At 38.2% G+C, this 239,110-nt stretch overlaps 26 protein-coding genes, 1 long non-coding RNA gene, 1 other non-coding gene and 2 pseudogenes across 43 annotated transcripts; 16 read left to right on the forward strand and 14 right to left on the reverse strand.

Annotated features, from left to right (window-relative positions):
• The first annotated feature begins 3,951 nt into the window (after nt 1-3,951).
• LOC110058170 (potassium voltage-gated channel protein Shal-like) lies at nt 3,952-18,494 on the forward strand. 4 transcript variants are annotated; one of them, XM_089289575.1, is made up of 5 exons: nt 9,168-9,525; nt 11,497-11,791; nt 15,571-16,479; nt 17,171-17,279; nt 17,501-18,494. In XM_089289575.1, exons 2-5 carry the CDS (start codon nt 11,544-11,546, stop codon nt 17,558-17,560), a joined length of 1,326 nt encoding a protein of 441 aa, XP_089145701.1. In that variant the 5' UTR covers nt 9,168-9,525; nt 11,497-11,543; the 3' UTR covers nt 17,561-18,494. The 4 variants fall into 4 exon arrangements, with proteins under 4 accessions (XP_089145700.1, XP_020620411.1, XP_020620413.1 ...); XM_089289574.1 differs by lacking the exons at nt 9,168-9,525; nt 17,501-18,494 and adding an exon at nt 3,952-4,597 and having other exon boundaries at nt 17,171-17,492; XM_020764752.2 differs by lacking the exon at nt 17,501-18,494 and having other exon boundaries at nt 9,155-9,525; nt 17,171-17,492.
• Nucleotides 18,495-18,918: 424 nt separating this feature from the next.
• Nucleotides 18,919-24,466, reverse strand: LOC110058246 (uncharacterized). The gene is made up of 2 exons (XM_020764858.2): nt 21,309-24,466; nt 18,919-20,298 (listed from the first exon to the last, which is right to left on the reverse strand). Exons 1-2 carry the CDS (start codon nt 23,837-23,839, stop codon nt 20,145-20,147), a joined length of 2,685 nt encoding a protein of 894 aa, XP_020620517.2. The 5' UTR covers nt 23,840-24,466; the 3' UTR covers nt 18,919-20,144.
• Nucleotides 24,467-27,481: 3,015 nt separating this feature from the next.
• Nucleotides 27,482-31,170, reverse strand: LOC110058382 (uncharacterized). The gene is made up of 3 exons (XM_020765031.2): nt 31,054-31,170; nt 29,931-30,205; nt 27,482-29,723 (listed from the first exon to the last, which is right to left on the reverse strand). Exons 1-3 carry the CDS (start codon nt 31,070-31,072, stop codon nt 28,404-28,406), a joined length of 1,614 nt encoding a protein of 537 aa, XP_020620690.2. The 5' UTR covers nt 31,073-31,170; the 3' UTR covers nt 27,482-28,403.
• A 115-nt stretch (nt 31,171-31,285) lies between these two features.
• LOC110058381 (transmembrane 7 superfamily member 3-like) lies at nt 31,286-42,676 on the forward strand. The gene is made up of 12 exons (XM_020765030.2): nt 31,286-31,455; nt 32,557-32,874; nt 33,558-33,678; nt 34,826-35,018; nt 35,776-35,932; nt 36,249-36,335; nt 36,750-36,830; nt 38,005-38,157; nt 38,778-38,878; nt 39,327-39,375; nt 39,814-39,933; nt 41,037-42,676. Exons 1-12 carry the CDS (start codon nt 31,383-31,385, stop codon nt 41,249-41,251), a joined length of 1,668 nt encoding a protein of 555 aa, XP_020620689.1. The 5' UTR covers nt 31,286-31,382; the 3' UTR covers nt 41,252-42,676.
• LOC110058486 (acyl-CoA synthetase short-chain family member 3, mitochondrial-like) lies at nt 41,888-57,440 on the reverse strand. Its single transcript, XM_089290788.1, has 19 exons — nt 57,038-57,440; nt 56,013-56,157; nt 55,653-55,736; nt 55,121-55,225; nt 54,556-54,687; nt 52,499-52,639; nt 52,005-52,085; nt 51,816-51,911; nt 49,698-49,808; nt 49,021-49,061; nt 48,062-48,165; nt 47,330-47,425; nt 46,476-46,539; nt 46,287-46,368; nt 45,350-45,472; nt 44,852-44,951; nt 44,284-44,396; nt 43,831-43,893; nt 41,888-43,244 (listed from the first exon to the last, which is right to left on the reverse strand). Exons 1-19 carry the CDS (start codon nt 57,343-57,345, stop codon nt 43,152-43,154), a joined length of 2,082 nt encoding a protein of 693 aa, XP_089146914.1. The 5' UTR covers nt 57,346-57,440; the 3' UTR covers nt 41,888-43,151.
• LOC149111586 (uncharacterized) lies at nt 50,133-52,116 on the forward strand. The gene is made up of 3 exons (XM_089290799.1): nt 50,133-50,301; nt 50,391-50,660; nt 50,852-52,116. The coding sequence occupies exons 1-3, from the start codon at nt 50,239-50,241 to the stop codon at nt 50,966-50,968; spliced, it is 450 nt and encodes a 149-aa protein (XP_089146925.1). The 5' UTR covers nt 50,133-50,238; the 3' UTR covers nt 50,969-52,116.
• A 1,061-nt stretch (nt 57,441-58,501) lies between the features above and the next one.
• On the forward strand, nt 58,502-72,782 carry LOC110058300 (uncharacterized). Of its 4 annotated transcripts, none has more exons than XM_089290794.1 (4): nt 58,502-58,619; nt 67,515-67,896; nt 70,535-70,751; nt 71,296-72,782. In XM_089290794.1, exons 2-4 carry the CDS (start codon nt 67,687-67,689, stop codon nt 71,490-71,492), a joined length of 624 nt encoding a protein of 207 aa, XP_089146920.1. In that variant the 5' UTR covers nt 58,502-58,619; nt 67,515-67,686; the 3' UTR covers nt 71,493-72,782. The 4 variants fall into 4 exon arrangements, with proteins under 4 accessions (XP_089146920.1, XP_089146922.1, XP_089146921.1 ...); XM_089290796.1 differs by having other exon boundaries at nt 67,685-67,896; XM_089290795.1 differs by lacking the exon at nt 58,502-58,619 and adding an exon at nt 59,336-59,676 and having other exon boundaries at nt 67,685-67,896.
• Nucleotides 61,670-67,024, forward strand: LOC149111587 (uncharacterized). Its single transcript, XM_089290798.1, has 4 exons — nt 61,670-61,747; nt 63,242-63,453; nt 64,071-64,287; nt 65,763-67,024. The coding sequence occupies exons 2-4, from the start codon at nt 63,244-63,246 to the stop codon at nt 65,957-65,959; spliced, it is 624 nt and encodes a 207-aa protein (XP_089146924.1). The 5' UTR covers nt 61,670-61,747; nt 63,242-63,243; the 3' UTR covers nt 65,960-67,024.
• LOC110058299 (epididymal secretory glutathione peroxidase-like) lies at nt 72,405-75,375 on the reverse strand (annotated as a pseudogene). 2 transcript variants are annotated; one of them, XR_016207576.1, is made up of 3 exons: nt 74,911-75,375; nt 73,185-73,771; nt 72,405-72,927 (listed from the first exon to the last, which is right to left on the reverse strand). The product of XR_016207576.1 is annotated as an epididymal secretory glutathione peroxidase-like, transcript variant X2 (transcript). The 2 variants fall into 2 exon arrangements; XR_016207575.1 differs by having other exon boundaries at nt 72,405-73,771.
• Nucleotides 75,376-76,003: 628 nt separating this feature from the next.
• LOC110058298 (uncharacterized) lies at nt 76,004-85,064 on the reverse strand. Its single transcript, XM_020764930.2, has 2 exons — nt 84,991-85,064; nt 76,004-77,908 (listed from the first exon to the last, which is right to left on the reverse strand). The coding sequence occupies exon 2, from the start codon at nt 77,790-77,792 to the stop codon at nt 76,923-76,925; it is 870 nt and encodes a 289-aa protein (XP_020620589.2). The 5' UTR covers nt 77,793-77,908; nt 84,991-85,064; the 3' UTR covers nt 76,004-76,922.
• LOC110058359 (uncharacterized) lies at nt 82,548-89,971 on the forward strand. Its single transcript, XM_020765005.2, has 8 exons — nt 82,548-83,095; nt 85,025-85,090; nt 86,007-86,280; nt 86,401-86,643; nt 87,079-87,217; nt 87,332-87,448; nt 87,571-87,614; nt 87,861-89,971. The coding sequence occupies exons 1-8, from the start codon at nt 82,679-82,681 to the stop codon at nt 88,265-88,267; spliced, it is 1,707 nt and encodes a 568-aa protein (XP_020620664.2). The 5' UTR covers nt 82,548-82,678; the 3' UTR covers nt 88,268-89,971.
• Nucleotides 89,972-90,047: 76 nt separating this feature from the next.
• LOC110058360 (patatin-like phospholipase domain-containing protein 4) lies at nt 90,048-98,284 on the forward strand. 2 transcript variants are annotated; one of them, XM_020765006.2, is made up of 8 exons: nt 90,048-91,075; nt 91,639-91,704; nt 92,110-92,383; nt 92,755-92,994; nt 93,550-93,688; nt 95,484-95,606; nt 96,397-96,434; nt 96,761-98,284. In XM_020765006.2, exons 1-8 carry the CDS (start codon nt 90,659-90,661, stop codon nt 97,126-97,128), a joined length of 1,665 nt encoding a protein of 554 aa, XP_020620665.2. In that variant the 5' UTR covers nt 90,048-90,658; the 3' UTR covers nt 97,129-98,284. The 2 variants fall into 2 exon arrangements, with proteins under 2 accessions (XP_020620665.2, XP_020620666.2); XM_020765007.2 differs by having other exon boundaries at nt 95,484-95,595; nt 96,761-96,815.
• On the reverse strand, nt 93,676-99,762 carry LOC110058362 (uncharacterized). The gene is made up of 3 exons (XR_002297647.2): nt 99,701-99,762; nt 99,521-99,610; nt 93,676-95,570 (listed from the first exon to the last, which is right to left on the reverse strand). It is a non-coding gene; the product is annotated as an uncharacterized LOC110058362 (long non-coding RNA).
• A 288-nt stretch (nt 99,763-100,050) lies between these two features.
• Nucleotides 100,051-111,442, forward strand: LOC110058358 (DNA polymerase delta catalytic subunit-like). Its single transcript, XM_020765003.2, has 22 exons — nt 100,051-100,385; nt 101,505-101,737; nt 102,281-102,478; nt 102,706-102,886; nt 103,042-103,274; nt 104,387-104,743; nt 105,289-105,480; nt 105,833-105,921; nt 106,109-106,219; nt 106,443-106,556; nt 106,670-106,715; nt 106,895-106,996; nt 107,417-107,512; nt 107,762-107,899; nt 108,263-108,364; nt 108,524-108,594; nt 108,681-108,833; nt 109,037-109,139; nt 109,227-109,359; nt 109,689-109,802; nt 110,453-110,603; nt 111,039-111,442. The coding sequence occupies exons 1-22, from the start codon at nt 100,160-100,162 to the stop codon at nt 111,133-111,135; spliced, it is 3,240 nt and encodes a 1,079-aa protein (XP_020620662.2). The 5' UTR covers nt 100,051-100,159; the 3' UTR covers nt 111,136-111,442.
• Nucleotide 111,443: 1 nt separating this feature from the next.
• LOC110058361 (succinate dehydrogenase assembly factor 2-B, mitochondrial-like) lies at nt 111,444-113,786 on the reverse strand. Its single transcript, XM_020765008.2, has 3 exons — nt 113,173-113,786; nt 113,031-113,066; nt 111,444-112,267 (listed from the first exon to the last, which is right to left on the reverse strand). The coding sequence occupies exons 1-3, from the start codon at nt 113,436-113,438 to the stop codon at nt 112,042-112,044; spliced, it is 528 nt and encodes a 175-aa protein (XP_020620667.2). The 5' UTR covers nt 113,439-113,786; the 3' UTR covers nt 111,444-112,041.
• A 1,215-nt stretch (nt 113,787-115,001) lies between these two features.
• Nucleotides 115,002-120,130, reverse strand: LOC110058186 (BTB/POZ domain-containing protein 6-like). Its single transcript, XM_089290800.1, has 2 exons — nt 118,247-120,130; nt 115,002-116,094 (listed from the first exon to the last, which is right to left on the reverse strand). Exons 1-2 carry the CDS (start codon nt 119,009-119,011, stop codon nt 115,483-115,485), a joined length of 1,377 nt encoding a protein of 458 aa, XP_089146926.1. The 5' UTR covers nt 119,012-120,130; the 3' UTR covers nt 115,002-115,482.
• Nucleotides 116,649-118,112, reverse strand: LOC149111588 (uncharacterized; annotated as a pseudogene).
• Nucleotides 120,131-120,222: 92 nt separating the features above from the next.
• LOC110058190 (ADP-ribosylation factor-like protein 1) lies at nt 120,223-125,560 on the reverse strand. Of its 2 annotated transcripts, XM_020764781.2 has the most exons (10): nt 125,478-125,560; nt 125,297-125,399; nt 125,179-125,213; nt 124,042-124,092; nt 123,630-123,644; nt 123,442-123,457; nt 123,048-123,159; nt 122,537-122,584; nt 121,999-122,129; nt 120,223-120,986 (listed from the first exon to the last, which is right to left on the reverse strand). In XM_020764781.2, exons 1-10 carry the CDS (start codon nt 125,479-125,481, stop codon nt 120,956-120,958), a joined length of 546 nt encoding a protein of 181 aa, XP_020620440.1. In that variant the 5' UTR covers nt 125,482-125,560; the 3' UTR covers nt 120,223-120,955. The 2 variants fall into 2 exon arrangements, with proteins under 2 accessions (XP_020620440.1, XP_089146918.1); XM_089290792.1 differs by having other exon boundaries at nt 125,297-125,481.
• Nucleotides 125,561-125,823: 263 nt separating this feature from the next.
• LOC110058187 (tetratricopeptide repeat protein 5-like) lies at nt 125,824-134,619 on the forward strand. Of its 3 annotated transcripts, none has more exons than XM_020764773.2 (11): nt 125,824-125,999; nt 126,721-126,853; nt 127,730-127,941; nt 128,983-129,040; nt 129,539-129,628; nt 130,319-130,410; nt 131,035-131,088; nt 131,476-131,622; nt 132,047-132,261; nt 132,699-132,843; nt 133,609-134,619. In XM_020764773.2, exons 1-11 carry the CDS (start codon nt 125,934-125,936, stop codon nt 133,726-133,728), a joined length of 1,332 nt encoding a protein of 443 aa, XP_020620432.1. In that variant the 5' UTR covers nt 125,824-125,933; the 3' UTR covers nt 133,729-134,619. The 3 variants fall into 3 exon arrangements, with proteins under 3 accessions (XP_020620432.1, XP_020620433.1, XP_020620434.1); XM_020764774.2 differs by having other exon boundaries at nt 125,980-126,078; XM_020764775.2 differs by lacking the exon at nt 125,824-125,999 and adding an exon at nt 127,069-127,137 and having other exon boundaries at nt 126,734-126,853.
• Trnat-ggu (transfer RNA threonine (anticodon GGU)) lies at nt 133,006-133,078 on the forward strand. The gene has a single exon. It is a non-coding gene; the product is annotated as a tRNA-Thr (tRNA).
• Nucleotides 134,620-135,021: 402 nt separating the features above from the next.
• LOC110058188 (uncharacterized) lies at nt 135,022-140,916 on the forward strand. Of its 3 annotated transcripts, none has more exons than XM_020764779.2 (9): nt 135,022-135,357; nt 135,739-135,800; nt 136,978-137,122; nt 137,724-137,822; nt 138,480-138,566; nt 138,824-138,889; nt 139,305-139,433; nt 139,535-139,621; nt 139,915-140,916. In XM_020764779.2, the coding sequence occupies exons 2-9, from the start codon at nt 135,750-135,752 to the stop codon at nt 140,208-140,210; spliced, it is 960 nt and encodes a 319-aa protein (XP_020620438.1). In that variant the 5' UTR covers nt 135,022-135,357; nt 135,739-135,749; the 3' UTR covers nt 140,211-140,916. The 3 variants fall into 3 exon arrangements, with proteins under 3 accessions (XP_020620438.1, XP_020620437.1, XP_020620436.1); XM_020764778.2 differs by having other exon boundaries at nt 135,035-135,357; nt 138,791-138,889; nt 139,538-139,621; XM_020764777.2 differs by having other exon boundaries at nt 135,051-135,357; nt 138,791-138,889.
• Nucleotides 140,917-141,001: 85 nt separating this feature from the next.
• On the forward strand, nt 141,002-149,281 carry LOC110058189 (putative glutathione-specific gamma-glutamylcyclotransferase 2). Its single transcript, XM_089290791.1, has 3 exons — nt 141,002-141,715; nt 146,808-146,843; nt 148,156-149,281. Exons 1-3 carry the CDS (start codon nt 141,302-141,304, stop codon nt 148,540-148,542), a joined length of 837 nt encoding a protein of 278 aa, XP_089146917.1. The 5' UTR covers nt 141,002-141,301; the 3' UTR covers nt 148,543-149,281.
• Nucleotides 149,282-151,490: 2,209 nt separating this feature from the next.
• On the forward strand, nt 151,491-159,024 carry LOC110058304 (uncharacterized). The gene is made up of 9 exons (XM_020764935.2): nt 151,491-151,798; nt 152,383-152,517; nt 153,286-153,397; nt 154,527-154,644; nt 155,644-155,721; nt 155,949-156,043; nt 156,162-156,410; nt 156,524-156,657; nt 157,152-159,024. Exons 1-9 carry the CDS (start codon nt 151,625-151,627, stop codon nt 157,278-157,280), a joined length of 1,224 nt encoding a protein of 407 aa, XP_020620594.1. The 5' UTR covers nt 151,491-151,624; the 3' UTR covers nt 157,281-159,024.
• A 1,078-nt stretch (nt 159,025-160,102) lies between these two features.
• On the forward strand, nt 160,103-173,174 carry LOC110058221 (double-stranded RNA-specific editase Adar-like). The gene is made up of 13 exons (XM_089290787.1): nt 160,103-160,701; nt 161,577-161,776; nt 162,820-162,985; nt 163,572-163,735; nt 164,609-164,783; nt 165,282-165,379; nt 165,777-165,948; nt 166,323-166,821; nt 167,730-167,993; nt 168,437-168,633; nt 169,143-169,348; nt 169,729-169,902; nt 170,933-173,174. The coding sequence occupies exons 1-13, from the start codon at nt 160,464-160,466 to the stop codon at nt 171,116-171,118; spliced, it is 2,739 nt and encodes a 912-aa protein (XP_089146913.1). The 5' UTR covers nt 160,103-160,463; the 3' UTR covers nt 171,119-173,174.
• A 1,848-nt stretch (nt 173,175-175,022) lies between these two features.
• Nucleotides 175,023-183,004, forward strand: LOC110058222 (potassium voltage-gated channel protein Shaw-like). Of its 2 annotated transcripts, none has more exons than XM_020764820.2 (3): nt 175,023-176,193; nt 179,502-180,542; nt 181,107-183,004. In XM_020764820.2, exons 1-2 carry the CDS (start codon nt 175,495-175,497, stop codon nt 180,513-180,515), a joined length of 1,713 nt encoding a protein of 570 aa, XP_020620479.1. In that variant the 5' UTR covers nt 175,023-175,494; the 3' UTR covers nt 180,516-180,542; nt 181,107-183,004. The 2 variants fall into 2 exon arrangements, with proteins under 2 accessions (XP_020620479.1, XP_089146915.1); XM_089290789.1 differs by having other exon boundaries at nt 181,110-183,004.
• A 462-nt stretch (nt 183,005-183,466) lies between these two features.
• LOC110058223 (calumenin-A-like) lies at nt 183,467-188,808 on the reverse strand. The gene is made up of 7 exons (XM_020764821.2): nt 188,497-188,808; nt 186,747-186,946; nt 185,768-185,934; nt 185,510-185,570; nt 185,007-185,095; nt 184,676-184,765; nt 183,467-184,027 (listed from the first exon to the last, which is right to left on the reverse strand). The coding sequence occupies exons 1-7, from the start codon at nt 188,709-188,711 to the stop codon at nt 183,929-183,931; spliced, it is 921 nt and encodes a 306-aa protein (XP_020620480.2). The 5' UTR covers nt 188,712-188,808; the 3' UTR covers nt 183,467-183,928.
• An 8,340-nt stretch (nt 188,809-197,148) lies between these two features.
• LOC110058231 (uncharacterized) lies at nt 197,149-199,371 on the forward strand. Its single transcript, XM_020764829.2, has 2 exons — nt 197,149-197,306; nt 198,605-199,371. Exons 1-2 carry the CDS (start codon nt 197,268-197,270, stop codon nt 198,989-198,991), a joined length of 426 nt encoding a protein of 141 aa, XP_020620488.1. The 5' UTR covers nt 197,149-197,267; the 3' UTR covers nt 198,992-199,371.
• Nucleotides 199,372-212,352: 12,981 nt separating this feature from the next.
• On the reverse strand, nt 212,353-213,389 carry LOC149111589 (uncharacterized). The gene is made up of 2 exons (XM_089288830.1): nt 213,375-213,389; nt 212,353-212,915 (listed from the first exon to the last, which is right to left on the reverse strand). Exons 1-2 carry the CDS (start codon nt 213,387-213,389, stop codon nt 212,370-212,372), a joined length of 561 nt encoding a protein of 186 aa, XP_089144956.1. The 3' UTR covers nt 212,353-212,369.
• Nucleotides 213,390-222,806: 9,417 nt separating this feature from the next.
• LOC149111590 (uncharacterized) lies at nt 222,807-223,853 on the reverse strand. The gene is made up of 2 exons (XM_089288879.1): nt 223,839-223,853; nt 222,807-223,359 (listed from the first exon to the last, which is right to left on the reverse strand). The coding sequence occupies exons 1-2, from the start codon at nt 223,851-223,853 to the stop codon at nt 222,814-222,816; spliced, it is 561 nt and encodes a 186-aa protein (XP_089145005.1). The 3' UTR covers nt 222,807-222,813.
• Nucleotides 223,854-228,479: 4,626 nt separating this feature from the next.
• LOC149111591 (uncharacterized) lies at nt 228,480-229,451 on the reverse strand. Its single transcript, XM_089288827.1, has 2 exons — nt 229,437-229,451; nt 228,480-229,001 (listed from the first exon to the last, which is right to left on the reverse strand). Exons 1-2 carry the CDS (start codon nt 229,449-229,451, stop codon nt 228,480-228,482), a joined length of 537 nt encoding a protein of 178 aa, XP_089144953.1.
• Nucleotides 229,452-239,110: the final 9,659 nt, after the last annotated feature.

Genomic DNA, 239,110 nt, shown 5'->3' on the forward strand with positions numbered 1-239,110 from the left:
TTTCATGAGTAACTGACAGAATGTTTATACAGGAAAAGCAAGCTTGAACCGTGCAAAGCTTCTACAAACAATACTTCGAAGAAAAAATATAAAGCAAAAGTAATTTGTTTATAGTCGAAGTATAAAGGAAAACGAGATTTTATTGCAACTGCTTATCAGATTAACAATGAAGTATCTCTGTATGTCAGTCCAAAGATAGCACATGTTTTCATTTTTAACCCCAAAAAATGTTATCGCGACAAAATAGAAAGTTGCGTTAATTCAAACCCATTGTCAACTCCCTCACGGTGTTAACGCGGACAATGGCGATACATGCACGAGTGTCTGTAGATTGAGAAATGCGGATTACAAATAAAAGAAAAACTCTAAACAACGCCAGGCGTGAATTCGTCACTGCTGTCGTTGGCACTTTGAAAATCACTTATATGTAAATATGCGGTACTTTTTAAATTAACCGTGGTTTTTTTCTAAGCATCTGAGTGGGAGATAAGTAGTTTCCTAACTAAGGCTATAAATCTAGGGTAAGACAAAAACAATCACACAGACTTGAGGTTATAATTGTAAACAACATCTTGTGTAAAGCTCGTTGTGAAGAAAAAATGTGAGTATTTGCTTTTGGAAATGCTTTGCTTTTTTGCTCCCTAGTTTGGCTATGTCATGTGGAGTTAGTTCTTTCCCCTTTGTGGCTTTAAAGCAGCGGAATCTATGACCCGAGTGATGTGTAAAGAGAGAAGTATGCGAAAGACGACATGTCTTCTACATATTCTTTGCAATCTTCATAGCTCGTTCCATCATATCTTCACTTTGCCGAATAAGGGAAAACGTGAACGTTTATTAGAGAGTGAACTTTAAAAAATCTTCACAAAATTGACGAATGAACTGAACACTAGCGCAATTCACCTGGTCCTCAAAAATAACAAGCTCAATTTTACATTTCAACCACCTTACCAAAACAACGTATTTACTTAAAAAGATAACGAGTAATTTTGTTTAAATGTAGCAAATAGAATAAAACTGTTCTTGCGCGATTGAATGATATTCTACTCTACTTGATTTGCTCCTTTCCTTTTTTATTCCTTTTTTTTTATTCACGCACATGGAGATTGTTAATATTGGAACGATCCCTGGTTCGGATTTTATTGCTCATAAATCGTGGGTGCTGATAACTACCACTAAAAAAATGTTCCTTTGACTTGTTTTGTCATTATCCGAGCTTTAGGCTAAGTCACTGATGTAAACACATTTCTAAAAACAATTTTGTAAGATAAGTTTGTCCGCAGACCGGTCGGTCAGATATGCTGAAATATTCTCTGAGGGTTGATAAGATAGACAAAAGATACGTGCAGACAACTAATTACTTTTCCTGAAAACCTACCTCTCGGACTAAAATTATTCTTTGGTATAAATTATTAATCTTCACACATTTCTACATCAAATTCCAGCTTACTTTGAATTGCCAGAGAAGGTTATATATATATTTTTTTTCATTTTGTACTTTTACTTATGTTTACAGTCTTAACGACGTACATAGTCTCCCTCTTGTAGTCGTTTGAACAAGCCAAACTTTTTCTTGCAGTTTGATTTTTTCAGCGTTGGAGACTTTAGTATACCGGTCACATGACCTTCCCTTTTGCAGACGTAGGCGGTTTTTTTTAATTTTCTCAACATGCATGTGAAGCAATTTGTTACATGTCAACCAAAAACATCTAACATCGTCTCGCCACATATTTATTATCAAATCGCATAGCTACACCGAAACACGAAACAAGAAGATATCAGAAATGTATTTGGGTGAATACTTGAGCAGTGTTTAATTTAGTTTTACACAACTATATTTTCAAAACAGATTGTTTTAAGTTCATTAAAGAGTGCCCTTTTAAAGAGAAAAGAGGGCTATTAAAGATAGTACAAAATACGAGATGCCTTTAAAGGTCTGCAAAGTAAATTTGTGTTTCAAATAATTTAAAGCAAGTTTCGAGCGTACCCCAATTATTTCAATTACATATTTTTAGACACCGAAATGATATTTAGGTTGTATAGAAATTCGATAAATTTGAAAGCTTTTGATAGCGATAAGGTGAAATTAGGATACGTTTGTGCTACTTTAAGACCAAGATGATTGTGCAATAACTAACAATGTTTTTCGTTTTCGTAGTTTACACGAGGTGATGCATTAGCCACAATCCGTGAATTTCTACGCCTGTTTCTGTAGGTAAGTTGAGTTGTTCAACTTACTTTGTAATACGTAACATTTGACATCAAAAAGCACAAAACAGAAAAATGAAATTGGTTCAACATTATTTATCTTTAGAGCTCTTTTGATTTCTTTGCATGCATCTCGTAAGAAGAGCATATTATTGAGAGGCCATTATTTCAAAGGGAAATTGAGTTGCTGTACGTAGAATTTGCTGTGTGAATCGGCATAAGACTGACCAAAGGCTAAAATTCAGTTAAATAAAAAATTAAAAGGACTGAGTTAGTAAAATTTCACCGTCAACGGAAAACACGGCTGAAGAGGGCAATAAACGAATATGTCTTCGTACTGCACGAAAGACGCCGGCATAAAACAAATTTCGCTCAGTTGCTATGTACGAAGTTACAGTGTCGTAAAAGACTCGTGTTGAATTATTTAGCCTTTGAAATGCTTACTAAACAAACTGTCATAAATTTACTCCCTTTCGTGTTTTTTTTAGTAAGTTCTACTTTGTACCAGATGAACAAATCCAGTGGATAATTTTAAACTGATAATCATTATGTGGCACATCTAAAGGTGCGTGCGATTGCCAGCCCGATTTTAAGGAGCTACGTCAAGGTCTGGACATCTTGAAACGTTTAGCCTAAATTCGTCATTTATAATCCCTGTTAACCTTCGCCATCCTTAACCATCCTTATTCTTTTATGGTTTACTATAATTTCTTTTGTGTTTTCCTATCTTAGTAAACTAATATTTTCAGGTTTCCTTCAATTTAAGGTAATTTTGTACGCGACCAAAATAACTCAAAATACCGACTGAGCTCCTTTAATGGCACCTTCCGGTATGTAAGAACCCCTCTGATTGGTTCTTTAGCATAATGCTACCACCTTGAAATGACCTCAACATGAATAGTTTAATTTAAGTTTGTATAAATTGGCCACTAAACCACTAACGATCAGTCAAATGAAAAAGGATATAGAATGCCCCGTCTCCTTTTTTGGATAAGCTTATTTTCTGAGGTGAGTGTCGGCCTCATGATGAAAAAGAATTTACGTTTCGAAAATAAATAGGGTATGTTTTCAACTCTGGCTTAGCATTGGATATTTTGTTTACAAGGAACTATTTTTTCCGCATCAACATTGGCAAAATTGTGGCCCTTCTCGAATTTTACGCAAATCAAGGGTAGACCAAGGAACTTAGTCTGATCTTTTCTTTCGCAAATGGAATTTAATTCTCGTCAGCTGTGGCCATACATTAGTGCCGTCAGTGTACTAATTTTAGAGGTCTGATATGGGGTATCGATTTTTGGCTCAGCTCTAAAATAGGGTATTTAAAAATCACAGATTTTGGTCTGAAATAGGGCACAGGTTTTAAGATTTGGACCGCGCACGCCATCGCCAAAAACTCTGGGTAGTACCCGCGGGACTTATGATAGCATAGAAATAAGACGGCTTACACGACTTAAAGCCGCGTGACTTTTAGAATCAGCATCACCTGGCATTTGAGACAAAACCATAACAAAAATCCATTTAAAATCGAGAAGCCACCTCAAAGTAAAACGTCTGTAATCATACGCTTGAAACAAAAATGATGGTCATACGTTTAAATTTTGTGTGAACTCAAGCCGCCTACCAGAGTCTAAATAAAACTTTTAATTTTTGCTAAAACCTCTCGTGAACATTTCCCAAGAATTGCAAACGCCCCGGCCTCCAATCAGAACACGCGTTATTTAACCACAATTTTATTAAAAACAGATCAGATGGAAAAGAGGGTGTTTGCGGTAAGATAACGTATGTTTTCGATGGCTTAAAGAAGACAGGACTGTTAGCTTTTACACCAAATATTCGCCAGACAAAAAAGGCTTTTTACCACACACGGACGTTCTGGTTTTGTTTAATAATTGATAGAGTCCCGTTGCTTAATTATACAATGAAAATAAAACCATTTTGCAGTTTTAGTATCGTTGAGTCAAAATAATTAGTTATCTTTGTCAGTCATGGGGACCTTGAAACATTTACACCTTTCACTTCGTATTATTGCTTTTTATTATTTTAAGTTGTCAAAATGTGTCACAACAAGGTCCAGTGAGCAGGTTGTCTAATTTTATCTATGCTCTGTCATAATTAATCTGCATCACCTGAATAATTCCTGAAACTTGACAAAATCGGGATGACAGATGTGCAGCGATCGGATAAAGCCGTTTGTTTTTGCAGAATTTTATTCTGAGATATAGTATTTGGAAAAAAGGTAAAAAAAAAAAAATGAGATGAAAGCTATTGCTATGAAATTACATGATTGTTAACAAGTTCTGAAGGTGAATTAACCTATGAAAAACGAAAACAGTTTCTTTTCTTCAATCAGGAGGAATACACCGTATTGTTTTGGATCAAAGCAACTTAATAGGTACGGTTTTTACGTAGTGTCTAGTATTTTTATAATTTATATTTTAAACATTGCTTCCTTTAAGTACCTATAAACGTCATAAAGATCATGATCTTACTACTTCAGTCTGCACTTCTTTAGTGCACATACGTTTGCTTTTTATTCTACGTCTGTTCAATATGTGCTTAATCAAAGGTAACAAAAGTCAGACATAAATTCAATGATTCTAAGCCTTCTCTTTAGCTAATGGCAACTATTTTGAGCGTTATGAGGCTAGATTTGCTTATTTCTATTCATTGCAACCGTCTTAATCCTTGTCATATTATTTGTTGCATATACATTGCTCAAGTCTTGCCTCGCTAACATTAAAAGTCGAATAAATTTTCCAACGCTGATTATTAGCCGACACGGCGTCGGCTTTTGTCAAAAGCAACAGTTTAACTAACGATGTTTTATATCTCCCACAGAGAAGAAAAAGAATTGACATACCTATTTTATTGGATGTGTCATAAAGCTGAATAAGACATCACCAAATTTAAGACGAGGCTATTACGATTTTGCGTTCGCTGGTTTTTCAATATATTTTTTTCCTGTCGCGTTTTATATTCAAACAGTTTTGCTCGACATGAAACTTGAAGTGAATGAGTTACTCCAGTACATGAAGAAGTTAATCACTTAATTTTTACTGGTTTTTCTTTGCTGCTTAGTTATCCCGAATATTCCCGCTCAGTTTACTCTTCAAAAACAGAGACATCTTCAAAATAATCTGGCTAGTTTTAGACTTCATCTCTCTTTAATTTGTTATAACCAGGTAAAAAAAAAAACAAACTAAGACTGACTATTTCATAGGAAAATAAAACAGCCTTACATGTAAAACGAGCACAGTGATATATTTTGTTGATTTCCCTTTTTTTTTTCCCAAAAAATAATTTCGGAAAAATTGTTCCGGGCCATATTGTTAATTTTTAGGCACTCACAGCGAACGAATATATAATGGTGGTCTACGTGTGCATTCTTTGTTGTGCTAATGCAATACAGACAAATGTACCCCGTCATTCTCGATAGTAAACGTTTATTAGATCACAACCCTAGACTTTCTGTTACGAAGGCAGTCTCGAATATTCTACTCAGTTTCGACCTCTGGTTGAATCCAAAACGAGTCTATAACACGACTGTGCCATGTTCAACTCCGCAGCTGCGCTAACTTAATAAACAACCAAATGAACAGGTTCCTTCAATTTTACTTAGTTCTCATTTATCTGATAAGATTCTTTTCAGTTTAGTTTTCGTTTAGTTTTTTCTCAGTATTTAAGAGCAGCTTCGCCTAAATATCAACTAGACTTGGAAATAGCGAAAAAATCGAATTTCTTCAATCGCGCCCAGAATGAAACCCTACGGGCACTAGCTACAAAAATATTGTTTTAAGTTCGATAAATCAAAAATTATTTTTCTGCGCAATTTTTTCGTTTCGATGTCCCAAATCGGCCAAAATCGATCGAAAATGAGCGGCATATTCAGAGGCTCGTAAACTCAAAAATAAAAATCTTCATAACAAACTGATTGCACGTTGTATTTGTACTTCCTTTCTTGTATATTTAGAGCTAAACAGATCGCGATTTGATTAGAACCAAAATATTTCATGATTTTTCTAAATTAACGACCCAAGACAGCTAAACAAGAGGTCTACATTTAGCCTATTTTCAAATGCTAAAAAGGCGTTCTGGTACACGGCTTTTCCCAAAACGACTTCTTTGGTCTGAAAGAGCATTGTTTCTTCTTCAAATTAGTGAAATAAAATTTTTGGGTAAATAAAATCGCGAGCGCTGAGATAGCGAACTAAATGCAGTACTTCTTCCTGAAAACGTGACCTTTGACCCAAGCGTAACGAAACCGAATACTGCAAGAAAACCCGGAAGAAAAGCAAACGCTTCGTTATTTTGAAACATTTTCTAGTGATATCTCTCCGAAACCATTATTGCAAGAAACTATTTCCAGATATGAAATCTTACAGGGTCAAAGAAGGAGCTAAAGGGCGCATTTTGACACAATAACTTTGTTTGCTGAGAATTGAAGTCAATGACCGTTAACGAATTCCAGTGAAATTTGCGAACTTGAACTATGTTAGCCGATACTTACCTGAATATTTATACTGATTCATAGAAGAGTCGTCTTCTTGGATTAACCTTCTAAAGAAGCTGGATCCACATTTGGAAACAAATGTTTAATGTTCCGTGACCTGCCCGCTGCTATAAATTCCATGCACACGCCGACCGCATGTTTGTCGTAAAACGAACTGAACTCCACTGACAGTTTCCATAGGCAACCCCAAAATAAACAATGCCGCAAAATGTAAAGTGAAATTGGCTGTCTTCGGGAACAGTTAGAAGCTAGAGTCAAGATCCATTACCTTTAAAAAGTGCTTGATTTTATTTGTTTGTGTCGACTTTGTTCACGCAGTATTTCTTACTGTCACGTTCGAATACCGCAAATCGGTCACGCGAAAATACTGCAGACCGTGCAGACTTGTTTGAGCCTTTAATTTTGACTCTTTTTTTTGGCGCTAGTTACAAAATGGTGTTCAATGTATCTGAAAGTTTGTCATTTATCAACAGGCAGCACAAGCGTAGTATGTGACTTTTGATTCAATAGACAAACGTGTAAAAGACTTTGTATGGGAAACTTACTCAGTCTGCACGGTCTGCAGTGTTTTGGCGTGACTGATACACAGTATTCGAACGTGACAGTAACTACTGAGTGAACGAAGTAAAATCAAGCACTTTTTAAAGGCAATGGAACGTGACTCTACCTTCTAACTGTTCCCGAAGACAGCCAATTTCACTTTACATTTTGCGGCATTGTGTATGTTGGGGTTGCCTATGGAAACTGTCAGTGGAGTTCAGTTAGTTTTACGACAAACATGCGGTCGGCGTGTGCATGGAATTTATAGCAGCGGGCAGGTCACGGAACATTAACCATTTCTTCTTTTAGAGGTTTCCAAAGCTGGATCCAGCATCTTTTGAAGGCTAATCCAAGAAGACGACTCTTCTATGAATCAGTATAAATATTCAGGTAAGTATCGGCTAACATAGTTCAAGTTCGCAAATTTTACTGGAATTCGTTAACGGCCATTGACTTCAATTCTCAGCAAACAAAGTTATTGTGTCAAAATACGCCCTTTAGCTCCTTCTTTGACCCTGTAAGATTTCATATCTGGAAATAGTTTCTTGCAATAATGGTTTCGGCGAGAAATCACTTGAAAATGTTTCAAAATAACGAAGCGTTTGCTTTTCTTCCGGGTTTTCTTGCAATAATCGGTTTCCGTTACGCTTGGGTCAAAGGTCACGTTTTCAGGAAGAAGTACTGCATTTAGTTCGCTATCTCAGCGCTCGCGATTTTATTTACCCAAAAATTTTATTTCACTAATTTGAAGAAGAAACAATGCTCTTTCAGACCAAAGAAGTCGTTTTGGGAAAAGCCGTGTACCAGAACGCCTTTTTAGCATTTGAAAATAGGCTAAATGTAGACCTCTTGTTTAGCTGTCTTGGGTTGTTACCTTTGAAAATTCGTCAAATATTTTAGTTCTAATCAAATCGCGATCTGTTTAGCTCTAAATATACAAGAAAGGAAGTACAAATACAACGTGCAATCAGTTTGTTATGAAGATTTTTACTTTTGAGTTTACGAGCCTCTGAATATGCCGCTCATTTTCGATCGATTTTGGCCGATTTGGGGCATCGAACGAAAAAATTACGTAACAAAAAAAATTTTTGATTTATCGAACTTAAAACAATATTTTTGTAGCTAGTGCCCGTAGGGCTTCATTCTGGGCGAGTTTCAAGAAATTCGATTTTTTCGCTATTTCCAAGTCTAGTTGATATTTAGGCGAAGCTGCTCTTAAATGTTCTTCATTCCATACTGAAAAAATAATACGAAATATCTTTTTGGCGCCTAAAATTAGAAGTTACTTACTCTTTGTTTATCTACGTCATTCGGAGACCAAAGACCCCCGATCGGGAATTGTCTACAAGCCATACTGTCTTTAGTCAAATTTTGTTTTGTATGCTGTGTCCGCCAGGTGCCCCGTCCAGTCGCTAAGTGAGTTTTGGTTCTGCGACATCAATTCTTCGTGATTTAACTATTCTAATACACACAGCAATACTGTTGACTTTGCTTTCAACTTAAAGTGTTCGTAGACATCTTTGATGGATTTCGCACCTGTTATAGCAGGTACCACATGGCCGTGTAGATGAGCAGGCGTCATATATATGTGACTGGCATGAAAGATAAATTATGTTAGCAAAGACCTACGACAGATCATTTGCATTCAGTTTAACACAAATTAGGCAAAACATTCGACATGGCTGAATTTATTGAAATTCATACAGTTCAAATTCAAATCCTCTTCTGATCACCCAACATGTCTGACTGAACCTAAGGGACGCAAATGAAAGGTTGATTAAAAAATGAATTTATTTTTTACCTAGTCGTTCAGGTCGAAACTGAATATGAAACACAATGTTGAATTCGGAGGAGATATTTAAAACATTAGCCCTCGTGGTTCACCTTCTCCAGACAACGCAAAATTTAGTCATTTTAATTACGTTTCGCGCTGGAAGGAGCGGAAAAGAATGTTCCAAGAATTATAACTTACGCGCACAACCATCGTGCTGATCATTAAAGCTTTTGTTCAGCGACTTTCTTGCTGCCGCTGCCGTTGTGGTTTTCTTAAAAACACCTTAATCTAGTTCTGAAATATACGCGTCAAAGTTGTAGCATCTAAAATTACCAGCCAATAAGCAATCAGACATCCGAAATGCTATATCATACATAACTTTCCCCTCTCAAAGCGTAGTTTGTTTGTGAAACAGTGTGCAGCCTTCACGCCGTGTATTCAAGGGCATGGAGCTTAAGGACCACTGAGCTCACAAAAATTAGTAAGTAATGGTAAGGTAAGTTTTACAAGTGGCTGGTGATCGTTAGAGAGCTAGCGGTTTAAGCGTTGCCGTGAAGTGTGCTAAATTTATCAAGAGTCATTTGCCGTTGTTTTGAAAGCGACGAGCACGAAATCATTTATCCTATATGATCGATTCCAGTTTTTGAATCGCCTTAAATTTCCTTCTGGTCCATTGATAGCCATGAAAAGACTTTGTTCAGCGGATTTTATTCTCGACGAAAATTACGTAATACGATGTAGAAACACTGAAGACTTTGGTCAGTCAGAATTGATTGAGCATATTCAGGTAAAACGGCCTTGACTTAAATACAAGATGAATTATTCCTTCATTAAATATCAGGGAGAAAAATTGTGTCAAGATGGACTACAAATATACTTTATTTTTTTTCGTGGTGATGTAAGGGCTGGTCATTTCACATCACATACTGGCAAAATGTCATTTATAGCCTATTATAGCGCGTTAACAGGAATGAATATGTTATATATCTTGTCTGAATAAACATTAAGGCGCAAATTCAGCCATATTCATGTCACATCCCGAAAACTGTTCTAGCTGGCTGAGAGCCTTAAGAAATAATTAATCGTATTGACACAGATCCTTAATGCATGGACTAACTGATTATCAGGTTATATTTAAAACAAACGTCGAAAGAATGCGATAAATTTCTGTGACGTTTTGAATAATTTCAAGACGTTAGGCCCCTTAGATGGCCTACAAACGCACATGGATTTACGCCGGTTTCATGAGTGATCAAGTTTTAATTCGTAAGCCCTCACATGTACGCGTTGCATGCCTATTTTTGCCCGTTTCACAAAAACAACAAGCGGCGTTCATACAACGTACAGATTAATGGTGTAGCTCGGGGATAGCGATAGTGTTATCCGAGGGATACCACGTACTTAAACAATGTTGATACCTGTAATAAAGTCAACAAATACAAAACAGGAGATCTGTTGTATTAAGCACTGAAGTTCGGTGTTTAAACTTCACGACAGCGACATTTTGGTGGCCGGAGCTTAGCTTGTTTTTCCTCGACTGTTATTTCCCTTACTATCATTTAATTAAAACGTTGTTTACCATGGCATTGCCCCAATACTTCGCAGATACGTCGGTAGAGTTAGTTTTGTATGCTGATGAAATTTATTTACTAAATGAAAGAAATGAAACATGTTTCGTGTTGATGGTTCGGCGGCGTTATTGCTTGTTTAACAACAAACTCTCTTTCAATGTCCAAAGTTTGTTTCTAAAAACCAGAAGGCGCAGTTTTGAATGAATTTTACAAGGTGATAACACCTGTTGTGAACGCTTATTTGACGGCAAAAGGCGGGAAAATTGTTCTTTAATTCGCGCCAATGACAACGTGATTAATATTATATGTCGACATATACAAGTGCTGGTTTAGTTACGTCAGCTTAAATATCCTCTTGCAACCGTTTAATGAAAACTGAAGAGCCAAATTTTAGCAGTTTTAAACATTTTTTGTTAGTTACAAGTTATATTCTTGCGTTATTTCTGGGGTTTTGATGTGAAGTAGCTTTATTTCGTCGAAGTGCCCCGCGGCTAGTATGTTTATCGATGTATTTCTTTTACACTAAAAGATAATTGGCCGAACTAAAATTGTCGACATTTGAATAAAATTAGCCATTCCCCCGTCAGCTTTAGCAGACCATCACTCTTTGAACTCTTACATCAGAATGAATTGCTTTTATTCTGTGAGCTAGCGAGCGCGTGCATTTAGTCGCCCAAAGTTTCAATTATTTATATCTTTTCTAAACTGCGGAATTCTGAGTTGAAATTAACGGTAAATGCTACCCACAGCTCACAGCTGAGGTTGTCATTCATGCAAATGAGGGAAGAAAATAGGTTTGAACTGCTCTTCCCTGCGGCGGACAAAGACTTTGTTAATTGGTCTTTTCAATAACGAATTCGGCCTAAACACGCATATTCGCTATCTGTTTACATCAGGTCCGCATTAGATTGCTACCAGTCCAGATCCAGCGCTTTGGACACTGATGATTAAGGACACAGCGGACCAGGGCAGTTCGGTTTGGTCACTGGACAGCCAGCCGCATCGACCCCGCAAAAGAATATTGTTAAAAGTCGGAGGCAGATTGTTTGAGACTTGGGAGGACAACCTCGCCAACCATCCTGACACACTTCTTGGTAGCCCGGAAAAAGAATTGTTCTATGACCCGCGGACCAAGACATATGTGTTTGACAGAGACCCTGAAATGTTCAGGAACATTTTAAACTACTACAGGTATTTTTTCATTTGTATTATTTTTTCATCAGTTTATAAAGAAATCGTGAGGCTAAAGTACAATGTGTATCGTACATATGTAATTTAGTCTCAACTCCACTCATGATTATACAAGCCACTGTTAATACTAAGCTAACCAAAATACGCGCCACATTTTTCGCTGGTGCTCACTAAAAGATAATGAGAACTTGTTTACTCATTGAATAGCACAGAGAACCTCAACATGCATATGGTCATCGACTGAAATATTTTACTTTCGATAAATTTTCTTTTTCTTTATGATTAATTTACACAAAGCTTTAACGCAAGCTTGAGGGCGGGCGGGCGAAATAAAAATTCTCAAATCTCTGTAAATAACCACAAACAGCTCAAAAGTTGTTAGATTTTGTGGTTTCATTTTTTTGATTAAAATCCTCTTGCTTTAGATTCTGTTATCCACTTGTAATGAATAATTCTTTTATTCAGCCACAATATCGGGTTTAATATCAGGTACTGGGCAGTACGGTTTAAAAATGACCTCGTGCGGTTAACTCACTGGTTTTTAAAACCCCATATTTTTGTTGGAAATAGAAACTTTCAAAATCAGGCCACCTTTAATTCGCAATTTCAAAGACTTCTATTTCCTTAAAAAAACCAGAACACCCAGTGGAACAATAGCACACTAGGGAATTCGAAACGAAGATTTAAATAGTCTTGTTTTGTGAAGTTCACAAAATTAATTGCCAAATGTGGTATTTTACTGTCGGAGAACACGGAAAAAATTGAACCAGAACCTGCGTAGATAAATTTTGCATCAGGAATATATAATTTACTACTAAGATGGGGGAGGTAAAAATATTGGCTTTTTTAAACCGCGCGAAAACAACATAGGATGCAATCTCCTCATTTACTATTTGCGCTGAAAAATTTACACAGTTTACTGCATGCATAACCAACCATTCTAGAATATTCCACCGTTAACACATCCACTCTTTGCAACTGAAAATAATTTTATTTATCTACGGTGCAAAGAAAGCACTCTTACGACTTTAATCTAGTAGAATACTGTTTAGGCTTCGCGTGCACCTGTTATAAACAAAAATAAATTCGATCCTTTAACGAGTGATTGATGAGATACCCACAAGAGGCCATCAGTAATAGTCTAATTAAAATCATTTTCATGCCAACAGAAGCAAAATATGAGAAATGGAGTCACTGATTTCTTCATTTGTCTTGTGCGGCACCAATTGTATGCTGAGTTCCTTTGATAAGTTGAAAGTTACGTGTTATCTTAAACATACTGATAAGACACCTTGACTTGTGCAGAGGTCCTCATTTATCAAAAGTTTTCTTATTTTAATATCATTGTTTTTATAAACAACTGACAGCTTGCCAGAAGTGAAATACAGACAGGAACATTAATTCATAGTTTTCTTTCTTTTTTGTTTATAAACAACGGACAGCCAACTAGACTTAAAGTAAAAAAGGTGTAAGCATGCGATGGCAATACAGAAACCCGAATTCTCTAACCAAACGGAAAAAACATTCCTTTATTCACCTTTGTTAGACACTGTATTCACTATACAGATTTATAATATTGTAACACAGTTATATGTATACAAAGATATAGCAGGATAAACGGAAAAATTGGCAAGTCTTTTTGTTATTATTCGTTGTTTTGGCAGGAAAACCAAGGTGCAAACGTATGGCTGGAAAATAGTGTCTGTATGTAAATTTTCAAACAACTTCCTAAAAGTCAGTGAAATTTCTGAAATATTTACAACCTAAAGCTAAAGTTTAAACAACCACGCAACCACACTGGCTGACACATCTGAGAAATACAAATGTTTCAGTTCAATTCAATTCTTTATTTACACTAATGTATCGTATAGGTCCAGCGCGCGTTTTCCGTTTTCAAATCATCCTCCTGAGACTTGGTGGAATCAAAGCCTAAGTCGGAGCAGGAGCCATAATCGGGGACGGAGACCGTAAGCGCGCGCCATTTCAAGTATTGGGGCTGTCCCCATGATATGGGACAATAATTCTATTTTTAGAACAAATTGCGCCATCACCTGCGGCACACGCGCGTACATGCTGCGAGGATTTTTGCGGACGTCGCGCAGGGGAAATGGCGTCCGAAATTCCCGAAATTTTTCATGTTTTTGGCCCACAACTCAACGCGTTTATGTCTGTTGGAATTTTGCTTAAGTATTTTCGTCGTAAGCTGCTCCACTTTGAGTGAAGTAAGACAGTGTCGAATTTAGGTATGTTCCGCTCTAAGCTTATATATATCGCTGACCAAATTGTGTTCCGACGGATGCTTCTTTTACATGAGCTGTACATTACTCCACTTTAAATTTCACATATGTTGAAGATTAACAGCTTTTCCATTACACAGCAAAAAACTAGCTAGATATATTTAGATATAGCAGAGCTTCAGGACTTCATAGTTTCCTAGCTCCTCTTGCCACACGCTTGCAAGGAATTTGTCAGTCTATCGCGACCGAAAAGTAAAACAAAATAATTGCTAGTTTGAGTTTCGCTTGAATTGTAAGCAGCGCTTGATGTTTCATCAAGGCTTAATAACTTTACGTCCGTAGATACTGCTCAGTTTTATTCGTGCAAAAATCCAGTAAATTCTCTGTTGTCGATAAATGAGAGCGCCCGCCGATGCGTGTTTTGTGCAGCCAGTAAACATGACAAATTGCACCGAAGTTCCATCGCACTTTCGTGTGAGAGCGTACATCGGACTCAAACAATAGCTCTATAGTTTTTAAATGTGTTTAAGATTGATAAATGTTTGAGAACATATTTAGCTTAGCTGAAAATATGTGAATAAAGCAGAAATAATCACCAAAGTTACGATTACGCTTTCTTTAATCAACTTGGAATAATGATTTCGATTTTGTTGATCGAGTTATCAAAAATCCTTGTCTATTTTCATTTTTGCAGTGTAAAACTTCACTACGCTTATGTTGAAGAAACACACATGATGTTAGTAGCCTTTTTTGCGTTCGTGAAATTTGTTGCAGCATCTCAGCACAAAAGATAACGAAAGAAATCTTTGTCAAGATTTGTTGACAATTGAAAACACCGACTCGGACTTGAAAGTGCACGAGCTGCACTATGCAAATGAGCTAATTGTACGCGTCAGACTTTCCTTTCACTGAACTTTTGCAAACTCACCAAACAAGCAGAAACAATAAGAAACCATCAAAACAGGTTTTGGTTATGATTAACCACTGTCTGAGAAACTCACAAATTAACTCGATACCAGAGTAGAGAGTTTTCTTGCTATATTCTTAAGTCAGAACAAACGCAAAAACATACGCGTAAGCTTACAACTAGCGTGAGCAGATCTTATTATTCATTTCCAGCGCGAGATTAAAGTCTTGTTGTCTACCCTGAAAAACCCACCTTTTCCGTTAGTTCTGAGCATAAAACTACATATAAGTGCCTTGGTTCGTATTCCCAGCCTTATTCCCTGCCATCGCTGTGAAAAATACGCAAGAGAATCTCTCAACTCTCACCATTTGATCACGCAACATGACAACATCCACGTGAGAGCCCCGGACATGTGCGTGAATCCGCGCGGATATATGACGTCAGGATGGCGCAATTTGTTCTAAAAATAGAAAAATTGTCCCATATCATAGGTGTGCGCGGATCCCAAGACTTACGGTCTCCGTCCCCGATTATGGCTCCTGGTGGGAGTCATTAACCCCACAGGAGGTGCCGCCGCAAGATTACGATATCTACCTGTGATTTGAAAATAGCATTGTGTTATCTTTTTCCCACAGGCTCGGCAGGCTACACTATTCCAGTGAGTATTGCGCTGACGAGTTTCGCGATGAACTTTCTTTCTTTCGCATCTCCATAAACGCGGTGGCCAATTGCTGCTGGGACGATTACAGACAACCCAGGAAAATACGCATCGACAAAGTCTTCAAGTTGGAAGATCCGCATGAGAAGCTAGAAGTCGAGAGGGGATTGCGACTGAGGAAACAAATCTGGAACATTTTCGAGAATCCACACGAATCTCGTCTGGGAGCTGCGTGGTATTACTTCTCAGGACTTATGATCGCTTTGAGTATTGCTTGCACAGTAGCCGAAACAATGCCGCCTCCTTGTGACGACAAATATCTGTGCGCGAATCACACTTGTGGTAGAGACGACTGGAACGTTACGTCCATTAGACACGGAAATGGTCATTCGTGTAAAAGCCTCAATGATTACATGGACGAAAGAGAATTTTTATATTTTGTCCTGGAGAGCATATGCGTTGCGGTGTTCACCTTTGAATATATTATACGACTTATTACCGCACCTAAACGCTGGCTATACGTCAGGGAATTCATGAGTGTGATCGATCTCCTGTCCATATTACCATATTACGTTGGGTTAATATTGAACTACGCCTTGAAAACTTCAGTGGACAGCCTCAGCGCATTGGTCTTGTTGAGAGTGTTGCGAGTTTTTCGCGTTTTGAAGTTTACCAGACACTCCAGCCGGTTAAGAAGTTTGTTATTTGCAATAAGACGATCTGCTTCCGAACTTGGTTTTATCGTATTTAGTTTCTCTCTCGGAGTGGTATTGTTCTCGAGTGTGCTTTACTATGCTGAACAAACAAGCGAACCGAACAGTACAAATCCGTTTGATAGCATTCCAGCTTCCATGTGGTACTCGGTGGTCACCATGACAACAACAGGGTGGGTATGATTAATGAAAAGATATTTTAAAGGGGCACTGTTCTTGCCTATTCTGGTCTTGACTTCAAGACATTCAAGAATGATATGCCTGAGACCCCGTCCACACCAATCCGGAGAAATTTGAAAACGGCGTTTTCACTCTGGAAACGCATCAAATGTTTTCCGATCACACTACGCCGGAGAAATTTCGAGGCGCAACAATCACGGGTAATTTTGTATTTGTGTCTGAGGAAAGCTCGAGCAGGGAAATCACTTGATTATCGTGACGCGGTCGTTTTCGAAAAGCTCAGTTTTCAAAATGTTTTCCGTCCACACTAAAACGAAAAGCCGGCGTTTTCAAATTCCTCCGGTTTGAAAAGCGTTTTTGAAAAGCTCCGTTTTCCCGATGGATTAGTGCGGACGGTAGACTAGGCTCGATTTCCAGCCGTTTTGTGAGCCCGCGTTCCTTGCCCCACACCACATTGGAAGCAGGATAAACAACCAGGCTCCCAAAACGGCTGGAAATCGAGCATAACGGTAGGCCTAATCGTGGAATTAAAGCTGCGTTTACCAATTCCTCCGGCGTAATAAAGTGGACCCTAAACAGGGACAGTGTTCAACCTTTACCAGGGCGGGAATAGAAAGAGTTCAAAAACTCAATTTAAAATATGCAGCTTAGCTAATCAATGGTTTGCACACCATTATGTTTCAGGTATGGAGACCTTGTTCCGCACACAGTTATTGGAAAACTTGTGGGCAGTGTAGGCTGTATTGTCGGTGTGTTAATGATAGCTTTACCTGTCCCCATTATTCAGAAAAAGGTACGATATCAACCTGACAGGGTCACGCGTTGGCTTCATTGCTCTGTTGATGGAGCGCTCAGCTGCAAACGCCTATATCATGTGACCAAATCCCGTTAAACAGGAATTCCAATTCAGGCTTCTACTGAGCGCTTTTCAATTACAAACAATTACACGGACCATTCTTCACGTTAAATTTTATTCGCAGCTCCTAAGATATTATCTATATTTTCATCCCACAGGCAAATCTACAGCTCGGACTTCTTGATGAGGTTGACGAGGCTATGGAAGCAGAACTCTGACAACCAATTAGAGATCACCTGATATTGACGTGTCATATGCGTGGTAAATCATTGAGAGGTTCTTGTAGTGCACGTGATGTCTTTGCTTCGAGTTCAGAGAAAATGTTTGTGATCGTCACCGCGGCCGATATTAAAGAACAGTAACTGAAGCAAAAATAATTTTTCGCGTAGCTGGTAGAAGATTGGGCGTCACGTCACCGATCTTTTTTCTTGAATGGAAACTAAATTATATGGCGCGAGAAGAGTAAAATTCAATCAGGCTTCTTTAAGAACCGTCGTGTAATTTCTGACAACTTATCGGTGTGATATGATGATAACAACTTTTAAAAGATGGAGCGGTTTTTAATTGAGCCAATCACAAAAAACACAGGTAATCCAATGACCCAAATAAAAACTCGAAGTAATTACATGTAGCCCACGCGAAGCGCAATGAAACATGTGCGAACGAGTCACGTTTGATTTTGGTCTTACTTCTGATTGGATAAAAGAGTGACATGATATTTTTAAGCTAATTGTGTAGGAAAGTAGTGCAAAACCAATCTCGACTCTCAAATGAAACCTCTCTAACAAGTAAGTAAGTATTTACACTCTTGGCTTGTTTCAGTTTTGGGCCGCCATTTTGAAAGTATACCTGTGCGTCTTTCTGTAGTGGGCCATCACGGGACCAACTTCAGTAAACATTCTAGTGCCTCCATAAATAACAACGAACTCAAAAATGCTGTAAAATCCAGCAGACCAGTTAAGTGAATGCAAGAGAAGATTAAGGTGCCTAGCTTGATCTTCTCTTGGTAAATGACAATATATGTAGAGGATGAAAATTTTGTGCGAGCACATCCGTGTTCACTTGTAATGAACTCCTAAGGATAAGAGCATCAAATGTTGCTTGATTAGTTTCATTAGACATGTTGTCTAAATAAATTACTTTTTAAACAAAGTCTTTTAAGTGCTTCTCGTGTTGATGTTAACTACAAAAAAAGATATGTTTCATTGTTCTTTGGAGGACATTCCACAAACTTCCTAAAGTAAAGAGGGTCGTTACCTTCAGAATTAGCAGCCTTTGGGGCTCGTTACTTTCAGGGGTCGTTACTTTCGACGTATCATTACTTTCGGGGAACAAAAAACGTTATATAGAGTTGGCAGGACTGAGCCCTTTTTCAGAAATAAAAGATGAAATTCTTTAAGAAATTCGAAATACGCTACTTTCGGAGAGCTCGCTACTTTCGAAGTTTTGGAAGTTTACGGTATTCGGGGAGTTCGATTATAAATGTTGGATTAAACGAATACTTCATTAACGTTTAGGCGTATTAATGGCTCCAAAACCATTTTTCCCAGTACATCTCACTGCTAGAACATTGAAGTAGTTTTAAGAACAACAATTTTATTTCTCATTATTTCAATGATTCGAAATCGTCAACGTCTTGGAAGATACAAGCGTTCAGTCATATTTGCTTCATTAGTTCACTGGATTGGTTACATTTCAGGACGCTTTGCTTGAAATTCACTAAAAGTTGCATATAAACTAAATTTAGGTCAATAAAAGAAAACTATCTTCAGGCTGCGAATTCCAGTCTGAGAGCTCCTTCGGTCGAAGACAACTTGATAAGAACTCTTTACCAGGCCTCCTCATTCACGCCTGCTACTACTGAAGTGCAGCTCAACCGGTATAATGGTCCCGGTTGCTTGCCAACAAACGCTGCCATGGCAATATAGAAACCTCCCTGCTGTTGGTAGCGCGTAACTTCACTAATCAAAAATAAAATATTTAAACTGATTATTTCTGGGCAGGCTAAAAATCTATCATTCTGTTTCATATTGATCATATTAAAGTAAAAACGAGAAGATCAAAGTTGTTCTCTGCTCTTGAGGAACTCAGAACATTTGTGGAACAGCCACGATCACTGAAAAACGAGAGAAAGCCATTAGCAAGGACTCCAGGTTGGCAAGAGTTGTGTTCTTGGGCAAGACACTTTACTCTCACAGTGCCTCTCTCCACCCAGGTGTACAAATGGGTACCGGAGGACTTAATGCTGGGGGTAACTCTGCGATGGACTAGCATTCGATCCAGTGGCGAGTAGAAATACTCCCAGTCGTTTCATGCTACAGAAATCGGGAAAAGCTCCGGTCCGATGGGCCACTTGGCTCGTATGCAGACTTTACCTTTTACTGGGTTGGCTAGTAGGACGAGAATGGAAATAGATTGAAATCTGAGTAAAATATATATGAAAAAAGGTAAAGTCTGCATACGAGCCAAGTGACCCATCAGGCCTGCGCTTATCTCCGGCTTCTATGTACTGTAGCATGAAGCAACTAGGAGTATTTCTCTTCCCCCCTGGATGGGATGCTAGTCCATCACAGGATTACCCCCAGCATTAAATTCGCCGATACCCACTTATACAACTGGGTGAAGAGAGGCACCGTGGGAGTAAATTGTCTTATCTAACAACATACCACAATGTCCCCGGTTAGTGCTCGACCCCGGAACGCTTGATCCGTAGTCGAGCGCACTAACCATGAGGCCAACGAGTCTCCCAAAATATACATGAGCAGAAGCGAAAAAGCGAGACTCGTTTTCTCGTGTCAGGCTCTATAAATTTGCAATTTTTGAGAATTCATTTTCAGTATAACTAACCTTGATCTGCAGTATTGGCATAGGCAGTGCGATAACAAGCACACCAAACAGACAACAGGCGCTTCCAACCAGCCGACCAGCTAATGTGACTGGGATGATGTCACCATAACTACAACAAGAAGGAAAATAACTCAAAGGAAACGAAAGACTTGGAGTATTTGAAGAGTGTTTGTGTGTTGTGATGATTAATGGAAGATACGTGAGTTTGTGAAGAACAATAAACATACTCAAACACTTTTACTCATTCTCCTTCCCCTCAGAATTTATCTCGCTTATAACTCCGGTCTTAATATGAAGCTAAGCATAACTACCCACCCGGCCCCCTCAGCCCTCGGATGGGATACTAGCCTTTTGAGGGCTGTCCCTAGCAACACTGCTAGTCAGTTTCCCAACAATTTATGCCTTGGCGAAGAGGGACACTGTGAGAGAAAAGTGTTTAGTCCGAGCAAAGAAACCAATACATATATACAATGACCGTAGTAAGGCTAGGACTCAGACCTGAAATCGCCACGGGTCCAATCTCGTCCCCAGAACTCGCGCGTTTTCAATCACGCATTTCAAGTGTCTCGTAACGCAAAGTTTGGTTTACTATTAGAAAAAATGAACACTGGCTGAGCCTTCGCTTAAAGAAGATATCTAGATCACGTCTGCTCCCTGGCGAGTCCATCATGGAGACGAAACACTTCTTGAAAGAGAAAACTCGAGCACGTATGCTCAACTCCTGGGTGTGAGACGCCCATATAAGAAGGACGCGATTCTCGTCGTACCTTTCACGGGTTAAAAACGCAGTTTGGGTAACTCGCAGGTTGTTCAGCCCCAATAGGGCTACAGCGAGAGCTCTTGAGGCACTTTTTGAGGTATTGAGCCGAAAACAATATGACAGAAGATAATGCGTTGTTTTAGAATTGCTATCTCTTAGGGGTGGAAAACATTTCAAGCCACGCCCACAAAACAGGATCTTGGTGCTTCTTATGATCGAGTTGATTCCAAAATTTCCGACGAGCAACCCGCTCTTTTTATATGGGGTTTTTCCCCTTCCCTTCCCCCGGGGCGGGGCTCAATTTGTGAATTCTGCTCCTTCCCCCCACCCCAACCCCTGGAATCTAGTATCGTACTTACCCAGCGGTAGTTGATGTTATCACCGCATACCACATGGCTTCCGGGATGCTGGAAAACTGCGTGTCCTCCGACAACTCGGCAAAGTAAATAATACTTGAAACTAAAATGACCATAACTAAATAAAGGAATCCTATGAGTCCAAGCTCTGTGGCGGAGTCTTTCATGCTCTGGATAAGAGTCTTTAGTCTCTTGGAATGACGGAGAAGTTTGAAAATGCGAAGTATTCGTAATACTCGTAACACTACCAAAGCGTTCATGCCGAGACGTGCGTCAAGCGACAGAGAGCTCAGTAACAAATCGATGTAGTAAGGCAGTATTGCGAGCAGATCTATGATGCTCATTCTGTTGATGATAAATCTTAGACGGTTTGGGCACGTTACCAAACGTGCCAGGTATTCGAACGTGAAAACACCGACGGAGACCGTGTCAATGTAGAAATATGTCTCCTCGTTTTCTTCTTTGCAAATTCTAATCACTCCTTTACATGCAATGGTCTCTGTCGTGTTCGCCACAACGCTGACCACGATCATGAGGACGCTTAGCAAGTAAAAGATTTTGGCAAGTCGAGAAAAAGATGGCTCCTTCAGTGTCATCCAAGCCTTTTCTCTGAAGGACGCGTTTGGATCAAGAACATGCACAGCGTCTGCAGCCTCCCTCCCTCTAGCTTCACGTTCTTCGCGCCGTTTTGTTAACCGTTCATGTGCCACTTGAAACGTGTCGCACCAACAGCACTCGCAAAGCATGCTGATGTCTAAGCCGAAAAAATCCACTTCGTCCAAAAAAGACTGGACGCAGTCCTCTCGCGGACAATGCAGTTGTCCGGAGTGATAAAAGTTCCAAATATAGCGAAAACTGTCCGGATCGCGATCAAAAAAGAACTCGTTCTTTGTCTCGTCGTAAAACAGACTTCTTGCTTTACCTCCTAATAGAGTATTTGGGTGAATCGAAAGAAAGTAATCTCGGATTTGGAAGCGTCTTCCGCTAACGTTCAGGGTCACAATTTTGTCGTCGTCGGGGAAATCGATATGTCTTCGTCTTTTACGAGACGAGCGCGAATTCGCGCTATGCACACTATGTTTAGAGATGCTGTGAAACTTGGAGAGCAATCTTGATGGATTTATTAACGAGAGAAAACTTTTCGTGAAGGAGCTTCGGCTCCTAGTACCTGATGAGTCTGCGAAGGCAGAAGATGTAGAGCTGTTTATGCTTGACGAAGCCTGTGGAAATTTCTGACGGAAAGTCGACTGTTTAGTTTTTTGGCAGGAGGATTTTGAAGAACGCGTCCGTATCAAAGATATTGCGCTCCCTTCCGAAGATTGGTTGGAACCTGAATAACGAGCCATATCGGGATGAAGAAATGTGGACGAAGAGTTCTTTAACCTTGTCCTTTCGGACGTTTTCAACCGTGCACTTGACTCTTCAACTTTCGCCGGGGGCAACCCATCCCCTGCAGGGGCAAGGTATCTTTGGCTTCGCCTCCAATCCTTTGGAAGAGGGAGGGTCTCCTTGATTCTTAAATCGGGTGTCGAATGCTGTTTGCAGCCGGCCTCGTAAGTTGGAAATAGAAAGGTTTGCCTGTTATTGAGAGCAGAAGTTAAAGCTGGTGTTGTTGCAGTTGATGATGGCTCCAGAGGAAAGTCACTTTCACTCGCATTGTTTTTGTGGCTATAGTATTCGTAAGGTAAAACGGACTCGTTTAGGCTCGTGTTTTTGTCATCATTTGTTCCCCGAAGGTTATGGTTTGAAAATCTCGAAGAGGAACATTCCGAGCTCGGTGTCGATAGAGGCGTGTAATTTGTACGCATTAAACAGCAAAGCTGTTTGGGAGGATTTTTGTAACAACCCGATCTATTCCGATGTAAATCTGGTGTTGAACAGGCGACTGGCAAGCCACCTCTACCATTGTTCAACTCTGTTGTTGGTTTATCTTCTTCTGGATAGTTCAAAGAAGCCGTTGAGTCTCTAACTGAACCCGCCAGAAGACCATGACCGTTGAAAGAGCAGGGAAAATTCCAATCTTCATGCTTTTCACAAGTATCTTCTTGATTACAATGATTATTGACAATCCCTTCATTTCGAGGGGACGTGGTATCACCTTGAGGGCTTCCATTGAAAGCATCGTCACTAAGTGAGTATTCAGAACTATACGGAGAACACGGAAGAGAAAGCGATAGTTTTCTTTTCCTGGGACGACCACCAGCCGATTGTTTTTCTTCCGGTTCAAGAGTAGAGGAAGATCTGTTTCTTGAAGCATTTGAAAGCGTAGGTGACTCAAGGAATTCGCGGGAACTTCCACTTCGCAGACTTTGTTCAGACCTGCTTGTCCGCACGCAAGGCGACAACAACACAGCTGGCAATTCAAGATTGTTTTTGTTTAAGAAATTTCTGCTTCGCTCAACGCCTTGTCCTTCACTGTCTTCCAAAACTGCGATTAAAGGCGAGAACAGTGTGCGTGGAATCTCTTCTGAAATCTGCTCAGTGCCGGACGACGGATCCTTCAAACAGTTGTCTTCATCGAAATAGTCAGTCATGGTGAAAGCGTTATCCCAGTTGGAGACGCTTCAGAACTATCTTCCAATGCCAGCACAAAACCATTTCTAAGATAACGCTAGAAAAAAAAACACAGTTATTGTTTGAATCGAAAACGAATCGTCTTGGCAGAATACCGATTCAGTCTCCTCGGCGATGTCACAGACCGTAAGTTTCGACAGGTTTCGCACAAACGAAAATGTTGTCCTGTGTACGGGGCGGTTGTTCGTCGATTCTCACACTTGAAGCCGTGTACTTTCTGTTGAAGTTTCCAAACACAAACAGCAGTAGTTCACTCACTATTTCAGTCACTATTCTTTCGTGATAGTCACAACTATTTTTGTGACGTGTCGAGACATTGTTGTGAAGCCAGAAAAACATCAAGTCCCACACCACGCTTGCTTCTCTGGTAAAATGCTGTACTACAGTTTCGTAGATTCCCGTAACTTGGTCAATAGGAACAAATATTTCGTCTGTGTTAAAATTATTTTGAGATAATTGACGTTTTAAATAAAGAAAATCTTCTTATCTCTGCCCTCTCTTAAGGATTCCACGCAAGGAGAGATCTAATTTTCCGCTGAAGATCAAGAAATGTTACCGATTTATTAAATTACGAATTTGAAGCCATTAAAAAAACATTATTTTTCGCGCCTTCGGAAAGAAAAAAAATAAAGTAAGAAAATAACAAAGATGGAAATGTTAGCACTCGAAGACAGCGTTAATTTCACGACGAATTTGGCTTTGAATTGTACCAGCGTAATTAGTATCCTAGCGGAAAACATTGTTGGTAGTCACACTTCTCAGTGGGCTATCGGCATTAAATAAAAACAATTTTGAACTCACAAGAACAATATTCCAGCGAAAACAGAGATAGCAAATAACGAATGAGAAGCAGAGGTGCTTTAAATTTTAATAAGCCTTGTTTCAGATGTTGAATCTATTTGTTTCTTACTGTGTTTGAACTGTATCAAGCTTCGCGTAAATAGAGCAAAATGTGTTCCTACAAAATTTGCCGTTATTCCGAAGTATAATAAAAATCTCAAATATTCTAATTACAAATGTTTTATGACCTGAGATTTTACCACAATTTCTATCAAAACATCTTAATTAACGCACCAATTTTCCCCAGTAAAATTAAACTGACAGAAGACAATAAAGTTTGCTTCGTGTCAAGTTTGTGCGTAAGCAACAAAGATAGATGAACGGTTTGATATGGCTGCAGTTTGGATTAAAAATTCTTAAACAATTGAACAGTCTATTTTATTTATTCAGTGAGGAAATGTCGAATATGATAATGATTTCTTCTTAAAGTTTGCCGAAGTATTCTGTTCACAGGGAAAATGATATGTGGAAGTGAAGACGAAACTACTGAGTAAGTTTTCTCGTTTTCGCCTTGCCTATCTTTCGATGTTATGTACACTAATTTTGTTTTATAACACAGTGAGTGAGTGAGTGAGTGAGTGAGTGAGTGAGTGAGTGAGTGAGTGAGTGAGTGAGTGAATGAGTGAGTGGTATAACGGCATTTTTCTGTTCCTTTGGAAGAAAGTACCACAAATATAGATACCTAAATATGTAAGCACTTCATTTTTTATTGGAATTAGTTGTCAAATATTAACATAACAGTCTGCAAATTTTGTTTTATTTCCACATTTGATTTCTGAAATAATCACTAGTGAAAAAAATATATAATGTTTTACTGCAGTTTTACAACTCCGACATAACAATCACACGTTTGTTATTACAAAAAGCTGGTTACAGATTGTCTGGAGAGATCTGGAATGGTTCTTAAAATATAAACAAATCTCGAACAATCCATCAATCCAGCTGAAATAACAACCTGCTTAAATGAACGCCAAACTGATTCCAATCCTAGATGCCCGCATTTGGACGTATTTCAATAATTCTAACCTTCCCTAGGCTCAGGGTCAAGGTCTTACTGCAGTTCTAGAAACAGCCTTTGACGTCATTATATTGTGCTATGACGTAATCATTTGAGTTATCAACCTCTGAAAACACCCCGAAAAAATGTTGTTTGAACTTGTTAGATTCTTTTAGCTAGGCAAACAAAGATATCATCAATGCCTCCAGTTGTTAATGTCGATTAATTTCTTTGGCAAAATCCACAGGACTTCCAGCTAAGTAATCCAGCTAGTATTAAAAATAAGACTAAATTCTGCTTTCTCCAGCACAAAGACCTTGTTGCTTCTTATGTTTTTCTTAAGTCTGACAAAACTGAATAACAAAACATATAAATATAGGACTAAAACCTTAAGAATGTTGGATCTGATGCATGATGTAAAAGTAAGCTAAATTTTCGGCAACGTTCTGTTTGCCTTCGTAAGAGTAAAATGAGAGGTTAAGACATGCTTTGATCCCTAAGGAGCACAATAAAAGGCAAATAGGCCTTACGGAGAGGCTTGCGCTCATTTACAGCATCAGTATTCAGCGTGGAATGCCACGTTTTAGCATTTCTACGTAACTGGGTTGGATATCATGTCCAGTCGTTTCCGCGTGCTGTATATATATATATATATATATATATATATATATATATATATATATATATATATATATATATATATATATATATATATATATATATATATATATATGGAATGATCTAGAGGGAACGATATGACTTTTTTCGTGGAACGACCTTACAAGATACTTCAGTAGAAGAGACCTAGAAAATGGCTCACCACTGTTCAGCATTTCTCAGTAAAAAGCCACGGCCAAACGATCGCAACATTTCAACGCAACCTGTCGCATGTAATGTTGGGCGCAACATGTTGCGCGCCGTGGCCATCCCGTCGTTCTTCTCTTTTTTTCAAGTCAAGCTAGTGCGCATGCCCTGGCGCAACATTGTTGCACGAATCCAAACGAGTACGACATCGTGCAACTTTCACCATGTTGAATGAAGAATTTGACCATTTTCAAACTTGGACCAACAACACCCAACATGTTGCGATATGTTGTGTTGAAATGCTGCGATCGTTTGGCCTAGGCTTGAAAATGGTCAAATTTGGGCTAACAACACCCAACATGTCGCAAAGGGTGGTCAAACGCGCCAATGTTGTGATCGTTTGTGATTGTCTTCATATTTTGCTTTGTCACAGGAAAAGACAGAAAGTTTTGAACGTGAGAACTCGTTAAAACTGTTGGGCCATGTTGTTCATCATCGTGCCGGGGTGGGCAGGCGTGAAAAAAGCGAGTGCCTGAGAGCCCCGACATGATCGAGTGTATATAACCTTTAGAGAAAATAGAAACAAACAACATTAAAAAATTGATTATTTTCAATCATTTTAATTTTTTTACAAAGAGGAGTATTGACAAGACAGGCTAACAAAGGATCGAAATGGCCGGCTCTGTGTGGCGTTATAAACATTCCCGCGCTTTCATTCCCAGGCTCTTTCGCGCCTTCATTCTCGGAAAGCGGGTCAATTTAATTTGCTTTTCTGCGGAAAAACAAAAACAAAACAAAAAAAAAACCCTAAGCGTGAGAAAGTGGACCGCATGTGTGACCCGCCATGAGATTGAAGTTTAAATCGATCTGCTGAAGTGAGACGACAATGCTGTGGAAAAAGCTAAGCAGGTAAGCTTATCGTAAGCGTAAATTGTGCTAGGACGCCCGAAATCCAGACAAATTAGTCATGCCACTTGGCTGAACTTTTATTCATATGTTTCCGTACAACCGCTTGCTTTGTTGTAATATTGTCACACAAGATTCTGAAAAAATATTGATCAGAAGTAATGGGAGTAATGAATGATAATCACAATAGAGAGAAAAACTACCAGTACAGTATGAGAATCGCACTGTTTCCATTATTGTAAAATTATACTCATTACATTGGGCCATTCACAAGCTATTGTGTATGATAAATGTTACCATAGAAATTGTACTACCGTTGACAGAATTCGTCAATTTATAAATGTTTTCATTTGATCAGCACCCCAGAACTTGTTTTTCCTTCTATCTAAGATGAATACATTTTTCACACTTCAACAAGAAATCCCAGTTTATAATTATATAAAATATCTCCAAATAATTAGCAAAGATATTTAGTTTAGAAATACACACTTAGTTGTTGTTCTCCAGAGCTAAAAGAAAAGAGAACTATTTCACACAGAGTAAAATTTGCACAAAATATTAAGTCAACAAAAATATAGTTTGCAAGTGAGTAAATTTATATGAAACTAGTATGAAAGATCAGAGAGCAATATCTGATGTGTCTAGAATAATATCATATATTAATTTTTCTAAAATAATTTAATACACATTGTACATTTTTTATACAGCTGTGCACTGTCACTGATATAGCTACATTTTCTTCCCTGGGAATTTCAAAAATTCATGAAAAAGACCCAAATATTTCTTTTTCATGGGTACTGACAGTCAGCTTTATCTGACAAAGAAAACTAAGAATTCAGAGTAATATAGCCTATTCCTTTGAATTGCTGCACTTGACTATTGAAAATTGTTGTAAAAGCCCAAGGAGAAAATTTGTTGGCAGGTACTGAAATAGGTACTTTACAGTCGAGAATATTATTTTAATGAATAAAATCAAGTTAAAGTTTTGTGAAATCCATATCATACCCACTGCATTGAGCGTCAGTTTTTTTATCTTCACTCTTGTTGGCCAAGCCAAGACCTAATGACTTCCGGCAACTCTGCGGTGTACTGCACGCCTTGCTGATGCTAAATCTCTCTGGAGAAAACAGAAATCCATAATCAAACTCCCCATCCTTGAGTGGTGTGAAAAACCCACTGTCTGAGCCATGGCTCAGGGGAGTGAACCCCAGGTGACCACTACCATAATTCAGAGGTGAAACCAAAAGAGAAGCCAGAAAGCTCTGGTTGGTGCAGGCCTTGGTGGGGGTTATCATTGGTTTAACTGGTGATAGGCATGTAATGTCACTAGTATTGTTTTTATTAAACATAGGTCCTGGTGATGTCATCTCATTGGCTTGTGAATTGATGGCTGCTAAGGTAGGCTGTGGGCGTGGTCGTAGTGGAGATCGTCTGGGTTGAGGTAAATTTTGCCTCTTTTGAAAACTTGTTGTAGATGTCTTGATCCCGTTGCCAGGCTTTGTTTTCCTTTTGTCCATTCTTGTTTTCTTGGCATGTGGAGCCAACATTTCATTTTCGATTCTATCTTCACTCAAAGAGGGATTATTGCAGGTTTTCCTGCTGCTAGTTGATTTACTTGTGGTGCAACCATTTGATATAAGTTCATTTTCCCTGTCTTCAATATTGCAAAGGGCTTGTTCCACTGTCACAGTCAAGGCACTGCTCTGGCTGATGTTTTGCTCTCTTTGATTTAGAGAAGATGAACATCCAGATCCCACTTCCTCCTCGGTAGAAATTGTTCCCGCAAGGCCGCTATCACTTTCTTGTCCAAGTCCTTGAGGTCCTTGTACTTGTGGAGCTTCTGTAGCACTCTCTGCAATTGATGTTTCTGACGTCACAGGAACATAACTTGGATTTACACCAACGGCAGCCATATTTCCTATCCCAGCTTGGGCTGCTATTTTGTTTGCCATGTTCATATAAATCTGTGTTGGTAAGATTACAACTGGTATACTACTGGGCAATCCAGAGAGGCTTCCGTCCGTTATAATTTGAACACCTCCCTTGTTTGAGAATGGGCTTGACATGGGCACATTGTCGGTAGGTTTGGGCAGAATAGGTCGCAAGCCTTTTGTATTTGATTGATCTATGGTCACAGTTTGGTTCATGAGGGGCTGTTGATGCTTCATAACTTCTTTCATTATGTTTTCCTTCCCTTCTGGTGATATGCACCAGTAACTACCCTTACCAGGCAGACTGGAAGGTCTGTGAGCTTTGAGGAAAAAGCTGTGGAGTGACAAGTTATGGCGAATGGAGTTCTGTAAAAGGAGAAAACAAAAACAGTGATGCGTTGTAGCATTAGTATATTTTGGTCTCGTTCTTTCGAAAAACAGAACTATCAACCCTCAGCGAGTAATCAGTATCTATTTTCTCAACTCTCTTATTTATATTATAAACACAAACAGATGTACATGTAGGACTGTTTGATTACACTTCAATCATTATATGTATGTATAGTTAGTTACCTTCCATGCCTTTTTGCAATTTTTATAATAGGGGAAGTTATCTTCAATCCATTTGTATATGTCTTGTAGCGTCATACGTTTCTCTTGTGTACTGTTAATAGCAAGTAGAATAAGGGTTGCATAAGAGTAAGGGGGCTTTGGGTGTGGATTCATTGACGTTGTCTCAGAAGTTGTTGTATCATTTGACTTTTGAGTCTCCAGCAGTGGATTAGAATCCAGTTTGCACAGCCACTGCATGTTAGTCAAGCTTTCATCAAGAGAGGTACCTGGGCGTCCTATGTAATCAACAAAAAATATGATAATAACAAAAGATAAGTAACTTTATTTTTCCCAAGTTGATAATGACAGCACTCTGTTTGTCATAAAAGGAGTACCCTGGAACATATTGCTTAGTTCATCTGCTTGAGATCTAATGTGTGTTCCTTTGGGCTGATCTGAATCAGGATCAGTGATGTAAGATCACTCAGATCATGGTGCATCAAAGGACGCGATGAATCCATGACTAGAGTGGATTCATTGATTCCTAATGCACCACGATCTGAATGATCTTGGATCACTGATCCTGATGAGATCCAGATCACCCCCAAAGGAACGCACTCCTAGCCTTGCAAACCCAAATTAAATAAAAGCCAGGAAAACAGTCGTTGAGAACAATGCAAACAAAACTTGACTAGAGAAGAATAAAAGTTAAATTATACAACTGGCTGAGTTTAGAAGTTTACGAGTGGAAGATTTCAAGTCATAGTGGAGGTATAAATCAAAACAAGAATAGTGACTTAGCTGTCTAAAAGAACGTTTACACCATGTGTTTACGTAAAGCATTGAGGCATGGCTGTAACGGTAAACCACGGCAAGCTGTTTGAACAAAAACAATAGTATAGATCCTTGCTACTATGTGTTTCTACCTGACCTGAACCCCATCAAAGACCTAAGACTGGCTACAAAGGATCAGTCCAAAAATTTGAATACAAATTTCGAAATTGAAATGAAACAGATAACCTGGCTCATCTTGATTTAGTCACATTTGAGATGGCAGCTTATGGCCGCTCGGCGTTTTCCTTTTGCTGTAAATTTTCGACCTTTTAGATAAGCAATGACTTAAAACAAGGCAGAATTGACTCACGTTCACTTGAAGACATCATTCACCTGCAGATCTTTGTGGTTCTGTACCAGATCGCAAGAAAACTAAACGTTTTAACAAAGTGTTCGAACCAACGTGCGTCGTACACTTGATCATGAACGCTGCACAGTTTGAAATTCCTGCTTCCGTTGGATGCTAGCCAATCAGAAGCCAAGAAATCAGCCTCTTTTGCAGGTAGGATAAGTTCTCCCAGTGTGCCTTGCTGTCTGTAGAATAAAAACAAAATGTCGGCTCGAAGGCTGTGACTGTCATATGTTCTTTTCGGTATTTGTGGATTGCCTGTTTTGTGAAGTTCTTTTAAGTTTACCTTGATGTCACGAGAAAGAAAATCTTTTTTAGTATCCATCTTCCACGTAGTATGTTTTCTTTCGCAGAATTTTGCAGGTAAGGAAACATTGATCGAATTGAGTTGAGTCTCTATCACGCGAGATCCGTCAGTCGGTCAAAAGTGATGAACGTTCTCGTCGTATTTACATTTAATTTCAATGTTTCGTTCTCGTAATGTTCCTCGTGTGTGTTTTTAGCTTTTCCTTTTCGTAAACTCTTGGGAACTTTGTGTATATTTTATACACGCTAAATTGCTTGTCAAAATTTGCGCTTTCGTCAAGGCACGCATGATTAATAAGCTTATGTAAGCTTAATTGTGAGCTTACATTGATTGATAGTGTAAAACAATGTAATTGTTTCCCATTTAAAAAGAAATCCTTGTAAGGTTGTCAGTCTCTTCACGTATCTCTCCCTGCTCCTTTACTTACCATGAAATAAGCTATCTTTTAAAGTTTCTTTTTAATTAATAATTTGCAGTGCACTGTAAAACAGGTGTACTTTTGGAAGCTGACGTTTTTTGGTCACCTGATTCACATGTACAGTTAGGTTTCACGCTAGATATTAATAGCTATGCAATATCTTTGTCACTATAGCAATGCTTATCACTTTGGCTCGAACAGTCAAGCTCAATGTATTCTTAATGTGATCAACGTCTGTCATGGCCTTCTCTAAGAAGATTAGTTAAACTTACTTTTTATGATCTTATAGTCAGTCTGAGAAAGTGTATCTTGAAACTTTTATTCTGAAGATTTTGGTCCATTGTTGTTAATCCAACTTTATCTTTCTCAGCTATTACCTCAGCATGTTACGATTTGTTCTTTCTTGGCACATAACATTTGTTCCCTTTTATTACAGTTATCTGAGTTATCTGAGTTTTCTATTTCTTTTAGAAAATTCCACAATGAAAAAAACTCGCTTGTTTACTTTGATCATCAATATGTAAATTCTCTTTTCTGGCACCATCGTCACCTCAACAGCTCGTACTAGTTCTGTGCTTCTATTTAGTTATAGTAACACAATTTTAAACCAATTCAATGAGCGTACATATTTTCTTTGGGTTATTTTATACCCCGTGTTGATGATTGCGTATGCCAAGAGAGACAGAAATGATTTTCCAAGAGTAAGGAGTATTGATATTTATTTACTGTTTTGTTATAGGGTCTGTGGATAACCTCCGACTTGAACCAAACAAGGGACAAAGAAGGACACTTGATCCATCTGTGACATTGACCTTGGACCTCTACACCCCCGTGTTCTCATGGAGATTTGCCATATGTCAAGTTCATGTGAAGCAATACAATGTATCATTATCTTTGGATCCCAAATTTTCATATGATTCTTCAGACAAGGGATCAGATGTTGCAGTTCTGAAGCTATTCCCATATGTTGTACAATATTATCCTTTCTATTTGAGGTCTGAAAATAAGGATCACAGTTTTGAAGCTGATATAATAGCTGTACCATACACAAATGGAGGTGAGCTAAATTTACACTTTTTGTGCTCATTCAATTCATGAGAATTTGTCGGCGTGACAGAATTGCCCATTTACAAATTCATGTTTTGAGTTTGATTTTAAACAGCAAGTTCTTAAAGCACAAGAGAAAAAGCCACCTTTTGTAAATCAGCATTGTGCAGTCTATAAATTTCAATGGTACTTGTGCAATGCAAGTTATGCTGGGCATTGCACTGAGGCATTTCACCAGCACGTGGATGAATGTATGAACCAGTCACCATCTTCTATCGGCAAGCACTGTAGAGACAAACACTGTACTGTCCTGAAAGACCTTGGCAAATAGTTTACCATCCTTAAGAAGTGCCACAAATTATATGTTTGATTGTTTAGTACATGAAATGTTTACTAATTAGAGACTTGTCACCATCTCTCAACGTTCAAATATCAGACTCAATCTGAGCAAAATTATTTGCATAACATTGCATATTAATTAATTATTTAATATGGTAATCTTTTTCTGACAGTTTTTTTCTTATCTTTTTGAACTTGAAAATGGTGTCATGCTAGTGCAAAGGTGTGACATATTTTACATTGTGTAACAGATAAACCTCAAGACTACCTTGCCATATAATAATAAACTATGTAATATGAACATTTTGTTTTTACAAAGTTGATAAATGTTTTCTCTTCTCTTCTTACTTGTAGCTCCATTTCCTGGTGGTTGTTGCCTGACATGTAACATGGAGTTAGATCCAAATATTGTGATTTCCTATGATGCAGTTGAGACAAATGTAACATTCTCATTTGCCAATGTGTATTATGGAAGGTCTGTTTTTTTTGTCATACTTTAAACAAACATGTACTATTTCACAAATCACATGTAATTCATATGTGCTCAAAATGGCCAGAGTATACACCTTATTCCAAAATAGCTGCCATTTTAGTATTCTTTTGCTTACTTGAAAATAAGCCCTTGTTGCCTCGTTTAAGGGAAAATATTCTTTTGAATTTCGAGTTTAAGAACGAGGCAACAAGAGCTAATTTGCAAGTACACAAAAGAAATTTCTTAAATGGCGGCCATTTTGGAATAAGGTGTATTCTAACTTATTTTAAATGAAGAATATTAGAAAACAGCCCTAAGAAAATATGCAAACTGATTGGTTAAAAATAGTGTTTCTGTAACTCGATAGAAACGCAGAACTAGCACGAGCTGTTGACGTAATGATGGCGCGAGCAAAGAGAATTTACATTTTGATAATCAAAGTTAACAAGTTGTTTTCCTTTTTTTCGTCGCGGTGTTTTCTAACAGAAATAGAAAACATGTTTTCTGTGTTTCTATAGAGTTATAGAAACACTCGTGAAAGTTTGGGAGAACTTGAAAAAGCTGTGGAAACACTCGCCTGCAGCTCATGTTCACACGGCACTTCTCGTTCTCCCAAAATTCCACTTGTGTTGCTATAACCAGATAGAAACACAGTCCATGTTTTCTATTTCGTAAATGTAAGTCCAACATTTCCAGTGATCCTGCTTTCAGCAGATGTGAAAACCCCAAGTTTACCTCTAGTTTAATACTATAACTTGTTAATAATATTTACAGAAAGGAATATTAGAATTGTTATTAAATAACAATTACCTCCCATCCTGTAACTTGTATTTATGTTCAAATTTTGTTCAAGTTTGACTCTCAATGTATGGTATGGCCCCTTTTTATATGTAATAATAATAATAACAATGAATATTTAAACAGTATGACCCATCAGTGTGTTCAACACTGTCATCAGAGGGGTCCTGTAAGAGAAACTATAGTGAAAACAAGGTAAAAAAGGTAAAAATAGGTAAAAAAGGCGTACAAAATTAGTAAAATTGTTCACTTTAACTTTTGCTAAATAGAAATCTTGAAGATTGGTAGTTCACTGAAACTCTTGGTCCCTTTATAGTAGTGAGTTATAATTTCTTTTGTTTGATTTGCGCAGATATGCCAATGCTAGCAAGAGTGTACCATGTGATGGAAACAAGCTACATCCTGATAAATCACCAGAGCATTACCGTCTAGAATACCATATCTACATCATGTTTCTTGCTGAAGGTGACACTTCAGAGGAGACATTTTTTAGGGGTATGGAAAAAATGGCGTACCCTGATGTGATCAAAACCCATGGGAAGAAGGTCAGTTTGCTGTAATGAACTTTAATTGTGTACAATGAGTAGTCTTCTGTAGCTCAGGTTGTACAATGGAACCCCACCTTATGGCCACCCTGTTAATAGGTCCTACTCGTTATTATAGCCACTTTATTCTGGCCCGAACAAAGGCTCATTCAGTCATTTTCTCATTTAAATAACCCCTTTCATATGGCAACCCTGTTAACACGGCCAGATATTTGTGGCCCATTGGTGACCAGATTAAGGAGGTTCCACTGTACTACCATAGGAAATGGTCAGTTTGAGGCTCTGTGAGACGGCGAAAGTAAGATTTTTTTCTGCAAGCACAAGACTTTCTTGGCCTTATAACAGAAATTAAGACTCTACAAAGTTGTTTTGAAAACATTTGAGATGGAAGGACCTGTGAAATTTGGCCTAAGTTTGGCAAGACATGTTTTGGAGGGCTATTTCCTGCTTGTATGTTGGATAGAAATCACAGCCCAGTATTGACTGAAACCAGGTTATGATAAAGATAAAAAATTTTTTTAATTATTTCTGTTGTTTCAAGGTACTTTCAATGTTAATTTGAATGTATAGTTTCATATTTTAACATCATGAATAGCGGGGCAAGTGATAACTGATAATGATTGGAATTTATGTATTTAAATTAATGCAGAATACTCCACTTATTACTCTGTGGCTTTCAGGGAGGTTCTAGATACCAAACAATAAAATTAATAGCATTAACCAAAGATGGATATTTTGTTTCTGTTATTTCATGTAGGTTGCCACTCTCAAGGCACCAACCATTCCAAGGCTGAAATTTGACACTCATCAAGTTGGCCAGGGCGTGGTGTACAATGTGATAGTTTTTGATCCAACAAATCAAATGGAGGCTGCCTACTCACCAGCCGTAACCTATGCTGGCAATGATTCAAAACGTTAGTTTCTCTAAAGTGTGTGACTTTACTTTATACTTATACATTACATAGTACTTTATAGTATCTATTTAATTAACTTTTCATATCAATTTGAAGATGAATAAAAGTACGTTGAAGGGCTGGTGCAGAGAGGTTGTACTTGATTTCTTTTCAGGATATTCTAAAGGCTGAAGATTTTCGCTATTCTCCTTACTTGTTATCTTTCAGCGTCCTAATATTTTAGGAAGAACTGAGATATTGATCGCTGTGTACAGTTGAAAGGCTAATACCAAAAAAGAAAATATTAAAATTGTCATGCATCTTGTTTGTTTTACAGCTGGTGTAGTTGATGCCATATTTGCTGTGTTAGGAAGCATCATTGGTTTAGTGTTCTGTTTATTTGGGTTCCGGCTCTTCAAATTTAGTGAGTAACAAGCTTTTCAATTGGTTAATTCCAAATAATGTTATGTACTGTCGACTGAACTTCTTTACCACTGTTTCCCTGCGGGTAGAATAGCTGTTGAGGAGAGATGGTCATTTCTGTCAGGAATTTTTGAGAAAAGGGAAATGCATGACTATGAACTGGTTCAATATAATATTATTGTCATGCAGATGACACCAATACACCTACATGTAAGTTTCAGGGGAAAAGTAGTCACATTTTCAACAAAGAAACATTGTATTCAGCCTAACTTTCACCATTGTCATAAGTGTTACAAACATTCCAAACAATCATTTTGTAGTGGCTACAGTATTTAAATATGAACTCTGTACTTACTATTGATCTATATCGGGACTATGTATTGAACAGTATTTCATTTTGTGCACTTTCTTTCAGCTTTACTTTTCGGAGGATTTGTGAATTTTTCCTTTTTAGTTTTCATTGTTATCTCTGCCAACAGTGATCTTAGCCATTTAGGTGAGTAGAAGAGTCGGTAAATGTTTGTTTTTAAATCATTAACATTATGACCTGCCAGGGTCTATTTTCTCATTGTGCATTAAAACGTTTTTTTCCACACTGGGTGGTGTTTTGTGAAACTTGTATCAAATGAATTTTGTTGCAGAAGAGGTTGCTTGGTGTAACATACCACAAAGTCATCTGGTCACACTCTCCCACAAAATTGACATATTTGTGTAGTTACGGTGCGTTCTTTTGGGGTGATCTGGATCAGGATTAGTGATCCAAGATCACCCAGATCATGGTGCATCCGAGTAATCTTGGATCACTGATCGTGAGATCTCCAGATCACCCCAAAGGAACGCACCCTTAGATAAGGCCTCATCAGCACTAGTCTCCTCTGCTGCCATGTTTTGGGATGTCACGCAATGCTGCCCAAAGAAAGGAGAAAGGAGGAGTGTTGTGTGACCTTCCAAAGGAACCACGTCAGCATCAGTGTTTCTGTAACATGAAGTGACTAGGGGTATTTCTAAACCCCCCCCCTTGATCCCCGGATGAAAAATACTCAATTCTATACATTGCAACTTAACCCCCCCCCCCCCCCCCCCCAGTATTCTGTCAGTTTGCCTTTAGAAACAGTTCACCAGCGCTAACAAAATCTCTTGGGTAACACACTTACCAGTAACTCTTTCCTTGTACTCTAACCACCTGTGTGTAGATAGGCTCCCAAAGACTAGCCCTGGGTTCTTTCCATTATATCACATTGACCAGTGTGACTACATGTAACTGTTGTACAACATTTTCCAGTCAAATTGAGCCAACTAAGAGGAGTGGCCTTTACCATTTTATTTTATTTTCCGACTTTTTTTGGTCCTCAAAAAGTGCTAAGGCAAATTTGAATGTCTCATTTACAAAATGCTGAGAGTCAAAGAATGCAAACCATCATTGGACATGCAAGCAGATTCTGTTTGCGTTAAGTTATTTGATATAATTTTATATCAACATGCCCAAAAATGTAAATTATGTTTTTCACTTATTTAAATCCGTGTCACCTCAATATTTTCACTTTTGCCTTGAAAATGTCCAAAACAACAAAATATTAGGAAACTGTATTGTTAAAATTTCACCAGTCCCCCACTTAAGCAAGAATCTACTGCTTTTCTCCCTTTTTTATAAATGCTTAAATCACTCACAGGTGTAATGCTGACAAGTTCTGGAATAGGCATGTTGCTTGGTTTGATGGTGTTTGCCTTGTGGTGGTTCACTGAGTGGACAAGGCTTTGCCTCCTTTTCAATGCTCTGTTTCTTGGATTCTTGGTCGGAGCCACATTGATGTTCACACCTTTTGGTGAGTGAATTGAACGGTGAAGTTTCCTTGATAATGGTCCTCGTAATCAATATTTCATTACTGTCTTCTCAAACTTGTCTCTTTAATTCTAATTTCAATTGAGAAGGTATATCAAACACACAAGACAATGTTTGACATAATAGATCAAACACAAAAGACTGTCTGACAACGTTTCCAAACGCTGAGAAGAGAGTTGAAAATATGATGCATAGCAGAGTATTTTTGACGAAGTTCAAGGTGTTTGGAAATGTGGTCAAACACTGTCTTGAGTGTTTGAGTAATCCTTTCAATCAAAACTAAAACTAAGGAGAAAACTTAAGCTTTGAAACATAACAAAACAAATTCAAAACAAGGAAAGCTAGTGGGGGGGGGGGGTGGGGGAGGTTATAACCAGATGTGCTATTTGGTTTACAAGTTTATGGTATTGCGGTGAAACACTTTTTTAAACCACCCTTGTAAATATGACTAGTTCATTACTGCCATGGACAAAGCACATGGCACTAACTCTTTTAACCCTCTCGAGAGAAGGGTAGTGGCAGAATTATTTATTAGAGTCACTCTTTTGACAATCTCAGGCTGATTTTCATTAACTCTGTACTTATTTTATGTGTAATTTTCAGGAGACCTGGACATGATTCAGTCAAGTGATTTTGACTATGGAGCGATACTCTGTGCTTGTACCATAGTTGTACCAGTGATTTTAATACTTTGGCCTCGCTTGGTAAGGTTTCTACTGATTTAATCTCTCAGTATTTTCTGGCAAAACAGAGTGAATCAATTATAATAAGTAATTGCATGTCACTAATTTCTTGTGTAATAGTCCAGTCTTGCTTTTCACATACATTAAAGATCTTGAGACAGGGCATCTTTTGAAGTTACAATGTCGCAACACGATTCTATGTTTGTCATGCCCAAATTTGCAAACAGCCAATAAGAAGCCTTGTCTACCATACTTGTAATTCTTGGCCAAATTTTACTAGTTTGGTCTGGGCAAGGGTATGTTGGCTCAAATCGCCAAGGTACAAACCATGGCTCTGCCAAAGTGAAACCTGCCTAATATGCCACCTAAGCGTGCCAAAAAGACATGATTAGTCGTAGTTTTTATTCACACAGAACATGTTTTCTTCAGTTAACCATACCACTAACAGATCTTGAACATTCTTTTTCAGCTTTGTATTGTGTACACTTCAGTTGTATCTGCATATGCTTTTGTTGTGGGTAAGTTTGTAATAACCCTGATTTGACCTCCGTTACGGTCCAATTCTTGGTATATACCAGTCAACGTTGTGTTCTGATTGATTTACTATGTTAGTTCCAGTTGTGAATACAGCTATCCGGTATGATGCTGCTATTTAATAATGATAATTTTGGGGGAACAGAGAGTGGTGCAAATGGCAGAAATAGAATGGTGGCAGCTGTTCTTCTGACGTACAATATATTTATAAAACAGAAACCGATACAAGCTACAAGAAAGCTAAACGAGTCAGTTACAATCAATTTATTTTACTTCGTGAGAATCTTAGACCTGTGAACAGAAATGTTCTTCTCTTTTCACAAGAACACCTGTCGCCAATCATTTTGCTACTGTTTGCGCCCCTCTCCGCTCCCCAGTTTTCCTATTTTTCTATGTAAAATTTGTCTCACTCATTTTGGCAGGTATCGATTTCTTCATACACACGAGTATTTCCTATATAGTGATTAATGTGATTCTACATGCCACAAAGCCGCAGTACCGCCATGACCATATATACGTCACCACGCCATTCCAACAAAATGGTTAGTATGTTAGTATGAAATTTACTTTCATTTTTGGAATTTTCTGAGCTCTACGTAGCATGTAGTGCTGTGAAAGCCCTCAGGGCTGTTGTTTTGTTGAAGCAGGCTACCGAAAAAGTGCAGCTAAGAATTGTTCTAGTTTTAGAAAACATCTTTGGTACGTGCAGCAAGGCTGTGGTGTAAACAAAATTTGAGAGAGCTCAAAGGTTCCTGACCAGGAAATCCTGGGTGCCCAGCACTTGAGCTTACATGAAAAAATGAGTTTTTCCAGTCGCCCATAGGCAAAAGTTAGTTGCCTGTTAGTGAATGTTTTTTTGGGTGCTTCTGGAGCACACCCCTGATGCAGTTTATTTGTGCCCAGCCTTACTTGTACACAAGGTGACTTTATAAATCTCATTCGATGGGCCATTTCTTGTTTAAACTCCATCTTCGTTTTCTCACTGGAACATATTTTCTGTTTACCCTTGGTCTTCCTCACAACATCGTGTATTTCGTGTACACTCATAAGCCTGGTTTTCACTAGCGACGCAAGCACAAGCGCTAGCAATAGGGATGACCCAAGTGAAAACGAAATTCGACACAAACACAAGTACAAGCAAAATCATCCGAACTTTCCGAACTGTTTAGGCGCGAGGCAATCTGGATCCAGTGTTTTCATTGGCCAAACATAACCACGTGTGGTAAATACCCTTTTGCTTGTGTTATGCCTGAGCGGCATTTCGTCTTCTTGTTGCAGCGCAAACGCAAGCATACGCGCAAGCACAAGAAAACGAAAAAAATTTGATCCTTGTGCTTTTGCTTGCGCTTGTGCGTATGCCTGCGTCAAGGCCGTTTTCACGGTGAAATAAGAATTGTTGTGCATCCGCTTGTGCTTGTGCTCTCGCTTGCGTCGCTTGTACTTGCGCTTGCGTCGCTAGTGAAAATCAGACTTAACTTTTCTATCACTGCAATAAGTATTCTCTGTTTTATATACTTGATTTTGCTCTCACTGGAACACTTATTTCTATGCCCGCCATGGGTATTTTACTGTCAGTTTACGCTATATTTTTCTCTCACTAAAATGTTCATTCGTACTGAGACAAGTTTTTTTTTAATTCTCTTAGATTACATCTTGTCGGCAACATGGGTGTTCTTAGCATTACTTGGCGGCTTTGTTCAATATGTAACGTCCAAACGCAAACAGTTTCCCAAGAGCGGCTTCATTGAGCAGAAGAGAGTCAGAAAATATTTTATCAACAAAAACAAAGAGGGAGAGCAGACTGCGATATTAATTAACGCTGATACTCCAACAAGATATGGCGCTAATAATGTCTGTTGACAATGAATGCCACATACCGTAAACTGCCGCTTATAAGCCTTCCCCCCCCCCCTGCTTATAAGCCCCCATCCCCCGGTTATAAGCCCATCTACCTGTAAACCAAAAAATACATCCGGTTATAAGACCCCCGGATATAAGCCCCCCCCCCGGAGATAAGCCCCCCGGATATAAGCCCCCCAGGATATAAGCCCTCCGGATATAAGCCCCTCTAGCTTTCCTTGTTTGATGTTTAAAGTTTAATTACCAGTCAATGAAAAAACTATTTCGGTCAACATGTGCAGCTATCGGTCCTTTTGAAACGGTTTTTTTTATTCTGGTTATAAGCCCCCTCGGATATAAGCCCATCTAGAAAGCCCTTGTACAAGCCCAGGGCGTATAAGCGACAGTTTACGGTATGCTACAGAGTGTTAATTCCTGGAACAAAACAACTTGTTACTTGTACTGACTGTTTGAGAGAACCATGACTGCGTAAGACTGGTAATTAGTGATTGGCTTTCATTTGAACGCAGATAGAGACTGGCAACTAGAAATGCAGAGGCACGCGGAGAGTGCTGGGACGTGCCAAGCTATTTCGCACGCCTCCGTTCTTCTGGTATCCAATCTCTTCTCAACTGAAACTCAAGGAATTATTGAAAATTTGCTGAACAATTGAATTTAATTGAGAGAGTTAATTGCAAAGTCTTCGATTTCAGAGTAATAGGAGATTTCGGTGTAGATAGGGAAAAGCGGACTACATATAATATAGAATTTATTTCTGTATCAAGTAATAGATATGTATATTATTATTACCTTATCGGTATAAATTTGAGACTAAACTACAGTGGGTGTGAACAGTTGACATGCGTCTGTAGAAATTAGCCGAAGGTTATAGGGAATCTGTAAATTTGATTGGCTTTACCGTTGCCATGTGAAACTAACTGCTGATAGTCAGCCCTCACGCTTGTAGTCATAGTGTAGGTATCACTATAAATTTATGTTAGAAATGTTTACACAGAGTACATTTTCTTAGGTCACAGGATAGGGAAAGTTTCTACAAAAAAAGAATTTAGAAACTGAACTACTTTTGTTTTCTACGAGTAACAGTCAAGTTAGCCATTGCGTAGACAAATTTCGAGCTCGTGTAGTTGCTGAACATTGACTGTTGTATAGCTAATATTTTCACTGTGTACAGAAACTTACACTTTAAAGAATAAAATAAAACCTCTTCCAGACGTTCAGTTAGTTGTTATACCCAGCTCGGAAAATGGCGCATGGAAAAAAGGGACAAACGTCTCTCCTTTAACTCGCTCCGCCGTTTTTTCGCTTTGCGCCCCAGCTAACTGAACGCCTGGAGGAAAGTAAATAAAATTTTGATAGTAGGTCAGACATATTTAGAAAACACTGAAGCAATGAGGTTTTGAGAATAAACAACGCATTACGATAAAACTATGATGTCCGTGTTTTAATTCTTTAATGTGATTAAACTCTAATTTCTCCTTAAAATATTTGTACATTGTTATAAAGAGTGATGAGAAAAAAGATGATCCTAAACTAGGCAATGTTCTCTTAGAGCTGGTAACGTCATGGATTACCTGTGTAATTCTTTCCCCAGTGACCAGAAAACCAAGTCTCTCAAAGACCGTTAAGGTAATTGTATTGAAATCTAGTTAAGAGAATTGGTCTCGAGAGTGAAGTCACAGAAAATCCCGACTCGGCACGTTAAAACACGGACAAACCGCCCGACAATTTCTGCAAGCTGTACACTAATTCTCAAGATCTTCTTTTTACACGAAAACACTGCCCAGTAATTGACGAGGTTCTGATATATTTTTTCCAAGTTCAGTTAATTTTCCCCTTACTTACTCCAAAGTAAATATTCTCAATATTCCAACTACCAATACTGTCTACTCTTATCTCTATCTCACTGTTTTAGTGCACGCTCGATGATTCCTTCCTCGCGTACAATTTCCTCAATGTCTTCCAACACGTGTGGATTTTCCATTGTCGGCGTAATCTGTAGAGCATGGAATTCAAATGAAATGATAAGAAACAAATTACGATCAGAACTACGTTACGTCTGGAGTCCGCGTGGCTAACACGGCTTTATTTCACCCGCAAAGGGAGCTCCTCTTTCTGGGCGGGAACGCAATACGTGACACCTACCAGCACGCGTTAAAAGCGTATCCCAGGGATGCGTCTCAATGTCACGCTTATTTATCGACGTGTCGCGTCGAGCCGCGCGCCTTAAACGTTGAATCTCGATAATCGTTTATCAAACATGGGGTACAACGAAACACTCGGAAGTTTGATCACCGACGCGTTTGAGGCTCACTCGGAGGCAAATCTCGACATCTAGTCCCCCACGGCACACCCGCCACCTCCACCCCCACCCCCCACCCAAACTCACACATCTCCCGTCTGCTCCAACCGGAGCTCAGATTCTCCCGGGAGGTTAGTGAAAAATCCCATTTGATTTCTATTTACTCCTTGTTCTGTAAGCGGAACGTCTCACTACAAATAAAGATATACGAACAAAACAATGGTCTGTGTGAGGTGAAGGAGGGTAACGTGTGAACACAGAAGGCACGAATGGGTCTTACCCGATATGGTTTTCCGTGAAGGATCTTGGACAGCACACCTCTAACGGTTTTACCTGAGCGTGTCTGTTGAAAAACAAAAAGCCATTGAATTAGCCTGCGTCACAAACAGTCTACATCGCCGGTATAGACCGCCTGTGCAACGCCTCCCAAAACTTGTTCTGATATCCCGAAGGTTTGCGGGATATATCGAGGATTTTCTGACAAATCCGACTGCACCGCAGGCTACTTTGAGTTAACAACGGAAAAATGTTCCGGTAATCAGATCGTGCGACTGTCAGGGCCGACGAAAGTAACATAAAAGATGTCTTGTTCTAAGTAAGTCAAAACGACGTTCATCAACAAGAGTTTCTCGGATAGCCACACAAGATGTACTATTGTTATTCTATTCAGGGGTTAAATTAAATGACTTGACTGCTAAGACCGAAAGAAGTGAGATGCACTTGTTTCACGTACCTTAGGGAGTGATGGTACAATGACAGCAGTTTTGAAGGCGGCTACAGGCCCAACAAACTCACGCACACTCTGAATAACCTGTTGGACCGCTTCTTCTCTTGTAATAGGCTTCGCTGTTAGATAAAAACGTAAACGAGACAAAAAGTAAAGGAAGACAAGCAGCTATAATTAAACTTTTACATGGTCAAGAATTTCAGGTACAGTACGGTCCACTCCTTGTTACTTGGGGAAGAAAAAAATTTAAAAGTTACGTCTCAGTTTCGTCACGCGATGCAACTGTCACCATCTTTTAACAACACTATGTTGGTTTCCATCACAGCCAATCAGCCGTGTACTAATGCATCCGGGTTGTGTTCTCCGTGACAAGCTTCAATGATCGGAAAACCAATACAGTGCATTTCACCGAATGCCCAAGGTCAAAGGGTATTTGACCTTTTTGCGTTTTAAGCAGTTTTCAAAGTTTGAAAACGTTTCGAGGGCCCGTCATTTTTAGCTCTTTCTGTGCTCTCAGAAAAGGTTACCCACATCAGCAATTATATAAACATGAACTGAGCACTGAGTGACGTACTTTTGTCGATGACAACAAAGCCAACTGGCACGTGACCTTTGATCGGGTCTTCCTGTCCAACGCAGGCTGCGTCAATCACGAAATCGAGGTGAATCATTCCCTGGAATGTCAAGAGAAATTCGTCCGTCGTTACAGAGAAATCCCTCAACACAAAGTGCGAAGTTAGTTCGAACTATTTTCGTTTTTTTCTCCCTTTTTTGTGCGTGTGCGTGTACGTGTTGGTTTGGACAGGGCAGGAATGATTTAATTTAGCACAACACCCTCCTCCCCCACCCCCGCGTCCGCTAGGCGATCCTGGGAAACACACTACCTTCTTTAATAAGAAGCTCCCCAATTTCAAGAGGCACTCCCAAAATAACTTAAGGGCAAGATACAGGATTAGTGATAAACAGTAAATTACGTCCACCTTCGTCTACGTCAACCTAATCATAAATGTTACTCCTTGATTTCCGGCTGTTTCTTGTAGACGGAGAGAAAAACAACGATTTTGAACTGCACCTCCTCTAAAGATTTCGTAGAGATTCTATGGCCTGCCACGTTGATGACGTCATCGGTGCGAGCCATGATTGACACAAATCCATCTTCATCCATCACGCCGTCGTCACTGCTGTCATAGTAACCCTGACAGAAAGCAAGCTCGTTAACCTTTGTGATACAACATTACATTAAATGGCAATGCATAGCAGAATTTGACCACCTACCTTATATAAAGCTACTACCCAAAGATGGAGCGGCTTTCAACAGCTGTTATTGCAGTTGTCAAAACCTCTTACTAACCGAGTTCGAGGGCCGTACTGTAAGTTACGGCCCGAGTTTTTTCCTCATCGATTTATGGCGCAAGCACGAAACGAGCGGGCCATAAATCGAAGGGGAAACACGAGGATCCGTAAATTACAGCACGGACCGAGAAAACGAGGTTAGTAAGATATTTATTATATCTCTAATGTGTGACGGCTTCGGGAACGATTTCTATTCACGGGGAACGGTTTCAATTTCACAAGTAAAAGAAAGTTTTAAACTTTTACTTGCAAAAAAGGTTAAGAACACTTCGCGATAAATCACGAAACATTTTGACAACAAAAGCAGCTTTAAATTTTAGCGGGCCTTACAGTAGAATTCGGCCAGCTAAATTGACCAATCACAGCGCGCGTACTAACAGAGATATATAATAACACAATAGAGTTTATTATGTTCGCGAGCATAAATGTTTTCAGCCCGACTTAGACTTATTAAAGCCCGAGCCGCTAGGCGAGGGTTAAAATGAGCTGAGCAGGGCCCAAAACAGATTTATGCCCAAGAACATAAACTCTATTACTATTATTATCACTTTGGAGGGCATTAAGAAAAAAAAAAACTGAAAAAAAATGACAAAGGTGAGTTATTGATCAACGAGTAAAACTGTTGTTCGAACACTGGCATTTAATACAAAACTTACCGGATATTTCGTGAAGTAAGTTTTGATAAACCTGTCATCAGCCCTCCATAATGTTGACATGGTTCCAGGTGGAAGCGGAAGCCTGGAAATAATATTTCAGTTTTTTTTTTTTTTTTTTTTTTTTCAGAGTAGAATTAGTTCCACAGTAGCAAGTTATAGACTCACAAGCAAAGTTGTTCGCTTTCTTACTTGACAACAACTTGACCCAGATCTCCACGGTCAACCTCTGTCATGTCATCCTTGACAACTTTGACTATACACAGAAAGCAGACTTCAGTTAGAAGAAAGTTTATGATTGTCTTTTTAATAGCTTATCAGTTATGTCGGGTTAATTCTCGGTGTCGTGCGGCTCAGCTGATTTGCGTGAATTTTCAGGGACTGTTACAAACTTCACAAAATCAAGCATTCTCTCGTGGAAAGACATGCAAAGGAGGCAACTGTGCGAGTGTAGCCCAGTTCCCCTCCTTGCATAGTATTTACATATGAAATTATTACAGCTGCAGCCATTTAATTCAAAATCACTGGGTACCTTTTTCTCACTTCTCATTCACGGAATCAAGAGGAGCTCATTGTCATAAAGCGTATTTTCTGTGACTAGAGTCAAAGATAAGCTTTCCTTACAATATAATTAGGTAATAGGCCACGCTCGATATATCAATATTCTAACATGGCTCCGAGACTTTCAGGACAAACGTCTATATTTGGTGTTGTTTTCTTTGTATCCAAGTTTCTTTTGGGAATCGAGGGACAAAAGAAACTTCAAAAAGTTGCAATTTTTTGTCCTGAATGCCTCTGAGCCATGTTAGAATATTGATACATCGAACATGGCCTATTCAGAACTCTATAGTGTCTAAAAATACACGAGATATAGTCTCCCTCTTTCTTTAACATGTAACTGAGAAGAAACACTCCAAGGTGGTGCTCTCTTGATCAAACCAGATCAAGGCTGGCTTGCTCTGTAAACCTCATTGGCTCGATAACAAGTTCTGTCCCATACCAAACTCAGTTCGCCGCACCTCATGTCAAAATTGTCATTTTCTTACCATTGTATCCAGGCACTGCTTTGCCAGTGGTCTGCAAATGCTCATCCATAGGTCGACCCAGGCCTACCGCATGTGCTGTAATGGCCCATCCAGTTTCTATAGCAACACAGTGGGACCAGAATTGTAAATAAGGATGTTAAGGGTCGGAAACCCGTATCATTCCAAGCTTTGAATAAATTTGGAATTTGTGGGGGGTGGAGTAAAGACTGAGTCAGGACGTCTGGCCCAGACGTCGATTCGAAAAAAAAAAACAGGAATACTTACTTAAAGGGAATCAAACTACGGTAAATATCGAGATTAAACGGCTTACTCTACGCGAGCTAAGTGTTTTTGGTCTATAAAGACGGCGAATAGTAAAACGGCATGATCTCCGTATTGACGATTAAGTGAGCTTAAGTGTTTTTATTTTCCTACAACGGAGCAAAACAGTGTCTTTAAACACTGATGCTATACATTTGACAGGTCTGCTTTCCGTTACAAATAACTTAAGTAGAATTCCAGATGCAATATGCTTAAAGCAGATGGCAAACAGACCATAACACAGTGAAACAGCAATGTGTATTAAGAAAATTGTTTTTCTTGATGCTGAGGTGAATTTCCTTGATAACCGAGTAAACATAAACATAAAACCTTTATCTTAACACGATAAGAATTAAAGCTATAAAGTTTGACAGGTCGTGTATACTACCAAATTAGCCAAAAAATCAGTTAAAAAATCCGATATCACCGTACCAGTCTGCCACCAGTTATCGTACACTGGTGCACTGATGGCTTTCCTAGTCCACGCCATGGTATCTTTGTCCATGTGTTCCCCAGCGACAAACAGGTCACGAAAACTAACAAGAGCAATAAAACAGGTGTTTTGCATTCTGGTAGTACTACACACAAACAATAGTCTTTATAACGTAGCTACCTACACAAGCGGGAAAGATGAAATAAATCTTTATCCGTGGTATTGACTACTCGAGAAGGCAAGATAACGCTACCTATATTATCAATATCTATATTTTTTTTAAATCATGGCTATCTAAACGAGAGGGAACAATGAACTAAGTCCCATGGACAAAACTATCCAAGAAAAATTGTTTTCTCTATGTCTATTTCTCTGTCTATCCGTGATTGGCGACCCATTAAGTTTATCTGAGTGAAACTTTAAGCTTTGGGCTTCTGCGATGAAATTTTCCGGGACGATGATCTTTGTTATTTTCCTTTCACAAGAGAAACACAACAAAACAAGGAGCTGGGTTTTTTTTACTTGATAAATTCACTGTCACACCATTAGGTCGGTTTCCTACTAGGTCAATCAAAAACCTAACTGTTCTGGGAGAAGTGGCTGTAAAGCGCGCGAAGATGTCAACGTAGCTGCGTGCCGATAAAATTCACGTGCAGCTGTTGTTCTTTGATTGGTAGAGAAGCATGGAAAACCAATAAAAAGATGGCTACAGGAGTTTTTTGGATTTGCTATTGCCGGCTAACTACGACAATGAAGGACTTCGTATTGAATTGACTTCTATGCATTCAACTGTAAGAAGAACCATTGTGTCTCTAACTAAGTTTATAACTCGCCTACCCGGCATGTCGCTAGTCTACCTCTGGCCTGACAATCTCTGACTGTAGCTACACGGACAACGTTTCAACGTTTCCTAGCAGTAACTCGTCTTGTCTCGAGGACAAGAAAACTTCAGACTTACTGTGACAAATCATATTTTTTTATCAATTCACAGTTTGGGTCCTGGAAACAAATAAAACCAGAAGCAATTAGGAAACCATGCCCAGACATACCCTCCTACTAAGGTCTCTCTTCTTTCCTCCTCCCCCCTCCCCCCGACACCGGTTGGTTTAAACGTATTCATATGATCTTTAAGATTGCTGCAATCGTTCTGCTCCCAACCTTCTCGCTATCACAGTGATTGAGAACCTTTTGACAGTGATCGTAAGGAAACTAGCCTTTGTAACAAAATTCGCTGGTTGAACAAAGTGTTCGTAATAGAATAAACACACAGGGGCGGATTCAGGAGTGGGGGGGGGGGGTGGGGGGCGTTGGATTGGGTTGTTAACCACCCCCGTTTTCGAGAAGCAGAAAATAAAAAAAATTGAAATAAATTATGAATTTTATAACAGAAATGCAATGAAGGCAAACACACTGTACAGGTACCTGAATGTAATATCTACTTTTTGGCTTTGTTAGTATTTCTGGTACAACAGTTTTCAGTTAGGTTCTAATTTTCAGACTGAATCATTTTGGGGGCATGCCCCATCGATCCTGAAATCCCAAGGCTTGTAAAATACTGATTTTGGGCGGGTGTGTATTGAAGTCGTAAAAGCTTAATCTAGACCCCAAGACAAGGAAAAGTGTCTGTAAGTTTACCTCAGCCCTAATAATCCTGATAGCTGTTGGAGCTGTAAACATGCTGACTACTTTGTGTTGTTCAATTACTCGGAAAAATCCGCCGGCGTCTGGGGTTCCCACTGGTTTACCCTAAAAAAATTAACAAAAGTAAAGCCATGATTGCTGTTTTTTCAGACTCATTGAATGATCCCACTCATCATTCGCATATAGCCCCCGTTCCTCCTTCTGTCGCCCCACAGCAATTTAGTCCTTTCCTTCCCTCGGGTGCCACAAACGTCTTGAACGAAACTTTGGTAAAATTAAACTTTAAGGAAACGACTTTGACGGCATGCGATTACTTTTTACTGAAATGTACTTGTGGGGGCATTTTCGCTTTGTTGGAATGACCCTAATCAGCTAGTCTCAGGCCCTTATCCTCGGCGTTGGTTAGCTGCGCTGCTGGCGCCAGTTTGGGCGGGAAAGTGTGCGAAGTAAAGTTTATAGCGTTGAAAATACTGCAGACATTTGAGCTTATTTTGTACTCTGTATTATGTTATAGCAATTGAAGAGAAAAGAAGTAATGCCCTCTGCAAAACCAGGACGTAAAGGAACTTCTTCCAGAACGGTGTCCGGGAATTCTAAGGTACATTTTGTAAACTTTCGTGTTGCACGTAATCGTGCAAACAGGAGGTCCATTCGCAATGAAAATGTTTCTCACTCATTTGTTTCCAGAAAGTTGCCCCATTAATAAGCTCTGGAATGATGAAAAAACTGGAGCCAGTTCTTCAGTTCCAGCGACGAACAGTGCACTGTTGTCCCAGTCTAACAACTATAAAGCCGCTTAACGCTACTCTAGATCACGTTCAGTCACTCTCAAAAAAAGGGAAAGAGCCAGATGTGTACTGTTTCCCGTCGTCACCAAAGGAAAGTAGCACAGAGGAGACAAGTGCTTCAAAAGGCGAACGAGAGAAGGAAAAAAAGGCTGCAAGGAAGGCTAAAAAGGTTCGTAACTATCTATAGAAATGAATAGTTTACAGCGAAAAAAAAAATGTGCTGTTGAAGTTGCAAATGAACCATGCCTGTTTTTTTTTTTTTTTTACACACAACGACATAGATTTAAGCTCACAAGTGGTTGATCAGTTGTTTCTCGTGATGATCTTTTTAATTTGTTTTTGTTTTCTTTTTTTTAACAGAGATATGTCAATAAAGAAGTGTTAGCAACTATCAGACACACAAGAGAGCACATCCAGTTACTGAGAAGTCAACTTCAAGTAAACAAGAACTGGGCTAATCAGCAAAGATTTCACTAACCAGACAACTGTCAGAGTACAAATATCATTAAGCTACATAACATTATTAAAAGATTAAGATGGTAAAAGATTTTACAATGCCAAGCTCTTGAAACTGGTCTAAAATGAAGCGTAGTGCCCGAATATTGAATAATTGTATAATTGTCATTTACTGTTATTTTGTATTTTCACAAAGGAGACTTGAATATTTTTAGACGGTGATGGAAAGTAATGTACTGTCTGTCTATACTGTCTGTACTATATTATCCTGAGTATTTTTCTCTTACAACCGTTGCACATGACTTGGGTCTCACTTAGTCAAACCTTTGTACTGAATGCTGCTACTTGTGTCTCATTTTTGCCACTTCATAGCTTACTTTTTATTGACAAAACTCTGCAACCAGGGTAGTTGAGGTTTCATTCATGTAACTGCTTGTGGCATAGGCGTATCATAACCATGTCACATAAAATAGTAGCAAAAACAACACACATCCTTCACATAATTTGCAGTTCATCTGTATTAGATTTCCCATACAACACAACTAGCTAACAAGTTTAGTTTAAATATAACGTGAAGAAATGATTTTCAGTTTGGTCAGTGAAGATCACTAGAGACTGCTGGATCAGAGGCTGTGGCAATACCAAGCAGTTCAATTTAAAATTCAAGAATTGCGTCTCCGTCTGTTTTTAAATTGTTTCTGAGAACATCAGAAACAACAGATGTGAATTGTTTGCATATACAGGCTAGCATTAGGAAAAGGTCAAATATAATGTACACATCTGTATATCTGACAGACAGACTGACAAACAGAGTGGTAAACTAACAGAGAAGAAATTACCAGCAAATATCTTGTAGTAGTACATTTACCTCAAATAAAACTGTTGTGCAACCTGACAACAAAGGAGCATAAACAATGTAGGAATGACCGACAACCCAGCCAAGATCAGAGGCTGCCCACCAGACCTGGAAAAAGGCAAGAGAAATCAAACTAGTGTAAATGTAGTCATTATCAGATAGCGATGACAGGAAGTGTTATTACATTTTGTGTTTAGTTACCTCTCCAGGATTAATGCCATACAAATTTCTCATGCTCCAATGGAGGGCTACAGCATGGCCACCATTCTCACGCACAATACCCTGAGCAAGCCAATAAAAAAGAAAAAATAAATATATCTCGTTTACATGAGATCAAAGACATCTGCTCCTCAAGTTTTGTAACAACCGCAACTAAGTCTATGTCCAATCAACAAGACCTAGTGACAGCAAGATTTGTCAGCAACTTTCACAACCATAAAATGATAATTTAGCTTGCCTACATACATTTTGACACATTAACTCTATGTGACATACATTAATTTCACATGGGTCTCGCTTTCCTTGTGCTTGAACAAACTGTCAAAAATTTTTTTGTACTATTTTTCCCTCTTAATTACTACTTAAATTACACAAATGCCTTCCACGCTTCTGCAGAAAACATGTCAACTTGATACCTGTAAATTAGGAACTGCTTGCTAAACTTTTCTTCATTCAAGCTGTCATGCACATTGTACCTTTGGGTCCCCTGTGGTACCAGATGTGTATAGGATATACAAAGGATCATTTGACATCACAGGGACACAGTCATGTGGACGTGCTTTCTCCATCACTTGATCCCATGTGATGTCTTGCCCTGGAACAATGTCACCCGAACACTGAACAAAAGAATGAGATTTAAATTAGATGAAAACAAAATAATTATCATTAAAAATTATTAATTATTATTAGTTATTATTAATAATTATTATTTTGAAGTTCTCTATTATTTTGATTGAAGAAATAGTTTGTAAGTTAATATATGGTTGTTGTGTATTTGCAGTAAATTGTCCTGGCTGTTCACCAAGACACAACCATTCAGACATTCAGTTTCAGAAATGACAATAATGTGTAACCTGTAGCTGATAAATGAATTCACTTATTGTTTACGACCCATACTGCATTTGGCTGCTACAGAGGCAGAAGGGAAAGGGTTAGTCATCCTATTTTATGGACTGATTAATTCTACATCATTTCTTATAATCCATTGGACATTTTCGCTTGCACAAGATTGGTCTAAACACGTCACGACTGAATATGCCCCAGCTAAAACTGGAGAATATCCAAGCGATATTCCCCAATTTTCAAAATTGCACATGTTGCAAAAAATATTTGAAGGACAATAAACACAAATTATAACCTCCATTTGGCACAAAAATATGCTGGGATGTTCTCAGAAAACTGTTTGCTTCTCAGAACAGATAATGTCCGAGGACAAATATCCAAGCATGTTTGCACCAAATGGAGGCTAATTTGTATTTTCATCCACGTATCCAATACTTCATATTTTTGCTCATGTGTTTCCAGTTTAAAATTACTACCCTTATGGTGTTATCCACTGGATCTTTTTATTTAGTTAAATACTATTGTTCCTTTGTTGCTCAATTAATTGCCTCTCTTCCTCTTGGGGCGCAGGGAGAAAAATGACGCAAAAAAAAGCAGGGGAGAAGTGAGCATGGGAACACAAGAAAATGTTCACTCCTTGTACCAAGCCTCTCTCCCCTTTATTTTGCTCTGCTATTTTTTTGCACTTTGACCCAATTAACTGAATGCCTGGAAGAGGCTACTTTTTTTAAAATATTATTTTTACAAATTATGCAATTTTATTTACACGACAAACACTTACACTACTTACAGCACTAATATTATATTAATGTTGCAGTTCCTAGGGAGTAATGCTTTAATTATTCCGACAAACACAAGCAATAAACAGGCATTCTATGGTGTAAAGGGGGGAACACCGCTCCGCAATGGGCATAACAGACGAACTTCCATTGCATGACCAAATCCCAAACTTATCTCCCCAGCGGTTAATTCTGCACTGGATCGGACAAGTTGGCGAGGCCAAAAGCTTGCGCATCCTAGTAGCGTAACTCTAAACGGCACTATGCGCTGACCTCCGGTCAGCATCATGCTAGAGTGTAGACAGTTCTCAAGCCTTACTTATCTCCCCAGCACTACGAGCTGACTCTGCCAGCACGTGCTGGATCGGACAAGAAGAGGCATAAAAGAGCGTTAAATAGCGCCACTAAATTAGCGAAAATGAAGCTTGGGGAAGTCGCTGCAAGACTTAACCACCACTGATACCTGCGGAAAAAATATTATTTTTATAAATTATGCAATTTTATTTACAAGACGAACACTTACACTGCTTACAGCACTAATATTATACTTACATTTACTCTTACACTGTACTTGCTCCTTACACTACTTACACTTACACTATTTATACATGCACTAGTCACAATACATGTATTATAATACAATCATGCTAATTAAATTACAGTTGGCTGACTTACAATGCTCTTTTTTTATTAAAGATAAATTGCATAAACGTACAAGTTACATACTTGCTACATTTTATTTCTCTACAATGCACTTAATTATGCTATACTTTTATACTGGAAGAGGCTACTCAATTAACCATTTTTTGGTTATTTTTCTAGAGAAAGAAAGGAGAAGAAATGCAAATTTTGAGGCAGGAAGTCTCAACTGGAATTGATGGAAGAAACAAACCAATCTGATTGACAATTACCTGGTCTCTTTGGTACACAATACAAGTCGAAGGTTTGTAGCTGGACAACCTGATGGCTTCATCCAAAATAGGTTTGTAATACACTAAACGGGTTGGCTCAATACCACAAGATGCAGTCACTACCACACGTGGCTACATGATAACAATGCATTTTAGTAAATAAATGAGTAATATTTATTAATCTAATATTTTGCATACTGTGATAAATTGCTAACTATAATGTCATTATTTACACTAACTTAAAGAACAAACTTCCATATATTCTTTTGTTATATTTTACAGTAATCATGTATCAGTAATCATGTAGACGGCAGAGGGCAGATTCCTTGCCCTTAAAGCCAGGCGCGACTTTCACCTGCGACAACTGCAACAGAGCCTGCTGATCAGGCACTGCTACTCAACCACAAACTAAATCATGGCGCAGAAGTCCATTGTCTACCGAGACAGACGGACACCAACAACAAACATCAATGAAAACAGTGAAATTTAATCCATAAGAAACTAACTGAAGAAAATTTTTTTTTTCAAAAAGTAATCAACATTACATGAAATTTTCTTTACTTACCTCAGCATGCTCAATTCTCCTTGCTAACTCCTGAGCAGCAAAACCCCCAAACACAACAGAGTGGACTGCACCAAGTCGAGCACAAGCCAACATGGCAATAATAGCCTAGAGAACACCCAGAACTAATAATTAAAATATTGATCTGATTATTAACAACTGCCAAAGAGAAAGAGTTGACAGCACCAAGCAGGTGTCCATAGAGCAAGTAAGTTTCATTGCTATAGTAATGATAATTACTGCCAAACTGAGTGAAAACGCCAACTCCATCTAAAATAGCATAATATTTTTTTGTCTAGCTTTGACATTAGGTGCAGCCCAGGTTTCCAATTATGGCATACCTATTGGGATGGGCAGGCAATAGATGCAAGAATTGAAAAGCATAAAGGCAGTCAATGCATGCAGCTATGACCTTTTACAAGTGTACTTCTTTGCAGACCTACAGCACTAGGTGATAAGTTAAATATTTACCCTCAAGCTTGCTAAAATCAATGGAACATGGTGCACCATTACTGAGTGTATTATTCATTTATACCTGAGGAACCATTGGCATATAAATCACAACTCGGTCTCCTTTTCCAACATTTAATTGTGCAAGTGCACCAGCAAACTTTGCCACCTAAAATAGAATTCACAAATTTAGTAAACATTACACAATGGAACAAAACAAAGACAGTAAAAAGCAAGTATGTTTAAGCAAGGGAGCAAGTTAGTAAACTCTGTTAAAATCCTAGGTGAAGGTAACAGACACACAAGATGGATTTTCTGTTTCAATATAAACTTCACTAGCAGGAGTTCACTGCAGTTACTCTATGCTCAAACCCAAGTATTCTATCATGTTTCTCTAATAATTTGTGGTATCAAGCAAGAAAACAAGTACGGGCTCAGTTCTTACCAAGGCCTGTAGGTTTTGATAGGAATACATTTCTATCTTGCCAGTCAGTGGACTGTCATAAATCAAAGCTGTATGTCTTCCTTTCCCTCTTTCAATGTGCCGGTCAAGGCAGTTATAACAGGTGTTCATCTCACCACCAACAAACCTTCAATTAATTTGTACATGTTAGAAAACAGGAAATCAAAGATTTCGGTCTGAAATAGGGTACAGGTTTCAAGGGTTGAGTCCCACAACCTTGCAAAAAATTTGGGGAGTACACCCCTCCCCCTGTCCCCTCCCACAACCTCTGCATGCCATGGTAATTCAAGCTGCCGGCATGTTCCATAGCCTTTTCATGTTCTCCCAAGCTTTCGCGAGTGTTGCTATAACTCAAAGAAAAAAAAACACTAGGAACATTCACATTGCGAGAAACAAAGGAAAATCACCCACTTATTTTGATTATCAAAATATACTCCCTTTGCTGATCATATTATCAGCTCCGTGATTTTATGAGACCAGAAATTGACACTTGAGCTGCTAATTTAAAATACTTGCTTTAGACTGTTAGTCACCTGAAAATCGCCCTGGCCTAAAAAGCTGTCTGCTAAATATCAAACAACTGTTTAAGGGAATGACCGAGAGAAAGATTCAGGAAGCTGGGAATGGGGAGATCTTCCGTATTTTTGCGATCAACTTCACTAGGTTTTACGAACGTTTGACGTTACGGCAAACGGCGAAAATGAAACTTTTGCCGTCTGTCTTCAGCTGTCTGTACAGTGGAGTGAAAATATTTGTATTTGCGGTGAATAGTAGAAGACATTTTTCCATTTTTGTGTGATTTATTTACGGATTCAAGAAAAGAATAAAAAATCAGAGGTAATCTTTGCCGTTTGCCGCCTGCCGTAAACGTCATGCTTAAACTCTCCGTTCACACAGAACATAAACGGGAAATCAATGTTGTTAAATTGTATTTATATCATGTTAAATCAATTCGCCTCAACCTTTTTTAATGCAAAAACATTAGGCTTGCGTTCAATAGTACCTACCATTTTGTAAAGGGTGGTTTAGAATTGTCCATTACTTTCGCAAACGGTTTATACCAGTCGATTTCGTCTGCCAGGTCTCCCCAGAATTCTTCTGGTTCTTCTATGGATTTCTTAAACACCTCATCGTATTCGCGTAACTCCCGTTGATGTTGTTGTGAGCTATGAAAATGGCGGGTCGTTGGCAGGGCTGCTCCGCAACGCAAACTCTGTGTTTGTGCAACTGTCTGACATGAATTCCACAGACTTTGAGAGCAAATCTTTCTTTGCAATCTATTCAAGCGAGCTGCGCTCTGAATCAAACGAAACATCGCTGTTTTGATGTGCAACCCTCTGGTCTCTGTTTATGTATGTAACTCTGTCTGCACATTCAACAACAAAGACTCTAATAGCGTGACATGTCACGGTCATGGTCACGTACCGAAAGCGGAAGCGTAAAAACATGACTCCTCTCACGTACAACATTTCAAACTATTGTGCCAAACATTACGCCCGCGTTTTGCTGAACTAAATTTGATGCAAATCCTATAAGACATAAACGCTATTGTTTGAAAATATATCAAGAAAAAGGAACCACTAGACTCTCCATCCTCCACTGGATTTGTTCTCGGTAGCCCCGAGTTCAACTCCTCGACCGCGTTGTGTAAATAGCCAACTGGTCAGCCTCCAACCAGTTGGGATTCTTAATAGTTTATGTTATATTTGAATATTTGTTTATTTATTTACAGTGTCCCCAGTTAGCACATTTAATAGTGCTAAATACATTTGACACTTAAATAAAGTTATTATTATTAGTATCCCACAATTCAGTTAGCTGGTCACATAATCGCTACTTTTCCGTGACGAGCCAGGAGAATTCGTGAGCTTTCGTGCCAACCGAATTCGAAAATGTGCTTAGTAAACATCTATATATGGGTTATTAACCAAGCGTGAGGTCACGATAGCTGGATATTGGCCAAATTATTAATTTTTTTTTTGGCATGTTTATGGACCGAGATGGAGTCGAGGTCAATATACCCGCAAAAAAAACAAAAACAAAAACAAAAAACAAAACAAACAAACAAAAAAAAAAAAAAACGCGAGCTTGGTCACCTTTGATTTCATGCGCGGAAATTGTGAGGGCACTCTTTTCCGTTTCAAGCGGAATGCCACACAGAAATTTCGGTGTCGCCAGCTTGCTTGTTTACTGCTCAGCTGAAATGATCTGAAATGTAAACGGTAATTAAGATATCATCTCTTTCGGTTGGTCAGCTGATTCCTACCACCATTCAAGATGATCCAATCACGTTTTCGAGCAGAGGGAAGGCACCCAAAAGCTATTCAAAGTAGGGGTGCTATTCACAAATCGCAAATCAGAGTAGCTTGAAGTGCCCACCAGTTGAAGGTCGTGTAAGCGGGAGTCTGGTCATGACATGTTCACTGTCATATTAATGAGCTGATAACCAATCAGATTTCACAGTTCTGATCGTGGTCGTGATATTAGCCGCATTTCTTTCAGTATTCACTCATTCCGCATTCTGAAATTTCGTTGAAGCTCCAAGTTTGGATTACACGAATATTCGAGCGTCGACATCGCTACAGTCAGGTTAGTCAAAAAGTAACTACTGCAACACGAATGAAGTGTAATTTGTGACATCCAGATGACACAAGGGTGGGTAATTCACTTGGAAGCAGAAGGTTAAAGATGATAACACTTGCCACCTTGAGACCTTCGTGGCACCCGTCTTAAATTTTTTTTGCCACGTTCTCTCTACTTTTAATTGCATTTTGCTTTTCATTGCTTCACTTCAGAAATAAAAACCTTTTTGCCAATTTGGAACTTTGCAATGTCGGCAGATGTACGTGTCTGAATTGTCACAAAAACGGATATTTTCCGGCATTGTAATAAAGTAAAAATATCTACATCTTTCAACTGAAAGCGAATGATATTGGGGGTAGAACATACTCTTCCTTCCCGTACAATTTTACGGTCGCGATATTGCTGCCAATTACCCTGATACCAGGATACGCTTTAAGAAAGCAACCCTCATTTGTGCGCATAACAACGGACGTGATGTGAATGACGTCAGCGTTTTCAGTAGAGCTCCATTGTCAGATGTCACCACTCTGACAACTAGTTAACAGAGGGGAATGGTTATGAAACCCGACAAAGTTCTTTGTTGTATGTTTTTGTTCGCTTTTTTTGGCATTGACCGTGCACAAAAGACAATAATTGTTTACTCCGTACTGAGGAACTAACCAATAGAAACGTTTTGGTTACGTAATTCATGCACAGTGTATGAGCGCAAAATAAAAGATTGTGCATGGTCGTAGACCTTCGAACATAAATCTTGAAATCTTTGTTTGCTCATTTGATGTTTGTCGGGCTTCATAACCAGTGTCCTCTTTTAACTGTGATTAGGTATACTAGTTCTACACAATAACACATTTAGCTTTAGTTCAGAGTAGCAAGCGCCCGCTAAGCAGGCATTAATGTTGTAATAACTATTCAGATTTCACCGTTTTGGACAGTCGTTGTGATATAAGTCATTCACTCGTTCGACATTCTGAAGTTTCTTTGAAGCTTTGAAGGATTCAGACGGTAGCCCCAACCTCGGATTACTGGCGATCGAATGTTCTAGCAACGACATCGCTAGAGTCAGGTCAGTCACTGAAAAAGCAATTACTACAACAGCAGGCGTGAAGTGTCATTTGTGACAATTAGGAAGCTTTAGCAATAGCGACGGCCACGCCGAGGACGACGTCTTGTGAGAAATGGATTTTTATTTTAAACTTCGAATGTCACAACTGTACTTACGCCTGTCAGTCTAAGAACTTGCTCAGGCTAAATATGCAATGACAGCGTTCAATTCCAAAGGAAGATACGAAAAACTAGCCATTGTGGTTCACGTTCTCCAAAATACGTAGAACTTGATCATTTCACGTTGTTGTTTCGTAGATAATGACTTAGAAATGTACAAAGATTCAATACGCACGTGCAGAACCATTGTTTTGCTCATTAAACCTTTTGCTTGGTGACGTCCTCGTTGGCGTCGCCGTCGTGATCTGCTAAAGCTCCCTATTGTCACTGGAAAGCAAAGTGGAATGAAAAGTAGAGAGAACGTCGCAAATAAATTCAAGACGGGTGCGACGAAAGTCTAAATAAGTGGTAAGCTAGCGTCATCATCATCTTCAGCCTTATACTTCGGCTGCTGATATATGAAACTTTACAGACCTACACTGTTGTGACATTCGAAGGTAAAATATAAATCCATTTCTTACAAGGCGTCGTCTTCGGCGTCGCCGTCGTCATTGCTAAAGCTCCCTATGGGAAACGAAACCGAAAATTTTCTTCAACTTTCCGCAACTATCTTACGGGCGCAGTGAGTGGCGACACTGAAGAAGTGTGAGTACTCCAGTGGGGGTGGAGGGGGGGTGCACACCCCGAAAAATTGGCCGGGGGTGTGCGGCCCGCTTCCCAAAACACTCACCCAATTTATGACTAAAATCTGCGATATTCCCCAACCTATTTATGACCTGACCATAAATTCGAAACCCTATTTATGACCTAACCCTGTTTCAGACCTGCGTTATAATTAGTTCCCTAGTTCAGACCAATGTTTTCGATAATGACGAAAAAGTGGCTTCCTAAAAACATACCCAAACCAAGGCTAGGGTACAAAATCCATGCTTTATTTATGACCAGAATGGCTAAAATCAGCTAAAATCGATACCCTGTTTATGAACAAAACGGCTGAAAAACCATACCCTTTGGGGCTGCACATACCTATATACGCATTTTACTGAAGAGCTGACATCACTTGCCGATCAAACTAACAGACAACGGGGTAGCGATCGTATTGGCACGTACGCACATCCGGAAATCCAAAAAAAATTACCAATTTTTTTCGTCAAAAAGGGTCTTCAATAATTAAATCGGCTGTTTTGACAGTCTTTAGTGACTACTATCAATTATCCCAAACTGGCTGAGTATCTAAAACAACATAAGTTACTAAATACTCAACGTTTTCCATAATTGTTGCCTGGAAAATTTCCTTGGGGGCATGACTTTTAACCCTCAGAGCAGCTCGCACCTTCGCCGCTCAATTAACTTTCTCTTCGTTGCGTACTCCACGAAAAACGCACGCTACGCCCCTAACGCCTCTCGCCCCTCCTGGCCTTATAATACAGAGAATAGTGCCCTTTTCGTGTGAAGTGGCAAACGCCACCACCTAGGGGAGAGTGGGTGAAGGCCTGGCTGTCACCCTTTTACGGTCACGAGATAAGGTCAATGTGTTGAACTATAAAATCGGTATTTGTAAATCGGCAGTCGTCTACAGTGGAGAGCAAACAGTTCTAGCTGTTCATTTTCTTTCTGCTGTGCCTTGGAGGCAGAAGCTGAGACTTTTAAATGAGGAGTGCACGGCCAGAAAGGATATAGATTGAGAGAAAATGTTTGCTCGGTACTGCAGCTCCCTTTGCAGGGCTCATGAAGCACAAGAGAGGATGAAGTACGTTTGTGAAGCATCACGCAATATATTGAGCGATGTCGGTGAGTACATTGCATCGTAACATTTGTGTCTGTTTTCTGAAATCCTTGTGTTTAATATCACGTTTATTTCTGTGAAATCTGAACAGATATCGACCTGGAAGGATGTATTGAATCAGACAATGATAGACGTTAGCAAGAACGAACAATATTCACCCGGCTGGCCCTTGTGTTACACTATCACGGTGAGTTTGCTACATTTTGGTCAGAAAAGTTCTAAAATTATGGGTAACTGACTTTAACTCGTGCAAAAAATGTTCACAAAACAGCAAGCAACACTGAGCAAATTAAATTCTTTTTACCGACTTTACCTAGACACCACGACAGAATTTGAAAAAGTCTGCCAGACTTCTCGACTTAGCGACACAATCTCGCACTTGGGTGGCATGTTTTTAGCCTACCGAACAGGTGGATTAGCGAGGCAGAGCACAAACGAGATACACGAGCGACGAGCGCGCTCGTGTTCACGCCCCGCGCTTGTGTATCGCATTTCGCCCTTTGGCCCGGTAATGTAGGCTACTTGTTTTATAAACAGGAGAACACTTTCGTTACTGCTCCAGTGCACTTATTAAATAGAAGACTATAATAATAATGATGATGATGATGATGATGATGATGACGATGACAATATTATAAATGATGGTAAATACAGTCGAACCTCGATTATCCGGACTCGTTGGGACTAGACGAAATAGTCTGGATAATCGAGGGTCCGGATAATCGAAAATATGAATATTAATGAAGAACAAAACTGTTTAAATAAAGCAACATTTAATCGTGGAACAACACTTTTACAAATCGTTTGGAAAACAATATGGTCTACTGTACATCTTGAACCACTCAACTCCGAGCCAATCAGAACTCATTCGAGTGTTCTTCATTGGTTACGATGCTTTTGCTCTTTAAAAGCAAAACAAACTCGCTTTTGACTGCACCTTTCAATGCTATAGTTTTAAAAAGAATATTACTACGGATCTTGATCGTGACTAATAAATATTCATGACAAAATTGGGACTAGAGAAAAAGTCCGGATAATCGAGGTAAGGATAATCAAGGTTCGACTGTAATAATGTTGATGATCATAATAAAAGCACTGTTTAACCTGAAAGACCGATTAGCGGATCCACAGCAGTAGACGTTGGTATGACTGAACCTGTAATGAGTGCATAGAGCGGTTTTCAATTAAGTGTCGAAAATAATCAGGCAATTACTTTAATTTTGGTTTTAATTTAACTACAGTTTTGGCTGAGACGGTCTAATTGGTAAATCATTGTTTTGGTTTTGGTTTTAGAGCTGTTTTCAATTGAGTGTCGTAAAACCAAAACCAAACCAATTACTTGCCAATTAGACTACTCAGCCAATCTCAAACCGTAGTAAAACCAAAACCAAAACCAAAGTAATTGTCTAATTACTTTTGACACTCAATTGAAAACCGCTCTATGACTATCAATTGAAAACCGCTCTACAAGATATCATTATAATTAGGTTTCCAATCATTAAAATATGTGTGTTAGTAAGGCCAATCACGCTGCGAGTAAAGTCAACCATTTGTTGCTAAGGTGATGACATAATATCCTTTTAAAATTCCTTCTAAACTTCGTAAACGACACGGAAAAGTTGTAAAGTATTTGCTAGAGATCACTGCGAGGCACTGATAGGTCCATCATCGTTTTCTTCAGCAATGGCGGATAACACAAACGGATGTCCTTACAGGCAGTACATGGACGGGCCGGGAATTCAGTGGCGTGAAGGAAAACCTAACTATACAAAGGTTAATAAAGCCTACTTAGAGGGAAGAACACGAACACACAACGAAGGCTCACTAGAGAAGATTGTGGAAGATTTGGTCAAAACCTGGGAAATGGAGGCTTTTCATAAAACCCGAATCGAGGTATTCCAATCTCCATTCCTTCAATTCATCCGAAATCATGGGTATCTGAAAAACATTTTTGTTTTCAAAATGCAACGTTATGCTCAATTGCGAATAACTCTTTTGAAGTGAAGTGTATCGTGTTTTAATATTGCATCCTTCAATTGGTCAGTGTGATAATCCCACAAGCACAGACAAGATGCGTATACGAATTTCTATTGTGGGTTGCATAGCTTGGCTTGTTAAGAGAGGGGACGGAAGCGAAGAAAACTCAAAGGACCCACAGGTTTTAATCTGCATGACTGACCCCGGGACAGATCAGCATGTGAAGAGTAAAACTAAAATATTTGCACGCGCTCATTTAAGACCTCCAACATACATGATGAATGTAAACCCGCCCTCAAATTGTAGGAAACATTGGAACAATAGTAAATAGGGTTTAACCTCAGTAAAGCATCTTTATTTATTGCCATTCGAAATTGACCCTTTTTATGATATGCAAATTTATGCCTGCATGCTATTACCATAACAGTGCTAAGTCCGTTTTCTTTTGAATTATATTTCCATTTAAGTAACACGCATCAACCGGGAAGAACAATTTATTTCGTTTTGTTCATCCTTAACCTCTTCACTTGCAGGACTGGCAAACTGTTGATAGAGAGGCATTTACTATCCGCGCAAACAACCAACGTTCTTTCAACATAAAGGAAGCCATTGAAAAGGGAAGCTACAACATCCTGATGCAGAACCAACCGCTGTACAACAGTGAGGCTCACACTTTTGAATCATCAAACAATTTGTTTAGGTCCGCCTTCAGCGAGGGGTTTCCATGGGAACTGCTAGAGATCTTCTCAGGTAACGATTAATTTATAATCAGCAAGAAACTTGACTAGCTCAAACTCTTACCCGAGACTGGGAAGGGTCTGGGGAGGGAGGGTCTTACGCCGTAAAATGTAACAACTAACGCAAAATGTAACATTGACGCGAAATGTAACAGCTTGTGACGCAAAATGTAACATCAACTCAAATTGTAACAACTTTTGAAGAAAAATGTAACAATTTCTGAACAACTTTTCAACACAAAATGCAGCAACTTCTTTAACGCTGAATGTAACAAAGCAGTTGTATCAACGTTTTCGATAGATTATTACTGAGTAAAGCTTACGTTACATTGCTTTTCAGCGTGTGCGGGTGGCTAAACTTGGTCACAACAACCTTCAGCACAGCTTTAGCTATTATCATTCGATGGTCTAAGCCTTATGAAGCTTGGATTTTTCGGATTCCCAAATAAACAAAACTGCTGTTTATTTTACCATCAATACCAGTAATGGTAAAGTGGGAAAGAGGAGCGAAGGGTCACAATATTCCCAAGTTTTCAGAATTGGGAGAGGACAAGTTAGAGAGAAGCGGTTGTCTGCAGATCAGGTGGTAAAGGTGTAAATACGGGAGGAAGAATGGTTAAACGACTTCTACTACTTACTCACATCTCTCAAGTTGCTTCTACGCACAATGCACTATTGGTTTTTTCCCATCGATAAACAGAGAACACAAACTCAGTCACTGTTACAGTAAAGACTAGCTAAAAAGCTAAAACTGTTAAGTCGAAAATGAAATTGAATATAAGCAATTTTCAAAGTCGTGTGACTTCCAACCCTGCCAACTGTGACTGACAGGTGTTATTAATTATTTGTGCTTTCGAACATGTTGTGTTCCTGCTGTTGGTTGTTTAATGTGAGAACAAGTTGCCATCCGTTCTCAGTACACGGACAGATAGACACGGACTTGGCATGAACAAAGACGAACAATTCAGTTCAAGAGAAAATTTTAAACTGGTCATGTGACCGGTAAGTTTGTATAATTTGACTGATAGGAGATGTTAAGCTTGACAAGAAGGCTAATGTGTCTAAATTTCCTTCTTTATATAATAAGACCGGAGTTGTTACATTTTTGCTTTGTTACATTTCGAGTTAAAAAAAGTTGTTGTTTTGTGTTAAAAAGTTGTTACAATTCGAGGTAAAGAAATTGTTACATTTAGCGAGAAAGTTTGTTTCAATTCGGGTTAATGTTACATTTTGCATTAGTTGTTACATTTTGCGGTCACGGAGATTCCCCACAGTCCTTTCTTCGTGGTGAAACTTGACAGAATTCAAAATCATTCTTGCAGCTCTCGTCGTAGTATTTCTTCACCCGTGTTTTTTAAGTACATATCCAAAATGCTTTCAGTTTCACCGTGGCAATAGATTTGATGATGGCAAAAATTAGTTGATTTCTATCTTCACAACAAACATGTCTCCACAAATGTTAAGGCTTCTGGCTATTTTATCCCCTAGGTCCCCCACGAGTAGCTTTCTCTTGGCGCCACTGGGCACACTGGACGGGCCCCTACAAAGGAAGGGCCCCGACGGGTGAATTACTGGAATTGCATGGAATGGCTGTGGCGGAGGTTGACGAGAATTTAAAAATCAAGTCGATCGATGTTCATTATGATCCTAATCAGCTCCTTATGAAGCTAGAAGGAAAGATGTAAATGATCAAAGTGCAGCCATTAGCAGAACTGACAACAAGTCATCATGTGCTAGCGCTGCTCTCTTTGTATTAAAATTAACTCTTAATTAAAAATAAGACTATTAGCTCGACATTTCTCTGAGGTGGTAGTTGATGAGACCGAAGACCGAATCAACTATCACCTCATAGAAATTGAGAGCGAATAATCTTATTGTTTTAGGAGAATTTTAACTGAAATTTACTTCAGATAACGGTTTACCAATTATTTCTCGATGTATTATTAGACCACCCCCACTGCACACGAATTAACAATAAGATTATGAGCTCGAGACATCGAAATCGAGAGCAAATAATCTAATTGTTTTAGTAGAATTCTTACTAAAATTTACTTCAAATAACGTTTTCCAATATTTCTCGACGTATAATTAAGCTTTGCGCCTTAGAAAGATCGCTCGGATTGAATTGTCATTCAAAATTGAAGTTGTACGTGCGCGCGCATCAGTTTTTTTCAATAATTTCAACTTTTTTAAAATAAAGTCAAGAAACTGTAAATTTCCTTCGTTTAGTCTCCTCAGGAATTTAAGTATCCATTTGCATCAAACGTTTACTCCAAAACTTTGGAAAAACGAAGAAACCGTCGCCATTTCGTAGAAGACCTCCAGCCACTGCACACTAACGGCTGCGCAATGGCCCAGCCAATCAGATTACAGCATTTGCATTAGTATACTAGTAGAATTCTAATAGCTATAAGGGGCTAACTCGAAAACCTTACGGTTCCTTTAGCCTGTACCCTTCTTTTAATCGTTACTTTCCTTTTTATTTTATGTGTTCACCTTTTAATGTGTTTAATACTTCTCAGGTATTTAAAATTAGTGTGCGTCGATAAAGATTATTGTTGTTATTGTTATTGCTATTGATTTGTACATCCACATTTATTGAGTCAGCAGAAACTACACATTCATCACGCTAACTTTAACATAAGAATTATAAAGTAATACCACTTAAAATATCGAATGTAATAAAAAATATATATATATTTGTATATCTTTAAAGATCTCATTAAAAGCGAATGATATTGAATGTAGAACTTACTCTTCTTTCCTGTACAGTTTTGCGGCCGCAATATTGATGCTAATTAACCCCGATACCCTTTGAGAAAACAACCCTTATTTGCGCATACCAATACTTCATGGCTTCCCGCGTTTCCCGAAACTTACTGGACCTTACTGCGCAGTTCACGGCCAACTAAAAAATCGATTGAGAGGAAAAATTATTTGTTCGGTACAGCAACCTGTGCGCGGCTCTTGAAGCATCCCATTCGCGCCATCTATAGAGAAAGAACGAGCAAGGTTCCCTCGGTGATTTTGTCACAGTTCGGTTAAAACAGGTCTAAAATTTTGAGTAACTGACCTTCACTCGTACAACAGATGCTCCTAAAACACACTCTTAATAACACAGTGCACTTATTTGATAATTTTTGACCGACAAATTAAACTGCCGACCATTATACGTATACTCGCGGGGTATACTAAGATCTACATTGATATCTGAAAAGCTGAATGTGTCTGTTATTGCAGCCAATCAGGTCGCAAGCTGGACAAAACTCAACCATCTGTTGCTAATATGATAACCACATTCCTAATTCCCAAATGCCTTCTACAAACTTTGTAAACGGCACGGAAAAGTTCTGAGATATTTGGTAGAGTTCACTGCGAGGCACTGATAGGTCCATCATCGTTTTCTTCAGCAATGGCGGATAGCACAAGCGGATGTCCTTACAGGCAGTACATGGACGAGCCGGGAATTCAGTGGCGTGAAGGAAAACCTGACTATACAAAGGTTAATAAAGCCTACTTAGAGGGAAGAACACGAACGCACAAGGAAGGCTCGCTAGAGAAGATTGTGGAAGATTTGGTCAAGACCTGGGAAATGGAGGCTTCGCATAAAACGCGAATCGAGGTATTTTAATTTTCTCTTGCCAGGTTTATTGCCAGTCGGTTTATAATGTTAATAATGCAAATAAGTTACCAGCTAGTTTAACTTCTTAATTGACTATTAAGCCTAGTTCACAGTAAAGACATAACGACATAAAGATTACGACATAGCAACGACGCCATGTCCTTTATGTTTGCAGTGCAAACATAACAGCAATATAACAGCATGAACACGACGACATAACTGATAAGGAAAAAACAGATCTTTTCGAACTTTCCTTTCGTCTTTACGTCGATATTCACATTACCGGCATAAGCACTGAATTTACTGTCATTACGTCGTTATATCGCTAGTGTGAACCAGGCGCCGTACCGACTTTGGTATATCGACTTATGAATGTTTTTATAACGGTAATAAAGCTCATTCTTTTATTTGAATCCCCTCGCTTTCCGAGAAGATTAACCTTCAGTTCATCTGCTATATCCTGGGCATCCAAAAAACTTCTTTTTTTTTTTCAAAATAACTTACGCGCAACTGTCGGCAAATAAATCTTTACAACTGAAGTGTGCCGTGCAGTGATTGCATCCTTCTGTTCAACTGATCAATATTCAACAGACACACGAATTGTCGGTTTCGTGATGTTATGTGGCTAAAGAAGAGGAACGGAGGCGAGACCACAGGAAACCAAACCAAGGCATAACTTGCAACACTGATTCAAATTGACGTAAGAGATTTGTCCGCACTCATAAACACGGAAAGAGAATTTAAATCCACCCTTGAATAGGCCACTTCCGCGTTGCCTTTTGGCTCTGTCTTCATGCGAAACCATATTCGATCCGGCATAGAAATGTGTTCAGCCTACATGTTCATTTTCATGCAACTCAAACTCATCAGCTTCATAAGAAATATTTTGCTCGAAGATTCGTTTTGAAACAGAGGCAAAGCGTAACTCGGAAGTTGCCTATTGAGTGAAACGTTGGAAATATAGTAGATCATAGTAAACTATATCTGGTTAAATTATTCTTAGGTGGTGTAACTTGTAAATAGACCAATTTCTAAATTATTCCTAGCTATTGTAATTTCTTTTTTAGGTAGGTGTCCTCTATTAGTAGAGGGTTATCCCTCGGCTGAAAAAGTTCGGCACGTTAACAAAGGTTTATTATTATTATTATTATTGTTATTATTATTACTATGACTATTACTTTTACCATTACCATTACCATTACCATTACCATTACCATTACCATTACCATTACCATTACCATTACCAATACCATTACCATTACCATTACCATTACCATTACCATTACCATTACCATTACTATTACTATGTCTATTACTATTATTATTACTATTGTTATTGTTATTGCTATTACTATTACTATTACTACTACTATTACTCTTACTATTACTATTACTATTACTACTACTATTACTATTACTATTACTACTACTATTACTATTACCATTACCAATACCAATACCATTACCATTACCATTACCATTACCATTACCAATACCAATACCATTACCATTACCATTACCATTACCATTACTATTACTATTACTATGTCTATTACTATTATTATTACTATTGTTATTGTTATTGCTATTACTATTACTATTACTACTACTATTACTCTTACTATTACTATTACTATTACTACTACTATTACTATTACTATTACTATTACTATTACTACTACTATTACTATTACTATTACTATTACTATGTCTATTACTATTATCATTACTATTGTTATTGTTATTGCTATTACTATTACTATTACTATTACTATTACTATTACTATTACTATTACTATTACTATTACTATTACTATTACTATTACTATTACTATTACTATTACTATTACTATTACTATTACTATTACTATTACTATTACTATTACTATTGTTGTTGTTATTGATATTACTATTGTTCCGGCAACTATTAACCTCACTGACTTAATTCTTTATATTTATTGCTATTCAAAGTTTACCCTCATTATGTTTTGGAAAATTAAGCCTGCATGATGTTCCTATAGTATTATACGAGGTCATATGGGATTGAAGAAATTTCTAATCAAAAGTTATTTACCACCATAGCCTTTCAGACCAAATCTGTGATTTTCCATACTCTGTTTCAGACCCCGACCAAAAATCGATACCACATTTCAGAACTCTATAATTAGTACACGGCCGCAGCTAACCAGAAATGGCGACCACTTGCGTACAATTCGAGAAGGGCTACAAATTTGTCAATGCTGATGCAAAAAAATTAGTTCAGTCCTCGTAAACAAATACCAATGCCAAGCCAGAATGAAAAACAATCTATACCATTTTTCAGGCCAAAACATCTCAAAAGCCACACCATTTGCGGCTACACATACTCATGTAGCCCCTACAAGAGAGTAACCCCCCTCCCCCTGCCCAGAGTATTTAATTTTCGGGGATTTTAAAATTGTAGTCTGCGTCAATCAATGCAAATGAGCTCTAATGAAAGGTAATCTCATTTGTTACTGATGGCCACTGCTTATTCAGATGCTGTAAGTGTTGAGTTTGATTCGCATTTGGCAGTTTGTAAAATGAATTTCCATGATGTCACCCTTAAAACGACAGCTCCCAATGCTGATGCTCTGTTGCTTCGTCTCTTCACTTGCAGGACTGGAAGTCTGTTGATAGAGAGGCATTTACTATCCGCGCAAACAACCAACGTTCTTTCAAGTTGAAGGAAGCCATTAAAGAAGGAAACTACAACATCCTGATGCAGAACCAACCGCTGTACAACAGTGAGGCTCACACTTTTGAATCATCGCACAATTTGTTCAGGTCTGCCTTCAGTGAGGGGTTTCCATGGGAACTGCTAGAGGTCTTTTCAGGTAATGATAAATTTACATTCAGCAAGCATCCTCCCCAAGATACTTGGATAGCTGAAACTGGGAAGAGTCTGGAGAGAGAAAGAGAGGGAGATTCTCCTCCCAGTCCCTTCTCTCTTCCATAAAGTCACCTTAAACCCGTTTTCCAAGTGAAATTTGACCGAATTCGAAATAATTGTTGCAACTCCTCGTCGTAATATTTAGATCTTTACCTGTGTGTTTTTTTGTTTACGTTCACCTGAACATATCCAAAGTGCTTGCAAAAGATTTTATGACATCTATCTTCACGGCAAACACTGCCTCGTCCCCAGTCGCCCGCGTGATAGTAAAAAAAACTAATAAGGACCTGAGAGGCCCAAAGAATCCTTCCCATCACTCCCCGCGCTTACGCCCCTCACTCACTACCGGCTTCCGCTCGCGCTTTCTTGCTTACTCCCGTTCTCCCAATCGCTCTTTGCGCAAAAAGAAAAGTAAGAAACCCTGTGGAAGAGGCAGCAGCAAACATGTCTCCACAATTGTTAAGGCTTCTGGCTATTTTGTCCCCTAGGTCCTCCACGAGTAGCTTTCTCTTGGCGCCATTGGGCACACTGGACAGGCCCCTACAAAGGAAGGGCCCCGACGGGTGAATTGCTGGAATTGCATGGAATGGCTGTGGCGGAGGTTGACGAGAATTTAAAAATCAAGTCGATCGATGTTCATTATGATCCTAATCAGCTCCTTATGAAGCTGGAAGGAAAGAAGTAAATGATCAAAGTGCAGCCATTAGCAGAACTGTCAAGTCATCATGTTTCAGTTACAACGTAGAATAGAATAGTGAGTAATATTTAAAGTACCGTAAAATTCCGTTAATTAGTAAGCATTCCCTCAAAAACGGCATGGGCTTCCCGAAAATAAGCCACACAAACCTCAGACGAAAGTCCTTACAGTTAATAAAAGTAAACCTGAATACAAGACCATGCAGGCCATATTAGATCGCCTTGTTTCGTATTTTATGTCGCTAGAGTGTGCTTAAGACAGTTTTAACCCTTAAAAACGTCCAAGTTAAAATCATTTTTCCATTTTGAAAATGAGGCTGTAGTCTGATGGATTGGTGCAAAATTTTGACTGAAAAACTTTCAAGTGCCAATCGCAAATCGTACGCTGCTCTTTAAACATCTTACTGGAAAAAGCGAAACCAACAGTTAGGTCATACAACTGGCAAGCGACAAATCACCCAAAGCTTTACTAACAGACCTTCCTGAAAATACTAGTACCTAGGTCTCTTATTTCGACGCGGTCAATTCGTTTCGATGCCACGTGATGTGGTTTGTCCTGTTGACGTCACGGAAACAAATTTTCACGGAAAAGCTGCACAGTAACGCGGGAATTTTACTGTATATGTTTAACGGGTCGATTAATGAAGACTTGAACGAGCTACGTGTCACGGTTTGTGTATCTTTAAAAGTTTAGCCTAAATTTTCCTAGTTTGTTGTTTGTAATCCATGTCAGTCTTCTCCATCCCTCACCATCCTTGTTCCTTCATGGTTTATTATTACCTCTTTGGTGTTTTTATGTCTTAGTGAGCCACTATTTTCAGGTTTTCTCCTATTTAAAGGTGACTGAACTCTTTTAATTTGTAATGATAATCATAAAGACGCACAGAAAACGTTCAGACAGTTACGTTTCAGTCCGTTTATTTGCACTGTTTAGGGTACTATTGTAGAGGCTCAAACAATTCTTTACACTGGTACAGCTGAACGCATTGAAGACCGTACAGAGAAGAACTTCACTCGAGACTATTTCACTGACTAAGCAGTTTACAAACAGTCTGTCATTAACTCGAACCACATCACAATACCTTAATTGACCTTCCCAAACAATGAAGATAAACTGATTCTCGGGTTTACCGAAGAAGTTTTAACCAACTCGGAATTCATGTTTCGAATTTCCACTGTCGGATTTAAAAGGACGCTTTTTACGTAAGGCAATTCACATTTTCACATTAAATAAATTGTATCATAAATTACAAGCAAAATAAATTTCTATAATTTGAAAGGTGGCGAAGTTTACTTGTTCAAACTGTTTTTCTTCCTTGTCTAGTACTTTAAGTAAAATTACCACGAAATTTGTGCTAACAATGTCCATAATTGCCCACTTAAACCAGCGAATCGAAGAAGGCATTTGACTGCACTACCAAGAACTCATCCCGTTTCTCTTTACTTATGAAAGTTTCAAACCACAGTGGGAATTTAAATAATCGCCCAAATGAACACAAGAAGAAGGGAAGTGAACGATTTTAATAGTTTAGTAAAATGAAACCATCGTGCACATTGCCGGTTAATCAAAAAAAGCGTTGGAACTTCAGCGAAGGGAAAAAGGTCAACAGACTTAAATCTAGAAGGGGTAACTCATCAGAGAAACTGCTAAGCAACCATGTTCCCAGGGTGCAAAAGAGACAGAACCCTGGGAATGAGATTGGTTGCTAAGGAACCTGACTTCACAACTGATGTCATGTCTTCAGTTGGGAGAACAAGTGGTTTTCGTCACCATAGTTGCCTAGCAACATTATGGGTCCCTAAGAGTGCCACATTCGGAGTTCTCGTGAGTTTACGAAGAATAGTCAAAAAACGGCCCTTGTGCCCCCGATTGTCATGTCCTACTAAAATCCGAAACAAACAAACAGAAAAAAAAAAGCGAAAACAAGAAAATAAATCCGCTCTCCGAGTGTCGAGTAAATATGTCGATCAGCTAACAAGGAAGAAAAAAAACAATTTAAACGAGTTAAGTTAAGTTAATTTCCTTAGCCGTGGTTTGTATTCTTCCAATCCTGCTTTCTCGTTTTCCTGCTGGCAAGCACTGATAAGCTCTCTGATGTCTTTCCGTATGTCGTCTGGTTCATATGGAGCGGTATAACGAGCCCTTGGCTGCCCCTTGTGATCAATCAACACCTTTTCGAAATTCCAGTTGATGTCGTTGTTTCGAACCGGGGACCACCTGATGTTGCTCAAGTCATCTATGAATCCGTTGGGAGTTGGACATCGGGACTGGAACAAAACAATTAAATCATGAAAAGACAGACAGACAGAAAGCTGACAGACAGACATTGACTGATACATTGACACACGAAAGACTAGTAGCAGGCAGGTGGATAAATAACTAGACAAGTGCAGATAGAAGGCTAGAATTGCGTGTTTTTTTTTCTAGTTACGCAAGCAGGTCTACAACTGGACTTCGGACGAAACAGAGAACTTTCGCACGAGACTGGGTTTCAAACCCCTAACACAACTCGTAGCAAAATCGTACACACAATCAAATCACAATCACAGATTCGCTGCATGTGGGTTCAACTATCAAAAAACGATCGCGCTAAAAAGCTCTGAAAACTCTGACAACCTGGGAGAAAGTCTGAATAAATACAAGTGTGGTTGTAACTTGTAACAGGTGCACAAATTACAAGTGAGCACTTCTTGTGAGACTAGACACAGAATTAGTCAGTATAATACGCCGATTCTTCAAAAGAATTAACACGGGATCATGAAAGACACTTGCTTTGAATTTCTAAACCATGCGAAAAACTCATTGCCAGCTTCCATAGAGCTGCAGTCCATTTTAAATTGTCTAGTCTTACTGGTTGGCTTTCGCGCACGGGTAAAATTAAATTCGTGGGACTGTAAAAAAAAAAAACAATCCGGCGTTTTATGAAGAGAATGTAGAACTGTGCTGGTGCCTCAAGTGTGTGCAAATGAAAGTTGTAAGTCAAACTTTGGGCTTTACTCGGCCTTAACGTTCTTATGAAAAAAATATTACAACACAAAGACATGGAAAGTTAAACAGGAGCAACGCGGAAACACTTAATATTCAAATTTATTTAATATAAAAGTCGACTCAATGCCAGCCTAACTTAAAAGCATATGTCAAGTGTCGTTTCGCCCTTCTTCTATGGTGGATTTCTGGTTCTGTGTTCTTCTATGGATCCTTAAATAACCGCGAACAACTTTATTTATTCAGTTTATTTTGTTGCTTGGAAGCGCGAAAGCCGTTATGCAAGGACAATAAAAAAAAGATTCCCCTTAAAACAGCTGAAGCATTACAAAAAGGCGCAATCTGTAAAGTACGTAGTTGATCCCGATCAGATTTCTGATCTTCGGTAAAACAAAATGTAAAAATAAAACCTTGAGCTTACCTTGAAGAAAGTGTAGATTTCGTCCTCCTTGTCGCCATTGACGTCTCTCTTCTCAAACAGCGGGAAGTTCGGCACAAAACCATGACCCGGGCGAACATACTTGAGCCCGTTCATGATCTCGTATTGATTTTCCCCCGGCTCTTGGAAACCGAACTGGTTACACGGGAATCCAACAATTCTTAGTCCACAGGAATCTAAATTTCCACCTTCTGTTTCTTGTAATGCATTCAGTTTGTGGTATTGGTAGGTGAAGCCTCAAAAGGTCGCCACATTCACGGCCAACACAACATGGCCGGCAAATTGATTCATGGAGACCATATTCCCGTCTAGGTCTTTCGTGTTGAAGTCGTAAAACGACACATCGTTCTTTGTGTGGCACAGAGTACTCGATTTGATTCTTTCAGTTGAGCCATCTAGCTCGCCTACAAACAGGCAAAGAAAAGCGAAGAACGATCTAACGTCCATCGCTGGCTTCAATGAGCCGTAGCCAGCAGACCTTTAATTTGAAAGCGACCGAGAATTTTTATGTAAATGAATCCCTCTCACCAGCTGCTTCAATATACACCATAATAAACACGATAAAGGCAATTATCTTTTCACACTGTCTTCCAAATTCGGCGCATTTCATTTCGGGCATTAATGAAACCATAAAACCTTAGCACGTTTCTCTCGACCTGTGTAGATGAAAAATCTTCGAAAATGGAAGATTCTCTCTGGTGCGAAGTTGAAAAGGTTTTGGTTGCTAAATATTAATATTAAAAGCATTGATTGGTAATTCAGCATGAAAAATTTCTTTTTGTTGCAGAATGTAGCAATTCGCGCGCTTGCATAATTTGATTGACGCGCGCGATGTAATAAATTTGCTTTGTTTTGCACTGTGACCATGTTTTCGAATTAATTGATCACTCGCCTTCGGTCTCAACCAATAAGAATTCGTTTCCGTTTTTGTGTATTTTTCAAGGTTTGTCATGGTAGAAATTAGAATTTAAACTAACTTTATCCCCGCTAGGTTATCCCAATAAAAGACAAAAATTAACTTCGAAATTTTTTAAAAATTTCCAATTCACGTAGCAACAGCAAACAAGAGGCAGTCTTTACAGATAAAACTTAATCCATCATGTTTCAAGTGCCAAAAAGTCTCGCAAGTTGGTGCGATCTAAATATTACAATTATTTAGCACGATATTGAACCTTAATTAAGCATAAAAACGAAAGAGTGAGAGACAACGTATGTTTATAACAAAGAGAAAACCAACACATGCAAAGAGAGAAATAAAGAACAATTATTCCCCGAAGTGGAGGTAAATATCCACTACTTTCACGGACACTGAGGTGAATGATTGTTTTAGTATATACCGCGCAAGTTGAATAATCAACCGATTGAAAATTTGCGTTATTTCTAACAATAAATGCGAAACGGGAAGCAATTTTGTTTTTCTCCGTTTCCATCAGAGGTAAATAATACCGATCTTGCCAATCAGAATGCAAAGAAAGCACTATTTACTCGTGTAGTATATAGTCAATATCAAAACTTCCATATTACAGCTCTATACAGCCTAACAAATAAAAAAATCACCTAAATAAACTAACATGCTGACGAAGACTTTGATCACGTTGTAAAAATACCGAGAGACTGCCCCATATTACAGAAAACACAAGTTTAATATTCCCACCACTCAACCCGACACCTCCGTTTCATTGGCTGTTTTTATACTAGAGGACGCATTATCCGTCCAGAAGGATAATGCGTCCTCGCCGTTTTTATACTTAAGACGCATTATCCGTCTGGACGAACTTGGGCAAACAAAGACGGGCACAAGACGCATTATACGTCTACACGAACTATCCTTCGAAATGAAAAAAAAAATAAAAAAATAAAAAAATAAAAATAAAAACCACAAATGTTAGCCCAATTTCGTCCAGAAGGATAATGCGTCTTTAGTATAAAAACGAGCACTACGAAATAAATGAAATTATTTCATATTGTCTACCTTAAACAATCTATCACTTCAATTATTTCTTTTTATCTACAATTCGAATGTAACTAGTAAGTATTTGAGCAGCTTGTTCCCTAACGTTATCATCTAGTGCAAGAAACATTTCATTTCCCAGTCGAACCTTAGGTATCCGTTCTCTCTTTTCAGCGCTCCTCTTTTTCACACCGAGCTTTTCGTAAAAGGCAACAAGTTCATTTCGACAGCCTCCGATAACTTCCTTCACCCCGAGACTGGAAGCCACTTGGACCGCATACGCACACATACTCTTCCCCAGGCCATGACCGCGGAGCTCAGGCTTCACAACAAGGGCAGATAACGTAACGTTATGGATTGGGTTTAAGGAAGGCGGCTGAGATGGCTGCAGCTCGTTGGAGTGTTCCGCGCTCAACAATGACGGATCTAAACCAGCTACTTCCATGGACTGTTGAACCGCAGCCAGAGGAAGTCCCATTTTAAGCATCCTTAGAAATTTATTCAAATCAGGTGGCCGAGAGGAGGAAGTCTCGCGTAACACGCAGTGAGCAGCAACTTGCTTCACTTCATTACTGGAAGCCAAAGCCAGCAAATGGCAAGGAAGCGTATCACGCGATTCCTTCAAGCTTGACGTACGCACAAAGTTGGCTTCTTCGATACCCTCGGCAGTTAAGGGAACGGGCCATTCTGACGTCACAAGGGCTGATACCTCGTCTGTGTAATGGGGTACTTCGTGAAGTTTGTAGAATTCCACATCGGTGATACGACGAACACGATGGCGGTTATACCACAGCAATGATACTGCTATGATCAAAATGCCTGAACCAAGAGGAACGCTGTAAAACACAAGTAAAAATGCACCTACCAGAAACACGGCGACAGCCAAAAGCGCTTCATATTTATCATCTATCATTATACACCTGAACTTGGAACAAATGTCGCTGAAGAACAAGAATAAATAACCCTGCCAGGCGTAAGTCACTTTGATGTTGACGAGATACTTCTTTGTGCTTTGTTGGCTCCAAGTTCCTGGAAAGAAAAAGAAAATTGAACAGTCGATGAAAAAAATGCCATTCAAGACTAAGACTGTCATCCCCATCTTCTAGTTTGTGAGTACATAATAACGCATTATCACGAGGAGAGAAATAACGAGGCGTAGTTGAGTTGATGTTTGTTCATGTAAAACGAACGAGAGTTGTCTCGTCGTTTCGAAAATGCCTCGCAAACAAATAACGATCAATTTATATCGCAAATTGAACGGTTGTTTTCTGTTAAAGTACTCAGTTCCCATCTATCACACGATTTAAGAATGGCGTCAATGGTGGCAAACATGGCTCGAAGGCCCGTAGTCCATCTTTTCCGTTTCAATAAATATGGATGTAAGGCAAGTTGGCGGGAAAATCTTTGGTATCTGCAGACGACTGCATCGTGGCACGTGTACGCATTGCGGCCCTATCTGCCATGTGACATTGGCTGCAACGCGCTGGACCAACGCGTGAGCTTTTCAAATTCGCTACGGAGGTTGGTGATGAACTAAGAGCCACAAAAGTTTACTATTCCATATAATAACACACGGGGTTTTCATTTCTGCTCGTTAGCGACCCTCTTATAAAACGGAAATAACCTTTTGTTGTTTCCTTGGGACGAGGTTGGGCAAATAAGAACTGTGCCTCGTTTTTTGCCTATGCACTGTGTTATATTCGCTGAAGAAGTGAAAGAAATCTTGCATCTCGCGATGCTTCATTCTGCGGGTTCCTCTGTGTATATCTGTGTATTTGCAATATTTTGCAACGATTGTGTGCGCGCATAAAGCAAGATTTTTCAATCTCTTGCATCTGCCCGAAAAAGAGCCTCGTTCAAGTGGTCTCCGCCGACCAGGATAAAAATTGCACGCGGTCTTCAATTCAATCAGTATAACTTCAATTCAAGAGCTTAACTCTCTTGTTCAAGTAGACATAATAGATCTTTTGTCTACTTTTCCTGGAATAAATTAGACACTACTCTGACATAAACACGAACATTTTAAACATTGTATTGTCTTTGACCAGAGTTTTTAAGCTGCATGAGGTCTTCAATGCTACTCCAAGTCAAGAGCTTAACTCTTTTGTTCAAGTAGACACAATAGATGACAAAGATCTTTTGTAGCTTCTTCTGGAATAGAAGATACACAACTTCGATATAACACTACATTCAATACATTGTATTGTCTCTGACCAGAGAGTTTTCAAATGCAAATCGTATTACAAGACCAGTCGGGGGTTTGATAGACAGATATGAAAATGGCTAATTTAGGACATTTAGCAACTAAAGCTTTGTGGGCGGTTTAAATTATCAGTGGTATCTCAATGTTTGACACCATTGATGTTGATGCACAAGTTCTTCGGGCATGTTCAACACAAAACTTCTTGGGTCTGAAAACAGCAGCATCTTTATTTTTTAATTTCCTGGCTTGTCTCCGAAGGACAAGGAGAGTGCAACATTCGCTTTACCACATGCAAGTTCAAACAAACATGTAAGATAGAGCCGGCGAGGTTCCGGTAACGGTAGACAAATGCTTTGAACCTTAGTACAATTTCAGTTAAGTCAGAACGAAAACAAGACTTCTTTTGTATGCTTTGTCTACAGAGAAACTGCCCAAAGCTAACATAATTTACATTTCAAACTCCATCACAATATCGACCAGAATTTTCCAAGGTAAAGTGTTTAAAACAAAGTTGGCGGCCTTCAAATAGTTACTAGTATGAAAGAGTCTGTAAAACGGCTTTGTGTGCGGTGGTTTGTAGACAGCGTTCTTTACCAGGTCATGATAGCGCAAAAGGATTGCTTACTGTAGACACTACAATGTTCAACACGAGATATCTTTCGCCGCCAGTTGCGTGCTTCACGTGTTTCATGAAATAATCTTTCTTTTAAAATAGCACTCAGTGTTCAGTTCACCCGTCTGGAGATGGGAGTGGTCTCTTTACAATTAAAAAAAGCAGACTGGAACATTGAAGCGAAATCGGCGAGGTTCACCGTAATGGCGTCTGTAGGAGCTTATTAGTGCATATAATGTTACCGTTTCCTAAAAACAAAGGTGGCATGCATGCGCATGTTCTCACGTAGCAACCACCATTGCAGACTCCCTGGGGCTAAAAGAACTTCCAGTAACCTGACCCCTGTCAATACACTGGCTGTAAATCTGCTCCCTATTTTATAATCTGCCTTAATGACACGAAAACAAGGAAAAAATATTGAGTCTACTGCAGGTAAAGATTATTATTGTTTCTCGCAGCTAAGAATATGTGAAACCGAGAGAAATAAGGGTTTAGGTCTCTTTGTAAGCTTCCTGATTTCGACATATCAATCTTCTGCCTATTAAAAGGGCCGGCGTCATTGAAAAAACTCAACTGACCGAAAAAATGGCCGAAATTTAGCATAACAAAATGATGAAAAATAAAGCATGTTTGCAACCCAAGTAGTTAGGTCATAACTAGTTGAGAAATATTAGTCTAAACCGTTTCTTACTTCCGAAAAATAAGTAACCGATGCGTTAAAACATATTAAATTTTGCACATTTCTAGTATCCGGCTTACAGATGGCTCGAGAGATGGATAAAATTTAATCTTGAGCCTAATTAAAATAGTATCGAAGAGAGAACGTATTTCGATTATCCGTGGAAAGGGTCACAGGCACAACTCCATGCCATACATAAGCGTTCTCTCGACTTCCCAAAGTAAAGTTTGTACAAAAATATGTTGAAAATAGTCAGACCTTTTCCTGCGATGTAAAAAAATACCAGTAACAGTCTGTACCGTTAACTGTCCTCGCCCGAAAAAAATTAATACAACCAGTTTCCAAAGCCAGCTACAAAAAGCTCGAAAGACACGTGTGTGAGTTGACAATAAGAAATGGGTAAGTTTATTCCATGACTCCAAAAGCCTCAACAATGGAGAAAACGTGACCATAATGCAAATTACACAACTAGCTGAGAATTCTTAACTTGTAATTAATACCCTCATTTCCTGGATTAACAAGAGAATCAAACCTCGCGTGAATTAAAATTATTATTCTTTCCATGTTTACTCAAACTGGAGAAACCAGAGATCATTAATTCGTGATCCCATCCTATATCATTACAGCTCAGGGGGGCACCCTGTAAAACTTTGGGTAGGGGGGTGTGCTGCTGAGACACTGAAACCCTTTTCCTGTATTAGACCATGATCAGCTTAATTTTGCTACTGTATTCTAGACTAGACACCAAAAACCCCTACCCTATCCGAGACTTGCTATTTTCAATGCAGAAACTTTATCACTATCGACGTCCAACATACGCTAACTAAAGCAATATCTTCAACAGTCACTTCCTAGTCTCAATTTTTACCCACATAGCATATATATGAGAGTACCTCCCTGCCCCCCTCCGCCCGGATTAAAAACCTCCGAAAAATAACAATATTCGCCTCGGACATCACGTTTAATACTTTGTTACAACTTTGAGAACACAAGCTAATAAAAGCTTGTAAAAGAATGGAATATTTAACAGAAAATCAGAACAAAACTTCACGTCAAGCTGGGTTAATTTCGGCGCCTCCCACTCTCAGACTGGTAATATACTTTCATCTTCGCAATCATTGAAATTCTTTGAAATTCCTTCTTCCACTCAAAGACTTGTTCTGTGGAAGCAAAATACACTCACCAAGGCAAAAATAAAAACCTTTTTTATCTAAGATGAAAATTTGGAGTAAAAAAAATGGAGAGTAAACTTGAATGTTTTTTTTTTTATTTGCAATTCGATAGCTGAATTTTAGCATCCACTGTACAGCTGTTGCCCTTTTATGTACCCCAGGCCCAAGTTTTGCCTCTAGGAATATCGCTCAATGAGATATTGCCCCGATATTGGCCCCTGAACATTATATATTTTAGCTTTGAAAAGAACCAACGTGATTACGTAATAATCACTAACTTGCTTCTTCCTCCCGTTAAGTCTTCTTACAAACTGGATTTTTGCCAAAAAACAGGAAGTTAGCAGATCAGAACGGTCTTTTGTTTCTGGACTCGAGCCTGAAAAAATTAGTGTCGCGTGGAGGGCCACAAGCACTTCGAGCATTTCCGGTGCCCTTGCCCCTTATTAGCTAATTGAACCCAGTCAAAACACACCAAAAAGTGCCTGATGATTGAACTTTGCAAAAAGAAACATAGTTTTTTTTTCCTGCTATTGAAAAATTCTCCTTGCAGGAATAAAAGCAACAAAGTCTTTCCAAAGTGAAAGTTTTTTTTTAAAAAACTGCCAGGCGTTAAACGTTAACGTCACGATTCACGAGACTCACGAGGATGAAGTACATCATTCACGAGAACCGGAAATGAGTAGCTCAAACTAAGACAAAACACCACAAATTTTTGTTTCTTAAAAGAGTCGCTTACCCGGTTGAAAAAAAATTAGAAATACATCCGAGAAATCAATCTTCTGCTCTCTCACGCTCGCATAAACAGTGTTTCTTTGAAGGAGTAATCTGGTATTTACCCAACATGAAACCGGTTTTCAAATCTTGTTTCCAATGTAACGTCAACGTGTTATGTCAAGTTCATCGCGCTGATTGGTTGTTTTTGGCTTCTGGAAGCGCTAGCCAATCACATAGCGCCATGGGGAGGGTCAGAGAGGGGCGGTGACTAGGCGTAGAACACGCAAAAGAAAGGCAATGTTTATTTATCAATTCTCGTGGTCGGCCACCGTGATTGTCGGTTGAGTTTTTCTTGACTTTCTAGTGAGATTTTGCGAGAAATTACCGTTTTGGATAGTCGGGACAACAATCGATAGTCATGGCCGAAACCAAAGATCTAAATTTGACGTTTTCTGGGTGTGGATTCTTGGGAATCTACCATCTCGGAGTTGTGTCGTGCTTGAAAGAAAATGCACCCGCGCTTTTGAAGAGAGTAAAATGTTACGGTGGGGCAAGTGCCGGCTCTTTTGCCGCGATAGCCTTACTCTTAGACTTAAATGTCAGTGACAGTGCTGAATTTGTTATCAGGCTCGCCAAGCGAGCGAACTCTTTGACACTGGGGCCGCTTCATCCAAGCTTCAATGTGGTGAGAACACTTCGTAGATCATTTGAGAGGATCCTGCCGGATAACGCTCACGAACTCGCTAGCGGAAGGCTTCACCTGTCGCTAACAAGGGTTTCTGATCTGAAAAACGTTATTGTGTCTGAATTCTTCTCCAAAGAGGACCTTGTCGAGGTGAGTCGAATGTCTCGTAGTAGAATTTCGAAGGGAAAAGGATCTGCTCGCGATACGCGATGGCGAAATAATGGCCATCTTGCATGACGTTTCAAGTTGGCGACGAGAAATTTGACTGATGCGGATGTGTGTACAGAAGGCGCGCGTGGTGTTAAGTTAATAGATAGCCTCTAGACTTTATTCTAGAAGTTGATAAAGAAGATCTATGCTTTCATCTGGCCACCAGTTCGAAGCTAGGAAAATTTAAATCGGCCAGCCGCGTGTTTTAACTGAGCTTTTGTAATGTTGAGTTAATTACATTGCGCAATGGTGGTACTGTTCTTCCTCGAGGCTTCAAGCACGAATTTAACTCTGTGAAACTTGATATCAAAGAATACTAGGTTATTTCGCTTTTCTAAAGTAAAAGTCTGGAAGCTTTCATTTAACGTAGGGATGTTGTTTCGTGATGTTACCGTATATATGCCAAGATACCAGAAGCGCGTTTGTAAACTTGCATAATTCTATTGTCAGTTTGGTTTTTCTTGATAAATAATACAAACACTCATAGCGTCGCGTTTTAGACGAATTGTTTTGCTATTGGATAAAGTTTCCAGCTGGGGGACTGAAGGTTGAATTTTTTACTTTCTTTCCACATTTTATGGTTCCATTTTCAATATTATTATGTGAAAAGCTAATACAAAGCTTGTATAGGACTACAGGGGCTAGGAGTAGCAGATGATTTTGCAACAAGGTACTAGTTGGAGGCTGTTTGCTCCTCTCAAGTTTCTCAAATTATTCATTTACATGCATATTGTTTGAGCTTATTTGGACATCATGCTGTAAACCTAGAGTACGTGGTTCCAGCAAAAAAAAAGAATGCAATCTCATGCTGACTAAAAGGAACTGCTATAGCGATTAGGGAAGTTATGAGTCAGCTACACAGCCAAACATTTTGTCTGGTGCATCTTAAAATATTTCACAATAAAAGATGTTGCTATGTTTCACTGTCAATATACTGACAGCTACTTGTTGTAACGATGACGCAGCGACAGTTTGAAGCATTTTTTAAAATTCACACTTACCACCCCCCAAGGCCATAAATAGGTGTGCATTGCTCTCAACAGGAATCACTTCTCACATTGAATTGAATTCACAATGTTGGCATATTGTGTGGCAAACAAAACTAAGGGATATTTTCGTAGCCTGCGGGCAATTTGAGGTTTCCACATTTCAAAGTCTTTATTTTTTGAAGTCTCTATTTTTGGCTTAATTCTAAGAATTTAAAATTTGGGGGGTGTGTGTATGTTCTCTTTATTTGTATGACTGAGTTTTGTTTTCAGTCATTTTTGGAACTTCCAGATTTGGCACGCCAGAGCGAAACATTCTCTAACTTGAAATGATTAATTCACAACACCATACAGCTTTAATTTTTATCTTGTCCGGCACAGTCCTGATACAAACAAAGATTTTAATCACTTGCACAATCTGCCAATGAGCTGCTGTGAGGAGAAGCTAAGAACATGACCATATTAAATTCCATCATGCAAATTTCACAGACACAATCCTTAGTTTTGTCATCAAGCTGGTGAAACCTGTCAAAACCAGTTAATATTAACTACCAGTGTTTGTTGACAATAACTTTCAAGTGTTGCATCAATAAATTTAGTTGCACAAAGTTGCATGATTATATTGTCTACTGCAACATGTGAATCCGACATCAGTTGATATTATCATCTTGGTCTTGACCTTGTAGCCACGGAATCTTAGTTATTGAATCTTAATCACTAAATAAAGCCAATCTTAAATAGGTATTATAAGCACTACAGCTTTGTGTAATATTTGGAATGGGTCATAGGCAAGCCATGTCTAAACAGCTTAGAGGCAAAAGAACGAGAGAAAAAAATATTAAACCTTACCTGAGTAATGGCTGATCTCTTATTCTTGTTGTAGGCGCTAATTGCAAGCTCTTATGTTCCTTTCTACTCTGGAATCCTTCCTGCAAAATTCAGGGGAAAGGTAAATAATAAATGTTTATTTTTTCTATATCATTAAGTTGTTTGTTTACATTAAAATTCTTTCAGGTTCTACTTAGCAGGGATCAAGGGATAGGCAGGGAAGGGATCTAGACATCTTACAGCCCTGACCACTTCCCCCTCAGTCTGCAAAGTACATGTTTATCTACGTTGCAATGTTTTGTGTTATTTAAGATGGTACAGTGAAATGTATTTCTCAAACTCACTAAATAACATTCGTCAACTTCAGACAAGGGAAATCATGACCGTGACGGTGTTTGGATATCTGATCTTAATTAGCATAGATTTGTACGATTTTATGTCTCCTTTGTGTTTGATATATTACATCTAAGGCGTAGGTCGCACTTGAGCGAATTTTTTGTTTCTGGTTGGTCCGAATGACCCAAAAATATTGACACTGACCAATTTTCTGTGGGTTTGTTTCCGGTCACACATGAAGCCACACAACAAGGCTAAATTTGTGTGTAAACACTGATAAAATGCTATTGTAAACAGTACTGTGCATCCATTTTCTTAAATAAACATGCAGTTGACTTGTCTAATGAAGTTTTGTTTTCTTTGGGCGATTTTGGAAAAATCTGCCTGCCCCACCCATACACTGCGGCATCTTTGATCTTTTTGGTCCATTGACAAATTTTTCCAAATTTTGCTCATAGGAGTCGCATTAGGAAAAGCTCCAATTTGGCCCAGTTTTTGGTAAAACAAACAGAATTTGCTCTAGTGTGACCCCCCCTAACTCTAGAAAACATTTGGAAAATATGTATCACAAGATAAATTGAAAACTGCCTTAACTGAATAAACACTCTACAATCAATGTATGTTGAGTTGAAAAGTGCTGTTGTTTATAAACTAAGTTAAGAGATTTTATTAATATGTGACTGTGTGAATTTTGTTTTCAGTATTATGTGGATGGAGGCATTTCTGACAATCTGCCACAACACTTCAAAGAAGGAGATACCATTACAGTGTCACCATTTAGTGGTGAAAGTGACATCTGTCCCAATGACAGCTCATCAAACGATGTCCACATTGAGCTACGAAATACCAGCATGCAGTTTACACTTCAGAACCTGTACAGATGCTCCCGTGCATTCTTTCCTCCTCAGCCTGAGGTGCTGTTTGACATGTGCAGGCATGGCTACCGAGACACACTGAGATTTTTGAAGCAACATTGTAAGTGGACATGACGTTTTTCATAATTTTTGTACTTGTAGTATTCATGCCAAAAGAAAAACCGATGACAGAGTGAAACAGTGCAAAAAAAATTAATTTATCAACCGTTCATTGATTTAGATCCTAAAATGCTAAAGAAAGGGTCCATCAAGAGGCCATCCATGTCTCAGTTCTTCCCTCCATCTTGGCCGAAGTCTGGTGATGGGATAGACGGAGTTGAAATCTTGAGAAGCAGTCCCATGTCACCTTACTCCACATGTAGTAGTGAAGAAGCAGATGTATTTACCAGCTCAGATAGTGATGATGCTGAAACTGACGAGTCAACAGAAATCGAGCAGGAAGGGGAATCCAAACTAACTATCAGTGAGTGGAGACATTTTCCCAGTTCTTTCACTATAAGTACTTCTAGAAGCCTGCCTATACTTCATTCATTAGTTTAATTACATACACTTTGGTGGTGTACAATTAGCATTATTAATGTGGGAGGCATAGTAGTGTAACAAGTGGCATGTTGGACGTCATATATAGCTGTCTGACCACTTCCTGTAGCTTAAACCAGGTGTGCCCTGGTTGTACATGACTCTTATCTCAATACAGATGTATTTTACAGCTAGCATTTACATGAGCTATTCACAGAAATCAGCATACTAAACACACTGTGTAAAGAAATAAGTTTATTCTGACTGAACTAACATACACCTGTAATTTAACAATTTTTCATTGATAATGTATATAGATATCATACAAAAATCAATAGTCAAATTAATTAAGTTGCATTTTTATCAATTTCTTTTCCAGTTCTTCATCGTACAAGCGAAGCAGTAACAGAGGCAGAGCTCTGGTCTTGTTACTTTATCCGCAGAGTTTTCTGGGTGCTAAAGCTGGCAGCAAAACCTTGTGTGATTTCCCTGAAACAAATCTCACAACTTGCAAACATGTAAGGCAGCATCTGACTTACGCATGCTCTGTAAAAATATACCTTTTTGCTTCTACTCAAGATTTGTCCTTGTTGGTGAGAATTCCTTTAAATACCTTCTTTTCTGTTCTCCAGCATTCTGGAATCATTGCCCAAAGTGGAAAAGACAGGAAATGAATATCTTGATGAGCTGTTATCTATGATTTACATGGTCATTCATACATACCAGGACAAGCACCAAGTACAGTGCTGGTCAGTATAGTAGATTATTAATTTTTTATGTATTTAGATTGAACACTTCTAGTTCAACAACATTGCTGTAGTTAGTATTTTTTACTCTGATGATTAAGCATTTGACTTTTTACTTAATGTAGGAAAACATATGGACCAGCCATTACTGCAGGACTTCGACAGGAAGGTAAGGTGGTTTTGTGTTGTGGTATTCGCTGTAGGGTAGACAAACTAATAGCCAAACATACCTAACCAAGATTGATATTATTCACTTTGATCTCAGTTAAAAATAATAAAGAAAAAAATTCTGAAACATCACATCAGGTTGTGGGAAAATATAATTGTTGCAATGTTGTCCATGGTGCTGTACAAAAAAAAAGGAAGCTTGATATTCTGCAATTTGATCTGAAAAGATTTCCATGTCTTTTTGCAGATGGTTCAGGAATTAGTTCAACAGATGAATCACCAAGTTCTGGTGACAATGCAATGTATTCCATCCCTGAAGAAGTGGAAGAAACAGGAGAAACACCGGCTTGTTCACTGATGCCCTTGAATTCAGATGATGAAAGTGACATTGAAGTTCTTGTGGGTCAATCTGCAGAGTGCTTACTGCAAAGTGCGATGAGATGGGAAGATGATGTTAGTGACAATGCTTTCTTTTTGAGAACAAAGGAAGCAGGCAGTGATCAAATCATAAATAAATCTGTGGGAAGGTGGGAGTCTGAAGGAGGAGCTTGTGGAGAAGAGCCAGCTTCGGAGAGCCTTGATGATTATGTGCTTCTAGATGGGTATGAGAGTGATGTAGAATCTGAGTCAAGTGGCTATGATGAGCTGCACTAGAGCCTCTAACAAGACACTTTGGTGGCAGTGGGATCTATGTTGAACTCTGCTTAAAAGATGAGCTGTCCTTGAGCCACACCCAACTTTGGTGTATGATTTGGACGCTACAGTGCAAATCAGAAAAAAAAAGTGCAAAGGGCAAGGGTAAACCAATCCTATTTTATGATGAACTGCAAACCCTGATGGTACGCATTAGATTGACCTGTAATGTGAATGGCTTTGGTGAAGTTAGCACATCAAAAATTATTTAAACAAAGTGTTCATGTTGCTTGGGTTCAGACAGTAAGTTACAGTCCCCAGTGTTAACTCTGACAAGCACAGCACTTCCGAACACTAAAGAACTAGGGTGTGGCTCATGACAATATCTGTGGTCTAAAGTAGGTTGTACGTAGATCACAGGATAAACTATGCTTGCTAAGAAATGAGAAGCTGCTTCTTGAAAGGAGTAATAGAATTAATGTTACATAGTTGCCTGGTAGCTTGGAAAAGGAATATTAAGGAGATTTTTTTAATCGATTTCAAGATAATTGTTTTTCAGCATCACATGCAGTAAATTACTGAATTACAGAAGATAAGAGGTATTTTAAGTGTCTTAAAGGAGACTGAGATCATGTAGTTTCCTTAGATGATAAATGAAGAGTATCCAGAAGATCTACAACCACATGTACGAGCCCCTAAATTCTCGCATGTAACATTTTGAAGAAATAGATTGTAATAAATAGGGGGAATTAATATGCAAGTCTTGAGACTTTAAGGGTTACAACTGATCTACAATTGTACATAAGACACATTATTTAACTATTTTTTTATTACATGGAAAGTTTTAACTTATTCAAATGCAGAGAGTCCATCATTAACCAGCTGTGGGTATGGCCGACATGTAACTTGTTATCAATGAAAATTATGGCAAATGCATGCAGGCATGCAGTTTTAATCAAAGGAACAGAACATGTGTTCAACAAGGGTAATTACTAGAACATAAGATCTGATTACTATGGCAAAATTGTTTTGATATTTCCTTGTCTTTATCTGAACAAAATAAACCAAGACCAGTTAGGTAAGAAGAATCTGTATATGGACAATTCAGGACCTTATGCGTTTATACAAATGTACAGAACAAAATAATGAGGAGACTTATGGTTGTTGTGCAAGCAAGTGGTCACTGTAAAGTTTAAAGCGGTAAAACAGCTTGTAGAGGGTGCTTTTCATAGATATGTTGTTTGATCGCGAAATTGATTACAATGTTTCAACATGAATGGTCCATTCTGCTTGCAATCAAGTTCCATTAACTAGCTTTAAGAGAACATTTATTGAAACCAGTAAGGAGAATTTTTTATGTTGGCATCTTGTACGGTGTTTGTAGATAGTATTGCTGGGTAAAACGGTTGTACAGAGATTTTTGAATTGGATGAAACACAGAGGAGCGGTTTAGTTTGGACTTGTACAAATTTATTTTTATTATGGTATTTTAGTGTAATGTTATATTGTAAAAGACTATAATTACTTGAATTTCAATTTTCACGTGCAGCAATTTAATATTGCCTTGAAAATTAATTATAGTATCACTTAATATTAATTTACTAGTTTATTTTATACATAGTAAATTAAATATCAAAAGCTAGTATTTTCATGTGATGTCCATGAACAGGTATGTTTGTCAAATTGTGTTTTATAGACAATAAAAGAGATAATAATTTGAATCAACTGTGGAAGAGGTATATGTGTTGAAAGACGCGTCTTACCCCGATACAAGCCATAAATATAAGAATCTTTTCTGAAATTAGGCTGTAAAGTTTCCCCTTTTGGGCCCCTTTTTGGTTTGAAACACTCTACAATAAACTACTGGAGGAAGATGTTTATTTCCTCTTACTAGAAACGGACGACATTTTGCTCGCGAGGCCTTATTATGCAACCGTGATTTGGATTCAAATGTGTCGGATGTCCCAGAGGGACCCATAATCCCTCTGTGAGTGTGGTGCTAAAAAGGTACCGATTGCCACGCAGATATGAATAACCCGCAGGCTGCTGCTCTCCCATAGGGGAATGTTGCCTTAATACTCCTTCCAAACCTACAATCCCAGGTGCGAAAACTCAAAATCTAAGTGTTTAGCTTAGGTAATTCAGATTATTCCGCTGATAGGTGGGAGCTTCGGGAGTTCTGGGGTTTTCAGTAACTTTGAGGCCACCCAGGTCAGCTTTTGAGGTTTGAGATTCGCGCCCTTTTTGACCGGAAGTTTAGGTGACCAGTCAGACGCGAAACGTGAGGGTCGCTGAAGGTGATTTCCGGTCACATGCGCAAACACGATGTCACAATCGCCAGAATCAATGACGAGCAAAAAATTTTTTTTGTTAACAAAACTGGCAGTAGCTCTAGCAGAATATTTCTGAGAGATGGAAGATACTCAAGACTTGAACCTTACTTTTTCCGGCTGTGGATTCTTGGGAATGTACCATATCGGAGTGATGTCTTGCCTCAAACAAAACGCCGCCGGCTTTTTGAGAAGGGTGAAATGTTTCGGCGGAGCGAGCGCAGGTGCCTTTGCCGCTGTAGGTCTTATCGTTGACTTGGACATTAGCGAGGTCGCCGAGTCAGTTATAAGACTCGGAAAGAGAGCAAAGTCTCTTTCATTAGGACCACTTCATCCGAGTTTTGAGATAGTCAGAACTATTCGGAGAGCTTTTGAAAAAATGCTACCAGAAAACGCACATGAACTTGCCAGCGGCAGATTGCACATTTCATTGACCCATGTCCCAGATTGTCAAAATGTCATTATATCCGAATTCTACTCCAAAGAAGATCTTATTGAGGTAAGCTACGTTTGATTTTCTTTTAATAAGAACAAAATCCAATCTGTGATTCTATCAACCTGTTACAACGAGTTTGTCGTAAACTTATAAGCTTTTTCTAGTAAACTTATTTATTTTTGATACTCATATTGACCACACAGATAAATCGCACAAATGCACATGTAGTTTTTTTTTAATGGGGCTTGTTAAGTTTCCAGGGGGACTTTCTTATTGTGTAGGAACGCAGACAAGCTTACAAACAAGCATTCATAGGTCTCCATTCCTTTCGAAGTTTCTTTTGGCTAACAAATTCTTTTTTAAGGAGGCTGTTAATGACTTATGGTTTGTATTTGCTGTATTTACATAACGACAATTTGTTGATCAATTATTCATCACTTTGCGGCTTGTCAAGCTAAGCCAAGCCAAGAGTCTAGTAAAGGTCAGTAAATAGCCCGCTTTCGTGGGAGGTTTAGGGAGGGGCAGTTCTTTGCCATAGCATTTTTGTTATCTTGTTGTTAATTAAATCAATTGATGTTCACAGTTTTTCAGTCCATAAATAACGCATTAATTTCCCTTATGTGCAGGCATTAGTAGCAAGTTCTTATGTGCCATTGTATTCAGGAATCTTTCCAGCAGTGTTCAGGGGAAAGGTAATTTTTCAACACCTTCTCAGTTAACAGTTTTCCTGGTCTTGTTTTTGCAAGTTACTAGTCCAGCTATTTACCAGGCAATCACTGACAAGAATATTTTGTTATTATTATTACCATTGTTCCTGATTAATTTTTAACTAACTTACATACAAAAAAGGGGCTGCTCCCCCCCTCAAGGTTTTGAAAGCACTAGGTAACTTAAGTTCTCACAAACATCATGTTACACATAGAGATGCCAATACCACCTTAAAAAATTCAACACCCAGAGATCACCAATAATTTTGCATGAAAATCAATCAAAATGAGTGTAGAAATACATACTTAAAGCTCTTTCCTTCATACCGGTATTCAGTAAATTTTTTTCTTCTCACTATCAAAATGTCTTTTTTTTTTTCACTTTCACAGTACTACATAGATGGAGGGATCTCTGATAATCTTCCTCAGCACTTCAAGGAAGGAGAGACCATCACAGTGTCACCATTCTGTGGTGAACATGACATTTGTCCAAAGGATGTTTCATCGAATGACGCTCATATTGAACTATGCAACACCAGCATGCAAATCACCAGCAATAACTTGGAGAGATTGACATATGCATTGTTTCCTCCTGATGAAATAGTGTTGAGCAATATATGTCGGCAGGGGTACAGGGACACACTGAGATTTTTAAAGGAGCACTGTAAGTTTTTATCAGCTAGTTGGCAAAGTTTTATGCCAGTTTATCATTGGCTTAATCTCTTACAAATATATCAGTGTCATTACATTTGATCAAAAGGCATTGTTAAAGTTTTTTTTGAGATGCTTGGCAAATACATAAAGATTATCATGTTCATTTTATAAGTATTTAGGGGAATCTGGATCAAACAGTCTGAGTTCAGGCTTTTTTTTTCTTACGCAAGACAAAGTCTAAATGGGTACTTCAGAAAATGATTAGCACAAGGTGATCTCCTTATATACCAGACACTGGACCACTTTGGCTCAGATACAACATTTGAGATGACAGTTTTACACAATAAGAATCTGTAGATTCAACCGATCTTTTTTTTCCAGATCCTAATAGGCTAACAAAGGAGGCAGTGAGAACTGCCTCCCTGGCCTTGAATCTTCCACCATGCGACAATAACTTGTCTGCTTCTTGTCAAGAAACAAGCTTCAGTTGTCGAACTAGCTGCAGTTCACAAATATCGTCAAACTGCTTCTCCTGTAGCTATAGTGACATTGAAGTTTATTCAGGATCAGAGAGTGAAACAGAGACTGATGAGGAGGAAGGGGAATCACAACTTTCCATGAGTGAGTGGCAATAATCATTTTTTTCTTAAGAAAAACAACAACAACAACAACAACAGAGTCTGAATTCAGCTAGAACGTAGACAGAGGTGCTGTAATGGTGCTACATTTTATTTACAAGTATAACTCTGACTATAAATTTTATTGGTAAATAAGAGCTGGGTACTGATTTAATTATCTATTACATTGAAATTTACCACTGATGAAGGCTGAGAATTTTGAAAGAGGAATTTTGGAGAACTTTGAGGTCCTTTCCTTGAATAGTATCATATAGAACCCAACTATTGTAAGGAAAGTTTCTCTTGTTTTAACTCTTAAGTACAATTCCCTGCTAGTAAATGTATAAATTTGAAAATAAAACAGTATAATATATTTATTTCATATTGTTGGTATGGTGGTACAGTGTGCCATCATGATTGACAATGTAACTGCATTGTGTTGATGATGTGTAGGCACATCACCTTATGTCAAATTATTTAGCTTTTGAGGTCACTCTATCTGTTACAGTATTTGCATTGTATTAATTCATTAGGTCTCTTGTTTCTTTTAAACCTGCAGTACTGGTCCGTGCCAATGAAGCTGCCACAGAACGAGAGCTTTGGTCGTGCTTTTTACTTCGCAGATCATTTTTTGTCTTGGATGTCTTTACAAAGCCATGTGTCATTACTATCAGACAAGTCTTGGTCATGCTCAAAATGTGAGTTTAATCTTATTTTACCTCTTACATTTCCAAGAATAACAAATTATACATTATTATCAATGCCTTTAGTACTGCATACAGAGAACAAAATAATAAATATTATGAAGTACTATTAGTTGGATTAATAATGTACAACCCATTTCAAATACATGTAAAAACAATAATATTATATTAAAGCAGAGGATACAACAAGGTTAACTAGATAGCAAAAGATGTTAACCAAGCCTGCAAATAACAGTCGGTCATCGGCCAATTGTCCAGTAAATTTGAGGTTTTGACAGGTAAAAGCTTAGCCTGGTCGGACACTCTGACCAGGCATTTCTGCTAAAATGAAAAATATTTTAACTGGAAATTTGTGGCCGAATATGGGACAAGTTATTTTTTTATACTGCCACACAATACTACGTAAAAAAACTTTGTTATTGGTTTTGTTTTTTACTACAATTCTAAGAATTTTTATCACGTGCAGTGCGTCGTCTCTCTGGCCCTATACCCACATAGGGTTATGGTTGAAGAAGAAGAAGTGCGTCATATCAAATGTTATAATTATGTCGAATTGTAAACACATCACATCAGCGCCACTATCCCTACATGTTAATTTACGCATTTTGCGGTGGCGCTGTGAAAGATCGTGAAGCCCCATTTAGTCTGAATTACGTTCATCTGAAAAACTACGAAAAACTGAGGTCTTATGTAGTTACTCGTTGTTTGTTGCTACCAAGTGTTGTGGAATTAATTTTCAGTCGTAATGCATTGACCCGATTATAATGGTATGGAAATTGAATACACAGCCCAAATACTCATGTTTCGTTTATCTGAATGCAACCGCTTTCAAAAACTTTAAAACCTCTAAAACATAACCAAATGTTTTTCTGGTCCGTATGATCAAAAATCAGTTTAATTTTTAACTCTTATAGGTTTTTTTTACGTCTGTCAGTGTGGTTGAAATATAGTTTCCGTACCACAGAAATGTTTTTGTGAAAAGTGTGAATGTACAGATTAGTCACGCTTTATAGTCACAACCACCTCCAATTCCACATTTTAAATAATTACGCAAATTTTTTATTCAATTGACCCCAAAAACATCCGGAGGAAACTTGCTTTCAGGAAAAGTGTAAGAATTCATTTCAGCCAATTTTCAAGTCTCTGAATGTCCACGCGGGAGATTGTTTCATCCCTTTTCCTGTTTTCCTTGTTACGTTGGAAACGCTTGTGTGACTAGGGGTATAAACGTTTGTAAATTTGTCAATTTTCAACAGGTAAAATAATACTAAGAGGTAATGTAAAGGTCCCCTTGCAGGTGCTAGTAGCGATTTTACACTCAGTTGACTTATAAGCTTTTCGAATTTACAACCAATATTTTGGCGAAGAGTCTACACTGAAATACCAAAATGTCTTAAATGTCTCTTTTTAATTTCTAATGAGAAAAAAAATTTTTTTGTCTGACCAGACTGGCTTTTTGTGAGGTCAAAACATGGCCTTGTCCTGACAAATGACCTGCCCACAGATAAAAATTATTTGCAGGCTTGTTAACAGTTACAGAATTATGCTTACATACATGTATACAATTTTTCAATGTACCATGCTTTTTTGGCCTTTTTCTCTCTGTTTTTTTGTGACCATTGAGGAGACAGGAAACCCTTTACACAGACTATGGTAATGAGATTTGGTTGGAGTATAGACTTTTTTGAAATCCATTTTGGCTTTGAGGTCTAGTCACTCTGAAATGATTTGAGACAAGTTTATGTTACATAACATTTGAGCACAATTTTGTGTAAATATTGCTTTTCAGATTTTTGAAATCACTGACCAAGTTAGAAAAGACAGGAAACTGGTATTTTGATGAGCTGCTGTCAGTCCTCACCACAATGTTCCACACCTATGAAGATAAGCACCGAGTGTTAGTAAGACAAGGGTATGTCAAACTTTTCTCCTTTAATTGCCAAATTGATCATCATTATTATAGTGTCTCCAGATCAAGTGTACTAAAGGCACCTACAGTCAAGTGTCGATAGATACCCTTGATCGACCCTCAATCAACATCTTGATCAACACTTGATTGACATCTCAGTGGACATCTCTGTCGACAGTCAGTTGAGAGTCAGGCAATTTGCCATTGAGTGTGGATTGATACATATGAGTTGGATGACACTCTGCTAACCATCAAACAACTGTTGCTTGAGTGTTGATCAACATGATGATCAAGTGTCAACCGAGTATCAATCGAGTTGTCGATCAAGTGTCGATTGAGATGTCGATGGAGTCTCGATCAAGAGTCAATCGAGGGTATCAATTGTCCCTTGAATGTGGATGCCATGATCCGTTTCTCCAAGCCTAATCAATACATATAATCAAGAAAGTTAATGAGAATTAAGATATTAAAAACTGATAAACTTCTGGATCCTGTCTTGGACAATCACCAAATAGTCCAAACTAGTTGTGTTAAAGAAACAGAGACAAAGGTTGGAGTTGAAAATGCCAAGAACTGAAAAATTTAAACAGGCAAGCTCTTTTAGGATTTTTTTTTCTGAGAAAGAAATATTGTTAGCCAAAAATAGCTATTAAAAACCATACACTTTCTTTTAACCAAATATTAATTAATCAACCACTGGAAAAATGATGCCTTATTTGAGTTACATCTTATATACATAATAATTGGTTAGCATATAATTATATTTAAATTTAAACTTGGCTTCTTTTACTAGGAAATCTGAATTACCAATCACAGATCTTTCAAGAGGAGGTCAGACATAATTTACAAAGTAATTTAGACTACAACTCGTGCACTCATTGTAAATTTAAGTTGATCGTGCTGTGAAATGCTGTCATTACCATTGTGTCTTATAACAAACTGATGTACCCATGATGACTGAATTCATTAGCACAGTCACCTTTATTTATTGGTGAACAAACCACTCAAGGAACCACCTGCATGGGGGTGCATTGGGGGTGGGTTAAACGAGGAAGGAAAGTTAATTAAAAATGTGTGGAGTCAAAGTATACATATGGACAGGGACCCAAAGTAGAGAAAAACTATAATAATATTCTTACTAATATTTTTCTTAACAGCTCATGGATCATTGCTTACTTCATCTAAGTGGACACAAAAACTTAATGATAATTCTAGGAGTTTCAAAGCAAGGTGCTGTTGTACCTCAGAAGGTCTGTCTACTTTTACTTGTGAAGAGTACATAGTAGATGTCAGAAGTAATGCATGTAAGTTGGTCATGGATGCGGATGACAGCAGTGATGACAGCTTTCCTTTGAACACCAACGCTTTGCACAGGGAACTGCAAGAGTGCCTTGCGGAAACCATAAGCATGATGGAACATCATTTTGGTGACAGTTATACAGGAAAGGAATTCAACAATGAAAAGGATGAAAGCAAAAGTAATTCATGTGGTGCAGTTAGGGCTGTGGGTGAGTCATGGTGCTAAGTGTCTGGCTGTTGATGACTGTGATGCGTATGTGATTCTTGAAGGATTTGAGTGACACTTATGACTTTGTCTAAAAACGTTATCATTACTATATTTAAAAGGAATCCATATTTATTGCGCTTAAAGTGCATTTTTCCCTTGAATTCTGCAAGTAAAGTACATGTACTTTACCAGAGTATAAAACTTGAAGTTGAAGAAAGGGCCTGGATTACCCTTAAAAAATTATGTATAAATTTAATGTGGATAATTTGGTACCTCAATTGTAAGAACTTACTTGTTATACTGGTAAAGGTACATGTAACTTACATAGATGACAAGTAAATAAGACGGTCATCAAAATGGATGAAATTGAATACCTATATCAGAGATACTTTGTCATAATTAATTCCAGTTTTCTATCATTTGTTCATTTTTGTTCTCTGAGGAGTCAGTTCAATTCTTTTGATACTTCACTGTTAAATAATACTATTACTATTATTTTCCCAAATTATTGAATACAATAACAAAGTGTTAATAGTATTTATTACTGATGAATGGATCCAAAGCACAAAATGTAAAATTATGTGCATGCCTTTGTTTCAGCCGATCTGCATATCTTTGTTCCATATTTAATTTGCAATAACAGTTACTATGTAATGAATGCAGTTTCAAAGTTCTCTTTACAAATGATGAAATTATTTGTGTTTACAGGTTTAGTATACAGTAAATATTGCAAAATTATACTGAGTTTTACAAAGCATGAACCTAAACTAAATAATCATCTTGATGAAAGAAACTTCACAAATCTTGGTAATGTGGTGTTATCATGAGGTTTTCTGTAAACATTAATAAATGTGAACTATTTATGACCCTAGGAATCCCCTAGGCTTAATCAGAATCTAATTTCTGCTAAGTTATGCTTCAGCCAAATGTGATCTCACAAGGCAGTGCGCAGTTCATCAACTAGCGTTGTAAGATATTTCTAAGAAGGCCAGCACATGTAAGGTGCGAAGTATTTCTAAATTCAGTTCTGTCATATTTTGATTAAAAAACTTCATAATTTAATTTTCTAAGGTATGTGTTATAGGTCAAATGACAATTAATGACATTAATGGTTAAATGCCCAGTGGTATGTCATTTGTGACTGTCTGAATAAATCTTGGGATTGTTTCGAAAACAGTGTGGTTTGAGTGAATGTTATTTTTTTTTAACTTCATCCTTTTTTGATATGGTAAAACAAAATACTGCAACACCCAAATCATTTTGCGGAGGTCTGGGAACAAGAATGGCTTACCTTGCCATCATGACGATATAGCAATGGCAAGCATATTGTTAGAAAAGGTAAACACTGATGATATATCATTTTCAGGTGGTTTTTTATAGCTGCTCTGTTCTCAAAAATTTTGTCAGGGTCCTGTTTCTCGCATAAATTTTAACAAAATTTGTGTGTCTCATATACTTTTTCTAAAAGATGTATTCATAACTTCTCAAATCAAAGTTGTCTTTTCTCACACCATGCACTAATAGGCCCTTTGCAGCTAAGCCATCACGGGACCTACTTTTCATAAAATTATGTGCTATAACTTAACGAATAGCAAAAATGGAAAAAGCATGTAAAAAAATATCAAAATGACCAAGTTTGATGCCCCCATCATTAAAGAATGAGATTTTATGACAGTCTGAATTTTTTAAAAAATAACAAGATTTGTATGAAAAAAGTTGTTAGAGAGGGGCTTTCCCTCCAGCAATATTTTGCGTACAAATCCTCTAAATTTTCCGAAAATTCAAACTATCATATAAACTTACTCTTTAATGCCAGGGGCCTCAAACTTGGCAGATTTTGTATTTTTGATATGCACTTTCCATTTCTAGCATTCTTTAAGTTAAAGCCCATAATGTAGATTTTTTTTAAGGAAAAACTTGGTCGCATGTCACAGAGAAACCTAAACCGTTCTTGGGGATTGGCTGGAGATGGTCGTCTCCTTGTCCTTATTCATTTTCCCGAAGGCCTGCATTGAGTTGGGTGTGCACGTGGAGGGGGTTACCTTCTTAGTGAAGGGGTTTATACTCAACCTCGTTACTAGGCTCTCTCTCTAGACTTCTCAGAATTAGAAAACCTTTATCAAGCTCTTATTTTCCAAGGATTTGCTCAAAATGACATCGCAATGTTTCATGTCTTATTGTGGTACCCTCCCGATTTCCCGTCATATGTTTCCTTGAAGCCTTGAAAAATCCCTCCAACCCCAACCCCAAACTCCCCCACTGCCACCACCGCCATTCGTAAATATTCAAAGCGCGTACAATACCACACAGCACAGTCAATAAAGATAACAAAAACCTTCTGGCAATGGTAGCTATCTGATTTGATCATGGCAGTGCCGTTAATTGCGCTCGGTATATAACAGTAACATACCTACAGACAAGTTTTCCGCTCGCATGAGAATTCAACTGGTCCCTGGGAAAACCTTCAATTAATTTCGTTTGTTAACTTTACAAACAGAATCTAGGAACAAAAGAATATGCATAAATGTAACTTTGCACTGAATGAATAGCATGTTCCATGAACAATTTACGTTCTAAGTTATGGAAGTACCTGTACAGTGATTTCCTAAACTCAAAAACTTGCCGCTTGTACTGTTGTGATAGGTTTCCCAGTCTCTGATCCCCTCGGGAAAAAGTCATTGCTTCCCGACTAGAGTAGGGAGAGGATCATGTTAGTTATGACTTAGTCAGTGGTTATGATGATCGAAAATCTAGAGCAACACAGTAATATACATTTATTTATCGTATAAATTAAATCGAATTATTTCAGGCATGTGATTTAGTTTTAAAATACATAACCCGGGCAAAAAAGAAGTCCTTCCTTTGTACATGTACCGGTACGTACTGTGGAGGTTCCCGTGGAGGGATAGGGTGGCGTGAACTGTTCAGCGGCAACTTTGTTTCGTTCCCGCCATTTTCAACTTTTACCTCTCAAACTGGGCTCCAGCAATACCATCAAAACCGAAAGATTATCGCTACAAAACTGGGCTTGTAACCAAGTTTAAACGACATGGACGGTACTCAGAAACGCAAAGGAGGTCAGGATGGCAGCAGCTCTGCTAAACGTGCTCGCAATGATGATGGCACTTCGGTTAGTTTCGAAGAAGAGTTAGCCTCGCTCGGTGAAGTCTCCATTAGAAATCCACAGTCTAAGTGGCCCAGACCAGCCGTACCAAAATTAAACTGTTCTACCGATAGCATTGTGTTTCAGCAACTGGAGGTGGATAACTACATAGGTTTGTATGTTTTATTATCTTTTATTCTAGAAGCTTGAATGAAACCTTCTTTGCAACCTTCAATCTCTTGTGTTCACACTTATTTTCGCTGAGTTTGACAAGATTTTTTGGAATGTTCATCGAATCATAAGCTTTTTAGTTTTCGTCCTACTTTATGGTGCACTGTTGTGATAAATTTAAAATTTCTCCAAACCTTTTTGCAGCCATTTGAACCAGGATTGGGGAGGGGGCAAGGGAGGGGGGGGGGGGGGGGGGCGGTGTTGCTCTCCAATTTGGTGAGGATGTGAAGCCGTTTTTCAGAAAACCTGTCTCTATAAAAACAATACAGCACCAAACCAAAACAAAACTGACTTGAAGTGATGGATGGCACTGTGTCAATGAGAACCAAGGGATGTAGGTTGCACAATTTAAAATCTCCTTGGGAATGTACTTGCCTTGAGAGGGTTAATGATAAATGTGATTTTTTGATACTCTGTTTTAGTCCTGACCTGAGATATCAATACCCAGTTTCAGAGCTCTAAAATAAGTAAGCTTATGCATAATTGCACAAAAGATACATAGATCTAGTACGAGCTTATGACATAGGGCCCAAGTAAACAATTCTTCTTTGTTTCCCTCTATATGTTTCAAAAGGAATAGGAGACGTTTTCTCCATTTTTTCATCCAGTTATAATGGAAATACTTGTGGAAGTTTGGATAAACCCCAAAAAGCAATGGAAATACCTGGCTTTTGCTCATGTTCCCACAGTGTAATTTTCTTGTTCCCCCAAATTTTCCCTGGTTTTTTAATTAAACAATTAGATTATGGCTAGAGATTTCTATCACGCATAGAAATTGAGAGTGAATAATCTAATTGTTTTAGTATAAATCTAGTCATTCAAAACTTTATCAAAATCCTCCTCACAGACACTTCAAAAACGCCAAGAAGCGGCCATCATTTTGTTAACAAGGGCACACTGCTATGTACGTTACTCACTGTCTATCACAGAATAGATAGTAGCGCAGCCAATCGGAGAATGGCATTCATAATAGAAAGCTAGTAGATTTATACTAAACCTCAATAGAAAGGTGGAAAATGTTTTTAGTTTCTTATTATTCCTTTCTGTTGCCCTGATTAAGGTCAACCCCTTCAAGGAATGCCCGGTTCAAAGGTTGGTCCAGTGCCGATAGTTCAAATGTATGGCGTGACGATGGAAGGGAACAGCGTTCTGTGTCACATCCATGGTTTTGTGCCATACTTATATGTCCCTGCTCCTCCTGGATTTCAGCAGAGTCACTGCAGTTTGTTTCAGGATGGTCTTAATAAGGCTGTGCTGAGTGACATGAGATCCAATAAAGACAATGTGTCCCAAGTGAGTGTTCAATGTGTGGATCATGTTTACTGTAGGTAGTGTCAGCCTATGGACTGATATATCGACCAACACCCGGCCGATACACAGCTGATATATCGGCTTATAGTCGGTCGAGTGTTGGTTAAGTATCGGTTGGGTATCAGTCGAATGTCAACCAAGTATTGATTGAGTTTCAGTTGATATGTCAGCCATTACTCCACTAACACTCAACAGACACACATATCGGCCAACGTATCGACCGATACTCGAGCGATTCCCAACTGACACTCCACTGACGCTCAACTGACACTTGACTGACTGTCGACCGATTTGTCAGCTATGTATCAGTCAATACACACTTGGCGGATACTTGGCTGACATATCGACCATGTGTCGGTCGATATATTAGTCAATAGTTTTGACCAACACTACTTACAGTTAACATGATCCCAATGTGCTTCAACCAGGGAGCCATTTCTGCTTCACCTTACTTATGCTATTTTTGGTGACTTCTTGAGCAACAACTGAGTATGTTTTAGCCATTAAGTTTCATAACATTTTCAGGCTGTCCTAGCTGTTGACTGTGAGATGAAGGAGAGCATCTATGGGTATCATGACAACAGAAAGATTCCCTTTCTTCGCATCACAATGGCACTGCCAAAACTTATTGCACCAGCAAAAAGGATTTTAGAGACAGGCTTTAGATGTGCAGAATTCCCAGAGAAGGGATACTCCACGTATGAGAGTAACATTGATTATGAGGTAAGTAGTATTTTCAAGAGAAAGTAAAGCCTCTTAAGCCCAACTGGCTCATAGCTGTCAGCTTTTAACTCCTGTTTCTCAATTCTGTGGCATGAAACAGTGTGATTGCTACCTCTACTCCTTATCATTCTGTTGGGTTACCCCAGCAATTCACTGGTAACCATTTATAAATCAATTAAATCAAAACTTAAGTATACTTATAACTCATTGACTTTTTACCGTGGTAGGTGCGGTTCATGGTAGACACAGGAGTTGTTGGCTGTAACTGGATAGAGTTGCCGGCTGGAAAATATAAATTGCGCTCCCCTTCAGTTGAAGGAAGTGCAAAGAGCGATGCTCGACCTGTATCACATTGTCAAATTGAAGTTGACATAGCCTACGATGAATTCATCAGTCATGCCCCTGAAGGTAAATAAGAAGGACATTATTTTGTGATTTTTAGTTTTAAATAAGCTAATCATCAAAATAATGTATTATTTTGTATCCTGTTATTTAATATAAAAAGGACGTCGCAGTTCTTTGTAATGCATTGCTTAGTTGTTATTCATTTTATTTTCTTCCAGGCGAATGGTCCAAAGTAGCTCCTGTTCGCATCCTGAGTTTTGATATAGAATGTGCGGGAAGAAAGGGTGTGTTCCCTGAACCAGAGAAAGATCCCGTGATTCAGATCGCAAACATGGTTATAAACCAAGGTGACAAGGATCCATTCATCAGGAACGTCTTTACGCTCAACTCATGTGCACCAATTGTTGGATCGCAAGTGTTATCATTTAGTAAAGAAGCAGATATGTTAAAGGTTTGTCAACAGTTTTACTCAAAATATGATTGGAGTCTCCTCTGTCCGTTGCTTCGTTTACTTTGAACAATAAAGTTGATAACCTTAATATCTATAGTCGGATCATATGTAAGTTTAAGGGCATCCAGGGTCAAGGGTTGATTGACCCTCATTCAACACTCGATCAACTTCTCAATCGATATGTGGTTGACACTAGACCAACACTTGATTGACATCTCGATTGACACTCAATCAACAGTTGGTCAATAGTTGGCCGAGTGTCGACCAACTCATAGGTACTAGTCAACATTCTATAGCCTGTCTGTGAAAATATTAGTCAACTCTTGACCAACTTTTGGCTTAGATGTCAATTGAATGTTGATTAAGTGTCATTCCAGATGACCTAGGGTATCGATCGACACTCAACCGAGGATGCCTTTAGAACCCATGATCCATGTAGTCTACTTTCTCTGTGTCACCTGTTGCTCAACAGTAAGAGCATCCAATCAGGGTGTGGACGTTCATATGCTGGACTCCTGCTTAGAGACCAGTGGAACCTCCGGTTGCGACCGCCTCTTGTAAGCAACCACTTCTTCTTAGCAACCAGTTTTCCAAAATACCAAATGTTTCCCAGTCAAATCACTAATTTGGAACCTCTTGTAAGCGACCACCTCTTGTAAGCAACCATGACCACTTTTAGAGCTGAACGTTTGAAATTTTCTTTTATTTTTAACCTCCCGTAAGTGACCACTTCACAGATAATAGAGCAAAAATTGGATAATAAGGTATTGTAACATTATTGCATTCCTGGGTAGTACCTGATTTTTTCTTGAAATTGATTTTTCACATGAATAAAACATTGAAAATTTAAAGAGAAAATGCACGTACACTGTACTCTATCAGTCTAAAAAGAGACGACCTAAACGTCTTAAAATTACCATATGCTAATGAGGCAACATGTTGACCCAATATGCAGTTCTAAGCTCTCGTAAGCAACCACATAGGCTTGACTTTTTGGGTGGTCGCTAATGGGAGGTTCAACTGTACTTGGAAATTGTTTCACTGACTTGCCATCATTTCTTTCAATATCAATTGTTACTTTTTTGTTGATTTTCCTCTTCATCTGTCTAAAGGCATGGAGTGATTTTGTCAAGAGAGTTGATCCTGACATCATAACTGGCTACAACATTGTGAACTTTGATCTTCCATATCTGATCAATCGAGCAGCAGCTTTGAAAGTACATACCTTCCCACTGCTAGGACGAGTTCAAGATGAAAAGAGTACAATATCAAACATAACTTTCCAATCTCGTGCTTATGGAAAGCGAGAAAACAAAGTCATAAACATTGCTGGCCGCGTGCAGTTTGATTTGTTACATGCACTGCTTAGAGACTATAAATTGAGGTCCTACACTCTGAATTCTGTCAGTTTTTATTTCCTTCAAGAACAGAAAGAGGATGTACATCATAACATCATCACAGACTTACAGGTACAGAAAATTAGCTAGACTACAACATTTTTGGTCACTTAATTTATTATTACCTTGGGTGAGATCTTGAACATTGTAAAAATTAACTAAGGGGCTTTGATTTTTATGTCAAGAAGACTAAGTGGTTTCACTATCAGTGGAATTATTTCAGTTTCTCAAACTACTTATAATGTTTTTAGGTGAAAAGCAGTTAAATTAAACAAGAGAAATGAAACCTTAGCCAAATTTTAATCCTAGATTAGTTTCTGTAATCTGTTATGAGCTGCCGTAACATGTCTAATGAATAATACAAATTCTGGGCTAAACAATGTTACGAAAAGCACATTTTCATGGCATCTTTGACTTAGACTCAGAGTTCTCTGAAGATTTTGAAGTAACTGTCTTTATTTTTCAAGAAGGTATCTGAAAGACCGTGATAGTTGGAAGCTGTGTAGCCTTATGCTCCACTCACAGGAGCAAAGAGGATGAGTCAGTGAGTGAGCAAGCTGATTTTGCCATCTTTTGCTTCTTTCACAACCCTGGTTTGTGAATTTCTTTATATCTAGAATGGGAATGACCAGACCCGTCGCCGACTGGCTATCTACTGTATGAAAGATGCAATTCTCCCACTGAGGTTACTGGAGAAGCTTATGTGTATAATTAACTACATGGAAATGGCTCGTGTTACTGGAGTCCCACTGAGTTACCTGTTGTCCAGAGGACAGCAGATTAAAGTTGTTTCACAGCTTCTAAGAAAGGTACCTCTTTTTTTTTTTAAGCATACTTGCAGTTGTTGTAGTTAGTACATAATATATAGAAGCAGATAACTTATTTTGGCATTTGTCAATTGACCATAATATGGATGTCCAATATCAAAGATGTACACTGTAAACCAAGACTTGTTATTAACTGGAGTACGGCCACCATGTTGCGCGACATCAATTTTTTTTGTTGTTGTTGGGCACACGCACACGCGATCCATGCCGCCAGCCATATTGACCATGATAAAAGAGTTGCATGGTTTCTATTGCAGCATGCTAACCATAACATCACCATGTCTCTCGCACCTGTAAATGAGACTTCATTAGAATTTTGTTGTTGTTTCTCTAGACCAAGGAGCAAGATCTGTTACTTCCTGCTCATAAGGCAGAAGCTGGAGAGGAATACACTGGAGCCACTGTCATTGAACCATCAAAAGGGTGAGGAGAGACTACAAGTTATGCCTAAGCCATTTGGTATGATATGGAGAAAGTGCTGTTTGTTAAAATGTAACCTTTTAGACCCCATGATTATTTAAATCCAAAATGTATTTGAAGCCTATCTACTTGATAAATCAAGGAAATATGGTACAGATAATTTTAATCACTTGTTTGTTTCTCTTTGTAGGTACTATGACATCCCTATTGCCACACTTGATTTCTCTTCTTTGTACCCTTCGATCATGATGGCTCATAACTTGTGTTACACATCTCTTCTGCATCAAAGCAATCTAAAAGAGTAAGTTAATTGCTCACAGGGCTTGTCAGCTTCATTAAGCAGGAAGCCCTAAAGCTTCAAGATAAAAATACGATACAGTGGCTACAAGAAAGTTCCAACTCTTAAGGCGGATGTTTTGGAAAGCTAGCATTGTTCTGTGAGCAGGTCTTTCCTTGATCTTTCTATCACACTTTGAGGTGATTATTAACAAACTAACTGGGATTATACTTTTTGTGATTTTTAGTCTGAAGCCAGATGAATTTATCAAGACCCCATCTGGAGATTATTTTGTAAAGTCAACCCTCAGGAAGGGACTGCTGCCAGAAATCCTTGAGAATCTGTTGTCTGCAAGGAAAAAGTATGGATTTGAAGTATCTATTAACTGTATCATAGTATACTGTTCCTTGACGTTGTATTCAAGTGACGATGGTTATGCTGATGATATATTGCGCTTGTCTTTCTGCATTTAAGGGCTAAGGATGACTTGAAAAAAGAAACAGACCCTTTCAAGAAAAAGGTAACCACAAAAAGTTCAGTTAATTTCAAACAGATAAATGTCTTTGTAGGATGCTGAAGCATAGTTGGGTGTATTGGCTGTGAGTTTGTGTGACTTAACAAGCATATTTAACGTTACATTTACCTTTTACTGAAAAAAAGAAAAAAAAAAAACAATGATCAGCTGATTTCCTTTGATAGGTTCTTGATGGTCGGCAGCTGGCTTTGAAGATAAGTGCTAACTCAGTGTATGGTTTTACTGGAGCCCAAGTTGGCAAACTCCCTTGTCTGCCTATTTCACAGGTAACTGTTAATTGTTAATTGGATCAAGGTAGTTCTCTCTGCACCAGGAGGCTCACAAGGCTGCAACTCTTGCTCTCCAACCAGAACCAGCCCGGTCTTGTGCCACACCCTTGGCTTTGGCCCAGCCAGCTCACCCCCTAGGGCTGTGCTCCTTTTCCATCATTCCTCTCATTGTGATCTTTGGTTGTCCCACTTTCCTTGGTGGCTCAAGTAGTTGGTGTTGGACTTAGCATCCCACCCAAGAGAAATACATGTAGCGCAATTAATACTCGTAGGTCATGGCAAACATGCAATGGAATCTGGGATAAACTTCAGCTGTGTAGGCCAATTTCTCCTGTTTGGATGTAACAGATACTTGTGCTGTGTAACTTAATAATTATTAATTCATATTAATTTGTAATTAACTATACCCACTTGTAGAGTGTTACTGCCTTTGGTCGCATGATGATAGAGAGAACTAAAGAGCTTGTGGAATTAAAGTATACAGTTGAAAATGGTTATAAGACAAATGCACAGGTGAGCAGTAAACCTCACTTTTTATAATCTTAAATACCGGTAGTTAATTATATTCACAAACAGCAGGAGGCTGATCAGTTGAGTCTTTACATTAGTTTTGTCACTGAGGTTAGCTTTTGATTGCTGTACTGAAAAGGAAAAGAAAACCATGCAACTGCAACATTTACTGCTTGGCAACACAAATATTTTGAACAGTGAAGTGACAATTGCTCCTGTTTTGCTGAAAGCTAGTGTTGTCTTCCTTTCCAGGTAATTTATGGAGACACAGATTCTGTGATGGTGAAGTTTGGAGTGGAATCTGTTGCAGAGAGCATGGAGCTTGGCAAGGAAGCTGCTTCCTATGTCTCTGGACATTTCATAAAACCCATCAAACTGGAGTTCGAAAAGGTATGAGTGCCTCTAGAAGCTTCTGCTTTTCATCAAGTGCTTATAATATTCATTAAGTTGTGTCAATCAAAAGCCATTGGACAGAATTCCTAATAGTTTAGTTAATGTGTATATCAGACTGTATATCAGACTGTATATCAGTTAAAAGTTTTGTCCAAGAAGTTATTTGAACTCACACATCTGGGAAAGACTACCCTGTATTCCACGCAGCCTATGCCTTTAGTGTTACAATGAAGTATATTATGATGGTATCATAGGTCTAAAATGCATGCAGAGAGAGTAGCTAGAATCATAGGTCTGCAATAGGTGCAAAATGCTCACACTGCATTTTAGAGACAACAAATGTGGTTTTGATGATTGCAGGTGTACTTTCCTTATCTTCTGATCAGCAAGAAACGTTATGCTGGCTTGTACTTCACTAAAGCTGACAAGCATGATAAAATGGACTGCAAGGGGATTGAAACTGTAAGTTCAGCAGATGATAAATAATTTTTAGTCACTGCTTGTTCTTGTCAGCTGTGATTTTGGTTTTGTTTGTTTGTTTGTTTTTTTCTATGTTATTTATGGCCTGGTTGACAAGTTTCAGGATGTTAATTGTTTACTTTTTTATTACATCCTTTTCAGGTAAGGAGAGATAACTGTCCACTTGTTGCAAATCTTATCAACTCTTGCTTACAGAAAATTCTCATTGAAAGGTAACAGCTGGTCTGTTAATCTCACACTTATTTAATAATATGAGTGTCTTGCCATTTTCACAGACTAAACAAATTTCTTTGCACAGGAACCCCATGGGAGCTGTTGAGTACACCAAGCAAGTGATATCAGACCTGCTGTGCAACAGAATTGATATCTCACAGCTGGTTATTACAAAGGAGTTGACAAAGACTGGAGATGAGTATGCTGGAAAACAGGCACACTCCGAGCTGGCAGAAAGGTATTTAATTCCCACAAACATTATACGAGAAATGCTTGCTTGACATGTGTGATTTGCTGTTGAAAAAATGGTCACCATAAAACTTGGATTGCAGTTGCTGCTCATTTCATCAATTGCAAGTCTATGGTCATGTAAATAATAGCTGATATTATTTTTCATTCAATGCGAAGTAACCTGTTAGTGCTATATTTCTCCTTTTACAGAATGCGGAAGCGTGACGCTGGATCTGCTCCCAAGCTGGGAGACAGAGTTCCGTATGTCATCATAGCTGGTGCAAAAGGAGAGAAAGCTTATGAAAAAGCAGAGGTGGATTGGATGCATTTTTAAAGAACTTGATTCCCACAAACTTCAGTTACTGCTTTGTTTTTCACACGTTACATTTTGTCATTACAGGATCCTATCTATGTTCTGGAAAACAACATTCCAATCGACACAAAATACTATCTTGAGAACCAGTTGTCAAATCCTCTGCTGAGAATATTTGAACCAATTCTGGGAGAGGCTAAGGCAACTTCAGTGCTCCTCAGTAAGTGAATATTACCTGACAATCACATTTCTGTTCTACCTTACAACATCGTATTTGCCTGTTAAAGAGGCAGTGAGAATAAGGATCTTAACTGGAGCATCTATAGGGAGACTTTGTAACCCAAACTACTAAATCCAGGCTCCAGTGCTCTAACCATCAGCTGACCATGCTTCAACAAAAGGATAATAAACATAATTTATTTTTCTTGGATGTACTATTTTCAGACCTAACATTCAACCAAATGTATGCCAATTAAACAAGTGAAATTTAAGCCTTCTGTATGCATTTGATGCCTCTGATTTCAATATGTCTTTGCAACTTCTTTGCAGAGGGTCAACACACTCTCACAAAAACTATAGTCACATCAAAAGTTGGCAAGCTGGCCATGTTTACCAAGAAGAGAAGTACTTGTATTGGGTGTAAAGCAGTCCTGGATGATGATGGTGAGGACGATATGCCCTGAACAGTTTTGATTGAAATTAGAAAATTGTGCTGCAGTGGAAATAGTATGCATGTATTGCTTGCTCACCTTCTCTCAGTTGAAGACAGAGCCTGTGGAAAGTGTGAAGAACAACAGTCACTGTTTCTATCAACCAGCAAATGAGAAAATCTATGTGCTTGAGAATCAAGGGCATGGAGGATTGGATTTTGGCAGATTTTTTTTTTACATTTTTAAGCCTTGGATATGCTCGTGCAATATAAACACAAGTCCAGGCGATGTTCTCATGTCGATCCAAATAAAAACATAAGATACTCAGGTGTATTTGAAGTCCTTTGTTAAGATGGTGGATTATGGCCATCTTTGTCAAAATTGAGCCTGCACCAACAATTTGTTCCACTGGCACATGTATTCCAAGTTGTTGCTTTCCCAGATCCTTTATTTAATTTTAATATGCAAGGGCAAGGACAAGAGAATGGAAAGTTTCCTATTCCTTTGCACTTGCTAGTTCACATCCTTTTATATGCTAGAATTTGCTTTTGAATTTTCATCCCACTAAAGCCAGCTGTTACAAAAGAATCAGCCTTAAAGCCTAAGTTACAAAACCTGGCCCCAATAATTTTCTCTAATCAGATCTTTTTCTTCACAAACTAGCTGCCGTCTGTAAACACTGTAAACCAAGAGAGTCTGCCCTCTTTCAGAAGGAGATTTCCCATCTTAATGTATTGGAAGAGAAGTTTGCTAGGTTATGGACTCAGTGTCAGAATTGTCAAGGAAGCTTGCACTCTGATGTGCTCTGTACAAGGTATACACTCAGACTTTGATCATTGTTACTCATGCTCACCGTGCCCCTATTGGTGAATGGAAGCTCTCATATAAAGACTAAGAGTATTTGATGTTAATAGAAAATGTTTGTTACATCCAAGATTTCTAGCTAATGTAAGGTAAGAAAAAGTTTACTTTACTCACATGGCTCTGTCTAATTTATAAATCTCAACAAACGAAATTTCAAGGGGTCCTTTGTCACTGTCTTGGTACATTCCTTTGGCATTACGTGATTGTGAGAATAGGGTCTTGCATAGATGCAAACCTAGATGTCTCCATCCAGAATTTAAAATGCTTACCAAAAAAAAAAAAAATACTATTGGGCCACTGTGATTTCCCAGTTGTCACCAGGAATTGATATATATCGATGAAATATTACCGTTTTTTTTTTTGTTTTGTTTTTTTTTTTTTTCAGCCGTGACTGTCCCATCTTTTACATGAGAAAGAAAGTCCAAAAAGACCTTTCTGATCAGGACAAACTCATTCAGAGATTTGGAGACTTCACTTGGTGATCAAACGACAAGGAGATGAGAGATGGTTATACATGGCTCAGTAGAGATAAGATCCAATTATGAATTACATAAGTGGCAGCATCCAAAAAATGTGGTGTTTACATGTATACCATTGGTGGAGCCATGATAGTAATAATTGTACATTGAAGAGGGTTGTATCCTCTTCTGTGTGTACTTGAAAAGCAGATTCTGGCCGTTATATAGTGTTTAGAAATCAGAGATGCATGTATGTTTGGCAATAAAGTGTTCTTCATAATACTTTGTATAAACAGCATATAATTTAATAAAAACACAATGCAAGAAACAACTTGAATTCTAGTTCAATTTATTATGTGCAACTTCTCTTCAACTCTTATGTTAAATAGTGTCAGACAGGTGATGAACATTGATCCCACCTTTCAAATAGCTGAATGCAAAATATTAAATAGAAGTCCAACAGAGTGGACTGCTTGATTGTTGTAGAACACTTGTAAATAAAAGCCATAATATATTGGTTCTATGCACAGGCTTAGCCTTGAAGTCTCCAGATTGATTGTGATCCATGTTTAACTGCATGATTTTGAAAGCTAAAAAACAATCAAGGTTTAATCTTGATTATTTTTTAGCTTTTCAAAATCATGCAAGAAAACATTCTATAGATTGTTACTGTCTTGACCATTTTTTGGAGCACACCCTGCATTCCATCATGTCCATCCTAGTTTGTGGTCAGCAATGCCCCCACAACAACAATATTGACTATATTGTTAGTACTTTTCTACCTTCTCAGTCATAGAGCATTTGGATACCATCCTGGATGCAGTTACAAAACTTGAACTATCTCTTCACAGTTTGTGACTTGGACCACAAGCAAAACCAGTCTGACTTTGACAAGACTTAGACAACACTTCCAGCCATATACCTCATCGTTCACTTCTCTTGAAGATCAGGTTGTCTAATGCGTTCCTCCATCTTTTTATTCTTTGCATGGATCTTGAGCATGTCCATAACTTCGTTATCATACTCCTCAGGGGTAGGTTTCTTTTCCGTCATCCAATAGTAGATCTCCCAATCATTACTTGGTTGGTTTATAAGTTTGTCATATTGATCTAACATGGTGTCACTCAAATTATCCAAATGTTTACCGGCAAATGTGCTGTGGATTTCAACGAAACAACATACTTAAGACAAATGTATGACTAGCCTGTACAGTGGGGAAGGGAGAACAGGGGGTCTGAACTCACCCTTGAAGGTTCCTGCCCCAGTGTGCTTTTTTCATTGTAGAATCAAACCTACAACTCGCTTACGACTGTCATGCATGTCACAAATTGTAGCCAAAATCAACAGAAAATAACATTTTGTGACAAATTTCTACTGAGTAGGGGAGGAAGGTGAAGTTTTCTTGCATCATATTGGTAGACGAAGTTGTTGTTGGCAAGTCACCATTGAGTTCGAAAGTGAAGACAACTTTTCCTGAAGAGGAGATGCTTAATACAGGGTTCATACGGGTCCTGGAAAACCTGGAAAGTCCTGGAATTTTGTTGTGACATTTTCCAGGACTGGAAAGTCCTGGAAAAAGGCTACTGGTCCTGGAATCTGAGTATCCCATATCCCATTAATTTTTGGCATAAATATCCTGTGTCCTTTAATTACCGTGGCAAAAATTAACCGTTTTCCTACTCAACATCCTAGGTTGTGCTAAATATCACATATCCCATATATGTTTACCCCAAATATTTAATCCTGTATCTGCTAATTTCATACCCAAATACTCTGTACCTTGAAAACCGCCAATACGGCCTCTGATGCAAAAAGAAAGTGGAGATTCCTGCTGATTTTGAAGGCTAGTGACGCTACGCACACTAAGCAGCTGGAAAGCACTCAATCAACAGATCAACAGTTATTATGTAACAGCCTACCTCAACAGCAATCCGTTTTCAAGCATTCCACGCTTCCTGTAGTAAAATAATAACAGAATAAATCAAATTGTAGTTAGCTGCAGTTTGAAAAACGATCAGACCAGCTTTCAATTGTCTGTAACGCTAACAGATGTCCTCTCACCTGCTTTGGTAGAGTAGCCTTGCTCGTCTGCGATCGAGTGGTTCATTTTGAGGCGGTTTGTACTCGGGTATGGGCGGTTCTGTGCCAAGCGCATCGACCACTCTGTCCGAGAGAAGGCGGATATTTAACTTTTTTAAAAGAGGCTGTCGGGATCGGTGAAAGGTGAGGTCAAAACTCCTCCGCTCAAGTAAACCAAAGACGAAATGGACTCTCCTGGCCGCCATTACTATAAGGTCAGCTGTAATATTTGCAGGCTCAAATGCCATAGCCTTGGTCCTTATATATTTATGGCTGTGTCTCACAAGGACTGGGAACTACCGAATTCACGAATTTGATTGGCTGAAATCGGTATTGACCGCGGTCTAGATATAATTACTGAACAGCATCTTTGTTTTGGGAAAAGCTTCGTTTGTATTTTCCTTCGATACAGTTAGTACATAGTACATGCGACTTCAAGACTTGCTTTGTCTGTGACCTCTTCAGTTGGTTGCCAGTGAAGATTTTAATTTGGGATGACTTCATGTAACCATGCACGAAAAATATTACTTGGTACAGAATAATACAACAACTGACAATAATATAACCAGATAGAAACAATAATAGTAACAGAAATAAACCAGTAAATAAATAAATAAATAAGTAGAAATAAAAATGAAAATTATTATTTTAGCATGTGGTATCAAGGTTTATATTTCATTCATGGTTACTTGAGGCCACCTTGGATTTACTGGTAAATCTGTTATGGGGACCAAATTAAGGGGTCATAAACGAAACTAGTTTTGTAGTTGTATATATTAGTGTAACTGTGTGTTGAAATAAGATTTGAATGCAGTTTTTCCCTAGCAAGATGATGTTAAGTGATTATACTTTAGTGATTTTGACAAGCAGACTGTTGCAGAAATGATCTCTATTCAAAAAAATAATTTAAATTAGGTCTTTCCTGATCCAGATAGTTGCTAATCATAATTTTACATGGACAATAATATACCTAAGAGTCTTTGTTCAGAAACTCATAAAATGTTGTAACTGAAACTAGGTCAATGAAAAAAAATGGAAATAAATACAAGTGGTACTGTCTCAGCGTGGTATTTTGTGATTGTTAGAATTGCACTGGTAAACTAGTTGTTTTTTCCAAGGCATCTTGGAAAGATGATATGGTGATAGTGGAAGGAGGGGATTGACAATGGTTTCACGTGAATAATCAACATTTGAGTTACTTTTACGCGTAAGAGAAACTAACGCAGGGAAGCAAGTGTTGTTGTCATATTACCCTTCCCAATGCCTGAGAGCGTTTTTCTTGGTGAAAAAGCGTCAGTTTTACAGTAAACATTTTGTCACTTTATGAGAGACATAAGTTTACTTCTTTGAACCACGCAAGGAATCTGTTTCAATGTTGCCATAAAGGAGCCATAATCGGGAACGGAGACCATAAGCGAGCACTCATTGCGTGCTATTTTTAGTATGGTGGTGTCCCTATGAACTGGGACAATTTTGCTATTTTAATTTTGCACCATCCAATGTGGCACATTACCTCTGCAAGGGCTTTACACCCATTTAGAATGCTTTCCAGCAGCCGAAAGTTGGTGTAACACAGTGGCAGATCCAGACCTTGAGCTAAGGGGGTGGGGGGGGGGGGGGAAGGGGAGGGGGCATTTTTTTGCTTGCTCTGCCGGCTTTTCCTCCTTCTGCAATTTATTTTATTTTTTTTAACCCAAAATAGGAGGGGGGGGGGGGTTGGGCCCTCCCCAAGATCCGTGACTGCAACACTTGTGCAGAGCCAGTATTACACTAGTCACTAGTTATTTGGAAAGGAAACATGTAACAGGGGCCAAACTTAAAATATAATATTTAATCATTAAATTGACACCAAATTTCAAGAAATAAAACAAAACACAGTCCAAAATCATGGGATTATGTTATTACATGATAATATCATCAATAATGTTTTTCACAGCCTGGTATTTTTATTAAGATTGTCTTTTCCTGTCCGGGGAGGTCATCATTAAACTTTCATTATCCAAGAGTCCTGATAATAACATTAAGAAATACAGAATAAAGAAACCACTGACAATATTCAGGATCCTGACAACCTTGGCTCCTCTAGGCAAACATGAAAAAATTTTGCAAGCAAAGCCATTTGTCCTCTCCAGAACACTCTTGGCATGTTCCACTCTGCTTGCCATTTCTTTTTTCACCCTATAACTCCAGTCAGGAGCCTGTTCACAGACTGACTGTGTTAATCTTCGGCTTGCACATGTGGTATATTTCAAGTGCCAGTAAGAGTTTGTTTTTCTTTGTTTCTTTTGACAATCATTCTTTCACTTTAAACAAAACCTCTGCAATTTGACCCGTGAGTATCTCGTCCTCTGGATCATATTCAGGATAATTGAAGGTAAATGACACTCCAGCACATTCAACATCATTAAGAACCCAACCTTCAACATGAGAATCAGGGCCATTTATCACCACCTCAAAACAATACTCCACATCTTTCTTCAATGTCACTGGATAATCAAATAAAACGTCAAAACCATAATAATAAGAGGGACAGTTACAGTCAGCCTCTAACTTCACATGGAGGGACGTAAACACTCCAGTCTTAGCTGCAAGAAATATGGCATCATCATTGTTTGAGAAGTTTAAGGTAACTGAATAATCAGCATACATGTACTTATTGCCAAACAAGGCAACACCATACAACATTATGTCCTTGTCCACGGTTACTTCGATCAGATAAGGTCTGTCAAGGCCGTTATTGTGCAAGATGCTACTCATGTTTGCACGTTCAGATCTGCAACATTGCAAACAAGAACCAGCTCTTTCAAATACCAGGAATCCAACTGGTGAAGTCAATGTGGAACTGAAATAGTTTACAATGTTACTGGTTTCCTCTTCTGTCAATATCTGACTGGCAGAAACAACCTCCAAGAAGTCACGGCAAGATTTCCGTATAACCCCATACATTTATTATGCATACAGTTCTTTGTTTAACTAAACAATAGAGTAAACAATAGCGCTCCTTTGAGACTTATTTGATTTGAATAACTCTAAATTTTACCATTTTTGTGTCGCATACTTTTGGACTTAGATGTTTTTTTTCCAGTTTTCTATCTAAAATACGCAAAAATGGAACGATTTCTTTGAGACTTAGAATAATTTCTCGAGTTTTAGGTCTAAATTACGGACATCAGATGCGAAATATCATAATTTGGGCCGCATTTACCGTATTTTTAAACTGAACGCAGGCTTAAAACTGCTTAAAATAATAGCGATTTAGACCTGTTCGCTAGTTTAAAAAAGCTTAAAAATACTGCTTTAGGCCTAAGCAAAACCGGCTGCTTGCGGTTAGCGATAATCTGTTGAGCGGGTTAGCCACTATTATACTAATTTTGTAAATGTAAACAAAGTGAAATAAAAATTATAGCTTACCTGTCGCGTCTCTCGGCGTTTTTTTCCCCTTGATTTCCTTCCTCAAGTTCAGACCCATGCGATGAAGCTGTGTATTTTGTTTCTTTCCTCCATGAAGTGGCGATCAGATCACGAACAGTGCATACAGTGTTACAAGGAACAATTTATGCATCTTTGCGCACTTCGTACAAGTCGGCGATACGCTTGATAATGTTTCCAAAAGGATCATCTCCATAGTGCTTACGCCACATCCATTCCTGTAGGTAGCTTTCAAAGAGATCTTTGGATGTTCCTGTACGAGGCATACTTCGTTTGACTCCCCACCATGTATTTTCAATGCGCTGGGTGTGCGCACCTGTGTCTGGGTTTGCGAAGTTTAGGCTGTGGTTAACTGTGAGATGACTATAACCCTCGTCTTTTAGGCAATCGTAAGCTTTCCCCATGTCGCTCATCACGCGTGTCCCCGGCAATATGTGGGCGCGTATGATGGGTAAGAGTGTGTCTTTATCCCTTTGTGCTACCGGAACAAGAAAGCAGGCTTTGGTCTCGCGGCAGATGCCGCCAAATACCCACTGTCCTTCGATGTAGCGACCGCGGTTGTACTTCGTTTTGCCAAACTTGGACTCGTCAATCTCCACAGTCTTACCTGGTCCGCCTATTTGCCCCGCATGATGATTCATGATTCTGTCGGCACAAACCTCTCGGCAATAGTTATACCAATCTATCATCGTTTCTGTTGACGTGGTTTCGTCATCTAGTGAGGTCTCGTGCACTGCTTGAGTGATAGTAAATTTGTGCGCCCAAGCGTACGTTAGGGCTAATACTTTTTCAATGGACAGCCTGCTTCCAGAAAACCATGAGTTCTGGCGCATTGATGCCATGCCATTGCATTTTCTTCTCGAACACCGCCATTCGAACCCATCTCGCGATGAAGCTCGTCGTGTCCACGTCAATGTATTGCTACAATTTTCCCGTGGACACATAACTTACGACGCGAGCAGGTTGTGTTCCTTGCACCACTGTATGCACTGATCGTGATCCGCCAAAATTTTGCACAATTTAAAAAAGTTTAGAGTAGACATTCTTATAAAAACGGTGAACTGTAAATGACAAGAGAGTAGAGGTAACAGGGAGAAAGAAATAAATCATCCCCTTTATATTCACCAGGGAGCTAGTGATAAAAACATGCGATGCGTGTTTTCGTGCAGCGTGAAACATGCTTTAAACAGAGGAATAATTCAATTGTAATGTAAATTTTTGGCAATGTGAACGAGTGAAGTAAAATAAAAATGATTTTTCGAGTGCAAATTCTCAACTGAACCTCGTAGTGTAGTGGTGTGGAAGAGAGACTGGTAAGCGAGAGGTATGCGAAAGGTAAGTGGTTCGAGACCTGCAGGGGTACAAGGTAAAAAAAGGAAAAAAAATGCGCAAGGAGCCTGGCGAATATGGAGAAGAAGAAGAGAGAAGAATGGAGCTAGGGGAAGAAGAGAATCAGCGAAAAGACAGCGCGCAAAAGCGCGCAATGAAATCCTCTTTTATTCAAACAGTAAGTAGTAATTATCAATGTATATATTCAATACCCTCGGGAATTCCTATTGTCTTCAAAACAATAGAGCGCATACATAATTAATAATTCTGCATGCATAATAAATGTATGGGGTTATACGGAAATCTTTCCGAAGTCACTCTGCCTCATGGCTGGAAAACGTAAATTTTTGACAATCAGTTCCCCGAGAATTCGCCTTTTGACCGGCCCATCCACTATAAGTTTTTGCCTCTCACATTCTCCCTCTGTCCAGCGATCCACAGCCTTAAACAACTCCACCTCTCTGACGTTCAAAGAACTTCTTGCCACAAGTTGTTCAAGCAGAGATTTTTCAATCGTCATGAATTCACTTGATTTCAACGCCTCGTCTGTCTTCTTGTCGATTAAATACCAGCACTGAAACAAGAGATCCTTCTTTTTAAACTGTTGTGCGTGTCTCAAGACACAAAATACATTGGATGGATCAAGATTCTTCTTGAGAAATTCCACACATTCTCTTACCAGGCAAGGTATAAGATACTTTTCGGCTGCATACAACACTTGCATCACGTTATTTCCGGTCAAGCAGACTTCATCGGTATAGATGTAACGCAGCAATTCAAACACACCTTCGTATTCACAGTCAGGAAGATCAATCTGATCGCTGGTTTCAGCCATTTCACCGCAAAACATTTTAAAGAACACGGGACTACAAATTGACAACACAAACTTGTGAGCTGGAACTACAGTCTTGCCTCGCTTACTGTCGATTCCTCCATGTTGGGACGTTCGAACGACGAATTTGACATCACTTAAGGTTTCACTATTAAACAGAATCTTGCTTGTTTGCTTCTTATGTCTTGTCTCTTCTTGCTTTGCTCGCGAAATCCAGACAACTTCATCCATGTCGAATGTCGAAGCACATGGACCAAACCAAAACAGATGTGGAGTAGGCCTGGCACTACACACGCCAGTCAACTTGATCCTCACAGTAAAAGTAAGACATCTCGGGGTAGTAAATGCCAACGGATTTTCAGTGAATTTTTTGATTCAATTCACTTTCATCCAAAATTTCTAAATTTTCTGGCTAAATGGTAAGCACCCCAGACCTCCGAATTTGTCCCACACCCACTCCGGATCCCAACTACCTCAGCTGATTTCTTTGCGAAATGACACTTTGACACATTTTTCTACGTTATCAGTTTTCAATTTTTATTTTCTTTTGAAGTGTCACGCATCAACCGTGGATAACAATTTCTTTCGTTTTTGTTCATCCTTCACATTTACCTACTAGTAAGCTATAACCTGCCAAAGCAGTTGGTGGGTGGATCAACTCCAATGGAAAAAAAACATAGAAATCTAAGATTCTATTAAATATCCCATTATCCACATGCTGGGGATATTGTTAACAAAGGGAAGACTTTATAACAATGATTTTATTTCCCAGGCAACCATCCTGCTGAAAACACCTGTCACATACCAAAGGTTATAGTTTACAGCTGTTTTACACTGAAATAGGATACAGCTTTGCCCATCATTTTAGTTTTTAGTCTTACATGGGGCTCCCAATTCTTCCAAGGTAATACCACCACATTGAGAGGAACAAACCCAGTGAAAAAGGCTTCTGTGGAACATTTCTCTTCGTACATCAGGGGCGGATTTAAGGGGAGGGTACAGGGAGTGCATACCCCCCGCCCTCATATGAAGCCGTCTTCTTCGCATTCGCTTTTAAAATTTGTCTACCTCACCAGTCAGTTAAACCATTGCTTAGTGGTGCACCTCCTCCTAAGAAAAATCCTGGATCCACCCCTGTACATTGTGAATACACTGTGAAGCAGACAAGTGCCCAACCTGTGATGAAGCACTCTTTTCTTAAAGTGAGAAATGTTGGTGGAAGGCTGAGGAGTGAAAAAAGAGCACCTGACACAGGTTAATGGTGGCCATTGAAACTGGATAGTGAAGTGTCAAGGTAAGCTTAATGTGATACTGTTGTGACAGTAACGAGAAAATGTTATACCCATAAATTGCTTCTTATTTGTTTTTTTATGTTTTTATTTCTTACTTGACGTCAAGGCTCTGGGGAATACTAGAGAAACACATTCACACTGAGTCATGAATTGCATATTTTTCAACATATCATTTATTTGTATTCTGAAAATGGCCATTTCCTGTTCTGTACCTCACTATTTCATGTTTCATACCCCTTTATTATTTTTTTTTTTTGAAAAAAAGCACCAAATTGAATACTGAACTCTCTGTAATTAGTAGCAAACTGATCAACATCTCCATGGAAACATCAACATTCAATACTTGGTTGGCCTCCATTTGTCTCAGGAGACAATGGAACATTCACCATGGAAACATCAGTATTGGAAACTTATCATCAAGCGCATTTATTTTTATCTCAATAAAGAAAGTGAGAAACTGAAAGCCCTTCTGGTCTCCAAAACGTTATGGGTGAACAATAATATGAAAGCTTCTTAAAACTACACAGAGCCATAGAGCTCCATAGCTATTTAGCCTATGGCAGCCACTACAAGATAAAAGTTTGCTCATAAATATCCCAAACTTTGTAGACATCTAGTAGAACTAAATATAAAACAACTCGTCTACACTACCTTGAAACACAGACAACCAAAGAGTACTAAATGACATTTAACACCAAAAAGTGATGAATTGACGATAAACTACATGTTAAAACTTTTAAAATGTTTTTTTCTTCAATGCAGAAATGTTACAGTCCAAAATTTTCTTCATTATAGAGATTTGATGTTTGAAAAAAAAAATTCACTGGATGAAGGGAGAGTGGAGAAGATAATAACATTAAATAACATACAATAACTATGTTGATTATTGTCTTGATTTGAGACTATCCACTAACCTGAAAGCAATAAAACAAAACACGACAATAAGCAAGTTCCTATAATTACAGGAGGTTTGATATTGTTGACATCTCTACAAAATAAATTGCATCCCCCCTGTACTACACAGGGTTCAACCAAAGTTTTAGACAGTATTCCAAAGTAGCAGGAGGGATTTCATGAAGAGAACATGCTAGGATGTTTATGTCATACCCTGGTAGCCATTTGGTGCAAGCTTCTAGGGGGGTCTGGGGAATGGCCCTGGAAATGTTTTGATGTGAAATTTTCTTATGAGAATGTTATTTCCAACATTCCCAAGAGTGGAGAAGAAAACTTCTCTGGTGAGCAATTTAGTGCACATTTAAATGTTCTAATCCTAGCAGATGCTTAGTACTTTCATCTTATGGAAACTGTGGTTATGTCCTGGTATTGATCAAATCAAATCTAATCATCAAGACTTTATTTATCTATGGTAAAGATTAAAGCTATAAGCTTATAGGGCTGTGCACTAAAATAAAAGAAAAAATAATATATACTGTAACCTACTATTATTACAATTACATCAAAAATATGCTCTAAAAAAATCATACAATTAAACCTTCTATCTACAATTACTAAACCTTCTTTTTACCGTTCCCATCCTCCCCTAACCTATTTAGTTCATACTCCACTCCCTTCCCACCCATACCTCACCGATCAGTATATATTAAATATGAACAAAATCTGGGTCCATTTGTTGCATGACAGAAGGCGACTCGGCTGAAAAGTTCAACTGCTTAAGCTTTTTGACTGCCAAGCCTTCTTTATGAAGGCGTTGATTCCTCTGCCATTTGCAAGAGGCGAAAGAAGGTTCGAAATGATGGCTCCTAGATAGGCAATGGAGTTATTCATATAATAACAGTTAGAAGAAGGAACTGCTAATCTGTTTGCATATGATAAACCATTCTGCCATCTCACCCAGTCTCAATGACTGGATTGAGAGACTTTGCCTTTGTCTTGCAAAATGTTCAAAGTGTCCTTTTGTTAACTCACCATTCCATAGCTTCATCAAGCCCTTCTCCCTTAGTAGCGGAGGTTTTAAATATGGACCACGTACGGCTCTTTAATGCAGAAAGACCCAGAGCATTGGACACCTCAGATGCCGACATGGCACCTTCCATATCCTGACAGACGACAACATTCATGTTACAGTATTTTCTAAATAATTAACTTTACTTTGGTTTCCCATCCTCTGAGCAGCAGCTTTTACTGCAGTGTACAAAAAAAGTTGTGTTTGATAGCTTCTGGCTTGAAGATTTGCAGTTGGATAAGGGATTCTGTCCTGAACTTTCTGAAGTTTTCTGGGAAATATTTTCAGCAAATTCAAATAACAGCAGTGCTGTATAAGATATATATATATATATATATGTTTTGTTTGGTAGGTAGAGCTAGTGAGAATGACTTTTGCACAAGTACATAATTCAGTTTCTTTCTTTCTAGTTTTTTTCTAGAAAGAAAATTGATACCCTGTACTTATTGGAGCAAAAAGTTACGTTTTAAACCAGACAGGAGCAAGATGGGAGATGCTTACCTGTTTATTAGCAAAAACCACTAGAATTGCTTTTTTAAGTTCATCTTCCTGAGGAAAAGAAGCAAATGAATACCTTACATCCTTTGGTACTGTCTAAGGTACATGAAAATAATGCTTAGGAGAAGGTATATTTCTAATAATCAGCTACAGTTGATTGATACTCTGAATCGACACTTGATTGGCACTTCATAGACACCGCAGTTGACACTCGATCGACATCTTGGTCGACAGTCGACTAATTTTCAATCAATACCTACGAATTGGTTGACACTCCATAGACTATTGATCGTCTGTTGATCAAGTGATGATCAAGTGTCGATCGAGTGTCGATCAAGTATCGACTGAGACTCGACAGCGGGTGCCTGTAGTTCACATGATCCATCGCCCTTTCAAAAAATGCACCTGAAGACTTGTGGAATTTTCATGGTATTTTTAAAAAGTACTTATGGTATAACTCGCCTACACTAATAATTAGACAGTTTTACTGTAAATTATAATATCATTATGTTACCTCTAACATAGCAATTAACTCTTGCTTAGAGATGCCTATTCTGTCTTTGTCCATGCTGTCTACGACATAAATTATAGCATCTGTGTTGGAGTAATAGCATCTCCAATAAGGCCTGTAAGAAAAAAAAAGACAGCAAAGTCAGCATCCTGGCCTTATACTTACCTACCATTGACAAATACCATAAGTGATTGGCGGTTAGAGTGCTCAACCAGTGCGGGGAGTGTCATAAGTTTGACTCCAACTAAGGAATTTGTTTCCTTTGGCCTTATGCTTGAAGCAAATCAACCTGCCTCTCTTCTATTTCACTTGCTTATCATATGACTTTTCAAGTCTACAGAAAGCAAAAATAACAACACAACAGTTACTATAAATAACAAGAATAAAATTTGCCTACCTAATGCTTGTTTGCCCTGAAAGAACAATAACAAATAATTATTTTTTAATCATAAATGAAAGCAAAGTTTATTAATGACATTATTTTATTTTACTACTTGATATTCAAATTTGATTACGTCTCCCATGATTAGATGTACTCTCACTATCATCATGTGGTTAGAAAAATGATCAATATTATTTGCTCACCTCCTAGATCCCACACTTTATCCAGACATGAAAAAAAGAAAGAAACAAGTTAACATGAATAACTTAAGGTTTTGGACACCAGTATCTGAAAAACTTTTGTGTGTGTCAGATAAAATCTACACTAAATAATTTGGCTGGGAAGGGGGGAGGGGGGCAGGGGCTGAGAGGAGGGTCAAAACTTAATGTCCATATTGATTCCATCCAACTCAATAAACAGCATAGCCCCTCTAAAGCCATCATAAAATCCTGACGTATTGCTTGGTGCCATGATTGAACATCAAACCAATGGGAAAAGAGATCTATATTGTCCTCAATTTATTGACTATCGCCGTAGAATCTGGTAACAAATCAGTAGGACACAACACCTTTCTTAGTAATAAAATGCAGCATACCATCATGATGTTTTCCTCACCTTGAAATTTAAGATTCTTGTATGTAACTGTCTCAACATTAAATCCTATTGCTATAAATTGAAAGGATGATAGCATATTATTACACTACTTCTCCATATATTAAAATTCAGCCTAAAACAATAGACCTCAGCACGAGGCTCTGGGGAATAAACCCCACAAACTCTGTAGTTATTCCCCAGAGCCTCGTACTGAGGTCCATTGTTTCAGGCTGAATTTTAATATATCGAAAATTATTCCTTGTCTTCTAGTTTGTGAACAAGATTCAAGCAACAAAGGTTAAAACTAAGAGCATTCATTGTGATTAGCAGATCATAAAGTAGTTCTCTTTGCTTCCATGTTCAACATGCTACCTGCTTGTGTTATGCTACTACTGAGTTTGTATAGAGCAAAACACAGTTTTTTAGGCCCCATTTATATGGTCTCAGGTACGCGAGACAACCCTCCCCCCAAATTACCCTGGCAGAGGTAACTTTTAGCTTATTTCTTTGCAAAATTTAACTATCCCTTTACATTAAGATCGTCAACCTGTCTCAGGGGGCGAGACAACTTGGGTGGGCAAGTTGTCTCGCCTCAGCTGGTAACAAGGCTGAAATTCGTATCAAAGAAGTGAAAATTTTAACTCGGCAAAACCCACTGTGATCGAATGACCAAGGGAAAGTCAAAGAAAGAGGCATATTAATTTTGCACATTTGATTACTCAATAAGGGTTATGAATAACCATGCAGAGTCAACTTTGACTACGCCTACAGGGACTGCGTTTTCACATATAAACACTTGATAAAGTTGCCTTGAGGGAGGGTTGTCTCAGGTTCCCGGGACCATATAACTGGGACCTTAGTGTGACGAATCTGAGATCGGGAGATGCAAAGCATTTTAAGATGTCAGTTCTGTGATGACCTGTTATTGATAAAGTAGAGACTTTGGAAATATGACTCATTTGTTGAGCACAGCTACAAGTTATAAAAAAAATCATTTTGGGAGGCTTACAAATGTTAAGCATAAACAAGTAAAAATTAGCGATAAGAAAGAACAACGTTTCGGTGACATCGTGACACCATTTCCAAGTTGAAATGCAAAAAGACAAACTGTTGAGCTTTGAATTGAAAAATACTTTCGAATAAGAACTAATGACCTACTTGGAATTGTTGTTACAACTTCTCCAACTTGAAGTCTAAAAAACCGCGAAAAGAAATATTAAAATTGAAACAAAAACCCAAGAAAGAAGCACGAGGTAACTACATAAAATACACTCACCTATACAAGATGGTTGTTTTACCAGCCCCATCCAACCCTAAAATAAGGATTCTGAGCTCTTTCTGACCGAACAACGAAGAAAATAAACTAGAGAAGAAACCCCCTGTGGAAAAATAAAACAATCGCCTCAGATATAACCTAAAATTTGAGTTGTGTAAAACTAGAAAGATGAAAAACATACCCATTTTGAGATCTGCTACAGAATGAAGCAACGCACGGTTGATTGCGTGGCTGATTTTGACGCATTTTCGTCATATAAGCTACCTTGTAATATACCACAAGGACAAAGTTAGGATACCGTGTAGGTAGTGGGAAAAGTATTTTTCTCATGATATATTGCCCTCGAAAAGCAAGCAGCCAATAGAGTGGACACTAACACTTTTGCAATTGGGTTAGAGCAGGTTGAATTGTGACAGATTCTAATGATAAATTAATCACGGAAGAAAACTGCCGAGACATCGTAGTTGATACTACACTTGATGCACGTTATACAAACCAGTTACCTTCTGACGGGCAAATCCACTGACCAGCAGAAACGTGAGAAGACTGGAGCAAAGTTCAAAATGGCGGCGGGAAGGCAGCGGAATTTTCTGGTCGTTTGACGCGTGGTTGGCGTGAAAAGGTATAAGAATCTGAAATGGAAGTAGAGCCAGCTAATGAAGAAAAGCCTAGCGACGAGGAATGGCCTTTAGAGAGGGCTGAGGTTGGTGTTTACTTACTTTAATAGTTGGATTTATGAAGAGTTCGGCATAATGCGCAAACTGCATGGAACTAATAAAAAGGTGAGAGATCACTGTTGAGACCTGAAGATTCACCAAAAGCATAAAATCAAATCAGATCAGTATAGAAGACATGTTTGACAATCCAAACATACTAAACAGCTGTTCTTGTATTCATGTTTGTTCAAATAAAAATTATAAACAGCATGAATGATACATGTACCTCAAGCTTCTATTTATATGTTCAGACTACGCTGCTTTATTTTTTGCAATTGAGATAAATTGTATTCATACAGTTCTTATAACCAAGCTTAAATCATGGTAGGAGATTGCTGGCTCAGAAAACCCAGACGAATATTTATCATGACCAATATTAGCTTGGAAACCTTCAAACAATGAGATGGTCTTCACAGAAGTTAAGAGGTGTGTTTATTTCTGGTCGTCAATGAGCGAAAACAATGGCAGATCTAGGAGAGGGGCCTGGGTTCCAGCAATCCCCCCCCCCCTGCACCCCACCCCCACACCCCAACCCAAGTGGCAAAAAAAAAATAATAATAATAATAACAAAGATACTTATGGCTCAAAGATCCAAAATTTGGGGGGTCCCACCTTATTTTTAGCCAAAAGGGCTGGGACCCACACGTTATAAAGAGATCTGGATCCACCCTTGAAAAATATACTGTTTTAATTTTGAATCTTTATCAGATTGCAGTGCAACAGCTGTATGAGTTCAGGGACCATTATTTTGAACACAATTCTACTGACAAAGCATTACTGAAGAACCAAGAAACTCAAGAAAAACTAAAAGAGACTCTGAACATACTGGATTATGTACAGGGTAAGAAGAACTTAGATTACATTGCATCTAGAGGACAATCCAGGAAGCTTAGCTTTAAAATTATCTTCTTTAATGTACAGTAACAGACCAGGCTACAAGAGAGAAAAAGTGGCTTTAACTATGGAAAAACATTATCAGGACTGCTCTGAGATATCTAGATTTAAATGCAGTATTAAGGCTAGCCTGTGTAGCAGCCATTTCCTTTCCTTTTCCAGGCAAAAAGATGTAGCGAAGGAGGAGCGCGCCTGGGGTGAGCAAAAAAACTGGGGAGAAGTGGGGAGAAGGTGAGTGAGAGTTGGGAGGCCTCCCCCTGTTCCTTGTTTTCATCCCCTTTGCGTGCTTTTTTTGGAAAAGGAAAGGAAACAGCTGTTACGCAGGCAATATTAAACACTGATGGTAAAGACATGTTCAAAAATTTGTGATTTAGTTTTAATGGGCAAATTTTGTTATCAGTTTTAAGAATCACACTGACATTACATGTTTCATATGAAAGTTACCCTTAAAAAATAAATAAATATTATAAAATTATTATTGTTTTTATTTGAATTTGGAGGTGTGGTGGCCTCATGATTAGTGTGCTGACGTTAGGATTGAGCAGTCCGGGCTCAATCCCTGGCCAGGGTAATTTTGTTGTGTTGTTGGGCCAGACACTTAACTCTCACAGTGCCTCTCTCCACCCACGTGAATAAATGGGTACTGGCAAATTTAATGTTGGGGAAAACCCTGCAATGGACTAGCATCCCATCCAAGGGGAATAGAAATACTTCCAGTCGCTTCATGCTACAGAAACTAGGGTAAGCACTGGCCTGATGGACCACTTGGCCCATATGCAGACTTAACCTTTTATTTGAATCCAAAATTTTATGAATCTTGTAGCTTCGTGTGAGGAAACAGCCAGATGCTTATTTTTACGAGGAAAAGCTCTGAATGTGATGGCTGAATATAATCCCTTGGCAAAAGATGCTCTCTCAAAAGCTGTCAAGTTGGATCCTAAACTAGTCCAAGCCTGGAATTGCCTTGGAGAATGTTACTGGAAGAATGGAGAAGTTGAGGCAGCCAGGAATTGCTTTGTTGGAGCATTAAACCATGTAAGTAAATTTATCACGACAAATTTATTAGTTGATTAGCATTTTTAAATGTTAATTTTATTTGCTTTTAATTTAGTTGATAATATTCTAGTTTATTAACTGTCAGTGAATAGAATTTGAGACTTTTATTTTGAAATTATTGTTGTTACATCAAGACTGTAATTCCTAGTGGCTAGGAACTACAGTCTTGATGTTACTGACTGTCAATAATTTTTTTTCTCTCATTCCCTTTGCTTAATAACTCTCATTCATTTTTTCCAAATTCTCCTAAATTACTCTTTGCCTTCTGAAAGCAATCATTAGGAGTCCCTCTGTAAGATTTATTTTGTAGTCCAATCTTAAGAGATGATGGTAAGAGATATTATCAAATAATCAGTAGACAAACACAAAATTGTTACAGAGTAGCATTAAAATATCTGAGACTGATTACATGGTTGCAAATGAATAATTATATGAAAGATCATATACTTAAACTGCGGAGAAAGATATGAAGACATAGATGATCATCACAGTTATATAGTTTACACAACTTAAGCAGCTGTGGAATTAAAGCCTGAATGGGATTCCAACCCATGACCTCTGTGATATCACTGCAGTGCTTTACCAACTGAGCTATCAAGCCAACTGGGAGCTGGTCATATTGTTAGCTCGTAATATACCCATAGATGGCGAAGAATGCAAATGAATATATGAATGATCATATATTTGAACTATGGAGAAAGATATGAAGACATAGATGATCATCGTAGTTATATTCACAACTTAAGCAGCTGTGAAATTAAAGCCCCCAGTTAGTTTGATAGCTCAGTTGGTAGAGCACTGCACCGCGGTATTGCAGAGGTCATGGGTTCAAATCACGTTGAAGGCTGAATTCTTCTCAGGCTTTAATTTCACAGCTGCTTAAGTTATGTATGTAACTGTGATGATCATCTATGTCTTCACGATTACATGGTTATTTGGCTCTTACAAATGGTGATGAAAATTCATTATTTTGTATAAGATGTTGTCCTTAAGTTAAAAGCGTGCATATTTCATCCTTAGACAAAGAATAAGGAGTCTTTACGGAATTTGTCAATGGTATTAAGACAGATTGGAAAAGGTAAAGTTTCATCGTGATGAACCGTAAAATCAAAGCATTCAAAGTAACTGTTGGGGGTTGATTTTGTTTTCCTCAGACTTTTCAGTTGCTCTTCTTTCTGTGTATGACATCTACAGCCTTATGGAAAGGCCACTTAACTTAATCACCAATATCAGTCTGCACACACAACCATGGCTTGTCAGTTGTCGGAAAGAAGAACAAGAAAAAAATTTAAGGAGCCTTTTAACGCATGCATATGATGTGTTGTAAGCAAATAATTGGGCATCTGAAAGTAGAAAACCAGAATACACTGAAAGAAAAATCAAACATTAACTCATGCTTTGTAGAGCGTTAAGGATTGATAGCAGTTCTATTTATGAGTTATTTGGATGGGCCGGGGTGATTACTTGAAGTTCAGAAGCCAGGGGATCTTTTTTGAAGAATGAGTATCATAAAAGTTAACTATTTTCCACACAGGCTGGGTCACCATGTTCAAACACTATTAATTTTGTGTCGCAGATCAAAGTGAAAAAGTAGAGAACATCAAAACGAGTGTGGAAAAAGCCAAAGAAGCAGTGCAGTGTGATGTAAAGGATGGAACCTCATGGTGTAAGTGGATTAGTACAATGTACTTAACTTGAATTCTGATCAGATTACACATCACCACCAACCAAGTACCTCAGGCTAACCTATCGTTTTTTGATTCACTGTGCATTGTAAACCAGAGGATTTCCCATGTCAAAAGTCAAGGGATGAACAAGACCTTTATTACAATTATATATTCACTGCTGTTTTGTAGGCAGATCGAAATATTTTAGTATGACCACTGCTGCCCTTATGGACTAAAGTGGTTTGAAAAATATATGAATGATTTTACTCTATTGTGGATACCAGTGCTAACGGTTTTTGTACTTCAGTGAAATCTTGAGTTTTTGAATGCTTATTTTTCTAAAAATTATCCCAATTCTTTGAGCTAAAAGTTGTGTCCCTCTCCCCTCAGTGGAACATTGTAATTTTACCCCCACTTTCTCAAAGTATTTGATTTTCAAACCAAGTTTTGTTTCCCTTGGAGGTTTAAAAAATTGGGATTCTGTGGCATTTGATAATCTGATGGCAGTTGACTGTATGGATAGAAAAGTTTGCTATTTTGTGGTTTATATTATTTTGGTTTTTATAATTTACCATTGTTTCTTGTCTCATATTTAAAAAGAGTGGAAATCAAATTTAACCACATCAGCTGCTAAGTCAGTCAGACTTTGTTTTCATTATTGATTCATTTTTTGTTCTTTTACACCACAGATGTTCTTGGCAATGCTTACCTCTCATTATTCTTTTGTGGTTCACAATCACCTCAGCTGATCAAGCAGTGTATGACGGCTTATTCACAAGCTGTAAGTTTGTACCAAGTGCCATGGTCTAGCCTGCGAGCAACCTCTTGGTAGGGATGGAAAGGAGAAAGAGAACAACTTTCCTCTTTCCTTCTTTTCTTCCCTGCAAGGAGCCTGCTTGGAGGTTGACGGGGTGATATGGAGAGAACAGTAATATCGACTCTTACTACATCACTGTCTTGTATATGTTTTATTTATGAGCACTTCTAATTCATCCTTTTCAGTGGCACATCATGCCAGCACCCTTTTGTAACTGATCTGATGTATGTTACCTCCTACATAGCCTGCACAGCAGACATTAAACGGGGGAGGAGGAGGCAAAAGTTAAAACGTGGATCGAAGGCGGGGGACTGGGAGAAAGGAACAACGCCTGCTATAAGAACCCCTTTTGTTCATTTTTGCATTCGCTGACAAACGCAAAATTTTCATTGGCTACTATTCACTGAATAACTTATTAACTGTTAGCTTCCTCACATTTTTGCCTCCCTATCCCTTCCCCATTTCTGGCTGCAACGCAGACTACCTCCTACATGTACGTTTATATGGGCTATTGCTTATTTCTGTTTACACGAAACTGGTCATTTTGGTTGTCTTCCATTAATTTTGAGTTCAGACATTTCTTGGCAGTATAAAGATCCGGTGGCGAGAAATAATCCAGATTTGCACTTCAACAGAGCAATGGTGAGATTATCTTAGTAATATAGTGGAACCCCACCTTACAACCACCCTGGTAATACGACCACCTCGTTATTACGGCCACTTTATTCTGGCTCGAAAAAAAGCTCAGTCACTTTCTTCTTTAAAGAACCACTTTAATACGACCACCCCGTTAATACGACCAATTTGTCATGGCCCAAAGGTGGTGGTATTAACAGGGTTCCACTGTATTCTGATTAACTATTATACTCAAAAAATATCTTATTGTTCTATGTTGTTTCTTGAAACTCTTGCCATGGTAGAAGTTTTTTACACATTCAGATAAGCATCTTTGTTCACTGTTCTGAATAAAAGTCTTACAGTTACTTGGAAAGACAAACTCTTGTAGTTTTTATCATCATTCCATTGTAGGCATACAAGTTTCAAGAGGAATATAAATTAGCCATAGATGACTTCAAAAGAGCAGAGGCACTGGATCCAGGCTGGACAGAACCCAGTGACGAGAAATTTAAACTGCTCAACATCCTGACAAAAACACTTGACCTAGTTGAAGGAAAGGTAAAAGCTTAACAACACAATGTTCAAAACAAAATTGTAATTTTCCTTGTATAAGAAGTAGCTAAAGATTGAGTAAGTGTCATTAGATAACAAGGAAGGTCCCTCTTAAGAAAGTTTGTTGGTTTCAACTGAACACTCACACATTTGCTGTGTACTAAGGTGCTGTCTTTCTTGGTTATTTGACTTAGCATTTCATTGATTTTAGTCAGATTTAGCAAATCTATACAATATAATTATAAAATGTGACTGGGGCGACCAACTAAAGTTACCATGTCAGTGGGTATAGTTTAAGGTTCATTCTATTCAAAAGTGAGCTATAGATGATCACACTCCTTTTACATGTAGGTCCTTTTTCAGATGAATTGTCACAATAGGAACACATCATATATAGAATTATTATTATCATTGCTGTTGTGCACTACAGGGTAAATTAAAGGCCAAGAGGCTCCATTCCATGGTCCATTCCTTGGGACCTTCAGATTTGGGTCCTTATGATGGCGACAGCTACACCAGTCCATCAGGTCAGACAGTCCAGCTTGATCATGTCCCTCTTTCTAAACTGGTTCCTGGTTCTAATCCCAACAAGGTTGTTGTCGGCAAAGTTGTCGGCTCCGTTCCAATGGATGACCCAGTACCGTAGTAAGTATTTCTGAAGTCAACATTAATTTTACACTGGACTGGATAAAATTCCTGTATTGGTGTTGCAAGACAAGGTGGAAATGGACTTTCTCATGGTCAATTGCTAAAATCATCAAATGACTTGCTAATTTCTTGGATTGCTGATCAATTGGCGTTTGATTGACCTTATCCTTACTAAGTTTTATGCACAATTAAGTTCGCAAGAATTTGGGAGTTGTATTTCCTGAGTAATAATTTTTGCGATTCCAGGAAAAAAACTGTGCACAAGTAGTATTATTTGCAAGTAGATTGTATATTTGCAAGGACGAATTGAACCATATTGCCAGCGAGGCTGTTAGTCAGAACATTTAAAATTCATGTTACTATTGTTTCTTGCATAACCAGGGGTGTCTGTGGCAACCATGATTTATAGCTTACTAAAGGTTGTTTCTTCTCAGTATCTTTGCCCTGGTGGACAGTGAAGATCAGTGTTTACCAGTTACAGTTTACAACATGGCTGTAGGATCAGGGTTTGCTGTTGGAGATTCTGTTGCAATTCCTGAACCTTTCTCCCAAGAAACTAACTTCATTGAAAATGACCAGGTAAATGGATTAACTAGTAAGTAATATATTGAAAGTATGAAGACAGGTGCACAAATTAAGCAGTTGTGGAATTAAAGCCTGAAAAAAATTCAGGCCTGAACGGGTTTCGAACTCATGACCTACGGGTATATAGTGAATTCACAACATGATCAGCTCCCAGTTGGCTTGATAGCTCAGTTGGTAGAGCGCTGCACTGGTATTGCAGAGGTCATGGGTTCAAATCCCGTTCAGGCCTGAATTTTTGTCAGGCTTTAATTTCACAACTGCTTAAGTTGTGTGTATAACTACGATGATCAATCATGTCTTCATATATTTCTCCGCAAATATATGATCTTACATATATTCACTTGCATACTGAAAGTATGTTACTTTCTAATGCAACTGTTCTATTCAGCATTTAGTCAACGATCCTAGAATTATTTGCAGTATGATTCTACCAAAATAACAACGTGCACCTTTAGACTAATTATTGGCTTATATATAGAAGAAACTTTTGCTGAAGGATAAAATGAATAATTTCTTATGATGTTCGATCAAGTAAATGAGAGGCAACAGTTGTTTGTTCTCCTTAGTCTAACCAAATCAGTCATAAATAACTCACATCTCTCTTCTGGTAGGCTTTCATTTCTGGACAGCTAGTGTAGAATGGCATCTGTCAATCACCCATGCTATAAAATGCTAAGCTGGTGACTACCTATCTTGAATGTTAAAAATATATTTAGTTCCACTTTATTCAAAGAGTTTTTTTTTCTCTCTCTCTCTCAGACATTCAAGTTTTCATCTATTCGGGTTGATAATCCAGTTGTGCTGGTTGTGAACAAGAAAAAGCTTAATTCCAATAGACTGGCTCCTTCAACTCTTTTGGTGACTACAAAGAGCGAGTGAATTATCAGACGACTTCCCTTTGAACGAAAATATCTGCAGTCTTGTCTGCTGTGCATCAAAGCTACAACAAAGCTTGAGACAAACTGATGGAAGTGATTGATCCAGGGTGAAGTGCACTTACAGGAAATGAATTTACTGTCGAAGGAAACACCTTCAGCAGAGTTTTATGGCAACTCTTTAATCCAAGAGTGATCAACTTGTGAATTCTCCTTTCAATATCAATACATTGTCAAGAAGTCAGGTGACGAGAATATAGAAGTTTTAGTCTGAAAATGTGTTCTTGAGAGGCAGGGTTGTTAGGAATTCTGGTTTAAATTTATTTATTTTTTAACAAAATGTATGTATGTGATAAAATTTTATGGAATGGATGAGAACTGTTCTGACCTCTGGGTGTGAAAATTCCTGTTTGAAGTTTCCTCTTAATTTTTACGACACTGGACTGGATTTTCATTTATATGCATGTATATTATTTTGTTATCATCAAGGTCTTTAATTAAAATAGAAGGTGAAATTACCACAAGAGGAGTGTTTAAGCGAGTATTGGTCCATTGGAGTGAAGCGCACAGGTCATCTGGCAGAGGAACAGCAGCATTTTAGCCTGCGGTCCAGTCGAACGTGTCACAAAATCCCCCATATACCCGCGGTGCAGATTTGTCTGTGACGAAGTCTACAGCATTTTCGTGTAGCGTGGTGAAATGACGTTTGTAAATTATTGATTTGTGTGTGTGTAAAATTAAATTTACTTTTAGGGATTTGTAACTGGAAATTTCGTTGTATATAGTTAAGTTGAATTTTGACTGTCGATCGGTTTATGAATAGTGATTGGCATTGAAACATTTCTCCTAATAACTATAAACGACAAAACTGGAAATAAATAACTGAATTATTGAACTCGTTGTCCAGTGCTGATTTCGATATCGAAAATGCTGACTTGCAAGTTCTGTGCTTCTTGTTATTAATGATGCTCCCTGAAATTACTAAGTAACATCTGCTTGACTTTGGCAACCACTTTGGAAACTGTAAAAAATCGTGGAGAAACTTTATTTGGCGCGCTTAATTCCCAATGACACAGAATTGCTTACTGTATTTATTTTTAGAGTATTCCTTCACAGTGATTTGAGCCCTTTCTCCTCCCAGATTTTCACGTTTTATGTTATCGACAGCCTGAGCTTCGTCTTCCGCACTTTCTGAGAATTATAGGTGGGTGATGTTTACGTCGTTGTCAAGTTGCAAAAATAACATCATGACACAATCAAAACTGAAAGTAGCCGCCGTTAAAAGGGAAAAAACCCGGGAAAGTACCTAATTTAGGGGATTCCCGGAAATCGAATCTACTCGCTTGTGATTGGCCAAAAAGCAAAGGCGCCATTCAAGATTATTGACATCAGTCATGTGAGGAAAAGTGACGTTTCCAGGGTCAAGTCTAGCCAATCAGAAGCGTAGAATTAGCGCGGGTTTCTCAGAAAACAGGGGTTTTCACCGAAAAAAACAATTGAGGGCAGTGGTGTTTGGACCTTGTTTATGATATTTCTGTGCATGTAATTCCGAGAATGAACAGTCTGGGTGCATAAAACGAAGCCATACAACACGATCGAAGTATTCAGCGTTTGAGTTCCAAGGCGAGAAAAGGTAATTTCTTCCTTTCTGTAATCGAAAAAGTAATCTTCAGTATTCATAGGAGCGATTTCTTTTCTTTTCTAACACCTAAGTACCGTAGATTTGGCTTGGCTCCATACAAATTTGTTCGTTTTACGCCAACTGGCCAAGTGGAAAGTTTAAAAGGTTTCTACCGTGGTTCAGTGTGGTTAAAACCTAGTAATTTCACACAAAGCACCGTGCTGAAACACGTTTGAATATGTTCACTTACCAAATAGAATGTAACTTCACACATTTGCAGTTCGAGTTTGGAAAGTACATAAATTGTTACGATAGAAAAGACACGCAACATGTAGACGAGCGATTTTGATATCAATGGCGCTTGAAGTCATGTTGTGGTTATTCTTCTTGCAGGTTTTGCAAGCATGTCCACAAACATTTTGTTAGGCAATCCGTTTCGCCCGAAATGTCACCCGGTAAGTTTTGCTAAATTGAAACATCAGAACTTTATCTTGAGAGCGCGAAATGTTTGTTGCATGTTAATTTCAGCTATGTCGTGCGAAGTGATCCTTGATCATGCATTCGTCTTTCTCGACTCCGCCTCGTGTTTGTTGACGGATGCAGAGGCGCTTTTTATATCCCAATCTAAGAATGTATTTGGTAGTCCAAATTTACCGATGGGTATAATTTTTAAGACATGAATCTGAATTTCAGCAGTACAATCTGTGAGTAGCGTTTGCGGCAATCCCGAGAAATATTTGTTTTAACCCAGAGCTGGAAAGATTGCGTTATATGTAATCCACAACGGCCATGATATTAACTGGAGCCATCACATAGACTTTGTGTGCAGTATGACCAAAATGAACACCTTTGCAATAACTATTACATACTATTGATCAAATCACTTATGTGTTCACCTTTTTTGATGCTGCAAGTGCTTTCTTGTTTCGTATCAGCTCTGAAATAGCAAGTTTTATCGTGCATTTCTTAGAAAGGATTTGCATATAACTCCGTGAAAATGGCACATATTTTTAGATACATGACGGGGCATGCAGAACCTTTAAGTCTGAGGTTAATACCAAACTTTACTATGACAAAATTAATCTATAAAGATTCTTTTCACGTGCAAAAGCACTTGAATTCTGGGACAAGTTTTAACTTATCTAGTATAATAATTTTTTGTTTGTCGGCAACGCACACCTTATATTCGCGACCTTTATGCATGGTGACTCCACAGGAAATGGATTTGACAAGGAGTTAGAAATTTTGTTCGACATCAAGGAAATAGGTTGGTCAAAATTAGGGCATTAAAAGTAGTTTTAGTATTCTAGGATTGTCTTGGTATATATAAGCATGTTGTGGTTGGGACCTTTGCAGATTTCCAGATTTGCAAAGCTCAAGGTCTTTTATAAAGTATCTTTGCGAATTTGGTTATTGACTAATGTTTTGTGACGTAGCAACGTAACACCTCCAGGAGGCAAAATTTGCAATATGACACAAATCTCTTAAAAGCATTTTTCCCAGATCAGTTAATGGCGCTTACCTCAGCCATAATCCCCTTCCTTATTACAAGGTGTCTTTAATCACAGCAATATAAGCTTACATAGTTATGTTTTACTGTTTTAGCTGACTAATTTTCTCTTCTGTTCTCAGCATGGTGAGCTTTCAGTGTCAATGCTAAAAACATGGCTGTCTTCCTATGGCCATCCATCAACTACAGCTGGACCAATCATAGCATCAACAATCACAATTGAAGCCATTCAAGACCTGCTGCATGCAAATGGTTTCCCCATTGATGGTATGTCTTGATATTTTTGTAACATTAATCTTGTCAATGACAATATATTATTATTAATTTTTTAATATTTTTTTCCTTTGAAGCATTCACTTTTGATCTGAAAATATAAAACATCAGAATGTATATTGATTTTCAGGTGATAAACACCCTTTTTGTACGAAATCCTTCAATAGGCGATTTGCATGATAGCATCATTTGACTACAACTACCAGAATCCTTCACTTTTTTGTTTCTTATGTTAATTCAGGCAATTGTTATTTAAACCCGGCTGGGAATTCTAAATTTAAATAACAAGGAAAAAACAAAAGGAATTCTGGTAGTTGTAGTCAAATGACGACAACATGCAATCTGCTATTGCTAGAGAATTTCACACTTGAGTCAAATTTGTAATGCAGTTATGTCTTATTAAGCTAAGTTAACAAACAAGATTAGAATTTCATTTATATACTACTCAGCTACATGTGTACTGCTGTTTATTAGCTTAATCATGCCCTTCAAGGTAGCCATGTGTAGGGAATGGCTACCGTGCAAATTAATCAATGTACTGTTTTCTTCGTTAATTTTAACTATTTTTATTTTCTTGTCTCTCTGTTGCTAACAGCTCCCGGCTATGTAGACCTGTGTCCTGGACCATTTGAAGATACTCAATTTGATGCTGTTATAGATGTTGAGACATCTGACGATTGCATGGATGATGAAGGTAATTCTATTGATATAACACTCCAAATGGCTGCAAGATGACAGCAAAATCAAGAACCCCATTTGAAAGATTTTGATAAAAATACAGTGCTAGCATATTGTTCCTATAACTGTGTCAACTTTTCAGATCACTCCAGACATATCCTAAAGTTGGAAAAACAAATCTTTCTATATATACCTTTACCAAATTACTTAGACAAATTTCCACTGTGTACTTCAGATACACCATAATCTCTATCATGGAGATGGAAAGAGAATGATGCTTTGTCATTAATCCAGTCAATATTCAATATTCAAATGGTGGCTACCATTGAATGATTTCTTTATTTGATTGAAGTTTTGGATCATTGATTCAAAATGAAAGCTATATCATATTAACAATACTAATAATATTAAAAACCATTGACCATTTAAAACTGAGCTTGTTTCATAAATAAGGGAAGCTTGTTCGTGTTTGGATAATAAAAAAGGCCAGTTAGGTTTGTTTTAAAGTATTCTTTAACTACCAAAATAAAAAGAGGTTTGTGATGACTGGAACATAGAACTTAATTTTGTTTTTATTATGTAAAAAAGTTTTAAAAAAAATAAAAGAATTTGTACTAGCAAAGTGGAGCATCTACACTGAAAAGGTTTAACCAAATCTTGCTTATTTTTACAGAACTCAAGTTCACAGACCTGGATGCTTGTTCAGAATATGGTTATGGTGGTTCAGACTTCTCAGAAGATGAGATCAACCTTTTCCAAGGTTAATATTTCCAGGATGACTAATTTATTTATTGTTCAGCAGTTAGTTAATTTTTGTTTTGCTCAGCAGTTAGTATATTTTGCTGAATTGTACTTTGAAAGTACAATTCAGCAAAATATACTTTTTTAATCTCTCTGGCGCCTTGTACCCTTTAGAAGTGCAGGCCTGTTCAAAATGTGCAATTATTATTGTCTCCTTATTCAATAGTCACCGTTTATTCACAGATCTGCCACTGACTCCTGATTCGCCATTGTTAGATGATGCTGCCGACATAGATTTTGGATTTGACTCAGGAATTGAAGCTGAGATGGATGAACCTCATGGTAATGTATTTTATCAGTTGTTTATTATTCCCTTAATCAGCTCCACCCTCTATTAAGATACCTTTTGAGCTTTAATTTACATGCGCAAGTTAGACCAAAAATAAGGCCTACATTCTTTATGTAACAAAGTAAGTTCGGTCTCCAATCTCCACGGAATTTGCAGTTTTCATTTGAGTTCTGGATGATGAAGAGCCATTTTATCTTTTGTGGAAATGCAGAAAAAAGTCATTATCATTATCATTATCATTATTATTGTGTTTTTTGCAAAATTCATAATTAGGCTTTCTCATAAAAGTGCAGAACCTATAGACTGGGAATTGCAAGACTCCCAAAATTTAACCCCCACACTTCCAACACATAATTTTCTCTCAGAGTTAATAATAATAATAATTATTATTCTGTTGCTTTTCTGAAGATGGGACTGAAGGAAAGGATGAAAAGAAAGAGAAAAGCAAGAGTTGTGAGGAGAAGAAATCAGAAGAATCAAACCAGGAAAGTCAGCACAGTGAGCAACAAAGTACACCAGTTTCAAACCCAGCTAAAAGTAAGTCAAAACGCGGTTGATTTCTTGATTAAAGTGATGCATCCTGCCCTTGAACTTTAAGCATTAAACTTATATTTTATTAACTGACTGTTTTTAATCAGAAGACACCAAAGCAGAAGATGAGGAGAAGAGAGAGACAGAAGAAAACAATGAAAAGGATGAAAAAAATGAAGATGAAGAAGACGATGGTAAGGAACTCTAATCTACAACTAGCTTGTAGTTACTGTATATTCAAGAACGTCATGTTTTAACGCAAGACAGTATCCCCATTTGCCCTTGTGTAGTGATCCCTAGGATGCTCTCTCCCCAAGCCTCACTAATTTTTTTCCTTTTTTTTTTTTTTCAAGTCCACTTTTCCGACTTTTCCGATCAAAATGTTCTTGTGTGCTTAAACCTGCATTGCTTGGGTCAAGTAATATGCTAGTGTTGAGTGTCAACTTGGCATAATAATATTGTAGCTTTATTTAATTCTCTCTTTCAGATCTACCGCACTTTCACTGTCACTACCTATGGGAGTTTCTTCACCATATTCTGTTAGAAAAACACAACAAGTACATTGTGTGGAAAAACCAGTCCAAAGGAGTGTTTCGCCTCATTGACCACAATGGCTTGGCACGCCTGTGGGGTAGACAGAAAAACAGGAAAAACATGACTTACGAGAAATTGAGCCGTGCACTCAGATACTACTACAGCAAAAACATCCTGAAAAAGGTCCCAGGACAGAGATTGACATACAAGTTTGTTCGCAATCTCAATGGAAAGAAGTATCCATTGTGAACTGCAAGAATTTTGGCTCCATCATGTCAATTTTAACTCCTAGCTGTCTTCAAAAATGGTGAAGGAATGATATGGTGAATAATTTGACGTTCTGTTTTCAGAACAGGCCATGCCTGATAACAGGGCATTAAGAAGTCATATAAGCCATATAAGTCATGACTATAATCAGACTGCTGGAATCAATTTGTAGACAGGGTGATAGATATTACAGAATGGTAACGATAATGATTAACTTGTAAGAACAGTAGTGTGTCTGACAGTTAGTCTGTACATTTGGTAAGCAAACCTCCTAGAACTGACTTGGTAACTTAACCATTTTTTACATTTTACGGTCAGTTATTTGATATCTGACTCATACAGAGAAAAATATACTTCATCACCCTAATACTCCTGATGGGGTTTCCTCCCAAGAGACCAACTGCATTATGCCATGGCCCTAGGAGACTGCACCATAGCGAAGTGATGTAGACAACATCCAAGTTTCATTTGATGGTGCAGGAAAAATGTTGTCCATGTTTTATCCAGTTGCGTCACAAAACTTGTGTCCACAAGAAAAAAATGACGTTGATCATTTCTGTGTGAGAAATGTAGAACTAGGTGAAGTAGTACATGCGTGAGTGGTCTTACATTGTACATGTATCCACAAGGTTGTAAATATGTAAAAATTCAATAAAACAATAATTGTGTCATTTCAGACACTACAATATTCTGGTTTAACAGATAATTTTATTTATTATATTTTACTTTTTATGGAGGCTACATGGGACTCAAATGAAAGTGACAGGCAGACTTTCCTCAAGCCAGCTTTTTTTCTTGGGCTGTATGCAAAATAATTTTTTTCTCCTTATAACATGCTTTTTTGGCTTACTGAACGTGCATGAATGTTTTTTTTGGCAGTGGTCGTGTGAATGAATTTTTTGGGGTTACAGGTTTGCTTGCAGGATATTTTCTTCAAAATCACTCACCCCTCTTCAAAAGTCAAACGTTCCCCCCTACCCCACCCCCTTCCGACCTTTATAGAACCAAGTATTTTGGTTGCCACGCAACGTGACATGACGCGACGTCGATTTGGCTTGCCAATGGTCGTGTGAATGAATTTTTTGGGGTTACAAGTTTGCTTGCAGGATATTTTCTTCAAAATTGTTCACCCCTCTTCAAAAGTCAAACGTTCCCCCCTACCCCACCCCCTTCCGACCTTTATAGAACCAAGTATTTTGGTTGCCACGCAACGTGACATGACGCGACGTCGATTTGGCTTGCCACCCGTAAACTCGTTCCCAGGCTCTCTCTCCTCTGCCTCCCTTGGTCGTTGCACCTGTCGATCTGCTTGTCGGCGGACAGGAGCCGACAGTATGTCAGATGAAGATAACTTGTGGATATTTGGTTATGGATCGTTGACCTGGAAGGCTAATTTTCCCTTCGCTAGTAAAGTTCCAGGCTTCATTGAGGGATACGAACGTCGATTTTATCAAGGTAGCAGCGATCACAGAGGTGTCCCAGAGAAGGTACATGTAACTTGATACCGGTGTAGTAAGCTTTTCACTAATCACACTGAAACGATTGTGAAATATTTTAATGATTAATTTTAACAAAACCTTAAACGAGGTATCGGGAGCGCACGCGGGAATTTCGTTTATTGCTGCAGAATACAGCGAGCGTTACTTTACCATGAGAAAACACAGCGGTCGTGATCAAATGATATAAACCAGGACGTAACATGTCGATAATTTCGATAGTCGATAATAATCGATCGTTGTCGATCGAATTTGATACTAATCAATCGACAAATACCACATGTCGATAAAAATTGATCACACGATTTCTTGTGATTATCGACTTTGATCGACAAATTAGTTTTTTATTCAACTTTATTGCCATACGGATTTACTTAAGAGCTGTTGACACTTACATAATTTCGTAGCCGATTGAAAAATGTGTCTGCATTTTTGTCGATAAAATCGATAATCAGTTGAAAATCTTGTGATTATCGACTTTTATCGACAAATTAAACCTGTCGATTGACAATTATCAACAAATATCGAGTACTATCGACTTATCGACTACGTTTTCGATGATCGACTTTGATCGACAAGTTTAACGTCCTCCATAAACAAGCGAGGTTGAAGGCCTTCGACCTATGAGCAGAGAGAACACACTTACGAAACCAATAACCTACAGGCCGCTTGGGATTCATCATTTTTTTGTAAACAAGCTTTTGAAAAATACTTCTACACGAAACTATTCTTGTGTAATTTAGCAAAACGTTATATGAACTATGTTATTTGCCTGCTGGGAGGTCCGTGCGATGAAAACCTGTGACCGAGGTCTTGAAAATGCTGTCCGAGGCCGCACGCGCGCCGAGGGCAGTTTCGCTATGTAAATAACTTAATATTTTTTTCCCTCCCTCTCTCAAATCACGTTTATAGTTGTTGACCTTTTCCACCCACACATCGATCGCGGAACGCGATAAGAACTAAATAAATCAGACTACAGGATTCATGGCCGTGCCCTCTTATTTTCTTCAATCAATCCACACATTTTATTTGCCTTCTCTAATCCAGCGGGCCATCAGATCTGTTATAAATCAATTTTAATGGAATCTCAGGGGGGTAAGACCGTCAATAAAATCTGGAACATGGAACATCCTGGAACATCCCAGAACCTCCCGGAACATTCTGGAACATCCCGGAACATCGAATAATTATGACAATTATGAGAAAAATGTTTAAAATTAAATTTTTAAAAATAAAATAAACAAAAATAAACTGGTTCAACTGGAAATATGAAAAATTTTTTTTTTTTCTCAAGCATTTGTCGGCTTACAGTCAGTCCGTATGGTGAAAAACTGTGACCTCGGGCTTGAAAATGCTGCCCAAGGCCGTAGCATTTTCAAGACCTCGGTCACAGTTTTTCACCATACGGACCTCCCAGCCGGCAAATAATATAATAATATTATATATACTTTGGGGGGGTAGGAAGCATTGGGTATTCCTTCAACTGACCACAATGAGTGCAGGCTCCTCTTCTTTTCGGCCAATTGCGTCACAGGGCTTTATAGCACAAACCTAGACGATTCAGATGATGAATGCCAGGTAATTCATTGTGTTTCCTTTGTTGATCCCCGATTTCTTCAACATCTGAGGTTTTCGTAGGAGTATCATACAGTATAGCTTGTTAAGTCAGTAGACATAATTTTGTCACTACTGTTCCGTCTTCATGTTGCAATTATCATCCCCAGTTTCGCGCTCTCCGCTAGGAACGCCTGGCGCTATGACCCACCAAGTGCAGACTCAGCCTTTTCGGTCAAAGATTAGAGTAGTGTGTTCAGGCGTGTACTTGACATGTTTGGTCTACTTTGGTGGCATTCAAATGGATCGAATGACAGATAACAATCTGCACATGAACTTGAACTAGCAATGAATAGATTATAGCCTACAGTAAAAGAGTTTTTAATTAATTAAGAATTAACTTGTACTGGAGAAAACATTTTCCAGGAAAGGCATTTGAACTGTTGGCGACACTTTGAATTCAATTTCAGATCGCCAACACTTGTAACAAATACTTCTTGAGACAATAAAGTTTTGACCAGCGACCCTGTAAGACAGCACGTCGCCAAATGTTTTTAAATTTTGTGTTTGTATTTGTTTACACTGTCATCACAGCTTGAGCAGTCTGAACTAGTTTACACAAGAAACTCAGTGCCTAAGAGTTTCTATTTCTATCTCATGGAGAAACTATTTCTTCATGAGAAATCGTGTATTTAAGCAATAGAGCACTTTTTCTGTGTTTACACAGCCTCATCTAAACACGAGGAGGGTTGGGGAGAATTCAAGACAGTTATGCAAACCCGAAACGTAGTCAAGGGTTTGCATAACTTTCGAGAATTCTCCCAACCACACAAGTGTTTAGATGAGGCTATGCAAATACGGAAAAAGTGCTCTATTGCTCTCATAAAATAATTCTGATCAGAAACACACGCAAATCTAAAACGTGACAACCATGTTTACATACTCTTATCTAAACACACCTATTGACCAATGAGAGCGCGCGTAGTGGCTCAGTTATTTTATAAATACATATCTTTGAACTGACATACTGAATTGAATAAAGAAATCACACTCGTGTACCCATATTTTTCGGTCTGATTAAAGAGTTCGAACGCCACAACCTTGATTTTCTATGAACAACGAAATCTGGGAATAAGGGACAGCCACATAATTAAACTGATGGCGAACGACTGGAAGGAATGGATTAGTCTTCTAAGTTGCGAGCCATCACTCATTGCAGTCATTTTCATTTTTCTCTCGTTTCTTTTCCTTTTTTTGTTTTGCTTTTATTTGTTGTTTTTTTTTACGTTTGTAACGTTTTTGTTTTGCTTTTTATTTTCCAAACTGATACCAGTTTATTTTTGTTTAATTTAATTTTTGAAAAATTAATTTTGCATATTTTTCTCATAATTTTCAATGTTCCGGGATATTCCGGAATGTTCCGGGATATTCCGGAATGTTCCGGGATATTCCGGAATGTTCCGGGATATTCCGGAATGTTCCGGGATATTCCGGAATGTTCCGGGATATTCCGGAATGTTCCGGGATATTCCGGAATGTTCCATGTTCAGGGTTTTATCAACGGCCGGGGGTAAGGCTGCCGCTATTATTTTATCGGACACCCAAACATAATAGCATAAACTGGTAACTGCATAAGCTTTATTTGATTATTGATTTGCCAGTGGCAAGTAGATAGATTATTTGCTGAAGCCAATAACCTAGTTCGATACTAATTGATTTTTCGTTCGATCACCAAGTTTTTTCATATTTTATCAGGGCTGCTACGTTTAGGGAAAAGTCAAGGAAAATGAGATTGTATTCAAGGTCAGGGAAAAGTCAGGGAGTTTTGTATCAGGTCAGGGAATTTCTGCGTCCCAGTACAAAGTCAGTGAAAAGTCAGGGAATATCACTGAAAACTATTTTATGAGATATTTTTGTGACAAGAATTATCTGAGCCATTCTTATTCTTGTTGATTCATGGCCAGAATAATCATCCTGCATAGTCAGTACTGAAAATTGCTTTACAGTCAGTGAAAAGTTAAGTCAGGGATTTGTTTTTGTTCCAGTGGGTGGCAACCAGCTGTTTATGCTTATCACTCCCTGACAGTTCATTAGGAAGCGATCTGCCATTTTTCACACAAGAGTGTGATTGCAATATTATTACGCATGAGCAGAATATTATTTGCAGCAAAACACCTTTAGACAGTATTACACATGAGCAGACAATTTATTATCTGTAGGCTCTTATTAGTTTTCAGGTCACGTGGTGGGCTCTTGGGCACATAGGCATACAAGCTTGGGGGCGGGGGCCAAGGGGGGCTGCAGCCCCCCCCCCCCCCCCCAGCAACAGAAATTATGTGATTTTTCAGGCAAAATGCTAATGATTCGGGAAATGACGCTTGAGAGAAATATTACAAAATAATGCTGTTTGCATGATTTCCCTTACTGACATAAATAAATTTTCTAGTTATAAGTTACTGTTTTAGAATTTTTTCTTTTAATAAGTTTTGGATTTTCCTTGAATTGAGATTGTCGATGGAGTATGATTGATTGATTATGTAAGCTTTGAATATAACTACTGTTTATTAGATGTGGGAACAATGTAAACATATTTGTTTTCATGCAATTTGAGTGCATTTTTCAACCCGATTTCAGTACTCTCGCATTCGGCTTTGTGTAATTTTTTTTGGGCAAGAAAGCCATCCCCTGCCAAGTCCGAAGGTGCCCGTACACCTATGCTTGGCCAATGAAAAGGGAGAAAAAAAATGCATTGAATGATGATAATATATCTACCAGCTATCACTGAGCTCTCATGTCTTGGACCTGAGTCATGAAAATTACAACCAACATGTCATATCCTACTGAAAGATTTGAGCTTTTACCAATCCTATTGTCAAAATTGGGAACTCGCACACTTTCAAAATAATATGTAAATGTTCACTAAATTAACAAGAATTTTTTTAAAATTATTCAAGATATTAAATTAAGAAAGCATTGATTTCTGTTCTCAGTTTTGTTCTGGGTAATGACAAATTTTTATCAAATTGACGTTATGGACATATTTATTATCTTTGCTCACTTTTTATTGGTTAATCTGGGGTTTATGCTCGCAAGGTAACTCAGGTTTGAGATTTTATTGACAAGTATAAGCAAGTATCATCAAGAGATGCCTAATGACATGGTTGCTTAATATTATTAATGTCAAAACATTTGATAGGGAACTGTAGTAACCATTTTGATATATCCATAGTTAGTAGTGGGGACTTCTACTAACTATGATATATCCAAAAGCATAAAATCAAGGTTGAAATTTTGTTTTGCATGATGTTATGCAAATTTGCAAATTTCTAATCTTGATAAATTAATGAGACTTATAATATTTTGATACATTGAAACAATCTAGCCTGAAGAATGATCCCTCTCCCCTTCCCCTTCCCCCCAAAAAGACATAGTCTTAAAGTTTCATGCTTTCAATAACATAGCACATCGAATTTTTACTGGTTAGTTGATTAAATTAAAGCTCATTTATTTCTCTTCATTTTGTTTTCAGCCTGGAAGGGTAGTTACTCTTCTTGAAAATCCTGAGGTGAGCTTAGAGTGTGTTTATCTGTCAGTTCTTATCTCTGAATCTTCCAATTCACATTCATTCATATCTGGCCGTATATTACTCCCTGGGGTCAAAGTATCTTTTAGGTTGCACTCAAAGAAATAATATTCTCAAACTCGTTAATAATTTATGAAGTTAAAACAAAGAAAATCACAACTGTGAAGGAGGTTTGGATACCCAGTCTTAATTAGCATAGATTTTGACGATTTTACTTCTCCATTTACTCCTTGTTTTTGTTTCAATTGAAAAGATATATCAAACAATCAAGACAGTCTTTCATCAGCTAAGCAAACACCTTGGTCGATTTCGTCAAAAATACTCTGCGCTGCACATCGTATTTTCAACTCTCTTCTCGGTGTTTCGATATCCCGATGAAACACTGTCTCTCTTGTTTGGTATATTACATGAAAAAAACACCCTTATTTCCATTTTTAGGCTTGTTATCCACAGGTCTCTCTAGTCTGGTCTACCAGCAAGGGCTCCTTTCCTGAACAAGAGCTGGTAGTCAAGCCTATTCCATTTTAAAAAAAAGCTCGAGCTACACCCAAATTGGTCTCCTTTGGCGTTTAATTCAAATAATTTTTCTGACAAGCATCCCCGACCTTTTCATATGGGAGCCACCCTCAGGATTAATGCTATCACCTGTAATCTTGACACTGCTCTGATTTTGTAAGGAGAAACAGCATGTGTATGTCGATCAGTCTTGGGATAAAAATTTATATCTGAATGTGCTACACAGCAATGATGTGGATTTTACAACCAATGAAGCACTTTAAATTGCCATGGCTGATGCTAAATGAAGCCTGATTTAGTTAAACTTTGTAAAGGTTTTGCTCCAGATATTCTGATATGCTTCCCACAGAAGGTTGTTTGGTTTAAACCTGAACCCCCACCCCACCCCTCCAGAAATTCCAGGTCAGCTTTATGATTTCCTTCAAAATGTTTGGCTTTCGAGACACCTGTTCCCCTCAGAATCTACTATGAACTTACATAAGAATATCTGGAACTGCACAATGCTCTCTTCAATTATTGTTCTGGAAATCTCTAATTAATCAACTTTTATTGCACACTATTAATTTTACAGAATTAATTCACATCAGTATTATGAAATAAATATGAAAAGAGAAATGCATGTTGCATCTGGCTATGGAAAGAATAAACTAAAGTTTAACTAATATTAGTTTCAGCTTAACTAACTACAGTTTTGGTTTTGTATCAAGTATGGTAGGCAAGCAGTGCAAGCAAAATGTTCACTCACCTTTGACACTGTATGTGTTCATGTACATTGCAGGAAAAAGTATGGGGAACTGCCTATGAAATTGCAGCAAAAGACATACCAAAAGTGATTGACTACCTTGACTTTCGAGAGAAAAATGGTTACAAAGCTACATGGGTGACATTTCATCCAAAGGATTTGCACAGATGTCCTTTCCAAGCAAAGATATACATTGCAACACCTTGCAATGAATTTTATCTTGGACCTGCCCCCTTATCTGAGATTGCTGAACAAATTTTACAGTCCAAAGGTCCCAGTGGCACAAACACTGAGTACCTCATGAATCTTGCTCAAGCAGTGCGAAGCATTCATCCAGAGATAACCGATGATCATTTATTTCAGTTAGAGGCTTTAGTGAAGAATGGTCTATCAACTTCTTCCTCTAAATGCAAACCTTCTTAATGAATAGTTGCTGTAATTCCTCTTTGAAAACCTCCCCCTTTTAAAACGGCTTTCTGCTGATTTTACTACCTCTGTTCTTCTTTCACTATATAAGTGCCCTCCCTCACTTCAATTCTTGATAAGAGGCACCTCCCTAATAAGCCTCCAGTTAGAAATTTTTTATCTGTAATGAACAAGCATTTAAGTGTGTTTAGAAGTCAATAATTCACTGAAACTACAGTCAAAAAAAGAGGAGCAAAAATCTTTCAAGGTGCATATATTTTCATATTAATCAGGATAATATCACTGGGTATTTATAACTTGGTTACTTACAGAACACAACGAGCTCGCTGCCTCAGATAAAACAAGGTAAATTTAACACACCCCTGAAGAACAGAGAATGACAAGCATAGTAATTACTGGTCAGTTAATTATTATTATTATGATAATTATTATCATAATTAATTATGACTGGCTTAATTATATATGTTTGTTATGCTCTTCTTGTTAGGGCCGTTAAGCCAGTATTAATTGCATAAGGCAAACCAAGGTACCATACTTCCTCTGTCATTTTCTTGTTTCAGTAATTTCTTTCATGAAGGAGGAAAGTGAAAAAAAAAAAACCTAGGAAGAGAATAACATACCAGACAAAAAAATATATCCCACAATAAATATTTAAATAACCCCGGTGTTCTAATAAATGTTTCATCATATTAATTCATTTAATAAATTATTTGTATATTAACCCTAGCTAAAATAATGATCCAGACTGGTTGAAATGCAGTTCCTTATTGTTTCGCATATGTCTTACAAAACAACCAGATAACTCCGTGTCTGATAAGCAGGAGGAAGATATTTTCCATTCACACTGATCCCGTTTGAGTTGGGTGTACTGTGGTTTTCGTGGTGAAAACTGTCTCTCAGGTTAATAGCGCATAATCGCGGTAATTATAAGGGTTAACCAAGGTGACATTTATGTCAAACACATTTTAACCGGTGTCACAGTGATATGTGTATCCCCGTGATATGTGTATCCCCGCACACATATCACTAGTGATATGTGTATCCCCTCCAAGATGGCGACCAGTGATATGTGTATCCCCCACCCCCCTCCCCTCTACTTTAAATAGCAATATCCTTCTTGAAAGCGCTCTCGTCGTCCGGTCGCTTACTGGACGAACGACTAACCCAAACAGACTTAAAACACAAATCTCAAATTTTGTAGTTGAAAAAGCATACGTATCTGCTGCTGGAATTGTGTTCTTGATCCTAACTGGTTTTCTGCGAGCAGGATATAATGAATTTAAAGTTGAACACCAAATGGATCTAGATATATTTCAATTTGAGTTTCACGGCACGGGATTTCTAGGACGATATTAATTGCGCGGTGCATTCTCACCCATCGAGTAACGCATATTCTCCACTGTTCATCGCCTTGTTTGCATCTGAATTATTCGTGGAGTGAAACACATATCACTGCTTCGACTCACTCGCCATAAAATGATTAGTGGCTCTCGTGTATCCCCTGCACCCGCTTTTCAGTTCGACTTTTTGTAAGATATGTTAAGTCTCAAGCTGTATACATTGCTATACTGCGAACATTGCTAACAAGTTTCATAACAATCGACGTTTATTCTTCGGCAGTTAGCCTTGATAACGGCTGTCTTCAGGGGATACACATATCACTGCGCCAAGTAATAATTAGTGATATGTGTATCCCCTGCATGCGGTCGTGTACAACCGAGGTCAGTGAAACTCCAGAAATCCCAAGCTATGAATAAATGCCGGGTGTGAATATTTCTAGCAAGCCAGTTTTGACAATGCAAATGTAATGGGCATTTTTCTTCTTGGGTAGAAAGCCAATATAACAGCTGTGTCCATGGGGATACAAATATCACTAGTTCATGAAATAATCAGTGATATGTGTATCCCTTTTATCCCGTGCACGCGTGCACGCGTTTTTAGTGGAATTATCGCGTTTCAAACTCTAGTAAATCCAAGCCGTGTAAAAACGTCGGGTGCTAATATTGCCTGCAGTTTTGACAACGTTGATGCGCTATATTATAACAGTTGTGTTTATGGGGACACACATATCACTGCGCCATGAAATAATTAGTGATATGTGTATCCCCTGCACGCGATTTCAGTTTAGATATTTAGACATTCGAGTTGCAAACTCCGCAAACCTCAACCTGGGTATAAACGTCGTCGCGAGTAAGCAGCCAGCACGTTTCGGCAATAATTGGCCATTTTCTTCGATCAGGTAGATTAAGATAGCTAATCTAAAGGCTGTGTTTAGGGGATACACACTGAGATCACTGCGCCATGAAATAATTAGTGATATGTGTATCCGCTGTTCGAAGTTTTAGTCAGATATGCAATCGAGTCGGTTGGAACTCAACCAAACTCAAGAAATCCTAATCTGCTCCGTTGGGCGCGAATTCATTTCTGGTTTCTCCTACTCTTTACAGCGCTCGTTGGAACCTCGCAACCGAGTCGCCATTTTGTTCGTTGAATGCCCAGGCGCGTCAGTGTTTTGTGTATCCCCACAGGGGATACACATATCACTAGTGATATGTGTGCGGGGATACACATATCACGGGGATACACATATCACTGCCGGGCATTTCAGTCATTATGTTTAAATTCAAAACCGTAAACCCTCTAGATTCGTCTGATTATTCAGATTATTTGGGGAAAACAGACACTGAAGTTATCAAAAGTTTGGAACAAGGCTTTAATTCCCTGTCCCTGCAGAAATAAACATTTGTCGATCTTCTATTGGGAGGGAAGGGGAAATGATAATCGAGCAAAGTTTAATTCCCCTTGGGCAAATAGTTTACAGTCTGGCAATCAGCTGATATAGGAATCTAATGTCATAGGTTCATGTCAAGAGAGGCGCCTTCTGATTGGTAGATTTTCACCAAATGGTCTGGTACCACAAGTCACGAGACTTTGTCACGGGACTGCTGTCACGGGTTCGTCTCAATAAAAAAAAATTTGTTATCGGCGGGACATATAGGTTGTTGCAGTGCAATTTCTGTGTTTTTTTAGCCCGAAATAACAACAGTTACTTTAGGAAAGAAGGTTACTGTTGTCTTAAATGTTTATTGCAATGAGTAAGTTTAGATGTAAGTGTTTAAATCTCACTGTACATGTGAAGGAGAAGGCGACTCGCGAAGCGGATGGAAAAGCGTTTGTGGCAGAGACTTGTACGGCAGCTTTCTTTGATCAGGGACTTTATGAAGTTGAACTGGCAATTGGTGGAATAACAAAGGTAAGTATTCCCTTGATAGTTTGTAACCAGAAAACATTTTGGAGCTATCTCAAAAAATTATTGTTGACAAAACCGCGAAGGTTTGGCGCGCTTTTGGCTTTTCACAGCTTCGGTACGTCTCTTTAGATGTGAAAAATATCAAGATTTATCATCTGTTATTTTGCTTTACTAGCAGTACTAAGCTTTGTTTCCTTGATAATCCTTGCAAGGAAGTCAACCTTGTGACTTGAAAGGATTATTGCATCAGAGTTACGGCACAAGTGTCTTGTATCACAAGCAGGAAATTTTACACGACAATTGCTGACAATGTACGTGAACGTACGTCAATAAAGCTTCCAAAAACCCCTATGGATTTCCTTTTCAGTGTTATCGCCTTGTTCTTGTCCAAATAGCTCATTATAAAAATATCTAGGGGAGATTGTTAAAATGAAGCTCAAAATGGCAGCAGGGTTTCGATGTCTGCAGGAGTTTTAAGCTTATGTTATTATTTTTTTTTTGTAATATTTCGTATCATAGTTTTCAACATCGTACAATATTGAACAATACCTTTTAAAAAGAAATCTTCTTTTTCTGTTTCAATTTAGGAAGTGCCAAGCCTTGTTAGAGAGACCAGAGTAGAAGACTGGGATATTTTTACTTGCATCAATTGTAACATGGACACCCATGCTTTACATGCAGTCAAAAAATATGATCGTGTCCTTATAAACAGAGCACTAGAGGTAAGAAAAGATCTCGCTGTTTCATTAGAGCAGGGCTGATGAAAATAATTAATGATATTGGGGTTATTTCAGCTGCTTATTTGCCCAAAAATACTTCTGTGGTCTTGTCACAAATCAGCTGGATTTAAGAAACTGTCTAACTGTTGTCTAGGTTGCCAACTGACAGTTGCTTAGCTGACACTTTGAAAGTGCAATGCTTAAGGGGACAGTTTTTGTAGTGAAGTATCTGGCGTATTTTTCTCTTCTGTTACCTTTCCTTTCGGTATACTCTGTGGAAATCATTTTAATCATCCTCAGCGTTGCATCCTACATACATGTACATACAGAGTATACATACTTGCTCTATTTTTTTATTTTGACCTTGATAAACTGGTACTGTCTGGTGCCTCATTATTACCCTGTTTCATCCTGGGAGAAGGTGGTATTGGTGTCAGTATTAGTATGCTCAGAAGATAGGGTTTCCATTAAGCATTGTACAGTTGAACCCTGATGTACATGCAAGAAAGTTCTTTATAACAAAGTCCCCGACCATTATACAAATTCTTACGGCAATCCAAAGTAAATACCAGTAAAATGCATTCATGTATTACACGCACTTATCTTCTGAGTCCCATTGCATGTCCTTAGATTGCGGTAATTCACTGTAGAAGCCTATTTTGGTTTTATCTTTCTTTCTGATTTAGTTTGTTATGGGTTAAACTTTAATTCAGTCACTATCGAGAGAAGTAAAAATGTTAAGTTAATGGAAACCTTTTCTCATTGTTTCAGAGTGACCCTGTTGTTCATGGCAAGATATCCAGTTCCTCAGAGTATTCCTCCGTCTTCAAACTTGTTGTCACACCAGTGAAGGAAAGTGATCAACAAATTGTTGATAACTCATGTAAGTTCAGTAAGGTAACAGATATAGTCCCTGTCGGCTAAATAATGATATATGTTTGTACTTGTGGTTTATTTCTTGCCAAAATCACCACAGTCTTGGATTCTTGGAAATTGTTTTTAAAAGAGGTTCTTTTCGAGAAAAGCGCAAATCATTCTATTACATTGTCGAGATTTTTTCAGTCATGCTGTAAAGCAAAGGGTGTGGTGACCTCGGGAACAGACTGCTCTTGCCCCCAGACTCAGTCAATCCTCATTTGACTGAGTCATTAGAGATTCAAGTCAGACCTTTTCCGTAGTGTCTCTAATTGATTAACCTCAGTAATGAGCAAAATGTAATAGACACTCTGCAGATCTTTCTAGAGGTGATAGTAAAAACTTAGTACAGAATATGTGGTTTTGGCTTTTATCTCAGATTTGCTGCTTGCAAAGGAGTAGATGTTTGTAAGGAGAGGAATGTATTTTCTCAGACTTTGGGTCTTAGTATTTAGTGGAAAGTGTTAAGTGCAAAGTTCAGTGGTAAGAGGACACCTGACTCCCATTTCATGTTAGGTTACATTTTTGTTAATTTACCTGTTGAACCCAGTGGTTATAATAATAAGGACTTTGACTCATAAGCATGTCAGGAATTCAGACTCTGGAATCAGGTTATGTTGTAACTTCCAGTTGCAAAATCACTTGCAGGATTGTCCATTTCAAATAGCTTTGGTGCATGTATCATATTGAATAATTAAATTAAAGAAAGACCACTAAAAACTGCAAATACTTTTAGGAAATGCAAAAATGAATTGTTGGTTGGTAAATTTGTATGTTCCCAGTGGTTCTTCTTTTTTTTCACAGGCAAAAAAATTTTACCAGTCTCTTGAACAAGATGAAAGCTCTTAAAGTGTCCATCTTGCCATGTGATAAAAATGTGAATATATTGAATTTTTCTCTTAGTCACAAGATTGAAATACAATGGCTTTTTAATGCAAATGTAACTTTAATTTATTGAATATAAAAATATCAGGCAAGTTTTCTTTTTCCCCACCTGGGACTATGTTTAGTTTTCAAACATTTACTCGTAAAAGGGACATATCAGTTTAAGTTGATTCTGCTCTATGTCATTATAAATGAGTGAATCTTGTGATCAGTTGCAGGGAATGCTGTTTTGCTTGGCCAGGATACGATTTCTCTTGCCATGGTCAGTGTACAGGAACGTGTCAAAAAATACCTTGAGGCTGAAGAAAACGCCATGAATGAAAGAATACGGTAACAGCAGTATTTCTTGTTTATTGTAACCCAGTCAAAGTCACTTTAAGCTTGTGCAGATTCGAGGGATAGATCATAACATGGCCTATTAATTTTGCAAGCTCAAATGTTAGCCTATTCCATTCCATAGTCTATGAAACAGTTGAAAGCAAGCAGATGCCTCTGAAAGAAAGTTTTGCTTTGAAAAATTTCTCATTTAGTCATGAAGAGGTGATAACTATATTTTGCCAAGCTACATGTGCCCTAGAAGAAGTGAAAAAGGTGCTTAACCCTTACACCATAGCTTGCACAAAATGAAATTACACATTTACCAGAAGGCTTAAGCAGCCTGATAATCTTTTTCTACACACAGACATGACTGTAAATGAAAAGTACACAGATAGCTGCCAACTACAGGTGGACCCCACTAATTGGAGCTTGGCTATTTTAAATTCCTCGTTATTTCTGCTTGTAACTCAGAACCATTTCCCTTGAATTTGCCCTTCAGTCATTTACTATCAGCTATTTTAAACCCCCACTATTTTGAATTATTTTTTGTTTCCCCTGAGAGTTCAAAATAGCCGGATTCAACTGTGAATAATTACTTTTGACACCAAGATCAGCTCAAATTCAAACCTGTTCTGGTCTCCCATGTGTTCAGCCTGTTAAGATGTTTTGTAGTATCAAGCTGGGTGGCAGAAGTGTTAATAGTTGGCAGAGAAAAAGGCTAAAGGTCTATGGATTTGGTAATAGTCAGGATTAGTGATCTTTGGTGTGAAGTAAGCAGCAAAATTCATGAAGTTTATTGTTGTCAGCTAATTTGCAGCTGCTGGCACATTTTGACAGGGCTGGGTTTTGTACAACTTATAATGGAGGTTTAGCCTGTTTAGCTTTATCATGCGCTCCTAAGGCAAATTAAAGCCTAGAGTCACACTGCACTTATAGGGATGTTCAAAGAATGCATGAAATTGAGGATTTTGAATTCCTAACATCTGGCAAATTTCTTTGATGTCATGACAGGAAATTCATTGATGAACAGAAGGCAGCATTTGCTTCCCTTCAGTCACAGGTGTTCAAGGATAAACAGGCTGTTTATTGGTATGTGACATGTTCTTGGCATTCATTTCATGTGACTCTTAAAAGTTTTCCTTGTGATTCAAGAAGAAAGTAGCTCTGATGTAATGTCATTCAGATGTGTGTCATGTGATAAACATGTTATGTTTTGAAGATCGTACAAGAAAATTAATTACACTAAAAAAGTCTTTTTTCACAGTATAGTCAAAAGTCCATAACCTAATTATGATTCGTTACTTTTATTGTAATAGTACTATCAAAAGAGAAGAGGAAAAATCATTGGAAGAGTCTCTCAATGAGGCAATAGTAGACAGTTCATTAGATACTCCGGTGCCACCCAAACCTGGTATGAATAATAACTATATCTCATGTTAATTTGATTTCTGTCTGTAAATTGAAACATCTGCCCTGCTCTGTAATGACCTCATTTTTATAACCTACAACTTTTCTCTCTGTCTCTTCAGAAAACACAGTCCATAAACTGAATGATCACCATCCCGTTAACCAAGTTCACATAACTCAAGTGGCTTCACAAAAATATCCCTTGCATCTTGGTGTTAACCCATCTCGGAAGACAAGGAGGTTGCCACACAAACCACAGCAAAAGGACTGCTCATTAGAATCTGATGCAGATCCTGTCTTTTCATTGGACGATTTCATGGATGACACAGAACCTTTCTTTGAGTCTGAAGAAGATGATTTCAGTAGTAGTGGTGAGTACAGTGATTTGATGTGACTTGATCAAGTTGTATGAATTCATAAACTAAGCAGCACTGAAATAACGTCAGCTGAGCAGTCTGTTTTTTTTTTTTTTTGTCTTATCCAGATAACAGTTATCAGAGTGAAGAGCCAGCCTACAATCCCAGGGTAAAGAATATTAAAAAATCCATGCAGTACTCCACATCGGTTCCCATTAGTATGCCAACAGGGAAAAGCTCACCTCCAGACGACGATCATGAGGTACTTTGTGTAAATACCTAGTTCATCATTATTCTAGTAGTGTAACCCATATCTTATATACTATCTGCTGTTTCAGGGCTATCGTTAAGTTTTGTGTCACTTGTAGCCTTGATCTTCACACCTGTAGCAAACTTGTTACTTTGTGGGTAATTAGTATCAAGAAAAGGCAATTTTACCCGTAACATCAAGGACCTCTCAAACATACTCGGCCATAACAGGTGTTACAGGTTGCAGCCCTTGATGACAGCTCTGTGTATGGTTTTGATGGAGTTCTTTAAAGCAGTTGTCTGTTCTGTCCCTATCTAGATGATTGCTATTCATAGCGTTTGAATGGCTGCTAAGTTTGCTTTTTTCTTCCATCACAACACTATGTGAGGGGAATAAGAGTTATTTTATTAAGAATTATAGATTCTTTCATCTACATAGTCACTTGTTTGGGTGGTTAATGGTACCAACCATGATAATTTATATAATTTATATTTTTTTCCTTTTAGTTTGCGATACCTGAACCAAGCAAGATTGGCGAATCCATGAGAGCATTAGCTCGCAGTGTACATGACAACAGAGAGAAACTCTTTGGGGAATTACCAAGACCAAGGCGGAGTGCATTCTCTTACAGATAGTGAAAAGAGTTAAAATAATATTATAGTAAGTTCGACAAATTACTACTAGGTAACTTTGTGAAAAAGCTAGGAATAAAATTTTATTTGTCACAGTCCCTGTAACAGCTTGCTCTTGTATTTCTGTGCAGGGTCATGTTTTTGGCCAGTGCTGAATAAAAATAAAGAAGTAAAGAAAATGTGATTTGGTCAGAGCTAAATAACTAATTTATTTTCTATTGCATTGACATTTACAAATCACTTTGAAACTTGTTTATCTTAGGTTAAGTGTGTAATGTGTGGTTCTTTATTTGTAATGACAATGGTTTTATTATGAGTAGGTGGGCAGTTGTGAAATATTGAATTTTTCGCTCACATTGAATAGGACAAAGGTAGATAACATATTATTACTCAGTGGTGATGTGCATCCTATTGCTGCCACTTGACAAACTTTTTGTTTCAGTAGTCATCTTTCAATGATCACATGGTACAAAATCCACCATGCTTAATGTCTAAAGAATGTGACAGCCTGGAAAACAACACAACTTGAACTGGTCGATGTTTAATTCTTTGTTTTTATATCCCGGTGGGTAGTTTGATTTCTTGTACAATCTGTCAGACCTGTTGTAAAAGGCTTATTTGACCAACTAAGATCTAAAAGGTGAGGGAAAACATAGTTGTCACTGCAGCATGCACTTGCAGGACTTGTGACATTGTACGGGGTCAACTATATCCACAAACTTTTTAGATTTTTGTGGCTCCGTTTTGGTGTGTTGTGTCGGTTTATAAGGACATGGGAATAATAATCATATTTCCTTCAATTTAGAATCAATAGGGAGCTTTAGCAATGACAAGACCAGCACCAATGATGATGGCTTGTAAAAACTGGATTCATATTTTACCTTTGAATGTTGCAACTGAGTTGATCCGTTCAGTACGCCTATCAGTCTAAAAACTTGCTTAGGTTAAATATGCAATGACAATGTTCAATTCCAAAGGAAGAAAAGAAGAAATTAACCATTGCAGTTCAGGTTCTCTAAAATACGTAGAACTTGGTCATTATTATTTATGTTGTTGTTTTGTAGATGATGGGTGAGAAATGTGTCGAGATTGAAAAGGCATGTGCAGAACCATTGTTCTGCTCATTGAACCTTTTGTTTCAGGATGTTCTTGTTGGCATCTTCATCATGCTTTGCTTAAGCTCCCTTATGTTTTCTTGTAGTGATTTGTTTACATGGGCTTTCCTGTTTTTCTGTTTTGTTGTTTTTTTTCCCCTTTCTTTTTTTCCAAACCCACTCAGTTCAGTCATTGTCAGGTGGCAACAGTTTTTAATCATTGTAAAAAAATTAAAACATTCATTCTATAGAAATGGAATGGTAAAATACCTGGAAGAATTTAAAACAGTCATGGAAACACAGAGTTTTAAACTTTCAAACTCTACAGAAATATAGTCAATGTTCTATAACTTTGAAAAGTAACCCATAAAAACATGTTATTTGTTTATTTGGTTTTTCAGAGTTCTAGAAACTCTGCTCCCAAGCAATCAAAGTATGTCGTTATGAGTTGTTTTGGTGTTTAGTAATAGATTTGTGTGATATTATATCATCAGATATTATTTAAAGGTCTCATGGTTTTACCTAATGTTTAAAGGACTTCCCAATTGATGTAACCAAGAAGTTATATTTTAGTGTTTTTTTTTCTTATAGATGTATAATATAAACTTTTCTGGGTTGGCCTAATGGCATATTAAACAGATTTAACAAAGGCATACACGTGTTTGGGGTGTCATGGTGTGTAGTTGATGTGATGCTAGTCCATTGCAGGGTTACCCCCCAGCATTACATTCGCGAGTACCCGCTTGGAGGGAGTACCGATTAGAATAGTGTCTTGCCCAAGAACACAGCACATGACCCCAGCCAGGGCCTGAACCTGGACTGCTCAGTCATTAAAGGCTTTCTGCGACTGACAAAACTGTTCTTTCTTTCTTTCTTTCTTTTTATCTATTTTTTATTTTTTATTAGGTACTCTAAAGTGGGACAAAATCAGTCTGGCATCAACTAGAGGAACCTGGGATTTCCCCATGCCTTCCCTTTAACACTTCGAAAGCTGGTTGACGCTAACCCAGGATTAAAAGTTAACCGAAGTATTAATTTTCCTTGACTCAAGACTGAAGGACGAACAATATATAAACGGAAAACGTCACTGAAAAGTTACAAAAATGAAATCAAAATTCTAGTTAATCCTGGCATGGGTTAGCTTAATCGGGCTTTGAACAACCTGACCCTGGATCATAATAATGGCAGAAACTGCCACCTCCACTAGTCCAACAACACCCCCACTACCACCCCCAGCTATGACAACCTTCAGGAATCCGGAACGCTCTTGACCGACAAAGGCGTTACCATTATCTCACGAGATGGACACATGACTACTGAGCCGTAAGCTCGTAGCTTTCACTTTTTGTTTTTCTCATTTGCATTACAATGTAATCCAGTGTGGATAGGAGACAACAGGGGTGAAACTACAAAATAACCCGAACTTGCCTCTCACTGCTAGATTAAATTGTATACAAATGTCAGAAAAAAGTTACGGTGAAAAGGGTTATTCTTAGAATAAGCCATGTACCCACCCTAGCCTCCTCCACCAGAAGTTTCCCCCACCTCCCCCCTTTCCCCCCCCCCTCCCCCCATACAGGGATGTGCTGCACAACACGGTGTACTTTTCATTCTTGCTGAATCTGGAAAAGGTATAAAAATCACCTCTGGAAGACGGGTGATAGTTCAGACGAAGCCATGTGAATGCTTTTTGAATTGTGATATCCCTCATTGTAACGACGCAACAGTTAGAACTGTTTTTTTTTTCTTTTTTTTTTTTCTGTATTCATTTTTGTAACTTTTTAAAAACTTTCTCTATAGCATAGTCGTAAAATTATCTCTTTTTGTCTTGACCTGTCGAGAATCTCAGAGAGTCATCGCTGAGTCTCTTGTCCTTGGAAAGCTATAGTGACACGCGAGTTGGTGATTCCATGTTGGGGTACCTGTGACATGACATTGATAGCCGAGAGAGCATCGGCGCGAGCTAAGTACAACACATGTTTTTAGACCTTTCTTCGCAGCTACTGCTCTGTTTCTGAGTGCACCGAGGACTGATTTTGTCACGACATTACTCATTCAATTCTCCGAGGCTACGTACATCGGTAGAGGGGAAATGTTTGGTAATCTCGTGAACAAGAACGCTCGCACAGCTCTCAAAGAATATGGCGATCACAGCGGAGTTTTAGTCGATTTCGACATCGTCACTCAAAACTCGCTGGAAAATGCTCACAATCCACAGTATACCGCCGTAGCAAAACTCGGTGAACGCTCTTTTCTTCCAGCTACAGCTTCAACGAAGAAAGACGCGAAAGAGTACGCGGCAGATCTTGCATTGCAAGCACTTTCTCAAGGTACCGTAGCACACATGAAAACTTTGTAAGTCCTATCGGCAAGATAAGCTCAATCAGCGAAATGTTTTTTGTTTTGGTTGAGGTTTAGTTTCTTTTCATTACATTTCCCCCTAGGGCTCATTATTCTGTGCACTCAAGGCCCGTACATTCGGTATAAGCTATACTGAATATATCCACTGACATTGGTTCAATTTTGCGTTCTTGTTCGAAGTTTTCAGTGTCAAATTCACATACTCTTTGACAAGTTATCGAATCATGTCCGTCAGTTTTCACGAAGCAGATGTTTTACCAGTGACCCTTGGACTGGCGTTCAAAGTTATTTTAATTGGTTTTTCTCTGTCGGTTTATTAAAAAATTGCTGATATATATAAGCTTAAGTTTTTACAACACAAAGTAGGCTGTGTTTCAGAGTTTTGGCTTCGAAGAGTTTACTGTTTGTTTATTTAATAGCTTCTTACGAGCTATAGAGACAGACTACTACAAGAACTTCTGTGTAGCCAAAGAAAGGTGCATTATAACACAACATTAAGTTAGCTCAGAGAATCATTAAGTAATTTAACTAACCAATCAGAAATTATACTTAATTGCCGGTCCAATATTTTCCACATATTTGACTGGGTACTGTCTTAAATGATCTTGTATTTTTATGGCGTATTTTTTGCATCTGCTTGAATATAAATGGCCTGGTGTCATATACATGGTATCAAGTAAACTTTGAACCAGCAGTTTTCAGTCTGATTCCAGTTTGACCTGGATAGAGGACTGGCATAAAAACCTACTAGGATTGATGTGGCTTCCTCTCTAAACATTGTAATTTATTTCTTCATATTGCAAGTTAAAAACAGGATAATCATTTTCAGTCTTTTTTTTTGTAGAACCTTATGGCAGGTTTCAACAAGGTTCATTTACTGCTCGAGGTGGAGAATCCGAGGAACCTGAACAAGGCCTTCCCACAAGGTATGGGCGGAACTTCAGAAATCGGCGTCCAAAGGTGAAGAGCCTTGACCCATCAGCCCCTCCTGATAAGGACCCTGTGATGTTGCTCAATGAATATGGACAAAAGAGAGATCAACCTGTATGTATCAAATGTGCTTTAATTTGTCAATTGTGTCAACATCGATTGAAAAATGAATATATTTAACCTACAAATCTCACAAGGCAATGTGAACTTAAAAAATTGGCCATTGAGGCTCATGTTCTCTAGATTATGCAGAATTTGGGCATTTCACATTGTTTTTTGGTGGAGAACAGCAAGCAAATGTATGAAAATAATTAGATATTGTTCTTGCACAGCCATTGTTCTGCTCATTAAACTATTTGTTTAGTGAGGCTGCTGTCACCATTGCTATTGTGGTCCCTAAAGCTTAAATACTGCGTTGTTTTACAGGGGAAGCCAAACTTTAGATAACTGAATAATTTTAACTTCCCACTTAAGAAACTTGATAAATTGTTTTTTGTTACATGCTAAGGACTTCAAGCCACGAATCCCACGATCGTACATCAGTTGCTCATTGACTGTTACCCTTAGCAACCATCATGTTGTTTTCATGTCCATATATCTTTGCTACTTTGGGAGTTCATTTATCATATTATGCTTTAGAGGCTCATACTTTAAAAGTGAAGCTTGGAAGAGGTGGGATTAGTAATTTATGGTTTTTATTTATGGGAATTGTCACATATGGGGCTAACCTCACAATTTCCATTTCAAGAGGTGTCTTTTTTGCATATTATTTGTATCTCTTGAATAAAGTACTGTACTGTACCGTACTGTACTGTACTGTACTTTACTGTATTGTACTGTACTGTACTGTACTGTACTGTACTGTACTGTGCTGTGCTGTGCTGTGCTGTGCTGTGCTGTGCTGTGCTGTGCTGTGCTGTGCTGTGCTGTGCTGTGCTGTGCTGTGCTGTGCTGTGCTGTGCTGTGCTGTGCTGTGCTGTGCTGTGCTGTGCTGTGCTGTGCTGTGCTGTGCTGTGCTGTGCTTTGCTGTGCTGTACTGTACTGTACTGTATTATTGTATAGTGTGACATAAATATGAATAAGGGAGCTATTGAATGTCCTAAAGTACCTGTCTATTAATCTAATGGAAAACCCAGATTTTGAAACTTGTTTTTCAGATAAAATTTGAAGATGTTCAGTGTATGTATCCAGGATTGTACCAGGCTCAGGTTACAGTAGGAGAAACAACTTTTGGCCCAAAGAAAAGTTCAACAAAGAAAATGGCAAGGAAGCTTGTTGCTATTGCAGCCTTGAAGACCCTTATGAACTGGGAACCTGCAGAAGGTATGTAAATATTACTATGCTAAAGAGATAATAAATTATGACAACTTTTTGACAGATAATAAAAATAACATGAATTTTTTTTTTCCAATTTGACATTGTTTTTGTGGAGAACACTAATTTATGGAACAGATGTTAGATATTAATATTTTTACCAGAGAGAATTTTTAAAATTTTTACTCATGTTGTGTGTTTTATTTCTAAATCTGAATGTTGAACAATCAGGGCTGAGTGATCGGCACAATAAAGTTATATAAGAACCAATTGTGTTAGCTTACAAACCTTGAATACAATGGAAATATTAGTGAGGAACTGACTTGAAGCTGTACTAACAAGTTTATTGAGTAGACTTAACCTTCCTGTCAAGTTTATGATAGCCATTGTGGCAGCTTAGAGAATGTTCCTGTATTACTGTATTACATGACTGTAGTTGTCAGCAGAGTAAAGAACCTCTGTCAATATAATTACATAAAATTATTCAAACCTACATAAGTTGCAAGAATTTCTAATTGCAGTGATTCAATCAAGAATAATATAGCATTCCAAACGTCATCACAAGTTCTGTTAAATTACTCGTCTGATTAAACAGGATTGTACAACACAACGGAAGAGAGTCCTCACTGGTCTGTTGGAAGCAGTGGTTCCTCAGCTGGCCAGCAAATGCCAGGCGACAAAACACAAGCAGAAGCTGTTATGTTACGCAAGGATCCAATCATGCTTCTGAATGAGCACTGTCAGAGAAACCACCTCAAGGTAACAAGGAATCAAGTGGATACTAGTTGCACTGTTAACCATTCAAAGCTTGTAGATAAAAGTAGACCTGTCAAACCCCAAGAGTGAAAATCTGGAGCTAGAATAAATAAAACCTGGAGATTTTTCACCCCCCACCATTTTTGCTTTTCAGATGCAAGAAAACTTGTGTCGTGAAGGAGAAGCCAGCCAATTTTACCCATACCCTACTTATCTACATGATAGACCCCCCCCCCCAAAAAAAAATGATCTGTCATTGATTTTTTCAGATTAAAAAGAACTTTTTACAACCATTATTAAATTTTGATAGATTTTTCCAGACCACAGTTTTTCCCAAATAAACAAGGAGATTTCAGGCCCAACTGGGAGGGTTGGAAGGTCTGTAAAATCAGAGCCTGTCTTGTACAATTTAGGTGACAAAAAGTCTTGGAAGATCTAGGGTAGCCTCCATTTTCAGCACTTCAGGATAACCCTTTGTTCATATACATTTATCATATAGTCTGGGTTGGAGCTCTTGCTGGGGTTGTTGTGTCTTGTTCCACTGGACTAGGCACTTTACTCTTGCAAACTGTACCTATCTCCACCCAGAAGTATAAAGTAGATTGCGGGACAGTGTGGCAAAATTCTTGGGGGAACCTACGATGGGCTAGCATCACATCTAGGGCATATTATTAGCAGTCTCAGGAAAAGACTCCTACGAATTTCAGGTGCCAGTAAAAGTTGTTTCTGGTGTGCCGGGGGTTTGACTAAATCTCTTAAAATTTTGATGTACTCAGTAGGTCATATAGGCACCCGATGAGCAAAAATCATGAAGCACTGAGTACGTCATATAGGCAGTCAAGGTGTAAACTAACTATAATAACACTTTTTTTACAGATTTCTTATGAAGACCTTCCTCATTTGGGCCCAGATCACCAGAAGACATTTTCTTGCCGGGTCACCGTGGGAGAAAGGAGTTTTAAGGAAGGCTCTGGAGCTACGAAGGTTGCGGCAAAAAAGAATGCTGCTTTACATGCTCTTGAAGGCCTGTTCAACATGCCTGTTGAATTAGGTAAATGACAAACAAAACTGTCATAATTTTGTGAACTGGCACTAGGTGATTTCTTTTTACGTTTGACAATATTGTTAGTCAAGACATTCTCAATGGAAAATAAAGATATTAAATTTTAGTCTGTCACTTTCCTAGATATACAGCAAGTTAACAATAAATATATAGAGTGTGTATCATGGAGTAACTGTTGAATAGATGACTTGAACTCATTGAATGCTGAACAATTGGCATCTGTTACAGTAAGGTTTCTGTACACATGGAAACTCTTCCAAATGTTGCGACTTTAAAATACTTTGAATACTCTGAAGCAGATTTCAAACCATTTCCTCTAAAACATTGTATTGTAACTCTATTTTGCATCCCCTCTCTTGTTATGTTATCACCTTTAAATATCAGGTGTTATTAAATGTTCCTCGCATCAATCGCCCAGGTAGGGTAGCTACATGTATATACAAGTTTGAAGGTGGGGATTCTAGGTTGATGTTAGTTTTTCTTTAGCTCACAAACCTGGTGCTGGTAGCAGTGGAGGTGGAATGACAGTTGAAAGGCATCCAGTGAGCATTCTGAATGAATATGGACAAAAGAAAGGTGTCAAGGTAAACTCACACCAGTTACCAGTACATTAATTTTTTTTATATTATCTTTTAAAGCAGCACACCCCAGATTATACTAGAGATAACAAAGGATGTATAGTTTTTGTCATGAAGTATTAGATTTGTACATTGTTTCAGTTTGTGAACATGTTAAGTTTAGAAAAAATTACAAGTACTATATTGGTGCCACGATTTAAACTTTAGGAGCAGCTTTTTATGTCGACAAACAGGTTATGTTGTTGTTTGTACACGCAGATGATGTATTAAAAAACGATCATGTCAGACTATGATTTGGGAAAAATGAAATAAGTGCCCCCCCTCAAATAAGCGCTCCCTGCTTCCTCTCCCTAATTCAAGGATTTACGGTATTCTTTTTTACTTTTATATTTTTACATTACAGGTTGAGTTTGAAGACCAGGGTCATACAGGACCAGACCACTTCAGGACTTACAACTTCAGAGCTGTTGTTGGCGACATGGTCTGTGACAGTGGCATGGGCCGTAGTAAGAAGGACGCTAAGAGGGAAGCAGCAGCCATTGCCCTCAAGAGCCTGGGTTACCAAGTCACCTCTGGTGAGAATAACACTCCTAAACTAAGTTTATTGAAAGCAACAGGCCCGTGCTTTTAGCTGGGTTCTGGAACGTAAAATGACTAAGAGTATTGCTATCCTCCCCCGGTTGGGATGATAGTTCGTCAGTGGTATACCTCCCCCCTCCCCACCTCAGAACCCTTGGTTAACATTTCTTCTGAGTCTAATTAACCTCCTTGGTGCCAAGAGAAGCAAGTATGTTCCCCATGAACATAGTTGAATGAACTAAATGTGGGCTTGCTTGTGCTGTATTTGAACTAGAATACTAACTTAGTAATAGCTCTAAGCCTTATTGCTTTATATTCATGGAAAAGTTGTTTATGAGTTAATAAGTCTTCAAACACTCTATTCCAACAGAACCGAATAAGTCAAATCCTGTCCCTGTGCAGAAATCTTTACATGAAATGGAAGTACCCAGAACACCTTTAACAGACGGTAAAAACAGCATCAGTGCATTGTATGAACTCTGCCAGGCGTATCACTTCCCGCAACCAGAAGCACAAGAAGTGCGACCTGAAGGAAATTTAGACCCATCTTACCACTACTGTGCTTACAAAGTTGGTGAGGAGCTATACAATTGGGGAGCTGGGAGGACCAAGAAGGCTGCAAAAGAATCTGCTGCCCAGTATGCCGTGGATTCCCTTTTGAAGCTAAAGGGGGTGCACCAGCTGTACAACCCAGGGACCACCACTGAAGGGGACAAGATTGCGGCCCTTTGTTGGAACCATCTGTCAGGTCTGAGTCGTGAGGCACCAGAAGGGTGGAGGTTTGCTGGGTACAAGGTGATTGCGGGGTTTGTGATGCAGGATGGCGATGATGATCCTTGGACTGTAGTGAGCCTTGGAACTGGAAACAAGTGAGTTTAGTGACATTTGCTCCAGCTTCTCAGCACCTTTTTGCAAACAATTTTTTTGTCAGTATGAAACCAGGAGCAAATTTAAAACTCGGGCAAACCATGCTTACCCATCTCAAAACCACAGTACCATGAACTTTTGAAAGTAACAACGCTGAATGAAGCCACTCTCTTCTCGCTTTCTGAGAGAAGAAACAAAATTCCATGGTTGTAAGCAAATACCAAAAGTAACTTGCTTCACAAATGGCCACCTCAGTACAACTTAATACGACTTGTTTTTTTAAAGAAACAATGGGAACAACAGATACAGCGTAATTATGAAGCTAATATCGTGGGTGATAAATTGCTCCTTAATTTTGGCACAAAATTTCAGCATTTATTTTTAATTTCACACCAGAAATTACAAAATTGCCATGGCATTGTTTGGCGCAAAATTTCTTAATACAAGAAACAAGTCAAAAATCCATGGTGAGTGTAATTTGTCACCCATGATGTTAAAGGGTAATCAAATACATGTAGTATACCCTTGAAATAAGAAATAATTTCACTTTGCATTTTGTGGATATCCTAATAATTTTGCGAGCCTTTAGGCAAGGGAATTTAGAATTTTGGCAAAATGCGTGTGAGTATATTTCCTAATTTCACTCGTCATCCCTGTTCCTGTTGACTGGCAACACTAATTATTCTTCAGTTTCAACTATTGGGTTATAATATTACATTATTGTATGATTAATAGAGTCGAACCCCTATTAAGCAGCCACTTATACAGCCACCCTTATTAGGTAGCCAGTAATCAAAGTCCCGATGAGGGCTTTTCTACTGATTTTACCTGTATTAAGCGGCCACTATCCATTTTCCCGAGGGTGCACGTTTAATAGGGGTTGAACTGTGTTATATTATGATATTATTAGGTGCATTAGCGGGGACCAGCTGCGCATGGATGGATCAACAGTGAATGATTCTCACGCTGAAGTTATCGCGCGGAGGAGTCTGATAAAATTCCTCCATTATCATTTAACAATCCTGCTGAGCGGTAAAACAGATGTGAAGAGCATCTTTGTGCAAAAGGAAAGACAAGGAAAGATTCAGTTGAGAGACGGAATCAAGTTTCATCTTTATGTCAGTACAGCTCCTTGTGGAGATGCGGCCATCTTTGTGAATGAAACTGTTAGCAGGTAATCTGTGGAATATCTTTGCGATTGACACAGTGCGACAGCTCGAACCGGGCCACTTGGAAAAGAGTTAACTAATCAGAACGTTACTTGAGAACAAAAGATTGTGATCTTTTTCACAAATAAACCAGTAACATTGAAGAACAATAGTTCTTCAAAAAATTGAAAACACAACAAAATGCAAAGTGTTGCAAACCTCTCGGGAAACTTCCATTTTTCGACCCTAAATTTTGTTCGTTTCAGCTCAACGGTTTCGGTTTAGTTGTTGCAAAATGAATTTTCAAGATAAATTTTTCGCGCGAGAGTTATAATTATGATAATTCGCCGTCTTGGACTGAATCTCTAAGAGTGTATATAACGCAGAGGAGTCGATAGTCGCATTGTAAATGTGATTTTTGTAGACGTTTTGTGTTGCTGATCATCTGTTTACTTTGTTTTATCTTTAGCACTGATGACTCAAGTCAAACTAAGGCAGTGTTTGGTTCCAAACAACAAGGTTTGTTGAGGACAAAGGTGGAGAAAGGAGAAGGAACCATACCACTGGATCCTCAGGATGGTATTTTGACCATTGACGGAATCCGCCGTGGCCAGAGGTTGCGAACTGCTTCGTGTAGCGACAAGATAGCCAAGTGGAATGTTTTGGGTAAATTTTTTGGTGATGTAATTGTTCTTTACTTTTGTGTCCCAACGTCGTAAGGAAGATCTTATTCTCTGAACCTTTAATCGATGAACGTCAGAGACTCTTAACTAAATGGAATTCTTGTGTCTAGATAGTGTTGTGATTACACTGAGATTCTGTTTCGAACATACTAATCCGAGCCTTAATCTTTCAAGTTTGTCCCTATCGCAATCCGTTTCCATCGTTACCATCGTTAAGCATCCTAACTTCCCAAAAGGTCCTATCATTTGTTGAGTGCTTCTCTACAAAATGAAACGATTGTTGTAAGTTATATTTCCAGTTATTTTCATTTCTTTTTGTGAGTGGCTTTTGGAAGCGCTGAGGAAATAGTCGGACCTGTCAGCAGACAACCAGTCTCCCTCCGTCTCAGCTTGAGTCGCGTTTTTTTCACTCATTTCTAGTCCTGAAGCTTCACTAACTGCTAAAAGACTGATCACAGTTTGTTTTTTTTTGTGTGTGTTATTGATTGACAGGCGTTCAAGGAGCTCTTCTCAGTATCCTCATTGAACCAGTGTACATCAGCTCCATTGTACTTGGAAAGCTGTTTCATCTAGGACACCTCAGCCGTGCCGTCAGCATGCGCGTTGAACTTGATAATGACAACAGCTTTTCAAACCAACTGCCCGGCTCTTACCATGTCAATCATCCTAAACTGGAGGCGGGGCACCTTGTCAATCAGGTTGGTTTCCATGGATACCTAACTTTTAAAGGCCTATTGGGGAGGGATGGGGGCAAAAGAGTAACAGAGTTGATAGAGCTTTGAACTGAAGTAATTCTTGCGTACTTTCATGTTCAACACTCTTCTTGCGTGGCTCACCGAGTGATCAACTTCTTTCAATGGGAAAACCGTCTGTTGGTACGCAATATGACATTCCCTGGTGCTGACAAGCTTATGGGAAATCTCTCAGAGCGCTTGTGCCATTTTTGATCGGACAGAACGACTCAGAAGATCTTTGACACTTCACGAAGATCTACCGAACCGTAAAGACATGGTTTTCCGTAAACTAAAATTAAGCTTCTCTTGTTTCTTTTTTTATTCATTTATTTATTTATTTCTAGGATCACACGCGTGAGATTGAAACAAAGTGTAAGACCAAGATGTTGTCATTAAACTGGTCTGTTGGACAGGACACTTCAGTGGAAGTATTTGACGGATGTCTGGGTATGGCTCAAAACAAAATGTCCAAGCCCTCTCGGCTGAGTCGCCAGGCCTTGTACGCAAGTCTTAAGGAGGTGAGATTCTATGAAGGAGTTACGTCACGGTTTGCACATCTTGAATAGTTGAGCCTAATTGTTTTAAGTTCGTCGATTGTAATCCGTGGTAATCTTCTCCATCCTTATACCATCCTTGTTCCTTTATTGTTTATTATTATCTCTTTGGTGTTTTTCTATCTTAGTAAGCTGCTATTTTCAGGTTTCCTTCAATTTAAAGGTAATTTTGTACGTGGCGAAAATACCGTGACTGAGCTCCTTAAGTTGAAAGGAATAATTAAACAAAGTCTTAGATAGATCCGAGTTATGGCTAAATAGAGGATTTATTTAAACAAATTTGTCGGTACACCGGCAACAGATAACGTGGACCTTCTCTTATCGTGGTTTGATTTTATGAATATGTTGAGAATTACAGGAGTGATTTCCCCTTTGTTTATGTGAAAATTGCGTGGTCTTTTTAAGGTAATCAAAGAAGATACCTCTTTTTTTTATTTGCATAAACTTTGCAAAAATTTTATCTCAGATTTCACTTATCGAGGGTATCAAAAACATTTCCAAATTTGCGTATTCAAAGTATCTCAATCTTCATGTTGAAAGCATAACTTCAAGTTGTAGACAAGATGTCCTAATATGTATAAAAGATCACGCTTCAGAAGGAGCTGAAAGTAACCTTGAATCCTCTGTGTTAAATTATTTCCTATTGCCGTAATTCCTCGAAGTATCATGTTCACGAGAGGAAACTGCTCGAAATGTTCCAGTTTTTATGAACCAATTTAAAAAACTCTATCGCCCTGTGTTTTGTTCGAAGAAACTTGAAGGCTTCCTTTTCTTTTTTCCGTTTTTTTTTTTTTTGTAATCTGTGTCATTCTTCCCCATTCTAAACAATTCTAATTCCTTTGTGCTAGGTTTCCTTTAATTTAAGGGTAATTCTGTAAATCGTGGAAAGACATCAACATTGTTATAGGAAACAGCAGCCTCCCTGTATCTTAATTTGCGCAAAATCATAGCAAAGATTAGCTCAAAGTTTTACTTTTATCCTTTGTTCTTATAGGTCGTCAAGCATAGCCAAGACCTTGGACATCGACAAATCCTGGACGCACAAACATACGGTAATGCAAAAGAACTGGCGACAGATTACCAAAAGACGAAATCAATGCTCTACAAGCGCCTGCAGGAGACTGGTTATGGACCTTGGGATTTGATGAAGAAACCACCAGAGTTGAGTCACTTTAATTAGCTGGATATATTGCAGTCATGTTTGTGTGTTTATTGTTGATTCACAAGAGATTTTAAACAGAAAACGACATTAGTTCAAGATAGCTGAACCAAAAACGATCCTCATTGTATTTAACTGTCTTTGTTCCCTTCCTTGTCACGTCAGTATCTGAAGTTTATAGCTGAAAATGGGTCGGACGCATCCCATTCAATTCTCGAGCTGATTAATACTTTCAGATCAAAATTTCGTGAGGTTTCAGCAGGTTTTAACACTTATGTTTGGTGTACATTTTTGACAGATTTTAATAATTTTAAACAGGTGTAATATATTTGAGATGTGCACAGTAGTTCATGGTTTACACGGTCGAAGACCGCAAGAAAGTTTAAATATTAGTAGCATGCGTCTTGTAAAACACCTTCAGTAACACGAGAGAAAAACCAACCAGGGACAATCGGGAAGTGACTTGAAACTTGAGGGGATCGTTTTCGGTAAATCTTCCTTGAAACCGTCGTAGTATTTTTTTTTTTTTCGATTATCATTGTCCAATCAGAAACAGGTACTCCGATTTGTTGTCACGATTGCATAGCGTCAGCAGTACGTGTTGCTTGCTGACGCCACTGAAAATCAACGGGTTCAGTCAATCCAGTTTCAACGATGAATACATGAAGCTCTTTCTTTTATTTTGTTTGCTTCAAAAGCAGTTTTTGTATTGTGAGTTTTTATAACCAATTTTTAGTTAGATCCCTCAAATGAGATTAGAAGTTGACAACGGTCTCGTGAGAGACTCGAGGTGGTTAAAATTTATATCAGCCGCTTGATAGCGAGCGGAGATGTCTAGCAAGCGATTATAATTGCTTGATGTTCATAATACAGTAGAACCCAGCTTCCATCAACTCATTGTTACGGCGACTTTAGTTTGGCCTAAACAAAAGCTCAGTTAGTCGTTTTCGCGTCAAGAACCGCTTTTATACGACGTTATTTTGGTGGCGTGTTTGAAGTCGCATAAATGGGATCGTAGCATTTGGGAAAAAATAGTCAATAGTTCTCTCAGAGATATTGGAAGTAGTGGTCCTTGCTTGCTTTCCTTCGTATTTCTTCGCTTGCTATATATAGTACTTAGTTTTAGAATGAAAATTACAGTTTTAATCCACTGGAAAATATATAGACTACCAGTAGTACTTCTTTCGCTTAGTCCGTCCTGCGTGACGCGAAAGAAAACCGCGAGAAAAAAATGGCCGACCCCAGGAGTCGCGAGGCCATTTCTTCTTCACAGTTTATTTACGGTCACGTTCGATGGACTATTAAAGCGAACGAGGGACTACTCGTAGTCAAGAAAAATATAAAGAATATCTTGTTTTATATAGATCTAGTTATCTGTACAAAATGATTAAAATTCAGACGTAATTACTGCTTATTTATATTATATACATGTAAGGGTACATTTGTGCTCTCTCTTGGGTTCTTGCATTGTGCTGGACGAGCGTTTTAATGGCGTGGGATTCCGAACTGGTGAACATTTTTACTTATTGTGATGGAATGTTGTCTTGTTTCACGCAGAATAGAGCATTTTATCTTGAGTGTCGACAATGTTTCGATTTTTCTTTGGTTTTGCACTGCTACGCTAACTCGCGCCACTTTGTCACTCAGATAAAACCAAAACCAATCTTGTTTCGCTCGCACACTTTTTCCCGCGCGATGCGTCGGCAACACGTATTTGCTCTGAGTTTTGATGGGTTCATTGGATTGTCTGTGGCCTTTTTGATTGGCTAGAATGATTACTATGGTTTTGGTTTTACGACACTCAATTGAAAACCGCTCTAACACGTATTCAATTGTAGGTTTTAATTACGTTCAACAAGTAAAGTGAACGTTTGCGAAAATCAGTCGGATATTTGATTTTACATTTTTAGACCAATTATGATAATGAAATTATCAACATGACTTGTACAGCGTTTCCTGAGGGATGTGTGTGTGGGCAAGTAGAGAATCGAATTTAATTTATGTCACATTGTTAGTAACCAAAGGTACATTTATATGTGGAGTGTTATACATTAAAGTTCTTCCATGTAAGAATTCACCTTCCTTGTTGAGTTTTCTTTTGATGCTTTTTAATTTATTTCTAAGGCAATGATCATACCGAACTCGCAAAGTGAAGCTCAGTTGAAGGTCACCGTGTCGTTGAAAATACTTCTTCAAATGTCATACAAAGAAATTATTACCCTAAATTTTCTTGGCGCGAAGATGAACTGCAAAAACGTTAAAATGGCGCGTTCCTCCGTTGGCATTCGAACTCTCGTTGGGCCGAGTGGTTATGTTAGGGTTAAAGAATGAATCAATATCATTTCAAGGAGGTAAAAACGTGGAGAGATCAGAGGAAACTCAACAACACTAAGCAATTCAGCAACCTCGTTTCCAGGGTCTCTCTTCTTGAAGGGGAGAGAGAGAGACTGCAAACGTTGCTCGCACAAAATTAAATTTTTCCCGCCAAAATAACAAATCTCTCTTTTCTCAAATAACGCGTCCTCCTCAACAACCCTTAAAGATGAAGTCATCTCCGGTCAATAAAATCGTTGAGGTTCTACTGAGGTAATCTAAATAAATCTTTAAATGGGAGATACACTAATCTCGTTCCGCGAGTCTTCGTATCTTATTGCGGAAGCTCTCCGACCGCTGATCAAAGGGAACGAAGACCTTGTGTACGAGGTGTACAAAAGTACAGATATGACGAGCACGTGCTCACAGAAACCTAAGTTGTTGAGACTTCAGTAAAATAAACAAAAGATTATTTTACACGTATAGACTCAAAAGTGTTTTTTTTTTCTACAATGAACATCCAGTATATGCATCTGAACAGAACAGTTTTGAATACAGAATACTCCGTAATACACAAAAATGGAGTCACATTAAAGCGATATAATCTATTCGTATAAAAGCTGGAAGTAACACGTGTTTCATTGTCCTCGGTATCTAAGGTGTCTGTTCGCTTCGCAACGCAACCGGTCAGAAGCTTCCAGACAAATTTGAATTCAATTTGGAATGAATAATATACCCTATTCTTCTCTTGTGTTTTCGTTCTTAACGTATTTAGTTTACACAGCTTTAAGTTTAGAATACTGACGTTAAAACGTGCGAGGAAATGACTCTCTATCTTTTTAAATACCGTTTGACTGTTGTTACATACGAGTGTCTACGCCGGAATATGCATTTATTCCACGGTTGATATTACACGACAGCATTGTTTTTTTACGGCTTTCAATGTTCCGAGATTAAAAAGATAAGTTATTCACTGGCGCACTCATCTCAATAAACATAGCAAAAACGAAATAATTGTCAGAGGAGAGCGTCGCAGTCAAAAGATACCATCGTCATTTTCTGTTTACCATTTCCCGGTGTCGCCTTCAAGCCCCGTCTCCAACGTGCGGGCGAAAAATTGATGTGTTTTTCCACGTCCCACTGTTTGAAACACTTCCTTCCCTGGAAATTCGTTAAGAATCTTATTTACCAGTAAATAAATTCCAAACGTCTTTCATGTTCTGACATGTAACAAGCAATGATATGAAGTACGGGTTTATTACTTCCATGTACTGCGCATACAAAACCAGAAATACAGGGCCGCTCCACGAATCACATGCGTGTATTTTCATTATACCATTTCAGTTGAAATCGCGTATCAAGCTGTTTTTTCGCCCCACGAGCTCGTTTCTCCGTGGCTGCCTGAAAATTGCGTAAATTCAGAGCAAGAACTTGCAGAAATGATAATTCTTAACGCCTATCAAACGCGTATATAAATTACATTCAAATAATATTTAACAGTCACCTGCAATGGCCGGCAGCTGAAGAGACACCACGCGTGCGCCCTTAATTCCCTTGACAATAACATGAATGACAGTTCGAAAAGTTAAAGTTTTTTTGCATGAAATTCTCAATCGCTTAGCTTTCGAATGCAAATCATGCGCCCTTTCTCGCCGCACGACTAAATGCAAATAACGAATACAAACATTGCCAAAACTCGACGGCTTTTTTGGCAAGGCTCTTTTTTTTTCTTGGAGAAAAACCATCGATATTTTTCAATTGGTGTGTCCTGTTCACGGAATCGCAGACGGATAAATTGACGGAGGAGTAATTTTTACCGCAAGAAATAAGAATGATTTGTGGAAAATTCTCCTTGCTGAAAGCATATGTTCAATTGCTTGTTTCTTGTTGACTAAGCGTGAAGGAAAGAGAGCACCTGTCCATTGGCGAATTTTTCGATTTTTTTCTACTCGGATTTCTTGCTGGGTTTTGCCCGCAAAACCACAAGAGTACCAACGTGGACTGTTAAAGATAATTTTTATGGGATTTGTGGCCGCGTTGGGGTGAAACAAACGCGCGGAGCCGATGAGGAATTCCCTTTAGAAATGAATGAGTCGAATAAGATTGCAACCAAGGAAATTGTTAGCATAAGGGAGGAAGACAAGATAGACAAAAGAGAGGAGGACCCGAGCATGCAAGATGTGGAATCACCGGGTAGTTCGAGCGATCAAGATTTCGAACTGCAAAAACAACGCAGCCAAACATCTTCTTCGCCGCCGCAAACTGCAAAGCGAAAAGATCGGGTGAGCATAAATGTTGGCGGTGTCAGACACGAAACGTACAGAAGTACTCTAAAAAATATTCCCGATACAAGGTTATCTTGGCTTGCAGATGCCTCGCCTGGCTCAGTGGACTATGACGCGGACATGGGCGAGTATTTTTTCGACCGCCATCCTGGCGTGTTCGCCAACGTTTTAAACTATTACCGCACGGGCAACCTTCACTGCCCGTTGGACGTTTGCGGGCCTTTATTTGAGGACGAATTGAGTTTCTGGGGTATTGACGACCAACAAGTCGAATCGTGTTGTTGGTTAACATACCGGCAGCATCGAGACGCTCAAGAAACGCTTGCTGCGTTTGAAGGGGTGGAATTCGACAACGATTACGAAGATGAAGAGCTGGATTTTGGAAGATACGGCTTTGCTTTCGCGGCTGAAACACAACCTGATACGACCTGGTGGCAAAAATATCAGCCGCGAATTTGGACGCTAATGGAAGAGCCTTATTCTTCGAAGCTCGCTAAGGTAGGTGTGAATAGGAGTTTTAAAAGGCACAAGGCCGTTTTTGATGCGGTGAATCTACTAGAAAGCCTTACAATTTGAGCTCATTTAAGAAGACAACACGCGTTGTATTCTGAGGTTTACAACTTACAATTAAACTCCCGACCGTGTAACATGCAAATTTCTCCCATCCATACAACGAAAAACGGCGCTTTTCTTGTCAATGATAGAAAAAGTTCGTTTCGTTTGAAGCGCGCGAGTGATATTGAAGTTTTAAAGAGTATTTTGTAATTGTTGCAATAAACGGCAACACGCCTTGAAAAGGAAGGGCAAATTAAAAACCCTATATATGCCCGAAGCGTGTTTTACTCATAAAAAATTGAATCTTCCACAATACATTTTCAGTCATGAGATGGAGTCGATGTTACAATCGTACGACTGTTACTAAACCACTCGAGAAAAATCAAGTAAATGTATGGCCTGCGAAGTTTTGTGTTGTCATAAATTTTTGAAACATTCAAAGTGATTTTTTTCCCTCGACCTAAAGTCATATCTTGCTCGAAGCTGTTTACGTTATTTCCCGTAGCGCCAAGCACGTAGAAATATACAAAATACGCGATGAACAAATTGTGGTGTAAAAAAGATGAAAACCTCAATCGTAAATATTGTGGATTAAACGCTAGCGACGTTCCCTTTAACTTAAGATGTTGCATTTTTGAGGTTTTGCGAAAGACAAGTTGAAAATTGTTGACCTTTTGAAGAAAGGCATATTTAAAATTCATATCTGAACTAATATCTCGGTCTGCATATGTTAGTACACCACACTTAGTTCAAATTAAAAGCAGTTATAGAAGCTTTCTGCCGCGTTGCTGTCAAACCTAACTTGAAAAAGATCATTTGAGGGCAAAGGAAATTTAGTGGGTTTAGAGGGGAAAAATTTGATTGAAATTCTATTAGGCTTCGTATCATGAGTAGACCTAACTCGCTGATAGGAAATCAAATATTTATGAGACGTGCCTCCAATATGATTGCTTTATATTCGGTTCCCGGCGTGTTGTGAATTCCTCTAATCCTGAAATTGCAAAGTCCACTCGATTTAATGGTCCAAAGTGGTCGGGCTAGAAAGATCGCCAGTAACTTGCGTGCCGCGCGCTTAAAACACTTTAATAAACCATCGATTTTTATTCTGAATAAAATTCAGTTGATAAGCTGGAAAAAAAAACGCCTGATTTTTCGCTCTTTTTTGTCACGATTATGCCGAATTTCTCAGCATGTAGACTCTATGATTACCGCTTTAAAGCGTGAACGGGTTAGTTAAAATCCAGAATATACCACTTTTATTCAAAAGCAACGCAGCGGTTGAGAATTACATACACTAAAAATCGAAATATTTTCACACATTTTACTAGCTTATCGGCTCTAAAGTGTAGTTCAACTAACCACAATCTTCCAAGCCAGCAGTTTAGTACAGAAATTGAAGAGATGGATTTTCAAAACCTGTTTTCTTTGATCGTCTTTAGTTTTGGCATTGTTAGTCTTTTCAAGCGGCAAGATCAAAACAGTTCGTATCCACGGAAATATCTGTTAAATTCTCCGTATGTAGTCTAGAGTATTTTAAATGTTTAACTCTCCTTTAGCGGGGAAATTTCCCCAAAATACATTTAGCCGAAAACGTGCGGAAAAAAAATGTATTTTCCTAACACTAGTAGCGCTCGACTTCTGTTTTGACGAAATAAGTTTCGAGTTGGTTTCTTTTCAATATTTCATTTTAGTTTATTCACTCTCGTTGCCAAGCATTATTTTTAAAAGTTCTCTTTATTTGAATTAACAAGGGACAGACGCAATATTTCTTTCCTGACATTGAACGCGTTGGATTTAAGAAGTAGACTGATTCAGGCTGTTTTCTTCATGCTAAAGATAAAATCCCTCTGGTGTAAACAACTTGATACTAGGTAACCCAAATAAATTGAACCCCCTTGCGTGTTGAAAGTAAGAGCTAATGTACGCTTTGTAAAACATAAATTCCGAGGAAAACAGAAGGGAAAGATACATAAATGATTCGGTCCATTTTTCTGCAAATATTTACTTAGAGAAATATTCTCTAACTCTGAAGAATACAACAACCAGTCATTACACGACAGTAGCGTGTATTATAGGTAAACAATTGAGAAGGTTACTTACTACGGAGATATTATCACTTACTCAATTTCCACAGCTTAAGTTTTCTAAAAAGAAACCATGATAACTTCAAGCCTTTTGGCCTCAGTTTTTAAACTGGAATAAAGTTCATTCTGAAGCACCAAATTCAGATTTAAAGAGTTGAAATCGAGATTTGTACTTCGTAGCCAGCGAAATATTGGAATTAATTGTCCGTGATAATTTTTGTTAGAATTGAAACTTATCTGCAACAAGGCGAGACTATAAGCCATACTTGACAACTATAGTAATTTTCTGCTTTGAGGAAACTGAGAAACTTTTGGGCTTTTAATTCTTCAGGTGTAAAGCGAAGGCAAATGTTAGCCGTCAATTATCGCACCAGTAGAACAAACTATCCCGTGAAATTTTGTTATCCCTTCAATTCACGAGAGTGACCAAGGTTTGGATTCTCTTTACAATATTAACATGTCAGTCGCCAGTTAGGTGATACGAATAAAGAAACTCATCAAGGATAGGAACATTGTCCTGATGTATTACCAAGTTATCAGACGAACTAACATTAAAACAAGCGAACGGCGATAAGTAATAAACAACAAAATTTCAAGTGAGGTTTGCATAAGCTGTTTTCGTGATATATCAAACTCGAAAGACCGTGTTTGACCAAATCTCCAAACACTGAGAAGAGAGTTGAAAATATAATACGACGGGCAGCGGGAGCATTTTTGACGAACTTCAAAGTGTTTGGAAATGTGGTCAAACACTGTCTTGAGCGTTTGATATACCTTCTCAATCGAACCTAAAACTAGGGAGAAAACGGAGAAATGAGGTCGTTAAAATCTATGCTTATTAAGAACAGATACATCCAAACACCGTCACGGTCATGATTTCATTTGTTTAAGCTTGATGAATTATTAATGAAGTTGAGAAGGGTAATTTATAATCGTTATCTCAGGAAGAACTACACCCAATCAACAGACGTCTGATTGGTTCCTAATTTCGCGAGAAAATTCATAACCGAGCTAGCAACAACCAATCGGAAAAGTTACAGGCACCTACGTCATCGTTATGAATTTTTTGGGCCTCTGCAAGTGGGAAGGGATGGAGGGCGCGAAGAAAGAGGTTTGTTTACTAAGAGCAAGGGAAAACTTAACTTGAGAATTTATTTTTTCTTTCAGGTGATCGCCTACACAACACTAACGCTGATTGTCCTGTCTGTGATTCTGTTTTGTCTGGAGTCCATGGCGTTTTTCCAAAAGGAAAAACCCAAGCTGGCGCTTGAAATCCTGGAAGGAATCTGTGTTGCTTGGTTCACTTTAGAACTTCTGGTTCGCTTTACGTTTTGTCCAGCAAAATTGGAATTCTTTAAGAAGGTCATGAACTGGATTGACTTCTTGGCGATCGTTCCTTTTTACATTAGCTTGTATCCGGCCAACTCTGATGTTGAAATCTTAAACATTATCCGGCTAATCAGGATTTTCCGAATCTTCAAACTTTCCCGGCATTCGTCAGGGCTGCAAATTCTTGGACACACTTTGCGTGCGAGCGTGCGCGAGCTTCTTCTGCTAATCTCGTTTCTGATTATCGGTGTCGTGCTGTTTGCTAGCTTAATTTATTACTGGGAGAAAGACGAAGAGGGCACAAGATTTTATGACATACCAAACTGCTTCTGGTGGGCTGTAGTTACCATGACGACGGTTGGCTATGGTGACATGGCACCTGCCACCACAATGGGCAAGTTCATCGGTAGCATTTGCGCGGTTTGCGGCGTGCTGACGATAGCACTTCCGGTTCCGGTCATTGTCAACAACTTTTCTTTATATTACTCTCACGCCCAGGCGAGGCTCAAACTGCCGAAGAAGCGGCGAAGAGTTCTCGTGAACGCTCCGAACGCTCTGAAAGCGTCGGCAGTAGTCGAGAACGGAATGAGCGGCGATTCAAATGGCAGTTCGGATAGCGGCTGCGCAGAAAACAGCACTACTAACGGCGGAAGAAAGTGCAGTCTTCTAATCACAGATGAACTCAATGAGATAAAACCGAGACGTCCTGTTAGAAGGGACAGTCATCTGTTTAATAACACAACTACGACTTCCAATGGTGATGCAGGTACCGCCAACAGCAGGCCGAGTTACGCGATGCAGAAACGACTATCAATGAGACCAACTGTTCCTACATTACCTGAAGTAGAGTGAGCCGGAAGCTGAGATCTACATCTCAAGGTATTTGGAGTCAACGGATTGAATGGATTTAAAATGCTAGTGTATTGTTTTTTTATATCTGTGTTTCTTTTCAAGCTAAAAAAATAAAAAGAAATTGTTAAACGAGCCCGCAAGTGCGCAAATTGCTTAAAAGTGTATCAATACGATCGTGAGAATTGATACTAGATTTAATGAAGATGATAGGTTGGCGATGATGTGGTGTTTGTCTCATGAAGTGTACTCGCGGTATTCAAGCTCTTTTGTTCAAGGAGAGGATAACAGCTGACCGTGCAGTCTGAAAACTCCGAGTTCCAAGATGTTGTATTCATGATCAAAGCGGAGTGTTAAATTTTATCAACAGTTTAATTACTTTCAGTTGTTTACAGTAGTAGAAATAAACTGTTGTTACTTTAGTGGATACTCCACTGTATGGAGAGTGCTGATGTAACTCAGGCGAAGAAGCCTGGTTGTGCTGTGTTTCAGCATTACTATGTATATGTCTGGATGGTAAGCTGTGATACAGGACAACTAATCTACCTCAATACATATACTGTTTTATGCTGACCTTACTTTTTTACTCCTCAGCAGGAATAGTGAGGCAACAACCCTCGATAACCACAAGACAACGCACCAGGAGACCCACCCTAGGTACAAGAAATAGCAAGTGAATAAAGATAATTCGTTGAAACTACAACCACCCTCAGAGGGGGAGGAGTAAGTGGAAATACCATTACGCTACACACGCTGGCCAGCGGTCCTCAATGCTCAAGGGAATGAAATGAAAATGCGCCCGGCATGTTTTCAATTGAAGGCCGGAAATTTAATTCATTACAACAGACCCCAGTTTACTGGAAACATGAAAGTGTCTTTTTCGCGGGCGAAATGAGTTAGAATCATATGATATAAATATGCGAGTACAAATATTCGAAATCCAACTATATACTAAGATCAAGAAAGAGAGAAGATTTTGAAAAAAGTATTTATTTATGTATTTATTTATGTTATGCGATTGTTTGCTGATATTATTAGCTCTTCTGAACTGTGCAATTTACTCCGACACCTGATTTTAAATCAAAATTTCATTGATTATTCTGAATTCAAAAAGTAACTATAAACCAGCAGATCAAAGAGAGATGATTTAGTTTGAACATTTTTGGCCCGACTAGATAATTGATAAGACGACATGAATTTTAAGAAATGATGTTGGATAACAAATTAGTCACCGAGTGAAGCAAATAAGCCATTCAATGCTCAGAAGAGAATATATTCCTGAAAGGAATATGAATTTTAGCTAAAACTGCTCCTAAAAGAGGATTTGAGGTATTAAACCTACGCATGAACGCGGTATGTACCTGGCTTTGTGTCGTAAGAGCCCGCTGTTTCTCCAGGACAGTTACTTTGCTAGGCAACAGGGTGTATTGCAAGGAACGAACCCAAATCCTACCATGCTTTTAGTATTAAAATCTTTGGGTATTTCTCCAGACATTACAAAACCGATAGTTTGTTTTTCAATCGAAGAAGCTGTCATTTCTAAAATGAAAAGCGTAATTAGGATTGGTAAAAAAAATTAGCTCCCGCTTTCCTGAGCAAACAGATTTCTGCTTCCATGCGCCCTTAAGAGAAGTGTGAAAATTAACCTGAAAATTCCTTCAGACGATATTACACAGATCCATAAGCCGTCTGTACTGAATTGACTGCTACTTGGGAGCGAAAATGTAAAACCGATACGATACGCTACACCGAAGAATCTCGATCCCAGAGGCCGCGATACTTTTGGTCAGCACCAAGAAATCGAGACCTCAGGGAAAAATCGGAAGGTAAGCCAGCATTGCTCACAGCGGTTATTCTCTCTAAGCATGTTCAGAAACCGTTATTGAACTTGAACGTATGCGCACAATCATACGGGAGATTTTCTGGTTCTGGTTTCTGATTTTGTCAAGAGCGTTGGGCGTTCAGTCACCGCTGACCGAAAGCGCGTAGGCTCTGGGGACGAGATTACTACACCTGATTGGTCTGTGTGGAGCGCTGTGGAGCTTCGTTCTTAATATGAATTTTTCAGGCCGAATTAATCCCGGAGGTCCTTAAGCGGAAAAAGATCGATAGTGAATCGCGCAAAGCTATCATTTGCTCGGGTAAACACGCCTTTTTATTTTATCTCTTTCGCCTTGCGTATTGCCCGATCCGAATATATCGTACAGGAAAACACAAGGTTGTTCTTGATTATCAAGACAATCGTTTGACAGAAGATGTTTATATAAAAACTTAGATATGTTCACATCCAATCACAGAATTCATATGTCAAGAAGAGTTTATATATTCCCATTTGTAAATAGTGTAAATAAACATGATTGCTATCTGGAGATATTTTCTTAGTTAGATAGTCAGACAGTCTAACCAGAAAAAAAATCATGTTCCGCAGTTTTTTTTAGCTGTTTAGTTGGTGTTACTTGTAAGTTTGAATAAAGCACTTTTAAATAGTTGGATTACATTGTATATTTTCTCATGAGATAGTGTGGAAATTTTTTCTACCGACTTAGTTTTCCTCGGAGCTTTGCACAATAAGAGATGTCATAATATCCTGACTTCCTTTCCCTGCAGGCACAAGTAAGTACATGATAACGGTATCTTTGCGCCACTGGGAACATCCGTTTCCCTCCGGTAAATCCCATATGTGTAAACATAAACGAAAACGGGGTATCTTTAGGTTTCTTTTCTCTAGTAACGTGCTGTTCCCATGTGATCAGTGTTAGAATAAAAGCATGCCTTCTTAGCCAATCAGGTTGAAGGGATCTTCCCGCGCTTGCAACCGGTGTGTTTTTCCAGAACTTTGTACGAGATTGGCTGCGCGTTTTTGTTTTCCCGCGCCTGTCAACCTGCTTTCCCGCGCAACTAACTACAAAACGCAATAGACAGACAACAATGCCCAAAGGAAGACCACACTGATCGACAAACAAATGCATTATTGTATTTACATTTAAAGAAGAGTACATATACCATGTGTGAATACTAGAAGGCAGTTTCTGAAATAAATCTTTCTATAACTTTTTAATAATATTTCTGACGGATTCCGTAAAGATAGACACGAAATTTTGAAAACTATGCGAACTATGTGAACATTATAATTCCTAAAGAACTTCTGGTTTTTAACATTCACACACTGCAGACTTAAGATACCTACTGAAACAGATTTTATAGTCAAGACAGAGTGTACCTGGGTATTTAATTTTCCATACATTCGTAATAAATGTCTCTTTGGGCTAACAATATTTAAAAAAAAAGAAACAAATACATGGGAAACGAAAACCACAAATTACGGGTATAGATTTTTCTTGACTGACAACAGCTGAGGCTTTTCTCAACGTGTTGGCTGTTTGATAGTTTCTTGGTAGATCGGGGTTTAGACAACATCAAAATTCGTCGTGGAAGGATTGACCGAACTGCGTCACGTAACTTCCGGCAAAAATCTCATGGCTCATGACGAACTCGTCAGCGGTCAATTTCCCATCCTGAATACAAAAACAAATCACGATGCTATTAATTGATTGATTATCAAGATAACAGTTAACGTTTCGGCAGCTTCTAGATTGCGTGATTGTACACCATCAGATTGTCGCATCAGACTCTCAGAGTGTCACGCGGTCTGTCGGCACGTTAGACTCGAAGGGGGAAGTAAGCAAGGCAACCGATCTTTGTTATTCGTGCCCGTGTGTGCAATTTGAAGTCCACCACTCTTATTTCAGACTGAAGTTGGTCGCGTGCTCAAGAAAGTGCTAATGATTGGTTAAATTCATAAATAAGGTACACTATACTTCTAAAACTACATAGATTTCTCTGGTTTCGGTAGAAATTGTAGGTGTTGGAGTATTTGGTGGATATGGGTCTCTTGATAATCAACTCCTGTCACACGCTGTTACTCCACAAGGCATCTTACATAAAGACCTCAACAGAACTTCATCCTTTGGTCAAAACTCTTTACTGATCAGTCTGACAAACGTCTTTCGAGACCGACATGTTGCAAACTTAAGACACCCGTTTCTCTTGCTGATTTCAATAGCAGTTTTCTCGGTGAGAGGGAAGCTTCTTTTTTCTTGTTTCATCTTTTAGAACTGTACGGTAGTACACGAACATATAAAATTTAACTAGGTATTAAATACCTTGTTCATATCAGCATATTCTATTAAATGTTGAGCTTCACCCAGGGCCTTGTTGAAGTTTCGTGGTCTTCTCCATTCTTCTATTTCTTTCTGGGAAAACAAAAACGCAACAATTTTTCCGATGAATAAAAGTTTTGCACGTGCTAGATGAGTCAGTCAGAAGCTTACAGATGTAACATTGTCTTGTTTGGAAACACATTCTCGAGGCACCTCGTATACGTAAGTGATGGATTAAGCAAGGCTGGGTTTCTCATCTGCTTCTTGTCCAGTCCAAACAACTGGTATTGCCAAATAAAATCTAGGTATTCCAAGGGACTCTAATCGTACTTACTAGGTTAAGGTAGCCATCGTGGTCTACGTCATACTTCTCATTAAAATCCGCTATGTATAAGGAATTAAAAGTTGGCATATCTATGTACGCTGCAAGAGAGAGGAAAACTACGTTAGAAAACAAGGGAAGAATGTAAAAAGGATAAGACAGTGTACTTATTGAATGCTTGCTTTAACTCAAAACTATATTCTAAGAAGAATTTTTAAAAGCAATTTCAGAGTCAGAAGCAACACGAGAAAAGCATACATGAGACTGACTATGCAAATTGGTATCCGCTTCGCAGGACTAAACATATTTTATGCAGATGCTAGTGTGGAACAAATTCGTTCGGGAGGGCGGGAAAATGAGAGACCCTGGGGATGAGGTTGAGTATGGAATAGCATCAATTTTTACCTTGGAATAATTTAAAACTAATCTTGAAAGGCCGACGCCCGGAGCGCGTGCATGGTAAAATCAGTCAAACTACTCCGTAGAAAAAGGTAAGTATATTAAGGATAGCTCACCTAAATACTCGTCCAGAGAAAGGCGGCCATCGTGGTCATTGTCGTATTTATCCATTAATTCCTGCAAATAAGGTTTAATATAGTTAGAGATTTCCACTCCCATCGAGCTTGACAATACCGAATAGAGTCATTTTGGACAAAAACAGGTCTGACTTATTTACCCCCTGTTATGATTCGGAGCAAAAACGAGCCAAACTGGAAAGCCTAACTAAACATTTGCAATCCAAGACAAAAACATTCAAATTTGTTTACACCTACCACGGCAATATAAGGCAGCATGATTTCATGTTCTTTGGGATGATGGAAATACTCGTATTCTTGGCGGTTCAACATGCCATCTTTGTCTTGGTCGCTGTATCTCCACTTCTTCTTATCGTAAACAACGTACTTTTCCAGATTGGATCTTTCCCATCTGCTGTGCATATCTGTCAGGCAGCGAATAATCATTCGTTAATGATCCAGGAAATAAGGCTTGTTCTTCGGAAGAGATAACGAAGAATATCGAAAGAGACAATGGGCTATAGCTAATGCAAGTTGATAAAATATCAGGCCCCGTTCATAGTACGCCGCAGAAATTTGAAAACAGCGTTTTCACTCTGAAACGCATTACATGTTTCCGTCCACACTACGCTTGGGAAATCTAAAAACGCGACAATCAACGTTCATTTTGGATTTAAGTTTGACGAAAACTCGAGCAGGGAAATCACAAGATTCTCGTAACATCATCGTTTTCGAGAAGCTTCGTATCAAAATGTATTCCGTCTACACTAAAACGCAAAGCCGGCGACGACGTTTTAAATTCCTTTGGTTTGAAGAGCGTTTTCGAAAAGCTCTGTTTTCGTGACGGATTAGTGTGGACGGTAGGCCTAATAGTAGAACTAATATAAAGCTGGGAGTTCAAATTTCTCCGTCATAGTGTGGTCAAGGCCTCACTTTGGTATGAAATAAGATACAAAACACATATTTATGAGGCCAAGCTTGAACGAGGATGTGGGAAATAATACACGTTGATCTAAAATAGCCCAAGAATTTTAAGAAATTATTATCTCTTGTTAAGCAGACCGAGAAGAGCCCCTCACTCCTCTAGAGAAATGCGTCGTAGGATTTATTCTATAAAATGGCTACAACTGCAGTGTATTTGCCGGTGAAAAATAGCAATTGGTTACGGGCAAATTATAACGCAAACTGCAGACATGATGTTCTATAAATGTCGATACTTTTCTTAGCAGATACCAACCCTCCTCGGTGAATCCAAACGTCCTTGTCATATACTCCTTCCACGTGACCTTGTCGTTGTTATTCATGTCCAGATCTCTAAATATGGCGTCCACGTCCTCGTCAACAGTCCACTTCTGCATCTTGTGTCGAACCCAGATCTCTAGCTCGGCCTCCTCTACAAAGCCATCCTTATTGATGTCGATACGAGGCACTAACATTCTGGAGAAATGAAATGAGATGACGAAATCTTACCTCGTTTTGCTTTGAAAGGCAATCATGTCTTTCGCAACAATCAAATTACTCAGACGTTGTGTAACCGATGAAAATATTTCATACAAAAACATTTAAATGCAGGGCATCGCACGACACACAAAGGCTCTGAGGAGCTGCTTCCATATTTAATTTTTCGTAGAGGGTTTCTGCCATACCAGTTTGGTAACTCTGGCCGGCGGGAAAAATAGCGTTACTAATCATGCATTTCAAATTGTTACGACTTGATTCCATAAATCCCTAGAAAAATTCCAAAAAGTGCAGTCCAGTCGAATATCATTCTCCTATAACGCGCTTTTAACGAAGAACTGACTTTGAGGTGAACAAGATTTGGTGTGCAAATCAAAAAGGTAAAAAAACAACATCAGCGATCGAACCGAAAGAGGGAATAAAGTAAGCATAAATTTAAGTTCATTAGTTGAAGTAGAAAGATCGTTTTGGCCAGGCGACGAATTTTTCAAGGTTTTTTTCAAGGTTTTTAGTAACGCTTAAAATTAAACGAACCAACAAAGACTATTCAGGCGTAAAATTGAAAAGAACAGGTTCATTACACGTCGCTATGCATAAATTTACCTCAGTCCCAGAACAATTTTAAGCAATACCACTTTTGAATTGATCATGAGAAAATGCCTGATCGAGCCACAATCGATTTGTTTTTGCGAGCTACATAACAATATTATCACTCGTAGTTCTAAAAGCATTAGTTCTAATATGAAAAAAGTAAGCTTCTTAAATGCACAAGCAAGTAAAATCGCGGACACTAGTTACCTGTCATACAAGGACCAATGAGCAAGCGACTCGCTAAGATCTTGCTGCAGGTAAGGTACTAAGAGTACTAAGTTTGGATCGAGGTTCAATGATCATTGTAATGCACAAATCATTAAGAGAATTTTGAGAGACGCAACAGCGTTTGGAATATTTGCTCAGCTGTTTATTTGTTGAAGGAATAATTTATTTGGCATGTTAAAGAACCGCGCGTGGATTTTTTTTTTGATCAATTATTATTATAATAAATGAAAAAAAATATTGGAAAAGAAATCATCGGGTAGGGAAAAGTTGTTCGTTATCGTAGAGGTAAAGAAAAATATTTCTAGTCCTTTTATTTGACAGGCGATGATAATAAATACACAAACAGTACGAGGGGTTACGATCTTTAATAAACTCTCCGTTCTTGTTATATATATATATTTTTAGATTTTGCCGTGATTTAGAATTCTAATTGAATGTAATATCATTAATTCGATGAACAAGTTGCGATCGAAATAGATGATCGTAACGTTAGATTTGTTTAGAAAATTACAAATTCCAAACAAATCTTTCGTAATGGATCATACAGAAGTTTATCCACAATGTTGGGATTTTTTAGTTAGTAACACAGCGCCATTTAGTATTGGACGTTTACCAAATTATGGCGTCTTATTATAATCTTGATATCTATATTAGTGACTGTATTGGTTTGTAATTATTCCAGTTTTGTTTTTAAACAATGTATAGATTACCTGAGACGTCTCCTGGACTCCTGAGGGGAAAGTTTTTCAAACTCTTTAGCCAGCTTCTCTCCGAGAAAGGCGACGTGATCGTCGTGATTGCTATGTGTCTGTTGCCCGAAGCTGTGCTCAGAATGCGACACAGAACAGCTGAACAGTGAAGCGAGAACGACGAACAGAGAAAGAGAACGGCGCGGCTTCATGTTAAGACCTAGCTCAATTTCCATGCGTTAGAAAGTTTGTTCGTTGAAGAGTACGGAATCGATTACTTGTCTTGTTATTTACGCGGCCATGTTTAGCCAGCTGTGACGCGTGGTAGGACCACAGGTGCGCCACGTTCCCTAAGCAAAGCTACTGGTCCGTCGTGGACTGGATCCAGAGCATTCATGAAATCTGGTGCCCATTCCCAAGATCAGGCTGATCTGTCCGCTTCGTGTTTACGTTCCCTAGAAGCGTTCACGAATTTCTAAGACGTTTTCCTAAGCTAAACTTCTCTCGATTTGGTCTTGTACCTTTTTTTCAACCAAATGAAAACACGGGATATATATTCGACTACGGGTTGCAGCGACATATTCCAAACAGACCATATTGGTATTCTCGGTATTGAACTGGAACTGGCTTGCAACTGAGGCTAATACAGGGAGTCTATTCAAATGGAAATAACATTTCATCATCCATCAATCAGTCGCCTTTTGCCGCCACCTCTGCCCCCGCTAAATGTCTAGGATCCGAGATAGTATTTATCCCTTTTTAATGATATTCGCTCGCATGAGCCTCCATTGCAAGCTAGTACCAGTCCAATACCGCGAATACGAATATGGTCTATTAATTTATACTCTTGGCAAACCAAACTAGGAATGGGAAAGCTAATTTTCTGGTTGGAGTGAAATTATACAAGATGAGGGTAGACTAGAACTGAAATAAACTCCTTTTATTGATTTGTTTTTTAATTAAAAATATATTATCCGAGGATGTTAATATAACTAACAGTTGACCCTATAAATAAAGTCATCATTATTTTATTATTTAATAATTATTTATCATAAACGACAGTCGTATTCTAAAAACTGAAGTGCTAACCGTAAAGCTGGACTGTCTCTGTCAGGCACTTCGCATCTTTTTCCGACAACAGTATAAACTACTGTGTAAATACTTTTTCATTAAAATAATATAAATATAATATAACATATAATTGCTTCTTATTGCAAATAATAACGATAATGAAGATGAACATTGTTAAACCTCAGATTTTTGGCAGCTTTTGGCTCAACTTTTATCCGTTATAAATATCTTTAAAAACTAATATATTATAACATAATGTTTTCCGGTCAATAATTTAAATATCTCTGTGTTAAGTTACAATAATGATGCATTTCACACAGCGCATGAGCATTTACGCGGATATACTCTAGTCTGAAGGGCCCCGTTTGCTAGGCGGACGCTGACCGTCTGGTAATCCAGTTCCACACATGTTCTCTTGCCGTACTTTTTAAGGGTACTTTCACAACCGGTAAGCCCTGAAACTTTCTTACAAATGGGGAACGTTTTGACATCGCCGCTTGATAGCTGGACCGTCTGGTAGTTACCAGTGTAACAAGGGCCTAAAGAAGACCTCTTCTGTCTCAAAACAGGTCTGGCTTCGTTCAGTTGGATTATGTTATCTGAACTGAACTGAGACTGTACTGCTTCATGGCTTGATGAATCTTGTTCTGATAATCTAAGGACATCAGCTGGATTCTCTTCTCGTTCAGTTGGATTCTCATTTGTCTCATTCAAAATCGTGTTTAATTCTTCCACAGCTAAATCAAGCATTTTTTCAATGTTGTCGTTGCTGGTTGATGTGATAGCTCGGCCATTTCCACGGTGAAGAAAAACAGCGAGAATAATTGCAATAACCTGCGAGCCCAAAAACAACACTAAGATTGATTGTTTATTAATTATCAAGAAAGTTCAACACGTAATGTAGATCTAACGCCAAATTCTCACAACTCCTATTAGATGAAATCTATGGTGACATGTGAGGAGAATTAATACTTAATAACAGGGACCAAACAGTTAACTTGAAGTTGAGAAACAATCTTTGTGAAGAAGTTTGGTTTTTAGTATCTTTATAATGGATGTGATTAGGTCAATAGGCTGGAAGACGGATGAAAAATAATTTCTCCTTGAAAGTAAATTGTCAACTTAGCGTACAACATTAGTGTTCAGTTTGAAAAGTGCTCAGTTTCTTCCTTTTAAAATTAGATTGAATGGACTATTGGATAACTTTGAAGCATTTTGTGCGTTTATAAACAATCACAACGCATTCTTACCTTAATAATCTCCATGACTTAAGTTTCTCACGAACGTTTGCTTTGATATATGTTGCCTGTTCTTCTCGGGGAAGATTTGTTGAAGACTTTGATTTGATTCCCAGCAAGTAACCCTCCCCTTAAATACAATTCTCAGCGCTCCTGATTTGGCGCTGTAGCCAATGACAGGGAAAGTACTGAGGATGGTTCAAAATTACTTCATCTGTCAAAATTTATTTTGGAGACAGTTTCAACCTCGTGTATGTTACTTTACAGTTTCAGTAATAACGTATTCGATTCTTTAGATTTTGTAACGTTTGTAATGTTATAGCAGTGAATTGCTTTTAGCAACTACTTCCTTTAATTCCGGTAGTAAACTGAGAACAGGAATCTTAAGATAAAGGCCAATAAAATTGCTCCAGTTTGGAATATACGCACGAGGTATCATTGCTCAAGTTACACTGGAAGTATTTTAAGCTGAATCGCGCGTAACGATAGTCCAAAATAGTTTGACTTTTATAGATTTATTTATTTTAATATCATCTGAACTGTTTGTGTAACAAACTCTCCTTCTGCGGTTTTGTTATACCATAGCACCCACAGAATTCTGCGAATCTTGACTGAAACTTGAAGTTCTTTTGACAAAGACATTTTCTTAGTTTAATGGCAGGCAGGAGGGACCTGAATTCCAGTCCTTGACGCAAGGAAAGTTTTTGATGGTTAAATTGTTATTTTTAGATTTTTAGATGGGTAGTTACATAGCGTAGTTGTTGACAATCGCGCTGTAACATTACAAACTCCCTCTGCCTTGATTAATTATATAAATGTTTCCGTCCTTGCAGTTTTAAATTCTCACACAAATCAGAGGAGTTCATTAAATTGTACGACATACAGAAATCATAGCATGAAGGCGTCATCAGATCACTGAGAAACTTAGCAGAGACACACAAAATTGGATAAATTTTGGAAAGTTAAATTGCAAATATTACCGGCAAATATCCTTCACCGCAGTTTTCGAAACTGTAAACCATCCAAAAGCAAAAATAAACTTAATTCCTTTCAGTCTCAACATGATATCAAAATATGATACTCAGGTCAAATATTCTGATGGGATATACGATCCCGCCATGTAACTAGGTAAATAACAGCAACATGACTATTTGGAAATTTCCTTTTCGTTATAGCTATAAACTGAGTTTTCAGTTCTAGCAAGAACTTATTATAAACTCCAGCTCTAAAAAGAGATTAAATATTTTCGTTTAAATTGGGCGTCGCCTACTCGATTTTATTTTAATACAAGACACTTACGAGTTCCTAAGCCATGACGTCATTTTCGTGAATTTACATCCGGGTGTACAGTTGCTACATTGAAACAATTAAATTTTCTCAATTTAAACTCAATTTATCTCCTCATCCTGTCCTCTGAAATTCAGAAATGACCACATAGATCTAAAATTTTAATTTTATGCAAATTTAAACGCTTTTTATTTTGTATAGCAAGTGTAAGAATTGATGCTATTTTAGTTACATTTATGAGCGATGTCGGAAACGGAGGTCAGGCATGGGCTGCTACAATTTCCGTCCTCACATATTTAGCTGTATATTACTTTTTCTGCTTTGCTTCATTGCGTGACAGCAACGAGGGTCAGAGATGGGCTGCCATATGCGCCAGCTCTCACAAGAGTATTGTAAAAGCTCGACGGCGAGGTAAGTCAGGTACGGGCTGTTTCTGATCGGTCAATATTATTCTCGTTCCTTTACTATAAATTGGTTCTCTTTTCGCAAGCTTTGCAGTGGTGTGTTGGTGGGGCTGCCACAATGTCTTGGCTTTTGGCGCCTTTTTCGCCCCACCTTTGCTGAAAATGATAGTTTAATTACCATGGACATTGTAACAATTAACTTTTATTCGAGTTTCAATTAAAACCGCCACAGTATTTGAGTGGCCAAGAAATGCCAATTCACGAGTTGATCATTCGTTGTACATCACATCATCTTCAGCAAACTACTGCGACTCCCGAATTCAGCTCAGCACAATGTATCGGCATAAATGTTACTTTTATGCAAATTTAAACGCTTTTTATTTTGTAAAGCAAGTTTAAGAATTGATGCTAATTTGGTTTCCACTTTTCATCCAGCTCTGTAATTTAATAGGTATGAAAATAAACCGAGGAATGAAAGTGTCCTAGCTTATAATCCATCAAATGGTTTCGCGCGTCCGCGATTTGTCTAAACGTGTCACGTGACTGGATATGCCCCAGCTGAATCTGGGGAATATCTGAGGTGATATTCCCCAATTTTCAAAGCTGCGCGTGTTGGGAAAAATTTTTCGAAGGATACTAAACACAATAGCCTACATTTGGCGCGAAAATATGCACTGAAAATATTTGTTCTTGGACATTATCTGTTCTCCAAAGCTCACAGGTTTCCTTGAGCTACGCAAACGCTCTCGGAAAACCGTTTGCTTCTCGAAACTAATATCTTAGCATATTTTGCTCTAAATGGAGGCTATTGTCGAGTTATCTTGGTATAGTTAACTGGCTTTCGGGTGAGCGATTTGATATTTAAAATAATTATTTCACAAGTACAGGCGTTTCTGTAACAGGGGCGGATTCGGGATATTTCTTAGAAGGGGGTGCACCACTAAGGAATGGCGTAACTGACTGGTGAGGTAAACTAATTTTAAAAGCAAATATGTTATCTCATGGAGAGGGGGTGCGCAGCCCCTGCACCCTCCCTCCTAGATCCGCCCCTGTGGTATAACTACAATTAGGATATATGCCACAAGCGCGAGTCAGGTAATAATTCTTTAATCAAAAAAACAATCATGAAAGACCGTCAAATCTTGGTAATAATTTTTTCTAAACGAACGACTGGAAGGGATTAAGAAACGTACATAGAGAAATAATACCGAAAAATAAACAGTTATGAGGCGACTATGTGAGTGTAAAATAACATTCGTTCGACCTGTCTTGGGTGACTTTTCTTCTGAACCCACCTTTACCTATTATTATTAGTATTATTATTATTAACAGTATTATTATTCCTATTGTTGTTATCATTATTATTATTATTATTTATTATTATTATTATTATTATTATTATTATTTTGACTTAAAAGTTCTAAGGGGAACGTTTTTGGAGGAAACACTTATATAATTAAGACTGAGTCACGGTTGCTATCCATGTATTCCTGTTTAAAAACAGATATTAAAACTAGTTTTAAGGTGATTTTTGATTCAGGAGCATTTTCACTCATATCTGCAATCATAGTTAATAGAGGGGGATGGTTATGAAGCCCAGAAAACATCAAAGGAGCAAACAAAGATGGCAAGATTTATGTTAGAAGGTTCACGACAGTGCACAATCTTTTGTTTCGCACCCATACGCTATACATGAATTACGTGAGCAAAACGTTTCTATTGGTTAGTTTCTCAGCACGGAGTAAACAACAATTGTGTTTCGAGCACGGTCAAGGCTAGAAATGCAAACAAAATCCTTCAACGAAGAACTCTGTCGGTTTTCATAATCGTTCTCCTCTATCAATTATGATGCAATCAAACACAAAAAGAAAACAAAACAAAAACAGATTAAATAACTAAAATATAGAACTGGAGGTCTGAAAAAGACGTGAAAGTGCTTGTTTCCATATGCATTAACCTAACTCGGAACACGAGTATCTGCAACGAATTCACTACAAAGGGCTTGACTGAATCCACTAAGAGAAGGCTTAAATTCAGTATTTAAATCTAGTACTTAAGTACATGATTCTTCTTCTTCTTAAAACTGCCTACACTTTCCTAAGTTTCAGTTTCCTAATATATTCAGTGCTTTCTTCACCTCTCTTAAGCCAAGTTCAAGGACATATGTTCTGGTCCCAGTTTCGCTTTCAAATTTACGCCGAAGTTGTTTAATCCTTGCAACTAACATCATTTCATGTTGAGTCGGAAATGGACTCCGGTCTGCCTCAGTTAAACATCTGATTACAAAGATACTCTGATTGCATGCTTATTTCAGATGCGGTGATACGCAAACAAGCTGCCACTTCCTGCTCGAAAATGGCCCATAACTATGTTCTGAATCAATAAACAGTGTTTATTGATTCAGAACATAGTTAATAGAGGAAATGGTTAAGACTAGCCCGGTAAACATCAAAGCAGCAAACAAACAGGCTAAGACTTACGTTGGAAGGTCCTTGACCCTGCACGTCTTTTGTTTTATGCTCATTGAATATGCATGACTTACATAATCGCAATGCTTCTATATGGTCAGTTCTATGAACACTCAACCATCTTTTGTATTTTGCCAGGTTTTGTGCAAGGTCAACCCCCAAAATAGCCAACAATAAAATACAACAAAGAACTTTGCCAGGTTACAAAACCATTCCCTTTATTAATTTTGTTCAGAAACAGAAACATTTGCTTTCAATCTTTAACCATTATTTGCGCCATACCTGAAGCTCTCTTTACCCAGAAGATCCGGCTTTTCAGAAAATGAACGATTTGTTTATTTGCAGCCAAAGGTAAGTCACAGACGAATCTAATATCGATGAGCTCTTAATCAAGTGGAAAAAAGCATGAAACTTTAGTTTTTTGATAATTCCAGACGCCCACTATACGGCTGTACCCTTTGAAACGCGAACTGAGCTTAGGAGCTTTTTAATTTTTACATCCAACGTTAAGTAGATGTTTTTGAAAATAGAAAACTTTGGGCATAACACCTTTGCAAATTTCTCCTCTGCATGGCCGTTTCATCGGTAATGCACCTTTCAGCATCTCACGTATTAGACCTCATTGAAAATCATTGAAAAAATCATCGAATTCAACTGGCAAAAACAAAAAAATTGTCTCGGATCCTGCTATTTTCAGCCCACTTTACCCAAATCCTTTTGAATAGTCGAGTTCCTGATGGTACAGGAACATAAAGCTTCAGTGAAGCTTGAAGGATTCAAGGCTAGGTAAGGAGGATCGGTTTTCTAACAAGTAACCTCTTGAAGATAATTGCAGTCATGTGGCAAAAACATCATAGCAATTGTCCCGGTTCCTGCTATTTTCAGCCCACCTTTCCCAAATCCTTTTAAAATTCTCGAGTTTTGGTGATGTAGAGGCGTAAAGCTGCAGTGAAGCTTGAAGGATTCAATCAAGGCTAGGTAAGGATCGGTTTTCTCAAAAGAAACCACTTAAAGGAAATTGAAGTCATGTCGCGACATGACTATAATTTTAGCCCTTGTAGCAAGCATTGATGCTTAAGCTACATTCACTCTTATTAACTTTATATTTTATCAACCTGTCGTTTTACGTCTCTTTAAAACAAGTATAAAAGAACCTTCGTTGATTTATATATTCTGGTTCCAAATTCGCGTTCAAATTAACGTCGAGTTGTTTAATCCTCCCAATTTGCACCATTTCAGTATCGAGTCGGACACGGAATCGCTGCCTCAATTAAACATCGATCACAAGCATTTTGATGTATTATATTTTACATTAACATTTTACCATTTTAATGTATATCGATCGTTTTTTAAATAACTGTTATAGTAAATTTTAAAGTTATTGTTCCTGAAAAGCCCCAACGGGGAGGTTCAATGAAGTATCTATATATATATCAGCGTATGATTCTTATTTTAGATGCGGTGAGACCCAAACAAGCTGCCACTTTCTGTTCGAAAATGGTGTTTATGAATTCAGAAACAGAAACATTTGCTTTCAATCTTTAATCATTATTTGCGCCATACTTAAAGCTCACTTTACCCAGAAGATCCGGCTTTTCAGGAAATGAACGATTTGGTTATTTTCAGCCAAAGGTAAGTCGCAAGCGAAGCTAGTTTTGATGAGCTTTAATTAAGTAGAAAAAGCAATAAAACTTTACCTTTTTGATAATTCAAGCCGCCCACTTTACGGCTGTACCCTTTGAAACCCGAACTAAGCTTAAGAGCTTTTTAATTTTTACATCCAACGTTAAGAAGACCTTTTTGAAAATTGACAACATTGGGCATAAAACGTCACCTCCAACCTTGTTCACTACCCCCTAGGATGACGGTTTCTCAGTGTTAATCCTACGCAATGCTCCTTTCAGCATTTCTTTTAATAGACCCCGTTGAAAAGATCATTGAATCAAAGAGACAAAAACATCATAGAAATTGTCCCAGTTCCTGCTACTTCAGCCCACGTTTCCTAAATCCTTTTAAAATTCTCGAGTTTTGATGATGCAGGGGCATAAAGCTGCAGTGAAGCTTGAAGGATTCAAGGCTAGGTAAGGATCGGTTTTCTCAAAAGAAACCACTCAAAGAAAATTGAAGTCATGTCGCGACATGACTATAATTTCAGCCCTTGAAGCAAGCATTGATGCTTCAGCTACATTCACTCTTAGTAACTTCATATTTTATCAACCTGTCGTTTTACATTTCTTTAAAATAAGTATAAAAGTACCTTGGTTATCGTCGAAACGAAGTGATATTCTTTTTCCTACGCAAGAAAGTTTTAACGAAGAGAGACCATGAAGCTGGTAAAGTTCGCGTTGTCTTTGGCAATACTGGTGAGCAATTGTATTATTGATGTACTAATCAGTATAGATTTAGCCAAGCCTAAAAGTGGAGCTCCAGGGCCGAGTTGTTCAAAGCCCGATTAAGCTAACCCAAGATAAGCGAGAATTTCGATTTGAGTTTTGTAACTTTGCGGTGAGGTTTTCTGTATATTGTTTGACCCTCTATTATGAATTTAAATAATCTCAAACTACACAAAACAAAAGCCGTGAAAAACAGCTTTATACAAGACAAATTTATAATTTTGTTTTTTGTTGTTTATAAGTTTTAATCCTGGGTGAGGGTTAACCGGCGTCCGAACAATCCGGCCCAGGACCCCGTTTCTCGAAGGTCCCGCACCGGAAAAGCCTTCCGTAGCAAAATCTCAAACCCTATGATAACAGAGCTGTTTTATTCACATATACTAAATATGAACAGAGGCTCCCTTCATAAAAGAAGTTTCAGGCGTATACGAAACTGAAAATGGCTTTGCGGGCCCGAAAAGTTTCCGGGGCTTTCGAGAAACGGCTCCTGTTTACAACAAGTTCACATGACTTGAGACCGCTATCCAACCAAAAACCAGCACTTGGTCAGCTGTCAACCTCAAAAAACCACGAGGTCTCGTTGAGCTATAATTTGAGCCCGTGATATGGCCATGTGATACTGGTCAGCGAATACCTTGTTTTGACAGGTGTCAATTGACCATAACATGGATGTCCAATATCAAAGAAGGACGGTATAAAAAAAACAGTTAACAGCTGAAGTATGGCCGTCATCTATGGGATTCCACCGCCGTCGTCGTCGACGTCGTGCGTACGCGCCCACGAGCAATATACCGCTAGCGATGATAATCGTGAGAAAATCAATTCATAAGTATGGTGCTCCGCTTGGCGGCCCGAAAGGGCCGACGGAGCTCCGCTATTAATTTGTTTGATGCAGATTGAATAAATTAGGCATTAGGAAACCACCGAAACGCCCTGAGAAATAGAAAACATCAATAAAGAAGGTTAAAAGCATTTAAGAAAACTGTACGTTACGAAAAAATTTTATTTATTTTGTTTAAGCTGGACAATTTATTTGTAGAACATGCCCTTCAAAATACTATTAGTAAATACTACCATAATTAAATACTATTAGTATAGATAACCAAATGATTTCTAGTAAATTCTAAGTAAATTTTTCAAGGACTAACAATATTGCACGAGCATTCAAAACGCAGAAATTCACTGCAACGAGAGCAAATTCTTAGCTCTACTAAGCCCACCTCCACCAACAAGAGATCAAACTTTACTCTATCTTGTTTATTTCTCAGATTGATCTGACAAAGAACGGATATTCGACAGACCCAGCGTGGAAAACGCTGTCAGATCCAGGCGACAATGCAGACGAAGATGCTGGAGGTAGTCTGCATGTTAAACCAGCAACATTGCGGGCTAGTGCTCAGGCTTTTCTAACCAAGAGACGCACAATAGGCGAAAGAATGCGTTATGACGTCAGGTCGCTCCATCATTGCGTGAAAGGTGTGCACGTTTACCCTGGCAATGGCAGTCAATTCTACGTTCACTATATATGCCATACTCACAGCATACTGTGCGCGGACCATGGATACCTTAGGAACAGATGTGAGCCTAGTGGCTATGCTTACATTCCCGCTCTGAGAAAGACTGTTACATTGGGTTGTGAGTGTAAGGCTGATTGACGAGGGCGGGTACAAGAACATCATCATCATCATCATCATCATCATCATCATCGTAGTCGTCGTCGTCGTCATCAATAAAATAATAATAAACAAAACGGTGGCGAGGAGACCTCCAAAAACCCACCAGGGTTATAGCGTAGGTCCCCTCAGTTGTTAATATAGTGTAAATTTTAAAAGGTTTTCGTGCACGGCATGACCAATTCACCATTATTTAATTAAAAATGTAATGATTTTTCCTTAAAGTTGGAGAAGCTTGTTGAACTAGTTATAGATAATGGAAGAGAATTCCAAATTTTAGGGCCTTGTTAGAACTTTGTAAAGATGCCCTTTGGAAGCAACGAACTATAGCAATAGTAAAAGTGATATTGACAATTTCAAAACGGCTTTTAAAACGGAACCTCCCTTTAATGTTTATTTCCATCGACCACATTTTGACATCAACTGTGGTAAAATCAAGAAATGTTGCTTACTCATTTTAACATCGTCAAAACAGATTTTTCTGCATAGCCTGGTTCCTGTAGGCGATCTTGGGATAATGTTTTTAAAACAGGACATTCGTGCCTTGTCTTAATTTCAGGAATCCTGAACACTCGATCAGCCCTGCATAATGCATGCTTACATTCTTTCGTAAGCAATGCTTTTGATGGGAAAGATAGAATCTTTCATAGAAAGAAAAAAAGATATTTTGACACACTCTAGCATCCACAAGCTAGTATGTCCTCTTAAAATTCCAACTGAGAGGTAAAATGGAGTTCTGTTGAAGATTTAAAAAAGAAAATTAAACTCAGTATATTTTTTTTCGAATGGCATGAATTTTATAAAATCTCATTTGCATCATGAGTAATTGAATTTGACCCGAATAATGAGACAGTTATAGTCGCACGAAAGCCAAGAAGTTAAGTAGTACTTAAACCAAATCGCGTGGTACGCCCTGCAGGTATGTCCCTACCGTTTGACCAGTTGCACGACTCTATAGAGTTCTACCATTGACTAGACCTCTTCGTTATCACTCGAAGTGTTTGTAAAAGAGATGAATCAGCATCAAGTACTGAGTTACTTTATTTTACGGAAATGTGGCAAATTAAGCGAGAACGAAAGTTCTGTTCTTAAGGTGAACCCTTTTAAGAGTTATTTTTAGACATGGTATCCAGTTCTCCTGCGCTTAATGTTGCCACGCACGTTTCTCGGAAGAGAAAATGCCCATGGAGGCGCATTTCTGCTTTGTTATCAGTTTAGAATCTCGCCGATTTGAATTTGCGGCCATCATTTTCTTATTTGGGTCAAACCTCGCAGAAATTCGTAGGAATTGAATTAGCCTTTGGTCTTCCAAATAAAATTACAAACACAGTTTATTAAATAGATCAGTTCATTTTTACAAAATGTGTCTTCAACAAATATGGACTGAAATTTAAATACTAAAGACAGTCATGACGTATTATTTCACGCAGCGCATGATACGCTTTTAGCAAACACGCCCAACTGACTTGTGCCATCCTTCTTGTTGCTTGATATTGAACTGGTATAACCAGTGCGGTAAGAGAAACTTTCCAACAAATTGGGAATGTCATGCGCGGTAGGACCAAAGGTGCGGCACCAAAGCAAAGGCACTGGTCCGTTGTGGACTGGATCCAGAGCACTCAAGAATCCCGGTGCCCAGTCCCCAGATCAGTCTGATCTGTCGGTTTTGTGTTTCGTGAGCGTTACCCTCCTTCGAAGCGTCCACGAATTTCTATGACGTTTCTCGCTCTCTAACCTCCCTTGTGTGAAGAAAGAAGTGCAGTGTTTTCTTAAGCTGAAATACGTTTGGTCTAGTAACATTGTTTCAACCGAAACAAGTTATATATGTTGGACTGCAGCTTGCAGCGACAAAGTATTCCAAATTAATTTCTCCTCTTGACAAACCAAACTAGGACTGGGAAAGCTAATTTTCTGGTTGAAATGAAATCATACAAGATGACGGTAGACTGGAAGTCAAATAAACTTTCTCTTTAATGACCTTATTTAATTAAAAAGATATTTTGCTAGGATGTTATAACAACCTTTTGTCTTGTTGACCTAATAAACAAAGCCATTATTATTTTATTATTAAATATTTATTTATCATAAATAACAATCGTACTCTAAACACTGAAGTGCGAACCATGAAGCTAGACTGTGTCTGTCAAGCACTTCTCATCTTTTCCCGCCAACAGCATAAACTGCTGTATAAAATCTGTTTGATTAAGATAATGTATATGTAATATAACATCACTAGTCTTATTGTAAATAATAAAAGCAATGAAGATAAACACTGTTAAACCTCAGATTTTTCGCAACTTACGACCTTCAAAGTTAAACCTGCTGATTGATTTAATATTTTTGTTAGGTTTGAAGTTAATCAATATTTAGTTGTGCCAAGGCTACCTCAACCGTAGAACGACCCCACAGCAGACTGGAAAGCTGCCATGAAAACTACCGCTCAAATTATTTCTTAAGAGAATTTCTGCAAAGCTCTACTTTGCGGTCAATTTTACTTAACATAGTTTCGTTCTGCATCGTTTTAATCCTTAATAAATTCATTAAAGTCGGTTGCCGAAAACAAAAAGTATACCTGGGTGTCTTACTTGAAAAACTGCTGGGCCAAAAGCGAAATTTACCCAGGCAGATTTGATGTAACAGTGTTGACCCTCGCGGTCTTTGCGTTGTTAAAAAGATGTTAGAGAAGCTCAGCTTTAGAATACGTTATAAATATCGTTAAAAACTAATATATCGTTATAAATAATGTTTGCAGCTCAAATATCCCTGTGTTCCTGACGCAGTGTAAGTTACAATCATGATGCATTTCACACAGCGCATGAGCATTTTCTCGGATATACTCTTATCTGATTGGCCCCGTTTGCTAGGCGGACGCTGACCGTCTCGTGATTCGATCCCACACATTTTCTCACGCCGAACTTTGCAATTGAACTTCCACAACCGGTAAGCGAAACTTTCATACAAATGGGGAATGTTGCGAGTCCACCGCCTGCCAGCTGGACCGTCTGGTGTTTGCCAGTGTAACAAGGGCCTAAATGAGACCTCTTCTGTCTCAAAAGAGGACTGGCTTCCTTCGGTTGGATTATGTTATCTGAACTGAACTGAGACTGTACTGCTTCATGGCTTGCTGAATCTGGTTCTGATAATCTGAGGACATCAGCTGGATTCTCTTCTCGTTCAGTTGTCCTCTCATTTGTCTCATTCAAGACCGTATTTAATTCTTCCTCAGCTAAATCAAGCATTCTTTCAATGCTGCCATTGCTGGTTGATGTTATAGCTCGGCCATTTCCATGGTGAAATAAAACAGCGAGAATAACTGCAATAACCTGCGAGCCGAAAAACAGTACTGTGAGATTAACTGTTTATTAATTATCAAGAAAGATCAACACGTAATGTAGATCTAACGCCAAATTCTCACAACTCCTATTAGAAGCTGAGAAATCTATGGTAACATGTGACGACAATTAACACTTAATAACAGGGACCAAACAGTAAACCTTAAGTCGAAAAACAATCTTTGTGAAGAAGTTTTGGTTGTTAGTTTCTTTATAATAGTTGTGATTGAGTCAGTAGGCCGGAATGCGAATGAAAAACAATTTCTCCATGAAAGTAAATTGGCAATTTAGCGTACAACATTACTGTTCAGTTTGGAAAGTGTTCAGTTTCCTCGCCCTTTTAAACTTAAAATTAGATTGAATGGACGTCGGATAACTTTGCAGTTTTAGTGTGCGGTCATAAACGAGTATAACATATTTTTACCTTAATAATCTCCATGACTTAGTTTCTTAACAACGTTTGCTTTTATATATGTTGTCTGTTCTTCTCGGGGAAGATTTGTTGAAGACTTTGATCTGATTCCCAGCAAGTAACCCTCCCCTTAAATACAATTCTCAGCGCTCCTGATTTGGCGCTGTAGCCAATAGCTAGACAGGAAAACTACCGGAGATCATTCAAAATTACTTCATCTGTCAAATTTATTTCGGAGAGCGTTTCATCCTCGTGTATGTTACTTTACAGTTTCAGTGATAACGTATTCGATTCTTTACATTTTGGCAACGTTTGTAGTGCTATAGCTGTGAAGTGCTTCTAGCAACTACTTCCTTAATTCCGGTAGTAAACTGTGAGAAACATTTTTAAGCTAAGAGCCAATAAAATGACTTCAGTTTGGAATATACGTACGAGGTATCACACTGCTTAAGTTACACTGGAGATATTTTTAGCTGAATCGCACACAACGAAAGTCCAAAATAGTTTGACCTTTAAAGATTTATCTATTTTAAAATTATCTGAACTATTTGTGTGATAAATTCTGCTTCTGTGGTTTTGCTGTCACATAGCGTCCACAGAATTTTGCGAATCCAGACTGAAAATTTCATTCTTTTTTTTTTATTTCTTTAAATTCTCTCGATCAGTTTACTAGCAGGCAAGAGAGACCTGAATTCCAGTCCGTGGAGCGAGGAAAGTTTTGGATTGTAAAGTTGATATTTTTAAATTTTGCATGGGTATTACATGACGTAGTTGCTGATAATCGCACTGCAACATTACAAACTCCCTATAACTTGATCAGATAAACGTTTTGGTCTTGGCAGTTTTAAATCAGAAGAGTTCATTAATAATACAGAAGTCATAGATTCAAGGTGTCATGAGACCACTGGAGAACTTAGAAGTTAAATTACAAATATTACTTTGTCTTTCAAACATCCTTCATCGCAGTTTTCGAAACTGACCCTAAAACTATCCGGAGGCAAAAATAAACTTCGCTTAAGTCTTAACATGATATCAAAATATGATACTCAGGTCAAATATTCTGATGGGATGTACGATCCTGCCTTGTAACTAAGTTAATAATAGAAAGATGGAAGAAACTGTTTCGAAAATATAGTTATAAACTGAGTTTTCATATTTTAGCAAGAAACAATTATGGAATGTAGGTCTTAAGGGAGATTAACTCTTCTCGTTTAATTAGACGTCTCAGTTACTCGACTATATTAAGTGGCCAGGTGATGACGTCATTTTCGCGTATTTATATTCGGCTTCTAAACGACTGAATTTTGTCTTAAATTTGTTTCAAACTGTTCATCTAATCCTCTGAGATTTAAAAGTCACTGGAGTTGAAAATGGCTTGATCTAAACTGTTAAACGTCAATCTAAGACCGCCCCGTTCACCGTTTCGGGACATTTTTAAACCCGCAACTTTTTCTTTGCGGATTCAAAAATTTTCTCGTCCTTACGTAACGTATTCAAATCGGATTCGCCTGTCCACACGCATCCGATGGTATTCGGATTCACTCTACTGTTTGGTAAGAGACTGTTTGGTAAGAGACTGGACACGATTTTGCTACGTCATCGGATTCGAAAATATCCGGATTCACCATCCACAAGTTATCGGATTCGTTGCGGATTTATTTTTTTTCACTCTGGAGAGCGGATTCAAAAATATCCAGATTCGCTGCCGAATCCGCCGGGTGCGTGTGGAGGGAAGCCGTGTCCGAAACGAAAAAGTTGCGGATTCAAAAATATCCGGATGCATGTGGACGAGGCCTAAATGTTAATTTTATACAAATGTAAATCAATTTACATTTTTGAAAGAATAAGATTACGAATCGATGCTACTTAGTTTGGTTTTAAGTTATTTTCTAACTCTGTAATTTAATGGTTATGAAAATACACTAAGCCTATCCTATCTTATCCTAGCTTATCTTTGCATCTGGTTTTCTTCACTAAATTTTAGAATGAACGAGCCTGGCAAAACAGTCATAGCTTGGCTTTTTACTGATAGACCAATTTGATATTTACAACAATTGTTCTACGAGTTCAGACATTTAGATACTAATGAATTGACTTAAATCATGATATACCCACCAAGCACGAGTCTTATAACAGTTTTATATATAAAAGACAACAACCAATGAATATCGTAAAATCGTGCCCATTTTTTACGAAAGAAAAGACCGACAGGAGATAACTGACCATACTGACTGAAAAACAACGCCTTTTAAACCAATCAAAACTCTGGAAATGCATTATTCAATGTTTAACATTTATCAACCTGATAGGTGGTCCTCGGTTATAGTTACATTTTTATGTTTATAAAGAGCTCACTTACAGTTTTCAACCAACAGAAATGATCCCTCACCAGTCGTACTGGTTATAAGATGGAATAAAAGTTCAAAGAAGGTTTTGATTTTATCAATACATGATGTTCTTTTAAGGTTCGGGCATCCCTGGTTGTAACTAAGATTTCATGGTAAATTCACATTCCTTCGGCAACATAATTCAGAATTTAGCTATAAAAAGCGAAGGATTTGTCATAAAAATCCCCACCAGTCCCTGCACTTCCCTTCTCTTAGTATGTTGGCATTAACAGTGGCATGAATCAGCGGAGTGCTACGGGGGATTTATGCTACGAACTGTGTTCGGGCCAGTGCCTGTCGCTCGTGATTGGTCCAAACACGTCACGTGACTGAATATGCCCCAAGCTAAAACTGGGTTATATCCAGGTGATATTGCCCAATTTTTAAATCGCACATGTTGCGAAAAATATTTGACGGATAATAAACACAATAGCCTCCACTTGGCTTTGAAAATATGCTCGAACATATGTCGTCGGACATCATCTGTTCCGGGAAACGAACATGCAATTTTCTGAAAGCGAAGTTTACAGTTTCCCTCGACCTTCGCTCTCGGAAAACTGTTTGCTTCCCGGAACAGAATATGTCCAAGGAACCATATCCGAACATATTTTCACACCAAAAGGAGGCTATTGTTCATTGTTGTTGATTATTTAGCCTTAAGAAGACTAATGTACACACTACGATTTATCCGTCCGACTTTTTGCATTATTTGATTTGCTTGGATGCCCAATTTGTAATATATTTTCTGAAAAAAATCGGGTCGATTGTTATCTGCCCAATCGTTTTCCAACCAAATGTTGGCCAAAGCGGAGCGAAAAATCGTAGTTTATGAATTACTGAGTTAAATCCCCTGGGTTTTCCTTTAGATCTGTTTTAGATTGATTAATCAAACGCTCCTTTACGCCAGGACAAGCATCTCTATGCAAGCTCAGAGTTTATTGTGATGGTTTTCATTGGGTAAACAAGACATTTACGTCTGCTCGCCGCGCTCAACATCTATTCGTAGGTACTTTGGTATCTTTAAGTTCAGTTCGTAGATCTGAACTTGGTTCAGGGGGAGAAGCAGAGGAAGGTTCATGTTGTGTAATTCGTTCATCATTGCGGGATTACTTGATTTATCGGCATTCCCCGGTTTTGCCCGCTCACGTTTTTTCCTGCCCAAGTCTTTCTTCACGTGTGTTTAGACGTGATCTGATATATAATGACCTTGTTTTGTTCCAGATTATTGGCGTCGGTGGAGTCCGCCATCATTTGAAAGCATCGAGAATGACTCGAACGTACTATTTACTTTTAAAGCACTGTTAATATCGTGACTTCATTGTAAAGCTTGTCTCATATTCCATCGGCCCTTCCTAGTTTATTTTTTATTTAATATCACCGGCATGTCACTGAAACAGATTATGACGCCTTCCCTGACCGCAAGACGAAGATCCCTGGTAAGAGTATGTAAGGAATGCTAGGAAAATTTCCTACCATTTCTCTGCGGTACCTACTTTTTTTTTTTACGGCATATGCTTTATTTCAAAATACAAACATTATTTACAAACATACATACAAACTACTTACAAGACCAACAAACATTGCAATTCAGTTCTATTTAAATGTTCCAATATCATTTTCATTACCACCTGCACAAGGGAAAAGAGATATCTACCCTTAAAACACCAAATAAATAAAACTAATTAGACTAGAACGGTGCCCTTGAAGGAGCATCTTCTTTATGATATTTAACTATTACATGAATTTTAATCTATGTTTTCAACATTATATTTTGTGTTTAATTTATTGACAAAATCAGAGAGAGTAATTGATCTATTGTGGAGTTTGCTGGTGTATATGTAATAGCGCATATACAACATGGTATAATTGAGTTTTCTTAACAGAGTTTTGTTTGCAATTGAAGAGTTGGGAAAAAGGCCAAAGAAAGTATCTTTTACAGACGGGTGTTGATTAGTATAATTAATGTTATTGAACCATTGAATAACTCTTCGCTGGAAAACTTTTGAGAATTGGCAGTTGATAAAGGTATGTTCGATGGAGTCTTCATTTCCACAATATAAACAATCACTATCTTGTTTGATACTAAAGCGGCATAATTGGTGACTATAATTCTATGTAAGAATTTATAATGGCATTCTTTTGATTTATTTTCTCTGCAAATATGTTTTGCCAAATTGAAGGTACTTATAGTAGAACCCCCGTACGTCCTGTCATGCAAAAAAAGAAACACTGTTAAACCTAAGATTCGTGGTATCTAGCAATTTTCAATTTCAAACCTACTTGATTGATATAATTTTCTTGTTTTAAATCTATCTTAGAAGCGGCCGGCTGTTTTCGCCAAGATGCGGCGGAAGGGAAGTTGTCTTTCCTGATGCTGGTTATTCAGTTGATTGAAAACTGGGTTGAACTAAAAAAGAACGACCTCAGAAGGATTACCGGAATGTTTTCCTTTGACATGATTAAATTATATTTCTAAATTCATTGAGGTATACTAAGCAATTGTTGAGAATGAAGTGTACCTGAGCGTCAAAGCGAAAACATCAACCACATTCACCCTAGCACAATTAACAGTGTTTACTTTTCTTAAACAATACCACAGAAGCCCAGCTTCTACGGTCTCTAATAATTTTCTAATAAATATCGTTGAATACTCTTAAACTGTCGCAGTTTTAAATAATGTTTGCAAGTCAATAATTTAAATATCCGTGTGTTCCCTGACGCAGTGTTATGTTACAATCGTGACGTATTATTTCACGCGGCGCATGAGCAACTTTGAGCAAATACGCCCAACTGATTTGTGCCATCAACACCGCGGATGAGAATCGACGTCAATGACGCCACACATAACCTCTTGCTGTTCTTGTTGCTTGATATTGAACTGGTACAACCGGTAAGAGAAACTTTCCTACAAATGGGAAATGTTGCAAGTGCACCGCTTGCCAGCTGGACCGTCTGGTAGTTACCAGTGTAACAAGGGCCTACGTAAGACCTCTTCTGTCTCAAAACAGGACTGGCTTCCTTCGGTTGGATCATGTTTTCTGAACTGAACATTTCATGGCTTGATGAATCTGGTCCTGATAATCTAAGGACATCAGCTGATTTCCCTTCTCCTTCAGTTGTCCTCTCATTTGTCTCATTGAAAATCGTGCCTAATTCTTCCTCCGCTTAATGAAGAATCCTTTCAATGCTGCCGTTTGTGGTTGATGTGATAGCTCGACCATTTCCGTGGTGAAGAAAAACAGCGACAATAACTGCAATAACCTGCGAGCCGAAAACCAACACTATGAGATGAACTGTTTATTAATTAACAAGAAAGATTGACATCTAACCTCTCCTTACAAGATGAATACACTGTTAAGTAGTCAAGTGTTGAGAATAAAGAAAATCGTCAAGTAAATAAATCTAATTGTGTTGGTCTATGGCCAAATTCTTAGAACTGTCATTGGAAGAAATCTATGGCAAGCTGTAAAGAGAAGTGATCTTCTAAGACCTAGTAACCAACAATTGACTTATCGTGATCTTGAGATGGCGTTTCTTCACTTTAAAATGAAGAGACACCATTTTGAGATCATGATAAGTCAACTGTTAATTTTATAACTTTTTTGACTGAGAAACAAAAAGAAGAGAATTTAGGACAATTTCGTATGTCGACGAAATTCTAAAATATTGTCCAAAGTATTTGATCTGAATCAATACAGATTATCAACCAAGTCATTTCAGTCATCAACAACCAAGACTTCTTCTTACCTTAATAATCTCCATGACCTATTTCTTTTGTGGCTTTTCGCTAACTTGTATATATGTTGTCTGCTGTTATGTAAAGACTTGTTGTGATATCCAGAACTATCCCCTTAAATACGATTTTCAGTGGTCCTGATTTGGAGTTTTAGTAAATAACTAGAAAGGGAAACAAACATTACTTCATCCGCCAGTTTTATTCTGTTCATCCTGAATGTTTCTGTACGGCTTCACTGATACAGTAACCGATACCTTACATTACAACAGTGTTTGTAATGTTCTTGCTGTGAAGTGCTGTCAGCAACGATTCCCTTAGGATCCGGTAGTAAACTAAAAATACACGATATTCCAGGGCCAATGAAATTGCTCCATTTTGGTATATACAAGGAACTACTGCTGAACGAGGATATTTTAAGTTGAATCGGGCACCCAGCCAAAGTCTTAAATAGTTTGACTTCTTCTTTACACCTTTACCGAATCATCTGATTATTTGTGCTATAATCTCTTCTTCCGCCGTTTTATTGCATCCCTTAGGCGAAAAAAATAACGTTTGTTAACTTTTTTCTGCCGAGATAGTTTTTCTCTTTTTTTCACTGGATTGCATAGTTATTAATGCACTCCAAATCTTACTTACCTTAAAATTGTATTTACTTAATAGCATTTTGAGAATCGTTCCTGAACAAGCGAGATTCTGATGCCAGGAATAATTAGTACATGAGAGTATTAATCCTCATACCGTGAAATCATAGGGGTGCATTAAATCATATTTGATACTGGAATCATGGGTTGAAGAATTTATCATGACAACTAGGAAACCTAAATAACACACACGTTTTAATTATTTACAAAATTGAATGTTAAATTGCAAAAGTTAGTATATTTCACAAATGTCCTTGGTGGCAGTTTTCGAAACTGTTAACCAACCATAAACAGAAACACACTTTCGCAAGTCTTGAATATCAAAATATAATACTCAGGTCAAATATTCGGATGCGATATACGATTCCGAATTTAGCTAAGAACGAGACAGCTCGATGAAAGGACCTCATTCTAAATTACACTTCTCTATTTTCATTTCAGTTATTATCTGATGTTTTCAATGATAGCATGGATAGTCCAGCTCTTAAAAGAGATTATAAGTATGTTTTTCATTTTTTTTAGGGGATCCTCAGTCCAGGACATTCAAGACCAGTCATTTTCGTGGATTAACATTCTACAACAAAATTGTCACTAATATTGGAGCAACTGCACACAGGTAGCCAGCTACTCGCTATCTATAGCAGAATAGATAGTGAGCAGTGCAGCCAATAAGAAAACGGCATTCTTGATAGAACGCTAGGCAATTTATACAAAAACAAAATTGCTTCTGATCCTCGATAACAAATTTTGGAACGCAACTATCAATTAAAAAATGACTGTGACTTAAAACAATGGATGGAAATAAGCATGTGAAAGACTGAGCTAAAATGTCAATTGATAAACATTTATAATTTAAGTAGCTATCACATTATAACAACCGCCGTATTGTAATAGGTATCAAGATAAATCTAGGAATAAACTTATTCGTGACAAAAATAAACAAACTGAAGCCGGCAAAACATTTATAAACTGTGTTTTAAAATGCAGCTTTTGGCATTTAACAATGCCCTATAGAAAGAATATTGCGATGATCAAGTGACATCTATTGAACAAGCGCAAGTGGAACAATCGTTTTATAAGAAACAACCACGAAACTGACTCTGGTTGAATCTTGCTAACTTCATTTTGTAGAAAAAATATCGGAAGGCGAGTTTACGGACCTCATTAAATGACATGTTCTTGAGAAAATAGCATTATTGCGGTTAGGTCTGGTTAGCTGAGACTGAACTCTCTCAGTCGTATAATAACTGAATTATTGTATGATTTCTCGAGCAATTACGACTGGTTTTCACCAGTGCATAAAAATAACCATAAGAACATACACAAACGCAGTAAGGCGAAGTGTGCATACAAGCCAAGTGGCCCATCAGGCCGGCGCTTATCTTCAATTTCTGTAGCACAAAGCGACAAGGAGTGTTTCTACTCCCTCCACCGCTGGATGGGAAGTAAATCCATTGTAAGGTTACCCCCAGCGTTAAATTCACTGGTACTCATTTATACACCTGGGTTGAGGGAGGCACCGTGAGAGTAAAGTGTCCAGCCCAAGAACACAACACAACGTTTTTGGCCACGAGGCCATCATGAGGCCACCGCGTCTCCACACGCACGCGCAGTAAATAACGCCTTTTGTCAGGAACTAACTGTTTACGCTTAAGCGCGTGTGAAAACCAGCCTTTAAATCCTTAATTGTTTGACTTTCCATACTATTACCAACGCATATTTGGCGGATATGACTAACGCTTGTTATAAGGCATGAAATATTTTCACTCACACGCGATCGGTCTAAACGCGTCACGTGACTGAATATGCCCCAGCTGAATATTCTAGTGATTTCCCCCAATTTTCAAATCCTGCGTGTTGCGAAAAATATTTGAAGGATAAACACAGTAGCCCCCTCTGAAAATACGCTGGGATATTTGTCCTTGCCTGGACAGTGTGTGTTCCTCGAAGCTCACAGTATTCCTCGAGCGAAAAGAAGTCACAAATAGAATTGGTTTAACTAAAGAACACTTTATTAATTCAATGTAAAGAACTGTTTGAATTTAGACATGATATTATCCCGCAGAAAGCAAAAGATCGGACTTTTCAGTCCGCCTTTTTGCTTTATTGACTTACGTGGATGAAATTGGCATCTGTAAAATTACTTTCTCATCAAATATTGGTCAAATCGGACCGACAAAGTCGTAATGCACGTTTCAATTAGTCAACGTTGCCTATGGTTTCACAAATTGAGTTTTCTCTTTTAGGTCACGCCTAAGTTTTACGAAAATAATTTATTAACTATATAAGTCCATTTTAACAAAATTTATTTCACACAACAGTTTGTACTCCGGATGAACTGAAATTTAAACACAAAAGACAAACTTTCTTAGTCCATTCTTTCTGCAAACGCCTTGCAGTCCACATCAGTATAAAATACTTTACAGATTAATCTTTTAAAGAGAAATAATGTAACATTAATTAGCATGTAATACATAACTTTACAATTATTCTAATATAAATAAAAAAAACATTAAATACAAATCGGAAAAAAGCTTTGCTTTGAGATGATTAAATTCCGAGTATTACTAAATTCAATGCAGCAAACAATTGATAAAAATGAAGTATACCAGAGCGTCAAAGCGAAAACATTTTGGTCAAAAACCACATTCACCCTAGCACAATTAACAGTGTTTACTATTGTTAAAACAATACCAGAGAAGCCCAGCTATTACTGTGTCTAATAATGTTCTTATAAATATCCTTAGATACTCTTAAACTGTTAATATTATAAATAAATAAATGTTTGCCAGTCAATAATTTAAATATCCCTGTTTTCCTAACGCAGTGTTAATTTACAATCAGGATGCATTTCAGGGAGCGCACGAGCATTTTGTCGGAATTGACACATTGTCCTTTGGATAAGCTACATAATTTGACGGCACACATTTCCTCTTGTTGTTGTTGTTTGCTGTCGAACTAGAACAAGCGGTAAATTGCGCAACCTTCCTACACTCAGGGTACGCTATGGTGATATTAGCATGCGTCAGGTGTATCGTCTTGTAGGTGTCAGTGTAGCATTCAGGCTCGTCAGGAAGAGACCTCTTGTGTCTCCAAACAGGATTGGCTTCCATCGATAAGATCACGTTACCAGAACCCTTGTTGGCAGATTCACCGCTGACATAATCAATGAACTGAGACTGTACTGATTCGTGGCTTGATGAATCTTGTTCTGATAATCTAAGGACATGAGCTGGATTCTCTTCTCGTTCAGTTGGATTCTCATTTGGCTCAATCAGGACCGTGTTTAATTTTTCGTCAGCTAAATCAAGCATTCTTTCAATGTTGTCGTCGCTGGTTGATGTTATAGCCCGTCCATTTCCGAGGTGAGGAAAAACAGCGAGAATAACTGCAATAACCTGCCAGCCGAAAAACAACACTGTGAGATTAACTGTTTAGTAATTATCAAGAAAGATCAACATCTAACCTCTCCTTACAAGATCGACACACTGTTAAGTAGGCAGGTGATGAGAATAAAGAAAATCATCAAGTCAATGAATAATGTTACTCTAACACCAAATTCTCAGAACTGTTAGATTAGAAGAAATCTATAGTAAAATGCGAGCAGATTTAATACTCTAAGACCTGAGACCAAACAGCTAACTTGTAACTAAGAAACGATATTTGTGAAGAAGTTTTGGATTTTTAGTTGTGATTAACTCTATAGGCTGCAAGAATGGAGAAAATAATTTCTCGATGTAAACGAAGTTGGAACATACGTCCAACATTTCGTGGTTCCCTTGGTTTTCAAAATTAAATGAACTTTTGGATAAGGCTTTTTGTAAAGTCATTAACAATGAACTAAAACGTATTCTTACCTTAAAAATCTCCATGACTTATTTTCTTATGAGATTGAGGCTTTTTTCCAAGGCTTACTTGTGTATATATGTTGTCTTCTCGGAGAAGATTTGAAGACTTTGAACTGATTTCTAGCAAAGTAACTCTCCCCTTAAATACAATTTTCAGCGCTCCTAATTTGGCGCTGTAGGTAATAATTAGACAGGGAAACCACCGGGGATTGTCCAAAACTACAAATTTAGTTTGGAGTCCGTTTCATTCTCGTGTATGTTACTTTACAGTTTCAGTGATAACATATTCGATTCTTAACATTTTGGTAACGTTTGTAATGTTATAGCTGAGAAGTGCTATTAGCAACTACTTCCTTTAATTCCGGTAGTAAACTGAGAACAGGAATCTTAAGATAAGGGCCAATCAAATAGCTCCATTTTGGAATATACGTACCAGGTATCACTGCTCAAGTTACACTGGAGATAGTTTTAGCTGAATAGCACAGAACGGAAGTCCAAAATAGTTTGACGTTAAAGGATTTACCTGTTTTAAAATTAACTGAACTGTCTGTGTGATAAGTTCTGCTTCTGTGGTTTTGCTGTTACATGGCGCCCACAGAATTCTGCGAATCCAGACTGAAATTTTCATTTATATTGTCTTTTATTACTTTAAATTCTCTTGATCAGGACATTTTCTTAGTTTTGCAACAGGCAAGAGAGACCTGGATTCCAGTCCGTAGAGCGAGGAAAGTTTTGGGTAGTAAAGTTGTTATTTTTAGATTTTTAGATGGGTATTACATGACGTAGTTGTTGACAATCGTACTGTAACATTACAAACTCCTGTACCTTTATGAATGATATAAACGTTTTATTCCTTATAGTTTTAAAATCGCACATAAACCAGAGCAGTTCATTAAATATTATAACATACAGAAATTATAGATTGAAAGCGTCATCAGCCCAGTACGAAACGTAGAGGAGAGAAAAGTTGGATAAATTTTAGCAAAGTTACATTACAAATATTACTTTGTCTCTCGTCGTTTTCGAAACTGTAAACCATCTAAAAGTAAAAATAAACCTCCTTTAAGTCTTAACATGATATCAAAATACGATACTCAGGTTAAATATTCTGATGAGATATACGATCTCGCCTTGTAAATATGTAATAACAGCAAGATGAAAGAAACTGTTTTGAAATTTCCTTTTCCTTATAGTTATAGACTGAGTTTTTATATTTTAGCAAGAAATAATGAGCTATAGGTCTTAAAGAGTCTCAAACTATTTTCGTTTAATTAGGCGTTCCTTGCTCGATTGTATTAAGTGGCTAGGTGATGACGTCATTTTCGCTGATTTATATTCGGCTTTTAAATTACTACACTGAAACGATTGAATTTTGTCTTAAATTTGTTTCGAACTGCTCATATGATCGTCTATAATGAGATACAGAACTGCATGACTGGGGCTCAAAATGGCTTAATCTAGACTGCTAAGCACCAATCTAGATATAATGTTAATTTCGTACAAATGTAAAGTACTTTACATTTTTAAAACAAGATTACGAATCGATGCTAGTTTGGTTTTGACTTTTCACCAAGCAATGAACGTGTTTCGGTGTTCCTATCGTAGCTTATCTTGGCAGATGGTTTTCTTTACTAAATTTTAGAATGAACAAGCCTGGATAAACATTCAGAAACTGGCTTTTTACTGATTGATCAATTTGATATTTACAACAATTATTGTACGAGTTCAGGCATTAAGATACTAATGAGTTGACTTAAATCGTCAAATACTCACCAAGCAGGAGTGTAATAACTGTTTTATCAAAAGAAACCCCAATAAATCTCGTAAAATCGCGTCAATTTTTTATGAAAGAAAAGACCGGAAGGAGATAACTGACTACACTGACTGAAATTCGACGGCTTTTAAACCAATCAAAACTCTGGAAATGCATTATCCAATGTTTTATATTTATCTACCCGATAGGTGGTCGTCGTTTATATTAACGTACGTTTTTATAATTATCAAGCCCTGCTTACGTTTTCAACCAACAGAAACTGATCCCTCAGCAGGCGCGCTGGTTACAAGATGGAATAAAAAGTTCAAGAAGGTTATCATTTCATTAATTAGGTTCTTTTAAGGTTCAGATACTCCTTGATTATAACTTAAATGTCATGGTAAATTCACATTCCTTCAGTAACAGAATTGAAAATTTTTAATAATGAATGAGTTGCCAGTAATTGGATACCCGTGTTTGGGCAAAGAGGTATGGGATCGTCAGGAGGTAAACATTGCTAGTCGCTAGAAAGAAATGTATGGCGAAACGTTGTTTCGAGATATAAGAAAACGATTTTTGAGAGAGATTAACGCTTTTTCGCCGTCGTTTTTATGGAGAATGGATTTGGGCAATGTTGATATGTGAAATATGTCAGTTTTTGTTTGAATAATCGTGAAATATGTGACAAAATCTACCGATAAAACTCCGTTGCTTGCGTGAGGTTTATTGTGAAATTTACATCGCGTAATGGTCTGAAAATATTACAAAATTAATTAGGTATAAATCGAGAGGAAATAACCCAGTGAAGCCTTTTAAGTTGTGTACTGGCTACTTTTAGCTTTTTTGAAAGCTCAGTCATACAAATAATACTGGAAATAAGCCCGGTGGCGATCATTGTACTGTCTGGGGTTGATTTAACGACAAATGAGTCCGCGCGACTCATGCTGTGTGGCTACTGTGTTGCTCAAAGCCTTTGTTTTGCTTTTAGAAGCACGTATTTCAGTGATTTTCCGTATCTATAACAGATCAAGGGTGGCTCCTTGAATATATCTCTGAGTATTTGTATTTAAAAGTGCCGTTTGTGCGTGATTATGCTTTCCAAAGTTTGGTATTGACGGTTGAGTGAAATTGCCCGACACTAAGGGTAGCAGTTCCTTCTGCAATTTTCGATTTCTGTTTTAGAGCTTCTTTTCTGTCTTTATATTTAACTTCTCGGAGGGTCTTCTCTACCATTTGCTCCGGGTAGCCTCTCGAGATCAGGCGTGTATTGAAATTTTCAATATTCTCTTCAATGTATTTCACAATAACCCTCACGCAAGCAAAAGGGAGTTTATCGGTAAATTTTGTCACTTATTTCACGGTTATTCAAACAAAAACTTACATTTTCCATGTATCAACATCGCCAAAATCCATTTGCGATAAAACAACGGCGAAAAAGCGTTGATCTCTCTCCAAAACCATGTTTTTGGGCGTCGAAACAACTTTTCGCCATACATTTCCTTCTAGCGACTTGCAATGTTTGCCCCCTGACGATCCCAGAGTTCTTTGCGCAAACACGGGTATCCGATTACTGGCAACTCATTCATTCCCTACAAGTCCTTTAAATCTGCACTTCCATTCTCTTCGTGCGTTAACGTTAGTAATGGTATGAATTGGAGAGAAATGAATTATTTATACTGCAAGTTGTGTTTGAAAATTCCCTCACAACTGCACGAGCAAGTGCAATTTAAAAGAATTTTCAAATTTCTCCTAATATTTTCGGTCGCGCGCGATTGATCCAAACGCGTCACGTGACTGAATATACCCCAGCTAAAACTGGAGAATATCCAAGTGATATTCCCCAGTTTTCAAACCACGCGTGTTGCGAAAAATATTTGAAGGATAATAAACACAATAGTCTCCATTTGGCTTTAAAAATATGCTCCAAAATCTTTCCTCGGACATTATCTGTTCCGAGAAACGAACAGTTTTCTGAAAGCGAAGTTTACAGTTTCCCTCGACCATCGCCGCTCGGAAAACTGTTTGCTTCACGGAAAAGATAATGTCCAAAGACCGATATCCGAGCATATTTTTGCTTGAAATGGAGGCTGTTGTTTCTATTTGTTGTTGATTATTTAGCCTTATGACTAATTTATCCGTCCGACGTTTTGCTTTATTTGAATTGCTTGGATGCCCAACGATTGTAATATATTTTCTGAAAAAGGTCGGGCCGATTTTTATCTGTCCGATCAATTTCTAATTAAATGTTGTCCCAATCGGAGCAATAAATCGTAGTGTTTGAATTAGCTGAATGGTCTCACAAATCGAGTTTTCCCATTTAGATCACACGAGTACAATTTATTAAATAAATACAAAATCTCAAAACATTTTACAAAATCTCAAAACAATATTGTACTCTAGATGACCTGAAATTTAAGCGTTGAAGTCAGACTCTCTCCGTCCACTACTTCTTCATTGCAGTTCATTTTACATCAGGATAAAATACTGCACAAATGACTCTTCTCAAGAGAAATAATGTAACATTAATTGTTATGTAACTTTATAATTGTTCTGATATAAATACAAAAAAAGAAACACTGTTAAACCTAGCTAAGATTTCTCGGTTTCTAGCAATTTTCAATGTCAAACCTGCTTGATTGATATAATTTTCTTGTTAGAATCTATTTTCGAGGCGGCGGGCTGTTTTTGGGGTGATGCGGCGGAGGGGAAGTTGTCTTTCCTGATACTGATCCTTCAGTACAAAAAATGGTTAGCCCAGAATAAATAGTGATGGCTGGACTAGAAAACTACCTCAGAAGGATTACCTTAATGCTTTGCTTTGAGATAATTAAATTCTATTTCTAAATTCATTGAAGTAATCAACTGATAAAAGTGAATTCTACCAGGGCGTCAAAGCAAAACATCTTGGTGGGAAATTAAATTCACCCTAGCACAATACTAATAGTGTTTCCTTTTGTTAAAACAATAGCAGAGAAGCCCAGCTTCCACGGTCTCTAATAATTTTCTAATAAATATCGTTGAATACTCTTAAACTGTCACAGTTTTAAATAATGTTTGGAGGTCAATAATATAAATATCCGTGTGTTCCCTGACGCAGTGTTATGTTACAATCGTGACGTATTATTTCACGCGGCGCATGAGCAACTTTGAGCAAATACGCCCAACTGATTTGTGCCATCAACACCGCGGATGAGAATCGTCGTCAATGACGCTACACATAACCTATTGCTGTTCTTGTTGCTTGATATTGAACTGGTGCAACCGGTAAGCGAAACTTTCCTACAAATGGGGAATGTTGCGAGTCCACCGCTTGCCAGCTGGACCGTCTGGTAGTTACCAGTGTAACAAGGGCTTACATGAGACCTCTTCTGTCTCAAAACAGGACTGGCTTCCTTCGGTTGGATCATGTTTTCTGAGCTGAACACTCCATAACTTGATGAATCTTGTTCTGATAATCTAAGGACATCAGCTGGTTTCCCTCCTCCTTCAGTTGTCCTCTCATTTGTCTCATTGAAAATCGTGCCTAATTCTTCCTCAGCTAAATCAAGAATCCTTTCAATGCTGTCGTTGCTGGTTGATGTGATAGCTCGACCATTTCCGTGGTGAAGAAAAACAGCGAGAATAACTGCAATAACCTGCGAGCCGAAAAACAACACTATGAGATGAACTGTTTATCAATTAACAAGAAAGATCGACACCTAACCTCTCCTTACAAGATCAATACACTGTTAAGTAGTTAAGTGTTGAGAATAAAGAAAATCGTCAAGAAATAAAACTAATTTTGTTGGTCTATGGCCAAATTCTTAGAACTGTTATTGGAAGAAATATATGGTAAGCTGTAAAGAGAAGTGATCTTCTAAGACCTAGTAACCAACAGTTGACTTATCATGATCTTGAGATGGTGTTTCCTCACTTTAAAGTGAAGAAACACCATCTCAAGATCATGATAAGTCAACTGTTAATTTTAAAACTTTTCTGACTGAGAAAATCAAAGAAGAGAATTTAGGACAATTTCGTATGTCGACGAAATTCTAAAATGTTGTCCAAAGTATTAGATCTGAATCAATACAGATTATCAACCAAGTCATTTCAGTCATCAACAACCAAGACTTCGTCTTACCTTAATTATCTCCATGACCTATTTCTTTTGATTCTGTGGCTTTTCGCTAACCTGTAAATATGTTGTCTGCTGTTATGTAAGGACTTGTTCTGATATCCAGAAAACTAACTATCCCCTTAAATACAATTTTCAGCGGTTCTGATTTGAAGTTTGAGTAAATAACTAGAAAAGGAAACAAACATTACTTCATCCGCCAGTTTTATTCTGTTCATCCTGAATGTTTCTGTACGGCTTCACTGATACAGTAACCGATACCTTACATTACAACAGTGTTTGTAATGTTCTTGCTGTGAAGAGTTGTCAGCAACGATTCCCTTAGGATCCGGTAGTAAACTAAAACACACGATATTCCAGGGCCAATGAAATTGCTCCACTTTTGGTTACCGTATATACAAGGGCCTACTGCTGAACGAGGATATTTTAAGTTGAATCGGGCACCCAGCCAAAGTCTTAAATAGTTTGACTTCTTCTTTACACCTTTACCGAATCATCTGATTATTTGTGCTATCATCTCTTCTTCCGCTGTTTTATTGCATCCCTTAGGCGAAAAAAAATAACGTTTGTTAACTTTTTTCTGCCGAGATATTTATTCTATTTTTTTCACTGGATTGCATAGTTATTAATGCACTCCGAATCTTACTTACCTTAAAATTGTATTTACTTAATAACATTTTAAGACTCGTTCCCCAACAAGCGAAATTCTGATGCCGTGAATAATTACGCGAGAGTATTAATCCTCGTACCGTGAAATCATAGGGGTGCATTAAATCATATTTGATACTGGAATCATGGGTTGAAGAATTTATCATGACAACTAGGAAACCATTTTTTATTTACAAAATTGAATGTTAAATTGCAAAAGTTAGTATATTTCATAAATGTCCTTGGTGGCAGTTTTCGAAACTGTTAACCAACCAAAAACAGAAACAAACTTCCGTAAGTCTTGAATATCAAAATATAATATTCAGGTCAAATATTCGGATGCGATATACGATTCCGAATTTAGCTAAGAACGTGACAGCTCGATGAAAGGAACTCTTTCCAAATTACACTTCTCTATTTTCATTTCAGTTATTATCTGATGTTTTCAATTATAGCATGAATAGTCCAGCTCTTAAAAGAGATTATAAACATGTTTTTGATTTATTCAGGGGAAAATCAGTCCAGGACATTCAAGACCAGTCATTTTCGCGGATTTGCATTCTACAACAAAATTGTTACTAACACTGGAGCAACTGCACACTGCTAGCCGGCTACTCGCTATCTATAACAGAATAGATGGTGAGTAGTGCAGCCAATAAGAGAACGGCATTCGTGATAGAATGCTAGGCAATTTATACAAAAACAAAATTGCTTCTGATCCTCGATAACAAATTTTGGAACGCAACTATCAATTAAAAAATGACTGTGACTTAAAACAGTGGATGGAAATAAGCATGTGAAAGACTGAGCTAAAATGTCAATTGATTAAAATTTATAATTTAAGTAGCTATCACATTATAACAACCTCCGTATTGTAATAGGTATCAAGATAAATCTAGGAATAAACTTATTCGTGACAAAAATAAACAAACTGAACCCGGCAAAACATTCAGAAACTGTGTTTTAAAATGCAGCTTTTGGCATTTTGGCATTTAACATCTACTGAACAAGCGCAAGTGGAATAATCGTTTTATAAGAAACAACCACGAAACTGACTCCGGTTAAATCTTGCTAACTTCATTTTGTAGAAAAAAATCGGAGGGCGAGTTTACGGACCTCATTAAATGACATGTTCTTGAGAAAATTGCATTACTGCGGTTAGGTCTGGTTAGTTGAGACTGAATTCTCTCAGTCGTATAATAACTGAATTATTGTATGATTTCTCGAGTAGTTACGACTGGTTTTCACCAGAGCATAAAAATAACCATAAGAACATACGCAAACGCAGCAGTAAGGCGAAGTGGGCATACAAGCCAAGTGGCTCATCACCGACGCTTATCTTCAATTTCTGTAGCACGAAGCGACAAGGAGTATTTCTACTCCCTCCACCGCTGGATGGGAAGTAAATCCATCGTAGGGTTACCCCCAGCGTTAAATTCACTGGTACTTATTTATACACCTGGGTTGAGGGAGGCACCGTGAGAGTAAAGTGTCCGGCCCAAGAACACAACACAACGTTCCTGGCCACGAGACCATCATGAGGCCACCGCGTCTCCACACGCAGGCGCAGTAAATAACGCCGTTTGTCAGGAACTAACTGTTTACACTTAAGCGCGTGTGAACACCAGCCTTTAAGGATCAAATTTGAGAAAATCTTCAAATATCACTCGTTTTATAAATCCTTAATTACTCGACTTTCCATACCATTACCAACGCATATTTGGCGGATATGACTAACGCTTGTTATAAGGCATGAAACATTTTCACTCACACGCGATCAGTCTAAACGCGTCACGTAACTGAATAAGCCCCAGCTGAATATTCTAGTGATTTTCGCCAATTTTCAAATCCCGCGTGTTGCGAAAAATATTTGAAGGATAATAAACACAGTAGCCCCTTATTTGTCCTTGCCTGGACAGTGTATGTTCCTCGAAGCTCACAGTACTCCTCGAACGAAAAGAAGTCACAAACAGAATTGGTTTAACTGAAGAACACTTTATTGATTCAGTGTAAAGAATTCTTTGGATTTGGACATGATATTATCCCGCAAAAAGCAAAAATCGGACTTTTTAGTCCGACGTTTTTCATTATTGAATTACGTGGATAAAAACTGGCATTTGCGAAATTACTTTCTCATCAAATATTGGTCAAATCGGACCGAGAAACTCGTGATGTACGTTTGAATTAATCAACTTAGCTTATGGTCTCACAAATTGAATTCACCCATTTAGGTTTTACGAAAATAATTTATTAACTATATAAGTTCATTTTTGCAAAACGTATTTCAAACAACAGTTCTACTCTGGATGAAGTCAGATGTCAGACTGTCTTCGTCAACTCTTTCTGCAAATTCATTGCAGTCGATTATAAATCAGTATAAAATACTGTACAGATTACTTTTTTAAAGAGAAATAATGTAACATTAATTAGCATGTAATACATAACTTTTCAATTATTCTAATGTAAATACAAAAAAAACACTAAGATTGCTGAAATGTAGCAATTTCCAAATCAAACCTGCTTGATTGATTAGAATCCATCTTTAAGTTAAAGATGTTGCTGTTTTTTCTGTAGATTGAAAACTGGGCCGGATTAAAAACTACCTCCGATAAAAGCTTTGCTTTGACATGATTTAATTCCGAATATTACTAAATTCAATGAAGCAAACAATTGATAAAAATGAAGTACACCAGAGCGTCAAAGCGAAAACATCTTGAGCAAAAACCACATTTACCCTAGCACTATTAACAGTGTTTACTATTGTTAAAACAATACCAGAGAAGCCCAGCTATTATTGTGTCTAATAGTGTTCTGATAAATATCCTTAAATACCCTTAAACTGTTAATATTATAAATAAATAAATGTTTGCCAGTCAATAATTTAAATATCCCTGTTTTCCTAACGCAGTGTTAATTTACAATCAGGATGCATTTCAGGGAGCGCACGAGCATTTTGTCGGAATTGACACATTGTCCTTTGGATAAGCTACATAATTTGACGGCACACATTTCCTCTTGTTGTTGTTGTTTGCTATCGAACTGGAACAAGCGGTAAATTGCGCAACCTTCCTGCACTCAGGGTATGCTATGGTGATATTAGCATGCGTCAGGTGTATCGTCTTGTAGGTGTCAGTGTAGCATTCAGGCTCGTCAGGAAGAGACCTCTTGTGTCTCCAAACAGGATTGGCTTCCATCGATAAGATCACGTTACCAGAACCCTTGTTGGCAGATTCACCGCTGACATAATCACTGAACTGAGACTGTACTGCTTCATGGCTTGATGAATCTGGTTCTGATAATCTAAGGACATGAGCTGGATTCTCTTCTCGTTCAGTTGGATTCTCATTTGGCTCAATCAGGACCGTGTTTAATTTTTCGTCAGCTAAGTCAATCATTCTTTCAATGTTGTCGTTGTTGGTTGATGTTATAGCCCGTCCATTTCCGAGGTGAGGAAAAACAGCGAGAATAACTGCAATAACCTGCCAGCCGAAAAACAACACTGTGAGATTAACTGTTTAGTAATTATCAAGAAAGATCAACATCTAACCTCTCCTTACAAGATCGACACACTGTTAAGTAGAAAGATGACGAGAACAAAGAAAATCATCAAGTTAATGAATAATATTAATCTAACACGAAATTCTCAGAACGGTTAGATTAGAAGAAATCTATAGTAAAATGCGAGGAGAATTAATATTTTAAGACCTGAGATCAAACAGTTTACTTGTAACTAAGAAACGATATTTGTAAAGAAGTTTTGGATTTTAAGTTCTGATTAACTCTATAGGCTGCAAGAATGGAGAAAATAATTTCTCGATGTGAACGAAGTTGGAACATACGTCCAACATATTCAGTTTGAATCAGTTTCGTGGTTCCTCTGGTTTCCAAAATTAAATGAACTTTTGTATAAGCCGGCTTATGGTAAAGTCATAAACAATGAACTAAAACGTATTCTTACCTTAAAAATCTCCATGACTTATTTTCTTATGAGATTGAGGCTTTTTTCCAACGCTCACTTGTATATATATATGTTGTCTGTTCTTCTCGGAGAAGGTTTGAAGACTTTGAACTGATTTCTAGCAGAATAACTCTCCCCTTAAATACAATTTTCAGCACTCCTAATTTGGCGCTGTAGCCAATAATTAGACAGGGAAATCACCGAGGATTGTCCAAAATTACAAATTTATTCTGGAGACCGTTTCATCCTCGTGTATGTTACTTTACAGTTTCAGTGATAACGTATTCGATTCTTTACATTTTGGTAACATTTGTAATGTTATAGCTGAGAAGTGCTATTAACAACTACTTCCTTTAATTCCGGTAGTAAACTGAGAACATGGATCTTAAGATAAGGGCCAATCAAATAGCTCCATGTTGGAATATACATACCTGGTATCACTGCTCAAGTTACACTGGAGATATTTTTAGCTGAATAGCACAGAACGGAAGTCCAAAATAGTTTGACTTTAAAAGATTTATCTGTTTTAAAGTTAACTGAACTTTCTGTGTGATAAGTTCTGCTTCTGTGGTTTTGCTGTTACATAGCGTCCACAGAATTCTGCGAATCCAGACCGAAATTTTCGTTTATTTATTTTTTTATTATCATTACTTTAAATTCTCTTGATCACGACATTTTCTTAGTTTACTAGCAGGCAAGAGAGACCTGGATTCCAGTCCGTAGTGCGAGGAAAGTTTTGGATAGAGACGTTATTTTTAGATTTTTAGATGGGTATTACATGACGTAGTTGTTGACAATAGAACTGTAACATTACAAACTCCTGTGAATTATATAAACGTTTTATTCCTTACAGTTTTAAAGTCGCACATAAACCAGAGGAGTTCATTAAATTTTATAACATACAGAATTATAGATTGAAAGTGTCATCAGACCACTGGGAAACTTAGAGGAGAGAAAAGTTGGATAAATTTTAGCAAAGTTACATTACAAATATTACTTTGTCTCTCGCTTTTTTCGAAACTGTAAACCATCTAAAAGTAAAAATAAACTTCCTTTAAGTCTTAACATGATATCAAAATATGATACTCAGGCCAAATATTCTGATGGGATATACGATCTCGCCTTGTAACTAAGTAATAACAGCAAGATGAAAGAAACTGTTTTGAAATTTCCTTTTCGTTATAGTTATAGACTGAGTTTTCATATTTTAGCGAGAAATCATGAGCTATAGGTCTTAAAAGAGTCTTAAACTATTTTCGTCTAATTAGGCGTCCCTTACTCGATTGTATTAAGTGGCTAGGTAATGACGTCATTTTCGATGATTTATATCCGGCTTTTAAATTACTACACTGAAACGATTAAATTTTGTCTTAAGTTTGTTTCGAACTGCTCATATGATCGTCTATAATGAGATGCAGAACTGACCGGAGCTCAAAATGGCTTAATCTAAACTGCTAATCACCACTCTAGATATAATGTTAATTTCATACAAATAACGTACTTTACATTTTTTGAAACAATAAGATTATGAATTAATGCTAGTTTGGTTTTGACTTTTCATCAAGCAATGAACGTGTTTCCGTGTTCCTATCGTAGCTTATCTTGGCAGCTGGTTTTCTTTACTAAATTTTAGAATGATCAAGCCTGGATAAAAGTCATAAGCTGGCTTTTTACTGATTGACCAATTTGATATTTACAACAATTATTGTACGAGTTCAAGCATTAAGACACTGATGAGTTGACTTAAATCGTCAAATATTCATCAAGCAGGAGTGTAATAACTGTTTTATAAAAAAAAACAAAACAATAAATCTCGTAAAATCGTGCCAATTTTTTATGAAAGAAAAGACCGGAAGGAGATAACTGACTACACTGACTGAAATTCGACGCCTTTTGAACCAATCGAAACTCTGGAAATGCATTATCCAATGTTTTATATTTATCAACCTTATAGGTGGTCCCCGTTCGTTTTTCCGTTTTTATATTTATGAAGTCTCGCCTACGTTTTCAACCAACAGAAACTGATAGGGCTTGCCAAAAGTTGCTCGAGATTTCCCGAAAAGTTGCCCGAAATATCTCAAAAAGTTGCTCAAAAGTTGCTTTTTGTAACGAAAGTTGCTCAAAAGTTGCTACAAAAAGCAAAAACTTTTTTTTTGTCTCTTTCTCTTCTTTTATTTGGTCTGATGCAAAAATATGCAATCTGTACAACAACAGTAAAATTTCTGAGCATTTTTGTGCAATTTTGCGTTGTAACCAGCGTCGCTGAATAAACTTGTTTACAATACGTATGGGTAAATACTACGCATCAATATCAATATAACAATATTAATCTTGTAAAAATCCTATTATGAGCCAATAAAATTGTCGTTGCTGTTCACGGTCAAGACTTCTAACCATTTTCATTTTCGCTGGAGTACTCAGTCTTGCCCCTGCTTATGCGGCTACCCTCAAAGGATCTAAATGACCTTCGTAACCTGAAACACTCGAATCAGTGGAGCGTGAATCTTCGTCCGCCATTTTAGATTTTCTTTAAAAAACCGCTGACCTAACAGCCCGGCTGCATACATTTTCGCTCATGATCTCTCAGGGGGGAGGAACTGCTCTTTTTTCACAGGAAATTTACAAATTGTCTACTGAAACATTGTAAAATATGGAAGCATGGCCAATTAAAGCCCTAAAAGGTGCTCCGATATCTAGAAAACTAGAAATTGCTCAGAATGCAAAAAGTTGCTCGAAACAAAAAAAGTTGCTCCAGATACGAAAAGTTGCCAAAAAGTTGCCGAGCAACTTGTGGCAAGCCCTAGAAACTGCTCCCTCAGCGGGCGCGCTGGCTACAAGATGGAATAAAAAGTTTAAGAAGGTTATGATTTCATTAATGACGATTTTTTTAGGGTTCAGATACTTCGTGATTACCACTAAGATGTCATGGTAAATTCGCATTCACATTTAATCATCCGAATAATTCCCCACAAGTCCTTTAAATCTGCACTTCCATTCTGTAAATGCGTTGACGTTAGTAATGGTATGAATTGGAGAGAAATGACGGATTTATATCCTGCAAGTTGTGTTTGAAAATTCCCTCAAAATTGCACGAGAAAGTGCAATTTAAAAGAATTTTCAAATTTCTTCAAATATTTTCGGTCGCACGCGATTGATTCAAACGTGTCACGTGACTGAATATGCCCCAGCTAAAACTGGAGAATATCCGAGTGATATTCCCCAATTCTCAAACCGCGCCTGTTGCAAAAAATATTAGTTTGAACGATAATTAACATAATAGCCTCCATTTGGTTTTAAAAATATGCTGGAATATTTTTCCTCGGACATTCTCTGTTCCGAAAAACGAACAGTTTTATGAAAGTGAAGTTTACAGTTTCCCTCGACCATCGCTCTCGGAAAACTGTTTGCTTCTCAGAACAGATAATGTCCAAGGACCGATATCCGAGCATATTTTTGCGCGAAATGGAGGGTATTGTTTCTCTATGTTGTTGATTATTTAGTCTTAAGACTTTTTTACTCACTACGATTTATCCGTCCCACGTTTTTCTTTATTTGAATTGCTTCGATTCCCAATTTGTAAGATATTTTCTGGAAATGTCTATCTGGCCAGTCGATTTATAATCAAATGTTGTCCCAATCGGAGCAACAAATCGTAGTGTTTGAATTAGCTGAATGGTCTCACAAATCGAGTTTTCCCATTTAAGTTACTCGAATACAATTTATTAATTAAATACAAAATCTCAAAACATTTTACAAAATCTCAAAACAATACTGTACATGATGCGGCGGAGGGGAAGTTGTCTTTCCTGATGCTGATCCTTCAGTACAAAAAAATGGTTAGCTCAGAATAAATGGTGATGGGCTGGACTAAAAAACTACCTCAGAAGGATTACTGGAATGCTTTGCTTTGAGATGATTAAATTCCATTTCTAAATCCATTGAAGTAATCAATTGATAAGAATGAATTATACCCGGGTTGGGGGGGGGGGGGGGGTATACTCCCAGAAAAATTGGGTCGGAGTGTGCGGCCCGCTTTCCAAAACCCTTACCCTATTTATGACCAAAATTCGAAACCCTATTTATGACCTGACCCTTAATTCAAAACCCTGTTTCAGACCTGCATTGTAATTAGTTCCCTAGTCCATACCAATGTTAAATTACCGTAAACATAACTTGCGAAGGGATTTTGTTGATTTTCTTTTCGATAATGATGAAAAAGTGGCTTTCTCTTAAAAACATACCGATATCAAGGCTAGAGTGCAAAAGCCATACCCTATTTATGACCAAAATGGCCAAAATCAGCTAAAATCGATACCCTATTTATGACCAAACGGTTGAAAAACCATACCCTTTGGGGCCGCACATACCTGCATAGCCCATATAAGGGAGTACCCGCCGAGGAATTATACCAGGCCTTCAGAGCAAAACATCTTGGGTGGGTACATTTACATTTACCCTAGCACAATATTAACAGTGTTTCCTTTCGTTAAAACAATACCAGAGAAGGCCAGCTTCTACGGTAATAAATATCGTTGAATACTCTTAAACTGTCGCAGTTATGAAATAATGTTTGCAAGTCAATAATTTAAATATCCGTGTGTTCCCTGACGCAGTGTTATGTTACAATCGTGACGTATTATTTCACGCAGCGCATGAGCAACTTTGAGCAAATACGCCCAACTGATTTGTGCCATCATCACTGCGGATGAGAATCGTCGTCAATGACGCCACACATAACCTCTTGCTGTTCTTGTTGCTTGATATTGAACTGGTACAACCGGTAAGAGAAACTTTCCTACAAATGGGGAATGTTGCGAGTCCACCGCTTGCCAGCTGGACCGTCTGGTAGTTACCAGTGTAACAAGGGCCTACATGAGACCTCTTCTGTCTCAAAAGAGGTCTGGCTTCCTTCGGTTGGATCATGCTATCTGAACTGAACTGAAACTGTACTGCTTCATGGCTTGATGAATCTGGTTCTGATAATCTAAGGACATCAGCTGGATTCTCTTCTCGTTCAATTGGATTCTCATTTGTCTCATTCAAGATCGTAACTAATTCTTCCTCAGCTAGATCAAGAATCCTTTCAATGTTGTCGCTGCTGGTTGATGCGATAGTTCGACCATTTCCGTGGTGAAGAAAAACAGCAATGATAACTGCAATAACCTGCGAGCCGAAAAACAACACTCTGAGATTAACTTCTGTTACCGAGAAAGATCGACATCTAACCTCTCTTTACAAGATAAATACACTGTTAAGTAGTCACTTTACGAGAATCAAGAAAATCTTAAAGTAATTAATAAAACTAATTGTGTTATCTATCGCCAAATTCTTAGAACTGTCATTAGAAGAAATACGTGGCAACCTGTAAAGAGAACTGATCTTCTAAGACCTGGAGCCCAACGGTGTATTTATCATGATCTTTGAGATGGCGTTTCTTTACGTTTACAGCAATTTTGACTGAGAAACTAAAAGAGAAGAATCTAGGACAATTTTGAATGTAAACGATGTTCTGAAATATTGTCCAATGTATTAGATCTAAATCAATAAAGACTAACAACCAAGTCATTTCAGTCATCAACAACCAAGACTTCTTCTTACCTTAATAATCTCCATGACCTATTTCTTTTGATTCTTTGGCTTTTCGCTAACTTGTGTATATGTTGTCTGCTATTATGTAAGGACTTGTTCTGATATCCAGAAAACTAACTATCCCCTTAAATACAATTTTCAGTGGTCCTGATTTGGAGTTTTAGCAAATAACCAGAAAGGGAACAAACATTACTTCATCCGCCAGTTTTATTCTTTTTATCCTTATTCGAGAAAGTTTCTGTACGGCTTCACTGATACAGTAACTGATACCTTACATTATTACAGTGTTTGTGATGTTCTAGCTGTGAACTGCTGTCCGCAACGATTCCCTTAGGATCCGGTAGTAAACTAAAAATACACGATATTCGAAGGCCAATGAAATTGCTCCATTTTGGTATATACAAGAAACTTCTGCTGAACGAGGATATTTTAAGTTGAATTGGGCTCCCAGCCAAAGTCTAAAATAGAGTGACTTCTTCTTTACACATTTACCAAATCATCCGAGTAGTCGTGCAATAATCGCTGCTTCCGCCGTTTTATTGCATCCCTTTGCCGAAAAAAAATCACGGTTGTTAACTTTTTTCTTTGGAGATATTTTTCTCTTTTCCCAAAGGATTAAATCTTAATTGCCTTAAACGTTTATTTACTCGCCTTATTAAGAATCGTTCCTCAACAAGCGAAATTCTGATGCCGTGAATAATTACATGAGAGTATTAATCCTCATACCGTGAAATCCGAGGGATGCATTAAATCATATTTGATACTGGAATCATAGGTTGAAGAACTTATCATAACTGGTTGGTAGCGTAAATAACACAAAAAATGGAGACCTTTTTTCAGAATTGAGCGTTAAACTTGCCAAAGTTAGTGTATTTGCAATTGACAAATGTCCTTAGCGGCAGTTTTCGAAATTGTTAACCGTCCTAAAACAGAAACAAACTTCCGTAAGTCTTGAATATCAAAATACGATACTCAGGTCAAATATTCGGATGCGATATACGATTCCGAATTTAGCTAAGAACGTGACAGCTCGATAAAAGGAACTCATTCTTAATTACACTTCGCTATTTATAATACAGTTATTAACTGATATTTTCAATTATAGCGTAGAATAAGTACATACTCCAGCTCTTAAAAGACATTATAAGTACGTTATTCATTTATTTAGGGGACCCTCAGTCAGGGCATTCAAGACTAGTCATTTTCGTGGATTTACATTGTACAACAAAATTGTACTATATACCGGAACGATTAAATTTCACCTTAAGTACACTTGCAACTCTTCATCTGATCCTCAATGAAAATGCCCAAATTCCAATTACTGGGACTAAACAAATCTTAAATCTTAACTATTTTATATCATTGAAGTATGACAAGGAGGTCTTGAGGAAATCCGAACGTTGTAATTGGTTCTCTCTTGGTCGGGATTTTTCACAGGGACCGTTTCCGTGGAAACGGCCATAAGTCTCGTGCTTTTTGGTTTTGAAAGGCGGCAAATTCAAAATTAACAACTTTCATGGAGCGCATATAATAAACTTGTTACTAACCTGGCTAGCGCCGTACTGGGCAATATTGGCCCTCACTCGTTTTTGTACGGACGTCGGGCCGATATTCCCCAGTACGGCCCTTAACTTGCACTCGGTTAGTCACAGAAAGCTGTTTTATAGTTGACGGTATAACACCGCTGCGCGTGTGTTGAACATTAAGGTAATCCTATCGAAATAGAACTCAGTACAATACTTAGCTCTTATTAACCGAGCAGAAGGTCTGTATGGAAGAATCTTGACCGAGGTCTAGGGTACAGACCGAACGCAGTAGGGTCTGTACACACTTCCCGTGTTCGTTTAGGAGCAGGAAGACCTTCAATAAACCCCGCCTTAAGGATGGTGCCTACTAATTGCAAAGGTTTTTGCACCAGGTTAAGACCACGCGGAAAAAGTAGATCTTTGCAAGGGCTATTGGAATCCAGAGAGAAAAATCGGGGTAGCCTCGCATTTTTTCGAGATAATTAGCCTTGAATCTCAACAAAAATGCTGACACCAGCATTTTCCTGGAAAAAGGAGGAAAGGATATTTCTCACACATTTCCATAGAATTCGCCTTTACATACAGAAAAGCAAACACATTTAAAAAGATCTTTAAACTACATGGCAAATGGTAACAAACAAACATTTTTTTAATAACAAAATCGTTGCAAATGCGCTTTTAGCGTGTCTGACAGCCTTCTTCTGGTTCAGCTAAAATACAGTCTAAATACCTTTAGCTCACAACCAGAAACTAATCACGTGTTGAATAGACTTGCCACTTCCATTTCATAACATAAAATGTAGGGGTAACCACGCGTTTTTTAAAGTTATTGATCTTTTTTGAAAACTTTTACGGTGCCCGTTACATTTTTTCCTGTCACCTCCCCAGTAAGTAAGACATTTGCGTATCTCGCACTTGTTTTGCGCGCGCATTACGCCATCTGCAGGTACATGTTTACAGTTGGATTTCAGTATAATTTTCGACAGATAACAGCTAGGTTTTCAGCTGGAAGACGTAAACAGTTAGTGGTTAGCGATATGCTGCTATTCTGTTGTCCCTGGTTTGAGTACAGGTTCATTAAACTTAAGGCCTCACGGAACGGTATCCTCCTCCTTGGACCACTGATGCCCAATTTTTTGAGACATGCGCAGAGTACGTTTTTTGGGAAACTGCTGTTCTCAGGGATACGCGGGCTCAACTCGCTAATGTTTACATTCAAGCTCACTCAGGCAAATTGTTTTAAAATTGCAACAAATTTCGAGCAGATGGGACGAAACAGAGTTCACGGCAGTCATTTTTCCCGGTCAAATCAACCGTCAGTAAAGAAGAAGAGAGAAATTACCAATGAAAACGTGAAAAAAATAGCTGCAAGCAGTGTCCGAGTAGAATTGAAAAACCTGTCGAGCGAGGAAAAAATCGACAAACTCGAGCGAGTTTACACCTACAGTGTGAAAGTGCCGGCCTGAAGAGGACAATACAAACTCTACGACGAAGTATAGGTAAGTGTCTGCTGAAGTAGTCATCAAGCCGTCTATAAATCTCCTAAAAAGTGTTTCTTAAATTTTCTGAATTACCAGTAAAAGCCGCTTTCCCACAAACACATTAAAAAAAAACAACAACCGCACTACTGAAGCAGCAAGAGAAGTACATGAAGAGAGAATGAAGGCAAGTGCAAACATGCTGACCTCAGACCTTTTGCAAAACCATGGGCCACTGACAGCAAAAGATGTATATCCCAAAGCCTGGGAAGCAAGGAAATTAAATAGCAACACATCAAGCATGATCCAGTCCCTCAAAGCTGAAGGCCGCAAACTTGAACTGCAGTGGAAAGCTTCCACCAAAGGCACATCACAGTTGGAAAACCAGAGGTCATTCTGGCCAACTGTCATCAGAATTCAGAACAGCTGGAAAGGTTCCATTTCTTATGCAACTTGCAGCTACTCAGGTATGGGGTTATGGACAGGAACTTTCAATACATGACTTACCAAGAGAATGCCAGTTCTTCGTACAAAACCTGCCAAACATTGTACAGTCTTTGGATCTTCCATCCACTTTGGACATGCATACCACCCAGTTACCTATGCAAGAAGAATGAAAGTCAAATATGGGGTGGCTCTTTCTAAAAATGTATTTTCGTAAAAAGAATATTTTCAATTGTAACAATTTCATACTAAATAAATGTGCTTCAACTATGTTCTATCAGAGATTCAGATAAAGTAATTAATTTGTGATGAGTCATAGCCATTCGTAAAATACAAATTGTTGCAGTGTAAATAATAGTGATCATAAATATCAAAATACTTCTGAGTGATTATAATGTAATACATGATTACTGTAGAGTTGTACAGTCAGCAGTTTACAGTGAATGTGAATATAAAAATACTTCTGAGTGATTATAATGCATGATTGCTGTAAAGTTGTACAGTCGGCAGTTTACAATAAATTTGAACATACATAATTATTGTTTTTCATTATCATTCATATGGGGCAGTTGTTTAAAACTAGGATGATAAGTAAGCCGCACAATTTTCACAGTAAAAATGTCAGTATTGGTAATTTTTAACAAAAAGTTTGCTTAAAATTGCACAAGAGTGTAGCTTGTATAAGATAAAATAACATAAAGCAGTGTACTAATGTACAGGAGGTACCATGTTGCATGAGCGAAAAAACAAGGTTGAAAGGAATCGAAAGTAACTTAATATAGTGGAATGTAAAGCAGAGCAGTGTTTATTAAAACCTGATGTAACTGATAAAACGAACAACAGACTGAATAATTTTATTCCCTATCAAAATATAATGAAAATATTATCAACAGCGGGCTGTCTAAACAAGACCACCTTTATTCAGATCATTAAAAATGACAGTGCCTATCATGTTGGAAAAAAATCATTACTGGAATACCAAACAGTTGTTGTGGCTTACTAATCAATACTAGCAGGGGGTAACCATTTGCATTTACCTGAAAGAATGGAGCGTGAACCCACCTCTCGTAGCCTCGAATTTAACATCTCCCAAGCTGTCTCCGTGCGCTTAGTGCATTCGATGTTTATTCCACTACAATATCTTGGGCGCGCGGGGAAAAAGTATAAATAACTTCAAGAGCAATCAGTCTAGGCCTCTAGACCTTCATTATCCAGGAAACTAGAAGGCAAATCTCCAATTTCACCGTTTCGGTTTTTCGATATCACCGCCTCTGCCCGCTGAGGACGGCAAAAAAGTAAAAAAGTACGTATTTCTGCCACTTACGCGACGAAAGAGAAAAAATTAAAACGGTAGAACATTCAGCTGTGTCCCATTCTTCCTTCTCTGCACGTCCATGGGCCAAAAACTGCGCGTTGGAAGACGATATTCAGCCCAAAAGTTTACAATAATTTGACTGGAGCAAGTGTTTCCGAGAAACGGTTCGACTACGCATGCCATAAATATTTTCCTGCTGATGTACTGCATACCATTCCGTGAGGCCTAAACTTGATTTGGTCACAGTAGGAAAACTTTGCTTTCATTTCAGGCGTGTACGTGATAGCGTAGTTGATTGCGTCAATGTCAGCCCCAGTGCACGCGTGGAGCTAAACCATTGCTTGCGTGATGCGCAGAACGTGTACGCACTAACAGAAGTAAGCACCGTCCTTAAATCATCAGCTTGCAGAAACGTTGATATTTGAACCATCCACTTTACGCTTTGTGATAGCAGAAAAAATGGGAGAACGGTAAGCGAGAAATACAACAAAGGATGTATTGCATCAATGTCAAGGAGCAATTTGATGTACTTTTCATACATACATACATACTTTTCATACATGCGTACATACATTACCTAATTAATAATGGTAATAGGACTGAGTGGAGTCCAATTCGGTCTGTAATCATACGAGCGATTAACAAAATCGGACGACCGCGAAGCGGAAGTCCCATTTATTAATCACGAGTATGATTACAGACTGAATTAGAGGACACGATGTCCTGTTACCAATTAATCATTCAGCAATCAATCGATGGTTTGTTCGTTTCTCGAATTTTGTCATAGTTTTGATTAATTGGTAACAGGACATCGTGTCGTCCAATTCAGTCTGTGATCATACTCGTGATTAATAAATCGGACTTCCGCTTCGCGGTCGTCGATTTTGTTAATCGCTCGTATGATTACAGACCGAATTGGACTCCACTCAGTCCTATTACCATTATATATAGGCAACCATGTTTAGTCGACAGGGATTCAATATGTTCCAAGCACGCAGTGTTCTTGAGGTCGAGTCACAGGTTATTTTTTACGAGTGCTAGCTATGCTCTCGTATTCAGCGATAATTGTTTACTCTGCAATAGAAATTGATCTTTGAGATAAAAACACAGTTTTAAGTTTCGGATGACCAACATCCATCTTCAGTTGCAAATATAACTGAACCGCTAGTCGGTGTAATATAAAAGCGAACTTTCATAAAATATATGAATACTATATTACACTTAAGATGCTAAATTACACTTATATTACACCGACAAGCGGCTCATTTGTATTTGCAAATGAAGATGGATAATGGTCATCCGAAACATGTTTTGCAGACTAACTGTGTATTTTTATCTCAAAGTTATTTCTAGTCTTTTACTAGTTCGCAAATTTAGAAATTGATCTTTATTCACGGCATAGAAAGAAGGTGATCGCTGCATTCAAACTAAATGAAAAAATCGTCAGGTCCCGGTACCCGTTTCCGAGAAAATAAAATGACCATTTGTTTCTCGCAAAGCCAAGCCGTTTAGAAAAAGACACCAATTTTTTAATGTACGCTAATTATTCGTGATATTCTGCGCAGTAAGGATGCGCAATGCAATTCGGAGACATAACCTTAAAATTCTCGTCCCCAGAGCCCACGATCCTTCTGGCCTGCGGCAGGAATCGAGAGCTCTGGGCTGGTCCAACACCGGAAGTCCGCGGTTTACGGACTTCCCGTCAAATCTGGCAAATCTGATTGGCTGAGAATACGAAACGAATACTCTACGCATGCTCAGAAAATTGGGTCCGGCCAGAGCTCTCGATCCCTGCCGCAGGCCAGAAGGGTCGTGGGCTCTGAGGACGAAAATGTAACCTTAACTGATCGTGTTGGCCATTTCCTACCAAGAAAATACAAGTGACTCGTGTGATATTCCATGATATACCACTCTAAAGCGTTGCATAACTGCTATGTAATATCTGCTGAACAATCACAAGTAAATAATCGTTTTGTTAAAAAAACGATTACGAAACTGTCTCGTTTGATCTTGCTGACTTTATTTCGTAGAAAAATTTCGTCATCTCATTAAATGACGTCAGAAGTTAAGCATGATGTTTACGGCAAACGGCAAAAATTAAACTTTTTCGCTTTTGCCGTTTGTCTTCACCTTCAACCTACTGTTTGCACAGTAGGTTGAAAATATTTGAATTCCGTAGCGGTGAATAGTGGGAGGCGTTTTTCTATGATTTTTCCTAAGTCGTATAATAATAATTGAATTATTGTATGAGTTGTCGAGGAATGTTGATGTTGACTAGACGCAGACGCAGTAAGGTGTTGTCAAGTGGCGCCTATCGATATGATTCAGGCTAACAACCACATTTAACGTTCAAGCAATGTCAGGTGCTTTTGACACATAACGGCATAAATTATATTGTACATAAATTATGTTGTTCCTGCTAGTTACATTACAATGCGATTTGTTCGTAATGTTCACTGAAAACATGTTTACTGCTCAGTGAAGAATTGCACGACATAATGTAATATTTGGTACAGCAAGCATGGTGAAGAGTTTGCAACGTTTGCATTGAGGATATGGAAAACACTCAGACTCCGTATGCAAAGCTGTGCTTTCTTACTTTGGAACGTTACTCCTCCCTGAGCATAAGCCACCAACGATATTTCTCCATTCTCCTCTGTCCTGTGCTATCCCTTTTTTACATCTGTGTCCAGTCATTTTGATGTCCCTTATGTAAAAATATAATTATGCCCAAAGATTTCAGTGTATGTGGTATAACGTTGGGACTGTAAGTAAGTAATGTGTCAGTTACACCTACTTTTCATTACTAAAATCGTCACTTCAGTACTCTTTGTACTTATTTTTACATAAAACGCATTCTTTCAAATAGCCTTTGTTCTCGTTTTACATGAAATGTGTCCATTTGAAGAAGTCTGTGAGAAAAGTATGAATATTGAAAAAATGCTTCTGGCGTAGAAAACCGTCCGGTCATAGTGTTATGTCATAACATCAAAATTACAAAAATAAAAAGCGGCAGCACAGTTAGTCGCTTTCACAAGGGAAATTCTCTTGTATGTAAATGAGCGTAAACGTTTTGATTCTTCGATTCGTCATTACTTAAAAATAATTCAGTGGGCAGGGATAAGAAGCTTAGTTACTAGTCACTTAAAGAAGCTACGTCACGGTTTGCAAATCTTGAATAGTTTAGCATAAATTTTTCAAGTTCGTCATTTGTAATCCGTGTTTATCTTCCCCATCCTTAACCATTCTTGTTCCTTTATGGTTTATTATTAAATCTTTGGTGTTTTTTTTCTATCTCAATAAACAATTACTTTCAGGTTTCCTTCAAGTTAAAGGTAATTTTGTACGTGGCAAAAATAACTCAAAATACCGTGTGACCGCTCCTCTGAATTTTTATCCATAAGAAAAATATTCGACAGAAAACACCGGTTTCATTAGGCTGCCATTGCTTCTTCTATACCAGGAACAGGAGTAAAGAAATAGTAACTATCCCTTTCTTATGAGCTAAGTATAGCGATGTGTCACACACTGAGTTAGGTTTCTCCACTTTTTTTTCTTTGATAAACCTCCAAGGGTGATAAACGTTTGTTTTCTCCTTCCAATATAAAACACATAAGTGAGTAGAATACAGAAGATCATCAATTAGTTAGAGGATCAGTTGTTTTGAGGGATGTACACCACAAATAGTCACTTCACAGACACGCACAACTGAATCACTCCAAAATCACCATAATGTTTCGTTACGTGGGCATGTAATTTAAATATGTACACAAAGGACCCCTGTGTAAAACTGGGCTTTGTTGAGGTTTGATTTCCTTCCGCGTCAAATACACGGCAGTGATGGCAAAGGCCTCCATTGGAATTTCTTCCTGTCGAAATTTGAGATCATAATTGAGGCTTTACGCGACTCTTCCGCTACAGCGTGGTTTCACAGTCCATGTATGGAAACAAGGAAAAACTAGAAGTACTACACCGTCCCACAACAACAAAGCGTCAGTTTGAGTAAGCCTTCTAGCTAAGAATTCCTCATAATTTTTTCTGTCAATTTTCTACTTTTCCGTTGCACAAGAACTTACTTCGTGGACCAAAGGAACGAAAACATATACTCACAGCACGCAATGGTCACTAAAATTGGGACGACTTAATTCCGGAAGTATGAAAGGGCAGGGCGCCTCCGGTTTAACTTTCAACCGGAAGTGTCACGCAACGCTTTGGCGGGAAAAAAACAGCCGAGCGGTAAACCTTTGTTTTATGGCAAGTACACTGGAACGGAACCTGCAAGGCGAGCTGAAAGGGCGTCACAGTTTTCATATTAAAATAAATGCATTCAGAAGAATATTGCTGTTTCATTTTCATGCGGTTACAGCTCTAGTTGACCTCAAGCTATATTTGATACCTTTTCGAACCCACTGATATTTTGATATAGATTTGACACATTTGTTCAATCTTAGATTACGATTATTCAACCTTAAGCTTTAAACAAATTGGTTTCATTACCTACGATCGTTTGTTGTAATCACTGTAGCTGAAAAATCGACAAAAGCGACATAACCAGGTACAATGTCACTTTCATGCGCTCGAGCTGGGCCACCTAAATAAACCAGGGTTTTATCTCAAGGTACTTTTAGGAATATTAAAATTGAACAATCACTTTAAACTCCTGAAGACGGAAAAAATAATTTTGAACTAGTTCCTGTTATCGAGATTGCGACGTTATGTTAAACTCTTTCCCACAAGCTGGGCTGATGATCGCTTCAGCTTATATGACCTAACTGACATATTTTGATATTTGTGTCTTTGGGGAAGTTTACTTTTTGCCAAGGCTCCATTTTTGCTCGTTTAGGGATGATTCACGCTTTCGAAAACTACACTCAATGACGTTGGAGAAACAGCTTTGACATCACAAAATGAAATGAAAAC

This window comes from Orbicella faveolata, unplaced genomic scaffold (genome assembly GCF_042242905.1).
Source record: "Orbicella faveolata isolate gen_17 unplaced genomic scaffold, um_ofav_v1 contig_2, whole genome shotgun sequence".
NCBI classification, from domain to species: Eukaryota; Metazoa; Cnidaria; class Anthozoa; order Scleractinia; family Merulinidae; genus Orbicella; species Orbicella faveolata.

What these genes read in the sequence shown, in the direction of transcription:
- LOC110058170 (XM_089289574.1), top strand. Translation starts at nt 11,544, where the DNA reads ATGATTAAGGACACAGCGGACCAGGGCAGTTCGGTTTGGTCACTGGAC. An exon ending in AACATTTTAAACTACTACAG is followed by an intron (nt 11,792 to 15,570) that starts GTATTTTTTCAT and finishes TTTTTCCCACAG; the next exon opens with GCTCGGCAGGCTACACTATT. An exon ending in GTCACCATGACAACAACAGG is followed by an intron (nt 16,480 to 17,170) that starts GTGGGTATGATT and finishes ATTATGTTTCAG; the next exon opens with GTATGGAGACCTTGTTCCGC.
- LOC110058246 (XM_020764858.2), bottom strand. Translation starts at nt 23,839, where the DNA reads ATGACTGACTATTTCGATGAAGACAACTGTTTGAAGGATCCGTCGTCC. An exon ending in ATAACATCAACTACCGCTGG is followed by an intron (nt 20,299 to 21,308) that starts GTAAGTACGATA and finishes TTCTTGTTGTAG; the next exon opens with TTATGGTGACATCATCCCAG.
- LOC110058382 (XM_020765031.2), bottom strand. An exon ending in ATTGCAAAAAGGCATGGAAG is followed by an intron (nt 29,724 to 29,930) that starts GTAACTAACTAT and finishes CTCCTTTTACAG; the next exon opens with AACTCCATTCGCCATAACTT.
- LOC110058381 (XM_020765030.2), top strand. Translation starts at nt 31,383, where the DNA reads ATGTCACGAGAAAGAAAATCTTTTTTAGTATCCATCTTCCACGTAGTA. An exon ending in TCTTTCGCAGAATTTTGCAG is followed by an intron (nt 31,456 to 32,556) that starts GTAAGGAAACAT and finishes GTTTTGTTATAG; the next exon opens with GGTCTGTGGATAACCTCCGA. An exon ending in TGTACCATACACAAATGGAG is followed by an intron (nt 32,875 to 33,557) that starts GTGAGCTAAATT and finishes TCTTACTTGTAG; the next exon opens with CTCCATTTCCTGGTGGTTGT.
- LOC149111586 (XM_089290799.1), top strand. Translation starts at nt 50,239, where the DNA reads ATGCCCTCTGCAAAACCAGGACGTAAAGGAACTTCTTCCAGAACGGTG. An exon ending in CGGTGTCCGGGAATTCTAAG is followed by an intron (nt 50,302 to 50,390) that starts GTACATTTTGTA and finishes ATTTGTTTCCAG; the next exon opens with AAAGTTGCCCCATTAATAAG. An exon ending in CTGCAAGGAAGGCTAAAAAG is followed by an intron (nt 50,661 to 50,851) that starts GTTCGTAACTAT and finishes TTTTTTTAACAG; the next exon opens with AGATATGTCAATAAAGAAGT.
- LOC110058486 (XM_089290788.1), bottom strand. Translation starts at nt 57,345, where the DNA reads ATGTTTCGTTTGATTCAGAGCGCAGCTCGCTTGAATAGATTGCAAAGA. An exon ending in ATATGCCAATGGTTCCTCAG is followed by an intron (nt 55,226 to 55,652) that starts GTATAAATGAAT and finishes GGTGTTCTCTAG; the next exon opens with GCTATTATTGCCATGTTGGC. An exon ending in AAAAAATATGATTTGTCACA is followed by an intron (nt 48,166 to 49,020) that starts GTAAGTCTGAAG and finishes TGCTCTTGTTAG; the next exon opens with TTTTCGTGACCTGTTTGTCG.
- LOC149111587 (XM_089290798.1), top strand. Translation starts at nt 63,244, where the DNA reads ATGGCGGATAACACAAACGGATGTCCTTACAGGCAGTACATGGACGGG. An exon ending in TTCATAAAACCCGAATCGAG is followed by an intron (nt 63,454 to 64,070) that starts GTATTCCAATCT and finishes CTTCACTTGCAG; the next exon opens with GACTGGCAAACTGTTGATAG. An exon ending in ACTGCTAGAGATCTTCTCAG is followed by an intron (nt 64,288 to 65,762) that starts GTAACGATTAAT and finishes TTTATCCCCTAG; the next exon opens with GTCCCCCACGAGTAGCTTTC.
- LOC110058300 (XM_089290794.1), top strand. Translation starts at nt 67,687, where the DNA reads ATGGCGGATAGCACAAGCGGATGTCCTTACAGGCAGTACATGGACGAG. An exon ending in CGCATAAAACGCGAATCGAG is followed by an intron (nt 67,897 to 70,534) that starts GTATTTTAATTT and finishes CTTCACTTGCAG; the next exon opens with GACTGGAAGTCTGTTGATAG. An exon ending in ACTGCTAGAGGTCTTTTCAG is followed by an intron (nt 70,752 to 71,295) that starts GTAATGATAAAT and finishes TTTGTCCCCTAG; the next exon opens with GTCCTCCACGAGTAGCTTTC.
- LOC110058298 (XM_020764930.2), bottom strand. Translation starts at nt 77,792, where the DNA reads ATGATAGATGATAAATATGAAGCGCTTTTGGCTGTCGCCGTGTTTCTG.
- LOC110058359 (XM_020765005.2), top strand. Translation starts at nt 82,679, where the DNA reads ATGGCCGAAACCAAAGATCTAAATTTGACGTTTTCTGGGTGTGGATTC. An exon ending in CTGCAAAATTCAGGGGAAAG is followed by an intron (nt 85,091 to 86,006) that starts GTAAATAATAAA and finishes TTTTGTTTTCAG; the next exon opens with TATTATGTGGATGGAGGCAT. An exon ending in GAGATTTTTGAAGCAACATT is followed by an intron (nt 86,281 to 86,400) that starts GTAAGTGGACAT and finishes TCATTGATTTAG; the next exon opens with ATCCTAAAATGCTAAAGAAA.
- LOC110058360 (XM_020765006.2), top strand. Translation starts at nt 90,659, where the DNA reads ATGGAAGATACTCAAGACTTGAACCTTACTTTTTCCGGCTGTGGATTC. An exon ending in CAGCAGTGTTCAGGGGAAAG is followed by an intron (nt 91,705 to 92,109) that starts GTAATTTTTCAA and finishes TCACTTTCACAG; the next exon opens with TACTACATAGATGGAGGGAT. An exon ending in GTCTTGGTCATGCTCAAAAT is followed by an intron (nt 93,689 to 95,483) that starts GTGAGTTTAATC and finishes ATTGCTTTTCAG; the next exon opens with ATTTTTGAAATCACTGACCA.
- LOC110058358 (XM_020765003.2), top strand. Translation starts at nt 100,160, where the DNA reads ATGGACGGTACTCAGAAACGCAAAGGAGGTCAGGATGGCAGCAGCTCT. An exon ending in ATAAAGACAATGTGTCCCAA is followed by an intron (nt 101,738 to 102,280) that starts GTGAGTGTTCAA and finishes TAACATTTTCAG; the next exon opens with GCTGTCCTAGCTGTTGACTG. An exon ending in CAGAAAATTCTCATTGAAAG is followed by an intron (nt 108,595 to 108,680) that starts GTAACAGCTGGT and finishes TTCTTTGCACAG; the next exon opens with GAACCCCATGGGAGCTGTTG.
- LOC110058361 (XM_020765008.2), bottom strand. Translation starts at nt 113,438, where the DNA reads ATGGCATTTGAGCCTGCAAATATTACAGCTGACCTTATAGTAATGGCG. An exon ending in AGGCTACTCTACCAAAGCAG is followed by an intron (nt 113,067 to 113,172) that starts GTGAGAGGACAT and finishes ATTTTACTACAG; the next exon opens with GAAGCGTGGAATGCTTGAAA. An exon ending in GAAAACGGATTGCTGTTGAG is followed by an intron (nt 112,268 to 113,030) that starts GTAGGCTGTTAC and finishes TGAAATCCACAG; the next exon opens with CACATTTGCCGGTAAACATT.
- LOC110058186 (XM_089290800.1), bottom strand. Translation starts at nt 119,011, where the DNA reads ATGGATGAAGTTGTCTGGATTTCGCGAGCAAAGCAAGAAGAGACAAGA. An exon ending in GTGACTTCGGAAAGATTTCC is followed by an intron (nt 116,095 to 118,246) that starts GTATAACCCCAT and finishes GACTTCTTGGAG; the next exon opens with GTTGTTTCTGCCAGTCAGAT.
- LOC110058190 (XM_089290792.1), bottom strand. Translation starts at nt 125,481, where the DNA reads ATGGGTATGTTTTTCATCTTTCTAGTTTTACACAACTCAAATTTTAGG. An exon ending in AGTTGTAACAACAATTCCAA is followed by an intron (nt 124,093 to 125,178) that starts GTAGGTCATTAG and finishes TTCAATTTATAG; the next exon opens with CAATAGGATTTAATGTTGAG. An exon ending in CTTGATGAAGCTATGGAATG is followed by an intron (nt 120,987 to 121,998) that starts GTGAGTTAACAA and finishes TATTGCTTTCAG; the next exon opens with GTTAGTGGATAGTCTCAAAT.
- LOC110058187 (XM_020764773.2), top strand. Translation starts at nt 125,934, where the DNA reads ATGGAAGTAGAGCCAGCTAATGAAGAAAAGCCTAGCGACGAGGAATGG. An exon ending in ATTAAGACAGATTGGAAAAG is followed by an intron (nt 129,041 to 129,538) that starts GTAAAGTTTCAT and finishes TTTGTGTCGCAG; the next exon opens with ATCAAAGTGAAAAAGTAGAG. An exon ending in TGACGGCTTATTCACAAGCT is followed by an intron (nt 130,411 to 131,034) that starts GTAAGTTTGTAC and finishes ATTTCTTGGCAG; the next exon opens with TATAAAGATCCGGTGGCGAG.
- LOC110058188 (XM_020764777.2), top strand. Translation starts at nt 135,750, where the DNA reads ATGTCCACAAACATTTTGTTAGGCAATCCGTTTCGCCCGAAATGTCAC. An exon ending in TGAGATCAACCTTTTCCAAG is followed by an intron (nt 138,567 to 138,790) that starts GTTAATATTTCC and finishes GTTTATTCACAG; the next exon opens with ATCTGCCACTGACTCCTGAT. An exon ending in AGTTTCAAACCCAGCTAAAA is followed by an intron (nt 139,434 to 139,534) that starts GTAAGTCAAAAC and finishes GTTTTTAATCAG; the next exon opens with AAGACACCAAAGCAGAAGAT.
- LOC110058189 (XM_089290791.1), top strand. Translation starts at nt 141,302, where the DNA reads ATGAATTTTTTGGGGTTACAAGTTTGCTTGCAGGATATTTTCTTCAAA. An exon ending in ACAGAGGTGTCCCAGAGAAG is followed by an intron (nt 141,716 to 146,807) that starts GTACATGTAACT and finishes TTTTGTTTTCAG; the next exon opens with CCTGGAAGGGTAGTTACTCT. An exon ending in CTCTTCTTGAAAATCCTGAG is followed by an intron (nt 146,844 to 148,155) that starts GTGAGCTTAGAG and finishes TGTACATTGCAG; the next exon opens with GAAAAAGTATGGGGAACTGC.
- LOC110058304 (XM_020764935.2), top strand. Translation starts at nt 151,625, where the DNA reads ATGTTTATTGCAATGAGTAAGTTTAGATGTAAGTGTTTAAATCTCACT. An exon ending in ACAAATTGTTGATAACTCAT is followed by an intron (nt 153,398 to 154,526) that starts GTAAGTTCAGTA and finishes TCTTGTGATCAG; the next exon opens with TTGCAGGGAATGCTGTTTTG. An exon ending in CTCCAGACGACGATCATGAG is followed by an intron (nt 156,658 to 157,151) that starts GTACTTTGTGTA and finishes TTTTCCTTTTAG; the next exon opens with TTTGCGATACCTGAACCAAG.
- LOC110058221 (XM_089290787.1), top strand. Translation starts at nt 160,464, where the DNA reads ATGTTTGGTAATCTCGTGAACAAGAACGCTCGCACAGCTCTCAAAGAA. An exon ending in CAACATGCCTGTTGAATTAG is followed by an intron (nt 164,784 to 165,281) that starts GTAAATGACAAA and finishes GTTTTTCTTTAG; the next exon opens with CTCACAAACCTGGTGCTGGT. An exon ending in GGGTTACCAAGTCACCTCTG is followed by an intron (nt 165,949 to 166,322) that starts GTGAGAATAACA and finishes CTATTCCAACAG; the next exon opens with AACCGAATAAGTCAAATCCT.
- LOC110058222 (XM_020764820.2), top strand. Translation starts at nt 175,495, where the DNA reads ATGAATGAGTCGAATAAGATTGCAACCAAGGAAATTGTTAGCATAAGG. An exon ending in ATTCTTCGAAGCTCGCTAAG is followed by an intron (nt 176,194 to 179,501) that starts GTAGGTGTGAAT and finishes TTTTTCTTTCAG; the next exon opens with GTGATCGCCTACACAACACT.
- LOC110058223 (XM_020764821.2), bottom strand. Translation starts at nt 188,711, where the DNA reads ATGGAAATTGAGCTAGGTCTTAACATGAAGCCGCGCCGTTCTCTTTCT. An exon ending in TGCTGCCTTATATTGCCGTG is followed by an intron (nt 185,571 to 185,767) that starts GTAGGTGTAAAC and finishes CCTTATTTGCAG; the next exon opens with GAATTAATGGATAAATACGA. An exon ending in AATATGCTGATATGAACAAG is followed by an intron (nt 184,028 to 184,675) that starts GTATTTAATACC and finishes TTTTGTATTCAG; the next exon opens with GATGGGAAATTGACCGCTGA.
- LOC110058231 (XM_020764829.2), top strand. Translation starts at nt 197,268, where the DNA reads ATGAAGCTGGTAAAGTTCGCGTTGTCTTTGGCAATACTG. An exon ending in CGTTGTCTTTGGCAATACTG is followed by an intron (nt 197,307 to 198,604) that starts GTGAGCAATTGT and finishes TTTATTTCTCAG; the next exon opens with ATTGATCTGACAAAGAACGG.